General features: G+C 40.9%; 9 protein-coding genes and 3 long non-coding RNA genes across 43 annotated transcripts; 7 read left to right on the top strand and 5 right to left on the bottom strand.

The window, feature by feature from the left end:
- Nucleotides 1-1152: 1152 nt before the first annotated feature.
- LOC106098466 (uncharacterized) lies at nt 1153-37270 on the bottom strand. Of its 2 annotated transcripts, XM_025907238.1 has the most exons (11): nt 37148-37270; nt 32004-32177; nt 31806-31926; nt 31357-31600; nt 27893-27985; nt 27325-27490; nt 25636-25707; nt 11531-11632; nt 4933-5043; nt 4035-4133; nt 1186-1225 (listed from the first exon to the last, which is right to left on the bottom strand). In XM_025907238.1, exons 4-8 carry the CDS (start codon nt 31540-31542, stop codon nt 11568-11570), a joined length of 582 nt encoding a protein of 193 aa, XP_025763023.1. In that variant the 5' UTR covers nt 31543-31600; nt 31806-31926; nt 32004-32177; nt 37148-37270; the 3' UTR covers nt 1186-1225; nt 4035-4133; nt 4933-5043; nt 11531-11567. The 2 variants fall into 2 exon arrangements, with proteins under 2 accessions (XP_025763024.1, XP_025763023.1); XM_025907239.1 differs by having other exon boundaries at nt 1153-1201; nt 31357-31926.
- Nucleotides 37271-49836: 12566 nt separating this feature from the next.
- On the top strand, nt 49837-53114 carry LOC112846905 (uncharacterized). 3 transcript variants are annotated; one of them, XR_003220121.1, is made up of 4 exons: nt 49837-49883; nt 50742-51129; nt 51884-52041; nt 53087-53114. It is a non-coding gene; the product is annotated as an uncharacterized LOC112846905 (long non-coding RNA). The 3 variants fall into 3 exon arrangements; XR_003220119.1 differs by lacking the exon at nt 53087-53114 and having other exon boundaries at nt 51884-52490; XR_003220120.1 differs by lacking the exon at nt 53087-53114 and having other exon boundaries at nt 50742-51136; nt 51884-52490.
- Nucleotides 53115-55167: 2053 nt separating this feature from the next.
- Nucleotides 55168-60540, bottom strand: LOC109202151 (uncharacterized). Of its 5 annotated transcripts, none has more exons than XR_002062074.2 (7): nt 60477-60540; nt 58456-58635; nt 57474-57902; nt 57244-57356; nt 56593-56782; nt 56388-56488; nt 55168-56245 (listed from the first exon to the last, which is right to left on the bottom strand). It is a non-coding gene; the product is annotated as an uncharacterized LOC109202151 (long non-coding RNA). The 5 variants fall into 5 exon arrangements; XR_002062078.2 differs by having other exon boundaries at nt 55168-56231; XR_002062077.2 differs by having other exon boundaries at nt 55168-56228.
- Nucleotides 60541-62597: 2057 nt separating this feature from the next.
- On the top strand, nt 62598-70363 carry LOC100696629 (alpha-1,3-galactosyltransferase 2). Of its 4 annotated transcripts, XM_019359274.2 has the most exons (7): nt 62598-62801; nt 62945-63080; nt 65985-66033; nt 66166-66255; nt 66674-66769; nt 68371-68508; nt 68654-70363. In XM_019359274.2, the coding sequence occupies exons 3-7, from the start codon at nt 66029-66031 to the stop codon at nt 69336-69338; spliced, it is 1014 nt and encodes a 337-aa protein (XP_019214819.1). In that variant the 5' UTR covers nt 62598-62801; nt 62945-63080; nt 65985-66028; the 3' UTR covers nt 69339-70363. The 4 variants fall into 4 exon arrangements, with proteins under 4 accessions (XP_019214819.1, XP_005453510.2, XP_019214820.1 ...); XM_005453453.4 differs by having other exon boundaries at nt 62598-63080; XM_019359275.2 differs by lacking the exon at nt 65985-66033 and having other exon boundaries at nt 62599-63080.
- Nucleotides 70364-71139: 776 nt separating this feature from the next.
- Nucleotides 71140-116485, bottom strand: si:dkey-264d12.5 (golgin subfamily B member 1). Of its 5 annotated transcripts, none has more exons than XM_019359270.2 (18): nt 116316-116485; nt 109583-109756; nt 109385-109505; nt 108933-109144; nt 108746-108838; nt 108178-108343; nt 105584-105655; nt 104251-104366; nt 102579-102680; nt 92463-92573; nt 74489-74571; nt 74262-74382; nt 73899-74011; nt 73571-73712; nt 72801-72937; nt 72601-72718; nt 71562-71623; nt 71140-71470 (listed from the first exon to the last, which is right to left on the bottom strand). In XM_019359270.2, the coding sequence occupies exons 1-18, from the start codon at nt 116328-116330 to the stop codon at nt 71251-71253; spliced, it is 2178 nt and encodes a 725-aa protein (XP_019214815.1). In that variant the 5' UTR covers nt 116331-116485; the 3' UTR covers nt 71140-71250. The 5 variants fall into 5 exon arrangements, with proteins under 5 accessions (XP_019214815.1, XP_019214816.1, XP_019214813.2 ...); XM_019359271.2 differs by having other exon boundaries at nt 109583-109753; XM_019359268.2 differs by lacking the exon at nt 116316-116485 and adding an exon at nt 113206-113262 and having other exon boundaries at nt 109583-109753.
- emp3a (epithelial membrane protein 3a (MAM blood group)) lies at nt 93128-130273 on the top strand. Of its 4 annotated transcripts, XM_019359267.2 has the most exons (9): nt 121064-121662; nt 123145-123240; nt 124735-124843; nt 125502-125685; nt 126658-126764; nt 127882-128009; nt 128210-128312; nt 128414-128554; nt 129751-130273. In XM_019359267.2, exons 6-9 carry the CDS (start codon nt 127932-127934, stop codon nt 129924-129926), a joined length of 498 nt encoding a protein of 165 aa, XP_019214812.1. In that variant the 5' UTR covers nt 121064-121662; nt 123145-123240; nt 124735-124843; nt 125502-125685; nt 126658-126764; nt 127882-127931; the 3' UTR covers nt 129927-130273. The 4 variants fall into 4 exon arrangements, with proteins under 4 accessions (XP_025763025.1, XP_019214812.1, XP_005453513.1 ...); XM_005453456.3 differs by lacking the exons at nt 121064-121662; nt 123145-123240 and having other exon boundaries at nt 123862-124843; XM_025907240.1 differs by lacking the exons at nt 121064-121662; nt 123145-123240; nt 124735-124843; nt 125502-125685 and adding an exon at nt 93128-93352.
- LOC109202263 (piggyBac transposable element-derived protein 3-like) lies at nt 110876-113142 on the top strand. Its single transcript, XM_019359273.2, has 2 exons — nt 110876-112168; nt 112408-113142. The coding sequence occupies exons 1-2, from the start codon at nt 111483-111485 to the stop codon at nt 112688-112690; spliced, it is 969 nt and encodes a 322-aa protein (XP_019214818.1). The 5' UTR covers nt 110876-111482; the 3' UTR covers nt 112691-113142.
- Nucleotides 127930-130753, bottom strand: LOC112846906 (uncharacterized). Its single transcript, XR_003220122.1, has 3 exons — nt 130666-130753; nt 129450-129569; nt 127930-128000 (listed from the first exon to the last, which is right to left on the bottom strand). It is a non-coding gene; the product is annotated as an uncharacterized LOC112846906 (long non-coding RNA).
- fam83e (family with sequence similarity 83 member E) lies at nt 130690-139582 on the top strand. 11 transcript variants are annotated; one of them, XM_019359258.2, is made up of 20 exons: nt 130690-131040; nt 131216-131778; nt 132209-132355; nt 133252-133376; nt 133467-133889; nt 134304-134354; nt 134458-134511; nt 134607-134657; nt 134816-134866; nt 134972-135028; nt 135111-135161; nt 135254-135310; nt 135404-135454; nt 135560-135616; nt 135698-135748; nt 135853-135909; nt 135997-136047; nt 136501-136702; nt 136792-136998; nt 137829-139582. In XM_019359258.2, the coding sequence occupies exons 2-20, from the start codon at nt 131317-131319 to the stop codon at nt 137976-137978; spliced, it is 2355 nt and encodes a 784-aa protein (XP_019214803.1). In that variant the 5' UTR covers nt 130690-131040; nt 131216-131316; the 3' UTR covers nt 137979-139582. The 11 variants fall into 11 exon arrangements, with proteins under 11 accessions (XP_019214803.1, XP_019214805.1, XP_019214804.1 ...); XM_019359257.2 differs by having other exon boundaries at nt 130691-130953; nt 131108-131778; XM_019359260.2 differs by having other exon boundaries at nt 130690-131778; nt 135117-135161.
- A 7427-nt stretch (nt 139583-147009) lies between these two features.
- utp3 (UTP3 small subunit processome component) lies at nt 147010-154163 on the top strand. Its single transcript, XM_013273291.3, has 16 exons — nt 147010-147207; nt 147484-147571; nt 148032-148088; nt 148182-148238; nt 148329-148443; nt 148533-148601; nt 148693-148814; nt 148896-149048; nt 149149-149220; nt 150187-150227; nt 150307-150403; nt 151029-151166; nt 151350-151486; nt 152865-152928; nt 153651-153758; nt 153896-154163. Exons 1-16 carry the CDS (start codon nt 147191-147193, stop codon nt 153983-153985), a joined length of 1425 nt encoding a protein of 474 aa, XP_013128745.1. The 5' UTR covers nt 147010-147190; the 3' UTR covers nt 153986-154163.
- A 5-nt stretch (nt 154164-154168) lies between these two features.
- On the bottom strand, nt 154169-157957 carry ppcs (phosphopantothenoylcysteine synthetase). Of its 3 annotated transcripts, none has more exons than XM_005453458.4 (4): nt 157842-157957; nt 155858-156392; nt 155671-155774; nt 154169-154720 (listed from the first exon to the last, which is right to left on the bottom strand). In XM_005453458.4, exons 2-4 carry the CDS (start codon nt 156387-156389, stop codon nt 154394-154396), a joined length of 963 nt encoding a protein of 320 aa, XP_005453515.1. In that variant the 5' UTR covers nt 156390-156392; nt 157842-157957; the 3' UTR covers nt 154169-154393. The 3 variants fall into 3 exon arrangements, with proteins under 3 accessions (XP_005453515.1, XP_003448427.1, XP_005453516.1); XM_003448379.4 differs by having other exon boundaries at nt 157808-157945; XM_005453459.4 differs by having other exon boundaries at nt 157882-157935.
- Nucleotides 157958-161759: 3802 nt separating this feature from the next.
- On the top strand, nt 161760-248434 carry foxj3 (forkhead box J3). 3 transcript variants are annotated; one of them, XM_005453461.4, is made up of 12 exons: nt 161763-162120; nt 194434-194928; nt 224832-224906; nt 228190-228273; nt 229786-229887; nt 233652-233780; nt 235699-235873; nt 237715-238230; nt 239596-239697; nt 240251-240442; nt 242180-242281; nt 242425-248434. In XM_005453461.4, exons 2-12 carry the CDS (start codon nt 194608-194610, stop codon nt 242535-242537), a joined length of 1911 nt encoding a protein of 636 aa, XP_005453518.1. In that variant the 5' UTR covers nt 161763-162120; nt 194434-194607; the 3' UTR covers nt 242538-248434. The 3 variants fall into 3 exon arrangements, with proteins under 3 accessions (XP_019214800.1, XP_005453518.1, XP_005453519.1); XM_005453462.4 differs by having other exon boundaries at nt 161764-162120; nt 242183-242281; XM_019359255.2 differs by lacking the exon at nt 239596-239697 and having other exon boundaries at nt 161760-162120.
- Nucleotides 248435-249100: the final 666 nt, after the last annotated feature.

Here is a 249100-nt window from a genome sequence, read left to right as displayed (position 1 = left end):
GGCAACGAAATGCAGTTTGCATCCATCCAGAAGTGCTTTAGCCATGATATAGATATATTACAATATATATTAGCAATAATATAGATATGTAAGTATATTACAGAAATGGGTCTATTATGGTATGTTATAATGTACACGGTATGAAGTATGTTATGAATATTCTATAACTATAAGTATGTACAGGCTGTAGTGAGTACAAGCTATGTACAGGCTATGAACAGGATATAAATATGAAAAACTATACAGAATATGAAATAAAAAAACTATACAGAAATATGAGATATACAGTTATACAGAAATGTGAACTATGCAAGTTATGAACAGTTGTAGGATTAAAAATTATCGTATGTACAGAATGATTATTTACACAGAACTATACAGCAGTGCAGTTAAGATAAGTGAGATATGTGGATAATTTCTACAGAGGCTATATAAAGTGCTAGTGGTTGTGAGTGGTGGTTCAGTCCATGTTATTATTGTGTGTTTGAGGGTACAGTTGTCCATTGTGTGTGTAGGTGGTTGTGGGTGTGTGTATGTTCAGTCCATGAGTTTAATGTGGGTCAGATGTCAGGAGGCAGAGTTCAGGAGTCTAACAGCTGTGGGGAAGAAGCTGTTCCGGTACCTGGTGGTCTTAGTCCGGAGGCTCCTGTAGCGCCTCCCAGAGGGCAGGAGGGTGAAGAGTCCATGTGATGGGTGACTGGGGTCTCTGATGATTTTCCCAGCCCTTTTCAGACACCGCTTCCTGTAGATGTCCTTTATGGCAGGAAGTGGTGCTCCGGCGATGCGTTGGGCAGTTTTCACGACCCTCTGCAACGCCTTCCGGTCCGAGGCAGAGCAGTTCCCGTACCAGACTGTTATACAGTTGGTCAGGACGCTCTCGATGGTGCAGCGATAGAAGTTCACCAGGATGTCTGAGGACAGGTGGTTCTTCCTCAGAGTCCTCAAGAAGAAGAGGCGCTGGTGAGCCTTCTTGACCAGCTTGGAGCAGTTGGTCGTCCAGATGAGATCCTCGGAGATGTGGACTCCCAGGAACTTGAAGCTGCTCACACGCTCCACAGCCGTCCCCTTAATGTGGATGGGTGGATGTGGGTCAGCATTCCTCCTGTAGTCCACGATGAGCTCCTTAGTCTTCTCGGTGTTAAGCAGCAGGTTGTTTGTGTCGCACCACTCAGCCAGACGATCCACCTCCTCCACCTCCTCCCTGTAGGTGGCCGATATATAATAGCTGATATGCATAAAGTACCAAAAAATATGAAGGTTAAAAAAAAATCCCAAAGTAATGATTTGTAACAAAATCACAAATAGGATCTGGAGCAAAAGAAAATCCAACACTAGACGGCAAACTATCTTGAAACGTACTGTTAAAAGTACCATGAAGCAAGAGACTCAACTATATGAAAAGACATCAAACTCTCTGTTAGAATAATACAAAAGAATCGAATCAGGAATCTAAAACTCAAACTACCAAATACAAGAATAAAGAATTCCCTCATTAGATTAAAAAACCTGAAAAGAAACCCAAAATTGAAATACAGACCTAAAGCTCAAACACCACATAAACCCTAAACACCATGACAGATCTTACATAGGCTCTTCACCAGTGTTGGGCAAGTTACTTTGAAAAAGTAATTCAATTATAGTTACTAGTTACTTCTTCAAAAAAGTAACTGAGTTAGTAACTGAGTTACAATATTCTAAAAGTAATTAATTACTTGAAAAGTAACTATTGTGTTACTTTAAAAAAAACGTTTAACCCTCTGGCGTCCAGGGTATAATTGGCCATTTTTTACTACTTTTGATTTTCCCTCCACATTTCACCTTTAAAAACTATTTACTTTGCCTTGTTTGGTATCATCCTTTTCAGCACAACCTCACGTGTCTGAATTTACAGTTATGTTTTCATTTTGACATACTGTATTAACACAATTGATCTAAAATCAGACAAAAACCATAAAATCAGAGTAGAAAAAGTTACATTTTTTTTTACTGTAACAACCACAAACATGTTTAATGAATCATATTTCATAACTTTAAATGCAAATATAAATTGTCAATTTTAAAATCCTATGCACAAGTTTTGCAAACAACAAAGTTATTTGCAGCCATTTACCTTTTACCCTTTTTTAAAATAACCATTCAAACTATTTACAGAACAATCAGCTGTTCTGCATTCAATAAGATGCCACACAAATTAATTGTGCCACTCCAAAAAAATAATTTCTGTCCACTATAAAGGAGAACATCACAGCCTGATACCTGCAGGTCTGACAGCAGCAGGTGTATCACTCCTGTTTCTACCTGGAGACAGCAGTCGCCTCATTGTTCTGACACACAACACAAAACTATCCACAACACTACACACTAACTACACAAGACAACACATTAACTACACAAGACAACACATTAACTACACACCCCAAACACACTAAACGTCACAAATCTCTCACATCTCAAAACTCGCTCTCTCTCTTTTCCTGCTCTCTCCCTCTCTCTCTCTCGCCGTCAATCCTAAAACTTCCCCCCCCTTTTTTTTTGCTCATAAGCAGAGAGTGCTTGCTAGTGCTAACGTGACGAAACTATTGAGGAAAAAACGCCGCATATATATTGTTTATCACGACTCTGGTTTTACGTAGCCTATCAACACAGTTTATAAACTGGTATATATCACCTTGTTGCTTTGTCTTTAAGTGGTCATGTGATTGACTTACCACGACTACTTTATTCTGCCTCAGTCAAATAGCAGCACTCATGCGATTGTTTTGCCCCCTGAGCTCCAGGTGTTGTGCTATCGTGCGATCGTGATTACCGTCCGCGGGAGCGCGCAGCTGCTTAAAGCTGTAGCGTCCAGATTACTTACAGCTACTTCCGTGCAGCTGATATAAGATGCGGTAAGCTGAACACAGCTTCAACCGTCTGTTTGTTGAAAAATAGTAACGGACCGCGTTTTCTTGTTAGTAACTGTAACGGCGTTGTAACGACAGGAATAGTAATTAGTTAGATTACTCGTTACTGAAAAAAGTAACGCCGTTATTCCCATCACTGCTCCTCACATTATTCAACATTTCTCTGCCATATTGGACATGATGCAACCACCGGTTCCCCCAGTTAGTCAAGAACAGCTCCGAGAGGTTAAGGTAAAATCAGAATCAAAGAAAGTGTTTTTTCACAAATTCACTACAGCTTGGAGAGCAACTATTCAGTGTTTATAGACAGGTGTGTCACTTCCATGCGAATTACAGGCGACCGGAATAGGCCTAGAGAACACAGGAGTGACATAAAAGCCGCCCAGTTGGGAATACACATTTTTCCCAAGTACCACAGAGTAGCAGGTCATCTACTAATCGTTTGATTCCTGACTGTGTTGGAGATGTTTTTTATGACATATTTACTTGTATACACTACATACCTGTACTAGAGTGTTTATATACTGAAATTACAATGTTAAGCATTTGACCCATATACTCAAATTGTTTGTGACCCATATATTTAGGTCAATCATTATTTACATTTGTAAGAACACCTGTTGATGCACACAGGTTGTTTTGAGATTTAATAACTGGAAATAGTGCGTAACCTTGATGGGTTTGTGGCCTATTTTGAGAGCTTTGTGACATATGGTTGGTAGAAATAGGTCAATCTTTTTTTTTAGTGTAAGGCTGGCATGACAGTCATTATTTTTGACTTTATGAACTGACCTCAGCCAAAAGCCTGTGAAAATGAGCCCTAAAATGATTGATGATAAGGTCTGGGAAGAAAGCCCAGAAAGTTATACAAACAGGGTGTTGAATATCATAAGAAGCAAAGTTGTGTAAACTGATGCACTGATTAAAATTAGACACATTTATTAGGTAACTGTTGTAAGATAACGATTCAGAGACAATTGGGGGAATAGATAGAGTTTAAATACCAGGTTTTCTGTCTTTGCCTTTGTGTGTCTCTGTGTGCTATTTGTGCTTATGTGTTGTCTTCTGTTCATTGTGATGTTCTGTCTTGTTTGCATATGAAGGTTTTAACTTATTAATATATTTACTTACAGTTTCCTCTTTTTCCAAAAGGCTTCTCATCTCTGCAGTGAGCTTTTCTTGCAAACGTCTGCAGGTCTTATTGCTCTGTACCAGCTCTGCTGTTTGAGACTGAAAGACGTACAAAATCAAACTTTACATTTTCTTCAACTGAATCAATATGAAGAACGTAAATAATGAAATCTTTTAGCCAAGCTGTACTGACGGTTGTGATGATGGGCAGACATAATATTCAGGTATTTGTAAGTTTGTGTCACGGTCCTGTGTAGGTGACCCAGTATTTTGAGTTTTGTACTTTTATTTTTGATTTCATCATGGTTTATGACTGCTAGTGTTTTGGCTTCTGTTTTGTATGTCTAGCTCTCTAGTTGTTCTTTGTTCTGTGATTTCTAGTTCTTAGGTTTTGTTCCTGTGCCCCTCATGTGTAGTGTAGGTTTAGTTCTGTCTTCACATCTATTTTCTTGCTCAGTCGTGTCTCATGTCGCAGTTGTTGATCCTGTCCCTGTGCTCTGTGCTTTCTCTGCTCAGTATCAAGTCCATGCCTCTGTGCCTGCCGTGTGTTTCCTGTTTTTATTATGATAGTCCCTGCCCTGTGTTCTGGTTTTGCTTCCCCTTGTCTTGTTACCTCTGATTACTCCCAGCTGTGCTCTCCTTCTGTGCCTCATTCCCTGATTACTCCGGTGTGTATTAAGCCCTGTGTTTTCATTGCTCTGTGTTTCACTTGTGCTCCTGTTCAAATTCCAAGTTTGGTTTCTAGTTGAAGTTTCTTCTTTCCAGTTTAGTTTTGTAGTCAATGTTAGTTTTTTCAGCAATAAAGCTGCACTTTGAGTTTATTCCTCCGTCTCAGCGTCCTGCATTTGGGTCCTACATCCTGCCTGCTACAAAGCACTACTGTGACAGTTTGACTTACTTTGGCTAATTCATTGGCATGGTTGGCCTGAACTCGCACAGTGAGAAGTTGCTGCTGCTGCTCTTGTAGGGCTGACTCCAGTCGCTCTGCCTTCTTCTTTAGAGACACAACCTGAGAACAACGAATGTAACGTGTCATTAAAAGTGTAAGAAAAAACAAAAAACAGAAAGACAAACAGCATCCTTGTTTAAGATTTAAATAAATGATACTGTGAAATGCACACACCTTCCATTATTTTTAGGCACAACTGTTAACAGTTACTTGTTAATACAAATATCAAATCAACCAATGAAATTGCAATAACTCAGAAAATGGTCTGAAAGTTTCTCGTTAAAATCAGATCAGAGGAAAATCGCTAGACTGCTTCAAGCTGGAAGCAGCGTCTTTGAATCAAACCTCAAAGAATCTGGGTTACAGCCAGTGTTGGGACTAACGCGTTATTAAGTAACGCGTTACAGTAACTACGTTATTATTGTGGTAACGAGCACGGTAACTAGTTATTATGCCAAAACCAGGAACGCGTTACTCGTTACTGGGATTTAGATAGGCTCGTTACTCCGTGTGGTGGATATCGCGGAGCTTCCACAGATTCAATAACATTAGCAAGTGGTGGAGGCCAGCAGGTGGATGAAGGAAAAGGGAGGCAAGAAGGGAGACCCGAAGCGGCCGCCGGTCCGCGTGTCAGGTGAACTGAACTTCAGGTAAGAAGTTATGAGCTGCAGTCTATCTGGGTCAGATATAAACCAAGTTTAGGTGGAGTTTATTTTCGTTGTGCTGACTTTTTCGTACTGCGTGCTAGCTAGCATGACGGAGTTTCTATACAGCTGGGTGGGTGCTATGTTACTGATGTTTAACTTTATTTTGTTCATACGGTTAATTATTAGAGTTGCCAACCGTCCCGTAAAAAACAGAATCGTCTCGTATTCAGAGAAAATATTACGCGTTTTGTACTGAGGTGAAAAGGAACACAGTTTGTCCCGGACTTCAGCTACAATGAAAAAGACACAAAGCTGAAGCTGCACAGCTGCCTCTTCTTCTCTCATTCTCTCCCGTTTCTACTTCAATCACGAAACTGATCAATGATCAGCTGATCGGCTTTTCTCTCTTGTTTATTTATCGCCCACTTTGCGCCAGAAAGAGGAAACCAGCGGATGTCGCGTTAAACAACAGCAGCACGTTTAAGCTTGATCAGCTGTTGTTAGAATTTATTTAATATTAATTTCTAGTATCAGCTGATGTTTGCTGGAGCCACAGCTGTAAAGCTGCTGGTCATGATATCGGTTTGGTTATCTGGTGAGAGGGGAACATGCAGATGAAACCAGGAGATGTCCTTACTGAATCATCAGAGCTGAACAGGTGATGGAGAAACAGGTTTACCTTTTAGGTGACATGGATGAGTTGAAGGGAAGTTATGAACTGTTTCTGAGAGACAAATAACACCAGGATCCTTTTCTATGTAGCTGACAGCTGGTAACTGTGCAGGGGCGGGTCTAGCAAAGTGTTGCCAGGGGGCCAGGTAGGGCATTAACAGGGAAACGGGGGACAAGGAAATACTTTTCTTTATTATTCTCATTTAAAATGTCTCGCTTTAAAAAAAAATAATTATCTGAGTCTTACAACAAACAATTGATAGATTGATACATATATACCATCAGAACAGTGTACATCACTGTCACAACAGTGTTTGTTTTCATTCAAAGTCTTTATGATTTTTCCTATAATGGTGGGCCGGTCTCTAGTCAAAATGCCCGGGATGATTTTTTTGTCCCAGTCCAGCTCTGTATGCAGCTCATCTGCAGTCTGGTGTTACCTACACCTTCCTATTCAGAAGGCAGAATTTCCAAGTTCTGAGTACAATCAAAAGCACCACGACTGCAGTTTTTGTGTTGGATATAAAAAGCAGGCTAGAATCATGGCGGCGGTCAACGACGGTCCAGGCGTGGGATTTCTCTCGTGGAAATGTGCACATTATTTTTTCCTTTCTATTGGTAGGTGGCACAGTGCACTTGTGGCAAGTAAGCAAGCTAGAAGACTGGCAGTCTGGCTGGGTATCCAGTTACAGAAGCAACACATTAACAAGAGAATTCTGAGTAAAACCAAAGTTACTTTCCCTAGTAACTAGTTACTTTGAAAGTAACGAGTAACTTGAAGTAACTGAGTTACTTTTTTAGAGAAGTAACTAGTAATGTAACTAAGTTACTAATTTAAAGTAACTTACCCAACACTGGTTACAGCAGCAGAAGACCACACTGTGTGATTCTCCTATCAGCTAAGAACAGGAAACTGAGGATACAATTCACAAGGCTTCGTTTCCTGATCTAATGCGTCTCAATTTCTGTTGTGACATTTGGATGGTAGAATTATAATTTTGTGTAAAGAACATAAAAGCATAAATCCATTCTTCCTTTCATCAAAAGTTCAGGTTGCTGTAGAGCACCTTCGGAATTTGGTGGAACAGGAAATTTGCATCAAATGTGCAGTCGACAAACCTGCATGAACTGTGCGATGCCTTAATTAGGCAATTATAACCAATTATAACTATTTATAATTTTATTTTATAATTTAACACGTACTGAAATAGAATAACCCAAACAGTGTGCAGGATTTTAGCACATCCTCTCTTAGAGAGAAGGCAAAAGTGATATTAGTGAATTTTCAATAGCTGTTTTGGCTATTGAAGAAATGAGTTGACAGTTTTACAGCCATGTGTTTAAGTTCCTGCCTGTCTGTGTGATTCCTGTTGTGTCTCTTTTCTTATTTTCTGTGTCGGGCTCCAGTGTGATTATCCTAATTGTCTTCACCTGTATTGATTAATTTCAGCTGATATATGTTGCCCACCTGTCTCCTACTGACTGACCAGCCATCTGTGCAAAGCAGGGGCGATTTTAGCCCATTTTTGGGGGTGCTTCAGCTGAAGTATTTTGGGGGGTGCTTCAGCACCCCCAAAATAAATCAAAGCACCTCCAAAGATTTCTTACTTTTTTGACAATATTTGCTCTTTGTGTGACACACTACTAAAAATATAAAAAGCATACAGTACTTAATTGAGACGTAACATTTTAACAACAAAAGATACCCCCCCCCTCCCAAAATGATTTGTTCCAGCTCCCCTCTCCCCTGCTCTGGCTCTAGCGCCCTTTCTGCCAGAGCGATGGTGGCACAACGGAGCGGAGGTGTAAGTACCTGCCTTAAAACAGGAATATTAGCTGCATTTAACCTTTAGTTACTCTTTATATAGGAGGAGTCTGAGTAGGAGTCAGACCATGTTTCTTTTTAGCTGAAAAACATTACACCCAGGTAACCTGCAGTGTTGAAAATGTGTTTTCCGACTATGTTTGCTACCCTACAATCCGTCCTGCTCTGTAGTAAAATCAGCAACATTTCATTGTCCTCTTGCTGCCATTGAAATGTATATAGCCTATTTAAAATCTAAATTGTCCGTAGCCTGCTGTTGTTAACTATGGAACGCCAGGACTGCCATAATGAATTAATTAAATACACCATTAAATAATTAATTTAAATTGGAAATAATTAATTAAAATGTGAAATAAACAAATAATTAATTAAATGTGTCAAAAATATTTATTTAATTAATTATTTCCAATTTTAATGAATTATTGCGACATTTAATTAATCATTTCATGGTGTATTTAATTAATTCATTATGGCAGTCCTGACATTCCATAGTTACCACTGTCCTGTTTGAAATGAGAGAAGCTGCTTATTTTGTCATATGTACAAGTGCTGATATTAAACCCAGGAGCAACATTCAGGTAAAAGTGTAAGATCAAATGATCCGTCAATAAAGGATGATGTTGGATCAGTGTTTCAATATTTATATCTTTTATTAGATGTACATGTGGTTTGGTTATTTGCCTTTGGACTTTTTTTATTAGTGGATCTTAATAGTATTTTTTGTTCATATTAATGTAATTTTTTCATCTAATTGAATACAATCTATTTGTGTATGATTGTCAGTCCAAAGAGGGAAAGAGGAAAGAGGGGAACGTGAGGAGAAAGTACAAGTTTAGGAAGAACCAGGTAAGAAAACAGACAGGGAATACTGACAGGCAAAACAGAAACTGTTGAACTGCTTGAGAGAGCTGACCACCAAAAGTGATTTGCCAACCTCAAGGTGAGGCAACATAGGTTAAAATAAAAGAAAAACTCTGCACAGCCATAGTAGTACCTGCAGTAAAGATCTTTTCATACATTGTACCATAGGCAAAGTTGCCTCCATTATTTTTGTTAATATTTTGTACATTTGTACATTTCAACCACCCCCCGCCCTTAATCGATGTAATCAACTTTAATTTAATGCAAGTGTAAAACAAATGCAAGGAAATCAATTATTTTTCTACAATAATTAAATAGATTCAACATCTCTCTTCAACAGAATTGCAGACTGCACAGATGGTACCTTACCAAAGGAAAAACTTCTATAGCTTACTAGGGTGTATATTAGACTTATTAGTTACTATATACAATAATGGATTTCTATACATTTAATCAGATGACCACTTTTGTTGTAAGATTCGGATAATTATTTATTCAAAGTTTTTAAATGACATAACAAAGAAAAATATTTCTTTGTGCCCCCCTTTCCCTGTTAATGCCCAACCTGGCCCCCGACAAAACTTTGCTAGACCCGCCCCTGCACAGTTACCAGCTGTCAGCTATGTAGAAAAGGATCCTGGTGTTATTTGTCTCTCAGAAACAGTTCATAACTTCCCTTCAACTCATTCATGCCACCTTAAAGGTAAACCTGTTTCTCCATCACCTGCTCAGCTCTGATGATTTAGTAAGGACATCTCCTGGTTTCATCTTCATGTTTCCCTCTCACCACATATCCAAACGGATATCATGACCAGCAGCTTTACAGCCGTGGCTCCAGCAAACCTCAGCTGATACTAGAAAGTAATATTAAATACATTCTAACAACAGCTTATCACGCTTAAACGTGCTGCTGTTTTTTATCCGCTGGTCTCTTCTTTCTAGCGCAAAGTGGGCGATAAACAAACAAGAAAGACTTGCTGCAGAAAAGCCGATCAGCTGATCATTGATCAGTTTCATGTTTAAAGTAATAACAGAAGAGGAAGGGGGAGTGAATGAGAGAAGTAGATGCAACTGCGCAGCAAAGACAGAATAACTCCAGCTTTGTGTCTACTTTTTAATTCTAGCTTAAGTATGGGACAAATCGCTTCCTTTTCACCTCAATATGGAACTCCGATGGGCAGCCCAGCTGTGGCTCCATATATCAGTTGTTAAGCTTAACGTGGAAATACTATGAAAACATTCAGGGATGAACTTACACACTTGCTTTACTTCTCTCGGATAGTTTTCTCCGAGATGAAATGCCGCGGTTAGGAAGCATGTAGTGAGGCTCCAAATGCTCCAACAGACCGCCGACATGTCTCGCAGACAACAGCCGCTCTATCACGTGACACATACTGCTCCGATGCGCCGAGCTGGGTTACGCCAAGTAGCGCGTTTTGTGAGGTGATTTTGTGATACTTCGGATCGGATTACATTTTTTATTTCTCTCCGATATCCGATCCAGTAATTTAGGTCAGTATCGGACCGATACCAATGCGTAATATCGGATCGGTCCATCTCTAATACATACACATTAAAAGTGAATCTCTGTCCAAAAAATGCACTCAGTTTACTTCTTACTCACTATGAGCATCATTTTCCCCCAGTAATTTAGGTTAGGATATGTATTTTTCTTTATTCCAATCCATTCTTCGTTTGCAGCATTTAAATAACCTTTATCAGACTTGATGTTTTTGTTACAGACTTTAAAAAAAGTGTTTTGCTTTCCTTCCCAAATGTGGGGATTAAATTGTGTTAAAATGTACAAAACAGTGATGTCATGTTTTGTGACGAGGACCTGGGCAGAGAGACTTTATGAATTTAAGAATCTTATGATTTAATAAAGAAATTTGCAGACTTGCACAGAGATGGTAAAATTATGATGACTGATAACGGAGACGAAGACAACAGACGACGAGGACAAGGAGGAACAGGTTTAAATGCACCAAGGAGACAGTCAGAGGGAACTCGGGACAACTGGAGACATTTGGCAACTGGGACAACTGGGAAGAAGTCTCATCGTGACGAGTAAAGTTTATCTTGCCTGGCTGGGGAGCTCGCTGGGTGCTCAGCACCCCCAAAGCTCTGATCCTAGAATCGCCACTGGTGCAAAGATAGTTCTGTTTTCCTCTCTGTCAAGCTGTGTTATGTTTGCCCAACCGCTGCCTAACCTTCCTTTCACGAGCTCCTATTTGCCCTTGCTCCTTTTCCCTGTAGGCTTTTGTTCATTTTAGATTATTCAAACAGCAGTTAAAACTTTCCATGTCATACTCTCACTCCTGCATTGTGCATATGAATCTCCTGCCTATGTAAACCCCAAATTTGCTGTTGCATTCTTAGTTGTGCATTTATGTAAGAGCAGTACCAAAAATAGCGTAAGACCAGTTTAGCAGGTTTCAAAGCTAACTTCCTCCAAAATGCTCCTGTTACCAAAATATGTATATATAGCAACAAAAAAAAGAGCAAAACCTTGAGTGAATAAATCATGTTTAAACAGACTTACTTCAGTCATCTCTGTTACTTGTTTGGCTGGAGTCTGTTTAGTTAGGAGCTCCTCCTGTAAGGCTGCCTTCAGCTGCTCTGCTTCTTCTTGCAGCGACACGACCTAAGACAAACACACATACAGTACACAAGTTGTTATTTTCACTATTCATTCATGTTTGTGTTATTTGATGCTTAAATCATTAATTACCCCATCTACAAAATAAAAGAGCCACGCACACACACACACGCAAAGACACACACAAACAAACAAACCACTCCTCACAGGGGCCTTTATGCTACATATATTTGCATAATGTCTGTTCTGCACATGCAGTTAACATGTTGGTGCATGTACCTCTCATATACTTCAGATTCAGCCATGAATTAACAGCGAAATGCGAACTGAGAACTTTGCTATTTTGTTTTAATTTAACTAAATTATACTGTACAGAAAGTAACAGCAAATAAATCTAACACAGTTTCACAAAGATACAGTATTGCACAAAAGTCTTGCCCCAACCCTCATTTCTTTATATTTTGATTCAGAGGAGCGAGAGCTCCTTGTATTTATTAAAAAGTGGTCCTGAGCAATAGTTCTCCAGGTTTTCTGAAGGTCTTTTAAAGTTTTTCTTTGGACACTGGCTGCTTTTTCACTCATTTTCAGTCCAGTCCTTCAACCTGATCCTTTCTCAGAGGAATGTTTTTTGTTTAAGCTGCTTAACGCTGACCTATGAATAAGTCAAGCACAAAAATGCACTTAACTAACAGGATGAACCACTATTGTGCATACACATAACAGACAACTGTTGCTAGCTGCCTGCTGGAAAAACACATAATTTATTCCCATTTATTGCCATGTCTTTAGTTGGCGAAAGAAAACACAGTTTGAAGGCATAAAATAGTATTTTTGCATTAACAAGGTGATTGTTGGTCAAATTGTTGGTCAAATCTTGTATGGTATGTATGGAGAAGGTCAGGAGAGAGGTACAACAGTGAGTGTCTACAGCCATCTGTAAAACATGGTGGTGGTAAAAGACTGCTTCATATAAGGCCAAAGAGTGCTCATGTATACCATCCATCCATCCATCCATCCATCTGCTTATCCTTTTCAGGGTTGCGCGGGGCACCGGAGCCTATCCCAACTGTGTTAGTGCGAGAGTTATGGTACACCTTCGACAGGTCGCCAGTCTGTCGCAGGGCAAACACATTGACAGGAGACAACCAATCGCACTCGCATTCACACCTATGGGCAATTTAGTGTTTCCAATTAACCTGTCCCCACTAACTGCATGTCTTTGGACTGTGGGAGGAAGCCGGAGTACCCGGGGAGAACCCACGCAAACACGGGGAGAACATGCAAACTCCACACAGAAAGACCCTGGCCTGATGGCGGAATTGAACTCAGGACAGTAGGCAGCACGGTGGCACAGTGGTTAACACTGTTGCCTCACAGCAAGAAGGTCCTGCTCATGTATACTTTTCCTTTATATGTATGTATGTATGTGTGCTTCTGTGACATGCTGCTCCTGGACATTCATAGCTGCTCTGTGTAGTTTGATGCGAGTATATGCTTGTACATAGGGGTACAGTTGTAAAGAGGAAGTATAGGATGTATCACTGCTGATTAAATATAAATAAAAATTTTGTTAAAAAAAATGGTGGTGTTTGGTGGTTTAGAGCTGTATTAGAGCCAATAGTGTTGGAGATCTTATCAAATTTGATGGAATCATTAACGCAGAAAGCTAGGAGTCCAATTTTGATCCACCATATAGTCTCATCTGGAAAGGATCTGATTGGCAACACCTTCATTTCTCAGCCTGACAACAAACACATATCCAATGCAATAAATGCACACTAGGATAGAAAAACACACAATGAGGTATGGGGTCTTCACACACCCCCGTTCTCTACTAGCCATTGGGGCGGGGGGCTGGGAGGAGGTGTTGGCTGTCCGATTGGCCTCCCTTCTGCTGCGGAGCCTGGGGCGGTCTGCTTGCCTCCACCCCGGGGGAAAGGGTCACATCTCTTGGGTCTGGGTGCCGTTTCCCCCTCTGGGGGCGAGGGTACCTGGACCCGGGGTATAGAGTATGTTTGGGGAGTATGATTGTGTGTACATGTCTATGTATGTCTATCCCTACGTTGGGTGAGTGCTGAGTGTTTGTATATGTGTGCATGAGGGTGGGAAAGCATGTTTGTGTCTGTGTGTGCCTGTTTGTCTGTGTCTATATGTCAGGTCGGGTCTTAGACTCCACTTCCCTGGGAACTCCCAGGCCCTCCAAACTGTGGAGGCCTATCTCCCCTCACCACACTCCCTGCCGGTAACTGATGCCCTCAGGGGTTGGTGCATTGGTGGTTCTTGGTGTCCGGGGCTGGGCGCTGTTGGGATTTAGAGATTCTTTTATTGCTACCATATAATCTGTTTTATGATAAATGCATTAATAACATGTTCTACAGTATTATTTTATCAGTAATATTTCTTACAGGGTTCATTTTGCATTGAATATGTTTGTCATCACATTGACCTTTCTATTTACAGGTGTAGTTATGATCAGTTTATACACATTGCATATCTGTGCTTGTTTAGAGTTGATGTTCCGTCCAAAAGGGTTTTAAGCTTCACTGGTGAGAGTGTCCAGGTGATACATGTTGAGGGAAGATGAGAACATAGCAGGTTAATTGCATGCATGCTTACAATACACATAAATCTAGTAGCAGGCCTGAGCGAAGGCCCAAGTGTCTTCTGCTTCTTATTTGAGACCTGCGCCAATTCTGTCTACTTAGTGATTGGTGATGAGGGTCAATTATTAGCCCTTAGAGGCCCTGAAGCTTGAAGTTATTACCTTAAAAGGAAGGTGTTATCAAAAAGAGAAGTTATATGTCTGTTTATAGCTATTAGAGATGTACAAGATGTACCCTGGTCTGTAAACAATGACTGTACACAATGTATTTTTGACCTGTATTGACATGTATGTGGGGGTGTGATCCTCTATGCTATAAAACCAGAACCCAGTGTATTTTTGTCAGAGCAAATAAGCCTGTTAAGAGATTTTTACATTTACTTACTTTGATAACTTTTATTTTGCTTAAGTATAATTTCTTGTGAGAACATGATGTGCCTGCAACCTACAGATTAAGGAACAGAAGCATGCGTGAGGAAGTTACAAAGTAACACACTCTCAGGCAGAGACAGTTCCAACCTGAAGCTGATATGACAAAAGATACTAGTTCCTCTTGTCTTATGGATAACGGCCACTCATGCGATAACCATATCTAGAGATGTTTTTCTATTACGTATGCTCCACCTAGAGATGCTGTGTAATCTATTCTCTGCTATAAAATAAAGAACGGACCGAGGCTCTGCGCGACTTGCCTGTGTCTTGCCACGCAGTAAGCCTCGCCCATGTACATGCCATAAATTGAGTTTGTGTTTCTTGCTTCTCTAAGGTTTTTTCCTTTGACATATTTCTTGGTCCTCCGAGCCGGATGGGAAATAACAGCTGATTGGCTGTGACTCCTAACCAGAGACCCTCAGTGCATCCTGACGCCGTGAGAAGCCGACCCTGAAGTCTGTCGACAGCCCTCTCTAGGTAGAGGTGAAAGCCCTAGAACGTGAATTCGGGTCTAGGCCAGGGTGATTTAGAACGGTCCACGGCGCTGGGGTGCAGTGAGGAGATCTCCGTCCTAACTACAGATCCTTTAGAGAGGTGAGAAACAAACTCTTTGTTTTAAAAAAAAGCGCATAGGTCTTATCCGCCGCAAGGATTAATAGCGCATTAGGCTGACCCACTGCACGGGTGCACAAAAGAGAAGCGCATAGGTCTTATCCACCGCAAGGATTAATAGCGCGTTAGGCTGACCCACTGCACGGGTGCACAAAAGAGAAGCGCATAGGTGTTATCCGCCGCAAGGATTAATAGCGCATTAGGCTGACCCACTGCACGGGTGCACAAAGAGAGTAATCCGCTGTAAGGATTTAAGACGTCTAAAACTTAACTTGAAAAAGTTAAAACTGGCCTGGTCCGCCGCAAGGACCCGCGCGCGTAAAGAAACAAGAGTGAATATATGTGTTTTGTGTTTGTCATTTTTCTGTCTGTTGGAAGTAAACTAATTTTACAGCACAATACGCTGCTGAGTTGCTTCCAGTTGTTATTGTTATTTTATTTGCTGTAAGACGCTGAAGTACTGGTGACAAAGGAGAAGTAGGTTGGGCTCCGTCCCGTAAAACTGACACCGCTCCGCGAGTAGCTCGGAGTTGGAGGCCATGTCAGCAACCACTCCTGAGTCTCATACCAGAGAAAGCTCTGCAGTTGTGTTGTAACAATGGGTAATCAGCCCACCAAAACTCACTGCTGACGAGCAGTGGTTAGAAAAAAAATGTCCAGGCGCCGGACAAATTAGTGCTTGTAGATGGAGAAAGCCTAAGAAAACAAAACGTCCCACTATACATTCACCCATATCAGGAAGAACATAGTAATCCCTCATCAAGTAAAAGATTAGAGATCAAAGTTTAAAAAGGGCTGGATACAGACCCAACTTAATACACATAAATACAAGAGGAATGCATAGTGGAATAAACAAAGGGTTAAATTAAATTAGAGCTTATGTATTCAAACTAATAATAGGAAAGATAACAACCTGTAAATTGGTACTAACAAATGAAACAAAATTGGGAAGACAACCAAGCTGAACGAATAGAATAAATGAAAGCAGATAATTCACACAAAACATATTAAATAAAATAGAGAAATGCATAAGGTATATTAAGGCTGTGTCATTGTTCAGCCAGGGAAAGAGTGTGGAAAAGCAAATGTCTCCAGCTTGGGAAGGTGTGAAGCTGCAGATCACATCGGCCCCTGATGGATACATAATGAAATATAAAATAATAAACTATTGTATATTAGTAGTAAAGTAGTGTATTGTAATATACTATTGCTGTTATAAAAAAGGAAAAACAAAACAATAATAACATTAATAGTGACATAATATTAATAAGAAGAGGCACCTCAGTCAGTTATGATGTGAGGTGGATAATTGTTAAAAGTAGTCTGATTCAAGCTCAAGGTTTGCTCAAACTCAGTATAATAATATATGAGATGAAGAAAATAAGGAAAATACCTAAACTAATCAAGTGCATAGAGACACTTGACCTGGTTGTAAACCTGTCATCCTAGATGAGACTTTGTTGAGATGAAGAGCAAACCTATACTAACAACTAATAAGCCAAACCCTGTATACAACAGCTAAAGCTACAGGTTTGAGAAGCTGAATAAAATGAATTAAATATGTGGACACTACCAAGCTGATGAGCAAGTTACACATTTTTTATTTTTATTTGTTTTTTAGAGCAGAAGCTGCATATTAAAGGTCACACATGCAGCTGTTTGTGAGCTCAGTTTTTTTTCCTCACACTTCTGCTTTGTTTCTGGCAGCAGCTTTTTCTTTTTTTGTGTGTGTGTCCTGACTCATGTGTGTAAAGCCTTGATGCCATCAGCAATTTGTTTTTTGTTTTTGTTTGTTTATTTTGTTGGTTTGAAAAACAAATTTGTGATCATACTTGTGGATCACAGTGACACATAATGATTAGGCATATGATTTATTAATGCCTAGTTTTAGAGCTGTGAGCTATGAGCTGTAAGCAATGCAAAGTTTTTTCCTAACTTAAAAGTTTGAAATATGTAAGATGTGTGAGTTCTTTGAAAAAAGGAATTGCCTAAAATGCCCTAAGTCAAAATATAGTGTTGCATCTACAAAGAAGAAAGCAGAAGAAGCATTCAGTAACTTGAAACTGGCATTACAGACAAATACAGTTTTGGCTTTGCCTGATTATGATAAGCCTTTCTACTCGCATGTAGATGGAGGTGCAGGTTATATGAAGGCTGTTCTAACACAGGCCTTTGGGGAAAAACAACGCCCACTTGCATTTTATTCGTGTAAATTAGACTCCGTTGCATTGGGTCTGCCTACGTGCGTGCAGGCTTGTGCAGCCGCAGCAGAGGCAGTTAAAAAGTCCGCTGATATTGTTTTAGGACACACATTGATCATTAAAGTCCCACATGCTGTAACCTCCATCTTACTGCAAGCAAATCTATCATACCTCACACATGCACGACAACTTTCCTATGTAGACATTTTACTCTCACAGTCACACATCAGAATTCCGAAGTGTGGACAGCTAAACCCTAGCACACTTCTTCCCACTCTGGAAGATGGCGACGCACATTGTTGCATAAGAAAGCTAGATGAAGAAACCAAACCACGAGTTGACATTTACAGTACACCACTTTACAAAAATCTGGCAAAATAGAGGCATGGTTACCTCCACAGGACATCCAGTACAACACGGAAATCTTCTAAAAACACTTTTAGAAGTAATAACTCTGCCAAGACAGCTAGCAATATGTAAATGTGCAGCACACCAAAGAGACAACTCAAGCATAACAAAAAGCAATAACTTCGCAGATCAAGCTGCAAAATCAGCGGCACAACAAACTGTAGACACACTAATGTCAACATCACCCTCACAAATACCACTTGATGTTTTAAAGGATGAACAAAAAGCAGCTCCCACAGCTGAGCAAAGGAAATGGCTGAAATGCGGAGCGCAACTAAAAGATGACTTGATGGTTTGTGAAGGAAAACCAATACTTCCAAAATCTCTACACAAACAGCAGCCTTAGTGACACATGGAGTTACTCTCCATGTGTCAACAGGAGGGATAGTAGATATAATCTCCAAAACACTTTTACACTCTAAATTTCGAAACTTCAGCAAAAGAATTTGTCAGAACATGCATGATTTGCCAAAAAACACAATGCACAAGGGAATCTCGGACCAAAAAGAGGTCATTTTCCCACACCACCTCATCCTTTCCACACAATCCACATGGATTTTATTGAACTAAATGAATGCCAAGGCTCAAAATACGCTCTAGTGATCATAGACGTATTCTCAAAATGGCCAGAAATCTACCCAGTAAAGAAAGCAGATGCCATTTCAGTAGCAAAATGCTTATGTAACCATTTTATTCCAACATATGGCATCCCCACTCTGATAAGATCAGATAATGGGACACACTTTGTCAATGAGGTAATCAGCAAAGTCTCTGAAGCACTAGGATTCAGCATCAAAAATCACTGTGCTTATCACCCGCAAAGTGCAGGATTAGCAGAAAGAACTAACGGCACAATAAAACAGAGACTTAGAAAATGTATGGAAGAAACAGGGAGACCATGGCCTGAGTGTATAGGCCTAGTAAAAATGTGGATGAGACTAACACAGGGTTCTCAGAAACTCACACCTTTTGAAATCATTCATGGCAGACCATTTCCACTGCCAATCACAAGTGAACCTTTAGATAAATCAATCAGAGAGACCACACTAGCAGAATGGATGTCGAAGCTACTAGAAAACAAAGATATTGTTTTGAACAATAAACCGCCTTCTGAGTCTTCTCCAGTATCTTGCAGGTTGAAGCCTGGTGATTGGGTCCTGATTCGAGTTCTCCATAGAAAGAATTGGAGCTCGCCCCACTGGGAAGGTCCCTACCAAGTGCTCATCACCACACCAACCGCCTGTAAGATAGCAGAGAGACCATCTTGGATTCACCAAAGCCACTGCAAGAAAGTGAGTGACAGCCCAGACTCATAGACTCCAGCACCCCTACCTTCTGGTGATCTACCTGGTGAAGAGAGGGCTGATTGGGTATATCCCGCCCTCTACTTCTCGCCGGTAGTCTACTCACCCGAGGATCTAGGTGTGTTTGGCTGTCATGAAGACACTCGCCGTCCTAGCAGCTGTCCTCCTGCTCCTAGCAGGACTCCTCGCACTTTTCGAGGACAATAAAGAACAAAACACAAGCCAAACGTGCCGCCAGCTTTTCGGGCGTTGGCTATCAGCATAATAAAATCATCATCAATGAGACAAGCTCATCTACCATCTACTCGCTTAACTTCCTTAGTATCTTTCAGGGACCACCCCAACACGAGATAATCACCATTGAAGACGCTGGACTTGACAATGGAACGTGTGACCAACTTTTCTGGATCAACTTCAACGTGACAAACTGGAACACATCCATTCACTTCCCAGTGTTCTTGGACCAAACCCCAGGGAAGAACCACTCCATGTGCTACCAGCAAAACAACGGTAACAGACCGCTTGGAAACACCACTAACTGTAATCAGACCGCTGGAAGTGGAGAAGGTGCCCCTGTGAACATGACCGGCCCCTCAAATGGCACTTACTGGGTCCAAGGAATGGCCTGGCTATGTGGACAACGTGCTTATTTCATACTACCCCCAGGCTGGACCGGAGTTTGTGCCCCCATCTTCATATCAGACCACACCTTCAGGATGACCGCTGTAAACACCACCCCAACCACACGACGGAAAGGAAGATCAACATCTCCAGGTATCCAACCACACAACCCCGTGTACGGCAGTGATGTGCCCGAGGAATTCAAACTATGGACCACTGGACAGAAGTTCCTCCACTCACTGTTTCCGTGGGTTGGAACCGGAAAAAACATGTTAAGGATTGAAACATTGGATTATCGCTTTGGACTCTTTCTGAACACATCATGTAAAATCAACGACGAACAAAACCAAGAAATCGACGCTCTGCGCATTGCAGTAATGCAACACAGAGTAGCATTGGATATGATTCTCGCCGAGAAAGGAAGACTATGTGTCCTCTTCGACAACACCTGCTGTACCTACATCCCGGACAATGTGCATTCCTCAAACATGACTGATGCTCTGAATGCCTTGAGGCAACTGAAGGAAGCCCAAAGTCAGGACTATGTGAAAAACACCACTGATTGGTTCACCTGGCTTTTCAACGGCTCATGGCTACAAGTACTGAAGAGACTACTCATTGGAGTTGGAGTGTTTTTAATTTTGTTCTGCTTCTTTGCCACATGTGTTATCCCATGTCTAAAAGCCATAATCAAACGAATGATTAACACCTCACTTGCAGCATACGTCAGTATTCCACTTGATTTAGAACCTAATGATGAGAGTGAAGATGAAAATGATGAAAATGCCACTGTTTAAAATTATAATGTGAATATAACCATGTTTGATTAAAATCACATACACAATGACGAGCTACTTGAAAATGCAGACAGCAAGAAAGTAGACTTTGATGTTTTAAGCATGTTTTATGAAGAAATTAAATCAGCAAAAACAGGAGGGAATGTTAAGAGATTTTTACATTTACTTACTTTGATAACTTTTATTTTGCTTAAGTATAATTTCTTGTGAGAACATGATGTGCCTGCAACCTACAGATTAAGGAACAGAAGCATGCGTGAGGAAGTTACAAAGTAACACACTCTCAGGCAGAGACAGTTCCAACCTGAAGCTGATATGACAAAAGATACTAGTTCCTCTTGTCTTATGGATAACGGCCACTCATGCGATAACCATATCTAGAGATGTTTTTCTATTACGTATGCTCCACCTAGAGATGCTGTGTAATCTATTCTCTGCTATAAAATAAAGAACGGACCGAGGCTCTGCGCGACTTGCCTGTGTCTTGCCACGCAGTAAGCCTCGCCCATGTACATGCCATAAATTGAGTTTGTGTTTCTTGCTTCTCTAAGGTTTTTTCCTTTGACAAAGCCATATGCTGATGGTTGTTCTCCTGTGTTAATAAAACTCATTGTTTGATTGCACTTGTCTGGTGCCTCCGTCGTTTGTTGTCTGGTCTGCAGTTGATTGATCTCGCTTCAGCGCTCAGGTATGCACCAGCTCACTCCCGGTGGCTACTTGGCGGGGCCTGGTGCCTGTCGCTCGGTCAAGCCTCTTCCGGGGCAAAGGGGGCCCTCGGGCCTCCGGCCTCGGGGCCTGCAACTCGGTTCACTCTGGCACAGCTGGCTGCCGGCAGAGCCGGCGGGCACGCCGGTGCAGCCCCCTCTGGCTTCTGCTCCGTGGCTACTGGGTGACCCCTCGTCTGGGGATCTCCTCAGCCCTTCCCAGGAGGGTGGCACAGATGCCCCTCCGGTGGTACTCCTTGGGCTCTCGTACTCTGGGGCCTCTGGATGTCTGGAGCCTGGATCTCCTCCATGCCTGCTTCATGCCCTGGGGGACGGGGCTATGGCCCTCCACACCCTCTAGCAGACCGTTACATGGGGAAACCTTTTGTATACAAGCACGCTGATCCACACAGGTGTGCACATGGGTGTTCACTGTTCGTAGACATAAACTACACCTTTCTTAGCTGCTACCTCAAAGCACATTGTGCGCTGTCTGTCCTGCGTGCTGCACAACAATATTCAATATTTAGTATTTACTGCTGTTCACACTTAGCTAGATTAACGTGATGGTGTTGTGTTTAGTATGTTGCTTTGTTTTTTTGGTTTTTTTTGCTTGTTTTCTCTTCTTTTTCTCTCAACAGGTGATCCAGGAGATTTTTTTTTTCTCTTTGTCTTTGTAAGTGCCCTTTCTCACTGTCCCTTTTCCCTTCTGTTTTTCTTTTCCTTCCTCTCTTTCTTTCTCCCTTTCCTATCCCCCAGTCATGTCTGTCCGATCTGTAACAACTGAAAATAAAGTAAATAATAACAACAAAGTTTGATCAAATGGACCAATACGGCAATGCCATGATGATCCATTTGGCAAAATAAATCCATTTGGTATCCTTGTTGGTCTTCAGACAACAATTCTGACGGCTAAAGAACCAAATGGGACAGGCAAAAAAAAAAGAAAAAGAAAAAGAAAAACACACAATGAAAGACAGTCATCAGTCTTGGATTGACCTCCCCAGAGCCGAGACCTCAGCATTATTGAAGCAGTGTGGGATCATCTCAACATAAAACAGAACAAAAGGTAGCCGACATCCAAAGAAGAGCTTTAAATGTTCTTCAAGAAGCCTGGAAAACTATTCCTGAAGACGACTTAAAGAAATTATAAGACGCCTTGAAGAAGAGGGTTTAGGCTACGTTGAAGAATAAAGATGAATTTCACCTTGAATTTCAAGCTCGTTACAATTATTTTTGTCTTTTACACCATATATACATGTATGTTTACACATTTCAATAAATCACTGCACCTGTTTCCCATTTTCCTAACAAAATTAGAGATGGCACGATACCACTTTTTTATGTCCGATACCGATATCATAAATTTGGATATCTGCCGATACTGATATGAATCCGATATAGTGTATTTTTTTAATCAAAAAAACTGTTTTTTTAATATCTTGCTGCATTTTGTATAAGTTCATACTCAAGTTTTAAAAAAAACCCCACTAAAGCTATTTTATTATACCTGTATGCAAAAAATACACTGCACCCAAAATATTTCATAGTTCAGCAATACTGATCAATCTAATAAACTTAAACCTACTCCATCCTCCCTATTCTGGTATTTTAAAGAGTACTTAGCAGAAATATTAAACAACCTAACTAATAGGGTTGCAAACTCCCAGCAAAAAAAAATAGGGAACCACCCCCCACCCCCCACCCTCCGCCTCATGATACTTAATCGACATAATCAACTTTAATTTAATACACGTGTAAAAACAATGCACAGAAATAAATTATTTTTCAAGAATAATTAAACAGATTCAACGTTCAACTTTCTTCAACAGAATTGCAGACTGCACAGATGGTATCTTCCCAAAGGAAAAAGTAGTATAGCTTACTAGGGTATATTAGACTTAATAGTTACTATATACAGTAATGGACTTCTATACATTTTACATCAGATTAAAACTTTGGGTGTAAGTTTCAGATAATTATTTATTAAAAGCTAGACATTTTAAATGAGAATAAGAAAGAAAAGTATTTCTTTGTACCCCCCTTTTCCCTGTTCATGCCCTATCGGCCCCCCTGGCTAAACCTTGCTAGACAGCTTATCAAGCTTAAACGAGCTGCTGTTGTTTAGCCGCTGGTTTCCTCTTTCTGGTGCAAAGTGGGCCAAAAACAAACAAGAGAGACGGACTCGCGACAGAAAAGCCGATCAGCTGATCATTGATCAGTTTCATGATTGAAGTAGCAACAGGAGAGGGAGGGAGAGAGAAGAGGCATCCATTCGTCCATCCATTCGCTTCCACTTATCCTTTTCAGGGTCGCGGGGGACGCTGGAGCCTATCCCAGCTGTCATAGGGCGAGAGGCGGGGTACGCCCTGGACAGGTCGCCAGTCTGTCGCAGGGCTAACACACAGGGACAGATAACCATTCGCACTCACATTCACTCGCACATTTACACCTAGTGGCAATTTGGATTATCCAGTTAACCTATCCCCACAAGCTGCATGTCTTTGGATGGTGGGAGGAAGCCGGAGTACCCGGAGAGAACCCACGCAAACACGGGGAGAACATGCAAACTCCACACAGAAAGACCTCGGCCTGATGGTGGAATTGAACTCAGGACCTTCTTGCTGTGCGGCAACAGTGCTAACCACCGTGCTGCCCGTAGAGAGAAGAGGCAGTCGCTCCATATATCGGTTGTTATGCTTAACGTGGGAATGCTTTACAAACATTCAGAGATGAACTTACACACTTGCTTTACTTCTCTGTGGGATAACTTTCTCGGAGATGAAATGCCGGTTTGGTAGCGAGGCTCCAAATACTCAACCAGACAGCCGACAGGTCTCGCACGCCACAGCCGCTCTCTCACATGATGCATACTGCTCCGACGTGCTACGGTTATGAGCTGAGTTACGCCATGTCGCAAGTTTTGTGAGGTGCTTTCGTGATATTTAATGGATCAGATTACATTTTTTATTTCTCTCCGATATCCCATCCAGTAATTTAGGTCAGTATCGGACTGATACCGATACGTAATATCGGATCGGTCCATCTCTAAACAAAATATAAACAAATGATGGGTGAATTTTGCATAGTACTGTGTTATTTACCACAGCTTTTAATATATGTGATAACATGTAAATGAAATTAGTGTCAAATGAGAGAAAGAACATTCCACATAATTCCTAATGAACAAACCAAAGCAAAGAAACCAAGTACAGCAAGTTATGTGCTTGATTTGTGTTGAGTACTGTAAATGTAATCTAATGCTCTTCTATGAAAAGATCTTATCCTCAGCTTATGGACGATAAAAATTCTTCATTGTATGTTTTTGTAAATTACTTTATTCTAGCTGGTCTCTTACCGTCTGCTGCAAAGAGGTTTTCTCAGGAGCGAACCCTATTCCTCAAGGCTCTGATCTCGAGGTCTAGGCGATCATTTAGCTCTTTGGTCTTTTGCAATTCCACAATAAAGACTGTACTACCTGCTGTACTCCATATTTCTGAAGCTGAAATAATGCTCCAGCAGTCTAAATGGTAAATGGTAAATGGCCTGTATTTATATAGCGCTTTTCTAGTCCCTAAGGACCCCAAAGCGCTTTACGTATCCAGTCATTCACCCATTCACACACACATTCACACACTGGTGATGGCAAGCTATGTTGTAGCCACAGCCGCCCTGAGGCGCACTGACAGAGGCGAGTCTAAGTTTACTGGTCCAAGTCTATTATACAAAACACTGATGGCCACCAGCACTACCCCTCAGCATCCTAGTAGATGCATCTATGTTGTAAAATCCTAAGTCAATTCCTTCTCGAGTTATCGTGTTCACTAGAAAATCTGAACTTGAACTTATCTGAGATTTTTAGGAGATACACCCGAGGCATGAATCTGAATATCCTAGCTCGGGTTTCAATGCCACCTGCCCACCTGGCAGGATGACAACAATACCCCATCAGGCTTTTACAGGTGAGGGGTTAATAAAAGCTGTTTCCTTGCTGATCTGCGGTGGAGGGAAAACTACTTAAAGAAGGGTTTTTTTTTTCCAGTTCATGAATCTGAACTGTATGGGGCATGTAAACCTGCTTTTGTCTTCGTTTCACAATTAGTTCTTTGAAAACTGTTTTTTAGAATACAGTTTCTTGGTACTGGCGAGGTGTGTTGTTGGCTCAGCTGCAGGGGAGGTGCGGCGCAGTAGTTTCAGGGGAAATGTGTGGAGTAAGCTGGAGCACGGATGAATGCTGGATGACATTTCAGCAAAGAGTCGCTATAAAGCTATTATAACAACCAAAGTGAATCACAAACTGTGTCTGACTATCTGTTGGGAACTCGTAGTGGCAATTTTGTGCTGAAAACATGCAAAACAATTCTCACCATATTTCTTCAGCTTTTCTACCTCCTGCCGGAGCTGCTCCATCTCCTGCTGTGCTGATTGCAGCTCAGGCTCTGAAAAACAAAAGAAGCTAGAGTAAGCACACAGTTCTCTGAACGAAGTTGGTGGTTAAGTTTTTGTTACAGGGGTCAAAACTTCAGTTTTATTTTAAGAGTCTGCTTTTGTGTTATACAAACAAGGCTAAAAGTCAGTTCCAGATTCAACTAAAGGTATGTGGCATTGTCTTTTCAAGCAGTCATGGCTGATTATTACTTTTGAGCTTCTGAAAATCTTGTAAATAAATTATATCTGCATTTGGACATGGGTGATTTATTGATTGATGTATTTATTTCTTTTTTTTTTTTAAAGATGATGATGATGATGATGATGTGTGTTGAATGACCCTCTGCCTTGTATGTGTATATTTTCTCTTTTATCCCAGGAGAGGCTCTAATGAGAATGAAATAAAGAATTCTGATGTGTTACTCACAACAACCAGTGTATCACACAGTACTTGTTAATTTTTCTTCAAATAATGCTTTGCTTGTGTATTGTTAGTGCAATTATTCCCCAGAGAGAGTATTTTTTAATCATTTGTTACATTACTTTTACATGAGATGAGCTGTCATGCCCACTGTGAACGACCATCTTTGAACAGAGGCAGTGGCTTACGACACCAACTGTCTGCCATCTATAATCCAGTTTTGAGATCCCTTCCCAGACGCCTTAACACCCACTCACATCCTGGGACATTTGACCTCAGTAAATCACATGATCGGGTGGGGCTAGACTTCACAATAGGTTCACCCGAAACTTTGGCTGACTGGGACCCACACCCGTTTTCACACCTTGGCTCATGTGATTAGGTAGAGGATGAACCTCTTGGGGACACTCCCATAGGGTTTAAAATCTGGGACTGTCCACCATTTGCTGTTAGAACTGAAGAAGCTTCTCGGATGAGAGGTGAAACATCTTCAAGGAAACTTAAAAAAGTACGGACGCCTTCTTTACAAGTTCCTTAGACTTCACAAAGAAATGTTCAGCCCCAACTTTGTGGGTGGAAACGGAGGCTGCAATGCTGCAAGCCTGACTGCTCATCACACCTTTGTTACCTTGGTATTTTTCCTCTACCTTGCACACAAGCTGAAGCCAGTTAATTATAGTGTGCAAGTAAAGACATGGGTGGAGGTTTTTTTATTTCTAATCGCCCATCTTGCAGATAACTAAACCAAACACGGTGGTACTGCAAGGCCAACATAATCACCTCAGGATTAAGTCACAGTGAACATCTACTCCAAATTCGAAGAAATTCCCTCAGGGCATTCCTGCAATATTTCCATGAATGGGAGGGACAAAATGCCTCCAGGAAAAGCTGCATTTAGCAGATCCATATAAACACAGAGACAATTGTGATTGCAAGCCACCATGAGAAATCAGTTTAAGAATGACAGCCTCTTTATAAATTGCTGATTAATACAGTGGCTTGCAAAAGTATTCGGCAGTTATTTATTTGTAAAAAAATGTTTGGAATCATGTATGATTTTCGTTCCACTTCTCACGTGTACACCACTTTGTGTTGGTCTTTCACGTGGAATTCCAATAAAATTGATTCATGTTTGTGGCTGTAATGTGACAAAATGTGGAAAAGTTCAAGGGGGCCGAATACTTTTGCAAGCCACTGTATCTCTCACCATGTGCTCTCTGGGTCAAATGAGCAGACTCCAGCTCATCAGTCAAACGCCGGATCTCATTGTGCGCCATTGCCAGCCGACGGGAGCCCTCCTCCAGGTCCCGCTCCAGCCGGGAGCATTCTCTCCCCAAACTGCTTTCCTGGCCAGCCAAAAATCTGGCCTCAGCCTGCGAATACAACACGCATCAACTTACTGCATGTCCAATACAGCAATAACTGACAAGCTCTAAAAGGAAGTAAGCAGGAGCAGGAACATATAGAGTAAATGTTTAGAGGTCCATGCAAGAATTGGACACCTTGAGAAGTGCAGTGTGTCAAGATGCATCAGTCGGGTAGTATCTTGAAATTCTTCTGCCATGCAAATTCCCTAACCTGTGCTCAGAACAGAGCTAAATAACACTGGAACAGAAAATAAGAGTGTGTAGTTAATGTGGATGCTGGTGAATGGCTAACATGCAAGATCTTTATGTTTACACATTATACAAAAATAAAGTCAGCATCAGTTCCTGAGAGCAATCTTAGTGTTTGTTAGTATTTAAAGGAGATGAGCAAACTAACGACATACATACAGGAATAAAAGTATGTTTGTTCTGTGAAGACTTGAGTCCAAAGAGTTTTTTCCATGCGCTCTGCCCATGACGTGGTGCCCCCTTGTGGGCAGCCTGTAGAATAACATTTGAAGACAGCATCACAGACTAGGACAGGGGTCTGCAACCTTTAACACCCAAAGAGCCACTTGGACCCGGTTTCCACGGAAAAGAAAACACTGGGAGCCGCAAATACTTTTTGAAATCTAAAATGAAGATAACACTGTATATATTGTTTGTTTGTTTTTTTACCTTTATGCTTTGTGTGAACAACTAAAGTAAGTAAGTAAAGTTTATTTATTAAGCGCTTTTCACAGACAGGCAGTGACAAAGTGCTGTACACAAATATTAAAATAAACAATACAATCAATAGACATTATACACAATGTAAAAGATCAAATGTAAATAATGTAAAATACGTAGATCAACAAAAGGCTTGTTTGAACAGAAAAGTTTTTAACTGCTTTTTAAAAGAATCCACAGAGCAACTAAGGTGTGTTGCTTATAAAATCCATGAAGTGCTACAGAGAAAATTACATTTTATTTATGTAAATAACACATTTTGTACTCTTAAAGAAATATAACAAAAGGAAAGACACCCAGCTGAACTAAAATGATCCATGTAGCAAACAAAAACTGTTATGAGCCGCCACCCTTATATCGCCTTTGGGCTTTTGGAGCCTTGACCTGACTTTTAAAAAGTAATTGGAAAAAAGCACTATGCTGCTGAAAAATGAAAAATATATATTTGCAAAGTTCTGCCTAAATATGTATTTTACCTGGTTAATGTGTGTGGCAGGGCGTGGTCTGCAGTGCCGCTGCATGCGGCACTGCAGGACGCACCTGAGCAGCACCCACAATCATGCCTCGCCGCCTTAAAGTCTGTGCTCTCTCTGCTGTTGTGTTGTCGGGCTGTGAGCTGAGACGCTACAGCCGGCTGTATGCGTACAGCAACCGTGTGTGAAAAGTAGTCAATAAAGACATGCTGAAAAGCGTGTTCATGCAAACATCGTCGGGTCTTCCGTGATATGTTTACAATAAGATTTATGGTCCCGAACCTCGGCGCACAGCGTCTGCAAATCGGGGCTTTCATCTTTACGCAGGACTGTAAGCTGGCATCTGTGAGGCATGAGCGGTGTTTGTTTTTAACATAGTTCACGGTGGAGAACAGCTGCCGATATAATGTGGATCCGAAGATCCATAATTGGCCTACCTGGGGTCGAAAGTCTCGATAAATGCACGGCGTTTCGGCGGGTACACCGGCTTCAGCGAGTGTGACGCTTATTTTGAGCGATGAAAAAATAATAAGATATAATTAGGGCCCGAGCACTGAGAGTGCGAAGGCCCTATTGTATCTGCTCCGTTTCTTCTTCTTATTATTATTATTCAGGCAAAACAAGGGCCTTTTTGAGGGCCTAAACATGCTCAAAAACTCATGAAATTTTGTACACATGCCAGGTCTGGTGAAAAATTTTGTATTTTAATGGTTTTACATATGAGCACTGAGAAATGGCTCTAGAGCGCCACCTATGCCTTGTTAAATGCAGCCCTACGACCACATCGTTTGAGCTACATGTATGAAATCTGGCACACATGTGTATCATGCCAAGACGGACATAAAAGTCTGTGGACCCATTGACGCAAACCCAACAGGAAGTCCGCAATTTAGAAGTGAAGGTGTCATTTTTGCTCTAATTTTGCCATTTCCATGCCTCGAACTTTTGCGAACTCCTTGGGATTTGGTCGTATAAGCTTCATCTTTGGTCAGTGTCAACTACACACCTGGGCCGTGTTAAATTGCGGAGCTTTTGAGTTTTCGCGATACGGTGAGGCCGTGGCGCCACGCGAATTTCGATGACTTGCCATGAAAATCTTATTGCCTCTCGTTCTATCATACATTGTCCGATCTGGACTAAAGAGCACACATATGATAAGGCTCCACCCCTGAACATATTTTAACTGTCATATTTGACATCAGGGACAGCGCCACCTAGTGGGAACAGGAAATGTCATGTTTTACACTTTGGGGTACAGTAGTTTGATGGGAGACATCTGCAGCCTCAAATTTCTCCATGAAAGCCTTAAGGAGTTGGTCTTGAGTTACAGTGAAAACTGTGACTTTTCGCGAAAGGGTGTGACCCCAGCAGCATGGCGAATATTGATTTCTCGCCATGAAGAAACAAATTAGTATAACTCAATGAAATCCAGACTTTACAGGCATGACGTCAGACCACTGAACAGATTGATGTGCCCATTGTCAGGAATACGCAGAGCGCCACCTAGTGGCAACAGGAAATGTCATGGCTTTAATTTTGTTGTACTGATTTTCACAGGTTCATCGTGGCCACCTCAAAAGCGGTGAATATCACCATCAGTCCTTCATGATGCTTCAGTGCGAAAATTGTGACTTTAAACTGAATGGCGCACCCTGGTGGCAACGCGGTTCACCATGAACAATGAAGTGGCTTTTGAGGGACTTGGAAAGTTTAAAAAGTCTTGAAATTTGGCCCACACCTCCAATGTGATAAAGGCTATCTTGTTATGTGATCATTTTTCATTGAATAGCGCAAAATGGCTCCACAGCGCCCCCTCGAAAATTTCAAAACAACAGCCCCTGCTCTGTGTTTTATGTATGACTCTGAAACCTGGTGAGCTTATAGGAGATATCAAGATGTACAAAAAAAGACTCTTGGAGCAATATCCCAAATCCAACAGGAAGTCAGCCATTTTAAAATTAATGTGTAATTTTGGCGACATTTTCCCCTCTTTTCAGGCACCGTATTTTGACGAACTCCTCCAAGGGATTTCATCAGATTGACGCGATCTCCAGTGCGTGGAATCTAAAGACCTTTGTGATGTTAAATTGCGAAGCTTTTTACGTTCAGGGAAACGGGGTGGTCATGGCGGCACGTGGAGTTTCAATCACTCGCCAAAAAGTAGTAATCTGCTGTCACTCAAAAACGCAATGTCCAGTCTCTCCCAAAGGTCGCAGGTGTGATGAGACTCAAGCTCGGAAATGTTTGATATGCCATTTGTCAGTAATGATAAGAGCGCCACCTAGTGGGACGACTATAATCATGATTGAATGAAATGAAATGTTAGCTGGTGGTTAAATGCGGATGTGCTGGTTTTAGGTGCTGAGCGTGGCTCCATGCGCGGGGGGTGCGAGGGCCCTCATAACATTGCTTGCAGCTTTAATTTTATTTTTATATTTCAAAATCACAATAATCTTCCAATTTAGAACTACAAGTTAAAAAAGAACTAAACACAAATAAAATACACTTCAGCTAAATACTTCTAATTTATTTTCCCAACCCACCCGGAGCCGCAAAATAAAGACTAAAGAGCTGCATGTGGCTCCGGAGCCGCGGGTTGCCGACCCCTGGACTAGGAAAACAATATGCATGTTGGCCATATGACACTGAATGTGATGTTCTTCCTCTAACCTGGGATACGCCGGTGCTCTTCACTTGTGCTCCTGTCCCCATATGATTGGCTGTGTTTCCATCACCCGTCACCTTGTCTGTAAGCTCACTTGACTCAAGCAGGGAAGCCCTCTCCACCAGGAGGTATGCCACCTGCTCACTGGGGCTGCTGTAAATCAATTCTATGAGACCCTGTTGGTACAGCATTTTAGCCACCTCGATTATCTGGGCATCTGACAGAGGAATTCGGTGAGTTGATTACTCCCTAAATTTGTGAGCAATCAAGTAAATACAGCATGTTTAGGATGATAAAAGAATAAGAAAGCGGAGTCCTTTAGCGTATGAGACTAAAACATCTCTGTCTTTAGAAATTTATGGGTAAATACCATCCAATAATGAGGCAACACTACATTAATTCTGCTCTTGAGTTACTGTAATCTGTATATTGTGTAGGTAAGAATTTTTCACACCCTGAAGTGATATTAGGTGCCGCAGCTGCTCCTTAAGGTGATCATTCTCTTCTTGTATCTCCTGAGCCAAAACATTTTTGTGCTCCGTGAAGAATCTGATCTGCTCCAGCGACTTGCGTACCTTACGCACAGAAAGGACAGATAACAGACTTTCTCTCTTATTGTCACATTCTGATATCTTCAGAGGGGATACCTTACCTCCGCCATTTCTGCTAAGTGCTGAGAGCGGTGGGTTTCCAGGTCTCTGGTCACTTTGCTGAGGCGGCTCATCGTGTGCTGAAGGGCACGCCATAGCAAACACAGCTGAGCTTCCTTTGAGGAGTCAGGAGGAAGACCTTCCTCTTTACACCAAGCAGAGATCTCCTCCAGCTGCTTTTAGTGACAGTGAAGGCAACATGTGGCTGAAAACTCAAAACTCAGTAACACCACGTTCTGGGAGATTTTTACTGTTTCCTGCTTCTTGAATTACTGAAAGATAAATTATGTATATGATAAGGTATTGTCACGGGTTCAAAATATTGGGGATGGATACAGGAGGAAAACCAAAATAACAACACTGGTCCGGCCGGGTCAAGTCAAACGATGATTTTAATGAACACACGTGTGGGAGATGAACACTGCACGCAGACAGCATCGATCTCTCTCCGAAAACCACACAACAATAGTTTTTATGAAAATCAGGGTATTGGAACGCCCCTCATGCGTAAAGTAGGTACAATACAATCAATGTTGACAACTTTTAACACATTAAAAGAACATCTTCTTCTTCCCGAGGCCAGATCCTTCCCAGTAATCTTCTAACTCTGCTTATCCCCTGGAACAAACAGTCTCTCCTGCAAGCATAATCAAACAGCTACAAGGCTTTGCAGATTGTTATTTAAATATTTGAACTCTCCCCTACACATGAGTTTAACTACTGCTTGTGTGTGTGCGTGTGTGCCTCGACCTCAGCATTCACTCTGTCTATAAGGACAGAGGCCAACTCTTCATGTGTGCAATAACCTAACTGAAACCATACATGTAATATGTTGAATAAATATTCTAATCAAATGCCACTACTCAAAGCTTAATAAAAGAATATAAATGAATAAAGGATCATGATGAATAACATGGTATATGTGTTTTGTAAGCATGTGCGGCCTTCTACGCTCTACGTCACTTCACTCAATAGATCAGCCAGACATCCTGCTGACTGTAGCTTTTAACCCTTACTGACGTGAGCACAACTCCATAATAAGCATCAAGCGGCAATATGTATAAAGATGATCATGGTTACACCTGCAATGAAAGATTATATGATTATACCAACACCTGTAAATAGAAGATTAACATGAGGTTATAACAATCACTGTAATACAAACGTTAATGTAATGTCAATAGCTTCAATAAATGCTTTAATGCAATGCTTATTATATGATTCTGATGCAATGATAAAATAACAGTAAAATATCCCTTCTCAGTATTTTTTTTAAAAGTCATTTTTCAGCCTGAGGATTGATGCTACAAGCTGCAGAGCAAAAAAACTGCAATAAAAGAATGAAGTTTGGAAGCAGACAGTTTTGCTCCAACACAAGACCGACTTTATTGTGCATCACTAAGGCCTGATTTAGACTACTGCAAGGCTACAGCGTAACCTATGCAAGTGGTCAACTTCACTGCCTGCATTTATGCTTGTTATGGACACACTGTAGGTTATGACACAGATTTCCCACTCAAGCATAAATTGGGCATAAGGTAGTTCTAGGTAAGGGCACAGCTCAGCCCAAAAACGCAGAGTGTCTTGCCTTTTTCTTTTACTTTAATCTGTGAAAAAAAGCAGCACAGAAAACACAAGTCCTGTTTTTAAGGTAGGATTTGGAGGGCAGCCCACAGCACAAAGCCTCCAAAGCCTGTTAAATCTCCTGGAGATGTTCTTTTATTGGCTCCTTTCTGACTGGCTGCAGTGCACTCAGAGTTCTAATTTTTCAATAAGATCAGTTTTATGGTATTCAATTGTTTTTGTATTATTCTAGAAATGCACTCAAATGGAAAGTCTTTGATATTTCTTCTAAAGAGATGAAGCGATTACATTCACATGTGAACTAGAAGGTGAGGCACTTTGTGATGATGTGGCATTTTATTTGGGTAAAAGAGTCGTGTGAAAAAAGAAATCTTTCCAGGAATCTAAACTAAATAAAATCTAAATACACACCTCCATGGTTCAGTAGCTTGTGATCCACTAATCTCAACAACATTGCTTTAGTTCTGTGAGGTCTGCAGGCATTTGTTTATGCTTAAGTCCTACCACACACAGCATTTCAATCAGGCTGAGGTGCAGACCTGCTGCTGTGCTTGAGATCATTGTCCTGTTTCATGATCCAACTGAATTCAAACTTTAATGGACAGATGTCCTCTGTCAAGTCTCTGCTGTGTGGCAGGTAGGAACTGAACCAAAAGTGCATGTCTTATAAGATAAGGTGTAAAACTCAAAACAGCTTTATTTTCGACGCCTTGCAAAAATGACAAACTTAACAAATTCAGGAACTAATTATCAGACAAGCAGTAACTTACAGGGAAAGCACACAGTTAAGCGAACAGGCAACAGGTGGAAGGTCAGCTGACACTAATCACGGCTAAATGAGACAAGGGAAGCAAAACTGAACATAATGTGCACAGGGTACCAAAACAAAACAGGAAGTAACAGAACATGGGAACAAAAACAGGGGCTTGACTCTGAGACAGAAAGGTAAACGAATATAGAGACCCAGGCAAAGACATGAAAGACATGACAGGAACAGCAGATAAACATGGAGACATGACTGACACTGAGACCCCCACAAAGACACAACAGCTTGATGCAGAAAGAAGACAAAACACAGACAATATAGACGTCATGCAGAAGACGAAACATAGATGAGACTGGGACAGAGCGGACACAGGAGGGAGCTAACATTATAACGAGCAACCAGGACTAGAGGCACAGAAACTCAGAAAGACAAATAATTAAACTAAATACCATATAGACACTAGAAGATAAATAACATCACATGTCCAAAAGAATATGAAAATATTTACACAAAAAAAATCAGACACAGGGGCCGTGACAGCCTCACACTTGACTTTAGAATACACTGGTATACATGCTGGTCCTGTGGCTGCAAAACAAGCCAAACCATCAACCGTCCACCACAGTTTAACAGCTGGTATGAGGTATCTGTGCTGATATCCTGTGTTTGGTTTGTGCCATGTAGGTCATTTTTGTGGTTTGTTCAGATGGATGGATATCTTTCTTTTGGGGTCCGTAGTTATAACAGTGTTATAACAGTGTTTCTAAGTGTCAAGAACCAGAATGATAAGTAGCTCCAAGACACATTAAAGAACAAGGCTGGCAGAAGGAGAAAAAGAAAAATTTCAAAGACGCTGAAAACTAATGAGAGATGTTTCTACAGACCTCAGAATAACTGCCAAGACACTCATAAATGACTTAACCATGTCAGCAATTGCTGTTCAAAAGAAGACAATCAATATAACCCTGCACAGGAATAGTCCACCAGGTCACAGATTAAGAAAAACTCCACTTCTGCAGGAGAGACACCTTCAAATCAGACTGAAATAAGTAAGGACAACCTGGAGAAAGATTATGCAAGCATGTCCTTTGGGCAGATGGGACAAAGCTACAGCTCTCTGGGCAATGTGACACTGTTTATGTTTGGAGCAAGAAGGGAGTCAGAAGGAAGCAACATTGTCCTCACAGTGAAACATGGTGGTGGAACTATTATGCTGTGATGATGCTGAAATTGAGAATCTAGTCAAAGTGCAAGGAAGAATCATGAAGAAAAAAGGATATGTGAAGATTTGGGAAGAAAACTTTAAGCTGTCAGCATTAAAACTGGGTCTAAGTCATCACTTTGTCTTCCAACACGACAACAACCCAAAACATACACCAAAGTGAACCTTACTGCTTGGCCTGCACAAAACCCTGCCTTTCAATCCCATTAAAAATCTGTGGGGTAAACTGAAGACAAAGGTCCATGCCAGAAGACCATCAAATCTGAATGATCTTGAGAGATTAGTCAAAGAAGAATGAGCTGGGATTGTTCAGGAGACGTGTGTGAGACCTGTTTACAGCTATAGCAAATAACTGCAGGCTGTTATCCAGCAAAAAAGGATACACAACTGCCTAATAATTTGACTGTAGTAGTTTTTGTGAAGCAATTTTGTTTCTTTGGGCAAAGTAAAGTTTTGAAAAGCTGTGTTAAAAATTCCTTGCTCTGTTTAACACCACAGGGAAATAAAATTTTGATAAGAGGGCTAATAATTCTGTCCTGTGCAGATGAATTTTTGACAAAGTAACCTTTTTAACCCTGTCATGCATGAATTATTTTATTCATCTTTAGGCATGAAAAGATGAATAAAAATACTTAAGAAAAAATTCCTGATTGAGGTTGTTATAATCCATGCATGACAGGGTTAAATAACAATAATTACAGTGAAACACTACATACATCTATAGTAACATTAAACGACCAGTGGGTGGCGGGGTATGGAGTAACACATCAGTGTCCAATGTAGTGGTTTATGTGCAAATATACCATCAACACTGACACAAATACAAGAAAACAGCCTTGGTCCACTGTAGTGACCACTATCCGTGAAAGGGTTAAGTATCCATAATGTATCCATGTAAAGATTAACTTTGAGATTAAAAATCTCTTATCCAAGAGAGTTATAACATAAAAGTTCTATAACTATAAAAAAAAGTGCGATAATCTAATTGTAGAAAAAAACATACAACCAATTTGTGAAGCGTGTTGATGTCTATTTACCAAAATTAACAAAGATATTAGACCTAAATCAAAATTTTTTGCCCTTACCGTCATTCATACTTTCATTTAAAAAAACAAAACACTGATGACACAAACCGCTGAGCGGAAACACGCAAGCGTAAGAACAAAGTTTTGAAGCAATGAGATTTGTTTTTATCAGTAATCTTTTTACCTGCAAGCTGTCTGTGCTGTGGTTACAGCTGTTACACAGACCTGTGTTTCATCCTGTGCAGACAGCCGACATTAACCGGACTGTTTAGGCAGAACCGCATTTTCTTCCTCGCTGTTTCTGTTGTTCAAAAACCTGACATGACTTAACGACAACTTTGCATATTTGTGCGTTAGTAACTCAGTCTAAACCTCTTTCAGACACTCGTGTTGAATATTTTCTAAAAGGAAGCTGTTTTAAAAGATTGATAAAGTATGTACAACTTCTACATTTGGTGTCTGCAGTCATATGAAAACGTCATAATAAGTTGGTGATATTTTATTTTTTGTTGTAATGTAAAGTCGCACGCGAAGAAAAGTTAACGATACCTCTGCTTGATCCATTTGTCCGTGGGTGAAGAAAAACAATTATGAAAAAAATCCCAGTCTCACGTTTTAGCCCTCATTTCACCGCGGCCAAGCGAGCCGTCATTTGTGAGCCGCGGTCTAGCCAGCCGCCTCTTATCCGCCGCATAAATTTCGTGCGCTTCTACACTAAACTTTACGGCAGCGCCTGTTCTCCTTCATTCCTGGTCGCAAACACACATACACGCGCGCGCACACTGCATTGGGACAGCCTGGCTGCATCATATTCAAAAATTCATTACAAATCATCCTTGACAGCTGAAGTCAAACTTTCAACACAGTCCTCCTCTGGGCCACCGAGTCTATGTCTGGGCCAAGTTTCATCTCTATCAGTTATCCTCAAATTCAGTACAGTCAATGCAAAACAGTCACATCATATTCAAAATCATCCTTGATGGCTGATGTCAAACTTTCAATAAATTTCTCCTGTGAGCCACCTGCTGTACCTCTGGACCAAGTTTCATCTGAAAATGCTTTCATACTCCCAAGAAATTAAAGGACAAGTCTGGTCAAATTTAAAAACTTTAAAGAAATGTGATAACATAATGTAAAAATGTATTAAAAATCATCTGTGATAGTTGATTTCTCAACTATTGTGCTTTAGTTTGGCTTTTTGTATATTAGAATGATTGATACACACTAAAAAATGCTGGGTTATTTTCTTAACTTCTGGAACCGTAGGTTCGTAAGTTGGGTTAGTGTGACCAAATATTGGTTCAAAAGTCATGACTCAGGAGTTGGGTTGGTGATGTGCCGAGTTCTTCAATTCACTCCACAGCTTGACTCGGTTGGGTCACAGGTTTGGTAGCTTTGATCAAATACTGGGTCAAAATTTTACCCAATTGTTTGGGTTGAAGACAAGCCTCAGAAAAAGCCACATCAGTTTTCACAAACTGCGATTTTCAACTAGACTGTCACCTGATCAGATATCACTAGACTTCCCCACTACTATGAAATAAAACATGGTAAGTAAAAAGTGAACTCTAACAGTTTGAAAACCATAGGGTTAGTTTTGATAATTACAATTAACTGGTTTATTCTAGAACTTTACCTACTCGTTAAAGGCCTTTTAGCAGATAACACCAGCTAGCTTGTGATGAAGAAAGTAATTTTACTTAAAAATGCTTGATATCGTCTTTTAAAGTTAGTTTTGAAACGAGGCTGAGGTTGCTCTGTTTGACAAACCATTTAGAGATCACTGTATCTAGAACAAATAAAGTATGAGATTGGGTATTGGATTTGTGGGGAAAAGGTAAAAAACAAGAAAAAGCAAACGTCTATCTAACTATTTAGTTGGTCCAGTGTACACAAGCCGTGCAATTACATTTGCTTATTTATTTTTTTAAAATTTATATCTATGTACATTCACTTTAATGAAAATTAAAGAATGAAAATTAAAGTGAATGTGTGTCAGGGCATCCAGGATCTGACAAACTAAAAGATCAACCTCTGAGATGCGGAAGGTGACTTGGCGCTGGTGGAGGAGCTGAATATCTTCTTCGCCCTCTTTGAGGCCATGGTACCTGAGGTATTGGAGCCATAGCAGCAACACGTGGCCCACAGCAGCACCACCCTCACCCTGGAAGAACACGAGGTGAGGCGTACTCTGTGGGAGGTTAACCCGAGAAAGGCGGCTGGTCCTGATGGAGTGCCAGGTCGAATATTGAGGGATTGTGCAGAACAGCTGGCTGGGATCTTCATCAGGATCTTCAACAAATCCCCCACACAGGCGACTGTCCCACTCTGCCTCAAGTCCTCCACCATAGTCCCCTTGCCTAAAAAGCCCCACATCACCAGCCTGAATGACTACAGACCAGTGGCACTCACCCCAGTGGTAATGAAATGCTTTGAGAAGCTGGTCCGCAGACACATCACAGCAGCCCTGCTTCGCAGCCTGGATCCACACCAGTTTGCCTACAGAGCTAACCGATCCACGGAAGACTCCTTAGCCACAGTACTCCATGCTGCTGTAACACACCTGGAAGGGCATGGGAGCTATGTGCGGATGTTTTTCGTGGATTACTGCTCTGCTTTTAATACCATCTTTGCACACAAGCTGGTGGTCAAGCTACAGGACTTGGGGCTTCCATACAGCACCTGCTTGTGGATCAACAGCTTCCTCTTGGACCGTAGACAGAGAGTGAGAGTTGGCCATCGCACATCCTCAGCCCTGACCCTCAGCACTGGCTCACCCCAGGACTTTGTGCTCAGTCCACTGCTCTGCTGTCTCTACACACACGACTGTACTCCTGTCCACCAGAGCAACACCTTTGTGAAGTTTGCAGACGACACCACAGTGGTGGGGCTCATCTCCAGGGGTGACGAGTCTGCTTACAGAGACGAGGTGGAGCAGCTGTTGTCATGGTGTAAGGCCAATAACCTCCTCCTCAACACTTTAAAGACCAAAGAACTCATAATAGACTTCAGAAGGAAAAAGGCAGAGATCCCACCACTAATCATTTACGGGGACTGTGTGGAGAGGGTGGCAAACTTTCACTTCCTGGGAGTCAGCATAGAGGAGAACCTTTCCCGGAGCGTGAACACCTCCGAGCTGCTGAAAAAGGCCCAACAGAGACTGTACTTCCTGAGAATTCTCAGGAGGAATAATATTACACAGAGACTGCTGGTGTCCTTCTACAGAGCCACCATCGAGAGTGTACTAACCTATTGCATATGCATCTGGTACACTAGCTCCACAGTGGCTCAGAGGAAAGCACTCCAAGGGGTCATTAACACCGCACAAAGGATCACTGGCTGCCTACACAAGATCTACACAATACCCGCTTAAAAAAGCTCAGAACATTATAAAAGATACCTCACACCCTGGCCCCTCCCTGTTTGAAATGTTGCCCTCGGGAAGACAGTACAGAGCAATTAGTGTGAGGACAAATAGACTCAAACACAGCTTTTACCCAACTGCAATAACATGTCTGAATGCTGCTACTAAAAAAATGTCCATCACGCCACTCTTGAAATGATCTATGCACTGAGCAGTGAGGAACATGAGGCACAGGTTAAAGTTTATTTGACCCTAAAACAAACTTGGTTAAATTATACAGAAAATTCAAAATCTTAGGCCCATAAAAGAGGTCAAAGTAACAGAACTCTTCTCAAAAGCTGGCAACAAACAATACTACTAACTGGTAACTACAGTCATTGAACTGATCTACCTAAACGGGACAGAGAGGAATCTTAAATAGTGGCTGATCAGCCCACAAAAACACAGAAAGGTGAAGAACACACAAAACCCAACTAAAACTAACATAACAAATTCCATTTCCCCTCCATGATCCAGAATTGTGATATGACCCACTTTGCAGGTCTCCATATAGGCTTGCTCTGCCCCTTTCCCACCTCTTAGCTCATCAACCAAGGGACTGGGAGCAGCTGCCACTGAGGTAACTCAGAAAACAAAGAAAAATTAAGTCATACATACATAACAGTGTAAACGAAAATGTGCACACTTATTTTAGAATACAGTATTATGTGATTGTATAAATAAATTAATTCTAAACCAAAACCAATTCTTAATTACCCTGTAAATTCAATCCTATATTTAAAGAAAGAAAAATGTAAGTGTGCTGTTATTGTCAAGCCTCTATTGTAACACTAATGTTTGGTAGATATTACCACTGTGTGGCTGTAACTGCAGCCATCACAAGTATATTCAGTTATTCTAAAATTAACATTAAAAATGTATTAACTTTAATTATTTAACTTTAGAACATCCATGAGGTCCACCTGAGGGGGATCTTTAGTTGCCAGTCTTGAGGAACACCAGCATATCCATACATGAAAGATGCATGGTCTGGATACTTAGTTTACACTTAATGGAGCGCTATGGAGAAAAGTGAGTATTTCATGTGCATAAACTAAATCAGTTTCAAGGTTTTTTTGTTGTTGGTGGTGGTTTTTTGGGTGTGTGGGGGGCATTTTATTGTGACTACATTTGGGCTTCTTGGTCAGAACGTCAGGGACACTGCGCTGTGCTGGCCAAGGTAATGACTCCAGTGGCAGCTCCTAAAGTGTGTGTGCTGGGGTGATGAAAACATAGAGGATCAGTTAAAAATGATTTTTTTTAATGTTTTTTTCAAAGCTTCTGCTCTTTATATTTGTTTATTTTACAAGAAATCTACAGAAAAGTCAAGTTTTTGTTTATCCAATTTTATTAAATGCAACTGTTTTTGCTTGCAGCCCAACTTCAGGAATAAAGTATACCATCAGTATCATTTTGATTATAAAAATAAATATACAGTTCTTCAGTCATGTGCACATTATGGATGCATAAATAATGACATTTGTTGTAATTCTATTGAGAAGTTGGCAAAACGGTTTGTACAACCGTGTGACAGTATAAAGTATGTGAAACATGATACTTGATCTTGGCTCAACCAGCAACTGGAGCAGTGTCTATGCAATGTCAGGAAAAAGGCTTCGTTCTATCAGGAAGAAAAATTCAGCACCAAAAGAACCCCAAGAAAATGGTCATTTTTCCTGGTACTAGAAGATAGATTTGTTTCTGCTTTTTGCAGCAATCTAAGGTCTGTTGATGGCTGCTTCAAAGCATTTTTTTGTATTTGATGCAAGTTACCCAAAGTGATGTGCCCAGGTTTGGGAATTCCTTCGCACTGTCATCTATCCCAGGAATAGATGAACCCCAGGACATGAATCAAATATGATCAAATTAACGAGGGCTCATTTAGCTATGATGGAAGCATAAAACGTTGCTCATAAAAGTGCATGAAATGATCTGAAAGGGAAATTCCCTCTTGCCACCTTTCCAAAGTGTGGATGTATGTTAAGTACATGAAAAAAATCATCAGTTCATCAGTTTTTTAATGTTAAGAGTTTTTACATGTAATTGGTTCTAAAACAGAGCCAGCTTTACATAGCATGTCTTCATGTTTATTAACACGTACATGTGCATGTGCTGTAACCAAAGACTGATTTGAAATCATGGATATAATATAATGAATTATAGACTTTTTTACTTGCATTTTACTTTCATTTATATATATTGTACGAATTTTGCTGTCTATGTTCTATGTATCATATGGCAATAAAAATAGTTTTGAGAAAATCTGTTTTGAATCTAGTTTTTTTATGCTGAATTTTATAGTAAGTAGAAATCTTTACCCAAATGCTAATGGTAATATAACCCTTGTGATGGGTTCTGGGTTTCGACCCAATTTTTATTAACCTCAACTTTGAACATTGGTCAGTTTAACCTAATTTTTGGATAGTTATCCTAACCCAGTGTGCTGGGTCAAACCAATAACCCAACCTTGTTAAGTTGAAACAACTCAGGGTTGACCCAGCACTGGGTTACAAATTGGGTTATTTTTTAACCCAGCATTTTCTAGTGTGTAAAAAAGGTAACCGAGAGGAGTATTCAACTGACAATTTAACGTCAACAATCACAGATGATTTTTAGTTAATTTTTTAATGTGATGTTATAATTGATTGAGCATGTTGAATTTGTCCAGAAAATTCATTTAATTTCTGCAGAATTACACAGTGGATTGCGATGAAACTAGGCACACATATAAGGTGGGTGTCCGAGAAGAGGAATCCGTTGAGAAATTCGTGCCAGTTATCACAGATGATTTTGAATACATTTTTACATTACGTTATCGCATTCCTTTAAAGTTTTTACATTTGAGCAGACTTGTCCTTTTATTTCTTGGGAGTATAAAAGCAGTTTCAGATGAAACTTGGTCCAGAGATGCAATAGGTCGCCCAGAGGAGGAATGTGTTGAAACTTTGACGTCAATTATCAAGAATGATTTTTAATTAATTTTTGAATGTGATGTGATTGTTTTGCATTGACTGTATTGAACATGAGCATAACTGTTTTTTAATTTTTGTGGAATATTGCAATTGATAGAGATTAAACTTGGCCCAGAGGTACAGTAAGGGGAACCAGGCTATCCCAATGCAATATGTGTGCGCGTGTATGTGTGCGAATGAAGGAGAACAGGCGCTGCCGTAAAGGCAAGTGTAGAAGCGCAAGAAAATTTATGTGGCGGATCTCAGGCGGCTTGCTTGACCGCGGCTCACAAATGACGGCTCACTTAACTGCGGTCTAATACCAATCTCTCTTTCTTTCTTTCTTTGGCCGTAATTGTCTCAAACTGCCTCTGAAAATCCGCTCTCACCGGTACTGGTACCGAACACCGTGAGCACGCGTTGTTTTCCAACAGTTGTGCCCAAAAGTGATCGTCTGCCAGAAACTGATTGCCGTCCGCGGGAGCGCGCACAGCTGCTTAAAGCTGCAGCGCCCGGATTAAGTGCGTTGCCAGCTACTTCCGTGCAACTGACATAACGTGGGGGAAACAACCCAAAGACATTAATGCCTTTCTTATTAGGCAAAGGTCTGCATTTATGGAACTTTAACGTTTATATAACCGAATTATGACGTTTATCAGAAGGTTGTTTTCAGTGTGTAGCGCAGTCACGAATGACTACACGCATCACGATGGAATAATTAATGCCTACAGGTTCAGTATCTCTACTCTCGTTGTTCATATTTGATATAAGACTGTCGAATAGTAGTTAAAACAATAAAGACCTATTGTGCCAGTATCACCATGACTCTGTCTTGTTTGTTCAGAATAACGACTGAGAACATGGCATTTTAGCGCTACCGAAAAGTCATTGTGGCCTATAACTTGTCACTGAAACAATATTTCAGCTTCAAACTTGTTGGATATATTCCCGAATGGTTACACGTGATATATTATATCCCAAAAACTCTCCAAGAACTGCTGAATACCTTTTAAAAGAACATTAATACCAATAATATGTAATTTTCAACCTGCCAAAAAGTGATTGTGGCCTATAACTTGTCACTGAAACAATATTTCTGCTTCAAACCTGTTGGATATAATCCAAAAGGATCATATGTGACACATTATATCCCAGTCAGTCTCTAAGAAATGCAGAATAACTTTTAAAGGAACAATAATACTCATAATGTGCCATTTTCGACCTGCCAAAAAGTGATTGTGGACTATAACTTGTCACTGAAACAATATTTCTGCTTCAAACTAGACTGATATCATTCAGAAGGATCATATGTGACACATTATATCCCAATCAGTCTCTAAGAAATGCTGAATAACTGTTAAAGGACCATTACTACCCATAATATGCCATTTTCGACCTGCCAAAAAGTGATTGTGGACTATAACTTGTCACTGAAACAATATTTATGCTTCAAACTTGTTGGGTATCATCCAAAAGGATCATATGTGGCACATCATATCCCAAACAGTCTCTAGGAAATCCTGAATAACCTTTAAGGGAACAATAAAACTAATAATATGCAATTTTCAACCTGCCAAAAAGTGATTGTGGCCTATATCTTGTCACTGAAATAATATTTCTCCTTCAAACTTGTTTGATATCATCCAGAAGGGCTATATGTGACATATTACATCCCAAACAGTCCATTAGAACTGCTGAATAACTTTTAAAAGAACATCAATACCGATAATAGTCATGTTCAAGCTGCCAAAAAGTGATTGCCGCCTATATCTTGTCACTGAAACAATATTTCTGCTTCAAATTTTATGGACATCATTCCCAAAAGTTTTATGTGACACATTTTGCTGCAAATTTAAATCAAGCCTTTATTGGACAGTGCATAAAACGTCAAATTTCAAAAATGTTGTAATTCAAAAATAATACAAAACAAGGATAATGGCCAAATGGAAACAGGTGGGAGGAGATCTGCTTAAACACATTAGGAACACTAAGTCATAGGAAAGAGAAAACAAAAGGTAATAAAAATTCCATTCCATTACAGCACTTATTAATTGAAACGAAAACCAAAAACGAATAACAATTACATCCAATTAAAGAAGAAACCACCAGTTAAAATAAACTAACAAATAGACCAGAAACAGGGGGTACAGCGGAAGCTGAACACGAGTAAACCATGGAACAACATATATATTAATTCTTTGCCTACAGTAACTATAATGCTAACATGTTAGGAAACACAAAATAATTGAATAATCCTACAAACAAATTGCAATCACACCTGAACTCTAATGTATTGAACAATACAGAAACACACACAGTTTGTAGTTTACCATTTAATTTATATTTGTAATGATACCTATATTCTCAAGAAGACATATTGCAATCTGTTGTCTCAGACTTGCAATACTTGAAGCAGAGTCCTCAAACTCTATTGGAACATCTTTTAAGATGCACTCTGCAAACTGTGAATAAAATATATAACAATGCAGTCATTATTTGAAGTAACATTTGCTATTCAAAAAATTTGAATCATATTTATTTTTAGAAAAATCATAGTAATTGCTTGTGTTGAACAAGAACGAGGACACAAATGGAGACACTGGAGGAGACAGAGCAGAGACTAGAACCAAAAGCAAGTGATTTTATTAAGGCAGGTAAACATGAACAAAACGCCAGCAAAGATGGAACAGGAGTAACAACTAAAGTGGGAAAATAATTAGGAAAACTGTTATGAAACTATGATAAATATGAACCAATTTAGACAACTATCACAGCTCCTTCCTGAAACATCCTTGCTGCAGGAAAGAGTGCTTTCCCAGATCATTCATTCCAACAGCAGTTAGACTCTACAACTCCTCAATCACGATGTCATAATTCACTGGACTTTGTGGACATCCATGGTCACCATTCATGCACTATGCACCTTCTATGTTTATGGACGTGCAGGTATACAGTATATGTATGTATATGTATAAATATGTATATTTAGTGTGTACATATGTGTGTTCGTGTACATATCTATACGTATAGATATCTATTGCTTCATAGGAACAGTAGTGGTAGAATGGTTATGTTAAGATATGTTTTTGAAATGTTGTTTTGTATCGTTGTCTCCTATAATATTTATTGTTTGTGTATTTATTTATTAATTCATTCATTTATGTTCATGTTGCTGTGTGTGTTTCTGTATTGTTCAATACATTAGAGTTCAGGTGTGATTGCAATTTGTTTGTAGGATTATTCAATTATTTTGTGTTTCCTAACATGTTAGCATTATAGTTACTGTAGGCAAAGAATTAATATATATGTTGTTCCATGGTTTACTCGTGTTCAGCTTCCGCTGTACCCCCTGTTTCTGGTCTATTTGTTAGTTTATTTTAACTGGTGGTTTCTTCTTTAATTGGATGTAATTGTTATTCGTTTTTGGTTTTCATTTCAATTAATAAGTGCTGTAATGGAATGGAATTTTTATTACCTTTTGTTTTCTCTTTCCTATGACTTAGTGTTCCTAATGTGTTTAAGCAGATCTCCTCCCACCTGTTTCCATTTGGCCATTATCCTTGTTTTGTATTATTTTTGAATTACAACATTTTTGAAATTTGACGTTTTATGCACTGTCCAATAAAGGCTTGATTTAAATTTGCAGCAAAATGTGTCACATAAAACTTTTGGGAATGATGTCCATAAAATTTGAAGCAGAAATATTGTTTCAGTGACAAGATATAGGCGGCAATCACTTTTTGGCAGCTTGAACATGACTATTATCGGTATTGATGTTCTTTTAAAAGTTATTCAGCAGTTCTAATGGACTGTTTGGGATGTAATATGTCACATATAGCCCTTCTGGATGATATCAAACAAGTTTGAAGGAGAAATATTATTTCAGTGACAAGATATAGGCCACAATCACTTTTTGGCAGGTTGAAAATTGCATATTATTAGTTTTATTGTTCCCTTAAAGGTTATTCAGGATTTCCTAGAGACTGTTTGGGATATGATGTGCCACATATGATCCTTTTGGATGATACCCAACAAGTTTGAAGCATAAATATTGTTTCAGTGACAAGTTATAGTCCACAATCACTTTTTGGCAGGTCGAAAATGGCATATTATGGGTAGTAATGTTCCTTTAACAGTTATTCAGCATTTCTTAGAGACTGATTGGGATATAATGTGTCACATATGATCCTTCTGAATGATATCAGTCTAGTTTGAAGCAGAAATATTGTTTCAGTGACAAGATATAGTCCACAATCACTTTTTGGCAGGTCGAAAATGGCACATTATGAGTATTATTGTTCCTTTAAAAGTTATTCTGCATTTCTTAGAGACTGACTGGGATATAATGTGTCACATATGATCCTTTTGGATTATATCCAACAGGTTTGAAGCAGAAATATTGTTTCAATGACAACATATAGGCCACAATCACTTTTTGGCAGGTTGGAAATTGCATATTATCGGTATTAATGTTATTTTAAAAGTTATTGTGCATTTCTTAGAGACTGTGTGGGATATAATATGTCACATTTAACACTTCTGAATGAAATCCTGCAAGTTTGAAATAGATATATTGTTTCAGTGACAAGATATAGGCCACAATCACTTTTTGGCAAGTCAAAAATGGCATATTATCGGTATTATTGTTCCTTTAAAAGTTATTCTGCATTTCTTAGAGACTGTTTGGGATATGATGTGCCACATATGATCCTTTCGGATGATACCCAACAATTGTGAAGCAGAAATATTGTTTCAGTGACAAGTTATAGTCCACAATCACTTTTTGGCAGGTCGAAAATGGCACATTATGAGTATTATTGTTCCTTTAAAAGTTATTCTGCATTTCTTAGAGACTGATTGGGATATAATGTGTCACATATGATCCTTTTGGATTATATCCAACAGGTTTGAAGCAGAAATATTGTTTCAGTGACAAGTTATAGGCCACAATCACTTTTTGGCAGGTTGAAAATTACATATTATTGGTATTAATGTTCTTTTAAAAGGTATTCAGCAGTTCTTGGAGAGTTTTTGGGATATAATATATCACGTGTAACCATTCGGGAATATATCCAACAAGTTTGAAGCTGAAATATTGTTTCAGTGACAAGTTATAGGCCACAATGACTTTTCGGTAGCGCTAAAATGCCATGTTCTCAGTCGTTATTCTGAACAAACAAGACAGAGTCATGGTGATACTGGCACAATAGGTCTTTATTGTTTTAACTACTATTCGACAGTCTTATATCAAATATGAACAACGAGAGTAGAGATACTGAACCTGTAGGCATTAATTATTCCATCGTGATGCGTGTAGTCATTCGTGACTGCGCTACACACTGAAAACAACCTTCTGATAAACGTCATAATTCGGTTATATAAACGTTAAAGTTCCATAAATGCAGACCTTTGCCTAATAAGAAAGGCATTAATGTCTTTGGGTTGTTTCCCCCACGTTATGTCAGTTGCACGGAAGTAGCTGGCAACGCACTTAATCCGGGCGCTGCAGCTTTAAGCAGCTGTGCGCGCTCCCGCGGACGGCAATCAGTTTCTGGCAGACGATCACTTTTGGGCACAACACCGTCTTTGTAACGGTACAGTCCTGAGACAACGGAGGGAAGAACTCTGGGATTTAAAAAACACAGACGCTAAAAATTTTCATTGTCTTTTACACGGGTAAAACATAACGTGGGTGGATGCTGATGGGATACGCAGACCGATATCACCTTCTAAAGCAGGGGTGGGCAATTAATTTTTACAAGGGGCCACATGAGAAACCCGAGTTGTGTCAGAGGGCCACATCAACGACAACTTGAGCCCAAGTCTGCTTAACTTTCTTAAATTGTAAAATTCACTAAATTATATATTACGAATAGCTGGTACTGGTAATCAGAAGAATAAAACTAATATAAAATAATGTAAATATTTATATTGGGCTATGTGAAATTGTGGTGCATAAGCCAAATAAAACAAACACCGAATCAGTGTTATTTCATTTTAACATGTTTAACTCAACAAACAAGAAGTTGATAGAAATGCAACAATGACTTGTGTCATGTTTTCCTCCTTTTCAGTGAGAATAATCCAGCCTGTTCCTGTTTGAACAAGGGCATTGAAATCTGGCTGAATGTCGGAGGCGGCTATGCGAAGAACGGCTGAGAAGTGGTCATCAGTGACAGAGGACCTGTGTTTGGATTTGTTGAACTTCATCACCGAGAATGTCTGTTCACATACATAGGTAGATCCAAAGAGGACTAGAATCCTCTGAGCATGATTCCTCAGGTGTGGAAAGTTCTCTTCTTTGAGGGAGGAATCAAAGTCCAGCAGTGGGACTGACCCGAAGTGCTCTGCCAGAACAACACGTTCTCACTCCCAACTCGTCAAATGTGTGACGCATGGTCAGGCTCCCTCTGCTTCACTTATGGACGCGCAGGGTACCCCCCTCGCGTCGAGAATTGACGTGCAGGGTCCTCCTATTGAATACTATGCTGCTCCCTAATCGTTGTTTATCGACGAAAAGAGATTTCCGCGCAAGAGCCTGTTGTTCGTATATTTATATATTTCCGAAATCACATTGTAGTGACGTATACTGAACACAATATATTATATAATGTAAGCAACTACCTGAGAAACAGCAGATACAGCAGATAAATTAATTATAGGCTATTACTTTTGCATTTATGGAGGGAGAGGTGTATGCTGGGTAATGGCACAGCTAGCGACTGGGTGACTTTATTCACCCGCTTCGGCTGTTATCAGTCCATACAATGGGCGTTATTAGCACAAATCAGTCCCATAGATATGGGCCATCCACCTGCTAGATTGTTCAGAAGCTTGTTCTCATCCATCCAGATGGAGGATCAGTAACAGGAGCGTGGAAGACTCCAGAATCCACTCTGGCTGGAATCCGGTGGATACAGCAGTGTTACAGGTAAGACCATTTAAACGGACGGCATTTATAGAATGACTATTAAAATTCAGCGAGTGTCAATAATGTTAATGTGGTTATGTTAGTAATACAGCGAGTGCTAATATAACAGCTTTAAGATGCATTTGTAGATATTATTACGTGTTTTACCGTCTTTATGGTGCTAGCTTAAAGTTACGGTGTAAACGTTAGCTTATATTGTAGTAAAGCTGTTACTGTTTAAACGATGTTAGCACAGAAATATTAGCTTCTGTCATGACTGATAAAGTTACTAGTTAATAAAGTTTCCAGTAAAGTGATTAATTGCAGCCACAGATTAACAGTAAATATCCCGATTAGCTTCAATGCATCTGTTATAAATATGTGCAAGTTTCAGTGCTTCGTTTAAACTGTATGATACTTATACTGACCCAGGGTCAGTGTAAAATACAATCCTAGCTGTGTGAACAAAGCCTGGCTCCTTTAATCCTGCATGACAAACCTCAGGATGCAGGTTATTATTACTCTTTCCTGCTGGCACACCTGTCACACCTGAGAGTCAGCTAGAAACTTACAGTGACGTGGACATCATGCAAAGACTGCCAGACTAATACTGTAAATGATCAGTGACTCAGGTTAACACTAAACTTTAAACAGTCCCTCTGTGTCTCTGTGTGTGCTGAACATTTAGGATTGAGTCAGGCTGCATTGACTGTGGGACTTTAATGTGTTAAAAGCAGGTTGAAGACGGCTCAGAAACATTTGACGATTAAAATTTACATTTATTTATTAATTAATTAATTTATGGCTGCTGGTGATTTGTAAAGCCTCTACTCAGCTGTATTTTTGTAACTAATTTATGTTTGTTGTTGTTTAACAAAGATTTCAGAAGAGCAAAGATGAGGACTCCTACTTCATCCTTAATAGTTTAACTGGATTGGAAATCAAAAAAATCCGGATTCTTCTTCCACAGAAGTTTCATTTGTCAGTGTGGGACTGCTGAGTCACCTGAAGAACTCATTTCATTCTCCACGATGTTGATTTACAGAAATGTTTCACAGGAACTGATTCCTCCCAAAGGGTGAACTAGTGTGTTTCCATAGATTATCTCTGTATGAATGTACTTCTTAAATGAAGGCAAGTGTTTGTCCTTTTTTGTTCCTCAGGTACTGTACGTGATATTAAGGGCAGGCGGTCATCACTGGGGGAAGACAAGAAGCAGACGTACTTCCAAGAGGGAGCTGCAGTGAGGACACAGCCTGTCACTGAGGTCAGAGGTCAGAATCTGAAACAGCTCAGGTTTATATTCTAGGGGTTATAAAAAAATTCAAAAGTATTTATAGAGAAACCTTTAAATAATATTTCAAATAATAGTCATAATTATGATTATTATTAGAAATATCAAACATCTAAGTGGATTTTCTGTTACACGTATTGTCTTAGCCCTGCGATAACTAGCAGCCTGTCTTTGTCCTGTATCAGCTGGGATAGGCTTCATCCTCCCGCGACCTTGAATTGGATACATGAATTTTATTGAATTGTATCCCAATTATGTAATCTGATCTTTTACAAACTCAAGGTATCCAATCAAAATGTAAGCATTAATGGTAAAAATGGGAAAGCAGAAATAAGTGTGACATGAATGTAAATGTGTGAGCTGACATAGAGGACAGCTACATGTAGTCTGAAAAACCTTTGTTGTCAAGTTTGCAGGTCTATCACGAGACATTCTTACATAGAAGAGACTGTTAAAGTCTCTAACTCAGTGAAGCATTATTGGTCCAGTCTGTTTGGATAAATATAGTAAGCTGATGTTTGTCCATTTATTGACACACTTTCTTAAGTGCTTATCCAGTTCAGGATCACAGTGGAGCTGCAGCTGGATGTGTTCAGTAAAGAAACCTTACAAAAGTTAACATAAACCTGCATCTCTGTACGTTGTTGTCCACAGGATGAGAAAATCGAACTGGAAGACTGTGGAACATGTTAATAAATGTTTGTGTTTATGCCTGTGTCTTTCACAGGAGGCGCTGAAAGGTTTCCCTAATAGTTCCTGGTGAATCAAAGCAGGACCATAAAGGTTGCTGGACTGCATGATGGCCTTACCCCTGAGCAGTCATCCTGTTAAAGGACCAACCAGTTAGAAGCTGTTTTCAAAGTAGCTGAGCAGATTTCATCTCAAGTAAGCGATTAACTGTTTGTTCATTTGTTCTGCCACTTAAAGAGCATTTAAGGACGTCTTTTGAGTGTCCAGTTGAATTAATTCTACTGGCTCTCATGGTCATTTGTGATTATGGACATATTTTTCATGTTTTCAACCATTTAGTAAATTCTATCTTACAGTCTGAGAAATCACAGTGTTGATATTCAGCGCGAAGAGAAAAGCTCACTTGTTTGAATTTATTTACAATCATAGTTTTTATAAATTCTGACTGTAAACAGCTTTTACAGCTTTGATATTGTTTGACACTCGATATCAGGTGATGGTATCTAATTTAAAGGTTTCTGTGTCCCAATGAGCCATTTACACTGACCAGTTCAGTTTAACTGTAACACATTCATTATTTAGATCCAACGTTTCTAAGAGAAATAACTGAATGTAAAAAATGGCAGCCCTCAGGCCAGGTTTAATTGGTAGAGATATCTGCATGCATTATGAAATTTATGTATCACAGATCATTTTTATTCATCTAGTCCTGGCAGACCCACCCCTTCCTCCCAAGTTAACTGGAAACCCAAAAGAACTAGTGGGGCTATTTACACACTCACAACCAGTGTGGGGTAGAAAGAGCCACCAAAAACCTGTCAGCCTGCACAGCTACAGATGTGCTAAAAGCTATAAGACTTAGAAGCTCTGTTTATGGAGAAACCTTCTAAGTCTAACAGGGGACAGGTACTCCTGCCCAATTAACATGATATAACCCCACATACAGCCCAGCCATAAAGTGAACCAAGTCATTTGGTTAAAGACAGCATGGGACCAAATGCATGTAACCAGCCTGCACCAACCTGACATTTCTTCCTCCTGAATTAAATGAATGAATGCATGAAAGTTAAATGACTATCAACCTAAAGCCACTAGTTCCCACACTGGAGTTCCCTGTGTTAACTGTACTGAGCTTGTATCAACAGTTGTAACAGGCTAAGCTATGTGAGACACTGCATTGAACGATTGTTTCTATCTTAATGGTTTCAGCTCAGATGTTCTGCTTTTTTCCTTTCAGCAGATCAAAGCAGCTCGTGCTCTGTCTGCTTCCATTTTTGATGGCAAGAAGAAGAAGAATGCTTCAGCGAAGTGGCGTTCATGGTCTCAGTGGACAGTCATGGTCACACACTGCATGTGGTTTTAAAAGCAACATGTCTGTTCACCACAACAATGGAGATGTGTAATATTAGTGCAGCTACAGTTTGTTCTTGAACATCAGTTCTGTTTTCTACTTTGACCACTTAGACCAAAAAAAGTGTTGTTTTCAGATTCTTTCTTTTAAATCTGTAAAGCACCTGTTCATTTTTTATTACAATTAGTTTCACATAAATGTTAGTGTTTCCTTTATGGTCTTTTAATGCTTACACTAGACTGTACACGTCTACATTAGAGACATTTCTGTTACCTATTTATGAGAGTGGGCTGCTTTACTACAATTTGGAAATGGATGCAAAATCGTGCTATTGTTTGTTTTTTAATATGATTCAATTCAATTCACTAAAACTTTATTGATCCTGAAGGTTGACCCCGAGGGAAATTTGGGTTAAGGCCAACACAGGACGTGTCTGACTAAGCAAAGATTAATCTGATCCCATTTCTACCTGTCTCTACTGTTTCAACTGTAACTGTCAGGATATATATTTATTCCAGCTCACAGGACAAAGGAATGACTCAGACTTGTCAAATGTTCTTCGATTTGATACACAATTTGAAGTTCACAATTTTCTTACAAATAAAACTTTAATGACAAACATGAACAGCTGTGGTTATTTCTGAGACATGATTTTTTTTGAATGTGTTCACATTTAGACAGTGTACATTTGTATGCTGAAACTGTAATGGTGAACCTGAGGTGATGGTCAACAGAAGGCAAACATATATAAATAGAAAACAATATTGAAGTAATGTCTTTACCCTGTGCAGCGTGTGGACGCTGTGCACACAATCACCTTAATCACTGTAGTAAACATGCACCGCTAGCTCACGTGACTGACTGTCTCCATGGTTACATCGTATATTGTTAGCTATGTAAACAGCTTCCAAAGATACCGCCATAGCTCTGCAGCTGTAACACTTTCATGCTTTACAAATCATTTCACGTTTTTGATAGTTATGAAGACAGAATATGTTTTTAAAGTCATGCTAGGCGGTTGCTATGGTGGTTGCTGTGGACTAGGGTGGACCGCGCGTCCGATTCCTGTTGTTAGCTGTCCGCCGTAGGAAGGCTGCGTTCCGTTTAGAAGTAGCGACAGTCTGCCGTAACTCGAACTCAAACCCCGCTTTGTTCTTTAATTAAAGGGCTTTTATAGCCGTTCATGACACGCACGCACACACACATAAAACACTTTGCCTCACCATGACAATGCAACTTTACTAAAACCTTTAAAGTATCTGATATAGGATAGAAAAATGAAGCAACCAGAGATTTAATGATGAAGACTGGGTTCTGTAGTTCACGTTTTACAGTCCTGAATGACTCACTGCACATCCATATAATTTATTGAAGAGGAGTTTAAAATGCACTTTAAATTTACACTGTTGCTGTTTAATTTTTTACATTGTTACTGTGTTATGTCATGAATAAGGTTCACCTGCTGGGGGTTTGATGGATCAGCTGGACAATACAGTCAAAGACAGACTTCATTCATCATATGCAAGAATCCTAGTTGGATTTTTGTTTTCACTCATATTTTAGAACCAAATATTGAAAACAATTCTGACAGACTGGATACCTGGTCAGGGTGTACATTACCTTTCACTCAAGCATCCCAGGACAGAGCCCTGACCCACCATGAGCCTGGGTGGATACGTGGTTATAATATAAAATGACTGATACTGAATATGAATATTTCATGAAAATCAAATTATAATATGAATTCCTAGGTGTTTGTTATATCCAGCAAGAGATTACATATGTCTGAATTCCTAACCCTAACCCTAGCTCAACAGACCACAATGCCCTGGACTGTCAGTATTATTACATGCTGTGAACATAAGTAGCTTTGATCACAGTTTATGTTGTAAAAGAAGGAATATTGAAAAAAAGATCAACATTGTGATATTATTTCTTCCAAATTGACCAGAAACATGCTTATCAGACTCTCACAGCACAGGATCAGACTCACTGTGCATGACGGCTCAGGCCAATAATGTTTGTTAGATTGTCAGTTGTTTAGTGCTTCTGTACAGTTAGGGTCACCATCTCTATTTCAGTATAATTAATATGCAGAAAACACTAAAAGCTGATTGTCTTCCAATATTCTAGCATAATTAAAAAAAACTTTGACTTTGTAAGTACATATTGTTACAGTCCTAATGCCAGTATGATTCTTCATAACTCCTGCTTTGAAATACTGAACTTTAAAATTGACCTGATGAAAGATAATTTACAGTGGCAGTCTGTCAGGATAATTCTGACTGTAAGATCACTGTATTAATCTGAATCCTTCTGAAATGTGCTGTGAATGAATGCTGATGCAACTGACTGTGGGAAAGCTGTTAATAAAATGAATCTGTGACACATGCAACACATTCACAGAGGAAGAGGACACAAAGGGAGGACACGCAGAGGCTGTGTTAAAGTCAGAAATCCAAATCTTTAGTCAAAAACAGGCAGCGGTTACAAACAGGAAGACAAGCAGTCCATCAAACAGTCTACAGGGTCAAACATACAGAGAATTCAAACAACAGTAAAAAATAACTGCACACTGAAAAACTTAAAGCAATGTGTGACGCAATAAAAGGAAGCAGCGCAGTATATTCACTGAATTATCATCAATTACAAAAGAGAAAAACGATGATTTCTAAGGATTATTTTCTTAATTGCGGGTAGACTGTGGCTGGTAAAGATGGAAACATACAGAATGTAAACTGTGTGAGTTTGTTGAACTTTGTTAGTAACAAATGAGGTAAAAAAAAAAAACCCAACCCAAAACAGACAAAACACAGAAAGAGGCTCTCAGTATTCATGAATAATTAGAAAGCATCTAAACATTCTGATTTTTACAGTCTTAGTTCCGCTTGCTGTCATCATTAAAATCATCATGATCAATGGCGAGGTCCTGAGGTGGGCGGGGCCGTCTCTGGTGATGTCACCATGAAGGAACAGCATCTGGCACGTGTTGGTGAAACATCCCAGTATACTGGTGTAGTTTCCTCTCCAGCTGCTGGACATTTGACACTTCAACATTAAGGGGAAGAAGAAGAAACAGTGTTAGGTCAGGTGACCACATGGTTTCTAAAATAACTGACAGGAAGTAACCAGGCTGTTAGAAATGGATATAATGTGTTTATAGTTACTGTAGTTAGGCAACTCTACTTACCAAAAGCAGAGCTGCTGAATGTTGCAGGAACTGATCATGTGTGGTGATCATTCAGTGCTGCTCCTGCAGGTTAGACAGTCCAATAGTGATATCCTGCCCATCTGAGAGTTTGAAAACACACATGCAAAGATTTAATTGTATTACAGTCAAAGTTGGATGTTTGTTTTTGTCCTTTAAAAATGTTTGTGTATTTGAAAGCACTAACATTTAAGGATGACTCAGATCGTCTCTCTCTAAGAGTATCTCCTTTAAAGGGGAGACAAGTGTATCCACTGATCAACAAGTCAAGGTGGTGAGATGGACTCGTGCCCTTTGTGACTCTGCTAGTTCTTCAGAGGAAACACCACCGTCTCTCCACACCGTCACCATCTGTGAGCACAAACTGCTGCTCTGCTCTGTCAGCATGTAGGAAATCACATATCACACACACACAAGGGTGAAGAAACATTAGAGCTCAACTTTGGATACTTTAGATCAAAACTAGCTCTTAGTTTCAGCAATCAGACAAACAATGATACCAAACTGATTCTGTATGAATACAATATGGTATTTTCAATACAGGTGTCAAATTAATGTATTAAAACTAATACAGATATATGTATATATATTTTTGATAAATTAGTTTGCTAAATTAGAATATATTTTTATTTATTTTTGATTTAACAATTGCAACTGAAAGAAATTAAATATTGAACCAAAATATATTGTCACATTCTTCATTCTCAAATACAAATTTCACAAAGTAAATTTTTGATTAACAGAAAAAATATGAATTACAAGAAATAATTGTATATTATTAAAATATTATGCAACTGTGACCAAAGTCAGAATCATCATTACAGTATTGTGGACTTACTGCTTGATAAACTTCAGGGGAGATCATGATGACAGAAAACTGTAAACAACACTCTGAAGTCAAGCTTCTTTTCTTGTTTCTGTGACCTCAGCACGCTGACAGACCTGAAGTTGCTACAGATTTTAAAAAGTGATAATTACAGGGAAGAAACTTCTCTTTTTCATCCGTTTAATCAAACATTTGATGCCTCAGCTGTCTCAGTCCTAAAGCATTCTGCAAATACAACTAACCTGAGGAGGCTTGGATTTGGCTGCAGGTGCCCCTGTACATCCTTCTCAGCAGCACACATGTGGGTACCATTTAATCACACTTCTTCCTGAGCTTTGCTTCATCACAAGACTAAAGGTGGCATCCCGTGTCACAGTCTTATCATCATCCAATTGGAGAAGAAACATTTATGGTCATCCTGGTTTTGTTTTCTGATCCTGCAAAAAGACTGAGGACAACAAAGCCCAGAGAACACGAGATACACAACATCCAACATTCAGACTCAGATATGAGCATACTTCACATTACTGTGTATGAATAATAATCAAGAGACAAACTTTGAAGATGCACAGCATGATGTCCCATCATCAGACTGCAAACAAATATCCACCAGGCTTCTTTGTTGGCAGAGGTGATAATTCTCCAATCAGGGATCAGTAGCGTGTATTAACCTGTGGTATAAGCAGCAGTCACTGAAATATTACTGTTTCAGATATGAAATCTAGCACATAAAAGCCAGGGTGGGAGGGATCTCTACTAGGGCTGCCACGATTAGTCGACTAGTCACGATTACGTCGACTATTAAAATTGTCGACGACTAATTTAATAGTCGACGCGTCGTTTGAAGCTTTGTAAGATCCCAAAAGACGCAGGAATAAGTAGTAGTATTTAAGAGTGTAATAACGGACTGAAACAGAAGATGGCAGCACTGCATGTACAAGGATGCCAGCTGCCGTTAAACCCCGAAGAAGAAGAAACTGTGTTCCAGAATTCATAGCGCGGCCCAGCGCAGTTGTCAACAATGGCGGCAGCTAGTTAGTTTTAATATTACAATTATTATTCTTTCTGGGTCACAAAATAAACGTTTAACATATTTTCAGGTGTACATTTTACGTCCAATGGATGCATGATCTGATTAGTCGACTAATCGCAAAAATAATCGGTGACTAGTCGACTATCAAAATAATCGTTTGTGGCAGCCCTACTCTCTACAAACTGACTTACCTCTCTGTTCCTCCAGCTTCAACAAAAATCAGACTCTCCAGTCACAGACAAACAAACTCCAGCTGGGAGATAGAAAACGCTGCTTGGGTCTTGCTGGATGTTGCTGGTCAGAGTCCGCACATTAGCAGAGTGCTGCTTGGTCCCACTGACCCATGTGGACAGTGACTGTGGAGAACTGTTCTGGAAAACAGAAAAGTAAAATGACAAAAAGTCAAACAGGATTTCCACAAAGACTCTCTTAGAATCAGCAATCAGAAAATCATTGGTTCATATTATAATTAAATATGACCAGGCTCCTTAAATGTAAGCAGTTAAGATCTGATTTGATTTACATTCTTCACACAGCACATGTGTCCAGGCTGTCAGGTAAACATAGAATTAATCTCAGGTAACATGACTCAGAGTAGAGATTCAGTAAGAAAGATTGCCAGCTCTAATATTATTACCACACCAACAGCTCAGATTTCTAGAAGTATTTAAACAAATGTCAGTCTATCCATTCATTTTCTTCTGAATATTCAATTCAGGTTCAGAGTGGGAGGGTGGGGGGGCGTTGTGGAATTTTGTAAATAAAATCTGCTGTGATCAAGCTATTTATTACTGCGCGCAGGAGAGCCAACACACATCAAACATCTAAGTTCACAGTCATGTCAGCTCTGCCACAGAAGTGGTGCTCACACTCCTCTTTGCATTCCAAGAAAGAGGGAGGAAGTTACAAACTGATCGTACCACACTTCACGCGTCTCGCTATGAAACCTAACGGATCAATGGTTAAGCTGTTTTGTGCCCTTGGCCTTATCAGCACCTGTAAAGGGAGTTGTTTTCTCAAACTGCTGACGCTGAAGTAAGTTCATCTAGTTTTAGAAACTTTCACTGAACAGTCTATAACAGTGTCACAACTAAGCATATGCATAAGCACTTAAATACTTTAAATTAGAATAATAGAAAATTTCTATTACAAGAGCTAGAGCCTGTCCCAGTAGTCATAGGTAGAGCACACCTGGACAGGTACCAGTCTGTCAGAGGACTAACAGAGAGACAGACATCAGAGTAACAAGTCTATTTAAAATTCATGTAAGCTTGCTGCAGCTGTATGTATGAACATGTGTTTCTGTGCTCACAGTCCACCTCTCAGGAACCTGCAGTTCATTTTAAGTCTACTTTAAACAGACCTCACAAAAGGCTGATGTGGCTGGATCAGTAGTCTGATTTAAGTACGATGCCTTTGGCCAGGGATTAATCTGGTGCATCGCTTCACTGCAGTCTTACATATTATCCCCACACCTGAATAAAAAAAATATTGATATTTACAAATAACAGATTCAGCTGATGCAGCCTGACTCAATCTGATTCCAGATGTTCAGCACACACAGAGACACAGAGGTACTGTTTAAAGTTTAGTGTTAACCTGAGTCACTGATCATTTACAGTATTACAGTCTGGCAGTCTTTGCATGATGTCCACGTCACTGTAAGTTTCTAGCTGACTCTCAGGTGTGACAGGTGTGCCAGCAGGAAAGAGTAATAATAACCTGCATCCTGAGGTTTGTCATGCAGGATTAAAGGAGCCAGGCTTTGTTCACACAGCTAGGATTGTATTTTACACTGACCCTGGGTCAGTATAAGTATCATACAGTTTAAACGAAGCACTGAAACTTGCACATATTTATTACAGATGCATTGAAGCTAATCGAGATATTTACTGTCAATCTGTGGCTGCGATTAAACACTTTACTGGAAACTTTATTAACTAGTAACTTTATCAGTCATGACAGAAGCTAATATTTCTGTGCTAACATCGTTTAAACAGTAACAGCTTTACTACAATATAAGCTAACGTTTACACCGTAACTTTAAGCTAGCACCATAAAGACGGTAAAACACGTAATAATATCTACAAATGCATCTTAAAGCTGTTATATTAGCACTCGGTGTATTACTAACATAACCACATTAACATTATTGACACTCGCTGACTTTTAATAGTCATTCTATAAATGCTGTCCGTTTAAATGGTCTTACCTGTAACACTGCTGTATCCACCGGATTCCAGCCAGAGTGGATTCTGGAGTCTTCCACGCTCCTGTTACTGATCCTCCATCTGGATGGATGAGAACAAGCTTCTGAACAATCTAGCAGGTGGATGGCCCATATCTATGGGACTGATTTGTGCTAATAACGCCCATTGTATGGACTGATAACAGCCGAAGCGGGTGAATAAAGTCACCCAGTCGCTAGCTGTGCCATTACCCAGCATACACCTCTCCCTCCATAAATGCAAAAGTAATGGCCTATAATTAATTTATCTGCTGTATATGCTGTTTCTCAGGTAGTTGTTTACATTATATAATATATTGTGTTCAGTATACGTCACTACAATGTGATTTCGGAAATATATAAATATACGAACAACAGGCTCTTGCGCGGAAATCTTTTCGTCGATAAACAACGATTAGGGAGCAGCATAGTATTCAATAGGAGGACCCTGCACGTCAATTCTCGACGCGAGGGGGGTACCCTGCGCGTCGATAAGTGAAGCAGAGGGAGCCTGACCATGCGTCACACATTTGACGAGTTGGGAGTGAGAACGTGTTGGCCAGAAGTGTGTCAGACTGCAGGTCAGTGAGTTCCATCTGAACATCACTTGAAGCATTATCCACACTGCAGGTGAAGGGAGAAGAAACCATGTCCATTTCATTTTCAAGAGCTTTGAAATCTTGAAATCGCCTTGAAAACTCTGCATGCAGTACTTCTAACATGGCTAAGTACTTGTGGAGGTGATTGGCATTTGGAATAGCCTCCTTTAGTGTTGGCAAGTGGGTCAGAAGGTTTTCCTTCACTTGGCTTGAGATAAGCTGCAGTGTCCTCATGAAAGCCTTTACTGCACTGTACATCTCATGCACAAAAAGTCCCCTGCACTGCAATTTGACATTTAGTTGGTTCATTAGTGCAGTCACATCCACAGCAAACCCGAGGTCTGCCACCCAATCTTCATCAGAAAGCTCTGGGACGTCATGTCCTTTCTTCACACAGAAATCCTGAATCTGTTCTCTCAGATCCCAGACACTTTTCAGTACCTTGCTTAGGCTGAGCCACCTGACAGAGCAGTAGTAGCTGATGTCACCAAGTATCTGTGAAAAGCACAAATTTATGGGAAATGTGAATTATATTCATGCTGCTCATTTGAGGACATTGGGCCCCTTATGCCACCCTCATCAAGTCTGTTTCTGATTTTTTGGTCAGTGGCCTGCTGGAGGTCATTTTGCTGGGCAGTGCTCATCATGGTAAATGGTGAATGGACTGGTTCATATATAGTGCTTTTCTACTCTATTAGCACTTCTCTGCCTTGTTCTGTCATTTGTACAAACTTTTTTAGCAGGTCAGAATCAGCACAGCATTTTAAAGTATGTTTAGCAAGCAAAACAAAAATAAATAAATAAACAAACATACAAAATCACTGCTCAATAGAGGAAGGAAAGAAAAGAGGAGAAAGAGTATACACCAGGAATTTAGATTGGAGGATTCCTATCAATGACTGTACAGAGTGCAGGTCAGAAAGATTAAGTTTCCTTGGTGAAGTAGTTTCCTTTAGTTGTAAAGGACTAAAACATTGTTTCCACTTCTATGTTGAAAACATGCCCCCACACTGGAATATGTGTGTGGGGTTTATGGATTTATCTAGAAATTGGTCACTGGAAACTTATTAAATGAGAAATTCTGTAAATGAATGTGCTCGTTATTCTGTGAATTATACAGTAAGCATCCCTTGGACTTGTGGTCAAGTGGTCACCGTTGTCTTTATGCTACTTTAGCTAGACTATTGTAATGTAGAGTAGTGAGAGACGTGATGTGATGATCAGGGTTAAAAGTATGAATGTGACTCACTGTGGTTGATGTGCGTATTGAGTAAGACAGAGAAGGTGATATGCTGTGTTTGCTCTGTAGCATGAAAACATGTAGGTCCACCTGTCTGTCAAGCAGTTTTCTATCTATGGTAAAATAAATAAATAAATACATAAAATTTATAAGCAGAATGGTTCTCATTTAGCACTTTTCTGTTCTATCTCAGCACTCAAAGCCTTTGCACTCTGCTCATGATCATCCATTCACACCAGCACCACCCCTCTCCCCCTCTTTATAGCTAACATTCACACACACCAATGGATGCATCCAGGAGTAACTTGCCAAAGACAGGCATCTACTGGGACACTGACACTGGAATCAAACCACCGACCTTCTGAGTAGTAGCTAACTGGCTCTACCATCTGAACTACAGCCACCCCAACTACATATCTATCAGCCTGAAAGCAAGGAACATAGTTTACACAAGTGCACTTACTTGCCTCTGTGAGTAATCTACTGAAAATGTGTTTGTGATCAGTATGTGGACCATTGTTTTAAGTTTTAGTTTAAGCTTCATCTCCAGATCTTGGAGATAATACAAACACGATCGAAAACAACGCCTCATCATTGCGGTATTCTTAATTTAGGCTATCTTCTTCATGAACTACAGACACGGAAACACAAAGGCATTTTATGGCACTCCTGTCAAGTAGTTTTCCGCTATAGGTGCCTTAACCAGTCACTGAGACAGACTGCGATTTCCTGCCATCTCTAAAACTACAGGTAATCACTGTTCTTCACTCTTTATTTGAATAGTTGTTCATTTGTTTCAGAATTACAATATAATAGAATAAATCCCCCTGTTACTTTATTTGACCTGTCAGAGAGGCTGAGATCTGTGAGCTATACCCAACGCGCAAAGACAAGCAAGAAGATCGAAAATGTAATTTAATATCGTGAGAAAATTGTTTTTCACGCTAGGTTGCCCTCCGAATAACACCTTTTACATCTTTAATGTTGCTAATAGCGGTAAGATCGTGTTGTAGCCTACAGCACCTTCTGTTGAATTAAAGATAACAGGTAATGAGCCACACAGCAGTGCGTAATGGCTGCGCGCAGTGGCTCGTCTTTAGTTCCGTCGTTGTTCGCACTTCTATGATAAAAGAAAGGATTGAGTGTCGGAGGCGACACTGAGGAGGTATTTTTGCCCATAAGCAGGCAGAAGAAGAAAAATGTTATTACCTCCACTAACGAGCCACGTGGAGTCACAGCTGTGGATATTTGTAGAAGATGGAAGAAAATAAAACTGAGCTGACCAAGGAACCTCCGAGTACAGGGGTGCCAAAAGATTTATGATTCTGGAGAAACGAAATGTGTGAGCATTTCTCTCTTCGTGCATCTACAGGGAGGTTTAAAAGCATGGAAGTTTGTCTCCAACACTGAAGAAGTTGCCATCCTTAGTTCAAAATTTCGTTTTAGTTAAAACAAAGCAAGACCACTTTATTTATATAGCACTTTTCCCCCTGTGCAGATATCGTAAGATATCGACTTACTCAGACCTCTGCATAGCTGCAGTTTCAATAATTTCCGTATTTCCATAAATATGATTCTATATTTGTGCACTTTGCACCTGCCGAATTACAACTAATTTCCTATAGTTTATATTTTTAAATCTCGGGAGATTCGCAGCACACTTCACGGCTGTTTTAACGCTTAAGCTTTCTATTGGAGCGAGTAGTGTAAAGGAAAGATATATACGTTGCTTTTGCTTTAAACTGAGCCAATTTTACCTGTGAGCAGGGAGGGTTTTCAGTGAGCCACAACGCGACAACGAATCTTTCTCCTGAAGTGGTAGCCTGTTTTGTTTTTTATTTTATTTTATTTTATTTAGGGGGGTCGGCGACTCACAGGAAGGTCACGTTCAAACGAATCTTTAAAGAATGCGTAACATCTCACCGGCCACAGCACAGGAACTGAACAAACTACAAGAATCAACTCCACTGGACTGCTAAACCTACAGAGGGGCCACCTTTGCAGGCTGCACAAGAAATTTGGGATAAACAAGCTACTTTAAAGCACGATCATGAACCACTATGCACTACTACTAATTGCTACCCCAGTACACTCCTACAGAAATGTAGCCACGATTATAAAAGTACAAGCATGTCTGTCAAGCAGAAGAGATCTTTTTCTTCTTCTTCCCTTGGGTGCAGACATGGATCAAGGATTTCACTAGACACTAGGAAAGTTGACGCAGAGTGCAGATTATACACAACAAATGTACTTTTTATTTGCTTTTTTTAAAAATGTTTTTTGCAGGGTCATGCTTTTAAAACTACAGTTTATGAAATATCTCTTTTTAGGCGCGAGGGATACTTCCCCTGTGGTTGTTTACGCAACTTTTGTGCTCAGCAAGTCCAGTGTTCAGTCACCTTCTTTAAAAGTCTTTATGGGCACAGCATGCAATTAATCTTGAATTTAATATTTAACAACCACGTGTTTAAACACTTTGAGGGAAAATGTGTTTGACTACAGTTTGTTTTTCTTCTACGAGTAAAATATCTTCATCAGCTGACTTTTAGAACAATTTTGACCCAATTAAAAATCTTGTGCACTGGATTCTTGACTTCTTAACAAACACGACTCAAAGATAAAAGATAAATAAAATTCTGTACCATCAGGTTTTTAACCTGGGATGTTCTCACCCTTATTACTGATCCTGTATACAAGGATGTGTCAAAGCAGGCATAAAAACATTGTTAGTCTGTGCCGGGACAATGAGGGCAACCACAGTGTAGTCTTTGATGATTCTGCTAAATGGTCTGAGGAGTCCTAGCTTCAATAGTTTTTTCCTTAGTTTTGTTCCACTGGAAGGATGAAATGCCACTCCTTTGCATTTGGTGTTTTGATGATGGTGGAGAACAGGGTCTACCACGTTGGTCCAAAATTTACCAAAGATGTTGCAGCACAAAAACTCAAACTTTGATTCCATGCAGGTTGCCAGCATTACCTGTAGTTTTCATGCAAGGTCACAACTTGTTTGCAATAACTTGCAGGCGGCAAGTGAACCGGAAATGTGAAATGTCTCCCCAATGTGATGTTTGTGTAATGTTGGTCAGAAGGTTCCTTTGTAAGTGCGCATGCGCCATTAGCGTGCTGCCTGCTGTAACCCTAATTTCCCTCGGGATTAATAAAGTATATTGATTGATTGATTGATTGATTGAAAGTGCAGCACAGAAAAATAGGTGACAGACTGTAACATCTTACCGCAGCAACCAACACATTTTAGAAAGGGCCCCTTTCAGTTTTCATTATCATTCAGCAAGTAGCTGGTGAGCCTTACTTAGCAACAGAAGTTTCCAGGCGGTTGCCAATGGTCTGTAGGCCTGCGTGACTGAGGCGTGAGATAAACAAACAAAACCATGATGCATGTTCATATGAATGATTAATTGCATGGGTGCAAAGTCCTGCAGATTCCTAGGCAAAAGGATGCAGGACCCAGGTGTGGTGCTGGTATCTTTGATCTTAAACATTTAAGAGTTCCAAATATGCAAGATGTTTTTTAGAAAAAAGATTGGTTTCTCATGCTGATGCTGTTCTCCAGGTAATAGTTATAGCAAAGTTTAGGAATAATGTCAGAGTTGCAAGTTACGCCAAACCCACAGCCGCCTTTTTGTCTTTTCTCAGGTTATTTCTCAGTGTTGTCTGGTAAAGTTGAAGCACTGTCAACTATGAGGTATTAAAAAACACACTGTTTACTGTTTGTGTCATCTTTGCCAGTTCAGTAACACTTCTGCCCAGTTTTTAAACTTAAAATTGAAATTCAGTCTCAGTATTTATGGTTAAACTTTGAACCTTCCACCTGCAGATTCTTCCAGAACACAAAGTGCACGCTGAAATGTTTGCTTTGGGTTCCGGCTGCACTCTGTGCTCTCTACTTCACATGTTCATCCATGAAGTGAGTATCTTTAAAAAAAAAACACACACAAAAAAACCTCAGCTGCCAGTTTAATTCGATATTCCTGAAATGGCACTCCTGCAACACAACTACATGGATCCAACAGGCACGATCGTTTTGGAGATGTAGATTTCGTTGCTTTTGAAATATGTGGCTGACTTATCTTGTGTCCACTCTGTTTGAATCACTGTTGTAAGGTAAATGACAGAAATACCATTATACATATTACCTCTAAACATAATCCAAAATGTTCCTTTCAATAAAACAACCTTAATCCTGTTTCTTATTTCTAAATATAGACTAGATTACATTAATGAAACAAGGTGCTGACAGTAAATTACCCCTGAGTATTACATATTGTCATTGTTATGATGGCATTTAAAAAAACAAACAAACTATAAAATGCTTTTGATATCAGTATTTTCATAGGTTTCCAACCCATGGAAAAATGCACACTGGAACATGGAAAGCTGCCAACCCTGGACAACAGCGTTGATGTCAGCCTCGACTTTTGGTAAGACCATCAAGACATTTCATTTTGGCAACCAAGGTGCTACCGTTACTGTTTTACTTACGTCTCAGTGTTTCCGGCCTCAAACACCATAAACTTGTTCTCATATGTTGTAAAGCTACATGTTAAACCCAAAACACAGTAACAGACAAAACTCCTCCTTGGGTATTTACTTTGTTTTAACAGGTTAAACTTTAATCCCTTTAAGATGTGTGCTTACCTGTAACAACACCCCCACGGCAGCTCTCATGCAGACTAGGTTTACTGTTGGATTAGGCTGTTCTTATCATACAGGTCTCACCTTTTCCACAGACAGTAGTGCTAGTTCAGACTAAGTGTTAATATCATCCATATGAAATAGACACACTGAACTTTTTGTGCCTACACACACATTTTTTGTTTTGTTTTTAAATTAAACCTTTTGATAAACTATGGAGTGCAGCAGTGCCTTGGGGAATAAATTGCTCATCCAGTGGTCAGCATTTTGATTGACACACTTACAAGTGTGTAAGTGTCCGTGTGTGAGACCAAATTGCTACTGAAACATCCATCAGTGTATGAGGAAGATTCAAGGAATGGATGCAATGAAGGTAGATGATGAGGAGACGAGTGTCAGGGGTGATTTGTGACAGTTGGATAGAAGCAAAACTGAAAGGAAAGGTTGAAAGATAGAGTGAGACCTGCTGTGATAAGTGGTTCAGAGACAGTGGCAGTGGCAAAAGTGTGAGCTGAAGATGTTGTGATTTTCATTGGGAGTGAGCAGGAGAAGAATGGAAATACTACATCAGAGAGCCAGGTTGGGTTGAATGGTTTGGTGACAAAGTTAGAGACGAGATGTGAAAAGGAAAGATGGTGAAGAAGGTTTGTGACATCCATGACTGAACTGTCTGCATCATATTCAAAATAAAGGTTTAAGTGTGTGCCTGAATTCCACACACTTTCACAGGACACCTTTGTTCTGTCTTCCGTCCCTCATCCTTTAATTAAAACTGTAAAACAAGCAAAACTATTGTATGAATGGCCCCCTGTAAATGAGAGCAAAATTTATTTAACAGATAAATATTTGCATAACTTGATTGTAATCATAGTTTGTCTGTGCACTGAAAATACGTAAGCTGCTATGTCCTCCTCTGAGCTTATCAGGCTTCTCTTCTACCTCATCTCCTGCAAACAGTAAGTCTTATTTGTTACTTTGGTCAACTCTTGAAGAATCTTTCTGGGCTTTTGTATTGGTTATAATAAGGACCTAGTGTATCTGAGTTGTGGTTTACAGATGCTTTCAGAGATGAGTAACTCTCTCTGGTTTGTTTGCTGCTTTTCTTTTTTCAAAAACCTGGTTGCCTAGCTACTGTCTGATCTCACCAGATCCTCTCGAGACTTTTGTGGCCAGCACTGTTTGTTTACATGGTTCCTGTTTAAAAATTCTTTCAACTGAATTTGAATAGTTTGAAACTGTATTTATAAAGAAAGGAGAGGTGCAGTTCAGTGTACTTTTAATACTATATTATTGATTATATAAATAGAGTAAATATGACTTATAGCTCACCACCACAGGAAGTCCTAACTTAACTGTGACCGGTTTAACTGTTTTCATTCCACTTCAGGTCTCGAACTGACGTTCAAACATGCACAACTTGGAAAGCTCCTATTATCTGGGAGGGGATGTTTGACCCTAAAATTTACGACCAGAACCACAAGAAGGAAGGATCCTCTGTTGCTCTAACAGTGTTTGCTGTGGGAAGGTTTGTTTTCACATTAGTACGACTGTTTAAAATACATCCTGGTCTTCTAATTGCCATTTAGTCTGTATATTTGTGCTCTATTCGTCTAACTGTTTTAGACTGTGAAATAAAGCATGAACTCTCTTTGTCTCCACTATCACCAAAGGTACTTGGACGAATACCTCGAGACCTTTCTGAACTCCTCAGAACACCACTTTATGGTGGGTTTGCCTGTGTCCTACTACGTATTTACAGACATGCCAGAGAAGGTCCCGCACATCGATCTCGGTCCTCAGCGAACCTTGAAAGTGATCAAAGTGCAACGGCACTCAAGATGGCAGGACATTTCGATGATGCGAATGAAGGTGATATCAGATGTCATAGAGTCTGATATTCGCCACCACTCCACGCATGTCTTCTGCTTCGATGTAGATCAGGTGTTCACTGGGAGATTTGGCTCAGAGGCTCTGGGAGACTCTGTGGCTCTGCTCCATGCCTACTACTACCACCTTCCAAAGAGTTACTATACTTATGACCGAAACCCGAAATCCAAGGCTTACATGGAAACCGGGGATTTCTACTATCACGCTGCTGTCTTTGGAGGTTCATGGAAAAGCGTAAAATCTCTGGCTGAGGCCTGCTACCAAAACATCATGGAGGATAAACAAAATAACGTGGAGGCTTTGTGGCACGATGAAAGCCACCTAAACAAATACCTGTGGCTGCACAAACCCAGCAGGGTGCTTTCTCCAGAGTACTGCTGGGATACCCAAATCGGCTACAGGAGTGACATTCAAGTCACCCGACTGCTATGGGCACCAAAACAATATGATAAACTGCGCACACCTTAGTATTTCTTGGAATTACACACAAAACCATGCAAATTCAGCAACTCTAATAACATGAAAACTATATGAAAACACATTTTTCTACGTACTCCCAAATATGCAAAAGTCGACAACCATTTCAAGTAATGGTATGAAAACAATATGGTAAAGTAAAATTTTCCTAGTTACTCATGCTTCCTCTTTGAGTTCATTTACACTCAACTCCAAAATGCAGGATAAGTTTGCTTACAAGAACTCAGATAAACGTCTATGCAACATTGTCTTCATTTTCCAAAATTACATGCGCTGATGAAAGGTCAAACAAGCAAACCGAACTGCATATAATATACAATTTCAGCTCTTCTTTATCTCATTTCTTCAGCTTCACTTCTTGTTTTGTTTTGTGGTGTTTTTTTGTACTGATGTCCTGTTCACATTATGTGGTAAAATGCATTTCTGGTTTCCAAGTATTAAGCGCAGGTGGCTGATCTGTTCAAAATTTAACCCTGTATTTGAATTTCATATAAAGTTATTTTGCATTCCTGGAATTAAGATCAGCTGCAGCTCATTATTCTTGGGGATAAGCCTGTGATCTGAATATTAGAGTTATAATTTTTAAACATCATTTATAACACATGAACTTTGAACCAAAGGTTTAGTGTTCATTGTCAACTCGTGCTGTTTTTACAAGTGTGCTATTAATTGGTGTAATGTTGAAAAATGACTGAACTGTTTTGTATATTTATATTGTTGTGGTATAACGAATGTTGGTGAGTACAACTGCAAGTTATTTTGTACTGATATCAATAAAATGACATCTGGGGCATTACTGAATTCTATGATGGCAACCTTCGTAGTAGAAGTAAGGATGCCATATTTTAAAGAGCTGTTTTTGACAGTTTGAGACACGTCTGTGTGCGCATCAAGTGCCTTTCTGCAATAATAATGGCTGTGTTTGCTTTTCTTTCTTTTGATTAAAACATGTCATAATAAAATAAATGTTTGTAGGACTTTTTGGAGGAGAAATATATTATGTACAAAAACTGCAATGTTGGCTCTATGATGTTTTTCAAGTGAAGACGCATGTGAGGAAAAGGTTTTTGTTGAAAACAAGAAATACTTCCATTGAAAAGCCACATAATGCGATTCATGGGAATTTCTTTTACTTGGCTTCAGGTTAAACTGATATCCTCCGGTAATCTGACTTCAATCTGGCCGTTATTCTTGCTCAAAAAGTGGAACTGGTTTTGTGTAGCAAAGTGCTGATTTTCCAAAGTGCACTTAAGAAACTCCCATGGAAAAAAAAAACAGACATTTAGAGCATTTGGTATTCTCCTGTTTTGTCAGATGCTGTTTATCTGATCACAAGCCCCTAAAATCTTTAAAGTGTGCAGTAATTATGTTAGATACATTCATTTTAATTCTAGTGAACTGGAATTTTTTTTCCGTTTACTAGCAGGGACCCCATCCTCTTTAGGATTGACAGCACTTATAGGAGATAATGTCAGATGGCATGAGCATGAAATCAGACTGTGGTTTCGGGGGAGGGCCTCAGAAGGGACTGGTGGCGTCTCCTGGGTCAGGCAGATGCACTAATAAGAGATGAGGGAAGGTAGGTGGGGAACTAAAAGAAGAACAAACTGCTTGTAGCGCAGGGGGTCAAATATACACAAAGAATTGAAAAGGGAGTGTTATGAGATGTGGGCCTGCTCCTGAAATTCAGATAAATTATTTCCAATGTATAACTCTGAAGGTTAAGATAGAGAACAAATGCAAAAATTGTCAATTTTGATGCGAAAGTCCACAAAATTTAGAAACTGATACAAATTCAGGCTGGTTTAATTTGATTTAATGAAATTCAAACCCAGTTTGTATCTTATTTATTAATTTAACTTACAAATAAAATAGTTCATGATCACACTCAAAATAGAAAACTTCAGGAAGGCAGATTTTCAAGGCTGCTGACGGCAGCCAGGGGAGCTGAGCGGTCCAAGTGGTTTTTCTGCGTGGAGGTCAGGTTCAGGTAGCTCATATCTGCTGACTGACACAAAATCTCAGACGCATGACTGTAACAAGTCCCATCTGTCTGCTTGGAGTGACCTCTAAGTGTACCATCCAACAAGCCCTGAGCTTCAGACAGCTCGGGTGAAATCGCACTGTGGATGCAAAGTTCACAGACATTTAATGAGGTTTCATTGTTCCTAACAAATTAATTTGAGGCAAGTTCTGAATCACAGCCGGGCCTACCTTGAAGACTGCTGAGGAAGAGACTTGAAAACTTGCTGGTCATCTGGCATTTTCTTAAGTTTCTAATCAAACAAAACAAGCAGCAGATTAATATTAAATTCAAAAGATGGGCTTTATCTGTTAAGACCCAGGACACAGTCAGGCTGTAGCAGATTAGGTAATTCAGTGTCAAAGACTCAACAAATACTGAATTATGTTATGTTAGCATTTAACATGCTACAGACCTCAGTTAGCATGTTAAAGTTCATGACAGCACAATCAGAAAAAAGACTGAATAAATGTGGCTTGTTTGAAGAGGCTCCCAGGAGAAAGCCTCTTGAATCAGAGCAAACCACACAATGGAACAATGTCTGTTGGAAATACGAGACTAGAGTGGTGATTTTTGACGAGAATGCACAGTGCTGTTTGGCAAAAACCAAACACAGCTCATCAGCACAAACACTTCATACCAACTGCCAAGCACGGTAATGGAGGGGTGAGGATTTGGGCTTGTAGTCACTGAGTCAATCATCAGTGTTTTAGAGTAAAACGTGTGTGTCTGAAAGCTAAACCTTTGTTAAAACTGGCTCAAGCAACAAGAAAAAGATCCCAAAGAGCTGCAATGACGCTTTCAAAGTCCACAACCAAACCTGACTGAAATGCTGTGGCTGGACTCCACAATGAAGCGAGGGACCGATAAAGTCGCATAAAAAGCAGTTACTGCTAAAGGTGGCTCTACAAGTACTTAGCTTTTCAGACACTGCTTCTGCTTTTTGGTTGAGTTTTTGTTAAATGAATAATGCCATGGTCATGTGCTCTTGCTCATTAGAAGTTGTTTTCATCAAAATTTAAGGCAAAAGTTGGCAGAGAGTGAATTTTTCTTTTTTACCAAGGTGTATTTACGCAACACCTTTGAGGCAGAGCCTAATTATAGGCTTAGAAATTTCTATTTTACTAGAAAGGCTCATAGATCATTCTCATGGTAGCCAAATAAATGGAAAATATACAACAACATTGAGCATGTGTATAAAATAAAAGCAGAGTTAAGCATGAGTGGTACCTCAGCAAAGTGAAGCAGCTGTGTCTTCTGCAGGCTGAACTCCAGGACAGCGAGCTGGTTGGACATTTGTGATATTTGGTTTCCGAGTTTCTTGTTTTCCAGCTCTAAAAGTTCCACCCTTGGGATCAGAACGAACATACCGTAACATAAAGTGTGGATTGAATGACTTATCATTCAGTAAATTTCAGTAATTTCAGTACCTGCATTTGGATAAAGAAGCTTTTAGACAACTATCCTTCTTCTTGTGCTCCTCCTCGTTTAGCTGTTGCAGTAGCTTCCTCCTCTCAGAGAGTAGTTTCTCATTTTCCACAGTTATGCTTATGACAAGCTCCTTCTCCTGAGCATGAAAAGGAAAAGCAAAACATTTACCACCTTAAGTTTTATATCTGCTCCTACAGTCCCCCTTGATGAAGACTGACAGATTCGGCTTCATCACTGAAGCAATAAGACAACACGGGGCGACCGTGGTTCAGGGGGTTGGGAAGCTCATCTTGTAACCGGAAGGTTGCCGGTTCAATCCCCAGCACTGTCTGTCCTGGTCATTGTGTCCTTGGGCAAGACACTTCACCTACCGCTGTCTGACTCCAATAACTTTTTTTTTTTTTTTTTGCAGCTGGATAGTGTAGTGGTAAGACTGCACACCTTTGGAGTGGGAGTCACAAGTTCGATTCCCACCCGGTATCCAGTAAGGGTCCTGGCTAGACCCCCCATGCTAAAACCAAGCCCTGGAATGGCGCGGCTATGTCTGCAGCCTGTTCGCAGCTCGGACAGAAGAATTTCACTACATGTTGTACTCTGTATAATTGTGTATGTGACAAATAAAGGTTGTTTGTTTGTTTGTGCAGACAACAAACAGAAGGACACAAGTAGCAGTTTTCTGTGTTATTTAGGGGACATAAAATACAGACTAAGCAACTGTAAAAAGACTCAATGTTACTGCTCCACCTCAAACATCCAAGTGCAGACTCACCTTTGCTACTGAATGACAGCACAAGGACAATTCTCTCTCTAGACTTTTTATCTTCTCATCACGCCATGTGGTTTCATCTTCAAATTTCTGTTTGGCTCTGCAAAGTTTGGCCTTGTGTTTTTGCTTCGTCTGGTGGAATTTGCTGAAGGGACATGGACACAAAATCAAATGCAAAAAGCCAATTTCATCATGGCAAAAGATGCTTACGTTTTATACTGTGCACAGCCGTTTTATTTCATTTACTTATAGTTGTCTCCTGTATGGATAGATGGATAATAATTACACGTCAAACTCATTGTATTTGTCACACTGATGTAAGTTAGGTTACCTTCGCTCCTCATCAATGCATTTCAGGGTTTCGCAGATCTCCTTTTTAAGTGCCTCACACTCCTCTTGGGAGGACAGCAGAGTTTTCATTGCTTGTTGACAGTTAATACACTCCTACAGTCCAAAATGAAAACATCAGCACACACAGAATTTTTTTGGTGTTTACAGTTGGGGGTTTTTTTGTTTGTTTTTGTTTGCCCAGAGCATTAAGTATCACCTTCTGCACATGTGTATTATTTATTTACAGCTTTCTCTTGAACTGAAAACATGAGTTGTGCAACTGTTATTTTCCACTTTAGCACTAGTAATGACATGAAAGCAGGTTTAAATGTGTAAGCAGACCTGATGAAATATGGGAAATTACCTTTTGTGGTGCGTTTTCTTCGTACTTTGTCGTCTGTGGCTCTTCATCCGCTGTCATAAAGGAGTCATGCGACTGACTGTTTACAAAAAGATGGGGATCTGCCTTTTTTTGTTTCAGCAGCCTTCAAACACACACATGAACACACACACTGAATATAAACCTTCATTCATGGGACTGTTTTATGGAAAATCCTGAGAGCTAGAAGGCCCAGGGATTGAATATCGTACTTTTGATCCTGTGGGATGTCTTCACTGCTGTTGATATTTAGCACAAGGTTATCCACGCTGGTTTGGGCACAGTCAACCTGCTGCTGAAGAGAATGTATATAAACAGATGATAAAAAAGATTTGGTATAATTTAACAGAAAACAAAGGCTGTTTATTTTATTAAAAAATTATTGGGACTCCTCATCTGAAATCTCTTCATGTTCTTCTAATGTCTCAATTCGTCACCAAAAGCCATCTCGTGAGTACTGACGTTGTTTTGAAAAAATCGGCAGGTCTGATTGCTCTTAATCGACTTACTCACCCTGTACTGGACACAAAAAGATTCAAGCCCCCGAGAATAGTTGGCAACCACTGGTTATCAGGCAAGAAGAGAGTACTATCCGACCATGAACTGCTAAAGCCTCAGTTATGCACGCTTATGGTGCGTTCACACCGAACGCAATAGACGCGACCAGAGCTTCAGGGTTACATGTAAAGTCAATGGAGGAGTGCGATGAAGCGCGACTGGGGGTTGCGCGAAACTTCACAAGCAGATTTGCGATGCGAAAACGCTTTTTTGCCTGATTCGCGCAACCAAGTAGCGCGACTGACACGTTTGAAGCTTGAAGTAAAATACGCGCTGCAGTTTGTGTGGTGCATTTTGTGCATTCACGCTCATTGCGTCTACCGCTCAAGTTGGAAAAATCTGAACTCCAGCGTCAAGTCGGGCCACGACAACCAATCAGGAGCCTGGTGACATGATGCTCTGACCTAGTTCAAAGGGGCAGGTCCAGCCAAAGCCATTCATTCTAGCAATCAGTAGTTTTCTGATGAGGCAGCAGGCTCTCCAGGGCAGAAACAATGTTCTTATTTTTCTCCTTCTCCCTGAGGCTCTTCCACTTTAAGCTGGGTCCTTTTTATTCCTGTCTCTCTGTAAATAGTTATATTTTATATATTTATGTTTAATGTTTTTCTGTTTGAGCATCTTAATATTATTTCAAATAAATTTTTGTAATGACTAATGTGTAAAGCGTCCTTTATGCCTCTGCTCTGCTCTCCACAGTGAATAGAGAAGGGAGACTCTCTCTTCAAACGCTAGATCGACAGCTGCCATCTTGCAAACATACCGTCTGGCACTACTTCCTCCCACATTTCCGCTTCACGCGTGTGAAAATTGCATATTTTAAAGTCTGACCAGTTCGCTTTGGACGGGCTTCGAGGTGCGGATGTGCACGCGACCAGCTAGGGGCGTCTGGCGCTTTTTGGTCGCGTCTATCGCGTTTGGTGTGAACGCACCGTTAAAGACTGGTCAGCAACCGCTTGGTAAAAAACAGCTGCTAGTGAAAGATTCATCGTTGCTGATAAGTTGGTGAACACTTGCTGGAAGTTGGTTGCTGTTGCCAGCATGAAAATTGTTTGTGTTATATGGGTTACGGTGCTGCACTGAAAACGTCTTTGTAAATGCAGGTTGTCAGGGTCACCCGCAGTTTCTAAGACAGCCCATAACTACTCATGAAACAGCAGACAAACTTTTACGAGTGCAGCTCAAAACCTGTGATGGATACTGTTCAACTTTTTAAATGTGTTGCTTTGTAAAGCACAACATTTACTTTAAACATGATAGTTCCCCATTTCTGGTTTGTGTTGCAACCAAATTGGTGTTTTTCACAAAAAACACGGGTTACAGATAGAGCTGGGCGATAGAATGATAACGATATGTATTGCGAAATAACTTTTTCTTGATAGAAAAATTAAACTATTGCGATAGGCCTCATCTCTCTTGGGCTCTTAAAAAAAAAAAGAACAGCCAATCCAAATTAAGTAGCGCAGAGTCGAACCAATCACAGCCGCAGCGTCACGTCACGTGACTTGTCACGTACAGCACAAGTGCCAAGCCGCACGTGTGTATTTGTTTGGGAAGCAGCCAGCCGCCGTGGAGGAAATGAGTGTGCCGACTAGAGAAAAATCAACCGAGAGCGTGACCGAAGGTTATCGAAGAGAAAACAGATGATGGTTCCAATGCCGGAGAGCTTGTCGAACGGAAAGGCCATAGAAGTTCCGTAGTGTGAAGGTATTTCGCTATTTCAAGTCTGACAAAAAACAGAGTAGCGCGCACTGTAAATTGTGCCGAAAGCAAGTCTGGAAAGACAATAAAGCGGTGCATGCTCAATCTCTGACTGAAAGCGCTAATTCGTCATTCGGCTTTTGTCAGACTAAAGTAACTGTTAAAACTGTTTGAAAAGCTAAGCTATACAACAAGAGAGATTGAGAATTTCCTTTTAGTTCTCAGTTTATTTGATATTGACAAAAGTTAGTCAATTTTGTCTGTTCTTTTGTAAAACGAACTAAGATTTATTTTTAGAATTAATATTTTGTTTCTAAGTGGAATTGACAATTTAGTGGTCTGTTTTGTTTGTTCTATTTTGAAACATAAACACTTTAGCGGCTGCCCTTTGTGTAGTTTGCAATATTTGCCTTTATTTATCTGAAAAAGTCTCATGTTCCTTAAGTACATCTACCCTGTTGACCTTATTATGGGAAATAAATATTTAAATCAAAACAAGCTGCTGATTATTTCAAATATAGTTATTTGGCTTATATCGTGATATATATCGTTATCGCCTGAAATGAAAAAAACATATCGTGATATGAAAAAATCCCATATCGCCCAGCTCTAGTTACACACTGGTTGGGAAAAACCAGAGGCCTTAAGTAAGTCAGAGTCCTGTTAACAAGGGGTCAGAATTCAGGGTTGGGTGGGTGGGTCATGCAGCCTTCATATAGCCAACATATCTATATTTGTATATATATGTCAATAGAAAATTGTAGTCAGTATAATCTTTTAATAATATAAGTTTGCATATGATAGAATACTGCATGATGACCTCTTTATAACTAAGACTGTTTTTGTTTCACTGTGACCCGTTATCATGCAGGGAAGGAGCAGTACCTGCTAGATAAGAGCTTAATAAGCAGTTTCACTTTGTACCAGGTAGAGGAGCCTCTCCTGGCACACGCACACATGCGCACATACACACACACACACACACACACACACACATATCCGCACATGCTCACACATCAACATTCCACTGAACAAACGTATTCACTGTTGTATTACTCTTCTTGTGTATAAATAAAGACCAGGGCAGTGGCAGAGTGCGAGTTCCGGAGCCCTCACTCCAGGTGCAGGTGCTCTGTGGCTGCCCTTGCATGCAAGTAAAACTGCGTGTTTCTCCTCTCTGATTCTCAGCTGAAGAAGTGTCTCAGAGTACATCTCTTGACAATATCTCTCTCTCTCTCTCTCTCTCTCCCTATATATATATATATATATATATATATATATATATATATATAAATACATTCAGATCTAGATATTATTAGAATAGAGATAGGGTCATCTAACATAATGGTCATAGATCTGTACAGTGAGACTCACTCTAACTACTTTGCATGGTCAGCTTGAAGCTGCATACTCAGGGCTGACGGCAGCCGCTCCACCTCCTTCTGCAGAGACTCGATCTCAGACACAGTGCAGGACACTGTAGTCAACAAATGTCTGGCACATTGCCCAGAGCCACATAATGCATTTTAGAGCTCTGACGGGTAGTTTTTACATTCGTTTACAATACAGGCCTCCTGCAGTTGCTTAATCCACCTTGGCAGAGGTGTGTTTTCAGTCCCATCTGTTTAGCAGGATGACTCAGCAAGATTACTCAGCAAGGTTACTCAACAACTGTCAGACTGAGAGCAAAGGAAGAAACACATTCAATTTTAGATTTTAGATCTCTCTATTTAAAACTGTGATAAGCAGTTCGTGGATGCACTTTTCACATGTCGTTCAAATCATCCTTCTAATTGTAATTTAATATATATTAAACTTGACAGCGACGAAGGAATTCAGCATTTCTCTGCTGAAACTCTGTACTATAAACAGCAAAGGTTTGCCTGTCAAGGTGTGCTGTGTGGGTTGTAGTGCTTAGGTGTGTTGAGGTAACAAACTGTGGAGCGTAGGCAGTACAAATAGTGTAAACAAAAGGCGGCCTTTAATAGCTGATATGCATAAAGTGCCAAAAAATATGAAGGTTAAAAAAAAATCCCAAAGTAATGATTTGTAACAAAATCACAAATAGGATCTGGAGCAAAAGAAAATCCAACACTAGATGGCAAACTATCTTGAAACGTACTGTTAAAAGTACCATGAAGCAAGAGACTCAACTATATGAAAAGACATCAAACTCTCTGTTAGAATAATACAAAAGAATCGAATCAGGAATCTAAAACTCAAACTACCAAATACAAGAATAAAGAATTCCCTCATTAGATTAAAAAACCTGAAAAGAAACCCAAAATTGAAATACAGACCTAAAGCTCAAACACCACATAAACCCTAAACACCATGACAGATCTTACATAGGCTCCTCACATTATTCAACATTTCTCTGCCATACTGGACATGATGCAACCACCGGTTCCCCCAGTTAGTCAGCAACAGCTCCGAGAGGTTAAGGTGAAATCAGAATCAAAGAAAGTGTTTTTTCACAAATTCACTACAGCTTGGAGAGCAACTATTCAGTGTTTATAGACAGGTGTGTCACTTCCATGCAAATTACAGGCGACCGGAGCAATAGCTTAGAGAACAAAGGAGTGACAAGTTTGTGTCACGGTCCTGTGTAGGTGACCCAATATTTTGAGTTTTGTACTTTTATTTTTGATTTCATCATGGTTTATGACTGCTAGTGTTTTGGTGTCTGTTTTGTATGTCTAGCTCTCTAGTTGTTCTTTGTTCTGTGTGTTAGATTTGTATTGTTGATTGTCATTTATGCTTAGAAATATTTACTCATATATGCTTAGAAGTATATAATTGATTGTGTAGCGATAGGAGGTTTGATCCTTAATAGTCTGTAACAACTCTGTGTAGCATGAAGAGGGGAGTGCGTTCACTCCTCTTCAGAGTGTTCTGGCATAGATCACACACCTCCTAGGAGAGGTCGTATCTTCTCTTGCTGATATATGGTATAGCAAACACACGTATATCTGTTTGAGTCTAAGAGCCTTTTGTTTAGATGGACGGCTCTGGGGAGTCTTCCTGGGGTCACAGTTTGACCCCCACACACACACACACACGGTATTCTTTGTTCACATGTATACCTATGTCATATGTTAATGAACCTATGCATATTCATGTAACCACAATAAAAGAGCAGTGTTACGGGGGAACGGACGAGAGCAACTGGGGTCAAGCGAAGGAACGGCGCCTGTCCAGTTCTCTCCCGTGCACGTGAAACATAAAGAATGTTGCCTACTCGTGTCTTGCTTGCTGTGTAATCACATTGCCTTCAACGTTCCAGCGAATAGGTTCAAGCTACAAACCTATCATTAATTGGTCCTTCGACGCCGGATCCCTGGAGTCGGCATTCACCGAGGAGAGAACCCTGACGTCAGCGAGACGTGAGAATTTGTCATCGGGCCGGTGGATGAGCTGTCCGTTTTCTCTCCTCGACGAATGGCGATCGGCAGGATCTGAGGCTGATATTACACGCTAAGCAACACCGAGTAAGTTCAAAGAGCCCGACTCTATAACCGTGTGGTTGTGTTGTTCTCCGCCACTTTGTGAGGCGTTGAGAAGTTCGCTAGCGATAGGTACAGACCACTTTGTGAGGTACTGTAGTGAGTCCTCCGCCACTTTGTGAGGCGTTGAGTTCTCCGCCACTTTGTGAGGTGTTGAGAAGTTCCGCGGAGTCCAGACTGTGCTGGACAATAGGCCTATTTTGTGTTGTTGTTGTGTGAATGCTGCGGAGCAGGCATGGTCTGTGACACGGTTGTTGTTATCATGGGTTCCCGAGCAAGTGAGACTGCCTCACAGGGAGACAACACATTTTTGCAAGAATTTACTCCCAACAGTGCGAGGTCTTCAACGCACACCTCCGGCAGAGCTTCAACAACATTCCGAGGGAGACTGGGGACATTGAGTCCGAATGGACCATGTTCAGCGTCTCCATTGCCCAAGCTGCTGCATTGAGCTGCGGCCGCAAGGTGGTTGGTGCCTGCCGTGGTGGTAATCCCCAAACCAAATGGTGGACACCAGAGGTGAAGGGAGCCACCAGGCTGAAGAAGGAGTCCTATCGGGCTTGGTTAGCCTGTGGGACTCCAGAGGCAGCTGACAGGTATCGACAGGCCAAGCGGAATGCGGCTCGGGCAGTGGCTGAAGCAAAAACTCGGGTGTGGGAGGAGTTCGGAGAGGCCATGGAAAAAGACTTTCGGACCGCCTCGAAGAGATTCTGGCAAACCGTCAGGCGTCTCAGGAGGGGAAAGCGGTGCTCTACCTGCACTGTGTATAGTGCTGGCGGTGCGCTGCTGACGTCGACTGAGAAAATTGTCAGACGGTGGAAGGAATACTTCGAGGACCTCCTTAATCCCACTGACACGTCTTCCGAGGAGGAAGCAGAGTCTGGGGATGAGGGGAATGACCCGCCAATTTCTGGGGTCGAGGTCACTGAGGCAGTTAAACAACTCCTCGGTGGCAGAGCCCCTGGTGTTGATGAGGTCCGCCCCGAGTTCCTGAAGGCTCTGGACGTTGTAGGGCTGTCCTGGTTGACACGCCTCTACAATGTTGCGTGGAGATCAGGGGCAGTACCCCTGGACTGGCAGACCGGGGTGGTGGTCCCCATCTTTAAGAAGGGAGACCGGAGGGTGTGTTCCAACTACAGGGGGATCACACTCCTCAGCCTCCCTGGGAAAGTCTATGCCAGGGTGCTGGAAAGGAGAGTTCGTCCGTTAGTCGAACCTCGGATACAGGAGGAACAATGCGGTTTTCGTCCTGGTCGCGGAACACTGGACCAGCTCTTTATCCTCTCGAGGATACTTGAGGGTGCATGGGAGTTTGCCCAACCAGTCTACATGTGTTTTGTGGACTTGGAGAAGGCATTCGACCGTGTCCCTCGGGGTGTCCTGTGGGAGGTGTTGCGGGAGTATGGGGTGTCTGGCCCACTGCTACGGGCCATTCGATCCCTATACAACCGTTGTAAGAGTTTGGTTCGCATTGCCGGCAATAAGTCGGACTCGTTTCCGGTGGGTGATGGGCTCCGCCAGGGCTGCCCTTTATCACCGATTCTGTTCATAATTTTTATGGACAGGATTTCTAGGCGCAGCCAAGTGGCGGAGGGCTTTCACTTCGGTGGCCTCAGAATCTCATCTCTGCTTTTTGCGGATGATGTGGTTCTGATGGCTTCATCGGGTGGGGGCCTCCAGCTCGCACTGGAACGGTTCGCAGCCGAGTGTGAAGCAGCGGGAATGAGGATCAGCACCTCCAAATCTGAGGCCATGGTTCTCAGCCGGAAAAGGGTGGAGTGCCCACTCCGGGTCGGGGATGAGTTCCTGCCCCAAGTGGAGGAGTTTAAGTATCTCGGGGTCTTGTTCGCGAGTGATGGGAGAAGGGAGCCGGAGATCGACAGACGGATTGGTGCTGCGGCTGCAGTGATGCAGATGCTGCACCGGTCCGTCGTGGTGAAGAGGGAGCTGAGTGTAAAAGCGAAGCTCTCAATTTACCGGTCGATCTACGTCCCGACCCTCACCTATGGCCACGAGCTGTGGGTAGTGACCGAAAGAACGAGATCGCGGATACAAGCGGCAGAAATGAGCTTCCTCCGAAGGGTGGCTGGCCTCTCCCTTAGAGATAGGGTGAGAAGTTCGGCCATCCAGGAGGGGCTCAGAGTAGAGCCGCTGCTCCTCCACATCGAAAGCAGCCAGTTGAGGTGGTTCGGGCATCTGACAAGGATGCCCCCTGGGCGCCTCCTGGGTGAGGTGTTCCGGGCATGTCCCACCGGGAGGAGGCCCCGGGGCAGACCCAGGACGCGCTGGAGAGATTATATCTCTCGGCTGGCCTGGGAACGCCTTGGTGTTCCCCCGGATGAGCTGGAGGAGGTGGCTGGGGAGAGGGAGGTCTGGGCTTCTCTGCTTAGGCTGCTGCCCCCGCGACCCGACCTCGGATAAAGCGGATGAGGATGGATGGATGGATGGATGGACAGTGCGAGGTATTTGTATTCTCATAACTGTTATGAGCGTAAACTAGTCACAGGAGAATCTCAAATGTTAGAAGTTTTCAGGAAAACAGCAGCCTTGAAGAGCGTGTGAAGAAGGCCAGCCCACATCAGCAGCAGTTAAGATATGCTCTGGTGAATGGCTTTCCCCCACCCCATGCTGACACAAAATGTTTTAGATGATTCTTTAGATTGCCCTGATCAACAATGGCCTGTGCTCCAGACCATTAATTTAACCAGTTGTTAACAGTAATCTGCATTAAGCTTAAGGTTGCTCAAATTCAGTACAATGACATATGAGATGAAGTAAAATAGGCAAATATTTTACCTAATTACGTGCATAGAGGCACTTGACCTGTTTGAAAACTGTCATCCTAATATGAGCCATTGTTGAGATATAGAGCACACCTGTGAAAACAACTAATATGCTGAACCCTGTGTGAAGCAGCTGAAAATGTAAGTCTTTGCCACTGTGGGCAAAGCACGCAGCCACTGTGTGAGGTTGTGTTGCCGTCTCTTCTGAGCTGATGAGCAAGCTACACATTATCAGATCGGGAGCTGGCTGAGAACTCATCAAAGAAAGGGGAAGAGAACTATGATAACTCGAGTATGTAGCGTATCCGTGAGTTCAGCTTCTTCTTTCAGATGCGCAGCAGTTTTCCTGGATCTTGATTCATATGTGTAGAGTGTTCATAGCATCAGCATCATGTTTTTGTTTATTTGCTTTGTTGGGTTGAAAAATAATTAAATAAACTTGTGATCATACTTATGGATCACCATGGCACATATCATCAGCCATATGATTTATTTATGCAGATGAAAAAAGTGAGTGTGAATGTGCCTGACGTCGCAGTGTGTGTGTGCGCTGTGTAAATGTAATTGTCACAAATTGTGAGAGCGGTGATTCTGCAGGTCACCAGCTAGTGTAAAGAGAAAAAAGAGTAGAAAAGAGACAAAATCTACATTGTAGATGGAAAATAATAGGAAAAAGGTTTTGTGTTTATTAGCCAAGAACAACTACAATCTCATTTTCTGCTTTTAAGAAAGGAGAGTTCTGTGTGTTGGTCAAGCAGTGATAATAATAATGAAATGTCTTAGTTTTGTCACTTTCAGATGAAACGCAGACCTAGATCAATTTCCCATATGCAGCAGTCGGAAGAAAGTTATAGTTTAACACTATTGGAAATGTTCAGGCCAATTTTTGGCTAACTTATTTACAGCTCCATGTGTCCCTCATCCTCACAAGTGAGCTCTCACTCCTCCCTGAAGACAAGGAATGCAGCTCCAAAGAGCAATAACATGGCAGATAAAGAGACAGCAGCAAGTCCTGAGCAAAGAGTCCCAGCAAGCAGCAGCAGTGTGGACAAACAGCAGTGGAGAAGAAGAGCAAACCCATCATCCTGACTGATTGGATGAATGACACTGTGTTTCCAACAAGCTGCAAAGTTCACTGTGCATGTGAAAAGGACTTTTGAGGAGAACTGAGGAGACTGTTGGAGTTTGACTTGCCACCTTCGGAGTAAAATGGCAAGAAGAGACAGTGGAACACAGCACAAAGCTGAAGGAGAACTGCCGGCAATTGGACTGTTGAAGTGGGAGAGGACAACAGAGTGAGAGCAGTAAGTAAGGACACAGAGGAAAGCTGTTGTTTAATGTGGGAAATCAAAATTTGGGTTAGCAAACCCGGGGAAAAGAAAACTGACTGCTTAAGTGGAGAATTGTGAAGGAATCTGAAACACTGCAAAAAGAAACATATACAAAATCACACACACAAGCAGAACATGCATTAACCCCACTAACACAAACACAAGAGAGCTCATGAAGATTAGACAGCATCTTAAGCATGTGAGTCTGTTTATCATCTTGTCCAAGTCACCTCGTGTGATGCAAAGACCAGTGGACTCATAGCACATTAGTTAAAAAATGATCAATTAATAGCAGAGAAGTGTGTAGGAAAGGCAGCTTTAAGAACATGCCCTGCTGGAGATGCAGCTCCACAGACATCGATTAAACCTGCCTAATAACACAAACATACATGCAATGAAAATCAGCTTGTTATCTCTCATCAGTGTTAAAATAGTGTCAGTTTAACAGGCACTTGTTATCAAATGCTGAATTTATCCAATGCTGACAATTAACTAACTATGTTGCAGGACAACAGTTTAACTTTTGTGGGAAAAAAAAAAAAAAAAAAAGATTCTGGTTTGACCAACCAGTGATCAGACAATAAATTTAGTTGTTAATATAGTAAATTGGGAGATGCTTTCTGCCTGACTGATGCAGCACAAGTAATTTACTGTATGAGGGAAATTCTATTTTTGTGATAATATTTTGAACATGCATTTCTGTTGTCCTGTCATCTTAGTGGGTTAATAGCTGATATGCAAATTAGTTGATGGTTCTTAGATTAATGAAAGGTGATGGAATTCTAGCACAAGTGAATGGGATGTGTTAGAGTGGAGACTCTAAACACTGAGTTTCCTATTGTGATGTGCGAGTGAATCCTGCACCCAGATACACAACTCTGAATACATAACAACAAACTTCTTTTGTGGAATGTATGACAACATGTCACATGTTTTATGATGAAGGGGAAAAAGGAAAACTAAATAAAATTTGTGGCCTAAATGAGTGAAGAGCACAGACATAGGGATTAAAATTCATAGCTAATGAGACATGAGGCTTGTGTTGTGTGTTGTGCGGTTGATGGTTGGTTTTGAATTAATCTAGCTGATGATTTTTCTTTTGTTGTGAAGTTGAGCCTGCCAGTTAGTATGATGGTATGATAAACCATGCTAATGGTATGATTTACCCTCCTGAGATGAGGAGCATGTGTCATGACTGAACAAGGCCTTTTTATTTTGATACTTTCACAGTGCACTGAAAGTTTTGTTTGATGATCTCTGTTTGAGCAGATCTGCACGATTAGAACTGAAGCGCTATACGACACGTCGTCGAGAAAATTGTTGCAAGTGAGTTTCTCCAAAATTAAAATGGGCTCAGGAGAAAGCCACTTATTTGGGACAATTAGAAAATAGGTCCCTGCCAAAAAAAAGGATTCAGCGAGATAATCCGATCAAAAATTCTTCTTTTTCTTTTTGAAATGACGTCATTTTGCTGAGAAGTGGAAACGAAATCCGCTGACAGTTTCCACTATCAGCAAAGAACGAATGAATGAATGCATGAATGAATGAGTGAGAGAAAATAAAACTGACTGACTGACATCACTGTGCGAAGTTAACCCCCACCTGACAAAGGTGCAGATGAATCTATGTGTGTTTCTTTTTACAGGAGCAGAAAGATGACAACAACATCGAGGTTGCATGATGATTTAACCTTTTAAATGCCACTTTCTGTGTCTGTGCATCTACCAGGGGTGTTATTCACTACCTTGTGTTGCTCACAGAGGTGACTGTGAGAAAGTGTGTATACACCTGCGCAGCGCTAACTTTTCTACAGCATTACAGTTCTTCATGTGATTTATACCAGGATAGCTGGTTGATGTTTTCCTACTACAGGATTTCTGGGTTCATGTGTGAAGAAAACTGTGTTTACAGGTTATGAGTTGGTGATGCTGTTACACTGTGTTGTTGGGGAAATGTGAAGGTTACTTTGATGATATGAATAACATGTGAGACATTCCCTGTGTTGAAACTAGTGTCACTTCTTTCCACAGCTATGGATGGCTAACTTTATGGTCTGTCAACTTGTGCCTGACCTCCAGGATTGTCCATGTGTGTTGCTAATGTTTGTTTTTCTAAGAGTGCATGTAGAGGATTCAGCAGAGACGGACAAGTAACATGAGAAAGCAAATAAGAGATGCAGTGTTTGTAGAATAGTTTGATATGGGGCTCATTAGCTGGCCACTACTGAGCTCCTAGTGTTAAATACATGGAGTGACTTTGCTTAAGGGAAGTCACCGATTACATTAATGCTAACTGAGTACATGGGATGATCCATGTTTGGGGTGAATTATGGTAATAATTGTGGTTTACTGATTTGAGAAAACCTGAACATGATACTTGTCCTGCTGATGCTGAGTGCTTTATTGCTACTTATGATACAATTGTTTATAAGTGTGAAGTTTGATTTCACTTCCAGATCTCGTTTTCCAGGCCATGATGGTGTGTATGATGGCTCCAGGCAGAGCCAGATGTTGAGCAAACTTATTATGCAAAACACACTAACAGCTTTTATTGCAGGGTTATAGGTCCGGGGTGGTGCTGCTCCAGAGGGGGAGACGCCCTGATGTTGCCTGGGACATGATCTAGCTAACCTTTTTCTTTCAGACAGGAATCTAGGTTTGATGAGTTGACTCATGGGAGTGTCCATGCGTCAAGAGGAGGGGTCCAGAATTACATGAATTACATGAAACTATGTTTTCTATGTTTTCTAAACTATGTTTTTATGATTTTTGTGTGATTAACAGTTAGTCAACAGGCATTAAACCTATGCAAGTGGTGCATCTGTGTTCAGATGAGGCTTTGATGGTCCATAAATGAAGCTCACTGAACTAAAGAATGTGGTTTGATGATGCTTTACATGCTCTCCAAATAGAAGTTTTTCCTCCTAGCAAGGAAATACAGGTGCAGCAGTTAAAGTATTGCTGAAAGGAATCTCCTGAGAAATCTTCTGAGGCCCAGTGAGAAGCAACCCATTCCAGGCATAGCTGCCTCCAGGCAGGGGTTGAGGCCAAAGGTCGAGCTGTTTGGGGCCCATCATGAGATCAGATTTCGGAGCCACAGCAAGGACCACGAAGCTGCGTTGGAATGAGAGCTGTGCCAAGGGGGCTTTCCAGAGGCCAACAGAGGAGATTGTGGACAACAGACGGGCACCTGAAGGATGAGGGGAGCGTGCCAAGCTCCACCGACAGCGCAGGGGGAGTCCAAGGATGGCATCATGATCCTGTGAAAAGCACAGGAACCAGAAGCTATGGTGGTGATGACAGCAGTTTCCTATGAACATCACCTAATGCTGTGTCACTGTACTGTGCATACGATGACACTCTGAAGACTGCTGGGATCATAACAGCAGTAAGATAACTGGATCCAGCACCCTTTCCACAGAGGGGTTTTCCTGCAGAGGATGGATAATGGAGGAGGCATAAATATCCCCCACAGGACAGAGGCTTGAAGTGAGGTGATGGGGGTTGGCAGAGGCCATAAAACTAGAGTGCTGAAGACGTCTGCAGCTTTCAAGATAGCTGAGACCCATGTTGACAAACAACAAACTCAACTGGATGCAGTTTACCATTGGATGAGATCAATGAGAACTTGGATAACTTCTACTATATTTGTCAGACTGTGTACATTGACATATGCTGAGTATAAAAATGTTTGCATTGACACTGTCAGACATGAGGTGATCATAACTGGGTACTTTTCTAGCATAATTGTCAAAAGGGGGGAAATGTTAGATTTGTATTGTTGATTGTCATTTATGCTTAGAAATATTTACTCATATATGCTTAGAAGTATATAATTGATTGTGTAGCGATAGGAGGTTTGATCCTTAATAGTCTGTAACAACTCTGTGTAGCATGAAGAGGGGAGTGCGTTCACTCCTCTTCAGAGTGTTCTGGCATAGATCACACACCTCCTAGGAGAGGTCGTATCTTCTCTTGCTGATATATGGTATAGCAAACACACGTATATCTGTTTGAGTCTAAGAGCCTTTTGTTTAGATGGACGGCTCTGGGGAGTCTTCCTGGGGTCACAGTTTGACCCCCACACACAGATACACACATACACACATACACACACACACACACACACACACGGTATTCTTTGTTCACATGTATACCTATGTCATATGTTAATGAACCTATGCATATTCATGTAACCACAATAAAAGAGCAGTGTTACGGGGGAACGGACGAGAGCAACTGGGGTCAAGCGAAGGAACGGCGCCTGTCCAGTTCTCTCCCGTGCACGTGAAACATAAAGAATGTTGCCTACTCGTGTCTTGCTTGCTGTGTAATCACATTGCCTTCAACGTTCCAGCGAATAGGTTCAAGCTACAAACCTATCACTGTGATTTCTAGTTCTTAGGTTTTGTTCCTGTGCCCCTCATGTGTAGTGTAGGTTTAGTTCTGTCTTCACATCTACTTTCTTGTTCAGTCGAGTATCAAGTCCATGCCTCTGTGCCTGCTGTGTGTTTCCTGTTTTTATTCTGATAGTCCCTGTCCTGTGGGCAGTGTGTCTGGTTTTGCTTCCCCTTGGCTGTGTCCCAATTCAGGGTCTGCACGCTTGAAGTACGCATTTTAAGTGCGATTACGTCACCGCCACGCGACGACGGCTGTCCCAATTCGAAGTGTACTTCAAATGCATACTCCAAATGCGCCGTCGATTTCCCCAAATATCAAGCGTGGTCCGGTGCACGCTTCATGGTCCCATATATCCCACAATTCATAGCGCGGCGGTGGGTGTGGATAATTTTGCCACAAAATACAGCAGAAGGAAGCGGCCGAAGAGTGAACTGTCAAAAGTAGGGATGGGTATCGTTTAGGGTTTATCTGATACCGGTGCCAAACCGGTACTTTTGAAATGGTGCCGGTGCTTAAACAGTGCTCAAACCGGTGCTTAAAGAATGGAGAACACAAAATTGGTCCAAAAACCTCTCATGTTCAGCTGTTTTTATTGTAAAAAGATAACAATGTTAGCCTTTTCTGCAGCTATAGGGCATATATGGTCTCACTCTTGGCTGGAAGCAGTGCTTAAACAATGGAAAAAACACAAACTTTGTCCAAAAACCTCTCATGTTTAACTGTTTTCCACTTTTTCTTTGGTCATTTTAGCCTTTTTGGCCAGGGTGAAGGGAGTATCTGCCATCAAACAAGAAGACAGCCGCATGTAACTACGACGGTGTTTGCTAGTTCACCTTACATGCATTAATGTAATAACGTGGTTAGCCTACTCAACGTTAATTACACACGAACAACATGAAGCTACTCACGCAGAGGAGAACGGCTGCTGCTGCCATCATCATCCCTCATCATTTCTGCTACGCTGACAGGGCTAGGGGCCAGGACTCTCCTCTTCGGGTTCTTGGGGGATGTTGCTAACTCCAGGTCCGATAACAGGCACCACACCCGCAGTAGATGTGCACGGTGTGAGGTCTCGCAGCAAGCTATCAAACACGGCGCATTTCTCGGCTTTAAAAAAACGCTATGCGTCGCCAGGTGTTTCATCAGATTTGAGGTGTTACCTCCTTTGACAGTATCACAGTATCAGCTTAAAGCACTTGTTGCAGGCTGCTGAGTTTGCATCTTTTGCTGTGAAGTACAGCCAGACATTTGATCGCTTCGCCTTGGGCATTTTTAATCTGTAGCTCTGCTCTAAAAGAACGTACGTACCTGGACCCACCTACTATCCTCGGAAACGTAAAATGATTAGCTAGAATTGGCTCAGGAAAAAAAAAGCACCGAAATAAAGCACCGAAATGTGCGCTGCTTTTCGGTCTGGTTACTACCGTTTATGTCAGAACCGGTGCGACACCGGTACCCATCCCTAGTCAAAAGTAAGTACTGAGTATTATGTCACATATTTATGTGCGAATGTTTAATAATGAAGAACATTAAAACATTACTGTTGGCCACATGTCGGCAAAGTTATGTGACATTAGTGATGTTTGTACTAACTTGGTTTTAAAGCCTTTACTTTAAAATATACGCCGTTCAATAGTTGACCTTAATCTTACAGAGAATGTGATGATTTTATGGATAATTAAAGTCAGTCATATATCCACAAACGCAACAAGCTGAAAGTCAGTGATGCTGCTCGGTTTGCAGTCCTGAATATGACGGCACAAGCAGGATTCACTGCACTGTTAATGTTAGCTATGTTATATTGCCGCCTCTGTTCGGTGGTGTCGAGCCAAACGGACTTTAACGTGTGTTTGAACGAGCTGACGGTTCACTCGTTAAGCTGAAAGAAAGATGCTTTAATCACAGGAGTCACACATGTGTCCACTGTACCATCTGGGAACTCTTCTTGTTCAGCACTCGTAATAACACAAACACTAAATCCTCCTTCTCTTGTGCTGTTTTGTAGCAGTGTATACACCTGAGACTGTCACCTGTCTGTCTGTCCTGCACTCTCTCTCTGTTTCTTTCTCTCTGATTGTGTAATAAAAGTATGAACATGTATTTATAAGTTACACTTGTGTTTGAATCCTGCAGCTTATCACACATTTGATTTCCATGTGTGACAACTGCAAGTGTCCAGAGTGAGGACAGACTGAGGGACCCACTGCTGCACATCATCTGTGAGGCTTTGCACCCCTGATGATCCACCAGGACAAACTCAGCAGTGTGTGAGGAAGAGGAGGAGGAAGAGCCAGCAGCAGCTGACAGATGGAGAGAATAGACAGACTGTTCCCTGTTTGTGAAGGACTGCTAGGAAAGTTTAACATAACTAATTGTCTGTCCTGAATCAGTCTTATTAGGTAATGTTCAAATAATGTTATCATTCCAGTGTTTTCAGTGTGGGAGAAAGTACTCAGGGCCTTCAAGTTGCACACTATGAAAGGCAGCAACAAGTTTAATATTCAGAAACCTAAAGTATGTATCAGCAGCAGAATGGAGCTAAAAATAAATGTTTGTTTCAGTTCTATGAAGCTTTGAGTATTTTGGATTAGTAGCACTGCTGTGTTTGTTGCATCATATTGCTGTAATTGTTTATATGCTTTATATATTCTGAGGTAAGTTGATCTATAGTGTTACATCATATTCTATAAGGATGTTATGTGTTTGTATACTTTCTGCCCAGTTTGACCCATTTAGCAGAAGTCGGCCTGTTTAAGGCTCTGATATCTATTCTGTATGACTTAAAGCTGTTATGACATGGTCTGATTTTCTCACCCAGTAAAGGAATATTTAATATATCAGTCTGATCTTCATTCTATCAGAAACAGTTATCACAGCTCGTACATTTTCTTTTTACACATATATGTAAGCATTGAGCCAAATTTAGTAATGCCAACATATTGAAAGAACAATGTTTGTCTCTTATATATAATACATCTGTATATACACTGTCAGAGATACTTGTCTTTGAGTGAAGATTTAAGGTGATAGGAAATATAATTAACTGCTACTTGCATCTTTGACCCAGAGTTCAAACTCGTATATATATATATATATATATATATATAATCTGACAATACATATAATATTGTCCATATTATATTAACATTACCACAGTGAGATGATTTTAGTCTCATGAATAACATTAGCTAATTATTATTTACTAACTAATCTTGAAATGACTGTTCAGTACAGAAATGAAGCCCAACTATCATGTTTTACAGTCCTGTGGTCTCAACTAATCAAAGTGATGTCATGACAAAAATGAATGAACAACAAAACATTTTTTCTCCTTCATTTCTGTCAAACAAAGCTGTATGAAACATTTCTCGCGGTTAGTATCATGGTTCCTAGGCAACCTGAACAGCGCGACGAAGGCTAGACCGTCCCATTTCACAAGCCTCGCACTTCCGCACTTCCCGTACTTGTAGTACGCACCGTACGTAGTACGCGTAGTGTGTGTACTTCAAGCGTGCATACCCTGAATTGGGACACAGCCTTATAGTACGCACCGTACGTAGTACGCGTAGTGCGCGTACTTCAAGCGTGCAGACCCTGAATTGGGACACAGCCCTTGTCTTGTTACCTCTGATTACTCCCAGCTGTGCTCTCCTTCTGTGTCTCATTCCCTGATTACTCCGGTGTGTATTAAGCCCTGTGTTTTCCTTGCTCTGTGTTTCACTTGTGCTCCTGTTCAAATTCCAAGTTTGGTTTCCAGTTGAAGTTTCTTCTTTCCAGTTTAGTTTTGTAGTCAATGTTAGTTTTTTCAGCAATAAAGCAGCACTTTGAGTTTATTCCTCCGTCTCAGCGTCCTGCATTTGGGTCCTGCATCCTGCCTGCTACAAAGCACTACTGTGACAGTTTGACTTACTTTGGCTAATTCGTTGGCATGGTTGGCCTGAACTTGCACAGTGAGAAGTTGCTGCTGCTGCTCTTGTAGGGCTGACTCCAGTCGCTCTGCCTTCTTTTTTAGAGACACAACCTGAGAACAACGAATGTAACGTGTCATTAAAAGTGTAAAAAAAAACAAACAAACAGAAAGACAAACAGCATCCTTGATTAAGATTTAAATAAATGATACTGCGAAATGCACACACCTTCCATTATTTTTAGGCACAACTGTTAACAGTTACTTGTTAATACAAATATCAAATCAACCAATGACATGGCAATAACTCAGTGCATTTAGGCATGCAGACATGGTCTTGACAACCTGCTGAAGATCAATGTGAGCATCAGAATGAGGCAGAAAGGTGGGGTTATGATGTAGTTTGTTTGTGACAGGGTTTACAGAACATGGCGTAACCCAGTGTTAAAAATAGGATTGCATAAATATTAATACTCTTTTGATTAAAATACTAATTTCACAATGGGAATAAATATTGGGGGGGGGGGGGGAGCAATTAAATATAATAAATACTGATAAAAAGCATGTAAACATAAGTTTAATTAATATGTGGATAAATGGTGTGGAGGCAGGACCTAGTCCTTTAGAGTGTGTTTGTTAGATCCACTGAGCAACCAATCAGGCTGGTCTGACCCTTCCCCCAATCTGTGTGCGCTCCTCGGACACCTGTGTGTGCCTTCGTGTACCAGTCAGATACGCCAGAGACACAGACGGTGAAAGATCCGTTGCCCGTGCGGTGAAGAAGCTAACTGGATAGTAAAAGTCCTTTTCCGGTGAAAATAATAAGAGTGATAGTGTATTCCAGAGGCCATGAGCCAACGTGAAGCCCCGTGTAGCATTTGTTGCTTCACATGGTAAGTCCCAGTCTGTGCACGTGCGCTAGCATAGCATGTTACTTACCGCTAGCTCCGATGCTAATTTCCGCTAGCCATTTTGCAATGAAAGTGCCCTTTCCGAGGCTAAAGCAATTAGCACTGAGTCTCTTGCACTTTATACGAAATGTTCTTTAAAGGTTCATGTCATATTACTGTGGTATTGATGTATAATCTATGGTTTTGTGCAAAGTTGTTATGTTAGGATATGTTCACTTTTCTCATGGTGCTAATAGTTGGGTTGCGGTCACGTGGTTCTGATGACGTGCGGAGGCAGCGCGATTTTTGAGTGGAGGGCGGAAGTAAACATGGAGGACACTGTGGAGAGTCAGGAGAGCAGCTATTGTGCAACTTTAGACCCCGTTTCTCGGGAGAGATATAAACAGATAGTTAAAAAATATATCGGACGTGATCCGTATTCTTTGAAAATGTCCGAATACACCACAGAAGTAAAGGATTTGCCTACTATCGAGGCTGTGGATATCACCAACTACTTGGTCCTCCAGACTTCTTACTACACTAGGCAGCAAATGAAAGCTTTCAAGAGTCTGGAGGCGTACAATTTTTTTGTCAGCGGGTGGGTCCACAACCTTGGAACAAAACGTCTCCGTGATGGATACAGTTTGGTGTTTGCAAGGGTGAGTGTTTGTTCTTATATTGCTTTATCTTAAACACGCTAACAGTTAGCGGTAGCGGCTTTAACGTCAACAAACATGCCACATCCTTAGGACTTCGTTAGAGTGACAGTTGTTTGTTTCAAGGTAAACCATTCCCAGAGGTCTAACGAGACACCTCTGAAGACTTGGGTAATTGCAAAGGAGGATGGAGAAGTGATTGCAGCTCATTCACTCTTCGTCATCCAAAGCACTTGGGCAGCCTATAGTCCCAATCAAGTCAATATTAGACTACTAACTTAAAAGCACTAAGTAAACGAGAATTTAACGACAACCTAATGCTAATAAGTTCGTTTGCAAACATAACATTACCTCTGACGAAGTGGTCGCTGCAGACACGGGCATTGGCAGACTCTGCTCCTCCCGACTGTAAACGTAAATTTAAAATCCATTTTTTCCTACGTTTTTCGGTTAGAATTTTCCATTTTTCTCCTCTTCGTTGGGCTATTTTTGGTACCCTAAAATACCGTTTATCGGTTTCTCTGGTCGACCTACTGGAGCATCCGTAAACACAACAGGACATAGGCATTTTGCGTACTGTCTGTCTGTGATTTTGCGCTTATCTTTTTCACTTCCGACCGCCAGTCAAATTTCGCGCTTTACGTCGACGTCACGTCTACGTCAAATGAAACCTAGCTATAGAGATTGAAAATGTGACGTCATTCCGGGGTAAAACCGCAAAGGATTCTGGGAACGCGTGGCAAGCGGTACTGAAGTTAATAAACATCTTGTGAGTGTATGCACTCACACTTAGGACAATATAATAAAAAATATGTCAGTGATGAAAGTTGGGCAGCACGCTAACGTCCTTACTCCACTCTGTATGCTCGTATGGGTCTAACTTTTTCACTCCTTTGATTTTTTTCCTCCTTTTTTTTTTTTTACCTTTTCGTCAAGTCTGTCTTTGTACGGACCTGCCGAGTTCTCTGTCGTTTTGTACATAACTGTTTTTGGGGCAAATAAAATGCAAGTAGGGATTAAAACCGCAGAATTAATGATTACCAGTGCTGGAAATACTAGCGCTTGATGCAGTGTTTTGATTTTGTTGCCACGGGTACCCACAAAGCAATGCGCGAAAGTCACGTGGTCTAGGGCTGTTCGATATAACGATATATATCGGATGACGATAGAAAAACGTCTATCATTTCATTTTACGCTATCGTTTGTTTCGTGGTGTCGCAAAATAAACTGTTTACGGCAATATTTTTTCATTATTTTGATGATCACTGTAGTGGCTATATTAATTTCCTAAAGTTCTCTCTTTCTCTTATATTTAATATAACCACACTACAGACAGACAAGCGCTTGTTTTTATGCGTTGTCGTTAGCAACAACGACGGTAAAACCACCTCGTGTCCGCTTGTTTATTTTCCACATAAACCTTTCACAATAAAGCTCAAGATCCTGTTGAGACTTTTCAAAATAAACTGAATCACGTGAAAGATGCAGAGTATTTACGGATGAGAAGCAAAAAGGAGCCGTCAGGTGCTAAAAAATAAACCTTAGACTCAAACGTTAGAACAGCCTTTTCCCCGCAGCATGCTGTGTAATAAATACTCACAAAGAAAACGGCGGCCGTTACAACTTATGTCTAAAAATGTATCGTTTCATGTATCAGTTAAAACACTTGACTCCAGGTACGCGACGCCCAGCTGGAAACATTTCACGCAAGTCGAGCTGCCCGACATTCACAGAATTTACAGAAAATGTTACATTTTTGTGATTTATATCGTTATCGGACGATAGATGTCTTAATATCGGGATATGAGATTTTGGTCATATCGCACAGCCCTAACGTGGTCTGTCAATCTCTATTATAGTTCTGCACACTAAGTATTAGCAATGTGAAATTAAGTGCCTTCACCTGCACTTTATATAGCTGAAACTTGATAAGTCTTAAGCCAATGTGTAATTTTAATGCACTGATGAGCTATTTTGTATTATTTTAAATGTGTGTTTCCTATGCACTTTTCCCTTTGAAATTAGAATAAATTGTTGTACAACATAGAATATTTTGAAATAAATTTAGAAACACTACAAGCAATTAGTAGTAATAATAAGTTACAGACATCATAGCTTAAATGTTGAACTACTGTGTTCTGACCTGGTCCCCAGGTCAGGTTTTTTTCTTTGCTTACTTCGATTGGATTGGTTTTGAGGACCTGAGAAGAATCGAGGATCCCTTTTCCAGTACTGGATGGCGAGCCCCACCCCAAAGAGCCAGATGAACTGGTAGATGGTAACCCGACTGGTTACAAACACACCGAGTGACTATTGAACATTGACAGACTGCATTTGACTTTAAAAAAGGACACAAAAGACAACATATCCTTGGGTCGACTATTTGTGGGGTTTATTTTATTTTATTCTGTTTTCAAGAAGCACGCTCTACTTTTGTTAAATGTGCACAACCTGCTAAACTTTAATAATTGTCAATAAATGCAATTTTGTTTTCTACACCTACTGCGTACAAGTCCTCTGTTGTCATACACCGTTGGCTCCTACGAATCAAGAACCTGTCTGATCTGGCCCATATTTCCCTTCTGTCCTCGTACTGTGGTTAAAGGTAACTATACTGCCTGTACTACATGCAAAGAAGGCTAGAAGTAGCACTAACAGGTCTTACATACCCACTACTAGTATTGCACCGCCAGTGTTACAATGGTCTGAAAGTTTCTTGTTGATATCAGATCAGAGGAGAATCGCTAGACTACTTCAAGCTGGCAGCAGCGTCTTTGAATCTATAACAAATCAAACCTCAAAGAATATGGGTTACAGCAGCAGTGGTTCTCCTATCAGCTAAGAACAGGAAACTAAGGCTACAATTCACAAGGCTTCGTTTCCTGACCTAATACGTCTCAATTTCTGTTGTGACATTTGGATGGTAGAATTATAATTTTGTGTAAAGAACATAAAAGCATAAATCCATTTTTCCTTTCATCAAAAGTTCAGGTTGCTGTAGAGCACCTTCGGAATTTGGTGGAACAGGAAATTTGCATCAAATGTGCAGTCGACAAATCTGCATGAACTGTGCGATGCCTTAATTAGACAATTATAACCAATCCTAACTATTTATAATTATATTTTATAATTTAACACGTACTGAAATAGAATAACCCAAACAGTGTGCAGGATTTTAGCACATCCTCTCTTAGAGAGAAGGCAAAAGTGATATTAGTGAATTTTCAATAGCTGTTTTGGCTATTGAAGAAATTAGTTGACAGTTTTACAGCCCATGTGTTTAAGTTCATGGTCTGATTGTTGTTATTTCAGATCCCGAAGTGGTTCTCTATCTGTTCCTCCCCCTGCCTGTCTGTGTGATTCCTGTTGTGTCTCTTCTCTTATTTTCTGTGTCGGGCTCCAGTGTGATTATCCTAATTGTCTTCACCAAGTGGCGCTGTCACTTGGTGTTCGCTCGCTTTGTGGTAGAGTATCACTTCCTGTTCCTGCTCAAACACAGTGGTGTTTCTGAGTAGCTTTTCTGCTTAGCAATTTAATTTAAATCTTTTGATACATCCCTTTTTCATAGTATAATCTTAACGTGCTTCATCTGAATCACCCTTTCTGTGTACTCACTACCTAATTTATAGCCAAAGTATTCACTCACTGTCTCTTTACTGTTTCGCTAGCTTAGCTTAGCTCGTAGCCGACTCGTTAGCACCATGGCTACTTCACCTGTCCCTCCTGCACTTTCCTGCTCATTGTGTCAGATGTTTAGTTACTCCTCGGCCTCCTTTAGCAGTAATGATACCTGTAACAAATGTAGCATATTTGCAGCTCTGGAGGCCAGGATTACTGAATTGGAGACTCGGCTTCGCACCCTTCATTCACCCGTAGCTAGCCAGGCCCCTGTAGTTGGTGCAGCCGAAGATAGCGTAGGCCCCGCTAGCTGTTCCCCGGCAGACCCCAAGCAGCTGGGGAAAGAGGGCGGCTGGGTGACGGTGAGGAGGAAGCATAGTCTTAAACTGAAGCCCCAGGTACACCACCAACCTGTTCATGTGTCTAACCGTTTTTCCCCACTCGGCGACACACCCGCCGGGGGTCAAACTCTGGTAATTGGTGATTCTGTTCTCAGACATGTGAAGCTAGAGACACCGGCAACCATAGTCAATTGTCTTCCAGGGGCCAGAGCAGGCGACATTGAAGGAAATTTAAAACTGCTGGCTAAGGGTAAACGTAAATACAGTAAGATCATAATTCACGTCGGCAGTAATGACACCCGGTTACGCCAATCGGAGGTCACTAAAATCAATATTGAATCGGTGTGTAACTTTGCCAAAACAATGTCGGACTCTGTAGTTTTCTCTGGTCCCCTCCCCAATCAGACCAGGAGTGACATGTTTAGCCGCATGTTCTCCTTAAATTGCTGGCTGTCTGAGTGGTGTCCCAGAAACGATGTGGGCTTCATAGATAATTGGCAAACCTTCTGGAGGAAACCTGGTCTTGTTAGGAGAGACGGCATCCATCCCACTTTGGATGGAGCAGCTCTCATTTCTAGAAATATGGACAAATTTATTAAACCCCCCAAAATATGACTATCCAGAGTTGGGACCAGGAAGCAGAGTTGCAGTCTTACACGCCTCTCTGCAGCTTCTCTCCTCCTGCTACCCCCCCAAAAACCCATCTCCATTGAGACTGTGTCAGCTCCCAAAAAGACAAAAAACAAACCAAAAACCAGCAATAAACAACTTAAACATAAAAAATCACAAAGAAAGAACAATACAGTATCCACATCTGAACCAAAGAGTAAAACAGTGAAATGTGGATTATTAAATATTAGGTCTCTCTCCTCCAAGTCTCTGTTAGTACATGACTTAATAATTGATCAACAAATCGATTTACTCTGCCTTACAGAAACCTGGTTGCAGCAGGATGAGTATGTTAGTTTAAATGAATCAACACCCCCGAGTCATTCTAACTACCAGAAACCTCGAAGCACAGGCCGAGGGGGCGGTGTGGCAGCAATTTTTCACACCAGCCTATTAATTAACGAAAGACCAAGACAGACTTTTAATTCATTTGAAAGCCTGATGCTTAGCCTCGTCCACCCCAGCTGTAAAACTCAGAAACCAGTCTTACTTGTTATCATCTATCGTCCACCTGGGCCTTACACAGAGTTTCTCTCTGATTTCTCAGACTTTTTATCTGATTTAGTGCTCAGCTCAGATAAAATAATTATTGTGGGTGATTTTAACATCCATGTAGATGCTAAAAATGACAGCCTCAACATCGCATTTAATCTGTTATTAGACTCAATTGGCTTCTCTCAAAATGTAAAAGAACCCACCCACCACTTTAATCATACTCTAGATCTTGTTTTAACGTATGGCATAGAAACTGAACATTTAACAGTGTTTCCTGAAAACCCTCTGCTGTCTGATCATTTCCTGATAACATTTACATTTACAATAATTGATTACACAGCAGTGGAGAGTAGACTTTATCAAAGTAGATGTCTTTCTGAAAGTGCTGTAACTAAGTTTAAGAATATAATCCACCCACTGTTATCATCTTCAATGCCCTGTACCAACATAGAGCAGAGCAGCTATCTGAACGCTACTCCAACAGAGGTTGATTATCTTGTTAATAATTTTACCTCCTCACTACGTACGACTCTGGATACTGTAGCTCCTGTGAAAACTAAGGCCTCAAATCCAAAGTCCCTGACTCCGTGGTATAATTCTCAAACACGTAGCCTAAAGCAGATAACTCGTAAGCTGGAGAGGAAATGGCGTGTCACAAATTTAGAGGATCATCATTTAGCCTGGAGAAATAGTTTGTTGCTTTATAAGAAAGCCCTCCGCAAAGCCAGAACATCTTACTATTCGTCACTGATTGAAGAAAATAAGAACAACCCCAGGTTTCTCTTCAGCACTGTAGCCAGGCTGACAAAAAGTCAGAGCTCTACTGAGCCAACAATCCCTTTAACGTTAACTAGTAATGACTTCATGAACTTCTTCACAAATAAAATTTTTATCATTAGAGAAAAAATTACCAATAATCATCCCACAGATGTAACATTATCTACAGCTACTTTTAGTACCATCAATGTTAAGTTAGACTCTTTTTCTCCAATTGATCTTTCTGAGTTAACTTCAATAATTAATTCCTCCAAACCATCAACGTGTCTTTTAGACCCCATTCCTACAAAACTGCTCAAAGAAGTCCTGCCATTAATTAATGCTTCAATCTTAAATATGATCAACCTATCTCTAATAATCGGCTATGTACCACAGGCCTTCAAGGTGGCTGTAGTTAAACCTTTACTTAAAAAGCCATCTCTAGGCCCAGCTGTCTTAGCTAATTATAGGCCAATCTCCAACCTTCCTTTCATATCAAAAATCCTTGAAAGAGTAGTTGTCAAACAGCTAACTGATCATCTGCAGAGGAATGGCTTATTTGAAGAGTTTCAGTCAGGTTTCAGAGCTCAGCACAGCACAGAAACAGCTTTAGTGAAGGTTACAAATGATCTTCTTATGGCCTCTGACAGTGGACTCATCTCTGTGCTTGTCCTGCTAGACCTCAGTGCTGCATTCGATACTGTTGACCATAATATCCTATTAGAGCGATTAGAACATGCTGTAGGTATTACAGGTACTGCACTGCAGTGGTTTGTATCATATCTATCTAATAGACTCCAATTTGTACATGTAAATGGAGAGTCCTCTTCAGACACTAAGGTCAATTATGGTGTTCCACAGGGTTCAGTGCTAGGACCAATTCTATTTACATTATACATGCTTCCCTTAGGCAGCATCATTAGAAGACATAGCATAAATTTTCACTGCTATGCAGATGACACGCAGCTCTATCTATCCATGAAGCCAGGTATCACAGACCAATTAGTTAAACTGCAGGAATGTCTTAAAGACATAAAGACCTGGATGGCCGCTAACTTTCTGCTTCTTAATTCAGATAAAACTGAGGTTATTGTACTCGGCCCTGAAAATCTTAGAAATATGGTATCTAAGCAGATTCTTACTCTGGATGGCATTACCTTGGCCTCCAGTAACACTGTGAGAAACCTTGGAGTCATTTTTGACCAGGACATGTCCTTCAACGCACATATTAAACAAATATGTAAGACTGCTTTCTTCCATTTGCGCAACATCTCTAAAATTAGAAATATCCTGTCTCAGAGTGATGCTGAAAAACTAGTTCATGCATTTATTACTTCCAGGCTGGACTACTGTAATTCTTTATTATCAGGATGTCCTAAAAACTCGCTGAAAAGCCTTCAGCTAATCCAAAATGCTGCAGCAAGGGTACTGACAGGGACTAGAAAGAGAAAGCATATTTCTCCTGTATTGGCTTCCCTTCATTGGCTTCCTGTTAAATCCAGAATTGAATTCAAAATCCTGCTCCTCACATACAAGGTCTTAAATAATCAGGCCCCATCTTATCTTAATGACCTTGTAGTACCATATCACCCTATTAGAGCACTTCGCTCTTGCACTGCAGGCTTACTTGTTGTTCCTAGAGTATTTAAAAGTAGAATGGGAGGGAGAGCCTTCAGTTTTCAGGCCCCTCTTCTGTGGAACCAACTTCCAGTTTGGATTCGGGAGACAGACACTATCTCTACTTTCAAGATTAGGCTTAAAACTTTCCTTTTTGCTAAAGCATATAGTTAGGGCTGGACCAGGTGACCCTGAATCCTCCCTTAGTTATACTGCAATAGACGTAGGCTGCCGGGGATTCCCATGATGCATTGAGTTTTTCCTTTCCAGTCACCTTTCTCACTCACTATGTGTTAATAAACCTCTCTGCATCGAATCATATCTGTTATTAATCTCTGTCTCTCTTCCACAGCATGTCTTTCATCCTGTTTTCCTTCTTTCACCCCAACCGGTCGCAGCAGATGGCCCCGCCCCTCCCTGAGCCTGGTTCTGCCGGAGGTTTCTTCCTGTTAAAAGGGAGTTTTTCCTTCCCACTGTCGCCAAAGTGCTTGCTCATAGGGGGTCATATGATTGTTGGGTTTTTCTCTGTATTTATTATTGTGCTATCTACTGTACAATATAAAGCGCCTTGAGGCGACTTTTGTTGTGATTTGGCGCTATATAAATAAAATTGAATTGAATTGTATTAATTAATTTCAGCTGATATATGTTGCCCACCTGTCTCCTACTGACTGACCAGCCATCTGTGCAAAGATAGTTCTGTTTTCCTCTCTGTCAAGCTGTGTTATGTTTGCCCAAGCGCTGCCTAACCTTCCTTTCACGAGCTCCTGTTTGCCCTCGCTCCTTTTCCCTGTAGGCTTTTGTTCATTTTAGATTATTCAAACAGCAGTTAAAACTTTCCATGTCATACTCTCACTCCTGCATTGTGCATATGAGTCTCCTGCCTATGTAAACCCCAAATTTGCTGTTGCATTCTTAGTTGTGCATTTATGTAAGAGCAGTACCAAAAATAGCGTAAGACCAGTTTAGCAGGTTTCAAAGCTAACTTCCTCCAAAACGCTCCTGTTACCAAAATATGTATATATAGCATAAAAATGCAAAACTTTGAGTTAATACATCATGTTTAAACAGACTTACTTCAGTCATCTCTGTTACTTGTTTGGCTGGAGCCTGTTTAGTTAGGAGCTCCTCCTGTAAGGCTGCCTTCAGCTGCTCTGCTTCTTCTTGCAGCGACACGACCTAAGACAAACACACATACAGTACACAAAATAAAAGAGCAGCTCACAGGGGCCTTTATGCTACATACATTTGTGTAATGTCTGTTCTGCACATGCAGTTAACATGTAGGTGCATGTACCGCTCATATACTTCAGATTCAGCTGTGAATTAACAGCAAAGTCAAAATGAGAACTGAGAACTTTGCTATTTTAACTAAATTATACTGTACAGAAAATAACAGCAAATAAATCTAACAGTTTCACAAAGATACAGTATTGCACAAAAGTCTTGCCCCAACCCTCATTTCTTTATATTTTGATTCAGAGGAGCGAGAGCTCCTTGTATTTATTAAAAAGTGGTCCTGAGCAATAGTTCTCCAGGTTTTCTGAAGGTCTTTTAAAGTTTTTCTTTGGACACTGGCTGCTTTTTCACTCATTTTCAGTCCAGTCCTTCAACCTGATCCTTTCTCAGAGGAATGTTTTTCGTTTGTTTAGATGCTTAACGCTGACCTATGAATAAGTCGAGCACAAAAATGCACCTAACTAACAGGATGAACCACTATTGTGCACACACATAACGGACAACTGTTGCTAGCTGCCTGCTGGAAAAACACAATTTATTCCCATTTATTGCCATGTCTTTAGTTGGCGAAAGAAAACACAGTTTGAAGGCATAAAATAGTATTTTTGCATTAACAAGGTGATTTTTGTGTGTGTGTGTGTGTGTGTGTGTCTGAAGGGAACGTGCTTCAGACACACACGTGCTGCTGTTGTTCAGCCGCTGGTTTCCTCTTTCTGTTGCAAAGTGGGCCAAAAACAAAGAAGAGAGATGGGAGTCGCGACAGATAAGCTGATCAGCTGATCATTGATCAGTTTCATGATTGAAGTAGCAACAGGAGAGGGAGGGAGTCGCTTTATATATCGGTTGTTATGCTTAACGTGGGAATGCTTTACAAACATTCAGAGATGAACTTTACACACTTGCTTTACTTCTCTGTGGGATAACTTTCTCGGAGATGAAATGCTGGTTTGGTAGCGAGGCTCCAAATACTCAACCAGACAGCCGACAGGTCTCGCACGCCACAGCCGCTCTCTCACGTGATGCATACTGCTCCGACGTGCTAAGGTTATGAGCTGAGTTACGCCATGTCGCAAGTTTTGTGAGGTGCTTTCGTGATTTTTAATGGATCGGATTACATTTTTATTTCTCTCCGATATCCCATCCAGTAATTTACGTCAGTATCGGACCGATAACGATACATAATATCGGATCGGTCCATCTCTAAACAAAATATAAACAAATGATGGGTGAATTTTGCATAGTACTGTGTTATTTACCACAGCTTTTAATATATGTGATAACATGTAAATGAAATTAGTGTCAAATGAGAGAAAGAACATTCCACATAATTCCTAATGAACAAACCAAAGCAAAGAAACCAAGTACAGCAAGTTATGTGCTTGATTTGTGTTGAGTACTGTAAATGTAATCTAATGCTCTTCTATGAAAAGATCTTATCCTCAGCTTATGGACGATAAAAATTCTTCATTGTATGTTTTTGTAAATTACTTTATTCTAGCTGGTCTCTTACCGTCTGCTGCAAAGAGGTTTTCTCAGCATCCAAGGAGCGAACCCTATTCCTCAAGGCTCTGATCTCGAGGTCCAGGCGATCATTTAGCTCTTTGGTCTTTCGCAATTCCACAATTTCTTAAAAAAAAAAAAAAAGTACTCATTAGATCAGCGGTCCCAAACCTTTTTTGCGCCATGGACCGGTTTGTATCAGACAATATTTTCATGGACTGGCCTTTAAGGTGTCGCAAATAAATACAACTAAATAAAACTAGTACTGGTACCAAATAAAAAGAAGATTTATTCATAACACACGGGAAAAGACACAGGAAAACTGAGTTAACGATACAAACAATTTAAAAAAATAACGCTGAAAACGCTGAAAATCATGAATTTCACACCCGAGCCTCAACTCTCGCAGCCCAGTACCAAACGACTCGCAGACCTGTACCGGTCTGTAGCCCAGGGGTTGGGGACCGCTGCATTAGATGATGATAATGATGATAATAATAATAATAATACAACATGCTATCACTGTTATCATTTTTATTTTACTTTAAACACTTTGAAGCTCTACTTAATAAATGTGATTAATTTACATTTTTTAAACACTGTACTACCTGCTGTACTCCATATTTCTGAAGCTGAAATAATGCTCCAGCAGTCTCAGTTTATTGGTCCAAGTCTATTATACAAAACACTGATCGCCACCAGCGCTACCCCTCGGCATCCTAGTAGATGCATCTATGTTGTAAATGTAAAAATCCTAAGTCAATTCCTTCTCGAGTTATCGTGTTCACAAGATTTTCAGAATACTTAAAATCTCAACTTGAACTTATCTGAGATTTTTAGGAGATACACCCGAGGCATGAATCTGAATATCCTAGCTCGGGTTTCAATGCCACCTGCCCACCTGGCAGGATGACAACAATACCCCATCAGGCTTTTACAGGTGAGGGGTTAATAAAAGCTGTTTCCTTGCTGATCTGCGGTGGAGGGAAAACTACGTAAAGAAGGGTTTTTTTTCCAGTTCATGAATCTGAACTGTATGGGGCATGTAAACCTGCTTTTGTCTTCGTTTCACAATTAGCTCTTTGAAAACTGTTTTCTAGAATACAATTTTTTGGTAGTGGCGAGGTGTGTTGTTGGCTCAGCTGCAGGGGAGGTGCGGCGCAGTAGTTTCAGGGGAAATGTGTGGAGTAAGCTGGAGCACGGATGAATGCTGGATGACATTTCAGCAAAGAGTTGCTATAAAGCTATTCTAACAACCAAAGTGAATCACAAACTGTGTCTGACTATCTGTTGGGAACTCGTAGTGGCAATTTTGTGCCGAAAACATGCAAAACAATTCTCACCATATTTCTTCAGCTTTTCTACCTCCTGCCGGAGCTGCTCCACCTCCTGCTGTGCTGATTGCAGCTCAGGCTCTGAAAAACAAAAGAAGCTAGAGTAAGCACACAGTTCTCTGAATGAAGTTGGTGTTACAGGGGTCAAAACTTCAGTTTTATTTTAAGAGTCTGCTTTTGTGTTATACAAACAAGGCTAAAAGTCAGTTCCAGATTCAACTAAAGGTATGTGGCATTGTCTTTTCAAGCAGTCATGGCTGATTATTTTACGCTAAAAGAAAATAGGACTGAACTTTGAGGTTGCATGCTTTCGACTAGTTTCATTTGACATACATATGTATCCAGTGTCAAATAAAACACATCAATCTTGAACTGAACACTACAGAATAACTAGAGAACAGATCTCACCTGGCCATGAAAAAGCCTGTTAGCCAAATGTCTAGTTACTTTTGAGCTTCTGAAAATCTTGTAAATAAATTATATCTGCATTTGGACATGGGTGATTTATTGATTGATGTATGTATTTCTTTTCTTTTTTTTTAAAGATGATGATGATGATGATGATGATGTGTGTTGAATGACCCTCTGCCTTGTATGTGTATATTTTCTCTTTTATCCCAGGAGAGGCTCTAATGAGAATGAAATAAAGAATTCTGATGTGTTACTCACAACAACCAGTGTATCACACAGTACTTGTTAATTTTTCTTCAAATAATGCTTTGCTTGTGTATTGTTAGTGCAATTATTCCCCAGAGAGAGTATTTTTTAATCATTTGTTACATTACTTTTACATGAGATGAGCTGTCATGCCCACTGTGAACGACCATCTTTGAACAGAGGCGGTGGCTTACGACACCAACTGTCTGCCATCTATAATCCAGTTTTGAGATCCCTTCCCAGACACCTTAACACCCACTCACATCCTGGGACATTTGACCTCAGTAAATCACATGATCGGGTGGGGCTAGACTTCACAATAGGTTCACCCGAAACTTTGGCTGACTGGGACCCACACCCGTTTTCACACCTTGGCTCATGTGATTAGGTAGAGGATGAACCTCTTGGGGACACTCCCATAGGGTTTAAAATCTGGGACTGTCCACCATTTGCTGTTAGAACTGAAGAAGCTTCTCGGATGAGAGGTAAAACATCTTCAAGGAAACTTAAAAACGTACGGACGCCTTCTTTACAAGTTCCTTAGACTTCACAAAGAAATGTTCAGCCCCAACTTCTCCACTGTAGAAAGGGGTGTGGGTGGAAACAGGGCTGCAGTACTGCAAGCCTGACCGCTCATCACACCTTTGTTACCTTGGTATTTTTCCTCTACCTTGCACACAAGCTGAAGCCAGTTAATTATAGTGTGCAAGTAAAAACATGGGTGAAGGTTTTTTTTTATTTCTAATCGCCCATCTTGCAGATAACTAAAGATGGTATGTAACGCTACTAACAACATAGCTGCTTGATTTGTAATTTAGTACAATAATTCTGAAGATAACCTTTATTAGTCCCACACGTGGGAAATTTGTTTTGTCACAGCAGGAAGTGGACAGTGCAAAAGTTATGAAGCAAAAATTAGAATAAAATAAAATAAAAATAAATACAGTACACAACTGTACAGAATAAAATAAAATACTATATACAGTAGAATAAAATAGAATAAAATATACAATAAGAGAAAAATATAATACAAATGCTATATACAACTGAGTAAAAATACAACGATGCCAGAAAAGATTATTGCACTTTAGTCTTATTGCACATGTGTGGATGTGTGTGTGTGATCAGCTGCAAAAGTCTTTATTGTGGAGTCTGACAGCAGTGGGGAGGAAAGACCTGCGAAATCTCTCCGTCCCACACCGTGGGTGAGGCAGTCTCCCACTGAAGGAGCTGCTCAGTGCTGTCACAGTCTCATGCATGGGGTGGGAGATGTTGTCCAACAGGGATGACAGCTTAGCCACCATTCTCCTGTCACTCACCACCTCCACTGGGTCCAGAGGGCATCCTAGAACAGAGCTGGCCCTTCGGATCAGCCTGTTCAGTCTCTTCCTGTCCCCAGCAGAGATGCTGCCGCCCCAGCAGACCACACCATAGAAGATGGCTGAGGCCACCACAGAGTCATAGAAGGTCTTCAGGAGTGGGCCCTCCACTCCAAACGACCTGAGTCTCCGCAGCAGGTACAGCCTGCTCTGCCCTTTCCTGTAGAGGGCGTCTGAGTTATGAGTCCAGTCCAGTTTGTTGTTCAGATGAACACCAAGGTACCTGTAGCTGTCCACAGCCTCAATGTCCATACCTTGGATGTTCAGTGGTTACATGTGATTAAATTAACTATACTTAGGAGTGTGCTATACCAAACACGGTGGTACTGCAAGGCCAACATAATCACCTCAGGATTAAGTCACAGTGAACGTCTACTCCAAATTCGAAGAAATTCCCTCAGGGCATTCCTGCAATATTTCCATGAATGGGAGGGACAAAATGCCTCCAGGAAAAGCTGCATTTAGCAGATCCATATAAACACAGAGACAATTGTGATTGCAAGCCACCATGAGAAATCAGTTTAAGAATGACAGCCTCTTTATAAATTGCTGATTAATATCTCTCACCATACGCTCTCTGGGTCAAATGAGCAGACTCCAGCTCATCAGTCAAACGCCGGATCTCATTGTGCGCCATTGCCAGCCGACGGGAGCCCTCCTCCAGGTCCCGCTCCAGCCGGGAGCATTCTCTCCCCAAACTGCTTTCCTGGCCAGCCAAAAATCTGGCCTCAGCCTGCGAATACAACACGCATCAACTTACTGCATGTCCAATACAGCAATAACTGACAAGCTCTAAAAGGAAGTAAGCAGGAGCAGGAACATATAGAGTAAATGTTTAGAGGTCCATGCAAGAATTGGACACCTTGAGAAGTGCAGTGTGTCAAGATGCATCAGTCGGGTAGTATCTTGAAATTCTTCTGCCATGCAAATTCCCTAACCTGTGCTCAGAACAGAGCTAAATAACACTGGAACAGAAAATAAGAGTTTGTAGTTAATGTGGATGCTGGTGAATGGCTAACATGCAAGATCTTTATGTTTACACATTATACAAAAATAAAGTCAGCATCAGTTCCTGAGAGCAATCTTAGTGTTTGTTAGTATTTAAAGGAGATGAGCGAACTAACGACATACATACAGGAATAAAAGTATGTTTGTTCTGTGAAGACTTGAGTCCAAAGAGTTTTTTCCATGCGCTCTGCCCATGACGTGGTGCCCCCTTGTGGGCAGCCTGTAGAATAACATTTGAAGACAGCATCACAGACTAGGAAAACAATATGTATGTTGGCCTTATGAGACTGAATTTGTGATGTTCTTCCTCTAACCTGGGATACGCCGGTGCTCTTCACTTGTGCTCCTTTCCCCATATGATTGGCTGTGTTTCCATATCCCGTCACCTTGTCTGTAAGCTCACTTGTCTCAAGCAGGGAAGCCCTCTCCACCAGGAGGTATGCCACCTGCTCACTGGGGCTGCTGTGAATCAACTCTGTGAGACCCTGTTGGTACAGCATTTTAGCCACCTCGCTAATCTGGGCATCTGACAGAGGAAATCAGTGAGAGGGGTTGATTACTCCCTAAATTTGTGAGCAATCAAGTAAATACAGCATGTTTAGGATGATAAAAGAATAAGAAGGCGGAGTCCTTTAGAGTATGAGACTAAAACATCTGTCTTTAGAAATTTATGGGTAAATACCATCCAATAATGAGGCAACACTACATTAATTCTGCTCTTGAGTTACTGTAATCTGTATATTGTGTAGGTAAGAATTTTTCACACCTTGAAGTGATATTAGGTGCCGCAGCTGCTCCTTAAGGTGATCATTCTCTTCTTGTATCTCCTGAGCCAAAACATTTTTGTGCTCCGTGAAGAATCTGATCTGCTCCAGCGACTTGCGTACCTTACGCACAGAAAGGACAGATAACAGACTTTCTCTCTTATTGTCACATTCTGATATCTTCAGAGGGGATACCTTACCTCCGCCATTTCTGCTAAGTGCTGAGAGCGGTGGGTTTCCAGGTCTCTGGTCACTTTGCTGAGGCGGCTCATCGTGTGCTGAAGGGCACGCCATAGCAAACACAGCTGAGCTTCCTTTGAGGAGTCAGGAGGAAGACCTTCCTCTTTACACCAAGCAGAGATCTCCTCCAGCTGCTTTTAGTGACAGTGAAGGCAACATGTGGCTGAAAACTCAAAACTCAATAACACCACGTTCTGGGAGATTTTTACTGTTTCCTGCTTCTTGAATTACTGAAAGATAAATTATGTATATGATAAGTTATTTTTTTAAAAAGTCATTTTTCAGCCTGAGGATTGATGCTACAAGCTGCAGAGCAAAAACACTGCAACAAAAGAATGAAGTTTGGAAGCAGACAGTTATGCTCCAACACAAGACCGGCTTTATTGTGCATCACTAAGGCCTGATTTAGACTTCAACATAACATAACCTCTGCAAGTGTCCAAGCATTTATGCTTGTTATGGACACACTGTAGGTTATGACACGGATTTCCCACTCAAGCATAAATTGGTCATAAGGTAGTTCTAGGTAAGGGCACAGCTCAGCCCAAAAACGCAGAGTGTCTTGCCTAGGGATGGGTATCGTTTAGGTTTTATCCGATACCGGTGCCAAACCGGTACTTTTGAAACGGTGCCGGTGCTTAAACAGTGCTCAAACCGGTGCTTAAAGAATGGAGAAAACAAACTTTGTCCAAAAACCTCTCATGTTTAGCTGTTTTTTTGTAAAAAGATAACAATGTTAGCCTTTTCTGCAGCTATAGGGCATATATGGTATCACTCTTGACTGGAAGTAGTGCTTAAACAATGGAAAAAACACAAACTTCCCATATGGAAAAGAAATAGTAAAAACTTATACAAGACTTGCATAACATGTGGCCTACTTCATATAGTGAATCATTTAAGGCTTATATGATTCACTCATGAAAGTGGCCACTTTCTCATTACTTTCATATATTGTTTTAGTAAGTATCCAAAACATACAAGTTTCATTTATATAATTTTTCAAGGGATCTTATATCTGTTTTCACTCTTGTATGCTTTTCATACAAGTTTCACACAAGACAGATACAAACTTTATAAGATTTTTATATATCTTTTACATATGGGTTTGTCCAAAAATCTCTCATGTTTAGCTGTTTTCCACTCTTTCTTTGGTCATTTTAGCCTTTTTGGCCAGGGTGAAGGGAGTATCTGCCATCAAACAAGAAGACAGCCGCATGTAACTACGACGGTGTTTGCTAGTTCACCTTACATGCATTAACCCGTTTTGCCCCACTGGCAACAATTGTTGCCAAAGTTTATCACTGTCATTTTCGACTCACAATAAAAAATCTCAAAGGTACTAATGCAACTTTTTCCACTTATATGCTAGTAGACAACTTAGACAAAGGTTTTGATTTTTAAAAAATCGTTTCCAAGTGCTTCCTATCGCATGACATCATCTGCTTCCCGCTCTTTCTGGCTGAAGACATGGCGGATGCAAATCATCCTGGAAAGAGGTAATTTTCATAAATTTCTTATGACTTTCCCCCCAAACATATTTATAATTATTTAATCATTCAAGTCTCTAGAGTAACCCTCCCCAAAAAAATTGTACCTAGGATAAATATTTTTTTGTTCATGGGCTTATTTCTGTGAGTGGCAACAAAAGTTGCCAGTGGGCACATAGCATGTCGCTAACTAAAGGAAAACACTGTCTGCAGGATTGCTCCTAATTTACTTATTTTAAAATTGTAGAATGATGTACAATGGCTCATTTTAGTCCTTTTAGAATAATTCCTAGCTAAATAAATTCACATTTTTAAGCATCTAAATGACATCAACAACGCAATCCCGATAGCAGAACATGTGGCAGTAGATGAGATGATGATTGAGTATTTTGGAAGGCATGGGTGCAAACAGTTTATTAGAGGGAAGCCTATTCGTTTTGGGTATAAAATATGGAGCTTAGCATCCTCCTCCGGGTTTGTCCATCAGATGGAGCCATATGTAGGAAGCCACACACATCTGGTGGAAACTGGACTTGGTCAGGGTCCAAGTGTGGTTCTTGGCCTGGCAGAGAAAGCTGAAGTGCCACCTGGAGTCAAGTTTTACCACGACAACCTCTTCACAACCCTGTCCCTGGTGGATGAGATGACCCTGAGAGGCTATGGCAGCTGTGGCACGATGCGACAAACTCAGCTCCATAACGTTCCCTTCACAGCACCCCAGACCTTCAAGAAGACACCCAGAGGAGATGCTGAGTATCTGGTTGAGGCAGAGAAGCTGATTGTAAGGTGGAATGACAACAGCGTGGTCACCGTGGTGTCGAACATGGAGAGGGAGTTCACCGAAACTGAGGCGAAGAGATGGAATAAACAGAAGCGGACTATGGACAAGGTCAGACAGCCCAAGTGTATCCAGGACTACAACACACACATGGGAGGAGTGGACCTGCATGACCAGTTTGTCAGCCGCTACAGAGTCAACATCCGGTCCAAGAAGTGGTGGTGGCCATGCTTCAGCTGGGCCCTGAACAGTGCCATGGTGAACAGCTGGTGCTATTACAGGTACACAAGGCTGTATGTTATTTAGTGATATCACAATCGAGTTGGTGATGTTTGACTCGAGGTCATCGCTAGTGCTCTTCGGTCGACAAGAGCAACAGTGATGATATCCAGACCAACATCACAAACTCAAGTGTGATATTGCTTTTACAGAACATTCTACATATGGGGCATGACGTTGTAGAAAGGATGAAACGATGCACATTCATGCATCTATCATGCTTGTTTTGTCATTCATTTAGGTCCTGGAAAAGCGGGGAGAAGGATCTCCTCTCCTTCCAGAGGCTGGTAGCCCAGACCCTCCTCCTGCGCCATGGAACAAAGCCAAGTAGGCAGGGCAGAAGATCTTCAATGGCGGTGGCGATAACTGATGCCACCAGGTTTGATAATTTGAACCACTGGCCCTGCAACACTGGTAGCAGGTACAAGCGATGCAAGAACTGCGGCGGACGCACATCATTTGCGTGTGGAAAGTGTGATGTGCCACTACATGTGGAGTGCTTCAAGAAGTACCACACTGAGTAGAACATGCATGAAAGATGATGGAATGTATGGGAAGAAATATGTTATATATGTATATATGTTTTTAGAGGTTCTAAGAAAAAAATGTTTGTTGAGTTTTTGAGTATAAAAAAATTGAGAATAAAGAAATCAGTTCAAATTGTTTGATGTTTTGAATTTTATACAGGGGGAACCTGAGGCTCCACCTTTTTGTTATTATTTATTATGACTATATTATTATTTTGTTCTTATTATATTATTATTATTACTTCTCTATTATTATTATTAGGTGACATTTGACCTAGTGACAAGCTGTGTGACTACTGGCAACAATTGTTGCCAGTCATAAAAATGCTATTTTCTTCAAAAAAAAAGTACAAAATGGAAAAAATAAATACATAACATGATTCAGAGGGACTCAACTGATAAAATGATATGCCTTACAACTCTGAAAAAAATCTGGGCACAAACGGGTTAATGTGATAATGTGGTTAGCGTACTCAACGTTAATTACACACGAACAACATGAAGCTACTCACGCAGAGGAGAACGGATGCTGCTGACATCATCATCCGTCATCATTTCTGCTACGCTGACAGGGCTAGGGGCCTGGACTCTACTCTTTTGGGGGGATGTTGCTAACTCCAGGTCCGCTAACAGGCACCACACCCGCAGTAGATGTGCACGGTGTGAGGTCTCGCAGCAAGCTATCAAACACGGCAAATTTCTCGGCTTTAAAAAAAAAAACGCTATGCATCGCCAGGTGTTTCATCAGATTTGAGGTGTTACCTCCTTTGACAGTATCACAGTATCAGCTTAAAGCACTTGTTGCAGGCTGCTGAGTTTGCACCTTTTGCTGTGAAGTACAGCCAGACTTTTGACCGCTTCGCCTTGGGCATTTTTAATCTGTAGCTCTGCTCTGAAAGAACGTACGTACCTGGCCCCGCCTACTATCCTCGGAAACGTAAAATGATTGGCTAGAATTGGCTCAGGAAAAAAAAAAAGCACCGAAATAAAGCACCGAAATGTGCGCTGCTTTTCGGTCTGGTTACTACCGTTTATGTCAGAACCGGACACCGGTACCCATCCCTAGTCTTGCCTCTTTCTTTTAGTTTAATCGGTGAAAAAAAGCAGCGCAGAAAACACAAGTCCTGTTTTTAAGGTAGGATTTGGAGGGCAGCCCACAGCACAAAGCCTCCAAAGCCTGTTAAATCTCCTGGAGATGTTCTTTTATTGGCTCCTTTCTGACTGGCTGCAGTGCACTCAGAGTTCTAATTTTTCAATAAGATCAGTTTTATGGTATTCAATTGTTTTTGTATTATTCTAGAAATGCACTCAAATGGAAAGTCTTTGATATTTCTTCTAAAGAGATGAAGCGATTACATTCACATGTGAACTAGAAGGTGAGGCACTTTGTGATGATGTGGCATTTTATTTGGGTAAAAGAGTCGTTTGAAAAAAGAAATCTTTCCAGGAATCTAAACTAAATAAAATCTAAATACACACCTCCATGGTTCAGTAGCCTGTGATCCACTAATCTCAACAACACTGCTTTAGTTCTGTGAGGTCTGCAGGCATTTGTTTATGCTTAAGTCCTACCACACACAGCATTTCAATCAGGCTGAGGTGCAGACTTGCTGCTGTGCTTGAGATCATTGTCCTGTTTCATGATCCAACTGAATTCAAACTTTAATGGACAGATGTCCTCTGTCAAGTCTCTGCTGTGTGGCAGGTAGGAACTGAACCAAAAGTGCATGTCTTATAAGATAAGGTGCAAAACTCAAAACAGCTTTATTGTCGACGCCTTGCAAAAATGACCAACTTAACAAATTCAGGAGCTAATTATCAGACAAGCAGTAACTTACAGGGACAGCACACAGTTAAGCGAACAGGCAACAGGTGGAAGGTCAGCTGACACTAATCACAGCTAAATGAGACAAGGGAAGCAAAACTGAACATAATGTGCAGAGGGTACCAAAACAAAACAGGAAGTAACAGAACATGGGAACAAAAACAGGGGGTTGACTCTGAGACAGAAAGGTAAACGAATATAGAGACATATAAAGACATGACAGGAACAGCAGATAAACATGGAGACATGACTTACACTGAGACCCCCACAAAGACACAACAGCTTGATGCAGAAAGAAGACAAAACACAGACAATAGACGTCATGCAGAAGACGAAACATAGATGAGACTGGGACAGAGCGGACACAGAAGGGAGCTAACATTATAACGAGCAACCAGGACTAGAGGCACAGAAACTCAGAAAGACAAATAATTAAACTAAATACCATATAGACACTAGAAGATAAATAACATCATGATTAGGAAAAACTCCACTTCTGCAGGAGAGACACCTTCAAATAAGACTGAAATAAGTAAGGACAACCTGGAGAAAGATTATGCAAGCATGTCCTTTGGGCAGATGGGACAAAGCTACAGCTCTCTGGGCAATGTGACACTGTTTATGTTTAGAGAAAGAAGGGAGTCAGAAGGAAGCAACACCATCTTCATGGTGAAACATGGTAGTGGGACTATTATGCTGTGATGATGCTGGAATTTTTTTTTGTATTTTTTCTGTATTTTATTCATCTTTAGGCATGAAAAGATGAACACAAATACTTGAGAAAAAAATTCTGAATCCTGATTCTTTTTGCTTCATGATTTTTTTGTCATAATTTATGCATGACAGGGTTAAATAACAATAATTACAGTGAAACACTACATACATCTATAGTAACATTAAACGACCAGTGGGTGGCGGGGTATGGAGTGACACGTCAGTGTCCAATGTAGTGGTTTATGTGCAAGTATACCATCAAAATGATACAAATACAAGAAAACAGCCTTTGAACACTGGTCCACTGTAGTGACCACTATCCGTGAAAGGGTTAAGTATCCATAATGTATCCATGTAAAGATTAACTTTGAGATTAAAAAGCTCTTATTCAAGAGAGTTAGAACATAAAAGTTCTATAACTATAAAAAGTGCGATAATCTCTAATGTAGAAAAAACATACAACCAATTCGTAAAGCGCTTTGATGTCTATTTACCAACATTACCAAACGATATTAGACCTAAAAGAAAAAAATTAGCCCTTACTGTCATTCATGCTTTCATTTAAAAAAAAAACATTGATGACACAAACCGCTGAGCGGAAACACGCAAGCGTAAGAATAAAGTTTTGAAGCAATGAGACATGTTTTTATCAGTAATCTTTTTAGCTGCAAGCTCTCTGTGCTGTAGTTACAGCTGTTACACAGACATCTGTTTCATCCTGTGCAGACAGCCGACATTAACCGGAGTGTTTAGGCAGAACCGCATTTTCTTCCTCGCTGTTTCTGTTGTTCAAAAACCTGACATAACTTAACGACATTACCACAAAAAAATAACAAACTTAGCATATTTGTGCGTTAGTAACTCAGACTAAACCTCTTTCAGACACTCGTGTTGAATATTTTCTAAAAGGAAGATGTTTTAAAAGATTGATAAAGTATGTACAACTTCTACATTTGGTGTCTGCAGTCATATGAAAACGTCCTAACAAGTTGGTGATATTTTATTTTCTGTTGTAATGTAAAGTCGCAGGTTTTCGCTAGCTAGCCATGTAGTGTAGTCGCTGTGAAGAAAAGTTAACGATACCTCTGCTTGATCCATTTGTCCGTGCGTGAAGGAAAACAATTATGAAAAAAAATCCCAGTCTCACGTTTTAGCCCTCATTTCATCGCGGCCAAGTGAGCCGTCATTTGTGAGCCGCGGTCGAGCCAGCCGCCTCTAATCCGCCGCATAAATTTTGTGCGCTTCTACACTAAGTTTTACGGCAGCGCCTGTTCTCCCCCATTCGCGATCGCACACATAGAACCGCGCACACATACACGTGCGCGTGCGTTGACAAATACACGCACGCGCACACATTGCATCGGGACGGCCTGGTTGCATCATATTCAAAAATTCATTAAAAATCATCCGTGATAGTTGAAGTCAAACTTTCAACACAGTTCTCATCTGGGCTACCGAGTCGACGTCTGGGCCAAGTTTAATCTCTATCGGCTGCAATATTCCACAAAAATTAAAGGACAGTTATGCTCAAATTCAGTACAGTCAATCCAAAAACAGTCACATCATATTCAAAATCATCCCTGATGGCTGATGTCAAACTTTCAAAACATATTAATCCTGTGTACTGTACCTCTGGGCCAATTTCATCTGAAACCATTTTCCCAAGAAATTAAAGTACAAGTCTGCTCAAATTTAAAAACTCACACTAAAAAAAATGCAGGGTTATTTTCATAACTCAACTTCTGGGTAAAAGACGTTCGTAAGTTGGGTTAGTGTGACCAAATATTGGTTCAAAAGTCACGACTCAGGAGTTGGGTTGGTGATGTGCCGAGTTCTTCAATTCACTCCACAGCTTGACTCGGTTGGGTCACAGGTTTGGTAGCTTTGATCAAATACTGGGTCAAAATTTTACCCAATTGTTTGGGTTGAAGACAAGCCTCAGAAAAAGCCACATAAGTTTTCACAAACTGCGATTTTCAACTAGACTGTCACCTGATCACATATCACTGGACTTCTCCTCTACTATGAAATAAAACATGGTAAGTAAAAAGTGAATTCTAAGCAATTGAAAGTCATAGGGTCATTTTTAACATCACAATTAACTGGTTTATTCTAGAACTTTACCTACTCGTTAAAAGGCCTTTTAGCAGATAACACCAGCTAGCTTGTGATGAAGAAAGCAATTTTACTTAAAAATGCTTGATATCGTTTTCTAAAGTTAGTTTTGAAATGAGGCTGAGGTTGCTCTGTTTGACAAACCGTTTAGAGATCACTGTATCTAGGCAACAGCAACATATGTGAGTATTTATACTGCCACCACCAATATTTACGCAACCATCTTTGATCCTCACTCTGAGACCTCGGTAGTGTTAAGGTCCGCCACTCCGAAGTTTACGTTTAGTCAAAGTAAAATAAAAAAACACCAATTTACTGCCTTCTAAATATCATTTGTATTAAGCCTTTTGGTTCTTAGTCAACATACAAGGCTAAGTTGTTAAAGGGTTAACCTGGCGGGGCTGAGAATGTTGGCTGCATTCAGACCCTGCTCAATATACAGGTAATCTGCTCTCCACTTAGATGGAGGCAGTGCTGACTACTCTGTGACACTGGGTGATCAACCTCTGAGATACGGAAGGTGACCTGGCGCTGGCGGAGGAGCTGAATATCTTCTTCGCCCGCTTTGTGGCCATGGTACCGGAGGTATTGGAGCCACAGCAGCAACACGTGGCCTACAGCAGCACCACCCTCACCCTGGAATATTGAGGGATTGTGCAGAACAGCTGGCTGGGATCTTCACCAGGATCTTCAACAAATCCCTCTACCATAGTGCCATTGCCTAAAAAGCCCCACATCACCAGCCTGAATGACTACAGACCAATTCATCACCCCAGTGGTAATGAAATGCTTTGAGAAGCTCTACACAATACCCGCCATCGCACATCCTCAGCCCCGAGTCTCATGGCTCACCCCAGGGCTGTGTGCTCAGTCCACTGCTCTGCTCTCTCTACACACACAACTGTACTCCTGTCCACCAGAGCAACACCTTTGTGAAGTTTGCAGATGATACCACAGTGGAGGGGCTCATCTCCAGGGGTGACGAGTCTGCTTACAGAGACAAGGTGGAGCAGCTGTTGTCATCGTGTAAGGCCAATAACCTCCTCCTCAACACTTCAAAGACCAAAGAACTCATGATAGACTTCAGAAGGAAAACGGCAGAGATCCCACCACTAATCATTTACGGGGACCGTGTGGAGAGGGTGGCAAACTTTCGCTTCCTGGGAGTCAGCATAGAGGAGAACCTTTCCTGGACCATGAACACCAAACACAGCTGCTTAAAAAGGGCTGTATGTCCTGAGAATTCTCAGGAGGAATAATATTACACAGAGACTGCTGGCGTCTTTCTACAGAGCCACCATCGAGAGTGTACTAACCTATTGCATATGCATCTGGTACACTAGCTCCACAGTGGCTCAGAGGAAAGCACTCCAAGGGGTCATTAACATCGCACAAAGGATCACTGGCTGCCCTCTCCCCACGCTGGAAGATCTACACAATACCCGCTTAAAAAAGCTCAGAACATTATAAAAGATACTTCACACCCTGGCCCCTCCCTGTTTGAACTGCCTCAGGAAGATGGTATAGAGCAATTAGAGTGAGGACAAATAGACTCAAACAAAGCTTTTACCCAACCGCAATAATATGTCTAAATGCTGCTACTAAAAAAATGTCCATCACACCACTTGTTGTGGATAGGCATAGCTTTGGGTCATGTGCTGTTGGTAATAGTAATAGTGATTGCTATATCACCTGTTTGCGGCCCGGGGGAATTTTTCTGAATGAGTGGGTGATGGGGGAAGTTGACTTGCTGACCGCTCAAGCCTGGAATGTTTTGATTACTGTTTTTCGATGGATTTTAAGGATTTTGATAACAAATAAAGGAGTTTTTTAAATTGGAACTTTGACTTACGTTTTGAACAGCGGGCGCGTTAACATTATTCATCTATTCAGCTGCTCAGCGACTCAAAGCTTTGACAGTCGCCAATACTACTCTTGAAATGATCTATGCACTGACTGAAGCATGTGTGGGGGAATATATGTGAATGTTTGCTCATACTATTCTTATTAGCACTTGAAATTAAGTATTTCATTGATTGATTTTATTACCTTTTATTGTTTTTATTTATATTTTTATATTTCTATCGATGATTCAACTGATCGGAGACCACTTTTAATTTCGTTGTACCTGCGACAATGACAATAAAAACATTTTGATTCTGATTATTCTAAAAATAAGAAATGTTATCTTTGCTTTAACTTTTGAATATTGTGATGGACCGAGCAGTGAAGGAACGTCAGGCACAGGTTAAAGTGCAAAAAAAATTTTTTTTTAAATTTGACCCTAAAACAAACTTGGTTAAATTTTACAGAAAATTCAAAATCTTGGGCCCATAAAAGAGGTCAAAGTAACAGAACTCTTCTCAAAAGCTGGTAACAAACAATACTACTAACTCAAACAAAGTGACAAACCTAAACGAGACAAAGGGGAATCTTAAATAGTGGCTGATCAGCCCACAAAAACACAAAAAGGCGTAGAACACACACACATATGATCAAATTAATGAGGGCTCATTTAGCTATGATGGAAGCGCAAAATCTTTTTTGCGCTTTTTACATGTAATTTGTTCTAAAACAGAGCTGGCTTTACATAGCATGTCTTGATGTGTATTGACATGTACATGTGCTGTAACCAAAAACTGATTTGAGGTAATGGATACGATTTAATGAATTATATACTTTTATTTACTTGCATTTTACTTTCATTGATATATTTTGTACTAATTTTACTGTCTATGTTCTATGTATCATATGGCAATAAAAATAGTTTTGAGAAAATCTGTTTTGAATCAAGTTTTTATATTCAGAATTTAATAGTAAGTAGAACATTTAACCTAAATGCTAATGGTAATATAACACTTGTGATGGGTTCTGAGTTTCAACCCAATTTTTATTAACCGCAACTTTAAACATTGGTCAGTTTAACCTAATATTTGGATAGTTATCCTAACCCAGTGTGGTGGGTCAAAATAATAACCCAACCCTGTTAAGTTGAAACAACCCAGGGTTGCCTCGGTCCATATTTGACCCAGCACTGGGTTACAAATTGGGTTATTTTTAACCCAGCATTTTTTTGTGTGTAGAGAAGGTAACTGAGAGGGGTATTCACCTGACAATTTCATGTCAACAATCACAGATGATTTTTAACTATTTTTTTAATGTCATGTTATAATCGATTGAGCTTGTTGAATTTGTCCAGAAAACCCATTTAATTTCTGCAGAATTATGCAGTGGATTGAGACGAAACTAGGCACACATATAAGGTGGGTGTCCGAGAAGAGGAATCCATTGAGAAATTCGTGTCAATTATCACAGATGATTTTGAATACATTTTTACATTACGTTATCGCATTCCTTTAAAGTTTTTACATTTGAGCAGACTTGTCCTTTTACTTTTTGGGACTATAAAAGCAGTTTCAGATGAAACTTGGTCCAGAGATACAATAGGTCGCCCAGAGGAGGAATGTGTTGAAAGTTTGACATCAACTATCAAGAATGATTTTTAATGAATTTGTGAATGTGATGTGATTGTTTTGCATTGACTGTATTGAACATGAGCATAACTGCCCTTTAATTTTTGTGGAATATTGCAGTTGATAGAGATTAAACTTGGCCCAGAGGTACAGTAAGGGGAACCAGGCCATCCCAATGCAATATGTGTGCGAATGAAGGAGAACAGGCGCTGCCGTAAAGGCAAGTGTAGAAGCGCAAGAAAATTTATGTGGCGGATAAGAGGCGGATGGCTTGACCGCGGCTGACTTAACTGCGGTCTCATACCACTCGTTCTTTCTTTCTTTCTTTCTTTTTGGCCGCAATTGTCTCAAACTGCCTCTGAAAATCCGCTCTCAATGGTACTGGTACCGAACACCGTGAGCATGCGTTGTTTTCTTCCCGTCGTTGTAACGGTACAGTCCTGCGACGACGGAGGAGGGCCTCGGACAAACTCTGGGATTTAAAAAACAGACGCTAAAAATTTTCATTGTCTTTTACACGGGTAAAACATAACGTGGGTGGATGCTGATGGGATACGCAGACCGATATCACCTTCTCAACCTATCCTAAAGTAGTGGGTAATATTTTGTAGGAGATGTTTTCTTCATGCATGGTGTCTGTGAACGCAGCATAAACATTCACCCCTCCCTTAGCTCTTTAATCAGAGGCTGGTTATAAGGAGCAGCTGTGGCCTACTCCTGACTCCTGACATTTGGCACTCTTTCCTGTTGTAGGTGGCGACGATCACAAGTTGTCTTTAAGCATTGCAGCTCGGATTCATTTGCTCTGGCAGCTGTTTAAGCTGTGTAACTGTTAAAGGGTGGTGAGTAGGATCCTCGTAGGTTCTCTGCAATTTGGCTTATAATAGGGTGGACCCCGGCCAACTGTTTTTCTCTCTTGTCACAGGCCTACTCTCTGCTGCTGCCTTCTTGTTGTTGCTTCGTGTTGACTGGCATCGATTGGTTATTTGTGTTTTGTGGTGTATTAACGTTTTATTATGTTTTAAGCGTGCTGTGTGAGCCATTTGCGCACACCTCTGCTGCACTACTGCACTCCTCCCTGTAGGTTGCCTCCCCAATTAGCCTGTCTCCACCATATTTTATCAACTATTTTATTGAGCTGCTATTTTAACTAGGGGGACATAGTGGCAGCGAACCTTGTTGTTTTAAGTAATGTTTATTAATAAAGTGTGTTAAAGGTTTGGTATTGTACGTCATGCCTCTTAATTTGCGGTTTTCTTTTCTGCAGCTCTATATTTGCAGTTATTTTGTTTAATACATCTTGTTTTATGACATTGTTTACCACGCCTCTGCCTTGTTAATAAGGAGCCTGCGTGCCTTTTGTAGCAATTAAAACTTTTGGACCGGCTAATGGAATCTCTTCTGGGGTGTAACTCCCTCCCCAGGTGGTGTTGTCAGTACCATTTAGTTACCTTTACCGGATTTCCTCCTTCACGCCACCACTCTAAGAGGCTCTGGGTGGTAATTCATCCCTGTAACAACTGATTGTAATTTGTCCGCGTGACCCTGAGGGCATCAGGAGAGAACTTTACCAACATGAGTAGTTTATTGGAAAACACGGATAATTTTCATTATTTTCCTTTAGTATTTTGAAATTGTGAGATTAAACTAATTCAGTTTAATAAACTCGTTGTCAATTACAAGGATACGATTTTATGTTTTATTCTGCTCCGGTTTAGTGGTCATGAGCAATAGTTCATTTATGTTTTACTAAAGCGATTGCATATCCACATAATTATGCACTATTATATTGATAGTCAAAAACGCACTATTTTCAAGAATGCATTAAGAAACAGATTACATTAGTTTTATATTTCAAATATGACAGTGCTTTTTTTTTTTTTTTTTTTTTTTTCTGCAGCAAAATTGTATCTCTACGGATTAAACATTTAATAAGCTTTCAGCCTTGCACAGAGTGGATAGTCAAACAAATTGAATCATCATAAATAATTTTATATTTATAACTTTTTCTCAACTTTATTATTATAGCGCTAGGAATAAATAATAAGGGACGGATTCTGGATCAGCACCAGGATGCAAACTTGTGGTCATAGCATACAGTATTCTGGAGGAGGTATAAAATGTCAGTGTGTGTGTGTTTTGTATTTAGTTTTTGTGTGTGTGCGCCATTCATACCTTACCATGACTACACCTTTCTTTTGCCCTACTAATATTCCAGTTTCAGTTTATTCAGTTTATTTCCCAGTTTTTAAATCTGTCGCCCTATGGCTCCAAGAGCTGTGACCAATCTTTGTTTTATTATCTCATAACACTTCTTTAATCAGCTGGCATTTCTCCTCTGGACTTGATGTCTACAGTCTCAGATCAACACAGCCCTGCCCTCCAGCACTATCAGCAGCAGTAACATTGTACCCCATCAGGTAACATATAGGCTGTTTGCTTTGCATTGTCCCCACCTGATGAGTGATAGTATGATGCAATTCTATATTATTAGATTCTGGATGAATGTGGGTTGTTGTTATTCAGCCTGGTTCTATGCGCTCCTTTTTAATTTTGAGCACCTGCCCATAAAACATCTCTGCAAAGCCCTGGTTAAATGTTACAGCATTGGTCTTTGAAGATGTGGTCAAATACTAACAAAACACAAAACATTTATGAAAATAAATGTTTGCTTTTCTACTGCACTTGGGCATTCAAAGCACTTCATACTTTTTACTTTATCTCGTCCACCCTTTTGCACACTTTCATAAAGGCACTTTTTTTTTTTTTTCTATGTCCTTTGCATCTAACATTGGTTTCCTTGGAACTTTAAGTCTATCTTAAAGGGGAGAATAATTCTTATTTGGTGTGGTTGGTTTTTAAATATTGCTCTGAATCATTGTGTATTTTTCACATGTTTGTACAGAATATTGTATTTGTTTTGTAAGTAGTTATGTGGTACATGTGTTTAACTCTTGCTGCCATGATACCCTAATGTCTCTCTTGGAAATGAGATTAATCTCAATGAGTTTTTTTTTTTTTTTTTTTTTTTTTTTTTTTTTTTTTTTTTTTCCTGGATAAATAAAGAACTAATAACCCCCATGCCCTAGAAGACTTTCCCATTTTAAATTTTAGTGTTTTCTTTCTGAATAGTCTGACAAAGAAGTACAACATCAATTTCCCAGTAATCTCAGAATTGGGGAGGGAAGATTTCCAATACAACCAATAGAAATTGCACATTTTAATAAAAATTAAAATGTGCACTGCTGCATTAATGTACAGAGCTATAAGGTTACATGTAGCGTCTGCTTTTTCTTTTTTGTCTGAATAATCAGTTACTCATGTTTTCCTGCTGTATTAGTGAACTGAAACTGAAGAGTATTACTTTATGTCACTTCCCATTTGAGCTTCCTGGATGCTTCAGATTACAAAAAGATTGTTTATTTTCCTCATGTTACTGTAGTGACTGTTATTTGTTGTGGAAGAGATTTGTTTTGTTTGCAACAATAGTCATTCCCAAAGTGCTATTAGTCAAAAATGTGGAATATTTCAGCATGGTGTGCAGTCTGTCCTTTAAAAAAGCAACAACTTGAAACTTGATATATGGCCTTTTAGTTGATCTTCGCTAAACCTTCACCAGAAACAATCACAGTGAAGGTTGGCTGTCAAGAAGCCATTGTTATGGAAGGGAAATGGAGAAAATGATGAGGTACCATATTACACACAGCTGGACTGAAACGGTGGCGACAGGTCTCATGGAAGTTAATCTTTGGTTCCAATCATTGTAAGTATATACAGAGTTGAGAGAGGTGCAACAGTGAGTGTCAACAGCCGTCATGGTTTGGGTCTGTATTTCCACCAGTGGTGTTGGAGATCTTGATAAAAATGTTTGGTTTTTGAGCATGACAATGATCTCAAACAACCTGTCAATTCAGGAAAAGCATACCTGGATAGAGGGAAAAACCACAATCAAGGATTAACCTCCCCAGTGCCTGGACCTCAGCTCACTGAAGCAGTGCAGGATCATCTTGATATGGAAAAAAGGTAAATGTCCTTTAAAATGTCTGGAGAACTATTCCTGAAGATGACTTAAAACAAATAACAAGAAAAGTTGCCTCAGTGAGCTCAGTTCAGTGCAGGTTTAGTTAGGTAGTGCCAAATCACACCTAAAGTTGCTGGCAACAGTGGGAAGGGAAAAACCCCTTTAAATAGGAAGAAACCTCTGGCAGAACCAAGCTCAAGGAGGGGCAGCCATCTGCTGCAACCGATTGGGGGGTGAAGGGAAAAGAACACAAGGATTTAATGACATGCTGCAGTGAGATATAAACACCTGAGGAGTGAAAAGAGGTGAATGGACAAGAAGTGCTCAGTACCTTCCATGAAATCTGAGCCTATAGCACCATAACTAAGTCAGACTGCAACTGCACCTTATGTACATTCTGTAGTATTTATTCCACTTCATTTCTGTATTCTATGTATATAAGTTTAGATTGGTTATTTAGTTGGTTTACACAGCTTTGTGTATGTATGTGTAATGTATATATAGACACGTGTGTTTGTGTGCGTGTGATTTACATTGCTGTGCTTGAGAGCCTCCATCTACCGGAACCAAATTCCTTGTATGTGTCTGCACATATACTTGGCCAATAAACACGATTCTGATTCATCCATCCATCCATCCACTTCTCCTTTTCCTTTTCAGGGTCGCGGGGGGCACTGCAGCCTATCCCAGCTGTCTTAGGGCTTAGGCTAACCTTAAATTTAGTGAGGGTGTCTGTCTCCAGGATGCAAACTGGGATTTGGCTCCATAGTAGAGGGTCTGCCTCAAATTCTACTTCTAGAGGTCCTAGGAACCACAACCAAGCCTGCTGCGTGAGAGCATAAAGGTGGTCATAACAAACATTGTCTATGAAACTTGTTAGAATTGTATAAACTCTGTTTTTGTTTTATATGCTGTACTTCTATGTATGTGTGCACATATTCCAATAAATGCTGGCACCCATCTCCCATTTTCCTAGCAAAAAGCAAAGAAAAAAAGGGTGGCTCAAGCCCAGTACTGTACTTTTAAAACTACAATTTTACTTGCAGCACCTCGATGAACCAAAATGATTCCTAAACACGAATACAACAGTAAAAATAATCCAGCCACTTCCTATTTTCTGTATTTGATATTTTTTAATCTTGACACTACTTCAGGTACACAGAAGACAGTCTCTCATTAGTGAGACAAAGTCTACTACCTGGTAGGACAATTAAGTAAACCTTTACCGTGAATGACGTCACTTAATGAAGCTGAGTTTAAAGACAAATTATTGTCTCTGGGGATTTAATTTAGGATGAAACGGTGTGTGTTTTATTCTGGGTGGTCTGAGATTTCTTCTACATTTACAATGAAAAGTGGGCAGCAATCAGCCTTTATTTCCTGTCCTTCAGTCGCCTCATGTAGGCAGTGATGTAGTGGTGTTCATACCAAGCTGCAAGGCTCAATGAACAGCACGAGCAGGAAGGCAGCACTGGCACACAAATCTGTCTGTAGCAATTTAATCGTGTGCCGCCCACACATCTAGCAGTATCATGACAAATGCTGTGTGATCCTTTTCATTTTTCAACACACCCCCTAATGAGCACAGTGTTGTTGTTATTATGACCCATATTTTCGGTACAGATGGGATGTGTGCAGGAAACTGCAAAGAATATGTTCTGTGTTCACGCAGGTCCACAGGAATGTTATTTTTTGGTGTCGGGCTGGTCCCGACCACAGATTTGGGGGGAGGGCAGGGAAAGTTTGGAGGAAATGGCTGTAGAGAACTCCTCCTATGTCTAACTCTGCATTCCTCCTCTGTGCCCTTCTCACCAAGTTTTCAAGCGAAAACCTCTGCAAGGAACGAAAAAGCAGAGATAGTGGATAGGAGCCACTAGGGAAAAGTATCTGAGGATCTCTCTCGACTCCAACGCTTTGAAACGGGTAAGGAGTTTACTCACAGAAACACTTGTTAGGGAGGATTATAAAGAGACTAACAAAATACTTCTCTGAGCTTTTATGAAGTTACACTTTCTGTTTTAATCTTGAGATATGCTGGAGTTTTGTACAGAATACCTTAGCGCTGTCTTTCTGGATCATCTGAGATTTAAAAGCAACATTTCCCTGTAATGCCAGATCAATACAAACTCCTGGCAGGGTAACGACACAGTGAAGTGTGCCAATGTAAACAGATGTGCAATTTACAGACTCATAAGGTGACAAATCAAATTCAAAATTTAATTTTATCCATTTCTAATTTGAAAAAGTAGAAAAAAACATCACTTAAAAGGAGAATTTCTAATGTAGTGTGCAGGCTTTATAGAAAAAAAATCATTTAATAATTTTATCCAGATGTGTTAGTGAACTGAAACTGAAGAGTGTTACTTAACGATGTAATTTCCCCTTTGAGCTTCCCAAATATTCAGGAAAGTGTTTATTTTCCTCTCTTCTGTTACCGCAGTGACAGTTATTAGTCACACAGAGGAAAGACTTGATTTAAGTTTTAGTAAATTTGCTGACTTATCAAAAGATTTTAACTGTTTTACTTGTTTTGTGCTTTTATATTTTGACTTCGAGGTCTGTTTACAAAAAAAGGCTTCAGCATCATTGATCATTTGACAAAGTGTTAAAAACTTTATATACGTTAATATGATTTTCACACTTTGTGCATTTAAACGTTGGAGGTTTATATCCAGATTTTAAAAAGTAGAAGCCACAGTATTCGATCATGAGCATAAGAGTATCATACTACATGTTTGTTTACAGATGTTACAGGGTGCAGATGTTTTCATGTGCTCCTCAGAGACTGGATAGAGTCTAAAGAGATGGAGCAACTCCCCTGCATCCACTTCCTTCTGTGTGGCGTGCCTGTGCCTTGATAAATGAGCAGAGATTGTCAGTGAAAATGGCCAGAAGCAGACAAAGAGTCCAGTGTGTCAGGCCACGGAAATCTGCTGGCCACTTTAAATAGCATAAAAGAAGAAAGCAAAGAGGAGTTTTTACTGACTAATTATAAAATCTTTTAATAATTAATCATTTTACTTTCTCCCAAACTTCACAGGGTCAGTTGCACACCCGATTCTAGGCTCATCCTCAATTCTCAGAATAGCCATGGTCTTCCTGCTCATCTCCTTAGTCGTGCTGCATTTGCTCTCCTTGGCCATGCTTGTCATTGCCACCCTTGAGAAGGTGAGACGTGGAAAATGGTGTTAAATAATTTACCCTCTTCTATCAACAGATGTCACTGTTACTCTGTATGTCATACGAAGAGCGCTGAGCAAAAAAATGGTGCTTCTCAACATACCAGCTGTAGATTTGTGCCATGTGCCTTTCTGCATATTTGTCTTAATGTGTGACTGAGCATACTTTTAATTTCTTTCTTTCTTTAGACCTGGTGGGTTTGGACAGAATCAGAAGTCTCCAACCTCTGGCATTACTGCACGTATGACAATGCCACAGAAGCCTGGTTGTGTTCTGCTACCAATGAAAGTGGTAAGAAAGTATTTCTAACTTCATTTCTGCATCATTGGCTATTGCATAACAGTTCAAAGCTTCATAGTGAGCCATGCTCTTCCTTTAACCTGTTCTTCCAGACTGGCTGCAGTCTGTCCAGGCCCTCATGGTCCTCTCTGTGGTCTTCTCCTCAATCTCCTTCCTGCTTTTTCTGGGTCAGCTGTTCACCATGTCCAGAGGAAGGCTGTTCTACATCACAGGCTTCTGTCAGGCCTTTGCAGGTATTTAATGACTTCTTTTTTCTTTGCAAAGAGTAACCTGTGAGAATTTTACATTTTCACTCTCTTATGGCCTTAACAGCTTAGCTAAACCTGTGTTAATTGGACTGGACACTTGCATTACATTGATTTGATTATAAAAACAGTTGCTTTCATATTTTTCCAAACTTTTTGAATCATGCTTTTCTTCTATAAGGTAGAAATTTGACAAAGATGTTAGTTTTCTTGTCATCAAATAGTTTTCTTATCTCATCTGCAGTTCAAAACATCAATAAACTGGTCTGACAACAGTTTGTGTAGCCTGATGGTTGTGACTGTAATCAAAGCAACTGCACGATTCACACCTTTAAACTGTGGCTCACTAGAGCACCACTGTGTGTTAAACCACAGCTGTATCTTCAACAAATTCAGTATTAGCTCCTGTCTTATTACCACTTGCTTAAAACTAAAAAAAAAAGTGTTTTTAACCTTTAAAAGTCAGCTTATTGTGTTTTTCCTTATTTTTTTTGCTGATACAGCTGTGCATGCTCAAGACCCAAGTTTCAGATAATGAGGCAAAAGTATGTACAAGTAATTCCTTAAGCCTCGGTTAATAGATGTTCAGATAATCGCTCAGCGAGAGCATATATTCCAAAGACACAGAAGCCCCTCCCACCTGCAGTTAGAACTTTCAGTTTGGGACAGGCAGCCAATCAGAACAAACCAAACAAACCGACAATCTTTTTGTTTTTAGGGATATATATGCTTCATCTTTAGAAACCAGTGAGGTAGAGCATAACAGACAGCTCTTGGAGGTTGGAAAGCACTGATATGTCAAATGTCCTGACATGACTTGTCTTCTCTAAATAAAAGAGAAAACTAACCATGATATTTAAAACCTTAAAATGATTGTACTGACATTTTGGGAAGTCATGATAGATGTGCATTAAGGTGAAATGCTCCTCTTTCTTCTGAGTGCCTCATCCCCCCACCACCCTTGCTGGGCCTTTAGGACTCCTGAGGAATTCTGCTCACAGTACTGTAAATAAACGTAAAGAACAAAATGCATAAGTGTAACAATAACAGACAGGTGTTAGTGTGAACCAATGTATCTGGTTCATCATCTCACCTGAAGTCTGTAAAATTAGGCAATGTCACTCACTCTCTAATGTGGTTTTAAAATATGATTTTTTTGTTTATTTATTTTAAAACTTTTGCAGGTTTCACAGACTTTGCCGCTTGCCTCATCTCCACCTTCCACAGAAAGGAGATTTTTGATGACTCAAGAGTCTTGAACAAAGGACACTTTGGCTACTGTTTCATCCTGGCGTGGCTGTGCGTCCCCTTGCTTCTCCTGAGTGGAGTCCTGTACATCCACCTGCGCAAGAAGCAGTGAGCCAACAAGAAGCGGAAGCGAAGGCACCTTATTCAGAGCCCAATAACCTTATCTGTCTCTCTCTCTCTTTCTCTTTCTGTCCCTCTGCTCCCCAGTTAAGAGTAAGCACACATGATGAGGAAATAAGATGACTCAGAATGAAGTGCATCTTTAAATGCCACAGCTCAGTTTTCTTATTCCTGCTTCCAGGGAATTCAAAGTTACTACAGAATAATTGAGTGATCGTGTTAATATGGAAGTATTTTTTTTAACACGAGCAAATACATGTATAAATTGCTGTGTTTAATGTTTATATATATTTTTTATGCAATGAGAAAATGTACTCATTAAAAGGAAATGCACTCAGAGCTGGGCTGAAGAGCATTCCTGTGTTTTAAAGGGTTCAGTCTTTGTGGGCTTTCCTTTGTTTCTCAGTAAGTGCTTTGTGTGTAACACAGAGGAGGTTTAATCTAACGACATAACGCTGTGGCTGCAAAAATGTTGCTCCCGCTTTGTCATTTAATCGCTCACCAATTTGTGGCATTCGCTGTTTATCTTTTCAAAGCAACCTCAGGACATTTTCAACGGAACAGCAGAACTGTAGAGGAAAAACAAATCAGTGATAACTCTTTCCCGCGCTATCGTGCTTTAGAAACACAAACGGCTTCGTTAAAGCACTTCCAAAGAAATCAAAATGAAACAGTTTACAGATTACACCTATCACCGTTTGATGCAGAGCTAGATACAGTATTAAACTTACCAGTCAGGCTGGACCGGTCCCAAAAAAAAAAACACTGTGTGGCGCACGACAGCTTCTCAAATAAAGAATGCATGGCACTATAATCCACTACACGCCTCACACACAGGTATATGCATCTTCTTTACAATCGGAAACCGGCAAAATAAGCTGTGAAGACAGAGGGGATAAAGTAGAGTCATGCCAGGGCGTCTGTGATCTGAAGCGATCCGTCAGCTGCGCAGTATGTCTGGAATCTGGGAATGGTGTCAGCAACAAGGAGTGGAAGCGTTTAATGAAATTAGATAACAGGTAGGTGAGGTGACACACACAGAAGAATCACAGCTGCTCTCAGCTGAAGTATCACACTTGAGCCCAAGAGATCAAACTGCCCAGGAGGTGAGTTTCACAAAGTGCTGATTTATTCATCAAACATTTCAACCTATTTTATTTTTGGTTGTTTTAGGGGACAAAATCATAAAGTTTACTCGAGCTTTTTCTGCCTGCAAGCGAGGACAAGATATTTTTGAACTGCCATAAATGGAAATTGTGTGCCTTTTTTTCTTTTCTGGAGGAGTGAATGAAAATATCAGTTTTTCTTGATTGGAGAGCGACATGAGTTGAGTGTCATCACTTTAAAAAAGGAAACGCTTATTGCCGGGAAAGACTGCAGTCATGTCAAACAACGAGGAGAGTCTGGATGAGAATACAGTTTTCCTGCCGGTGGATGAGTCCTCCCCGGAGTTCATCTATAGTGAGAGGGAGAGAAAGGCAGTGGAGAAGCTACTGAGCGCTGGACCAGAGGCTTTCTACAGCTCAGTCGTCAAAGAGCTCCCCAACTGCTTCTTATCCTCTGAAGAGGTCAGCCAGTTGAAAAGCTGGGTTCAGAGCTACTCTTTCAACGAGCCGCGGCTACAACATGAGAATGGAGCAGAGAACATCGCGGAGATGGATGACTTCTGTTCCAGTTACTTTCCCTGCCACTCGGACGTGCCGGTCCCGGGCCTGGATTTGGGCTGGCCTGATAAAATCCCCTGGTCGGTAACGGCAAGTGTCACAGTCCACACCAGCCCTCCTGCAGAAGGGGGACCTTCAGTCAGAGAGGTGATCAGACGGCACTTACAAAGAGCCAGACAAGTACGCAAATTTCAACTGGATTCATTATTTTCACGGATAAATACAGCTTATGATTTCATATGAAGTACATAAACTCAGTATATCTAAAAGGAAGTTAGTTATATGCTTAGACCCTGATGAAGATGCTTTTATTTGTTTCGCTTGCTGAATTGCTTCTAGAGTTAAATATTTTTATGGGGTTTTTTGCCCTCCTGTAGACTTCCTGTAGAAAAAGGCTTAGAGGCAGCACTTCCTTTTAAAAAAATGTACTTTTATGGTTAGATATGTCTTTGATAATTAACCATCAATTTTTAGCCTTTAAGCCATTATGATGTCATTATTTCTTATTGTTATGATTATATTGTTATTACAGGCCTGAACACTGAAAGAAGTGGGCTTTAGTTTAAAATGTAGGCTAAATTATATACATGCATATTTTTGTGTGATTCAGGTAATCGCCATCGTGGTAGACAGACTGACAGATAGTGCAATAATTGGAGATTTACACAGGGCTGCCTCTCGGGGCGTCCCTGTCTACATCATCCTGAACCAAAGGTCCATTCAGGAGAAGTTCTCGTCCAACAGGCTCTGCCATCCAGTGAGTCAACACATACAAATCAGCACACACCTAGCAGCCATCCTTCACACATGGCAGTAAATAAAACAAAGATTTTAGTCGAACACAGCAACGCATTGTGGAATGGGATATTTTCATTTGCTATCCTGGTCTTAACATGTGCAACAAAGCCTCGTTGTGCTCAATGTGGTGGTAAATTTGTTTAAGCTGACAAAGAATGAAACTAAAAACACTTCCCATATGTCCCATGCTACTGTAGTGACATATATAAGCACATATTTGTTCCCAAAGTCTAATTTATGTATTTATTTTAGTTAAAAATGTTTTTCACATCTAGTTTTATTGTTTTAGTTCAGTTTGAGTCACTTGACTCTGTGCACACATGCTGGAACTCAAACTGCAGGTCTTGTCTTTGTGCTTTGACAAGCTGATGGTAGGAATGTAGCAGAGAATCAGCCACATAGCTAAACTGGTTGCACAGCATTCAGTGGAGTTAGTATTGCTTTCAAGCAAACACAGCGTTCTCATTAGAGCTGCCGATGAAATAGATGAACAGAAGGTAAAATTCAGGGCAGAATTCAGCCATACTTGGAAAAAATTCGGGATTAAAACCCTGTTTACACTTCTATCCAATCCTTTCCACAAAATCCATTTAAATCCAAGTGTAAACGCAGTCGTAGCTGTTCCTGTTGCGTGCCATTTTATACATTCATTCATGTGTCCTCAGGGAATCGAGCCTAAACTCCTTTGCATTGATTATATCACCTTGAAACCTAAAGCACCACTTAACCATATCAAGATCACGGTCTTGTTTGTACCCACAGTACTTACAGTATTACACATCAGTTCACACCAATGTGACGATTCAGCTTTTGGCTCTGTCACAGGTTTCAGTGTAATGCGATGTGTTTTGACAGAACATACGAGTCCGAGCTCTTGGTGGGAGAAGTTTTGGTTTGAGGGATGGAAGAAAGCTGGTTGGGGAAATGAACGAGAAATTCCTTCTGGTGGATTTAGACACAGTGATTCACGGCAGCTACAGGTAAACAGATTTGGCTTCCACCTGCTTTCCTTTACATGTAAGGCGTGCATGCTTGAAAGTGATTTAAAACATTGTTGCTGAATTCTGCAGCTTCACCTGGACGGATACCCACCTGCACCGGCAGCTGATCACCGTCCTGAGGGGACCGGCTGTTGACGCATTTGACCGGGAGTTCAGGATTTTGTATGCTAGTTCACTCCCAGTTCTTTCCACTGCAACCCATGTGAACCAAAACCATCAGCTTAAAGACATTTCAGATGTCAGACTCCTGAAAAGGATCTCTGTTGATCCCGATATCACCGACCCTCCGTCCCCACGTGCTGTTTCCCCTCTGGACTGGGATAAGATGGGAGTTTTTTCAGAAGAAAGCAGCTTGCCAACCAGTCCTCTGTATCTTCATGGAGAAGTGGTGAAGCTGGAGATGCCACTACAGAACAGCATGCAGTTAGATAAAAACACACCTTTAATGGATGGATTTACTAACAACCAAAACTATATTGTGGATAAAAGAAGGTAGTGTATCTGAATTAGTCTCCACACCATTACCGAATCTTTGAATAAATATGTCAGAGTACAGCAGGTATATTTAAAATTCTCATGGCCAATTTATTCTGTCCTTTAACCAAACCTGTAGCTCATCTTCTTGCTTTTTTTCTTTAACCTGTCCTCCCTTTTGTATCATTCTCTGAGTAGTTTCCAGAATAGAAAAATGGATATTTTCAATATTTTGTGCTCCAGGATGTTTTTTTCAGATTTTTGTATCTGACAGATTCAAAGAAAACTTCTCTCCAGTGGCAACTGAAGTTGTTAAAAACTCAACTTTCAAGTGAATCTTATTAAAAGCTATGTTATGATTCGAACTATTAGCTATGTTTTTTCCATGTCGATGATTTACACAAACATTAGGAATCTTGATTATGCTCATAGGAACAGAGAGCCTTTGACAGCAGAGCCAGCTACTTCAGAGAGAACGAAAAGGTAGAATCAATAAGACACCAGAAAAAAAGAATTCTTTTTAGACTGTCATTTTCAAATATATGTATATTTTCAGCATGTTATTAAAGATTTTTTAATTCGACAGGATCACAGACAGCCTTTCTCCAGTGGCAACTGACATGGAGAAATCCACTTTCAAGTGAGTCTTAGTAAACGCTTATGATTCAAACTATTAGATGTTTTTTCCATGTCGATGTTTTACACAAACATTTGGGATCTTGACTATTTTCATAGGAGCAGAGAGTCCTTATCAACCCAGCCGGATACTTCAGACAGAACAAAAAGGTAAGATCAACAACATACAAGTAATTTTTTTTTCTTTCTTTTTTTTTTTATTGTTCAAATGTATCATTTTATAAATATTTATATGTGGCATGACTGAGATTATTAGGGGTCTGTTTTTTCCAGGCTGATGATATTTGGGATCTTATTTGTTTTCACAGGAACAGAGAGCCTGTATCAACACAACCAGCTACTTCAGACAGAGTAAAAAAGTAAGATCAACATGATATAAGGAAAAATAATTATTCATTTTAAAATATGGCGCCCAAATATATCTATATTTTGAGGATGTTCTTACAGATTTATATATTTGACAGGTTATCTGGAAGCATGTCTCCTTTGGCAACTGACATAGAAAAATCAACAGTTTTCAAGTGAGTGTTATTATGAGCTATGCTATTATTAAGACTATTAGCTCTTTTGCACAAACATTTAAGGTCTTGACTATTTTCATAGGAGCAGAGAGTCCTTATCAACACAGCCGGATACTTCAGACAGAACGAAAAGGTAAGATCAACAAGATACAAGTTAGTTGTTTTTTTTAATGTATCTTTTTATAAATATTTTAGGATGTTTTTACAGAGTTTTGTCTTTGACAGGGCCAAAGACAAAATCTCTCCGGTGGCAACTGATGTAGTAGAAAAATCAACTTTCAAGTGAGTCTTATTATTAGCTGTGGCATGACTGAGATTATTAAGGGTCTGTTTTTTCCAGGCTGATGATATTTGGGATCTTATTTGTTTTCACAGGAACAGAGAGCCCGTATCAACTCAGCCAGCTACTTCAGACAGAATAAAAAAGTAAGATCAACATGATATAAGGAAAAATAATTATTCATTTTAAAATGTTGCGCCCAAATATATCTATATTTTGAGGATGTTCTTACAGATTTATATATTTGACAGGTTATCTGGAAGCATGTCTCCTGTGGCAACTGACATAGAAAAATCAACAGTTTTCAAGTGAGTGTTATTATGAGCTATGCTATTATTAAGACTATTAGCTCTTTTGCACAAACATTTAAGATCTTGATTATTTAATAGGAGCAGAGAGTCCTTATCAACACAGCCAGATACTTCAGACAGAACGAAAAGGTAAGATCAACAAGATACAAGTTTTTTCTTTGGCAATTTCTTGTCCAAATATATCTATTTGTATATGTTTGTAGGATGTTTTTACAGATATTTGTATTTGACAGGGTCAAAGACAATCTGCCTCCGGAGTCAACTAATGTCATAGAAAATTTACTTTTCAAGTGAGTCCTATTATTAGCTATGCTATGATTAAGACAATTAGCTGTCTCTGTTTTTTCCATGGGTTGTTGATCTTGGTCTTGATTTAGGAGCAGGGAGTCGTTATCAACGCAGCCAGCTCCTTTAGAAAGAACAAAAAGGTAAGTTGTCATGTCCAAATATCTGGCACCAAAATAAGTTATTGAAGTAATTGTATAAATAATAATTTAATGTCCAAATTGTGTATTTTGTAGATTATATTGTACTCTATTGTATCCAGCACATCTGTGGTTTATTGAGAAAAGCTGGTCATAAGCATTTTAACTGTACCTACTTTAAAATAATGCCAGATTTTTCTTCTGTGTGTGTGTATGTGTGTGTGTGTGTGTGTTGGTATGATTATTTTTTTTAAATTACTTTTCTATCCTTTTATATTCAAATGACATGTTCACACAAGGAAAACTTTTTTTAAAAAAGGATAAAGCCCGGCGGTTATAATTTAGCTTTCCTTAGCTTTCCTTTTGCGCATTTATTCAGAGTTGTTTGATTTTCAAATGGTCTAAAATGTCTAAAATAAAATTTGTCACTTTTTATTCCTACTGGATGGAGTGCAGCATGGAGAGAGACACTTCCAGGCACCACCCCACAGAGAGGAGCACGACTTTATATACCAGAAATACATCTAGATATGATGACAAAGCAAACGAGGCAACGCACAGGCGTTACTCTTTTCAGGCAAGGAGGTACTCTATTGCAGAAGAGGAGAGTAAAACAGATGATATTGCAACAAAAATGGTGAACAATCCATCTTCTAGAGTAAGTAACCTGCTTTTGCTTTCAAAACACTCAATCTCATCTTGATATGGAGCTCCTAGCAAAGCTAAGATGTATTTCTCTCCTGTCAGAAGCCGCTAATCTTGAGCGTGCACGGCAACGAGAACTTCAGCGCTCTGAGCGACATCATGAGGAAAATTCCACAGACCAGTTCAGGACTGCTTAAGAGAGAATCAAAGAGTATACATACCCAGTCCATGTGGGATCTGAGCAAGGAAGACGCAGCTACAAGTCATGAAAAGAAAGGAGTCTCAGTGCCGAGATATACCAGGCCCACTGTAAGTGTGCAGATTCAACTAACTAACTGAAGGACTTAGAGAGATATTCGTTGCAGCTCTCCCTTTGCTGTCTGTGCTCTCCTTTTTTCTTTCCCCTTAATCCCTGTGAGAGGTTATGTCACATGGCTGCCTCTCCCTGCTCCTGGATTGGCTGGGAGTTACTTCCTGTTAGAAGGAAGAATCCTCCTAGTGCTGCTCATCGGAGATAAATTGAAAGTTTGGGGTTTTACTTACACTGCAGTGCATTTACCTTAGAATATAAAGAACCTTGTTATTGTGATTTGGCACTATAGAAATAAACCTGAAATTAAGTCAATTGTCACTCCACAAAAACATAACAGTGGCCTTTTGCAAATATCTCTTCTCCTCAGTATTAAAAGTTATCATCTTAGAACTCTGAAGTAAGTAATAAGAAGCCAAAAGAAAGGAAAACAATTATTTTTAGTGAAATTTCCTTTTAGTAAAATCCATGTGTTTGAATCATTGCAAGTAAAAGATAAATATACATGTAGAAAGTACAAATTAGCAAAGGGTTTTCAGCCTTTTTGGCTGGTGACCCCTAAAAACTACAATCAAATTTTTAAAAAAGTTATCGTCTGTATGAGTGAGATCACATGTAATCTATTATCAAATATTTTAGAAGCGACAAGAATCATTTCTACTGTTTTACAGTGAAAAAAAGAAACTAAGTAGTCTGTTTTATCTCTGTAATTACCCTCAGGTTGAAAAACAAAGGTAGCATTAACTTTTAATTCACTGATCTGTGAGAAGTAGATAACTATAGTGCCGTAGTGCCAGTATCTGATACTCTTTTTCTGTTTCCCTGACAGTATGAGCCATCTTACATAACACCTGGCCTTGCCCTGATGGAAAAGAGGAACGACAAAGTGAGGTCCACATTAATGCCCACAGAGAGGCCTCGCAGTTACACTTTTCTCGGTGTGGACTCGGGAAGGAAGAAAGGAGAAAACCATGAGTGATATACTGTGAACACAAAGAAACCGGCTGGCAGTGGATATTTTACGACATCTGCAGTGTTAATTACTGAAAGTATAAGCCAAAGCAGGCAGAGACTGTAATGAAAAACATTAGTAACACGCACATGGATAACAGGCATTATGGACACGATGTTTTACATGTACGGTGACTTACATGTAAAATAGTCATATTGTTGCTGCTCACTAGGAAAAATATCAACTCTGTTATTTGTTAAACATCTTTTTTGATTAAAATGTTCATAGAAGTGACTTCACTGAGCCCCTTCAAGTGGGTTTAGATCTTTGATGATGAACTGATAATGACTTCATTAGTTACACTTTCAAGACACAGATTCAACAAGGTGCTGGAAACAATCCTCAGAGATTTTGGTCCATATTGACATGACATCATCACATGGCTGCTGATATTTGGTGACTGTGGAGGCTGTTTGAACACAGTGAACTCACTGTAATGCTCATGAAAGAAGTTTGAGAAACACAAGAAGTCTGAACGCCAAATGTTGCAGCAGAAATCAAGACTTATCAATTGTTCTTACCTGACAGGAGTGTCACCCTGTGTGGTCTTCTGCTGCTATAGCTCATGTTCAGAGTCACCTAAATCTCCTTTCTTCTCCATTTTGATCCTCAGTATGAACTTAAGCATGTCATTGTGACAACGTTTACATGCCTAAAGCAGGTGTAGCTAATGAAATGTGCAAATGAAAGTGGAAGTAAAGAAGGTTTGGTGGTAATTTAGACATACCAATTGATTGTTAAGTGACGAAATCACAAAGCCAGAAATATGGGGTAAGTTTTGGGGTAAGTTTTTTCAGTTCAGTGTAGAAAAACACAGAAGGATTTTTTATTTATTTTTATTTTATTTTTATTTATTTATTTTTTGGTTCTTTTTCTTTTTCATGGATCACAGTACTTGATCCAAAAATTAGGTTTTTTTTTTAAGTCAAACAACAAAATGTTTAAGAAGTACAGGCTTTAAGGGTAGCACCGAAAATGAAAATAAAATATCTGAAAATACACAAAATCAAAATTCTTGGAGACCAAAATACTTTGAAATATGTATAGCATAACACAGAAAACATTGTGTTTAAAGATGTAATAGATTACAGTTGTCCTGTTTTAACAAGAATACTTTCATCTCTGTTCATAATCTTGTTATTGTTTTGTTTTGTTTTTTTGTTTTTTTGTTTTTGTTGGGGGTTTTTTTGGGGGGGGGGTGCTTGCTCCCTGTAAATGTGTATTTTGCAATAGGTTTCCATAGACTTATATAAATTAGTTAACTTTACTTGAAAATTAAGAATGTATGTCTTTTACTATTAGAAGTTACTGTTAATTCTATGGTGGAAATCACAGTTAGAATGTGAAATTAAATTCTGTTTTATCACTTTTCATATTTTAACAATGCCAACTTGGCAGACTAAACATGTTTTGTGTAATCTGGGCCTCCTCATCTACAAATGATGTTACCAAAAAATATCCAGTTTAACCTTCATACTGCTTATACTGGCCTTCGACTTCTACCTCTACTGTAAAGTGCATTTTCAGATCTTTCAGTTATTCTAGCAAGGAGAGAAAATAAACATGCACATCCATCCATCCATTTTTTTTTGCTCTTATCCAATTTAGTGTCCCATGTAAGCTGGAGTGTATCTCAGTTCTGTTAGGTGAAGACTTATTTTGTGTGTGTGTGTGTGTGTGTGTGTGTGTATGTATCTATCTATCTATCTATCTATGTATATATATACAGTAGCAGTTTTTGATAGGGACTACATGGCCGGCATCGTGGGGTGGGGGGCATCACGGGATCTCCAAAAAAAAAGTTGCTCGTCCTCATGCTGCATTTTGGAGATGACATAGGCACCGATTGGTTTTCTATCACACATTTGCTGGGAGTAAGGGCGCCCTCCATTTGCGAGGTGCGCCTGCTGCTTGCGGCACAGGGAGGAGAGGGCGGGGCAGCGGGGGATTCTCTGGCTGGCTGGAGCAGCATCTAATAACCAACTAGCAAAATAAAACAAAATAAAAACAAACCAACAAACACGAAAACACCAGACATTATGATACATTATAATTTGCACCGATGTTTTTTCGAAATTCGAAATAAAGTGAGCGTGAGAGCCCTCAGTGCGCCTGCATGCTGCTGTGTTGAAGTCAAAGTAAACTTTATTGTCATCTCCAATACATACAGTACGACGAGGCTCCAGTTACAGCAGTCCAAGTAAACAAACAATAAATATAAGAAGAGTAAGAAAATAAATATACACTTTAGGACTAGGGGTAAAGGGATCAATAACAATTTAAAATTTATAATTTACAGTTTGATGATTTAAAGTCTCACACACAACCTGTCGACAGGGGAGGGGGACGGCTGCTTTCAAATAGAGCACATTTCATTCATAATGTTGTAAATCCTAGCCCATTATGTATTCATGATTTGAATCCTGGGTTGTGCGAAATCCTCTGTGAATCGCTACCTTATCGTGGTGGAGGGGTTTGTGTGTCCCAGGGATCCCAGGGGCTATGTTGTCTGGGGGCTTTTGCCCCCTGGTAGGGTCTCCCATGGCAAATTGGTCCTGGGTGAGGGACCAGACAAAGAGCGATTCAGAAGACCCTTATGAAGAGAACATCGAGGGAACAGTTTACCCTGACTGGGATAGGGTTACCGGGGCCCCGCCCTGGAGCCAGGCCCGGGGAGGGTGCCCGAGGGCGAGCGTCTGGTGGCCGGGCCTTAGTCCATGGGGCCCGGCCGGGCACAGCCCGAAGAGGAGACATGGGCCCATCCTCCTGCAGGCCCACCACCCACAGGAGGCGCTATAGGGGTCGGGTGCATTGTGTGCTGGGCGGTGGCCAGGAGCGGAGGCCCTGGCGGACTGATCCCCGGCTGCCAAGACTGGCAATAGGGACATGGAATGTCACCTCTCTGGTGGGGAAGGAGCCTGAGTTAGTGCGTGAGGTTGAGAGGTACCGGCTAGATATAGTCAGGCTCACCTCTACGCATGGCTTGGGCTCTGGAACCAGTCTCCTGGAGAGGGGTTGGACTCTGTCTCAGTCTGGAGTTGCCCCTGGTGAAAGGCGGCGGGCTGGGGTGGGTATTCTAATATCCCCTCGGCTTGCTCCCGGTACGTTGGGGTTTTTCCCGGTGGATGAGAGGGTTTGTTCCCTGCACCTCGGGGGGGGGGGTGCTGGAAGGTGCCCCACCTGGAGACTCTGTTGTCCTGCTGGGAGACTTCAATGCTCACGTGGGTAACGACAGCGAGACCTGGAGGGGCGTGATTGGGAGGAACGGCCTCCCTGATCTGAATCCGAGCGGTGTTTTGTTATTGGACTTCTGTGCAAATCACAGTTTGGCCATAACGAACACCTTGTTCGAACATAAGAGTGTCCATAAGTGCACGTGGCACCAGGACGCTCTAGGCCGCAGGTCGATGATCGATTTTGTAATCGTATCACCAGACCTGCGACCATATGTTCTGGACACTCGGGTAAAGAGAGGGGCTGAGCTGTCAACTGATCACCACCTGGTGGTGAGTTGGATCAGGTGGAGGGGGAGGACGCTGGACAGACCCGGTGCACCTAAACGCATAGTGAGGGTGTGCTGGGAACGTCTAGCAGAGGCCCCAGTCCGCGAGATCTTCAACGCACACCTCCGGCAGAGCTTCAACAGCATTCCGAGGGAGACTCGGGACATTGAGTCCGAATGGACCATGTTCAGCGTCTCCATCGCTGAAGCTGCTGCATTGAGCTGCGGCCACAAGGTGGTTGGTAATCTCCGAACCAAATAGTGGACACCAGAGGTGAAGGGAGCCACCAGGCTGAAGAAGGAGTCCTATCAGGCTTGGTTAGCCTGTGGGACTCCGGAGGCAGCTGACAGGTATCGACAGGCCAAGCGGAATGCGGCTCGGGCAGTGGCTGAAGCAAAAACTCGGGTGTGGGAGGAGTTCGGAGAGGCCATGGAAAAAGACTTTCGGACTGCCTCGAAGAGATTCTGGCAAACCGTCAGGCGTCTCAGGAGGGGAAAGCGGTGCTCTACCTGCACTGTGTATAGTGCTGGCGGAGCGCTGCTGACGTCGACTGAGAAAATTGTCAGGCGGTGGAAGGAATACTTCGAGGACCTCCTTAATCCCACTGACACGTCTTCCGAGGAGGAAGCAGAGTCTGGGGATGAGGGGAATGACCCGCCAATTTCCGGGGGCGAGGTCACTGAGGCAGTTAAACAACTCCTTGGTGGCAGAGCCCCTGGTGTTGATGAGGTCCGCCCCGAGGTCCTGAAGGCTCTGGACGTTGTAGGGCTGTCCTGGTTGACACGCCTCTACAATGTTGCGTGGAGATCAGGGGCAGTACCCCTGGACTGGCAGACCGGGGTGGTGGTCCCCATCTTTAAGAAGGGAGACCGGAGGCTGTGTTCCAACTACAGGGGGATCACACTCCTCAGCCTCCCTGGGAAAGCCTATGCCGGGGTGCTGGAAAGGAGAGTTCGTCCGCTAGTCAAACCTCGGATACAGGAGGAACAATGCGGTTTTCGTCCTGGTCGCGGAACACTGGACCAGCTCTTTATCCTCTCAAGGATACTTGAGGGTGCATGGGAGTTTGCCCAACCAGTCTACATGTGTTTTGTGGACTTGGAGAAGGCATTCGACCGTGTCCCTCGGGGTGTCCTGTGGGAGGTGTTGCGGGAGTATGGGGTGTCTGGCCCATTGCTACGGGCCATTCGATCCCTATACAACCGCTGCAAGAGTTTGGTTCTCATTGCCGGCAATAAGTCGGACTTGTTCCCAGTGGGTGATGGGCTCCGCCAGGCCTGCCCTTTGTCACCGGTTCTGTTCATAATTTTTATGGACAGGATTTCTAGGCGCAGCCAAGTGGCGGAGGGCTTTCACTTCGGTGGCCTCAGAATCTCATCTCTGCTTTTTGCGGATGATGTGGTTCTGTTGGCTTCATCGGGTGAAGGCCTCCAGCTCGCACTGGAATGGTTCGCAGCTGAGTGTGAAGCAGCAGGAATGAGGATCAGCACCTCCAAATCCGAGGCCATGGTTCTCAACCGGAAAAGGGTGGAGTGCCCACTCCGGGTCGGGGATGAGTTCCTGCCCCAAGTGGAGGAGTTCAAGTATCTCGGGGTCTTGTTCACGAGTGATGGGAGAAGGGAGCCGGAGATCGACAGACGGATTGGTGCTGCGGCTGCAGTGATGCGGACGCTGCACCGGTCGGTCGTGGTGAAGAGGGAGCTGAGTGTAAAAGCGAAGCTCTCAATTTACCGGTCGATCTACGTCCCTACCCTCACCTATGGCCACGAGCTGTGGGTAGTGACCGAAAGAACGAGATCGCGGATACAAGCAGCAGAAATGAGCTTCCTACGAAGGGTGGCTGGCCTCTCCCTTAGAGATAGGGTGAGAAGTTCGGCCATCCGGGAGGGGCTCAGAGTAGAGCCGCTGCCCCTCCACATCGAAAGGAGCCAGTTGAGGTGGTTCAGGCATCTGACAAGGATGCCTCCTGGGCGCCTCCTGGGTGAGGTGTTCCGGGCATGTCCCACCGGGAGGAGGCCCCGGGGCAGACCCAGGACACGCTGGAGAGATTATATCTCTCGGCTGGCCTGGGAACGCCTTGGTGTTCCCCCGGATAAGCTGGAGGAGGTGGCTGGGGAGAGGGAGGTCTGGGCTTCTCTGCTTAGGCTGCTGCCCCCGCGACCCAGCCTCGGACAAAGCAGATGAAGATGGATGGATGGATGGTTGTGCGAAATCCCAGAAATAAACCCTAGACAAAGCCAATCTATGAACTAAGGTGTAGGTCTATTAGGTTATGTTGTGGTGATCCTCGAGTTGGGGGATGGGTGTTCTGGAGTGCAAAATTAAAACCAATTAAAGATGGACAAGAAAAGTTCAAAGCCATCAGGTGCTCAGTTTAGAAAAAAGAGAAAAGAAGAGGAGGAGAAACGAGCAAAAGATACAGGTAAGCAGATGTGTCATTGGATAATGGCAGGTCATGTATCCTGAAACAATCAGAATCAGAATCAGAATACTTTATTAATCCCTAAAGTAATTATGTGGGTTACAGTTGGTCCAAGAAGAAATTATAAAAATAGTAACAGTAACAGACTAAACTCCAAACAATACATCATGTTACAGATTTTACACATTTAGGAACTAGCACTAATATATACAGATCACTAAGTTATAAATATCAAGAATTAACAGAGGTGATTATAAATAAATATCAAGAAAATTGGCAAGAATATTACAGAGTAGAAAAGAGCGTGTGTAAAAAGGGTGTAACTATTGCAGTTTACAGTGTATTAGATGGAGGAGTTGTACAGGGAGATGGCCACAGGCAGGAATGACTTCCTGTGTCGTTCCGTGCTGCTTTTTGGTAATCTCAGTCTCTCACTGAACGTGCTCCTGTGACTAGCCAGTACGTCATGGAGTGGGAGGGAGGTATTATCCATGATTGTCCTTATCTTGAACAACATCTGCCTCTCAGACACCACCCTAATGGAGTCCAGCTCCATCCCCACATTACTGGCCTGGTGGATCAGTTTATTTAGTCTGTTGGCGTCTGTGACCCCAGCAGGTGGAGGGTACCGGGGTGGGATGGGGGGGGGGGGGGGCGCCAGAGGGGGTGTTCGCCCAGGGCAGCAAACAGGCTAGGACCGCCACTGTCAATCAATCAAAGCTTTATTCGTCACATGCAGGTTGCCCTGCAGTGAAATGGGACCCCGCCCCCCGACCTTACACATACAACACAGACATTACATGGGGATACCGGTCGGAGATTGGTAGCATTAGAGAAAAACATTGAAATGTACATTACAATGGGAAAGTACAAGAGGAAAAAAAGAGACCCCTACTCATGCTGTGCTTCCATGGTAGGACAGCATGAGAACAGGAAACAAAAAAACTCCTCTGCACAAAAAAGCACATGAATGTCCACAGCACAACATTATGAAGGACATGACAAGCCACGGGGATGGGTGGGGGGTGAGGAGTTATCCGAAGCGAACACAGCAGCCGCCCTGCACAGCGCTATCATTCCAGCGCGGCACATAGACCCGCCGTGTTCCCCCGCAGGAAACAAGCATCGAAGGCGTTTGGAAAGGGAGGGGGATCAGTGTTTGCTTATCAGTGTAAGTGTGTGTGTATGCGTGTCCATAGTTCAGCGGAGACAGTGTCCTTCGCCCTGCCAGGCTAAGTAAACAGTCTACCAGCCAACCCAGGTGGCCTTGCATGGGATGGGAAGGAACAGTCTCAACATAGTTGTTATCAGGGATTGTTTAGATCGGCTCCAGCCTTGAGCCCGCAGCTGGCGCCGGAAGGGTAGTCATATTATGATTGCGATTGTCTTCCAACAACTCATGAGAATTTTGAGCTGTTTCTTTTAGCACTCCGACACTGGTCCCTCCATCACCCGTTGGATAGTTGCAAGTTTTTCCATGATGTTATTTACCTTCAATTCCGTGATCTTGTCATTCTTTTGCTCACAGATCAGATTCTGAGACCTCGCGACCGCAGCCAACTACACTGTATCTATATATATATATATATATATATATATATATGTAAAAACACCCATCTCGCCCCTGCGGGCGGTTTATCCTTCAAGCTCGGGTCCTCTACCAGAGGCCTGGGAGCTTGAGGGTCCTGCGCAGTATCTTAGCTGTTCCCAGGACTGCGCTCTTCTGGACAGAGATCTCCGATGTTGTTCCCGGGATCTGCTGGAGCCACTCGCCTAGCTTGGGAGTCACCGCACCTAGTGCTCCGATTACCACGGGGACCACCGTTACCTTCACCCTCCACATCCTCTCGAGCTCTTCTCTGAGCCCTTGGTATTTCTCTAGCTTCTCGTGTTCTTTCTTCCTGATATTGCTGTCATTCAGAACCGCTACATCGGTCACTACGGCTGTCTTCTCCTGTTTGTCTACCACCACTATGTCCGGTTGGTTAGCCACCACCATTTTGTCCGTCTGTATCTGGAAGTCCCACAGGATCTTAGCTCGGAATAGGATGAGGGACATATATATATATATCGCCACTGTATATATACCACACCTCTATGGATCTTGTGCTCACAGCTTGTTCCTGTGCTGCCATGATGAGTACCTCTGTGCTGTCTTTCAGTCCAGCTTTGTCCAGCCACTGGTAGGACTTTTCGATGTCAGCCACTTTCTCTTTCTCTCTCTCTCTCTCTCCCTATATATGAGAGCGAGAGAGAGAGAGGGAGAGAGAGAGAGAGAGAGAGAGAGATAGTAAATGAGTTTCCGGTAAATACAGCTGAGAAATCATATGTTGCAGGAACTTTCAGACTTACAAACTGAGCATAAGTAAAGTTCACAACAAAATTCTTTGTTAGTATAGCACACATTCCCATTTTATTTGTTTTTATAAGCAATTTATTTGTGTGTTTTTTCTTAGTAAGGTTAACTAATCACAGCTTACAATGTATAGAGATTTTTGTCATTTTCTGAAATTTTTTCTTAAACTTTTAATTTAATTAACTTTTTTCTTTTTCAAAATTATTTAGATGTCATCAGTATTCTCTTCCACTCATTGAGCTGTACTGTACTTAAAATATATGTAACTTTTGTACTTTCTATACTGAGTATTATGAATTTATGCAGGTATTTATGTGCATGAGAGACTACTGTACAATTCAAGAGTTCAGTGCATGGGCAAAAATTGAGAACAATCACAAGGAATAATATTGGAATGATGTTGTGTTCTTGAAAGTATATTTTAATTTTCAGAGAACAAATAAGCCGCATATAAATCATATCACTTCATTTTTCTTCACACACATTACTGTGTGGCTGTAAGTATAAAAATACATCAGTTACTTAATCTTAATTCATAAAGCTTGTAAAGTTAAAAAAAAACTTGTAAAATATAACAGCTAAAATTAATAGCTAAAATTATTTTATTATGCGATGTTGGGGGGCCAATTTTTCAAAGAATAAATACACACGTACAGATGAATGGTCAGATAACTCTCCGCACAGGTTGTAGAAATCCTCCAGGACAGCAGGGGGCGGTAAGTTTCCTCTCTGATTGCCGTTTGAGCTAAAGAGGAAAAGGACGTTTCTTGTGGCACATGGTATCCAGTGAGTAAAACAGATGTGTGCAGTTCACTGAAGTGGATATATTCAGTTTTAATCTGCAGTTATACGCACACAGACGTGGTTTATTGTCCGCTGTATGTGAAGCTGGTTCATCATGGTTCGAGCAAAACGGTAAGTTTGGCTAAGATGTATCTACGTGTTAGCTTGTCTTTATAGCGTCTCTGCTCTGTTTTTCTGGGTTTTCGTGTGGTCACAATCGGCGTGTAGTGGTGTAGAAACCCCGATAAGTTGTTAGTCTTAAATTATAAGCATACGGGTGCATGATTTATACTCCACTGATGTGATGGGAGCTGGCGCTAGTGAAGTTTGGAGTGATCCGGGAACAATAAATCTGGTATTTAGGCAGAAATTTGAGTTTTTATTTGTTATCTGTCTTTTGCTTTTCAGGGGAAAACACGCACAGAGACCAAATAAGGATAAGGTCTATGATGAAGACGACCCCGAAGCCTACAACGACATGCCTGTCCCTGATAAGGTAAGACACGCAGTGTTTTATACAGCTGTGGTCAGAAGTTTACATGCATCCTGGGCATGGATGTGGGGGTTTTAATGATTTCTTTGGAGTTTAACATGACTTCACATTATGTTGCAATTACTCAATGTGTGGCCCTTTGCTTACTTTACCCAAGTCGGTATTGTCCTCTGATTTCTAAACTAGAGGGTAGTTGGTGTGACTTCAAGGGGGATAAAGTATTATTTTGAAAAGAAGAGAGGTCAAATTATAGCTGTCAAATAATAATAACAAGATCTGAAATCTTGCCTGATTGTATGATTAAACTGTTGCTTTCTGTAACCAACAAAGCGGTAATATCTACGTTGAGCCAAACCCCTGTGACCTGTGAAGAATAAACTAAATAAAGACGAGCGTGATCTCATATGGTGACTTTGATACAACTGTTCTCATTCTCAATGGTGTTTTCTCTTTTCTCTTTCAGAAATCCTCAACATACACAAAAGACAAGATCGATGAGTTTCATGATGAGAAGATTGCAGTAAGTTCCCCTCTTTATTTGTTCTATGGTAGGTGTGCAGTGCAGCAGTTGTGTTCTGTAACCTTTCTTCGTGCTCCGGTGTCTTTGCCGCAGAAACTCCTCGCCCGAGGTGTTCAAATGGAGAGCGACCAGGAGGAAGTGGACGATGAGGTAATGTCGTACATGTTTGTTTAAAAGTAACTGCAGGTGAAAAATATAGAGGAACAGCCGAGAAGACCTGAGATTATTGGAATTTCACAGGAGGAGGTGATGCCCCTGGATCTTTCTGAGTCGGAAGATGATGAAGGGGAGGAAGAAGAAAATGAGGAAGAGGGGACAGATATGGAGAGTGATTTAGAAGGGAGAAATGAGGACGGTAAATTGACCTTCTTTTTTTTTTTCTTTTTTTTTTAATGCTTGTTTCATTTTGAGCCTGTCTCACTGTGTTTACATTGTCTGCTGCAGAGCTCCCTAATGAAATGGCCTGGGGCAGAAAGAAAAAACTGTTCTACGATTCAGATTATGTGACCTCAAGTAAGAACCTTTTATCTCAAGCTGTATTATTGCATTGTGTGATGATTGCATTATCTTTTATTATGCAACATTTCGATCACTGTTATTACAGAAGGGAAATCACAAGAAGAGTTGGAGGCTGAGGAACAAGAAGAAGAAGAAGAGGCTAAAAACATCCAAAAACGTTTAGCTGCAAATCTGAGCGAGGAGGATTATGATTTGAACTTTTTTCAGGTATTTAACACTCTCTCGTAGGCCTAATGACATGCCAACAGAAACTTCTAATTCTAATTGTATGTCTTTGCCTAAATGAAGGAATTTGCTGTGGAGAAGGATGAAAGCAAGCCTGTGGAAAAAGAGGAGAGGATTGTGAAAGACCTGAAGCAGATGTCTCAGAAGGAAAAAATGAAGCTTTTGAAGAAAGAGTCACCAGAGCTGCTTGAGCTAATTCAGGACTTCAAGGCAAAGGTAAGAGACAAATAGGAAGGACACAACTTCAAACTGAAAGAGCCTTTAAATTTTCAAGTGACGTGGAATTGATGTGACTTATTCCTGTTTCTTTGTACAGCTTAACGAGCTCAAGAATGAGCTTCAGCCTCTCATGCAAATGGTTAAGGAGGGAAAGATCCCTGCAGGAAAGGTGAGCACACTTGGCTACATTTCTCTCATAGTGTTGCTTTCAGCCACTACAGGTTTGCCGTTTCCTGTGATAAAACACACAAAAAAGCACACACACAAAAAGCTGCGTACATTACTCGCTCTGTTGCAAAAAGCAGACAAACTGTGAGAATGAAGCATGTAGTCGTTCAAGGGACCAGTAGAGATCAAAACTGAGCTTAATTATACCATTATTGGGCTTTCTTATTCAGGCCAGAATTGAATGAATAATGATGGACACAGGCATCAACACCATGACGCCTGTGTCTTTCTTGTATTTTGTGATAGTATTGTAAGTTCCTCTGTTTCCCACCTTTAATCATGAGTAAAGGAGAAGATACTCATACTTGTGGTGCACTGCTTACAGCCTTATTCGTAAGTAAGCTTCTTTCAGCTGCTCAGATTTTTACACCGGATACGCGTCCACATGCAAATCCACATCCAAAGATCTCTGGCTGGAATCAAACCACCAACTTTTTGCTTGTGAACCAAATGTGGTAACCATTACACCACTGGAGGCTTGTAGCCTTACCAAGCCAAGGTTCATAAATATGCAGAGTGTTTGAGATATTCCGATTATGTTTTCTGGTAGTTCAGAGATTTCCTTTGTTTATTATTTTTCAAAACACATAAGGACAGTTGGTGGTTTTATGGTTATACCATGTAACATATACTGTGGTATAACCTGTATATAGTCAGCTAGACTATGATCACGAAAACAGTCTTAATTCTAAAACCACTAAACTCCTTGTCATGAACCGACTTAAAGTTCAGACAACATTGGGAGACCTCACATTTATGTGTTTGTGTATATGCAAAACAGTTGGTGTAGACGTGTTTGAGTATACAGGAACATGTCATCAATATCATGAAAATCAACGATGTGAAACTGAACATCTTTCATCCTGTGCTTTTTTTCTTTGTTCGCTTTGTTTTTTTTTACCCAAAGGGCGCCGATTACCTGAAGACAAAGCAGCAACTTTATCTGAAGTGAGTTGTGATTGGATTGTAGAATCACATGACAAACTGTCATGCTCTGTCACTGAATGATGTTTCTCTCCTCCCACAGTTACTGCACAAACATCAGCTTCTACTTGGTGCTGAAAGCAAAGCGGATACCTGCTCACAACCACCCTGTGATTGAAAGACTGCTCACCTACAGAAATGTAAGTCCGCACACTGATGTTTAGACCATGCTCAAAAAAAGGTGAGCAGTTTCTCCTAGATTTGGTACTAAAAAAAAAAAAAAAAAAAAGCACACGAAAGCACAACTTTGAACATTTGTCCAAGAGGATTGTTGCAGGATTTGTGACGTGTGATTATGAGCCCTAGAGCTTAACCCAAAAGGCAGGTTTAGCAAACTGAGAACAAACCCTGAACTTTGAATTAATTAACTTTGAAATGCTAAATTCAGAGTTCAGTCAGTCTAAGTGTTGGAAATCATCAGTGGAGCTCCCTTCATGTAAATATGTGCAGGTAATCCACGCTTATATGATCTTTGACCTGAATTAAATAAATAGCATCAGAGAGATACTTCAGGTTCAGCAGGTCAGGTTCACAGGGGTTAAAATAGTTGCTGTTTGTTGCAACTAAAAACCAAAATCTTTTACTGTGTGTTTGTTACTTTGGTCAGCATCTTTTATTTGTGATATTTCACTGTATTAACACTCCAAACCAGCACCATGAGACACACGATTATGAAATATCTTCCGACACACATCCTACTAGGCTGATCACAAAAATCCACAAAATGCGAAATGTCTTACTGAGTCTCTTGATGCCTGCCTGCAGCTCATCAATGAACTAGGCACAGTAGATGCTCGGCTCGCTCCAGAGTTTCGCCAGCTACTAGCTGGTGGAGAGAAAAATAAGGCAGGAAGCAAGCAAGCAGAAGGCAAGAAGTCTAAAGTCTCAAACAGGAAGGGAAAGGTAAGAGAACAACATTAATATTCTACTATATTACGTCTGCAGCAGGGGTTATCTGAGGACACTCGTCAAAAACATTAATATACATGAAGAGCATCCTCAGATGACCCCTAGTGCTGCCGTTTAACTTTTATATTGATTGCTAATGTGTGTGTGTGTATGTGTGCATGCACCCACTGGATACAGGAGTCTGGAGAAGCTGTTCCTGAGGCTGAGGAGGAGTCAGACTCTGACCTGGATGAGGAAGAAGCTCTACGCTTCTACAAAGAGGCAGAGGAACGGTTAAAATTAAAGAGGAAGGGCAATAATCCAGAAGATGAAATGTAAGTATGCACTTTGACCTTACAGAAAAAGTACAGGAAGTGTACTCATGGGATGTGTCTTTGATATGCAGAGGATTTGGGGTCAGAATAACAGGAATCCGTGCTGACTTGCATGTTGCAATAGATGTCACGATGTAGCACATTTGATATACTATACTGTACTGTATTGGGAAATGCTGAGGGCCAGATGTACTAAGTGGGGCAATTGCAAAAATGTGACAAGTGGAATGGAAATTCACCAGGTGATCTAACAGCGAGAAAGTTGATAAACAAAGACACAACCAGTTTATTTTAATAATAACCAATATTAGAGGAGTAGAAGTGTAAAGGGTGTCTCTCTAAAGACAGTGTGGCAGTTAATTAATAAATGAGAGGCAGTTGAATCAATAAATAAAGGTGAGATCTTCTGTTCAAAGATGCTGGGGACTCTTTGTGGTCCAGAGGAGTGAGTTGCTGGCCATGCACCTCTCGAATTCTGTTACATTTTCCGTTTGCATTCTCACCTATTTTCAGAGTGAATGAGCTTGAGGCAAGTCTGCCTGTACAGGATTTTATATGACATATATATGCGAGGGAATGCCAGATGGTGCAAAACTCATGGAGGGAGATTTCTGCAATAGTTCTGGAGATAACTGCATAACTGGATGTGGATGTGAGATTCAGTCACCCTCGGTGCTCATAAATGGACCATGAGACTCGGGTGGTGCACAGAAGTAATCCAGAGGAGAGCTACATTATTACAAACCATACCAGGAATCTTTTTGTAACAGCTGGCCTGTACGACGTGTGGAAGAACATAAAACATTATTAACCATCAGCTCCCGAGACACCGGTGTAGAAATTAATATATTGTATTTTCCGCAGGCTGAGTGAAGCTGTAGATACTTGTTAAAGTCAGTACTACATTTTGTAGAAGTTGGATATTAATCGCTGCTTTTTGACAGGCATTTCAGTTTTTTATGCAATAGCTCCAGTAGAGGAAAGTAAAAAGAAAAAACTACATGAAAGGTGAGGCGAGGTGTCCGTGTGCGGACTGCTGAGAAAATACACTGAAATTTTTGTGTAGAAATGTGACCAGAAGCCGGAAACACTGCAAACTGCTCTGCTCGCTCTGTAAAGTCTTACATCTCTCTGAGTGGTTCGGTTCTATTTAAATACCAGTATTATTGGGGAGCTGAAATATGTGTGGCTTGGCTCTAAACATGTAGAGAGCAGTTACAGGACAGACTGGTGTTCAGTTGCCAAAATGACACTGTGCCTCTGGTAGAGTATTAACACTAAAAGAGCCATATTGGATGTTTTGGTAGTACTGAATCTAATTTATATAAGGTAAAATCAACCAGGAGAGTAAAACATTAAGAAAATCTTTGCGTTACAGGATGGAGGAGAATGAAGAAGAGGAAGAATTGGATCCAAATGCAAAGAGAGGAATCACTTACCAGGTACTGAGTGAGACACACATGTATTTGCATGAAACATAAGTACTTACAGCAGAAATTGCATGGATGGATCGCACTGATAACTGTAGCATATGCCACAGCTTGTTTAATAATTATTAAAGCATTACATTTTATAACCATGGATACATTTTGTTTTTAGTGTTACACAAGCATACCTCTTTGTATGCTGACTCATTTTGACCTTTTGGTATTAAAAAAAAAAAAAAAATCTTGTCTATATTGTATATGTAATTGATAAATATAGGGAATTGTAGTTGGATAACAGATTAATAATTTCGTCCCAATTAAATAAATGAAAATGATGAAAATGAACTACTTAACTTCTTGAAGCAGTCATTTATTTGCCATTGCCGTTGCTGGAGAATGGAGTCTAAACGACACTTTTGGAAGTTCTGGTGTTAATAAACGTGATTGAGGGCCATCTGCTGGGCACTCTCAGTAGTACACTAAAGATTTTATCCAGCTGTAGTTCAAGAAAATGGATTGCAGTGTGCATATCGAGTTGTTTTACTACAGCATCAGAGAGCGCGTTTGCAAAATTCTGCTTAATACTCCTTTAAACGTACGTAAGTGCAAGCTTTAAAGTGTTCTCCACAACATTGCTTGTTTACATCTCTGGATTCTCCTCCTTCAAGTTTTCTAGATCCAGTGTGTGACACTGATTTCTGAATTGTATTAATTATGTTTGTCTAACAATTCCACAGATGGCCAAGAACAAGGGGCTCACGCCGAAAAGGAAGAAAATTGACCGTAATCCCAGAGTCAAGCACAGAGAGAAGTTCAGACGGGCTAAAATCCGCAGAAAGGGACAGGTCTGTATTCAACATGTTTTATTACATCGTTGAGCAAGGAGTTCAGGGATTGTCTGAAGACTCTTAAAGAGGATGTGCTGGATTATGACACACATTTCTGCGATGCGTTTTAAAATTGCTGCTTATTGTTTTGCCAGGTCCGAGAAGTTCGTCACGAAGAGACGAGATACAGCGGAGAGCTGTCTGGTATTCGTGCTGGTGTCAAGAAGAGTGTCAAACTCAAGTAACCGAGTCCAGAATATGCTGCCAAGTGTGGCAGTGAGATTGAACCAGTACCAGTGGACTGTGATTTTAAATGTTTATTATTGGGGAACCTTGCAGGAAAGAAAATATTGTCATTGTTTTAAAACTTGAAACTACTTTTCTGATTACTAGAAAGTGTGAATAAACATTTTAAAACCTGGATATTGTCCCTTTACAGAGACTGTTTAATGCTTCAAGGTTCATTCTTAGAACACACACAACGAACAAGGAAGATGTGACTTACAGTCGTCGCTAAGGTTTTGCAACAGTAGAGCATACTGAATATACAGTAACTTGCCAGCAGAACAGGCAGGTATGAATTGCAGCCAAATGTGGATCGCGTAAGAATACAGACACAACTTAAAGCTGCTCAGACATGCAGATACGTTCTATCAAGCCACTTGTTGAGTTATGAAGTTGTCGTGCGCCGATGTCAAGTTGCTGACTATCCTCTCCTCTATCTCCACCTCATTCTTCACATCCTCCTCAGTGAGGATTAGCTCAGCCTGCGTCTCAGGGGTCACCACCACCACATAACCCCGCCTAGAGTCCAGTACGTTGGCCACCACTGCTTGGTGCCTGTAGGTATCCAGAGCTCGTCGAGCCTTGTCCAGCAGGATCGACGCGTCCGTCTCGAGTTTGAAGGATATGACAAATGCCTGAGGTGCCCAATCTTTCACCAGTGGGGACAATATCTTGGGGACCATTTTCATGCTCAGCTGAAGGGCAGAAGAAATATTGTCATTACTGGCAAGACTAAAGAGGCATACACACAGGAAGATGTAATTCAGCAACTGAGAGAAGCAACAATAACAACTGCTGAATTAAAAGTATGTGCAGCTGTTTAACGCAGCAGTTCCCAACCTTTTTTGCTCCACTAACCGGTTTAATGTCAGACCATGTTTTCACAGACAGGCCTTTAAGGTGTCGCCGATAAATACAACAAAATAAAATTATATGACCAAGACAAAAACTGTGGTATTTTCTAAATAATAAACGCAAATTAACTGTGTAATTGTGTAACTTTTTTAGCAGCGTCCTCCTGAAATGCTCCAACAACATTGAGAGTAACATCCTCCTCTCTGCCCTTTAATGCTCTCTGGTCGCTATGGTAACATGTAAATATTTCTTTCAAAATAAGACACACAACTACAACACGGGGAAAAATCCTGGGAAACAGAGTTAATGATCATTTCACACCCAAGCCTCAACTCTTGCGGCCCGGTACCAAACGACTCACGGACCGTGGCCTGGGGGTTGGGGACCGCTAGCTTAAGGGTTCACAGTTATACCTGGAGTTTATTCCCTAGCTTCAAGTACAAATTAGTGTTCTGTTTTAGGACCATATATTGATGCTTATATAACAATAAAAGTAAAATTATTTGCAAACAACAGGAAAAAAAAGCTTCATCCAAGAATCTGTATTTCTTACTGATGCTCATCAGACACAAAGACACTGTGGTATCTGTGCACAGAGGTCTGGGGATCTTCCAGGAACAGTGACTCTCTAATTATCATTAGGTTAGCAGCGTATGTTACCATGGCAATATTCCCCTGTAAGAAGTGAACCACCTTCGTACTCACATCTCATGCTTCCTTTTACAGACCTCCGAACTGAAGTGGTGAATAGAAGGCAGACCAATAACACCATTTCCCCCCCCACCCTCACCTGAAGAGGTCCGTTGGAAGACTGGATTTTGTGTTCAGGCATCTCAGATGCTGGGATGTAGAAATCAGACACTGCTGCAGCCAAGTAAAACATAGCCTTTGATCCTAAGAGCAGAACAAAAACTTGTGAAGATGTTTTGAATGTATGTTAGACAAAGCCACAGCTCAGGCCTGTAACCTGCTGTTACCTATTGTGCTGAGTGCCTGCGCTGCTGCTTTGAGTAGGTGCAGATACTCTGACAGAGTGTTGAACTCAATAGGCAGAAGAAGTCTGCTTTCTTTCACCTCCTCGTATCTCTTCAGCACTTTGGCAATGTTCGGTAGCACCTGCTGATTAACCACCACTTCACCAGTATTACCAGGCACTCCTCCAGCTTGAAACTCCAGAGCGTCGAGCATGTTGATGGTTAAAAACATCCGCGTGTAGGGGTAGAGCGAGCGATGCCTGTGTAGGAAAATGACTGCATAACCAGAGTCTATGAAATACTCTGCAGAGGAGGCTCCTCGCCTGCCACTGCTGAAGTTATCGAGGAAGCGAACAGTGCGGGACTCCAGGGGAACCTTGGTGCCTCCTGAAGTGATGAGAACCACCTTTCGGCCTGCTTCTGCATGAAAGCTGGCAAAAGCAGCCATCTTCTCTTTGACCTCCTCCACATGGGAGGGAACAGCAAATTCTTCTGCTAACTTCCCATCAATAGACGATATTCTGGGTTCAGCCATCACCTGACAAGAGAAAAGAAGGAGGCATCTTTAAGTGATGCCTAACGTGATTCAACAGTCTCCAGTGGCAGGTTTGTTTTCAAAGTGGGACATTTCAGTATCAGATTACCCCGCTGTTGGTTTCTGCAGGTCACAAATGTATGGATGTACAGTTATAAATCACACTTGGCCTACTTTAATAAAGCTGACTGGAACAATATTAACATAATGCTGATAATTTTACACCCAAAGCATGACATTTAACCACAAAAACTACATTTTTCTGTTCAGTATTTAGAAAATGACTGTTAATGAAGACTGTTAATTATGTGCTTCACTATTTTTTTCTCTTTTTTTTGTAAAACAGCGCATTTGAAAATTCATGGATAAATATAATAACTGTATTTTAGTATTATAAATATCATTTTGATTAAAGAGCTTGTGCATACTGGTGGGTTAATCATTACAGAAAGATAAAAAAAAAAATAATTTTGGTAATTCCCAACACTGTAAATTTAGGCCGAGTGTGGCATAAACATTACTCTGGGTGATGATCTGTTGAATTTGTTAAGCACTGTAAATGTACGTGCAGCCATGCTCCTGTATCGTCTACCTGACGGTAACAAGAATTAATGGTCTGCTGGATGGCTATGATCGTTGTACATTTACATAAAATTTAAGAAAAAAAACAAAACGTACAATACATAAGCATAAAGTAAACTGATTTCCCACTTTATTAGGTACAGTTTACTTGGACTAATCCAACAAATTCTGCAATTATGAGGATTTAAGTAGTCCTCCCCATGCATCCATCAACCCACTTCTGCTTATCAAATTCAAGGTCACCAGGGGGGCTAGATCTTAAAATGCTGTCGTCATTTAACATTTTTGAACACTAATCATCTCCTTCTCCTGACTGTGTAGACCTCTGTCCCTCAAAGAACTCTGCTTAGTTTCTCTAGCAAAGTGCCAAAAGTGTTTAAACATATCGGTGCAATAACTTAAACTGTCCACTTTTTACAGTCGGTTTTAAATTGTGGTATTTCTGATATTATGTCTTATCTATGTTTGTATCTATAGCTGTTTGTCCCATAGCCTGTGGTTTCCAAATGTCACAGCTGACTAAGGAGAAGAAGAATATGAAGAAAAAAACCCACACCTCCCTGAAACTCCTCGCTTTGTTCACTGACCCGTTTATAGGTCTAATAACAGGCTACGTTTACATTAATGCATATTCTCGCATCATTATTACGAATGGGTGAACTTCACACCGCTGACGTGATACACGCCTGTTTGCGGTTAAATGACAAGCGACAGTAAACACGCTGTCAAAGTGGAAGGTGGACACTTTCTTTGGCTACTCAATGTTCAGTAATAAGAAAGGCGGCACGACATAGCGCTACATGCTCTCTGTGGGTAACTTGCACCTGCGGTAATACCTTATATAAAACGTAAACGACGTCTCAAACTCACAGACAAAACTTCAAAACACCCCACTTTGGTAATCCGATACCTCCAAACAACTTGTGCACTTCCTGAAGGCCAACTCTTTGGTTTTTATAAATACAGCACAACGCCTCCAGCTCCCCTAGCGGCCGTTTGCGGTATTAAACAAAGAAATGGTACTCTGCTTTTGAGTCAGCAGTGCGTCAATTATTTTTCCCTCCTGCTTGAAGTGTCAAACTTTATGAAACCCGAACATCAACGGAGAGGACAAGGGGAATTTCTCTCAAAAAGGGGATCTTTTTGCATTGGACTGTCCCACTGAATCAGCAGATACAGTCGACGAGCAAAGACAAAATATTGAATTGAACTTTGTGTGTGACTAGTTTGACAAGGAACTGCATCATTGAAACCTCCTTTTCTTTGGATGTTGGTGCGCGTTTGTACATCTAATTTCTGGTAAGTTTTGAAAACGATTTAAATACAAGCTTTTCGGGGAGGAGAAAAATACGTTTATTTGGAATTCAATATAGAAAAAATGATATGTTTTATTTTGCTTATGTGTCCTACAAAGTTCTTCACATGTGTGTCTTGTACATGTCATTTGTGTTTAAATCTGAGATTAAGATGAATATTAATAATAATCCAAACCAAAAACAAGTGCATTAGAAACATGACAATCTGAACATTTTTATTGTTATTTTTAATTTTAGGCAAAAGTAATGTTTTTATAGTTTAAGGGAAAAGTCTGCTTTTGTGAATGCGTTTTTATTTTTAATTTCTTTTTCTTTCTTTCTTTCTTTCTTTCTTGCTGTTTTTTAAATAAATAAAGCACTTACTGAGCAGCTAGTAAGACTAGAACAAACCTATAGAAATGTAAGTGCATTACAATATGATCCTTCCAAGCCCTCTTTCAATCTGTTAGCTTCGAGCTAGTTTAATCTCATTTATCTCAGAATAAATGTGTTTTAATTTAGGTTTAGATTATTTCATTGCATTCCAGCTGAGTGTGCAGATCTCATGTCCTCTAAACTCTGCTCCTTAAGTGCGTCCTATTTCACTGTTTAAAAGACTCGACAGTCTGTCTCTGTGGGAATCTGGGAAAATGTGATGGGAGCCGATCTCTGAGCTCTGCCACCATTGTCCCATTAAAAAGTACACAGCAGACATGGCATGACAGGTTCACAGTCTTAGGATTCCCCTAAACCACAGCTGGTTAACCACTGGTTAAAACTTAATTTGTTTCACACTTGGTGTGTGTGTGTGTGTGTGTGTGTGTGTGTGTGTGTGTGTGTGTGTGTTTTTTGGGGGGGGGGGTGTCATGCATATGAATGGATACAGGTCAAATACGAAGCAAAGCAGCTTAACCGCACAACAGTATAAAGGTTTTTGGGGGTTTTTAAGTTTTCAATATTTTTGTGGTTTATTGTGTGTGTCACTTTCATTTCAAAGTTTTATTTTTACTGCTATCCAAATTTGACCTGAACACTATGTAAGGGTTAAAAGTGTATTGCACAGTTTTTATGTAATATTTTATGTAAACGTGACAGGAGAGTTTATTTCTAGAAATGAAGTATAAATTCTTATTTTTAATTAAGTGAACAATTTTGTTATTATTTGAACCCCTTCTTTGTTGTTGTTGTTGTCACTGTTATGACACCATCTCATAGTATAAGGCCCTTACCAGGCGCCTGTGGCACTTTTTTAAAACTGTGTTGTTTATTTGTTGTTTATTGTAGACTGTACTATTTTTTTTCTTCATCAAGCTGCTGTAACACAACAATTACCCTTGTAGTATCAATAAAGTATCTCTCTCTCTCTCTCCCTACAATAATATACAGTATATAATAAATATATACATATATACAAAAAGATGTAGCTAAGGATAGTCCATTTTCAGGATTTGTGATTTTCAAAAATTAAAGAAATCATCTGAGAAACTAACGAATGACAGATTCTTTAACAAAACAACTCACAAAAATCAGCTGCTTGGTCAGTGTGAAGACTATTTTTGGATATATAAGTTTTATTCACCATAAACTTTTTATTTCAGCCTAAAGTGGCACATCATAAGCTAGAGGAGGGCAGGCTGAGCCAGTATACCTACAAACCTTTTATTTTAAGACTTTAATCGTTTATCGATTGTTTTGTTCCATATTTTTAGGATTTATTAGCGGCAGTTCCGTAATCGACCGGCAGGTGGCGCTGCTGCACCGTTGGAAGGACAGTTACACCACTTCGGCTGCTACCTTCACGTGCGTATTTGATTGCATTGTTTTCCCTTCCAGTTTAAGCGCATGCGATGCACATTTGTAAAAGCTAAATAACTTTTTTACTAGATATCAGAACAATATGATATCTGTTTGCATAACTAATAAAATAACTATTAATTATAATAATGATAATAACTAATTAATAAAAAATATATGTGGATGGAAAATTCTAAATAAATTATTAATAATAAAAATAGCTGGAAAAAAAATTAATCGATGTAGTGATTGCTTGTATTTTTTCAGGATCACTGTTTTGCACTAAAGATGCCATGCTGATATTTCTCTTTTGATTGCCTCTGCAAGCCTCCACGTTGAAGGTCGAGCTTTATGAGTGGAGTTAAAGGACATCCAGATATTAGTGAGCATAAAACCTTCATACTAATTAAATTATTGCAACACTTTGGCAGAAGAACTGACAGAACAAGTCAAAAAGGCAACCAAATTCCTCACATACAACAACCACACCTTTCACACACACTTCCAGTTTCTTAAATTATCCCATATAAAAAGCCCAGAAGATGCATGAATGAAAATTAAGGCGATGCCACAGTAAACTTTTCCTTCCGTTGTTATAATACTGCTTACAATTGTTTTGAAGTGACTGAGGGCACTGAGGTCACTGAGCCCATTAGTGTCATGTTATTGCTGGCATTTTTTTTCTCTGTGAATTTATGGTGCAGTTTACATTGTGCAATGGACATTTTAAATAGTTTTTAAGCTCGCTATATTTACATTGGCTCGGACCACTTACATGTGTGCACATGCTCCTGCAGTAAAGGTTGATTCAGTACAGGGTTAAGATTAGAAACACCAGCCTGTTATTTTTAGGTCTTTTTCCCCCCAACTGTGGTCCTGAGCTAAAACTGTGCACCTTTGTATGGAGATGATCCTGTCTCGTGCTGATTCAGAACACTAATGCTTCTCTTTTATCACTGACTATTTCATTTCTCTGAAACACCTACTCCTGAAAGATGCACATTTTAATTAAACTCTTTCATCCGATCTTTGATCTACATTTCCTGTGGGTATCACTTCCTAAAAAGGCATGCTTCATACAAGTTTTTGCAAGTAGTAACTTATTGCAGTTTCAGCAGTTAATAATCAATAATCCGAGCAACTTAAAGAAAAAAATTGCTGCATGAGGTTTGATTTAGAGATACTATTTTTTTTTTTTTAAATTATCTTCGAGGGATTTGACCCTTTATTAACATTTTATTAACGTGTGAGCTATCGGCAGACTTGATGGCTGCCACAATTTATAACCCATTTATTACAATGAAAGCAGCATACACCCATTTAATAGACCTGGAAACCTGTTAGAGCTTGTAAGTAGGCTACAGTTTTACTAAATGATTTAACCTTTGAATAACTGTAAATAAAGCCACTGGTTAAAACTTACACACCTTTTATAAAAATAAAAAAAAGGTGACTTATCAGACCATGTGGACTGTATTCAACTAACCCCCCCCCCCCCGCCTCCTGCTTTTATTCTGTGATGTTGCCTCTATTTTTCTGCGCACTTTGAGCTACATTTATACCCAGTGCGCAATAAATAAAGCAGATATCACGGATCATTTTTATTGATTGAAGTGCTTTCGTGTGTGCGGGTGCTTTTTCCACTGCGGGCGTGTGCATTTAACCGCGCGCTAGTTTCTGTGGCGGCAGGGGTGGTGAAAGACAGAGAGAGAGAGAAAAAAAGAAACCTTCATGTGAGCTGTCTATGTGAAAGTAGTTCCGGGCACTTAACCCAAAGAGGGGAGAGTCCCGGATGTTGGCTCGGCCGCCGAAAGAAAGGCGAACGGGTGAAGGCGGAGAGAAGCTGAAGAGGGACGCCACGGCACCGCAGGCACACCGGCGAAGCCACGGTCACAGCGGCTCTTCGCACAGGACGATAGCGTCAGGAGCGCAGGACATCCCCGAGGGGGAGGGCAACCCGCTATCCGAAGAAGAGGAGGTGAAGGAAGGGGGGAGACAGTTACTCTGAAAACTACCGTGAGGATTACAGAGAGCCACCGTCACAGCAGCTTTCACCCTGAGTAAGTGAGCTACGCGGGCATGGAAGTTGAACTAAGGCCCACGAAATGGACGACTTTAACGGGGAAGTGAGCTGCACTGAAGTTGTGGGGATTGCGCCCAGTGAACAGGCCCTGACACACGGCTCTCCACTCGCTGTGTCGAGGCGTGAGGGGGGACTCCTGTTTTTTTTTCCCCTTCTTCTTCTTCTGCTCAGGAAGCCAGTCAGTGTTTCCCCCGTGGTCAGTGTCAGTACACCCCGGCCGTGCTGCTGCAACTCTCCAAGTTGACAGCTCTTGCGTTAGCCTGCTAACACCGCCGTGCAACCGGTGACAACTGACAGGGCAACTTTGACAGCTAGCTAGCCAGTTTTGGTAGCCAGCTAACTTTAGCAGAGTGTTGTGGGCGCTTTCTCAAGGGCCAGGGCTAGGTGTGTTTGTGTGTGTTTGTGTGTATGCTTGTGCTTTTCCTCGCTTTAGGTGGCTGTATAATGACCTACCCCAGCCCTCCACAGCTATCGTTAAGCTAGCTGTTTGGTATGTGAGACGATGTGTGTCCAGCATGGAGTGAGTGTGTGCGTGAGCCCAGTGTCATTTGGCTTTCCTGTGTGCTCTGACGCTATTTGACTCACAGCTGTTGCAATGTGTTTTCTCGTCTGTCAATCGTCTGCTTCTCGGGCGAGGTTATAAATTCCTGCAGGAAAAATAATGATCGTAGCATGAAAAAGATGGGGGGGGACCCCCTCAAAAAACTAGTCGACCTGTGCGAGAAGGGCGAAGGATTGTCATGAGGCTGGGCAATCAACAAGTGCAAAGCGTGTTTCAGGTGCATTTTACGCCGCTGATTTTGATCTTCAGTCTGCCTATGTGCCGCTGTGCATTGTCCTGAGATGGCACAGCCGGGTGTTGCTGTTAACTCTTTGGTCATTTGTGCAAGATTTCTCGGGGCATGCTTTTTCTTATCTCTTATGTTTTTTCCAGTAGTGAGTTTGTGATCGTTCAGAATAAGGCATACACACACTAAACAAAAAACCAAACCAAAACAGCTGTGACATTTGCTTGCAGTTGTGTACAAAAACGGCGCTCTTCCCTTTTTATCCCGACTACCTTTATTAAAAGATGGATGACTGAACTCTTAATTTGCCCTGCTGTCAACTCGTGCAGGCTTCATCAACGGATTCAGTGTGCTATTGCAGAGATGGGCTTGCAACGAGCTAATCATCATATACTCTCAATTAAATTTGCCATAAAGCCAGAAAAAAAGGTTAAATTTATGACTAAATCCAAGCATAATAAATCCCCCCCTAACATCCCAACCATGCCAGACCTTATGCTTCAACTAACAAAATGCCCAGAGCGTTAGTCAGCACCCACAATCAAAGGTCAGACCTGGTTTGCTTCTTAATCACCCATCCTTTAAATAGCAGGCCCACAGAGCTGTCTGGATCGAGGCTATCTGTGCGTGCAGCTGTAGAAGACACATGGTGTTTAAGTGTGCATGGTGTTTGAAGTTGTTCCATCCAGGTCACTAGAGCCACAGTGGTTCCATTAGGCGTATTGTGGGGAAATGAGCATGCATGTTTACCCCGTCATTTTTATCATTCGAGTTTCAAGAAATGACACCAAACAAGATGTGTGAAAAGTCTTAAGGTTGCTATGTTTGTTTGTTTTTTTTGGTGCTTGATGCAATTCATTAAAGTCGCCTTTTTATAAATGGTGCTGTTTTTATAAGCAAGATCTGTCACCGGGCTGTGTGACACTGGTAGTATTTGTAGTTTTTATCTGACTTGAAATACAGCTAATGCATGCTTTTTAAAGACTGCTGCAAAAGTATACATTACAACACACACACAGACACACACACCCATCTAAAAGTCTCTCCCTAAAGCACTGCTGTAACATCCATTTAATTCCTTTTAGTTTGTAAGCAATGCTGTTGTTCATTTCTGTTTAAAGCTAAAAATGCTGGGCAGGCTCAGACTTGGAGGTTCCTTCGTGTGTATTATGGCTTAGTGAGTGGACTCAGTTTACAATTTGATATCAAACGGAGCCTGGTTTGGGATTTTATTTATCATAGTAAGAAGAAAGAAAGCAGTTGTTCATCTTTGGTAATTGATTGACTATTTGAGAAGAAAGTGAAAAGCACATTACACACTGTAACCATTTTTAAATGTGCATGGGAGGATGAGATTCAGGTTCATCTGTAGTTTTGACCTACTGTGGTTTTTGAAGTGTCCTGACTAATGGTTTTAAAAAAAAAACACCTACCAAGGTCTTCTAATGTTCTCTGTGTGTGTGTGTGTGTGTGTGTGTGTGAGAGAGAGAGATGGCAATAACATTTATCTGCCATCTCTGAAGAAAAATTAATTTGTTGGCATGTGCAGAAGACAAGGAACATAAATGTAAAATATTGTATCACAGGTACTGTTGTGCTTGGAGGTCTATAATTTAATATACTAAATAGAATAATGACATGATATTGGGATAATTTTGATGTATGTCAGGGGTCAGAAAGCCAGTATTGTACTGTGAATTCAGAACAGCTTTTTACTTTTTTTGAATATGAGCTCATTTGGTATTCAGTATGTGGCCCCGTGCCTAGCCGGTCTCACTGAGAGGCTTTTTAATTTCTCCCCTTGTTGAAGTGATTATTCAAATGGCCATCCGTGAGGTGCAGTTATCAGACTCCTGGTGCTAGTTGAGCCTGTGGCAACATGAAGGCACATCACAACCCCCCCCACCGCCCTGTGTAGTTGGACAGCACCCAACAGGTACCCTCTGTTGCAACCCCTATTAGACGGTCACATCTTCCCCCTCAGGCTGAAAACCTTTTGTGTTATGCGATTGGCAGATGGCAATTTATTCATGAGGACTGCTGATGCTTTGGGTCAGAGGGCTCTGTTTAGTATTTTTTACAATGACTTAGTTTTGGTCTGAATCCAAAGTGGGCTTGTTTCAGTCTTTTTCTCTCTGCTCTGGAATGTGAAGTTATTTTAGGTCTTTTTTTTTTTCTTCCCTCCTCACTTCATCACCCATCATCTTGTCCTTCAGTGTGTTTTTCTCCTTGGATGAGCGAAAAAACAGGATCTTCCTTCTCGTTTCAACAGCTGTTTGCTCTGCATGGAGGCCAGGCTCAGGCGCACTGACTGGACAGTTTTTGGGGGGTTTTTTGTTGGAAAAATTCTCCCTGTACCCTTCTTATATCCCGCGTTGGAAGTTTCGCTCTCATAGAAGCCATGTTTGGTGAGAAGAGACTGGCTCAGTCTTCATTAGCAAAGCCGTGCATCACTAGAATGCAGATGAGCTATGAAGCCATTCATCTGCTGGAAATGCCTCCCTGATTCCAATTTGAATCTTGTTTGCAGTCACATTGTGTGAGCCCACTTCTCCATGTTAAAGAAGTCTCTTTATGTGAGAGATCAGAGGGGGATAATTGCACTTAAGTGAACCTCATTTAGTGCTGGCCAGAGCAATTACAGTAACTGCAGTTCTAGGCATTTTTGGGGCCTGGAGCAGCTGTCATTGAGTCTCTGTAGCTGAGATATCAAATGGTGAATAGAATGGCATTGCCATGGCATCATGGGAATGGCATATCCTTGGATGGATTTTAATTAGTTTTTGCAGGTTTTTGCTCAGCGCTTTTCTTTTTTTTTTCTCCATTTGAAGAAAAGCATAATTAAAAATGACAATTAGAAATGCATTATTTTAGTAATGATTGAAAATAAATTATTCTCAAGGTGCTGTAAGGTGAAAAAAGCCAGCAATGTTTCTTCAGGCAAAACCCCCTGGGCTTGAGGGAAATGTTTTATCATTAATGTTATTCAGGAGCCAAATTTTGGGTTTTGCTCAGCTGGGTGCTTTAATCTATTTTTGCTGTAAATTAATGAATTTTTAAAGAGCCCCTCGCTGGATACGGGTGGATGTGGGAATGCAGCGCTGGTTCGGTTTTCAAACGAGCCTCTCCTCCTCCTCCTCCTCCGTCACCCCCACCCTCCTCACGGGATGGAGAGAATGAATTTGCTGAAGCACTACACTTTTCATTTTTTATTCATCCAGCAATCCACTGTCTAGTTCTCCTCATCCTACCTCCTCCTCATCTATTGAGTTGAATTTGTCAGTGAGCTAGTCTTGTATGCGCCAATTCACGTCCTGGATTGGAGTTGGGCATAGATGTGAATCGGTGAGGGAGTCATGGGATATTTAATTCAACTGGCTCTTTGGCTCATGTTATCAGTACATTTGCTCAGATGCATGTTTTATCTAAAAGTGTTTATCGATTTATGTCTGTCTGACTAATCAGGGACGGTCTCTTTGCAAGGGGAACTACAGTAACTACCCACACTAGAGCTTGCCGGGTAAGTTTAGAAAGTGGAGAAGAAATGGGTGGGGTAGGGGCGGAGGGGAGAGGAGGGGTGTTTGGCGGCTCTTGTATTGCATGGCGGTTTCGGTGAGTCATTACAGCCTTGTGGTAGCAAGAGGGATATATATTTTTTTAAATTTTGTGGCAATTTTACTATAAATGTGTAGCTTGATCTTTTTTTTGCATTGGGTTTAAGCAGAGGTGCGTGACCAAAAGTGTTACGAAAATGATGGTTAGATGGTTTTACTGTAGTAGATGTGCAAAGGAAATCGGGTGCTGCAAGTCATAATGACGTGAAAACAAAAGTGTTTCTGAGTAAATGCACGTTATATGTGTGCTGTAGCTGTGTCGTGTGAGATTTTACTTACATGAGTGCTAATGAAGAGCCAAATCCTAAATGAATAAGATGGGCCTCAGTTTTCAGTTCCTTGACGGATTTAATAATTCATCATATTGTTTGCTTTGTCCTTGAGTTTTAATAGGCCCTCGGTATCAGTGTAGGCTTTTTTTTTTCCTTTTGGCTGGTTGCTTAGTAGAAGGAGTTGATATATGATTCACACTCTTAGGAGACCTTCGCGCTTTGTGCAGGAAGGAGAGCTCGCTAAGCCGACGCAGCTTAAGTAATAAGAGTGGAGCTTTCATCCTAGTATTTGGTATCTGTTTTAATCATTACTTTGGCTCGCGTGGCAGAAATAAAATCCAATTTTTAGGCAGCATTCCTAGAGAACAGGGAAATTTTAAAACTTAATACGGTAGCACTTACAGCTGACTAAACAATGCAGCTTTTCCTGCATACCAGTCGCCACAGAACTTTCATTTATGACATATCTTATGAATGGTGGCAATAACTGCTGCACTAAGGTCTCTTCATGAAATGACACTTTAATAACATGATATTCCCAGATGTTACCTCCAGCTCCCGCCTGTGGACTGCATGCATGACATGGCAATTTATAGGTGATAGCTTAGCAATAATACATAGGGAGCATAACGTAAACCAGACTTGATTGAATATGATAATCTCTGTGCTGTGAGATGCAGCAGCTGGTTCACAGGTACAAGCACACATAAACCACTTAAGATGTACAAATTTACAGCCAAGGTGAATTCACTTGCTAAAAAAAAAAGGTCAGCGGTGTGCGGTTGGATAATCTCTTGTGTGCACGCCACTTGCTTGTCTACTACAGCGGTATTAGTGTCTGAAAAGGAAGCATGCAATGCAAGTTGCAATTCTGTGTGCCCTCCTAGGTTTATTGCCTTTATAGCATGATTGTGTTAATGCTGTTGCAATGTAGTTATGGTAGGGGAAAAAAAGAATTGTCATTTGGTTGAACATCAGTCTACAGACTCCAAAAGGCAAAGTCAGAGAAGGTCAGTTTTAATTTGGTCCACAATCCTAAGGCAGATTGGTGAAGTTGAATGGTGAGGGCTTGCCACATCACTTAGGTTCATACTCTGCCAGCAGTAAGCTGGTGGCTGATGGATCATTCATCATGAAATCACAAGATAGAACCTGTTTGAGCATTTTTTTTTTAAATTTTTTTTTTTTTTATCACAACTGAAGGTTGTGTTAAGCTGCTTCATTTCTCTATGTTGTGATTTCTGACAATGTTAAAGTGAGCCTGTCCAGAAATAGCTTAATGCAGAAGTTAGAGTCTGTGTGTGATGTGGTGTGTGAGGCTCATGATCTGTAAGGACCAGTGCCAAGTTCTGCAGATGTGGTGTTAGTTGGGAAGGAACTGCGGTGGATCTCTTAGACTTGATGATTTAACACTTCTTCTTCATACCCCTTGCTTGTGCCTCATTATCATCTGTAGTGCTCAGAAGAAGCGCCCGTCAAAAACCTCTCTGCTATCGTCATTTGTTGCTCTTTTTTTTTTTTTTTCCTGTGTGAAACCTGATGGATTAGCCTTAGTACTTGGAGCCTCCATCTGTGATTCAGAAAACCCCTAACAGAAGCCAAGGATTCTCTCTGTGGAGTTGGAGGAAATGTTGATCTGTGTGTGGACCAGGAAACCCACACGTGGTGACTTGCTCTTGCCCCATCGTTCCCTCCTTCTTGCTCTCACACGTAGTCAGTGTCTTGATTATGGTTTCACATTGTCTCTTCCCTTCTTTTTCTCTCTCTGCGCCATACTCTCCTGTGCTCTTCACTTAGCAAACAACACGTCTGCAGAGAATTCAGAAGAATGCATCTTGTTACTAGATGAGTCATACTTCCTCTGGTCTGCATGCCTCTCCCTCAGGGTGGATGAATGAGAGGGCGGAGAGGTTAGCTGGAGGAGGGGCTCGGTGGCTGAAGCAACATGGTCTGTGCCAGTTGCCCAATGTAATTAAGAAGGTATCAATGCATTGGTCACAGGCCATGAGCTGCCTAGATCAGCGCTGCCTCACAGATGTGGTTGTCCCAAGGTGGCTACGTGACTGACAGCTTTGACCAGGGTGAGTCACTGCCTTCAAAAAGTAACTGTTTGGAAATCTCAGGCTCTGACCCCATAAGTCAGCCTCTCTGCCAAGGTGCTGTGGCCCTGGGAGAGGAGCCCAGAGCCTCAGCTCTAGGGAGAAACAAGACAGCACCTGCAATTTGAGAAATGTCTCTGGTCTACTGAAGGAAATTTATAAGGCAGAATGAGAAGACTGTAGATGAGTTTGTATGCAGTTACTATGCTTCAGTGTTTCTCAGGAGGCCTGACTCTGAGATAAATATTTTAAAAATAGATGAAATTTTTTTTATTTATTAATTTTTTTGGTGTGAATTTCACATGCAGTTAAGTGTCTAACACTGGTTTACTGGTTTTAATTTCCTAAACGTATGCTTTCAATTTGGCTTAATTTCACTTTGCGTCACAAAATGCACAGAACTGAAAACAATTTTGATTATCTGTATAAAGCTGATGAAACAGTATCAGGCCTCTCCTGGCTCTTGCTCTGCCTTTCCCCGTACCTGCTCTGCTTGGTCCCCTGCCAGAACCTATGACTCACAGGAGACTGAGTGACCTACTTTTTTTTTTTTAGTCTTCTAGGAGTGCCAGAAGATCTTTCTTATTTGCAAGACGATACACTGAGTAAATATAAGTCAATTAAAATGCACTTAATGCACCCATTTTTGGATTTAAGCACCTAAAGGCTGTGTCAGCATGGCAGCCACCTCGGAGAATTCCTTTCATTATTACAAGCAAAAAAGAAACGTAGTAAACAGGCGAGCTTTGATATCTCATTAGACGCAAACTGAGTTTAAGGCCACACTGGCTCTCATCAAGCAAATTTAAAAATATAACTCATTTAAGCGATCTCATAATCCTGCTATATCTCTGTACTTTTATATTGCTCATTCCCACTTTATCCAGGTTGTCAGAGATTATGGTTTCTACATGTAGACAAAGCATTTAAACAGAATCAGTGAAAGCTGCCTAGTCGGCTTTTGCTGATTCTCAAGGCCTAGTCGGCTTATTTTTCTCCAATGATGGAGTTCTGGCTGTACTGTTGAGGTGAAGTTTGAACAGTTGCTTTTATGTATGCCACTGATTAGGCAGGAGATAAAAAGTTTGGGTATACATGCAATCTTTCAAATGCCTGGTTTATAGTTTGCCCACCTCTAAAAAGAAAACAGGGATGGGATCAAAAGCCATAGGATCACTGAGATGGCTTGAGCTGGTTTTTGATTGGAAAAATATGCCGCTTTGCACCAGATGGAATTTCCACTTTAATCGCTAATTGCCGTTTTTTGGTCGTGTTGTCTCTCATTGATGCAGAAACAAGCTGTGCAGTTGAATGTGCTGTCTTGGCTGCTCTTTTTCCCTTCTACAAGGCTTGGCTTCTTTGATATGTCAGTTTTGTGTTAGTCTGCCGCCTTCGTCTTGACACGATTGGCCCCGCTTGCTCCGACCTCCTGGAAACCCCCCAGCATGCCCGCCCCAGGGTGTGTGTTCAGTCATTTATTCGGCTTCCTCTAAAAGACTGCCATGCCTTCACTTCCCTTCTAGTTTCCCTCCTCTTATTAAGATGCAGAAGGCAGAGCAGTGTTTGGTCTGAAAGGCTTAGTGCTGGGGAGTTACTGGTGTGTACAGTGGGGGGTCAGGGAGGGACTGTAGGCATGGGGACTTCAATGACTTAATGTGTGCTGTGTGGCCTCGGCCACACTTGTGCTAAGTTTTGCAGGCAGCTCACATTGCTCTGATTTATGCCTTTTTGTGCGAGTCCATTCACAGAAAGTCAAAATGATGCTCTGACAAAAGTGACTATAATTGGAGGGGAACAAATTATGAAGTCTTTGGTTAATGCAGATTGCTGCTTGAGTTTATGCCTGATAATCCCTATTTAGTCATCTGAAATGACTGCCTTTTTGAAACCTCTTTTATTTTTATCATTTCCTGTCTCCAATGAATTTTGTCACGTGTTTTCTTCTTTCTTTGAGGTCCCAGTGGTGAACCACTTTGACCATCAGTCGAGCATTTTGATTCTCTTCTTTGCTTTATCAAACATTTTGCTCTCAGTGAAATCCTCCAGGCGCCTTTATAAAGCTCAAGCCTAGAATTTCTCAGTCCAGTGGCACACCTACATTGTTACCCATTTACTTCAGTATATAATCAGCCTGCTATAAAAGCGTGACCTTGAATTTGCTGGTTGTGTGGTTCGCTAGAATATTGCTAACAAACCAATAAGCATGGCTTCGAATCTACACTAGTGGTACTGGTTAGGGGTGGGTGTAACCCACAATGTGAAAATATTACAATACATTGGCCTCTAACAATAGTATCATAACTCTTTGTGTAACTAAAGTACAAAATAAAAAACCCTAACAAAAAAAGCATAAAGCAGGTATTCATTTACTGGTATTTGTATATGCCCATGGCCACTTGCTTGTATTGGGTTGGACCCCCATTTGCCTTCTTCATGGCATAGATTCAACAAGGTGCTGGAAACATTCCTCAGTGATATGGTGATATGGTCCATATTGAAATGTGTGAATCTCCCTTTGCATAACATTCCAAAGGTGCAGAGGTCATTTGAGTAGAGTGAACTCGCTGTGGTGTTGGGGAGGGGGGAAAAACACTCTGAAATTATTTGAGCTTTGTAGAAGGTATACTGTGGTCATAAAGGGAGGGAGGTGATCAGCAAGGAAGGCTGTGGTGGTTAAACCATGCTCACATGGTATTAAGGGCCAAAAGTCTGAACCAGTAGCAACCTGAACTATTGTTACAAAGTGGGATGGACCCATGCTTTTATGTTTTTTACGCTAAATGCTGTCTTCCATTGTCAAATATTGGTGAGCATGTGCAAATTGTATGCTGGCTTTCCTGTTCTTAGCTAACAGAAGTGCGACCTGGTGTGGTCTGCTCCTGTAGCCCATCTGCTTCAAGTTTTGATGTGCTGTGCGTTCACAGATGCTCTTCTACAGACCTTCCTTGTAACAAGTGGTTATTTGAGCTACTATTGCCTTCCTATCAGTTTGAAGGAATCTGGCCATGCTCATCGGACGTCTGGCATCAAACAAGGCATTTTCACCCAGAGAACTGATGGTTGCTGGGTTTTGGGGTTTTTTTTGTTTTGTTTTGTTTTGTTTTTTTTCCCCTATAATCTCTACAAACCCTTAGAAATTGGTTTTGTGAGAAAATCCCATAGATCAGCAGTTTCTGGAATACTCAGAAGAGTCCATCTGGCACAACAACCACGCCCATGCTCAAATTCACTTCAATCACCCTTGTTCTCTCTTCTGATGTTTGGTGTGAACTTCAGCAGGTCATCATCATTATGTCTTCATGCCCAAATTCATTGAGTTGGTGCCATGTGATTGGCTGATTAGATGTTTTCACGAACACATGTTGAACACATGTACTTAACAAAGTGGCGTGGTGTGTGTGCGTGTGTGTTAATAAGTTATAATGGCAGAGTTTTAGCTCTGTAATTAGCTCACCTCTGTGTCTGCCATTTTCCCCCTGTTACTGTCTTTATCTTCCCTTAAAGATGGCTAAATAGTAACTCTGGTAAGTCAAATTAGTGGGAGAATCAGAGCGGCTGCATGTTTTGGGTCAATATTTGGCACCAGCCTGCCGATAATTGCATTGCAATATGAATATTTTGTATCACCCCTGGCACTGGTGCCACCTAGTTTTGTTTTTTCTTCTGTTACCATCCATCCATCCATCCATCCATCTTCATCCGCTTTATCCGAGACCGGGTCGCGGGGGCAGCAGCCTAAGCAGAGAAGCCCAGACCTCCCAGCCACCTCCTCCAGCTTATCCGGGGGAACACCAAGGCATTCCCAGGCCAGCCGAGAGATATAATCTCTCCAGCGTGTCCTGGGTCTGCCCCGGGGCCTCCTCCCGGTGGGACATGCCCGGAACACCTCACCCAGGAGGTGCCCAGGAGGCATCCTTGTCAGATGCCCGAACCACCTCAACTGGCTCCTTTCAATGTGGAGGAGCAGCGGCTCTACTCTGAGCCCCTCCTGGATGGCCGAACTTCTCACCCTATCTCTAAGGGAGAGGCCAGCCACCCTTCGGAGGAAGCTCATTTCTGCCGCTTGTATCCGCGATCTCGTTCTTTCGGTCACTACCCACAGCTCGTGGCCATAGGTGAGGGTAGGGACGTAGATCGACCGGTAAATTGAGAGCTTCGCTTTTACACTCAGCTCCCTCTTCACCACGACCGACCAGTGCAGCGTCAGCATCACTGCAGCCGCAGCACCAATCCGTCTGTCGATCTCCGGCTCCCTTCTCCCATCACTCGCGAACAAGACCCTGAGATACTTGAACTCCTCCACTTGGGGCAGGAACTCATCCCCAACCCGGAGTGGGCACTCCACCCTTTTCCGGCTGAGAACCATGGCCTCAGATTCGGAGGTGCTGATCTTCATTCCCGCTGCTTCACACTCGGCTGCGAACCGTTCCAGTGCGAGCTGGAGGCCTTCACCCGATGAAGCCAACAGAACCACATCATCCGCAAAAAGCAGAGATGAGATTCTGAGGCCACCGAAGTGAAAGCCCTCCGCCAGTTGGCTGCGCCTAGAAATCCTGCCCATAAAAATTATGAACAGAACCGGTGACAAAGGGCAGCCCTGGCGGAGCCCATCACCCACCGGGAAGAGTCCGACTTATTGCCTGCAATGCGAACCAAACTCTTGCAACGGTTGTATAGGGATCGAATGGCCCGTAGCAATGGGCCAGACACCCCATACTCCCGCAACACCTCCCACAGGACACCCCGAGGGACACGGTCGAATGCCTTCTCCAAGTCCACAAAACACATGTAGACTGGTTGGGCAAACTCCCATGCACCCTCAAGTATCCTTGAGAGGATAAAGAGCTGGTCCAGTGTTCCGCGATCAGGACGAAAACCGCATTGTTCCTCCTGTATCCGAGGTTCGACTAGCGGATACAGGAGGAACAATGCGGTTCTGTTACCATCTTCTACATAAAATCTCATCATGACCTACAAAATCTAGATGACACAATGCTGACCAATTAATCATATTTTTGGTGTCATAGCGATATGCACATTGAAGATAGAGGAAACGACTTTCTACAGACTAAGGAAGATTTACTTATCCATATTTTTGGGGGTTGATGTTCAGGGTTTTTCCTCCACACAAAAATTCCTCAAAGAGTATCAGAATAAGAAATATATTAATCTTAAAGTTTTCAAAATCAGGTGTCAAGCATAAAATACATTTTTATTTATCGACTGCCCAGAAATAACGCGAGAGACTTCTAAGTAATGCAGCCTCGTTGCCTTTAACTATATGTAGATCAATTGTGCTTATGTGCATTAAATGAATTGTCACCAGCCAGGTTGTCAGGTGACAGGATGAATTCATTAGTGTTTAGCAGGCTATCATTTCTGCAGAATGAAGGCCAATAGCAAACTTAGGTGACCAGTGTTTCCTCTCAAAGAAAAAATAAAATAAAATAAAATTACTATAACTTGAAATAACATATTTTTGGCTTTGGCTAATTTTATCACTTCTTCACTTTGGTCATTTAGTTTCTAAGTAAACAACAGGTTTATTTCAGACTTTAGAGACGTATTCAGAGAGGATGCTTTAGAACTTAAATATCAGTTAGTTTCTATTGTACACTTTATTTTTATCTATCTCTGACTACTGAGATAACATGATAGTGGTAAATGAGCAGCATAGCGGATGTGGTAATACAGAGTGTCACATGTGGCAGAGAAGTCATCAAATGTCATACTACAAGGGACCATTGAACATTTTTGGTGCAACTTCACCTGCTCAGTGTGCATGACAGCAGTTAACAGTTTGCCCTAATCCGTAACAAACAAACCCAGGTTTAATAATTTAGAGACTTGAAGGGACCTAACGTGCATTTTCTTATTTTGGTTCTGCCATGTTTTGGACAACTTTTTTCCCCTCGTCTCTTTTTTTTTTTTTTTTTTTTTTTTCTTTTCAAATCTCATGTATACAGTTCTTGTTTATTAAAAAGCCCAGTACAAGATAAATAAGGATTATTGTACTGTGAATCATACAGAACTAGTGTAGCATAGCCCAAAGATTGAAAATATGAAGTTGAATGTTAGCATGAAAGGTCTGCTTAACTATGTATATTATACTGATTATCTTGTTATAAAGGTTGATAAATATGTGTAACTAATAAGGATTTTTAACGTTCTTTTTTCCTTTTTTCTCTTTTTTTCTCTTTTTCAAATTTATTTATTTTTTAAATTCGATTTTAGGTTGTTGAGATATTTTGTTTATTTTTTGTTGTTGCCCTGGTTACATCTTGGTGCTTATGACGCCACCATTGTCGCCCCGGGACAGTACAAACATTGCAGTAAACGCTCTCAAAGTGAAACACTGATTTGTCTTGTCTGATCTGTCATTTATTTTCTGCTCGACAGATTGTGGTTACACAGTCAAATCACCCTGCTGTTAAAAAGCGTCACTGCTGTTAATTCATATATTAAATATTGTAATAAGTGCGCCCTTCTTTATTCTTTTGCACAACTGTGTGTTGTAGGATTTGGTTAAAACTAATAAAAATTAATTGAATATAGAGGGATTTGGTAATACTTTTTTATGTTAGGGCCGCCAATCAGTGCTTTTAATCCATATTTAGCGAACATTTCACACATTTAACTACTGGCAGTTTATATTGTTGTATTTTCAAAGGGCATCTATTTTCGCCCAAATAAGAAAATGGATATGAAAGTCTTGAAACACAAAATAATTTCCAAGTTCTCATTTTTAATTCTCCTTATTTTATTTATATGCTTAGTAAGCCATCATATACCTATGAGTCAGAGCAGACTGAGTTGGATTTTCCTTCACCCTGTCACTCGAAACTACAAAATTAGACTGTTTGTTAGCTTTAGTTAAATATGTTTCAAGTGAAACATGAAAATGAGCTTGACGACCCAAACCCATTTTTTAAAAATTTTTTTTTATTCATGGATTTTGCATTTCCACCAAGGCTAAGCATTTTTCTTTTTTCTTTTAGAACACTAACTTCTTGGGTTGGTGGGGAACTGTGCAGGTCAGATCTGGAGCTTGCATGGTATAGGACTGTCTGCCCTTCTTTCACACTGACTCATGTTGCATGGCACATGATTCACCACTTTCGCCAATGAGTCATCCTCAACAAAAGCGCAAAAAGGGGACCAGAAACAAAAGACGGACCTTTCTTTGCTACATACTTGGCTTTTCTTTTTTGTTTGTTTTAAAGCAAAGTATGTAACATTTGCTCACTTTGCATACTTTATGTGATATAGCATAATTTGCAGCAATAATCACTGTGCGGTAGTATCACAGTGTGTTTTCTGCCATTGCTCCAGTGATAGTTCCTTGCCAACATCAAAGAAGACAAATGACTAATCAGAAATGCTCCAGTTTTGCAGTTTTACAGTCTAAAACTAAGAAATTTAGTAGCAAGAAAAATTATATAGCCTTCTTAAGGCATAACAGTTCAAGGAGCACATGGACACAATCAGTATTCCAATAATTATTTTATTTTCCAGTAATCGGAAAAAATTCAAACTTGCACCAATTGCGGTATACGAAACAATATATATATATATATTTTTTTACTTATGATGATTAAAATCCATTTGTAAGGGTAATCTAATATTAGATTAGATTACATCATGCTCCTCTTCAGGTACTTTAACTACAAGTAACAGATTATTAGAAGTGGCTGTCTCTCCAGTGAGATTCTCATCCCATGGATGGACTTCATTTCCAGAGTGTTGGTTTGCTGCTGGCGATGTTGTGCTCTGCAGCCTCAGTGAGCACAACCATTTCTGCTTAGAGTGGCCCTCCAGCTTGGAGAGCAGAGCAGGACAAAGACTCCTGTCACCAGCTGCAGCCCAAAATGCTACAGGCCGTCCGACTGCGGGACGAGACGCTCACCGGAGAGGCAGTTATGTTATTCTAGCAGCCAAGATAGTGTGCCAAGCATGAGACTGGAAGGAGCAGGAATAGGTTTTTTTATTATGATTAATATTTTTAATTTTTATTTATTTATTTATTTTTTAAGCACAGAGGGTGTTGTCTTCTCTGAGGGGATTAAAATTAAAATACTAAAATGACTTGCCAGATGTATAGCACTTAATATACCTGGATGGCCCGCCCCAGTAAAGTCTGTGTGGGGAAACACTCCATCGTTCTTAGATGTGTGATCTCTCAGTGGGAATGGAGACTGGCTGCACAATAACACAACTCTTCCTTCCAAGTTTTAGCAGCCTTAAGGTAGATTTATTTAATTTTTTTCCAGTTCAACTCCTGCATGCAGATATATTTAAACTGAATACTGTGCAATGTAAATTCTTTCTGGGGGAGTATCTCTGAGTTTGTTTGCGTATATGCGTGCGTATGGCCCCTTTAAGAAGCCTGCATTTGTTTTCTGACTGTGTCTGGGGCCCAAACTGGAGCTCTTTCTGTCAGATGAGTGAAGCACTGCAGAGGCAGCCACTGGGAGTTCTGTTTCATCTCTTCTCATACTGCTCTGGAGCAGACATGCAAATCCGCTGTAATGAGCGCAGCCTGTGTGGTGGTGGTAGTAGTGGGGGGTGAGGAAAAGGGGGATGAACTCAGGAATTTAAGCTGGAGAAAGGGAAGGTGGAGGGAAAAAGGTGAACCGCAGACAGCTCTGCCAGCTAGGAGAACATGAGAATTTAGGGGGAGGGGGTGGGGTTTCGAACAGAGTAATGTCTGGAGCGTTGGAAGTGACAGAGAGTCTTCCCGCTCAAATCAAACATTCATTAGCCTGCTGTGGCTGCACTCTTCCCTTTGGTGTTGAAACACAGAGGTAAAGATGCAAATGGTGCCATGTTAATTAGCCTTATCTTTTACACCAGCAAGACATGGTGTGAAATAAAAAAAACAAAACCCTGCTTCATCATCACCACCATTAGCAAATGTAATGAGGCTTTTGTATAGACTCTGCTTAAAGTTTAGCATCCTACAGTGCTTGTTGTAGATGCGATCTTCTGGTTTCCACATTTCTGGGGATTTACAGTTTACTAAAAAAGAGAGAAACATTTAACAAAACACAACAACAGCCATTTCGATTGAGGAGTATCTTGTGATTAGAAGAATAGCTTCAAGATAAAATCAGATGATTGGACAAAGCACTTTACCCTCCCTAGATTCTTTAAGCATCCACAAACTGGATGCTTCATGTGATGATTTATGAAGTAAAATACAATGCTGTTGATTGATGTGCATTAGGAATATATCAGCTGACATCCTCACTGCAGTCTGTAAAGTGCATCATAAACCTCATTAGTCTGTCCAATAGCTCCTTGAATGTAATTTTATTCAATCATAAAGAAGTAAATCTCTGGTCAGTGTTGGGGTGCTTTGGCCTGTCTCCATCCAGTAATGTAAAGCACTCAAGACTTTTGATGAGCTCTGCAGATCAATCAGAGGTTAACAGGCACTTCACATAAGCTGAGGCCTACTGTATGCCATAGAGTCCTTAAATCTACACGACTCCTTCTGGCTTTTGGATCCAAATAGACCTAGGAAATATAAATTCCAGGATCTTAAAGTTAGAAACTAACCTAGGAAATAAGACTCCATGTTTGAAGAAACATGAAGATTAGGCAAATTAGACAGATAGTGGATTAAGGCTTTGTCTGAGACGACAGTGTGGCGGTGGTGTTCCTTGTAATGCATGACTGTACGACATGTTGGAAAGAGGATGTGCACACTCTGGAAGAGAGAGCCAAGAAAAACAAGGCATTTTTTCTTTTTTTTTTGGTTTGTTTGTTTGTTTGTTGTAGTTTTTTGGAAAGTAAAGTTTGATTATGATATTATGTTGAGACAAGTTGCCAGTATGCATCGTTTCCTACAGAACTGGATTATATTTGTGTCACACTCTTGCACAAATGCAGACTTGCTCTTTGTGACAGAAAACACAATAATCAGCTCCTCCTCCTGTCCGTGAACTCGAACTCCACTGTCTTGGACTGCAGCTCCTCCTCCTGCTCTGCAGTCGTCATGAGGTTAGAGTAGCTGAACCAGCTCTCCACCTGCTTCAAGTTAAGCTCAGAGCGGGTCGCAGGAGCAAAACAAGCACTGCTATCACAAGATGCAGTCCAAGATGGTAGAGTTTTGTGGGTTGCCAAAGCAGCAGCCTGCCTGTAGAGGAACAGTGGACCAGGAAAGATTGAAGTTAGCGGGTTAACAGCAAGTGGCCTTTCAAAACAAGAGCAAGGGAATTGATCACAATGCAGTCAGTATCTCTTGATGGCCCACCCAAGTATAGTCAGTGTGTGGAAACAATGAGTAAGTGTAAGTTTCAGTTGTATTTCTCTCACTTACTCTCTTTGGCTCATCTTTTTTAAAACTGTGGTCAAAAGTCAGTCCCATGCAAATAACTGTTGTTTAAAAATTACGAACACATTGACTATCTAGTAATTGTACAGATTCAGCCAGAGTATTCTGATTCTAGTCAGAATTACTATATTTTTTTGAGGCTTTTGTTTTACTACTACCAAGCATTTGCTGATCTGTCAGTGCTGCTTCTGAACTCCCAGGTGTTAAGTTGTTTGCCCGCTGGAAAGCAGTGCTTTGGGAAAACAGATTCTGTGGGAACATCACTGTTTACTGCAGTTAATTTGCACCTCGGTTCTTCAAGAAATGCTGCAGCTCGAAGGCCTTGCATCTGTGGGATTAAGTGTTTTTGTTATATGTGAAAAATGACACACAGAATCAATAGACAGACTGGGCAGTTCGCTGATCAGTAGTGCTGATAAACTCTTGTTTCTGAGGTATTTGATGTATTATATTGGTGTGGAAAGAAGTCCCACCTCACCACTACACCTTCCTCCTCTAAAATGAAGAGTTCCTCATTGGAAACACCACAGTCATTTCACAATAGTAGAAGAGCAACTCCTTCTGCTCGTGGCTCTCCTGTCTGACATCACTCTCAAATTGCCGTCTGACGGCTTCTTCACACTGGAGGGAGTTCCTGTGTTGCAGGGGGTTGGGCTGTCTGCGGGAGTGTTGGGTGGGGACACAATTGGAGTTCCTAAGGGTGTTTGAGGCCTGTGTTTGTATTGCTGGATGATTTACCAGGAGTACCGTTGCTGCTCCTGTAGTTTAACTGGTTAAGTGAAAAAAATTTAGCAACATGGGTATTTGGGCTCAGTCTGATGTGTGACGCAGAGTTGCAACTTGTGTAATGATATTCAGGGGCTTCAATAGTGTCTTGTATGTTGCAACCAGGCGCACTGGATCTCAAAAGTCTGATGATTATGGGGCATTCATCTGCCTGTGAGAAATGTCCTTGTGTTCATACTGCAGCGTTGAGTCAGCTGCTTAACAACATCCGGTCTGAGTAGTTACTTTATGATGGCTATGTTAATCAGTGGATGAATAGAACTATTTAAGTTTCGTGCCATCTTGTGGACTGTTACTCCGGGGATCATAACATACCTTTGCAGAGTAAATGTCAGTAGAGTTTACAGTGGACCACTTTCCTTCATGCAAACACAACTTCTACTCATACAACAGTCTAAGTGCTTATACAGCTTCCTGGCTGAATCCTGCAAGAGTGGGATAAGTGTTAAAATTTATCATTTAGATTTATCCTCTGTTAAACTGTTCAACTTGGTTATGTCGTGGCCTTATTTTTCCTTTTCCAGTTGCTCCTAGAGCAGTTTTCCCACAACCGCAATCTCTTAACTATATTCAATTATGGCGATTAGTTTTGATTGCCTTTCATCTATATATAGAAGAAATGTTTAAGTAAATTTAAACAAACCGCATAATAGAGGTCTATTTTAAGGCTATCAATTGTCATAATGTACACACGTCAACCTTAGATGAGTCACATCTTTATTTTGGTTTCTGTGTTGTATCAGACTGCCAAGATGTGCTGTTAGCTTAGTTGTGCCCAAACAATGCAAGTAGCAAATCCAGTATTTGCCTAAAAGCTTTTATTCAAAAGCACCAGAGGCTGAGTGCCAATATATCTGAGTTACCATCAAATCTCCTCTTGTAAGGTTAGAAGTGGAAGCCAAGAACTTTTGACTTTAGGCCTAACTCACGTGTCTGCTGTTTATTATGGTAAATCCACTCCTTTTGTGATGACCTATTGTGCCTCTTGTAAGGCAGTAACCTCACATCCATTTCTTTGCCAGTAGGTGTTTTGACTGCAGAGCTTAAACCAACAACGATTGCTGTTACCTTCCCCACGTTATCCACACCCAGATAAATAGCAACATTGTCTCCAGGAAACCAAATTAATTGAAATTATCTGGAACGTAGCAGCGTGAAGAGAACAGGTATAGACACCGACAGCTGTCTGTTCCACATGAAAACAAATTCCTGGTCCACTCATTCCTGGCCTGGCTGCAGACAGTCTCGGTTTCATGTTTTTACTCGACCGCTCTCTCCTTAATCAGCAGTAGAACTGAGCTGCGTCCAAATTATCATGGAAGTCATCTGGAGAATGCCCAAGGAATTTATTGGCTTGTATAAACACAGACAATTCCTGGTGACGCAAGACAGCGTTGTTTAATTCGACAGCTGATTACAGTGCTTTCATACTGTATTCTGCTACAGTGGCTAAATTGTTTCTCTTGTAGACATATATGATAATTATGATCATGGTTTAACTGGACTGCATGTGGTGGGTGTGCGTGCTAATGTGTGTCCGACCTGCATATTATGTATTTGACAGAGAGAGTCTGCAGAACAGAAACCTCCAGTATCTCGGTGGCTAAAATGCCTTGGTAATGCTGAAGAATGGAGAGTGAAGAAAATATGTAACTATTGACCCATGACTTCCCAGGCTGCTAATATGTTGTGTGCCCTGTTGTTGTGCAACTTCCAATGCAGTGTGCATTATCACTCAGGGGAAAGGGCACAGATTTATGGCAGGTGGCTGACTCTCAGCAATATGCCCTGCAAACCTTGATCGTAGTTTGCTTTCATTTCGCGTGAAGCTGCACTTGCGTAAGCCTTGTATTTGTAACACGCAAATTCACTCATGTAAGTGTTTACATGCTCAAAAGCCACGTCTCAGTGTGAGCGGGAGAGTATATATGCTATATGTCATCAGCGGACCGTATTATTATCTGCAGGTACAGTACGACTCCGGGAGCATTTTAAAGAGCCTGTACAGAGGCGCAGTAAACCACTGAAATGGGACATGAGGAGTCAAAGAGCAGCGCTTCAACAGCTTAATGATGTAGAGGCATCCAGCTCTGTCAGGCAGTAAACTCTTTAATATGCTGTTAATTATTTCTGAGAGATTGAATATTGATTAAAAAGCAAAATGGTTTTAATTATAACCCCAGTTCTAGTGCCATTATAAATGAAGACGATTTTTGGCTTTACGTGAGAGGAACATCTAACAGATCAACCAAAACCGCAAGCTATTTCAACTTTGATTTTGTTTTCTTTGTACTTGGAGTTTGAAAGAAAATTCTGTCTCAGTATAACTAATGTTACAGCTCCTTCAGTCTGCTCCCGCTTTAGAGCTGCCAATGCTCATCCACTCTGTTTTGAATTTGAAATTCATGACCCGATTGCTGCTCTTTGTTATGTACTCAGAACACGCATTGCCCACATAGGTAATTCCTTTAAATCATGCTTGGGTTATTCTGGCATCCTTTCTTTTTAACATTTCTTCATTGTTGTGTCTCTTCCACATTTTTCACATTTATCTATGATATATGTCCGAGCTGTCACTGTGTACTTGACAGACAACTGAATATGTGCTGGTCATTTAGACCTAATAATCTTTTGTAATTCTCATCATATTAGAATTACTTGACCATGCCTGTTGCTCAGTGTTAATTTCTATTATTGATTACTGTGGCAGTTTGTCATTTTAAATTAAACCAGCAGTTTTAGCCCAATTTAAGATAAACTAATAGACTGACTTGCAAAACTGTCTGTACAGTTCACTGTCATGTAAGGTAAAGAGAAGTGGCGTTTCCTCACCATTAAGAAGCTTGAATCAGTAATTTAAAAAAAAATTGCTAGCAAAGAAAATGATGACTTGATTATTAAATCGATACAAGTCATCAACCTATGTTTTTATACCCCACATAGGTCTACATTTCCACAGTTAGTCTTGTGTTCCGTCTCCCTCCTCCCACCACGAGCTAGTCATGGGAGATGGCTGGTGGGTACCTGTCCCACTGTCACAAAGTGCTTGCTCATAGGAAGTAGTCTGATTGCTGGGGTTTTCTCTGTATTTCTATAGGGTCTTACAGCATAAACCATCTTTAGGCAACTGTTGTTATCATTTGGGCAATATAAATAAAACTGAAGTGACTTGTCCTTGATATTACTGCATTTCTTTTACTATTTTTAAACTCCTAAAGAGAATAACTTTACTCAGGTGGTGTAGTTTTTTGTTTTTTGGGGTTTTTTTTTTTTTTTTTGGGTGGACAGCTTCTGATCCCATGCAGACAGAGCCCGCTGCTTGCCTCAGACACCGGTTCATCAACATAGAACTGGATGTAGCCAATACTAAGGAGGATAGGCCCTCAGGATTGCCACCAAACACTCGGGCTGCCAGCGCCTTAAGTGGTCTATTTGTGATTCAGCAGCAGAGTCTTGCTGGCTGCCAGGCTGGCATAGAGTCAACCTCCCGGGGGGCACTGTGTTAATGCGGGCCCCCAGGCCGTGGGACTCGGGTAATTGGGCCCGCATGGTCAGTGTCAAGGCACCCCTGCCACCTCCAAAACAAAGGCCACCTCCCAGGCAAGCTGTTAGGGACAGAGAGACAAACCCCTCCTGATCACTGCTCTGATTCACTGGATGGCCTTATTCAATTACTGGAACATTTTATGTTTTTTGTATTGACCTGCAGTTACAGAAATGAACTGGGAGCCTTGTGCTTGTGTGTCTTCCCTTTATCTGCCTATAGCTCTCCATCCTTTTATCTGTCTTTGTCTACATGTCTATCTGTGCATGACCACAACCATGTGTCAGCTATCTCATATCAGCTCTTAACTGATAAATTGGAATGGGTGCATATGTTGTCTGATATGACAATTTTTCCGGTCTCTCTCCCTTTCAACAGAACATATCGCATCACGCATACAAAAATAACCTTGGGGAAATTTGGAAATGGTGTCATTAAACAGTTTGTCCAGCAGAGCAGCTCCAACTCCAGTCTTCTGTGAAATGCATAGCTAATAAATGATGTTCCCTTCATTTTCCCTTCTGGATAACTCTTAATACATCGTAGATATATGTGCATTTAAACATATAAACAACCTTGGCCAATATTGGAATGTTTTAGCTCTGTAAATGGCAAATATATGTTGGGTTCTAATATAAATCAATCCAGTCCCCTAAACAAACATTAACATGGAACATGGTTGAATGCTGAGAAGCTGAGGACATGTCCCTAATCGCTAAAATCTTCCACTGGTGCATCCATTCACATTTTTCTCTTGCTTTGGCTGTGTCTTGATTCGGGGATTATGATCCCTGTTGCTTGCTTTGTGGCCTATCCAGACAGCCTGAAGCAGCTCTCTTGATCCCCCAGACAACTCCCAGATCTTTGACTACTGTGATCCTCTGTCCCTCTGCCCGACTTGCATGTCTTTCTTTCTGTCTATTTGCAGCAGCTTGGCGCCCTTTCTCTTTATCACATATTTAGAATTCCTCCCTTTATTTGGCACCAGCTAATAAGACAAAGGTATCTCTCTTGCCTTTTTAAGGTTTGGTGGGTTTAAAGGATCTTGAGGTTTAGCTTTGCTTTGTTGACAACTCTCTCTCCCTCTCTCCTCAGCGTTAAACTGCCCCACAGCCACAGTTGCGCTCCCCATTGATTGGCAGAATAATTATGGACTTGATTTGTTCAACCACAGGCGAAGTGGGATTGAGGGAGTAGGGGAGCTGAAAGAGCATGTATACCATTTTTCTTTTTTAAGAGCGCAGCAGAGAGGTCTGCTTGCCTGCATCTTAAAAACCAACTCGAACAAAATGTAACCTACTAATATAACTGACACGTAGATTACACTGTAAAACACGCACGCTTGTGCACAGCGTTCAGAGACCTCAGTTGGCGACTGGCTCTGCTGTAGGCTGCAATAAGCTGAACAATGTGCTCAGCCGTGTGAGCAGTGAAGCGATAATTGACACATCCTAAAAATGCAAGTAAGGACTGGGTTATTAATGCTTTCTTCCTGGGGGTGGTTTCAGCGGAACCATTAAGCCTTTAATTGAGAAGGAAGACTGACATTAAAAGCTGTTGCCTTGGCATTGCTGGTACCTACTTCTTTTGTTTTTTAATGAAGATGAGGCTTAGGGTGGTTCGCTGCATGATTAGAGCTCACGTGCAATCGCAATACTCAGACGCACTGCTATTTTAGTTTGAAAGATCCTTAAAATAACCCCATAAGTCCTTTAGACGCAGGGGTGGAAAAAGTGAGGAGTCTCTCCTTTGACTGAAGGGCAGGTGAGCAGAGTTCCCACCCCTCCCTGTTTACCCCCCCCCCCCCTGCAATCACTAGGAAAACACGAGCTTCTCCCACGCTGTATATAAAGCCGTTGATATGGAAGGTATGACCCGGGTTTCGGTCGAGAGTACACATGCCAAAGTCTTGTTACCAGGTTACATCACTGTTGTTGTTGTGAGTGCATGTGCCAAATCTTCAGGCATAACAGAGGGAGCACACTTAGCGATTCCCCTCCCTTTTGCCAAGTTACCATCACACTACGGGAAGATTCTTGTCATAATGAGCTCTCTCTCTCTCGCTCTTTCACTTTCCCTTGTTGTGTCTCTCTCCATCTCGTGCTCTCCTGTTTCTCTCTCTCCAAACATGCCAAAGTCAGGTCAGCATTTAACAATCATTGGTGTAAATATTTATTGTGGTTTGTTTGAATCCTAGTGACATTGTTTTTAATGCTGCATTCATCACCTCTGCAGTTCTAAGGTAGCACATGCAGCAGCACAGTCATCAAGGGCCTTAATGGTTGTGTCTGTAGCTGAGCAGACACATGCTGCTGGAGTGTTAGCCGTGACGGATGCATGACTGCAGTAAAAGGGGATTAATCGCGGAAATTGCAGATAAGTGCAGGAGAGCGCTGGTCTGGTGCCTATCAACAGTCTTCTGTCTGCAAGTGGGAGTCAGAATGTGAGCAGAATAGACTACTCTTTTCTCAGAGAGGAAATGATGACAGTAATGCGCAGGTATTTGAGGGGAAGTAGTTCTCGGTAGGCAACTCCGTGTTCTAGGTACGAAATAAAATGGGTTGACTGTGGTGTAGCCTTATTATACAATAAAAATAATTTTTTTCCTATTACAGCAAGCATTTGTCATTCTATAGAAACTTGAGAGGAAATGGCAAACTGAAAACTCATAATGGCAACGCACAAAGGAAGTTAAACATTTTAATGGTTTAATGCAGCTCTGATCGCCTATTGTGTATAACTAATGTATATATATTTACATATTTCTAATGCTCTCCAATGACTGAATAAATTGAGATTGGTTAAAAAAAAAAAAGTAATTGGTGAAAAAAAGTTTAGGTTGCAAAGTAAACCAGTCCTGCCTTGCTTTACAACTTAATCAAAGAGCCATAAAAAAAGAGATGTCTTCACATCAACTCTTGCTGGTAACTCACTTAGGAAGTGAGGTTAGCTATCAGTAATCTTTAAAAAACATACTGAAAGTAATTTAAGTCATTCTAACTTTTGTTGACTTGTGTTGAACAAAATTCTCAATTCTAAATGTTTAAAAAATGAACACATTTAAGATATTTCAGTAACCCTTGCTCAAACACGCTGCTGCACACAGTGTCCTGAAAATGCATAGACATCTATGTTATACTTTGGGTAGCATCTATTATGAGGTGATGCTGCGTTATCCTAAATCCGTTTATTCTTGCTATACAGTAGGGATAGCAATATTTGCAAATAACAATGTTAACAAACAGACTTTTTGTTGCACAGTGGACAGAGAGCAACACATTTCTACACTGATACATATGTGTGCAGGACGCTCCGTTTGCATGCCTTCAGTTATTGAAGGTGTATACAGAACTCTCCAGAAACACCAAACACCTTTCATGTATGTTGCATTTTGAGTTTTCCTTCACTTTGATCTACAATTTCACATCATTTATGGTTAAGTCTTAACCGCGTTAAGGAGCCAGGCTAATGAGATTCCCCGTAAATGACTGTAATCCGAGTTCTGACAAAATGCTAACGGAAGCTGAAGTTCGTCTGTTGCTTCCAGCTGTTTCTAGAAGCCTTTCTTCTGAGTTTATTACACACTCGCAGCACAAAACGGCATCACAAGCCATCCGTAAGCCTTTCCAAATCCAAAGAGTTCTGCCCATTTAGACGTGTGGCACAACAGCAGTAACCTCATTAATTATGTATGATAAATTATCCCTGACACAGAGATGGAATTGATCAGAATCTAACAGCAAATTACACTGTGATCCGCACTTCAGGCCAGTGAATTGTGGTTTGCAAGCTACGGTTTAACACTTGTCTCATCTGTTTACTGAAGTTTATTAAAGCGCTTATGAATGTGTTCCCATGGCTACTTGGATTACATGGCTTCAGTTATCAAAAATATAGCCACCAAGTTCAGAGAACTCTGACATAATGCATTATACATCTCTGATGTACTGTTAACACATAGGACATGATATAACACTAGTACTGTGGCTTCTTCTGTCAGAGTCATTGAAATGTTTGAATGAAACTGTGAGGAGCCTTTAGATAAAGGCAATGAGAGAGTTATGCATCTGAAAGGGGTTGTATTTTAGATGCACCTAAAGGGTCTGAAGGGAATTGGCTAAGGATTTTCAAATTTAACCCTCCAGTTCACCCCACACTCCAGTCAATATATTTATTAATGGGCTTTAGAGTGGTCACTATGCATCCCCCACTTCTGTGTGCTAAGCTAGGTTAATCGCTGATTGGTATAAACACCCATAAAAATTAGTCATATTGAGTAATTGTAAGCTTTAATTGTAGAGAATTTGTATACCGTGTTCACCTTGAAGAGATGTGTTATAGTATTGAGTCACGTATAAACATGTTTTTACTCATGCTGAGTTAAAATTACAGCTTTTGCATTGTCCTCAGTAGTTCCTGCAGTGAGCACAGACACAGTGACAGGTGCTGTTTTTTGATACACACATACTCGAGATGCAGGTTAACGCATATGCATTTCTTTAGACAAGCATGATAACAGTTTTATTTTTTTCTGATTCATTGGCCTTGCATTTAAATAAAGAGAAATGACGGATGGCAAACCTGCATGCTGTTTCAGTTAGAGTAGTTATTCTTGATTTGCATTGGCTATGGGCTGCATGTCAGTTCTTTAAGTGCTGGTTCCTACTGCAAATCCACACTAGCCTGTTGTGTGGTTTTTTTGCTTTTCTCTCTGGACAGGAAAAAAAATACCTGTAATTCAAATAGTAAAACCTATTTAATTCACGTTTTGTTCTGCCTACTTCCCTTTCGTGTGCAGCACTTCTGCTTCAGTTACTAGTTCCCTTTTTGGTGAATGTCCTGCCTGTTAGTTTCATTCATTGGCACTGAGGCAATGTGTGACAAGAGCAGAGTGACCTTATTATAGGATATTTTGTGGGTAGTTTTTCTCAAAACATTACTTCAGTTGTATTTATATAGTGCCAAATCACAACAGTGGTCAGCTGAAGAATTTATTTTATGAGGAAAAGACTTTACAATATATTGCAACAGTTTGAATTCCATGCTCGTCTTTCAGGAATCATTAGTATATGTTTGCCAGTTGTTTGAAACTGAGGCTGTAATTGCTATTAAAGCTGGATACTGGACACAGATTGAACTTTTTGTATTGTGCATGCAGTCCTAGGTTCAGAACTGTTAAACTACTAGAGTATAGGTCACAAATGTAAAGCAGAATTGTCGCATAGAGATGTTTGCTCAAGGTCCCCTCTTGTCTCATATGTATTGACTTATTATATGAATATAATTATTAGCTTTATGTAAGAAAGACTTTATTTAATAGGCTGGTTAAGAGTTGTTGGATGAAATTGGACAAGCCAAAGCTGCCATGCGGATTTCAACGGTCGATACCCCACAACCCAAGCCTGTTGCTACTGCTATGACCTCCCATTGCATTATTAATAAATAACATGCTAGAGACGAGGCATTGTGTAAAGCATAAATATAAATGCAATAAAATAACCAAGAGTTAGTTTTGTCGTGTCACTGAAGCTTACTGTGTAGTTAGCCAAGCTCTGAGCTGTAATGCACAATTAAGTTGTTGTTGTGTTTTTTTGTTTTGTTTTGTTTTTTTTAAAACAGAGCGCTCATTTTGTGGTGGTTGTAAATGCTTTTGTGTAAGTATAGGTTCAGGAACGGCTGTTTTGAAATGGCTCTTGTAATGTTTATATGTTATCTGATGCAAATTAGCCATGTGCTCATGTAGCTTATGCTAATTAGCCATAAGGAGCTATGGTGATTAATACCTAGTTAAAACAAGCAGCTGTGTAAGTGCTAAAGTAAAGAGTGAACTGGAAACACACCCAAACATTTGGAGGTTTTATTCTTCACGATCCAGTAATAATCTACGCCGATTGGTTCATACCACATCTTAAACACTGCTGTTTGGAGGTTTTTCCAGAAGGCTGCAGTGAGATGTGATTGTGGTTCAGAGAGTGCACAGTTTTTGAAACGAGTTCAAAGATTGCATATTTTCATACCCTCACATCCTCGCATCCGACCATTTGCTGCATAACGTGGTTAAGTATGAAATTGTCTATTTTGGAAAAATATAGTGTATCCCTACATCCGATGTCACAGAAGAAGGTTCCAGATATTGCTTAGCCGTCCCAGGAAACACTTTGTACGTACACGCCTGTAATGATGTTAGTATACTTTATGCAAACATGCACCCATTCATCAACCCTCCTCGCTTTCTAAATTGCGATTAAAGACGTGCTTACTGTCGCCGTAAAAAATGTTTGAAGTCATTTAAGTGTCATACACTGTAGTAATATCACAGCTGAAATATTAATTTCACTCTGGGCCATGCATTGTTGTGGGGGTACTAAAATTTTAAGAGCTTGCTAAGTGCAGGCATGAATTTTGCAATAGTGGTGACGGGAGTACAGCACTGATTTTATGACGCAGTTGCTGACTGGCGGCTTGGTACATGCTTGCCTAACACGAGCTGACGTAATCTGCTGTGTTACGTTGAGTAATCCCTGGTCGTTACTCTGCTTGTTGCCTCATTGGGGATTCTTGAATAAAAGAGATCTTGGCATATGTATAATAGCCATGCTGTCAGTTTGATTGAGCCACTTCAAACTTAGTAGCTGAGACACCAAACACAATCACTGATTTGCTGTCAGTGCTCTGCTGGCAGCAGGACTGTTGATAAGTCCTGTCAAGAAGTTGGTAAATTAAGATGTTTCAAATACGCCTTCAATTTTTCATTCAGAACTAAATCTGCCATTAATCCCTGGAGGATAAAGAAATGTTGAGTGTTGAATAGAGAATAGATTTGACTGTCCATTTCTCCCTCTCAGCACTCAAAAAATACTCTTGGCACTCCATTCTAAAAACAAATTAAAGTGGAGAGAGGGAGAAAGAAGTTTTTCTTTTTTTCTTTTTTTTGTTGGCGATGACAGTGATGGAACCTCATTTTCCTACAGCTAGATCAAAGTGTCTCCATGTGTGTGGCATTGCAGCCTTTTCCCTTGGCCTCCTAATGATACAGCCTGAACTCAAAGACCCCTTGGATGCAGACCATTGCCACTTTCCACTCTGTACCAGGCCTGATGCCATCTAGGTTGTGCCCTTCAAGCCCACCCCCACCGTTCCATGTCCTCTGGCTTTTCTCGTCTTCCCCGCCTCCTCTGCCCACCCCCAAATCTGTTGGTGTATGTAATCAGACAGCCCTCTGTGATGCAGCAGTGGGCTCGGGCAGATCCCTGCGTTGACTGTCCCACTGCTTGGATAATGAAGGCAGCTGGGAGGCCGTCTTACTGCCTCCTTGTGTTGCGCTTCATCATTCCTGCCACAGCACAAGGTTTTCTAATTAAGTCACCATCTTGGCCCTGCAGATTATGTAGCAGCTGGATCATTAGCGTGGAGGGTCAAATGGCATGTGTCTCCATGTATCGGGCGGAGCACTTTTCATCAACCCTTGTCTCAGTCACCTCACCTCTGCTGGCCAACAGAAGGCTCAGCCTGCTTCCTCCTTGCATGCGCCCTTTATGCTCAGTATTTTGTGAAAACATTTTCATTGCAATGATGCATCATGCTGCAAGTTTATCAGTTACACATAAGTCTCTCTCTTTTTTTTCTCTTTTCTTTTAACGCTCTTCTGCTTTTCTGATGGCAACATGCTGTATTTAATAATGCAGGAGGGGCAGACTTTTAGAAATACTTGTACAAAAACACTAATGTATAAGCAAGGCTTGTTGCCTGACATTTTGTCAACTTTTATTTTGTAGTTGACTTCAGTGTGTGTTTTACCCTATGTCTTGGCCCCCTGAAGGTTCTTATCTATATTGAATATTAAGACATGGTCATGTTGCCATGCAACTACTTAGAAATGGGCTAAAAGGACCTATTTCTAGCATTTATGTACCTACAGCACCATATGACAGCATTGTATCGTAATTTCACATCAGTAACAACAAGTTGAAACCAACAAAACTTTCAGTGACGTATTGTGACGTCAGCATGTTGCATAGCAACAGACTCAAATCAAAGGGCAAACAATACTGTAGCTTGGGCATGTTCTGGCAGTTTAAAATAAGTGACAGACTGTAACCCGGGGTTAGTTTCTTTTAATGTAGGCAAAGTATTTCATATTAAATGCTCTTGATTATTTGTGTTGAACCAGCTCTAAACAGTTAGTCAAATAGTCGATCAACAGTAAAACAGTGAGGAATTTTGACAATTAATTGCTTAAAAATTTTTTATAAGACAAATTGTGGGATATTATAGTTATACCTTGTCAAGCATGTGTGTTTTGTGCCTTTTTCAGAACATCTGTGATAGGACAAAAGCATGACACAAGATTAAAGCTAAGTGTGCTGGCCCAGCAGTTAATCAGTCGAGGAAATGCTCTGCAGATTGATTGATTAAAATAATAGTTGCAACCCTACTTAACAGTGTGAACATCAATTAAATGGGCTATTGACTGAACTGAGATCAGCTTAAGAGTACCACATAGTATCTCAAAATGGACTCTGTACTGGCTGCACTTTCAGAGACGCTACGACACTGATGTAAAATCTGTACCGGAGGCCCGTACGGTGTATAATGTGTAGATTAATTTTAAAATCTAATTAGTTTTGTATTTCAATGGGCTTCTACTCATAGAGGGAAAATTACTGTCAGCAGCCCTGTGAGTCACCTTCAGTTCAGTTACAGGGTGGAGATGCCTTGTATTTATTTGTATGATGAGGAAGAGTTATTCACCATTAGTCTGACTCACCTGTCAGTATAGTCAGTCAGCAAGCCTCCTCATTTATCAGTCTGCTCATGACTGCAGAGGATGGGGGAGAAGTTTCAGTTCTCCTGTGTTGTTTTTTTCCCCTCTAGTCTGTGAACAGCCATGATGTAAGTGCTAATGAAGAATAAAAACAACAGATTCAAAACATTAAAAATATGTTTGAGTTTCATAAGGCTTGTCTGAACAGCTTGATTTTGATCCATTACCACAGATTCTCAAGGTAACAATATCAAGGGGGGAATCGAGTATCAAAACATCTTTCTAAACTTGTCATTTTCCAGCAGAAAGTGTTTCTCTGTTTTCCTTCATGCTCTGTATGTTACAAACGCCCAGAGTTTGGGTACACGTACTGTATGACTTGACACCAAGAAGAAGGGGGGGGGCTCAATCATAAAAGTAGTTATGCTTTTGAAACATTCTGGCATAAATTCAAGGTAACCAAAGCTGCTTTTCTCTGTCAGATCCATCTTCCTTAGCCATGAAAATGGGAAGTTTTTGATACTCAGAGCATCCTTTATAGGAATTATATCAGTTTAATAGCAGGCAAGAAATGTAATGAATAAAAAAATTTAATGCATTTTGCTCAGAAAAACTTGGATTAGAAACTTAACAGTGGCTGATGAAACCTGACCCTGATTATACTAAGGGAAGATTTAAGACCAGTGCCCCAATCCATTAATGATCTCCCGCAGCCGGTTTTGGTTTTTCCTTTCTCCGAATTCTGTTTGGATGTGTGGAAATGCCTTCATCATCTGCTCTGCCTGTCTGCACTGATAGCAGATATTGAATTGGCTGCTGGGCACTAGCTAACCCCCACTGTGAGAGATCAATTGAAAGGGACAGCCATATACTGCTTCTCACAAACTGCCGGCCAATTTGGGAATTTCGTACTCTTCCTGATGCATTTCAGATGGTAAGCAGAGCAGCATATAAATTATGTTTTTTGTGTCTGTCTTGCCATGTTTTTTGACTTGCTCATTGAGTAAACGGATATAAAACAAATCTGAGATTTTAAAAGTTCGATGTCAGTAATAGAGTAGATATTTTTAATACTTGTAAAACTGCATTCAGACAAAGTGAGGTTCCTTTTTTTTGTAGCATGTTTTAATAAAAATAATTATTAGTATAACAAGTAAAATGTATTAGTTATATTTAGCAAAAATACTCATTATTCTCAAATGTGCTTAAAAAGTTTGAAAAATCTGCTTCAGTGGCATCACAAGGGTACACAAACACTATTTTTGAAAGATATTTGACCTGTTAAGTGTTGTCAAGACTGTGTTATTTCCAGCCTGACATGCACTCAAACTCTCACATGCTCTCTCACACTAACAAACACACTTGTGTGAGCGTGCTTAGTCAAGAGAAAAATCCCACAACTTGGTGAGTCCTCATTCTGCTTTTCCCCTCAGCCTGATTTCATTTTCATTGTCTCACACTCACACACACACACACACACACACACACACACACACACACACACACACACACACACACACACACGTACAGATACGTCCTTTCACCTATCTTGGTAACTTTAGGCTTTTCAACTCTGCCCCTCTATTTTAAGACGCAGAGGGCAGTGTGCCGAGAGGGACAGCGAGACAGGCTGTTACAGGCGGCGAAACGCGCGGTGCCGAGGACAGTTTGCAAGATGACACTAGCTGGCTTGTTTACAGCAGAGGCTCGATTTGGCGAGGAAGGGGTGGTGGGGAAGGAGGCAGGCAGGGAAGAACAGAGAGGGGGTTTACTACCCTCAAGAGAGTCGGAATTCCTCCTGAGCCGTTCCCCCATTTGGCTGGCAGTTGTGAAAACAATTGCCTGGCATTTACTCTCTCTGTGCAGATGGAGTCCCAGCTATGAGTCAGCTTTCAGAGCAGCAAGTGGTGGAGAAAGTGGTTGGCTTGTGATCTACTGCACAGCGAATATAAGCATGCTTTACAAACACGCCTGGTTTTTGATATTGGAGCTGTTTCCTTCTCTACATTCCCAACGTTTAATTTCTCCTTATCACACAGGCTGGTTGACTTATTTAAGCATGTCTCTTTGCTGTTTCTCTACAGCTGATCTCCAGAAGATGGTATGCTGATGTCCTGAGCTGAGGGAGCCTTAACTTCATTCCCCACTCGCCTTTGTTATTCCACACCTGGTCTGCTCTCCATCAGTCACCAACACCAACAGCTACCACCAACACCTTCACATTTTCCCCACCCCCTTTTGTCCAGCCGGTCGTCACCATGACGTCGGAGCTGGAAAGCAGCCTGACCTCCATGGATTGGCTCCCTCAGCTGACCATGCAGGCGGCCATTCGCAAGGCTGATGCCCAGAATGCCCACGGGCCCGGCATGGGAAAGAAGAGCGCCCTGCTCGATCCCAACACCACGCTGGACCAGGAGGAGGTGCAGCAGCACAAGGACGGCAAGCCGCCCTACAGCTACGCCAGCCTTATCACGTTTGCTATCAACAGCTCGCCAAAGAAGAAGATGACACTGAGCGAGATCTACCAGTGGATCTGTGATAACTTTCCCTACTACAGGGAGGCGGGCAGTGGCTGGAAGGTGAGGAAAAAGAAATCTTGACTATTCATTTTATGGAGATGAGAAAATGCCATAATAATTCTGCCTTTAGTTGGGCTTTTAATGCTTTGACTGCCATGTTTTATTTGTTTTCTATTTTTTTTGAAAAGCAAATGCTAAGGCAAAACGAGTTGCTCAGACCTGTACATTATTACATTTAGAAAAACCACCTCCGGTACCAGGGTATCCTTTAACAGACATCTGATATCCAGAATATTGAATATTATCGTTGTTGCTCTTTTAAAATTCATTTGGCTGTGCGTTTGATTAGATTCTCCTTTGACCTTACGTTTTTGAGACGAGCTGCTGACAACATTCATCGAAGAAATTCTTTGACTTAAATTGTTGTTTGGTGGGATCTGGATGTCTTAAACAAAGTGAGATTCCGTTGGTAATCACCATTGTCACTTCTGAGAAAGCTTGGAGAGAAACTATGAGTGTGCCAAATCACACTAAGTGCCTCAGTCCTCCGAATGAAAAATGGTGCAGCCCTGAGAGAACCATATGAAGTGTAAAACCCTGGATTAATATTCAGGGAAGTGGCCCCTATCTGTGCGAACACAGACTAAATAGCCCATTCATGGGTGGTATTATTCATTGCAGATGCCTTGATAGGAGAAGGCCATTATGCAGAAGGAGAGAGCCAGTGCTGTGTCATCATCTCAAGGAGCCCATGATATACCGAGATGAAGCTATGCTGATTGCCTTTTAAAGGGCCCAGATGGAAATTGATATTAGAATGAGTTTTCCAATCAGTCGACGTTTATTGGAAATAGAATCTTAGGCACTGCTTTATTGCAGTCAGACAAGATGTATGAAGCCCATTTCCTGGGGCGACAAGATCTGGCATGTGTACAGGCTGCACTGAGGTGTGTGTGTGTGAGGGGGAGATGAGAAAGCATGTGTTATTATAAATGGATTGATTTTAGCTTTTGTGGCAAGGCCCCTTTTGTAAGGAAATGAATTGTTTTATTTTGCAGCCTTTGTTTCCTCTTTTACCTTCATCATCCCTTATTTAGTTGTCAGTAACACAGCAGCATATGTGCCGTCGACTGCATGTGTTCCTGCATTGAGTTACAGGCATTTCCAGCTCTGCGTTTTGTATACCACCTACCTCCGTGTGCAATGAAATGTTAAATTCATTGCCAAATGATTTTTCGCCAGATGCTGATATAAGGTTAGAGGAGCATTTTTCACCGCCTCTGTTTTTGGATTGTGAGGAAATCCAGTTGCAGAACATGTTGCAATCATTGGTTAGACTGTACCTACTGAGATACTTTAAATGCTGCTTTCTTATTCAGAGCAGCAATGAGTAGATGATCATTTAGGTGGGTTGTAGTGGACTTGTTGAACTCCTACATATCCACAGACTTTACTGCTCAGAAATGTGAGGGTGTGACAGACTAGCCCAACTAAAATAACTGTAGATAAGACATAGCATGTAGTTGACACTTATCCCAAGCACTGTGAATGCACACACTTTTTATACATTTTAGAGTGGGTGGCCTCAGTGGGAATCAAACTGATGCTGCTGGCAGGGTTGACGCTTTGGTCTTCCCACTGAGTTACAGTTCCACTGTAGTTACAGCAGAAAAGAAGAAATTATGTTAAATTACCCAAGTGTTTTGCTGCTAATGTGTCTTTTGGTTCTTCTGTTGTGAAGCGTTGCTTTTTCCAACAGTCAGTAAGAACAGGACGTTATGTAAACTTGTTGCAAAAAGCCTACACTCTAAATAAGTAGAAGTAGCATTAAGGATGTGTACATGGCTTCATTTGTAGCTGATATCAATGTTTAATTTATTTCAAAACTTCAAACTGTGTATCAGATTAATGGTTTCGATGAGGGGTGTAGTGGAAACTTGTAATGATGCTGTCATGATATGCTGTCTGCTATGATGATGCTTATCATGATGCAGACACTCTGCAGTACAGTACAAGGCAAGCACCCACCATTGCTTTAATTTTCAAAGAAAAAATATCCCTAAATGTGGTCTTTTGGTGTTTATTTGTTGCAGCCTGGTGTCAGCATGTGTATTGTTATTATCTAATCACACTAATCTGGCAACAAATATGATTAACTGTGATTTGGTTTCACCAGTGGTCAAAAATTACACCCCTCTGATTTTCATCTTCTTCTCTTCAAGTTGGGTATCTTGCCTTCACTTTACTCTCATTCATTTGATAACCGCTGCCATAAACAGTCATGGAGTAGTGACCCTGCTTAAATAATTTGAGGATCTGTTTAATGCGTTTGCATGTGCTATTAAAAATGTAATGAATTGGCATCAGTGTATTGATAACCATTTTTCACACGACTTGCATAAAAAAATAAATTATATATTATATATAATATATATATAAATATATAATAAATTAGAAAAAGGTACAATTTCAACATGCCAAACAGAAGATTTATTCTTCTGTGTTAAATCTACATCTTGGGTATATCTTAACCTCAAATCCCTCTGAAACCGTACGATCTAAACCAACTAGCACCTCCTCGTAAAAGGAAACACAATTCACTATTCAGATTGGCCTTTTCAAGACTGTTGATGCCTCCTGTGCATTTCTGGCTACTTTTTTGTTGCAGAATTTGAATTTGTCAGTGAGAGAATAACCATCATCACCTCAGTATAAGAAATAATAATCATAGCCTCAATATAAGGACTCATAGATGTCAGCAAATTCCTGGAGGGAGATTGACAACACTATCAGAATGGATGTGAGAGAATGTTCAAAGAAGTGGACAATTATGCTTACCTCCAAGGAGGGAAAAATAGACCACAACAAAGAGTAGGGACCCAGGAGGGGAAAAAAGCCCCAGCATTTAGTTTCTATCGTGGCTAGCTCTGTATATAAAGCACCAGGAGACAACCACAAGTCAATTAAAATATAAAACACTGTGCAAAAGTATGAATGCTGGTAACAGTGCCGGATGCTTAAGTGGGTTACGTTGTAAGCTCTACAAAGATTCACCACAGAAATCTAAATCGTAACGCTACAGTCACACTAGGGCAAACGGTGGTTGGAGACTGCAGCAAACCTAAAAATATTGCAACCGTGTGCAATGCGATCTCATTCCCTTTGAAATGGTTCCTTTCAAGATGGGGACTTGGTCGCACTTGCTGTCAGTTGCAGTCTTTAAAACGACTTAAGTGCCTCAAGACGCAAAGAAATGGTAATAAGACCGAGTCATCTGTAATCGGTCTATTGCCAGTTTTCGATTGAATGTAGTAAAGTTGGCAATCATATGCAGTTTATCCGTCTTGCAAGTCTGTTGTCTACACACAGTCTGTTGCTTGCATTCAGAGTCGAGCCAGTACCTCGTAGAGAAATTTAGAAACAGTAATTGCAGTCGATATGAGTAAGACCACAGTTGTTTGGAGACCGGTTGCCAGGCAGCAGGCAACCAGTGCAATCACTTTGTGATCCAAAGTGGTTGCCTAGATGATGAGTGTGTTGCTCAGTGTAAGGACAGCTAGTCGGTTGTTACAACCATTGCAGTTAGTCGCATAATGTGAAAACGCTTCAAACCCTGTACGCTAAGGTTAGCATCTTATTTTTACTCCAATGTGACTGAGCGATAACACGCAGCTGATCTGATACAACAGTGTTTGTGGACTTTTGGTTTTTCTTGTTGCAAGTGCCGGTTTATCACCAATTTGGGAGTGAATTTATTCAGTTCTCCATGAGATGAGCTGACCAAATCCAATTTCGATAATGGGAAGCAAACATGCAACTTCAAGCAGTCGACCTTAAATTCAAAATTGTCCTTTGTGGGAGTGATTTTGGTGCACAAAAAAAGTAGAATTTGTAAATGTTCATATGCTACATGAGTATTATGTAATTTAAAAAGTGAATTTTGAATTTGAAACAAAAGGGTATAAATCATAAATTTCAGAAGCCTCTTCACTTTTGACTAGTATTTCGCATTTTTGTCTCAGTTACTACATTTAGATTTTCGAAAATACGAGGGCACTTGTTAGATTTTAGCTTCTTTTTTTAATATACTCAAAACCACAATGTGCTATCTTGAAGTTGTTGGAATGAAAAGTGCTTCTTTCAGAGTCGGGTTTAAAATAGATTTGACGTAACTGGAATGATGTCTTCGATATGAGAGCAAGTTACTGAATTAGTCAGCGCTGGTGACGATTGACGCTCTTCAGGCGCTTTCTAGTTTAGTAAAGGCTTGCATAGATCGACAGATTCTGGCCTAAATGTGGGCTGCAACTGTAGAAATACCCCTCACATTTAAAAGTGTGAAAAACCACATCACTCTAACCAGGATGCTGTACAGCGCAGGAAACACTGAAAAAGCGGTTTTAAGATGTGCTCATAGGCTGGAGCCTGCGTCACAATTTTTTTTTTCCTCAGTTCTTGTTAATAAGGTGTTTTCCCTGTCATAGATTTTCTGAGAATCTAAACAACAAGAATAATGCACATGGAATCTGTATAAATCTCTCATTGCATAAGACATTTGAATGAAATCCAATATAACTGTTTCCGTGCCCGGGGCATTTGAACAAGCTCCAGTAGCCTTAGGTTTGTTTCTAATGTTTTTGTGCTTGGAGAATTTTCACATCCCATCACACAAATGATATTTTCATCCAAGCCTGTGCAAAAGCCTTGGGAAAGGTTCTTCTCCCAATCACCAGGAGGTCACTTGCAGCTTTTACGCTTGTAAAGGTTTTTTTTTTTTTTTTTTTTTTTTTTTTTTCTCTTTTCCCCTTTAAAATCCAAGCAGATACTTAAAAGATTTGGAAGAAACAAAACGGCTAATTGAAATTGTATAATTCTGTAATATGCTTGCAATTCTCCCTGCACTGTGACTGTTATGATATGAATCCACCTATAGTGTGACTGAGTATGTTTGTGTGTGTAATTAGTTGGAAGCAAGCATGCCGGGGTGGGGTGAATGTAGGTCGGATGTAGTCATCGCTCCTCTGTTCCCCTGGAGATGTCAGTCGCAGGAATTTGGGACTCAACGCACGCATGAGTCTGTTCTGTATGATAATGCAAGCTGTGTCTGAGAGATGAGACCTGGCTAATCTGGGCACCAGCAGCTCATTTAATCATCTCAATAAAACTCCATTAGCCTGCGCTTTTAAGAAATATCAATAAGTGCTGTCAATAAAAACAGATAATTCATCAAGGTCAATAAAAAAAAATAAAATAAATAAATACATAAAAACTAAAATAAAAAAAGGAAAAAAGTAAGCGCTGCCTTGAGAGTGCCGAATATGTGCTCGGCATCTATGAGCAAGCAATTAGTTGGTGATTTTCTTAACACCCTCTCTGGCTCTCTGAGGCATTTTTGATTCATGTTTTGCAGGTTTATCTAAGCAGTCGTGTGCATGATTCAGCTCATATACTGTAGCTTCTGCAGCCTTCTGTTCCATGCATGCAAAGAAGATCCATTATATTGCTTGAAGACACTTAATTTTACCGAAAGCTATATTTAAAAGATGTATCTAAAAAGTTATTTTCTCTTATGTTATGTCTTCTTTGTCATGACAAATATGTGTTGCTTAATCTCTGTGACGTCAGCTGGTCCGATAACTCCTGAGATTAAAACATAAATGGGAATAGTCCTCAGCCACAAGGTCAGAAGATCATGCTCGTCTCTCAGTCAGTGCTGCTTAGTGAAGATGAGACTTGGGATTTAACTTGTGGTCTTATTCAGTGTTTTAGAACATACACTACCAAGTCATAAGTCATTATTTTTTTCAAAGGTTGAGGTTAGCATTTGAATGAAATTAACAAGTGGGTCACAAGTGCCCGAATCAGCCCTTTCTCTGCACAGATGCTCTCTTGCGTGTCACGAAAGGCAAATCATGGTTCTCTCACTTTCACTACGACTGTTTGTGGGGCACATGTTGCATAAATGATTTGCAGACGTGTGGCTTCAAGACACCTGAAGGAGACGGCTGCGTGACAGAGGAGGGTATTCCCCTAATCAACTTTGTAGATGGACAGTAGCTTAGAAGACTGCTAGAGTAGTTTGTCTTTACAGTCATTTCTGAGTTTGATTTAAATTAGTTTGCTTTGTCATATTGTTTCATAAAAAAGCAGTTTGAAAAGTTATACTCTTTATCTAGTTGACAATAAAAAATGACTAGATTTAATCGTAGGGTCAAGTATAGAAATTTCTTTTGTTTTTATACAAAAATTGTTTAAAAAGAAATTACTCATGATAAAGCATTGTTGTAACTGTATTACTGTATATGAATTAAACTCAGAGGATTTTAAAAGCCCCTAATAGTACAAAATTAGAATTGCATATGTATTTGAAAATATGGTTGGAGTCTTTATTTTAGAAATTGGGGATTATTTCATTATATTTTGTAACAACAGTCGATCTGGTTGGCTAATCTGACTCTTACTTTAATGTCCACTTTGATTGTCTGAAAATATCTCAGCTCAGCTCAGCCATAGACAGAGTGACAGTATGTTTGATTTCTTTTTGGGTCTATTTTCTCTTTTAACAAAAAAAAAAAAAGCTGAAATGTTGACCTCCACGTTCATCTCAAACCTTCTCCCGGCTCGTTGTAGGCTCACTTCAGGCAAAGTGTGTAAATTCCCCTCTGCATTTCTTCCAGGTGAAAAATGCCAGAGAAATTCGGGAGCAATTCTCAACCAGTTTTAAAAATGCTTGAAATGTTTGCTCTTGAACTTTAACTGAAGTGAAGATTGTTGCTACTGGCATGATTTTTATTTTATTTTTCTCTTCTACACCTGTGTACAGGAAAAGAAAATTAGTTGGAAGAGAACGGAAGCTGCTTTGATTGCCTAACAAACATTGAATCTCCCACTGCATTTTCACTGAGGTCCATAGCTCTTACATGATCTTGTTAACAGGGAAATATAGCTTTGGTCTGTAAATCGTTGAGTGTGCAGAGATGGGGCATGGAACTGCCTTCTGCAGGGGCCCTGGACCTTGCTTTGATCTCATTATAAAATGCAAATACACAGTACCCTAAACAGATCAAAGGTTCAACTTCCCATTGGATCTGAGGCTTAATAATAGCAGCCTGGAGCAGTTTACTATTTTTTAAAGAAGCGATTTGGGTAGCCACTGGTCCTCCAGGACATTATTTACTCTGGAGATAATATTCCTGCTTCTGACTAGTGACTAGCCACAGCTCAGAAAATCCTTGCTCCTGTTGCTTATTTAAATAAGATCGGTCAGGTATGAGCATTCGTGCCTCCTGCCCGTATCTCTCACCTCAAGCTTAGGTTTACAGGGCCTGAAATCTGAAAGTGGAAAATTGCTTCGGTGCTAGAGTCTCTGATACCTTCGTCTACTTTCATCATTACAGTGTAAAGCAAGCATTTACATTTTAAGGACTTTGCTCTTTACTAAATTTTCAGCAGTATGAATACATATTTAAAGTGATACTGTTTCTTTTGTAACATGCACGCTCTCAATTCCAAAGTTACTTTTTCTTTCTACAGAAATGTATCTTTTCTACTGCGGTCTCATGTTCACCTTGGCTTCCATGCAGTGTGATACATGATGAGTTTGTGCAGCAGTATTTTTAGCGCTTTTGCCTTATACTGGATTTCTTGTTAATTGTAGAGACAGGAAAAGTGGCTGCATGCTGGCCCGGCGCTGACTTTTTCAGGCTGTGGGAGGGGTAGTGATTCACTCGGCAGCCAGTTTGATCCTGCTGTGAGGCGGGTTCCCGTGTCAGGAAGCTCCAGCCTGGCCACCCGCCCACCAGCCTCACCTTGCACCCGCCTACCGGCGCCCCACCGCTCACGCTCTGGCCCTTAGAGTGGGCGGGGAGAGCAAGCTGGCAGGCCTTGGCATGGATACATTTTGGCAGGAGCTGCTGTCCCCACACTCCACTGAGTGAAGTGCTGACTGCAGTGCAGAACATAAAAGGCCCGAGGCTTCTATCTCTTCCTCTTGTGGCCTGCAGGCCTGTGTACCGCTATGTTGGCTTCAATATTTTTTTTTTTTTTGGAAACTATTGCTGTCTTTTTGACAGTCTCTGCCATGGTCTCACAGTTCATACATGATATACATGACTTCTGTTATCATTTTACACAGTCATTAACCCTTAGTAGCTCCCTCCCATCTGCTTTTTCTGCTCAAGATGTGATACAACAGCTAGTTGCAAAAGCTGTTGACCATGGTCATCAATTGATTCAGTGAACTTCCTCCTTTGTGATAATGAAGTCGATATCTGACGCACAGACGAGGACAAACCATTTGTTTTGCAGCTTATTCCCCCTTCCAAGACTGATTTATGATGCAGAAAAGAAGAACACTGAGTACTGAGGGCTGTTGATTCAGACAAGAATTGTTCACAACTTTGCCCTTTGAATATAATAAAATAATAATACAAATAATATTAAGTATGTGTTATTAATATTATATATTAATATTATTTACTATTAATTTACTGTTATTTACTGTTAAGTAAAAGCAAAGAAATGATTTGATTAACATTATTGCATAAACTATAATGAACAATTTACACATTGCATTTTTGCCCCCATTTTCCTTTTATTTTTTGCAGACTAGAATGTTATTGGACAGATTGCAGTTTCATGTTGCCTGTTTCCTCAGTAGTGCTTTACAAACTAAGGCAATACAATTTCTTGAGTTGTTTTAAAGTGTTGATGAAACAACCGGTTTGTACAAATCAGCAACCTGTGATGAAATAGTCCAATAAGATTGCAACCCTGGGAACGTTTTTGGTGTCCAGACCAAGAAAGTAAAAATAATCTCCAATTGCTCCATAAGTAGCAGAGCTGACTGCCTTCTAGCTTCAGAGCTCCTCAGACTCTGACTTGTTCTGTCTTCTTTGGCACTCTTTGCTTCCTGCAAACCAACTGACGTGTCGGGTTAGTGGTTTCTCGGTATGTGGTCACAGATGCGTCTATGCAAATGAAGCAGGCCATTCGTATGTTTAAAAAAACAAACAAAAAAACAGATCTGTCATGTAGAGATAATAGAAACTTTAGGCAAAGCCAAACAGTAGTGTAGTGCATTGTTGAGGATTGCATTGGCGAGCTCCCTGAAGGGGATCCAAGAACATTCTTTTCTTGGTGAAGAAAACCCTTTCACAACATTTAGCTAAAAATCATCGGATTTATAAGTCTACAAATAAGGAGACATCTTAAGGTACGATCTACAAGCAAAAACAAAAATTAATTTTAAATTTGGCCACTATCCCATTGAATAAGATTTGCCTCAATTTAAAAATGTTGCAGCACTTTTAGCACTTGAACCACTTTTGCTTGCTTGCTGGAAATCCCCTGCTGACCATTTGCAATTTCACCAAGATTGTGCCAGATCAACCAAGCTGAATTTCATGATAGTTACCGGTTAAAACATGCAAAATAACCTGTTGAAGTGCCTACCTAGTTGATGATCAAAGTTGCAGAGTGAAATCTGAAATATTTAGAGCTGCACTTTAAGCTCAGATTCACTCTTAATGCTGCTGGACTGGTAGAACGGCATTTCAATCTACTTTTGTTATAATATGATACAAAAGAAAAGATTTTTATCATCCCTGTGGCAGAATTTATTTTGGTCTCAAATACTGCACACTTACCACCTCCATAGTATTAGGAGGGAAAAAAACAGAAACGGGCAACACATTTTGTGGCAAATCACAACCACAAATGAAACACACTGCACATATTACACAACCAGCAATAGTATATGAAAATGTCATGTAGCCATGTCTGCATGGTTCTTTTTCATTTGAGGTAGGCTCATTGATGTGCTTTGTCTTCTACCATAGCTGGAGACTATGGGATGGTTCATACAAGATCTTTTTTTTTTTCTTTCTTTTTTTTTTTTGTGCATGTCTGCAAACTCTGTTCACATATTTGGAAGGACTGGTGTTCATTCTTCCAAATAACCCCCATGACTATCTGTACCAGACAAACAAGTTTAGATTTTAACTGTACGTTAAGGGTGCATACCACACTGAACTCCTACACTTGCGTACACTATGTAGTAAAAAAAAAAAAAAAAAAAAGGTGGTGGTGGGGGGGGTCCTCTGGTCCACTCTTTGCACCCTGTGTCTAGATAACAAATCTAATCTCTGCTGTGAACGAGAACACAAACCTTCCACGTGGGCCTTTCAGCTAAAGGTGTTGTCCAAATGAGTGTCAGTTTACCTGTAACTGCAGACATGGTTGATTGGTTCATTGTGTATAACCACTGGACTATGAATCCCCACTGACCTCAAATCTGGAGCAACTTCCTTATTTTTTCTTACATTTAAAAGGAGCCTGTTGGCATCACACCACAGATCAGAACTTTCCATTTCAGTCAAAAACTGAGCAGGATGGCACCAGACTCACGTAAGGATTTAAAAATGTAAGAATACTGAATATAAGCTTAAGGGATGGAGAGCTGACACAAACCTCAGGCGGTAGGATGCTGATTGATCTTGATTCTGAAAGGGGTACTGATCACCCTGACATACTAGACTCAGTAGGTCAAAACGGGAACATGCCACTTTATAACATAAAATGATATTTATCTGTTTCAGTTTTGAAATAAGCAAATGTGAGAGCTGCAGTCAATGAAAAGGAGACGTGCAAAAAGTCTTGGGTTCTTCCAGGTGCCTAATAGTCAAACAGATAGCACTGTTGGCAGCATTATGTGCCCCACCCTTCCTTGTAGGCAAATTGGAATAGGGCCAGTGCAGAATTGACCTCTGCCTTGAGTACAGGCACTGTTTTTTTTAAATATTTCATCACAATGCAAGTCAGAGCCACATGTCTATAATCATTCAGCTGGACAAGGTTTCTTTGGAACTGGAATAATGACAATTTGTGTTCCCAGAGTGTGAGTCCACAGTACTGGAAAATGGGGCACTATAATGGGGTGAGCACTGCTGCACAGAACTTTAAGAGAGGACCAGGGGTGCCATCTGAGCTGGAATATTCCTTATACATGTCTAAAATGTACAGATCTGGGTTTGAAATGGTCTCCAGTTTGGTTGGACCCTTGTGTGGAGGTTATTCCGTTTATTGGCTTTTTGCAAATCATTCTTAGTGACATGGTGCTTTGTGTTTATTTTCATATTGGTCGGTGCTTATTGTGTAAGTCTCGAAGTGTTTAAAAGTCCACTGAAATAAAATAAGTCAGCTCTGTAAACTCACTTTTTTTTTTTTTTGTGTTGTTTTTTGTTTTTCTTTTTTCTTTTTAGCAGTGAACCATCTTATTCATAAAAGGCCTACTGTTGCCTGACATGTATGGTGATGTGTGTTTTGGTAACTCCACTAAAGTTGCGTATAGTCTGTTATTGTGAAAGCAACATCATCAGTTCCCAAAGTATGCTGAAGTGTCTATATGTTATTTCTCAACCATACAGTCACTGTGTTTTCGTCTGTGGATTACTTCTGTTAAAAAAAACATATTGAAAAGTGGAATTAAGTGGCCTATAGTACAATTGTAATTTGACAGGGGAGCTTTGGTTTATCAGATTTCTTTTTTTGTGTGTATTTTCCAAACATTTAACTAAAACGTTCTCATATGTAACACATAACATTTATTTGTAAGTATGCCTTCTGTCCACTGCAGTTGTTGAACATTCTGCTGTTTGATCAGCAGCTCTTACTGCATTACTACTAAGAGGAAAAAACACCACATACAGATTATATTGTTCCCAAACTTGGCAGATAAGAACGTCCCAGGGACCGGAGCAGCAGTTCAACTTCAGTGCTGCATACAGCCTCTCTCACGGTGTACTGTCTGGACCAGCTGTCACTGACGAACAAAATGCTGCCCCCTCGATTTTGCCCTGTTGAATGAGTAAGAAATCCTCCAACTCCTATGAAGCAAAGTCGCTGTAAACGCCTCCATTTTGCTTCTCAGTGACAGTGTTGCATGGTATTATACTCAACAGCAGTGGTCCATGGTCTCTTTGCAGTCTCTCCTCCATTGCAGTCTGTCATAGAATAGCTGGGCTTGGGTCGATCCTCCTGTAGAGCAGAGGAACAGCAGTGCATCTCTGGCACTGTAGAGTAGCAACTCACCTTCTTCACATAAAATTTTTATTGGCATGTTGTGGCCAATTTCCAAACAATCATGGCCATTTATAATCCTCCTTCAACCTGATTTGCACTGACGGAGCCATATCACACAACCATGAAATATAGTCTATATCCGCCAAATTACACAATAATAAAAAAAAATAAAAAATATGAGTCTGGGTCACAGGAAGTGAACATGATTTAACACCTACTACAAAAGCTGCCCAAGAGCTTGTTAAGACTAAAATAAGTGTCCTTAAAGTGACCGAGTCATCAACCTAAACCTTGACCCTTCTGTGCTTGCTTTTACTTAGTAAGAAGAAAACTGAGGACAGGAAGGCCAACAACCACCACCTGATGAATTAAAATTAATCTTTATAATTATGTTAGTTAGTCCCATAAAGTTGATTCTGTTTATCCGGATGTAGCGTTTTCAGTGGGGAAAAAACATTTCATCTCTCATTCAAATGACTTCTCGTCTCTGAACAAAATAAACTTTTTGGGATTTGGTTACCTGGATGATTGAGCATGCATCAAGATATGTTAGTTTGTCCGCTTCCTCTTGGGCTCATGAAAATAAGGGCACTTTGTAATACATGGCTATAACTGGTTTCCACTAAATTTTTGTTTATCCTTAATACGCTGAAAGTATGCACTTCAATCATGTCTTGATTGCTTCATTTCAGATCTATTGTGGTAGTGTATGGAGGCAAAATTAGGAGAATTGTATGACCATCAAAATATATATGAACCTATGTGAAAGGCCAAAACCTGAAGAATCTGAAGCAATATAACAATGTACAAAAACGATGTGCTGTACTTTTTAACTATGCAGATATGTTTAAGTAGAAGCATAAACGATGCAAAACAAGTCTACAGTACTGGCTGCAATCTCTTCTTATTTTCTTAATAATCTTCAAGTACAAGGTAGAGAGTTATCTAATCAAACAAATTTTCCAAACAGTTGCACCCAGGTAAAAAAAAAAAAGCAAGCTATGTCTGCATTACTAGCTGCAGTAATGATCTACCTACTCATTTTTTTGTACCTCTTGTGAACTGACTTTCTTTGATTGGTCTGAATGAAGAAATCCAAACCAATTCCACAATTTTACTGATCTGTGACCTTTCTTTGGTACTGTCGCTTCCTGAGCGATGGTTTATAGTTGTATGTGATATGAGATATGCCGATATGAGAAATCAAGTGTAGCATTAGTTCAAGCAGGCCCCAAAGTCCAGATCAGCGGCGGTTTCTGTAGATCTTAATGGCTGATGGCTTTTGTGTCATTGCTGTTTGTGGTAGCTGTGGCTCAGGAGGTAGAACAGGTCATCTACTAATCAGAAGGTTGGTCGTTCAATCCCTGCTATGCCACAGTATCCATGGCCATGATACTGTCAATTGGAGTAAGAGTGTGTTTTTCAATGTTAGCTCTAGAAAAAAGTGTTTGTGTGAATTACAAAACATGCAGAGCAGAAAAGATCTATATGAGAGCCAGTTCCTTTACCATTACCACAGCCATTTAGTAAATCTCAAAGGGTGCGGTGTTTAGCAACCTTAATCAGCCTACAGTTTCACACTACTTGCAGCTTACCTCCATCCCAGCTCCACCTTTCAATGCTGTCTCTCCTGTCTGTTGTTATTGATGTCTGTTCTGTTTTTATTGGGTGTTTTGCTTTTGTTCTACATGCATGCGCATAGAAAGACTGTGAGGTCCAAGTACAGAGCCACACACCCAATTATAAATTACTGCAGGTGGAGATAACAGTCGTCTTTTGATTATAATGCTCCTGAACTGTGGTTTTTATTATAAATTCAGCTGGCTGGCGTTAATGAGACTTGACTTTTTAATAACTGTGGAAAGGGTTAGGATTGGTATTTCTGTGTCTTTTTCACATATGTCTATTTATGTTGTGATTGAGAACAGGATCTCAAGCAGGTCGACTAGAAAATCACCCTCAGTTATGAATTGCGAGAAATTTGAAGCACGTTTCACAACGACTCATAACTGGAAAAAAATCAGCAGTTCTTAGAGATTTCAGAGGAGGAGATAAAAGGGAGTTGCCAGTGCTTGGAGGATCTTTTGCCACCCTTGTATGGCTACAAAGATTTGAACAATAATGGCACTAATGTTTTCTTAGGTATTTTGACTTCAGTTTACCGCTATCATTTTTTGACTCGGCTGGCTGTAGCGTTTGTGTGATGCAGAGTATGCACAATAAAAGCATGATATTGGTGAAAATGCCAGTTATTATTTCCAGTGGCTTCGTGTATTTTTCAGAAGATGAGTCAGGGTAATCACTTTTTTTTTATCCACTTTTTCCTTTCTTTTATTTATTTATTTTTTGCTGTTGATTTTTATTTATATATTCAACTTGGGGTGGAGCTCAAAATCTCAGTATTTTTGAACAAACTAAGTTTAAAAATTGTTTTGAATTTAACGTCTTCATCTGATTATGATGGAAAGGTGAAAAAGTCTTCTTTTTTTTTCTTTTTTCTCTTACAACTGTGAAACAAAGTCACTAATACAACTTATGAGTGGGTCTAGTGGTGTTGTCATTACCAAGCTGTTCCAAAGACAAACTAACTGGAATAATTTGAAAATATTTCAGCTTAACAGTTCAATCACTGCTACTCCTCAGGTTGCTAAAAGGTGCAAGCCTTTGATAAATTTCGTCAGTGTCTTAAGATATTAAAAGCTTTCTTTCTGTCATAATTGTCCATATTATAGCAGCAAGAGTACCTCTCTGCTCTGTTCTATTATTTGCAATAATTTAGTTAATAGTCTTTTTTGTCTCTGCTCAATTAGTATTCTCAGTATCCAGTGCCCACCCTTTATAGTTTACTAACTGTATGTATTAGCTGGAATGATTAGTATAGTGATTGATTAGGGTGAAATCAAATCCTCCCCTCCAGAAAACGGCTAATTGACATTCACTAAATAATGACATCGTAGCATAGGGGCTACTCACAGAATATCGGACTACCTTTTGTTTACATTTGGATTGCAGATGGTGGCTTTTAACACAGTCTCATGTACGCACACTGTTTTTTGGTGTTGTTTTTTGTTTTGTTTTGGGGGTTTTTTCCCCCCTGATATCGAGAAGCAGAAAGGAGAGCGGTAAGCTGACGACTTTTGCATGCTATAAATAGAAAGCGGCCCATGGAATCTGCCTTTAACGCTGAATATGCCCTGTTAAATTAATCGAAGCTGGGTTAGAGCGGCCACTGCTTTCACTGGCTCCATCTGGATACAGGATATATTATATAATCCAGTTTTCTGTGGCTGTAGTCTCCAGCTCGACTGGTCGATTGGTTGGCTCAGATTGTCTAATCCAACCAAATTCTCATTGGTCAGACAGTCGCAATACATCAGTAGACTTTCAGGATTAATCCATTATTCTTGGCAGCGGGAGCAGCAGACGGCCTATGAAAACACCCCATTTTTCACAACTTTGAGCTCTTCCTGCATAACGGAAACTGCGATTTATTAAAAGTTTATTTTGGTTGAGTATTTACTCTGAAAAAGTGTTCAGTGTAAACTTTGCAAACATCATCTAAAGACTGTAGGCTGACTAGTCTGTTTTAGGATAATGTCTGTCATGTGAAAATGTGCACTTGCACGCTGGTTGGCTTGGAGGCTTTTTTTTAATCATTTCATCATAAATAAATAGCATAAAGTAACTAGGTGAAAATAGTTTTAGTCCCACAATTTTCACAATTCTTACAAGCAAACAATATTTTACCAATTATGTGTGTGAGGGTGATTGAGGGTTTTTTTTAAGGTTTTTTTTTTTTTTTTTTTTACTTGCCTTTTAAAAATGTAATTAATTCATAATTAAGGTAGCCTGCTCTCCCTAAAGAATGGTTTCCTCCTGTTAAGCTCGCAGCTAATTTGTCTGCCTGCACTGTACAGTAGCCTCCACACCACATTTCCTTTTTGGAAATGAAAGGGAAGGAGGCTGCAGGACTAATTAGCAGAGGCTGGAGAAGGAACCTTTTAAAAAGTCTAAAGCAACCTGAGACTGCTGATATGGTCAAAGGTCTGTAGCCTGACTGAGGTAAGCCCTCCACTGAACATCCATTTAGAGCTACTGGGAGCTCAGCTGCACTGTCTTACACCCAGACTGTAGGTCATTCACATCTGATAGGAATTTTAAAAGAGTAGACCGGCCCAGATGATTGGCATGTTGATAAAATCGCCATGGCAAGCAATTATCATGGGAATACGTCTGGCCAGTGTTGCTCCGTTTCATATTTGTTTTCATCCACCCTCTGTCTTCTTTGGCAATTATTTAACCCTTGTCACCTTCTGTGCCAGTCTCCTGCAGCTAATGGCTTCACTCTGCTCTTCACAGTTCCTGCTTTTGTAGAATGAAAGAGAAGCGGCCACGTGTCTTTACGTGTCTCTGCTGTCTGGTATTAACAGCTGTTTATTGATAAAGATGTCGCTGTGGCACATAGAATGTATAGAAAAGGTGGAGTTTTTTGTCCTCTGCCTTGTCAGTGAAGCTGGATGGCTGTCTCTTATCCCGCAGCGATATTTGATCATCCTGCTGGTGCGTCCTCAGTCGGGTCAGCGGTCTGCGAGAGGGGGACAGTGACACAGCTGTGGCAGCCGAGTGGAACCGGTGATGGATGACATGCCAGAATGAGCCGTGCCGCCTTCACAGGCGCCTGTATTGACAGGCACAGCTCTTGCATCTACCATTCAGTATCAGCAAGGCTAATCGCGGGTCATGCCGGCCACAAATGGGACACGTGAATATCGCTCCTGTAATTGCTCATTTGTCAACGTCACATCTGAAAGAGCAAGTTTCCGCAGCCGCGTTATTGAATGAAACTTGCTGTAATGGGCAAACATACAAAGGAAAGCAGTGAAACGAAGTCACAACACAGGGCGGCGTAAGCAATTCACGCTTTGTCGTCTCATGCAGATTTGCTATAGGGAAGGACCTCGCAGAATATAAGCCCTGCTGGTGTGGCCAAAATATTTCTGTATTACGATTGGATCGTCCTATATAAAAGGGGTGGCTTCACTTTGGATATTCAACTGGAAAAGCTACACTCTTTTTTTTTTTTTTTTTTTTTTTTTTTTTTTTTACTGCTAATTGTGTTGGCTCCTTTCAACATTGTTTTGTAAATGTGTGTGTTCATGTGTGTGCTCACAGTGATTATAATCCAAGCCCTGGCTCTAAGCCCTTCAGCTTGTGCTCCACCAGCCGCAAGGCCACAGCCTCTCCCCACCAGTTAATTGCATCTGAATTAGTCCATTAATGTGGCCGTGTAGAGGGATGAAGGGGTGCACGGAGGTGTCTGGCCTCTTTTGACCACTGCAATGTATTATTAATGGGTCAGCAAGTCTGGCAGCTCTGCATTAACTTGGCTAATGGACTGTAGGGTGGGTCTGTGATTCCCTTTCAGAAGGAAATCAAATCTGATACATATTGCAGAGAAAAGGCTTTTCTTAGGCCTTTTTTCTTCTTCCCCCCCTCCTAGAGTTTGTTAGCGAGAATGGCCATTTAAAATGAGGCTTGCTTTTTGCCATTCCTTTGCGGATTTCATCCATGCTAATAGGTTACTATGGTGAGAGTCCAAGGTTACACAGAGTCGTCACCCTGTGTCTGTTATGAACGTGTACTGCAATGTAGTCTCCTAATAAAACCGCCCCCCAAAAAACAACCTAAGAATCACATCACATGGATGACAGTGAATGGTACTTGGCCTGAGGGCTGCTGCACAACAGTACAAGTGTAGTCAAATACTTGAGGACAATTTAAGCAAAAGTAAGATTAAGTTGCGTGACATACCGTAAAAGAAAATGAAGCAGTGGAGGATGAAATAAACGGCCTAGCCACTTGGCATGTAAACACTACAATACCAAACTAATGGAGTCATCAAACATGCTCACGTTGAATAAGTTCTTAAGCAGTTTCCTTACTGCTTATCCAACTTGAGATCAGAGCTGTCATAGGATGAGGTGCAGGGGACACCCTGAGCAGGTCACAAGTCTGTCACAGGGCCAACAAAAGCAGACAGACAATCACACACTTCAGTATCAGTGTGTAATAAAGGCCCAGGGAGAACATGCACACTCCACACCAGGAACCTTCTGGTTGTGAGGCAATGGCGTTAACCACTGCACCACCCATTTTCTTCATTGCATGCTTTTTTAACTGTACCATAAGTCACTGGATGGCTGCATTTGAATTAGCAGTGCTTCAAGTCCCTTTTTTGTTGGCAAGTCAAAGAATATGACTACAGTTAAGAGACTTTATTTTGTAGTCTGATGGAAACTTGCATATTGAGCAGCTGCATAAGCTGTATAATGTTTGTGTAGACATGCAGGAACAATAAAAGGTCAAAATGTCTTGTTTTTTTTCCCTCAGCATGATATGATGTGTTTTTAAGTAGGACTTCTGTTTTGCATTTTATCTTCCAAGCATTGCATTTTGCAGCCTATATTTGCAGATGGGAAAAATCTGCTGCTTTCTACATCGGCCTGTGAAGAAAATAATATGCACTGAAGTAACGGCGCAGAAAAGGCTTTCTGTGCTGTTACTTAATTTGTCTAACTCTTAAGAGGACAGTTGGCACTACCCCGTCACCATTAGTAGCTGCAGTCAGTTCTTCATTGTTAGTGGGCACTGTAGTCAGCAGGCTGCTGTGAGCCATTGTCAGAGGATAGCATCAGAGGCTCCTCTTCTGGCTGATAATTAAGTGGCGTACTGACAAACGGCTTTCATCAGATCCCTCATGTGGAACTGAGAGCATGCGAAGGCTTTCAGGGAGGATAAACCGGAGGACGTCACTTTGCCTCCAATCTTTCATGGCCTTGTGCTGCCTCTGCAGTGGAGGAGGAAGAGAGTGGGGGGGGAGCGCCCTGTGTAGCACAGGAGAAAACCGCGAGCCATTGTCGCTCAGAAAACTACACTCAATTTACAGCAGCGAGCAAGGCGGCTGTCTTTGTTGATACTGTCAGGCTGTACTGTACCAGTTTCCCATTTTTTGTCTCGAGTGACCACGCTTACAGTTATGCGTTACATCTTTTTCTTTATTTGGGAATCTGTCAATTATTTTTGTTTCCTTAAGGCTAGGCATAATTTGTGATGACTTCAGACATAAAGTGTGTGAGAGTCAGTAGACAGACGAGGTTTGAGCCAGATGGTAACAGTGATTTTTAAAATGACCCTTCACTAAAACTTCCCGACGTCTTCTCGCTCTTATTTTAATTTTTTATAATTTAAATTCACGAAATTGCCTTGGTAAGAAAATCAAACTGTCATCTGTTACCTGCTAGAGCAGAGACTGGGATTAGATTTATCTAATATCTTTATCTTTAATTATCAGTTGTAACCTTTAAGCAGTAAGCATACTTGGACAGCTGTAAAGGAAATACTATTAAATATAATTTCACATTTGAATGGGTCGTTGTAAGAATTAAAGTAAAATACCTATAATACTCAAATATAAGCTGCATTTAATTGGTCTGATTTTTTTTTTTCAGATGTGCATTACTTATTTAAAATTAAAAGATTAGAATATTTATCAGATTTAAGCCTCGGTTAACCAGAGTGGTCATCGTTTTTATTCGATTTCTCATTGATCACTGTAATAAAATACAAAAGAAGTACACCATGTTAGAGCATGTCTAATACCATTCTTTTATTAAATTTTTTTTATCACTTTAATAATATTTTTATCCAAGGTACAGTGACAGTGCCATAAAACTAATGAACCCATTTGATTGCCTCTTAGACAGTCCAGGCTCCTGATTCCTTTCTGTAGATATTTTTGCATAACCTTTATTTTCTTGGCACGCTTTTACTCTTGTCATGTCTCAAACTTTCTTTTTCGAGCCTCTGTGTTGTGTCGACTGGTTTGCTGCTGAACTCTGTTTACTATCACTCAGTCCTGCCAATTTCCAAAGAGGTCAGACCATCATCATTTTTTCATAATTCTTCCTGGTTCATTGCCAATGACAACCCTGTCGAAGGTCAGAGATGTTCTCAAATAATCCACTTAATGGAATCATGCTACATTTCTGCACCCTGCAGTAGTGTGGCAAGTGCAGCAACACTAGAGGTTGTGCAAAGCGTTTTGATAGTGTGCGGTTTGGTTTTGAGCATGCTAGAGAGAGAGACGGAAAGAGAAAGAGGTGAGAGAGAGAGACAGAGCAGGAGAGGCACAAATATCGGCAGGAAAAAAGAAAGTGAGACAAAGACAGATAGCTCTCTGAGGGACTGTGATCAAATAGGCCTCATATGAGTGGCTCAGGGCTTTTGTTGTAGTGTGACCTGCCATTCAGTGTTGCATTAAGTGAAAATTTCCCCCACAGCTTTTCAAATCTGCAGTGACCGCCTCCCAATTTATAAGGGGAATGCTCGAATTTCAAACGCAGCATTCAAGCCAGGCCTGTAACCTCGAGTGCACCTAGAAAATAATGCAGAAGTTTTTTTTTTTCCCTTTAATTTCTGTAGGTCCATTCCAAGGTTAGCCTTAAAGGGAACAAACACACACACATACAGAGTCAGAAAAGGGAATGTGGGTGCAAGTGCCTGAGTGAGATTGAGTTCAGAACATTTATATTGGAGCTTTTGGTCTCTAACCCCTCTGCGTCTGTTGAAAAGGGAACATCCTTGGTGCAGCATTCATAAACTTCTTATATGCCACTGGAGAACTATGGGGGTTTTGTGTTGGCTCAGCCTATTGTCTGAGCTCTATAGGATGCAGTATCCTTGGATTACCCTCAGCAAAATTACTTGGCAGATAAAGTTGGATTGCTTTTGCTTCCTTGGTGTTGTAGATGAAGCCAAGCTATCAGAATAAGCAGGTAGGCTAAAGCTCTGCTTCTTCTGTGTGCTCATTTCTTTGGTTAATGTGTGGTTAATATGCAGACAGCTGGGTCCAGTGTGGCCTGGCACAGGCTAATGTTGTTGTAGATAGGCGTGCTCGCTCGCTCATCTCTCTGATGATGAAGAACGCAGCACCCGTAGCCTCTTCTGTCTATGCTGTTTAACCTGCCTGCAGGTTGAATGTATGGAGCTAGCCACTGGAAACTATACCTGTGGAGGCTGATGCAGACCAGTGACCTGTGCTGTCATCTCTGTTGACTCCCTGTCATTGTAGCTGGACTTTGACAGCCTTCACTTTTTTTTCTACCCCTCTTCCTTTGTTTTTATTGTTAGATTCATTAATTGTGTTTCAAATCCAACTAAAGTCCAAGCATCTCTTTGTAACAAAATCTTGTGAAGGACTTTTTGTTTTTTACTCTCTCTCCCCTTGGCTGTCATTGTTCTCACCACTCGCGATAGCATGTCCTTTTTGAGTCCACACGTGTAATTGCTTATCAAGCTAATTTCTTTCTTGCATGTATTGCCCTCATTATATGAGTCTGCCAATGAAAAATGAGTTTAATTTAGCCAAATGCTCACTGTTATGGAGGGGAGGGAGAAAAATACAATTTCCCCCATAGTGTCATCTCATTTTGCAGAAGTGGCTGTTGAGTTTTAATTACTATAATACCTCAGTGTGCCACACTAGATGACCTGAGTATAGATAGCAAAAGTTAGTCATCATTTAGATTGTTCTTGTGTGCCTTTTTCTTTTGTTTTTTTTTTTTCCCTTTCCTCTGCGTTATGGACATAGACGTAACAACGATCTCCTACCACTATATAACAGGTTATTATATTTATGACAGATTTCACCTTGGCATGTATTTTTTCTGTGGCAAGCAAGCACACTCTTCATGTTTTATTAAAAGTACATACAAGTGAGTAAAGATCAGAGACTAAGGGATTTAAAGCCCAGCATGCCAACACATTACTACTAGATGCCAAGGGAGGCAGATCAAATGCCTTTGAAGATGGTTTTTAAAAAAATGAGTTGAAAATCGTTATAGTTGACTTCATTGGTATTTGAGTGTGGGCTTTAGGTCTCTCGGTAGCTGTGGTAGATGTAAGAGAGCTTCGCAGTGTGTTGGGCGGCTTGTGTTGGCAGTTTTCTTGAGTCTGACAGTATAGTGTCAGCGAGGGAGGGGTCACTGTACTCAGCAAGGCTTTAGGTAGAGCGAAATAGAATTAGATGTGTCTGTAATAGGTGCTTAATGAAAATACTTGTGTCACTGAAGCCAAAGACTCAACTTCACAGCCGCTAGCAAAGCAAATGTTTGTCTCACTTCTTTGAGGGTCTGGGGTAAAACAGGAGGGGGAGGGGGGTGGTGGTTTTAATGTTCAGAACGCTGAAAGTGAAGAGTACAGCATCCTCCTTTGTCATCACATAGCAGATTTTCATCAAATCAATCACAAGAACCTTGTTTCAACATCCTCAAGGCTACAGCTCTCCTACTGGAGCTAGCTGATTCATCTGGTGCACCTGGACGAACCTACCTTCTTCTACCTGTGTGTCCGAGGATGTTTTTTTTTAAGCATTTTTTTAGCAGTGCCTAGCTGAGCAAATGCTGTGGCATCCCACATGCCTTCCCACACCCACTACAAATAGACAGCGAAGGTGCTACATTCGTGGCCTCCGTGCAGATCCCTGAGGCTGAGGAGTATGTTCTGTGTTGGTGGGCATGTCACAGGGTCCATATGAAATAACAAAGGCCTAAAAATACAGTAATCTACCTGTGTGCGTACATGATGGTGTGTGTGTGTGTGTGTTACTGTTTCTGTACAGATTCACTTCCCATTTCGTTCTTTTTGAGCTGTGCTATCACTTCTTATTGCTCCTTATTGTCACCCATTTTCTTTCTTTTTTCCTTCCTTCCCATTCACAGTCCTCATGTTGTAGTAGTACTAGTAAAAAAATCTGCCACAGCATATCTTAAATGCATGCATATTGTATTTTTGAAAAATACTATGCATATTAGGTTATTTGACTCAAATAGAATTCAAAGTTTATATAATAAAAGCTACTTTTGGGCCTTACCTTGTCACAAGGGGCATCGCAGCAGGTAGCTCTGCGTAGTTGATTTGGTAGATTTTTACGTGTGGATGCGCTTCCTGTTGTGACCGCAAATGGTTTTGTTTCCTCCTGGGATCGAACGGGGATCTTCTGCTTGGAAATTGCTACAACACTAGTAGTACTACAATGTGAAATGTTATTGTGTTCTGATATTTGTTTTATATAGGGTGTAAGCAACATCAGTAGAGCCAGTTTTGAGCAATTTTTGACCAGGAAAAAAAATTATTTCACATTTCAGCCTTAGGATGGAGGTGACACGGTCTGTTTAACCACAGCTAGTTTATAATGTTCTGTTTTTTCATTTAGAATATTGTAAAACAATGAAAATAGTTTGCCTTTTTATGTTATGTTTACTACAAAAAAGAACAACTGTGAAGTGGAGGAAGAAAATCAATAGGGTCACTAAAATTGGCATGTACAGGCCTACTTTGAAACCGATATAAAGCTATGCAGGTCACTATCAGTCTTGCCTGCGTTTGTGAAAATGAATCAAATTAAAAGTAGCCCAGCAAGTGCAATCTGTACTTGATAATAAATGAAACAGATATTAACCTTAATAGGTTTAAAGTAGTAAAAGTGTGGGATGGACAGTATTAATTTAATTTTTGCAAAAGTCTGATTACACATCGAGAATACCAGGAAGCATTGGCAGTGAATGCACTGTTCTTTATTTCTCTGTTTTACTCCATATTTTTTCTTTTTTTGAACATGAACTCCATACTTAAGGCAAGTTGCAGCATTTCTATGCATGCATTCTTGCTAAACACTGACACTGAGGTTCAGAAAAGTGGACGAAACATTACAAAAAAAAGTCAGTCTATAGGCTACATATTTTTACAGCTGGAGAATGTAAATAATTACTTGAAGTAATGATAATAAAAAAAAATGGAGGGTGCTAAAAAAAGTACACCATTGTTCATTGACATATTCACTATTTATTTTTTTAAATGGATGTCACAGGGAGCCGGTGGAGGTGGGGGAGAAAAAACCACATGTGGCTCCAGAGCAGCAGGTTACACACCCTTTATGTAACACAATGGTATTTATTGCAGCGATAAACTGGGTTTAGGTTAATTATCAATAAACATGCTGATTATTTGGTTTGTTTTCTTTCACTACGTGTTTGCAAATGATGAGAATGCTCATTACATTATGTTACATTATATTATATTATATTATATTATATTATATTAAATTACAATATATTTCTAACTTCTTATATTGCTTTATTTAACTAAAAATAAAAAGAGTCAGGTTACCATATATTTTGCAATGCTAGCAACCGATTTGAGAAATCTTCCTTTTTATCATTAAAAACAATATTTTTTTTTTTTCAGTATGTTTTTTTATTGGTTGGCAAATAATTTCAGTACTCATTTTGTTCTCTTTGTTGGAAACTCGGGTTCTAATATGTTTTGCAATTGTTGATGAATTTTCTATTATTTCATTATTATTTTTTTTAAATATCATGTATTTTTAATTCCTTTTCATTTTCAGCTGAATTTGAGTTTTTTATTTTGTCAGTCGTTTTACTGACCGTGGTATTGAGTGCAGACATCAGGATTTTGGTCATGTAGCAAATGCTTGAAGAAAGAAGAAATAAATGCTTTATTGTTCAGATGGACATCCACATTGAATATTACATACACAGTTATTGAATTGTGCCGTTTTGTTGCTGTCTAGTATGACATCAGCCCCTCTTTTCAGCAAAAGCTCTGGTTCATTCAGCTGTACATCAACATGTGCTCAGCTATATGGTCTATCTTTAAGTCTCTTCTTTCCATTTGTTTTACTCACTCATCCACTCAATGACCAGTTATTTCCCTCCCTCTTACAATTCATTCACCCAAGAGGTCTTATTTCTCTATTTCTGAACAGATCTGAAGCATCTATCTCAGCAATAGCTCAAGTCTTTTGTATTGGTTCGTCATTCAGACTTGGCAACAGGTCAGTCAGAGGTTGAGGTCCCATCTTTCTAGCGATAGTACTTGCAAGGGTGTTTGCTTTAGTTTGTCTGATTTGTCGTTCTCCTCTCCCTCTTCTGTACAGATGCTTCATACAAGATATTAAATGTGGCAACAGGCCTGAATAGTATTTTTACATGGCTGGTTTTTTCCTACTCTAAAAGCCCTGTGGTACATTCTGTCTTCTTTTTCATTGTTAATGTGAAAAGACATGTTGATTTCATACAAAATGGGATAAACTTAAAACTGGAAGGATGCTGGGAATGCGTAGGCAGTGTCACCTGAACTAACCTCTCCTTACATTCAGCTTGAAACTGCATGCTTTTACTTTTTCTCTGAAGACCTCCTCTTTTGTAAAAATGTAAATTGAACTCTGGAATTATTTTTTATTTTTTATTGGGAATGTTTGCCTTTATGAGCAGCCACTGTGATGAAGGTCACTGTAATGTTTAACTACTGGCTCCTGACAACGTTTACCCCCGCTTATTTTCCCACAAACTGCAATGCTACGGAGAACACTTTGATCACAAAGGCAGCAAATCCAGCAGCATTTAAGTTTCTCTCCGATGGAGTTTAATCGAAACACTTTAAGAGCACCTCCAGGTCATCTCAGCTCTCACTTGGTCTCCGGAATGCTTCGGATAAACTTAGAAATGGGCTAATATGTCTTTGTTGTTAGTTGTGGGAAACAGAAGAATGGGCGGAGTGTTGGTTGGTTAGAGCCCACATACAATTCATTTTTCCCTTTTTCCCTCCCCCTCCACTTTTGTTTTTTTGTCTAAAAGCTTAAAGTTATAGAAAGATGGTTTGAAACTAGTAAGGCCCATACAGTGGCATCGATTTATTGATGCTGGAGCACAGTGTGACTCTTCCTCTCCCTCTGTGTTCGTCCCTGTGTCATAACTGGTATGTGTGCATACGCATGTCTGTCCCAGCATGCCGAGTCCGCTCCCTTGGGTCCCTGACCATGTGCGCGGGGTGGCTCCTCCTCCCCAGCTGTGAGGAGCAGGACTCTGACATGGCCTGTCCCTTTAGCTCACTTTGAACGTTTGACACGCCGAGCGCAGAGGTCAGCCTGACCTACTTTCCCCTGGCGGTCCTTTCTGCTGAGCTGCAGCGCTCCTCAGCAGGGGGGACAGCGAGGGCGGAGCTGCTTACGCCTCCACTGCTGTCCTGGTGTGTTAAATCACCGCCATTTGTTAGGAGACACGTTCCTCTGTGTGTGTGTGTGTGTGTGTGTGTGTGTGTGTGTGTGTGTGTGTGTGTGTGTGTGTGTGTGTGTGTGTGTGTGTGTTGGTTTTCTTTTTTTCTTTCTCTCTTTCTTTCTTTCTTAGGTGTGTAGGAGGCATCCCACATGCATGGACACACACACACACACACACACACACACACACACACACACACACACACACACACACACACACACAGGTTTGTACTGAGGTTGGATATGAAGTGCTCTGTGGGGGCTGCAGGTAGATGCTGGGCAGCACTTGGGCAGGACCCCTGCAGTGAGCTCTGTCTGACTCACTTTGTGTACAACTGTTAACACCCTCTGACCTCTTCCACCTACTTTATTTCCCTCTGCTGTTGAGCCACTTATGTCTTTATACCAACTTGTAGCCCACTGTCTAAAAGTAAAGACCTGAATGGTAGATCTCGGTATCCGCAGCTCAAACAGTGACATACTGTTTATATAGTTAGTGGTAATTGGCAGTAATTTTTCATCAGCCTGTTGTTGTCTTCCTCCCCACTCTCTCTTCCCCTTAGCAAAGAAGCTATGATCTATCAAATACAGTGACTGTTGCCTTTTCTGTGTTTTTTTGTTTAGCTTTTTTTCTTGTGCTGTTGTAATATTATAACATCCCCCCTTTTGTTCCGATACCCCTCACCTGCGTATGACCTGCAGCCTGGTGGTTTCTGCTTTAGACAAATGTGTCTAAAGCAGTTCATTAAAAAGTAAACTTCTGATGTAACAGCAGGCTTTGAACGCTTGACTGTATCAATGATTTAGGCCCAGTAGAAGGTCCTTAATGGATAGAGCCAGCTTTCTGTGCAAGTTAGACTGCTTCTGGCTCCTTGGCATCAAGTGACACACGCAAACACAGAAGCTGTGAAGGAAAAATGGTTTTAGGTACTTAAGGGTGTATGGCATTGTAGAGCTTGCATCACACACGTCCCGGCTCACACTCTCCCCTGTTGGACATGTCTCAGGGTTTTAAAGTGGCATGGGCTGGCTAAGTGGGGAACCTCTTATGTGTTTGTCACCATCCACTATGCATGCGCATTGTTTTATTCATCCTGACCAAAGTCGAAAAAATGAAAAGGCAAGCGACAAATTGCAACCAAAAGGGCAAGGCCTTTATAACGGTGCTGTCGCTTAGAGGCTGAGCAGACAAGCTGGGCTGCGATGAGCACCTGAGAGTAAAACAGTCATTCAGTAAAACCTCTGCTGGCCATCAGGCCGCTCTCAGTGCTGCTCAGCATACGTGGCAAGTTGGTCAAGTCTATGTGACTTTTTAGATCTGATTCTTAAGATTAGTTTTTCCGGCATCGTATCAGTGCACATTTGTGTAGCATGCAACTGGATTTCACTCAGACCACATAATGGGTCTGATCACAGTGAAACCCTGAATGCTTCTGCATGTAGTTTTGAAGACCTGATAATGGCGTGACCACAAGATGCTGCGGTTTGAGAGGTTTTCATTAATTTATTCTGGTGTGTGAGAGCAACAGAATGATTTTCTTTTATTTCCTGTAGTAAAAATGTTGGGCAGTGAATTGGTAAATTTAAGATTTTGGCATGGAGTGATTTTAATAAACCATAAATTTGTCAAATATTCTGATTCCATTGTATACAGTTCATGATTTCTCTGTTTTATATATTTTTGCAGTGAGTGTTTTTGGGTTCTGAGGTTCATGATTTAGATGGTTATTTTTCGTGTGCCTGTTTTGGGAGGGAGAACAGTTTTTACACTTGATAGTCTCTTGTTTTGAATTTTTCGGTCAACAGTGTTGCGTGCAAGTGTGGGACAGCCTGCCTGTGAATGATGTGTGTCTCTTATTACCATTGTGTTCTGTACTGTTGCTTTTTGTCTCGAGAGTTTCAGTTTTCCTTCAGGTATTTGGGTGATACTCCACCCTCACTCATATTTCACACACTGTCCTATAGGATTGCTCTTCTCTTCACAGAGATGAACACCATCTTGAATTTGTCTCAGCTGTATTGAACCGAAAGACAATATGTGTCAGAATAGCTTCAGTGCAATCTTATTTTCTCCTGACCATCCTCATGCTCCGTTTGTTACAGTCAAATACTGTCAGTGAGACTTTTTCTTCCTCGTTTTTAGAAAAAGCAGTATGGGTACACAGAAGAAGCCTTTTGGGCATATTTTAGTAAAACCAGGACTGCTTGGAATACGCTGTATGACCAGAGGTGGAGCAGAGAAGAGGATCATAATACTGTTGTGTTAAGAGAGTACCCTGCACATTTGTCCAATGAGGTTTATTGTAAATACAGAAGATTGGTATGTCCTCATAAATTTGAAGTGCAGTGTGTAGTGCTACAGCACAAGCACTTAAAGTTATGACTTATTTCTTGTTTTTTTTTTTAAGTGTCAAGATGTAATCTGGAAAGTTCTCCTTTAGCCTGTGGCACAGTAAGGGCTTTGACTCTGCTGTCCTAACTTAAGTGGGAAATTTATTCCTCCAGTGTAGGGTCAGAAAAGTGTTGAGCCTTGACTATGGCTTGGGGATGTTTAACCACAGGGTCCTTGGCATATTTGGACCAGCCGGTGGTGCAAAGGGAGGAGAGCTCAGCTCAGAGTTTAGAGTTTGACCATGGCTCAGAGTCGTAAAGGAGCTTTTCTTGGCCTAAGGGCTAGGTCCGGACATCGCCTGTGGATGACACAAGGGCAGAATTATTTTCACTCCACTGACAGTTTCCCTATGTATATTTTATTTTGGAGGAAACAAAAAAAAAAAGCATTAATCTTCTCCTGGATTGTACGGGCATTTCAGGATTATTTAATGCGCGAGATTGGCAGCATTACGACCAGCCTGCCATTATCATCCCTCCTGTGGTATAATTGCCTTTGGTGTTGAACAAGCAGCTCCTATCTTTTGCATTTAGGGGTCTTTCACTCTCTCTCTGCCTGTGCCCCTCTCTCAGCTTATCTCCTGCATCCACTAAACTCATCAGAGAATCCTACAGCTTTTTAGTGTGACCATCTGTCAATACCACTCCATAAAGTGGAGTGGAGAAACGTGTGCATCCATTGGCTCTTATAAGCCCTCAGCTGGTTTGGCTCCAGCTGGATGTGAGGGCCTTACTGCTGGTGGTTAACCCAGGCCTGGAGCATCGCTCTCTAGCCCTTGTGGCTACTTCAGCCCACCTCGCCTCCCCTATCAGGCAGCTGGATGAACCTCCCTCTTCACCACTGTGGAGTAGCTTGTAACACTGTAATGAGTTAACTTTCAGAATGATCTACATAATTTATTTCCTGCCCCCACAGGAGCCCGCTGAAGCATTAATTAATATCAGGCACCGCTATCAGCAACCATCCCAGTGTGGGATTCCTTCTGGCTCCTATTTTTGGCGCCGGTGGAATTTGATATGTTGTGCAACCATAATGCAGTTTGTTGGACAGTGATGAAAGATAGGATGTCCTGGTGGCTTTGTACATAAATTTGATCTCCTGCACATGAATCCAGACATGGTTGTGAGCCAGATCTGATGGCTTTGAAACAGCAGCAGGAGCGGTGACTAAACCTAAATGGTTCATAACAACAAGTTGCTTTTTGCCGCTACAAGTGATATTCCTCACATTTAGATACTTCTTAATGTGATCTGATTTCTATTTGAATTTTTTATTTCTTTATTTTTGATATGTTAACTCACCTCACCTCACCTTTTTTCTCTCTCCCTCTCTCTCTCTCTCTGCTTCCCCCCACAGAACTCAATACGGCACAATCTGTCATTGAACAAGTGTTTTCTCAAAGTGCCTCGCTCCAAAGATGACCCAGGAAAGGTGAGACTTAAAAACATCAACTGGTAATTGCAGACACCTATGGTTGCATGTAATTGCAAGTCAAATAAATGCAATATTTTAAATTTTAAGCAAGTACCCTAAGTTTGCAGATTACACTACGCTATTACAGCATTTTTCTGGTGTGTATCGTGCTATCTCTGGCAGAAAAATATTACCTTTGAATTCCTGCCAGGACTCTTGACAGTCTGGAAATGCATGGAATGCTCGTAATCTATTATGAACCTCCCACCCCCACAGAACTGCATTTCAAATATAAGGGGAGGCTAGTTTTTTCTTTTCTTTTTTTCCTCCTCCTTCCTTTTTTTGGACTGGCACAGACAACAGATGTGGGTGAGGAGAAGATGCCAGACTGGTAGAGATGGGGCCATAACAGGGTACAAGTTAGGTCATTCCCAGAATCTGCCATCCATCAAGTATTTACTCCAAGTGAAGCTGAACCTACTGAGAGAAAAAACAAGAACAAAATCAGGCCTCTGTCTTTCACTTTTGTTTTCTGCAAGATTTATTCCAGGGTAATCTTGACATTTTATTCATAAAAGGACCACCCGCACTTTCAACTTACTTCTCTTCACAATCTATCTCTCGCAACATCAACCTGATATGAAGCAATTGCTGATAAACTTTGTTGTTCACGAAGAGCGAGCTTTTAGGCCAAAATGTACTGTGATGGTGTGCATAGGTGTAGCCATATGTGGTATAACCTAGATCATCCTGGAAATGTCAGAGCGTGCGGTACCTATGCTTAAAGAACCACGCAAATAATTATACACATAAACGCACACACACACACACACGCGCGCATGAAGAGCTACGCCTAGCTGTGTAGAGGATGGGGACTGAATGCTAATTTCATGTTTTGCTGTAATCCTCTGATATTGACACTCCTGGGAGCTGCTCCACTAAATACAAAATAATCTATTGCTGTATGGATCCCATTCCAAATGCATGGCCAACATGCTCGCATCCTTAATGTTTAATTTGGAATTTTCCTCACTCCCTTCCCCCCCGAAGACAACTTCAAAGGGGCGCTAGCCGCTCTTGATATGTTGCATCAATATTGTAATGTGGCAGGAATATGAGAACTGCTGGTTGGATGAGATAGGAGAGTCATGTCGCTCTCTGTCTGTCTCTGAGATGGTGTAAGAGATGACAGTTGTTGTTGTTGTACGTGTGTGTGTGTGTGTGTGTGTGTGTGTGTGTGTGTGTGTGTGTGTGTGTGTGTGCGCACACACACACACACACACACACACACACACACACACACACACACACACACACACACACACACACCATGTCTACCTCTGAGGTAGAAATGTAGCCCGTGAAGGCTGCTGTTAGTAGTCTTCCTTTTAATTGGTCTTATGTCTCGGCCTGGAGTTGCAAGGATCGCCGCTGTACTTTCTTTGTTTGTCTTTCCTGTATTTACATATGAAAGGGGAAGCAGGTGACATAATTTATGGTGATGTATGAAAATAAGCTGCGTCATTGAGGGGAAGAGAACAGGTAGTGTACCTGTGTTATCAGGATCTTGAAAAAAATCTTTACAGCTGCCTTTGTTTTATGGCTGCAGAAGTAGTGTGGCTTTCCTCTGTTGTTGCCCCAGACTCCAAGGATACACTTCACTTGGCATTGCTACATTTTTTTCTTTTTTTTTTTCTTTCTTTCTTTCTTTTTTTTTCTTTTTTTTTTTGCTGTATATTTGTGAATAATTTAATGACTCTTTATATTCTTTTTCCTTTTTTGCTACCAAGTCTCTGGGGGTGGGTGTTGGGAAATGCAAAAACTCCCCTCCCATGAGGGTTAACTTAAAGTGTTGTTCCCCCCCTAATTAAGAGAAACACCACAGAGCTTGGCTTTCTTTGTGTGACACTTAATTTTGAAACATCTGTACCTGTCCATTTAAAGGGAGCAGTTACGTTTAGAGACTCTCATCTTTGCATACAACAAGGGTTTTGCTGTTTTGTTTTGCTTTTTTGTTTTTTTTTAAAGCAGCCTCTATCTTATGCTGATTGTGCTGTGAATCCCCCCCCCCCCGAAAAGGAAAATACTAATTGACCCCAAAGCCTCACACTCATATGAAGAGTTATAATTTTAACCCCTGATGAATATAGACCAAGCCTGGATTTTTATTTTAACAATCGCAGCAGCGATTTATGCAAAAATGGCAGATTTGCTAAATTTAACAAGAGCAGGCTATTGTGTATGCTGCATTATTGTATAGATACTTGCAATACAGCTTGTTCCGTGGCCTCTCCTGTTGTTTAGAGAATTTCTTATAGAAATATCAATTATTCTCTCTGCTAAGGAAGTAATTTTAAAGGTCCTGATCTCACTTTCTCTTGACAATTGAGATTTTATCGGGGGTCATATGAAATATTAAAAACAAATTCAGAACTCGCGGGGCCTTAGGGTAAAAATCTCATTTTTAACAACTGCAAGCAGCGTTGCTGTTGGCTTCGAGGAGGAACACCATTGAAAAATAAATTAAATGGGGCGAATGCAAAGATAAATAATGCAGCCTGGTTGTGGAATTACGAGCTGCAGCCCCAGAGCCAGCCCCAACTGTTCTCTCCTCGATTAGCCTTTTGTAGACCTTAGAAGAAAGCAACACGGCAGGGCTAGCGCTGCCTCCATTCCCGGGCTGAGACGGGATCCTTCATCCTTGGCAGCAGTGCTCTGACTTCAGTACCTGAGGCTGAGGAAGTAGAGCTTCAGGAAAGGCTTAGCATTTCACCACCACCAGCTGCCCTCACCAGCCTCTCATTGAGGAGCAGCCTCAGAGGAGGAAAAGCCAAGGCTTTCTTGCTAACAAAGCCCACCCACACACCACTCAAACTCTTAACACATAGCTATCAACTCAAATAAAGGCTCGGGCTGATAGGACAGATTTTAACAGAGCGTATGAGGCCCAAGAGTTCTGAATATGCAGGTATATTTCAGTGCCAAAAAATGTTTGTGATATCAGAGTGGAAATGTCTTAATCCTGATTTATTTTTTTCTTTCGTTTGTTTTCCTTTTTTCCCATTTTTAATCTGACTTTTTTCCTGACTTTAATGGATATTTGACATTTTAGAGGTGGGGTGTAAAGAAGGGAATGACATGAAATTCTGGGGTGATGTGTGACAAGAGTCCCATGCCAGACTTAAGCCATCAAAGTTGCATGCTCTGTAACCATTCAGCAATGAATGCAGGGGAATTTCTGGGCTATCATGTGAGAAAGCAGTTTGTTTTATCAGCTCACGGGCTTTTCTTCTGTCTGTAGGGCTCTTACTGGGCCATCGATACCAACCCAAAGGAGGATGCTTTGCCTACACGGCCAAAGAAGAGGCCGCGGTCTGGAGAGCGGGTGAGTCTGATAGGAGAAACTTAACATTCTCTGCAAGAATATGCATTTTTATGCGCATATATATATATATGTATGTACACTCTTCTCCTGCTTCCTTCTTGTTAAAGCTTTAATATCTGTGTGGTTCAGTATATTATTTTTGTGTCTTTACCTTGCATCTGCCTCAGTGTTGTTTTCCTTTTGCCCTTCTTTCTCTCCCACTTTCCCTTGACTCTTTCTCTACCACTTGCAGACGTACACACACACACACACACACACACACACACACACACACACACACACACACACACACACACACACACACACACACACAGACAGACTCAGTAGGAGTTCATATCCAGACTTTATGTAACTACCTCTTCATGCTGCTTCGCTAGCCTGTCATGAAGTGGGCTCCTTATTAATAAACTATGCCTCAGGCAACCATTACATACATTACATTTTGCACTCACTTTTTTTAACAAACATCAATTAATGCAGAACTGTGCGCAGCGGCTATTCTGAGCGGGAGCTTTTGTCTTTAATTATGCATGAGCTTCATCCGCCCGTTAACGTACGGCTGTACAGGTTTTTACTGAGCTGCTCAGATTGACCTGGCCCTTGGGCATCCCAACACAGGGGGCTCTTGTCTCTTCCTTCCCCACAATGTGGCTGACCAGAGGCTACGATGAAGAGAAATTCCCCAAGCTGGCGAGAGAGACTCATATGCACACGCCACACACACACAGTTGTCTCTACCAGACACATACACAAGCACATAGACTCCATTAAGCTTAAAATGCTGTTTATGTAGTTGCCTCACGGCATCCAAATACTATCAGATTCATTCAGCAAACTGCGGTATTGCAGGTGTGTGATCTTAGATACAGCAAATACACAAAGCGTACCTTGTTTTTAGTGTTTTTAGTACCTTTGTTTTTTGAGTGTGACACAAAAGAACGCACAAAGCGAAGAGGACTCTTTTCTGTAGGACACGTAAACTGCCCCCCCCAGTTAGGGGGCAGTTTACGTGCCCCCCTAACTGGGCCTGCCTGTCTACAAAGGTTTCCTTTAAGGGTCTTGAGAGTTTGTGAAATCTCATTTATGTTTAGCATGAATTGGCAGCCATTCCTCTTACAGTAACAGCAGCCACAGCAGAGTTATCTCTCACAACAGTGTACCTATACTGCAAGACAAGGGGTTGCACGTGTGCATCAATATGGTATGTGTGTTTGGGCGGGAGGTGACAGCGGGGTTTGGGGTTTCAGACCTATTTTCTTTTTAGTTTTGTGTTTGTTTGTTTAAGTCTTAAATCAAGTTGTTTCTCTGATGTATCATAGAAGCGGCTCTGTTTGTTTTTTGTTTTTTGTTTTCAGATCTTGCAGATGGATATGAATGTGATAGCAACATGAAATGTGTTACCAGCTTTAATACAGGTTGCTCCTGCAGTAGTGGGATCTCGTGTGTTTAATAATTGGATTACGTTGACTTCTTTTTTGTTCTGCCTCCACTCCCTGCCCCCAACCCCCACAGGCTTCCACGCCGTACAGCCTAGAGTCAGAGTCTTTGGGGATGGAGTGTATGATCTCTGGAAGTGCCTCTCCAACGCTGGCAATCAACACTGTGACTAACAAGGTACTACAGCCAGCAATCCAGCCTCCAGCTCCAACACACACCTGGCTACACGGCTGCACCCTGACCCCACCCACTTCTCCAACCACCTACAGCACCATTCCCCACAGAGACAGGAGCACTTTTGTGAAGGGGAGATGCAGGCGCGCACACACACACTTTCACACGAGCATATGCTCATGTGCCTAAAGCTTCTCTTCATCACAACCCACACCAAAATACACAACTATGTGCCCTGCTGTACCTTTTTCCTCTACAACAACAGGCAGCAGGCTCTTGTTATCTTTAGTGCGGAAATATGATGCTCACACTGGTGCTTGCCTTTGCAACCTGATAGACTGCATGCAGTCTTGTGCACATTTGGAAACAGAATACTCCACATGCTGCATGGGGTTTCTGTATTCACACCTGTAGTGCAGGTTGATGCCCAAAAAGTTGTTTTCTCACCGAGTGACCACTCTACAGGTGACATCCCCGGCTGCTGGCTCCGTCTGCTCTCCGTGGCTTTTCTTTTCTTCTTCTTTCTTTTTTTTAGTATCCGTGAAAACATAGAAACACTTGTACATCACAGAGCAAAGCTACAGGGACTGCTAGCTGTTAGCTCTGAGTGTGCTGCTCACTCTGAAATTTAAATAGGCTTTTTAACCTTAAGCTCTCATCCTCTGAGCCCAGTGGGGGCAGCTCTCAGGAGTACTTTTAAAAAGCCTACAAGAGTCGCTTATTCAGTTATTGCAAGCATTACAAAAAAATGTGGTTTAACATGAACAGGGGTGTTCACAGAAAAGATGAGTTAGTGCTTGTATGACAGAGGCTCTTACGTTTCAAGTTAAAGGCAAAAGTCTGAGCATATTTCTGCATGTGCTGTAATTTTTATGCCTGCACATTTATGTTACAAAGCGTTTCTGCTTGTTTTGAGGAGCGTGTCGGTGACAACCACCTAGGGGCTCTTTCTGTAGCAGACAGATTCATTGGCCAAAGTGTGGAGACAGATGACCCTTTTCCTGTTTGATTACTACAGACAAGCACTTTCCACCGATCTCCACCACCAGCCGCTGGATAATAAGGCCCTAATGTTAAGAGCTGACGGTTAAGTCTGGATCCCTGCCATCGAATACCTCCAGCGAAATAACTTACACGAGTAATAACCGACATGCATAAAAATGACACCCAAAAAAACCACCAGCTGAGCGATTTCAAGGCAGTTTTGTCTTCTTTTGTTCATTTGATTGTGACAAAAAGTGTTATGGCGGTAAAGCGAGCAGAAGACAAAGTGGAATAGCAACAGATCTGAGGTCTGAAGTCCTCAGAGAGAGCTTGTTTCTCACCGTCTTACACTGTAAACACACAACAGGCCACGCCTCTTTCGGTGCAGCATGCCAAGCCACAGGAATTCCCTCTCTGGTTTTTTTTTCTCCTCTCTCTCGCTTTCTATTCTAGTCTCTCTCCCTCATATTCCCGCCTTCTCACATAGACCAATGGGAGACGCTGGCAGGACGACTACTGAACCAGCAAGAATCTTCTGTCTAGCATTCCTCACACGATTGTACTCCCTCTCCCTCTCTCTTTGGTGTCTTTCTCACACAGACTCAGACTTTTCTTTGCCCCCCACCAAAGATTGTGTTCTGAGATTATCCTAAACACTGGTCACTTAAAGTGACAAAACTTTGGCACTAATGTGTGGATGATCGAGAGGGGACAGGGACAGATTGTTGGAAATATGCTTGCTAATGAATAGTTCTTCTTCTCCTCTCATCTCCTTCATGCATCTCATACCCTTTTTGTGTCTCTTCCTCTGTCACCTTGTGTCTGTGCGATCCTGCATGCAGGAATTGTGCCGAACATTGGCTGGCATTGTCGGAGACACCTGGGCTTTGATTTCATAATCCATGTCTCATGCACCAGATTAGGCCCCCATGTAAAAGACACCTCTGGCTTTTTACTTAATTCACTGCTAAGAATAGAACTCTGACTCGCTTGCCTGCTAGCCGTACACAGTTTTTACTGTGGAGCTGCTCCTGCCTGTATGAACACGCTTGCCTCGGCCTCTGTGTGTTTGTGTGTGTTGTTCTACCTTTGTGCACGTCCGTTGCTGTAGCAATGTATGTCTATTATATGTTACATGCTTCTGTGTATGTGGGTGAGACACGACTGGGTGTTAGCCTGCGACGGTGCGTGTTTGAGTAGGCATCTTCACTCAGAGGACTTGGTGTTGGGTGGGGGTGAGGGTGGGGGGGTCTGGGTAAACCACAGAGCAGTGAGGTTTTTGAAATCATCACACTTTATGGTTGAATGGTGTAAAAATAGATTGTGGTGAGAGACTTAAGGCTAAAAGCTTGTTTTATGACTTCATTACACATAACATTTATATATCTGTGGCACGCTGTTTTTGATTAGCATTGTAGGGTTGATTTTGTAGACGTGCTTAAGCCTTCAGTCTTAGCTGCTCATTGAGTTCCCTTTTGCGCTAATGAACGCTGGAGCCAGGCCCACACTGAGTGGAAGAAGGCTAGAGTTGCCTAATGAGCTTCTCTTACCACCCCCCCTGTTGTCCTCTCCCTCTGCCTCACCCCTCTTCCTCAAACAGTGTTCTCTGGATTCAGCATTTGCGCTGTTCAGTTGTGTTGTTTTTTTTTTTAAATTGCGCTATTTCTATCTCATTCTATCAGTGCAGAAGCCAAGCTCCATATTAAAGGCTTAATATGATCTGAAGCTCTTGCTCTGTGCTCTGGATTCGCACCAACATATTAGTCAGCCGGCCAATCAGTCAGAGAAGAGAAGACTGGTCAGGGCTGCCTGAATTTCCTCACCTCCTTGGGGCCGCTGTGGTGCCACGCTGTGGCTCAACAGAAAGACAAGAGGCTTCAGTCCATTGCTGCTGCTACTGAGAGGCAGGGTGCTGGACAAGCCGGGCCAATCTGCCCGCCTGAAGGCTACTACAACTGCTGTTTCATTGTGCTCAGCACAGAGCCCACTCTGTTGAGCAGCAGTGATGAGCAGAAGCCACCATGCTGCACTCACACATGGACAGGCACACACAAATCTGAGAATGCCATGCCTTCTTCCACTGCAACACCACCAGCGCATTACTGCCATTCCTTTCTCACCAAACAAAACTCAGCACATGGGATGGTCTCTGTGGGTGTCATTATATTCATTATCTGGATTATTCTTCTTACTACTGTCTTAATTGTCTGACGGCACACTTTATTTGGGGAATGGCGGGAGGACTAAACCTTGTTAGACGATAATTAAGATTGTCGTCCTGAAGTGCCTCGGCTAGTTTCGCTCCTACATTGAAAGGTCAGTGTCTCGGCTGCACTGAAATCCTTTGTTAGCTGTCCCAAACGGATTTGCGCTTGGTGAGCAGATGTGGCTGACATCGCCAGTAGCATGACCTTTAGTGATGGGAATGTCTCAGCTGTCTCCAGACCCCTTAACACATTCAGATGGAACCCCTTAGTGACTGCGGAGGGTGTTGAGCAGCACCCTGTGTCTGTCTCTCTCTCACTCTCACACACACACACACACACATGCACGCAATAAAACGAAAAACTATTCTGCAATTATGACATGCTGTTGCATGCAGCACACACACATCTCCTGGCTTCACATTCCCACTTCTAATATCATTAAACTGCACACCAACATTACCTTTCACACCAATTTTCTTCAAGGAATGCTGACAGTAAGAGTGCATTTATTTGTGTGGTTGGGTTTTTTCTTTTTTTTAAGACATGAAGGCTGATGCACATGTGTATGCATTTCAGGTGGCGTTGTACAACACAGACCAGGAAGGGAGTGATAGTCCAAGAAGCAGCCTTAACAACAGCCTGTCTGATCAGAGTCTGGCCTCCGTCAATCTCAACAGCGTGGGCAGTGTGCACAGCTATACACCGGTAAGAACAAGGATGAATGTTGTTGAGAGAATTGTAGTCATTTTTATGGATTCAGCACTCTGAACATAATCTTAAATGTTCTCTTGATTGCAAAGTTTAACTTTCACAATGACTAATTTAGAAGGGCACTAAAGATAGACAAGCTCTACCTCCCCTCCTAAAAAAAACAACAAAAAACATAAAACATCAAAAGTTAATGAGAGCTGGGTTGGTTGATTCAAACAGCCATAAAACAAGAGGAAACACCCTCACCTGCAGCAGTGTATTTAAAAAAAAAAAAAAAAAAGAGCTTTGGAAAAATACAGCAGCAGTTTTATTCCCTGCACTGTACAGTCTCAGGAAATGCATTTTTCTTCTGTGGTGTTCATGCAGCACCACGTGGTCACCAAACACCTGCAACAGAAGAATCGGTTGCTACCTGAGCCAGTCAGGCTTGATACAGATTTGACGTGGGCTGCGTCTTATTGAGGTTGACCTAAACGGAGCCATAAAGACCTCGGGTTTATTTGCAGCAATTAATCTGCATCGTTCATGGGAACAAAGAAAAAACAATAAAGGTGCCAGGGCAGGTTGTCCCTGCTGTTCTGCACAGAGTCAATAGTGTAGAACAGTGGGATTTTTTTTTTTGTTGTTTGTTTCTGGCTCTTACTGAATATTTGTAACAGGATATTTATATAAATTTGGTGTAATTGTTGTTTTTTGAGCACTGAGCACTTACAGCCAAATGATAAATTGTCATTGTGTTCATATTTTTCCAAGCCGTAGGAGAGCCACAGTCGCTAAATGAATGAAAATGAAACACTGCCAGGCTTAGAAAGTGTACTGTATCCCATATTTTATCTGCTCAGAAAGTCCCAGGAGGCTTTCTTCAGAGGAGCCAGCCGTAGACGGTAATAGACCGAGGTTCACGGTGGACATGAGCTGGAGTACAACATCAGGAAGGGGGTTAAGGGAAACAGAGAAAAATGTGCACGCTCCTGGAACCCAGACAAAGAGAAGTGCTTCCTCTGATGTCCTCCCACCAGAGATGCCCCCTCTTTGGTGTGGTCCTCCTGCATCCTAGAGCGCTCCGTGCTCCAGGCGCTGGGCATCGATCGGCTCAGCCTGATGGATGTGCTCGCTCTCTCTTCTCTGTCTCTCTCTCACTCTCACACACAGCCAAAGCAGCAGCTCGCAGTAAACACTCCGGCTTTATTATCACCTCTTCACTCTTAGCCTTGCCAGTCTGTGAGCCATGCGCTTCAGCAGCGTGCCCACATATTGGAAGAGGAAGATGTTATGATCAAAAATTGGACGTGAACTCTCTTGTAGTGCTAGCCCACAGTGGTAACAGGTCAGGTCCTACTTTGTGAAATAACCATGGTTTTGTATTGCTGCGCCTGCTGTGGTGAATCTCATAGATAAATTCTCAGCTGGAGGGGACGCTGCTTGCCGTCTCACACCCAGGGGCAGTGCATAACATTGACTGCCCACACAAATACATGGATAAAATGGCTGCTTATTTGTACAAGGTATTGCTATTGATTTTGTTTTAAATACATTTTGCTTAGCCACCTGAGTATTGGCTTTGTGTCCATTCGAGTTGCTCTCTTAATGTTGTGTGAGCCAAGGCGGTAAGCACTGACCTAGATTGTTGTGCTTCGCGTAATTGTTCTTTATATGTAACATGACTGACACCCTTTCAGGCGGAAACAGACATTGTAGCCGTCACTCCTCAGAACAATTAAACCATCCATGTGTTTGAGAACTGCTTTATATTTGATGTGGTTCCTTGATAAGGTGAGCATGGTGTGGGTATCTTTGAAAAGTACAGGTGCTCCTCTACAGTAATCCCTGTAGCTTATACCTTAACCAGTGAAACATCAAAGTGTTGGTCACTTTTGTAACTCTTTGCTGTCTTTTCTCTTCATTTGTCCAGGTGACCAGTCACCTAGAGCCTGTGTCCCAGTCTATGAGCCTCCAGCAGCCCCCCCAGTCCCAGTATAACATGCCAGACAGGGACAAGCAGCTCTTGTTCTCAGAATTTGAAGATCTCAGTGCCTCCTTCCGCAGCCTTTACAAGTCTGTTTTTGAGCAGTCCTTCAGCCAACAAGGTAAGTGGGCTCACGGGAGCATCAAGTGGAAACCTAATAGAGGGCCTAAGCTTCAATCATCAAGGAACAGGATGATTCTCAGAACGATTTTCCTAATGCGGGTTTGTTCTTAACAGCTGGGGCTATAGAGAGTCTTTAGGCACTAATGAGGTTTACAAAGAATTGAGCAGGTTTTCAAACAGGCTGACGAGCCTATAGTGGAAATCTATACTGAGTATTTTCACGATCTTCTGCCAGAGAAAATGTAAAAACCACCTCATTTAATATACAAAAGCAGAGTCTGAGAGTCTGTGTATTTCATTAACCAACGCAGGCTTAATTCTCCACATTATGTTTCTTCACGTTAGATAAATGCTGTCTGCATCTTGTCACGTGTCGAGTTTTTCACGTAGGGTATGTTTCATCAGATGAGTGGAAGAGGTTGCAGGCAGCTTAAGGCCTCAGTAAATCTGTTGGATTTGAGGTTCATTTGTCATAATGATGGGGAATTTGTATCATATAATACACGGTGTTGGATAGAGCACAGCTTTACCAAACGGCTGTGAGTCCCTGCAGAACAAAAAGCAGTTTTGCTTGTAATCTGATTGACTGATAAACATGGAGCACTTGACAAGCGAGTTATGAGCAAAGTCGACTGAGCTTTCTGTGTATAACCTACTTTCACAAATCAAATGCATTTCATGCTAATGTTTTCAAAGAGTTCCTCTCCTTTAATCTATCATCTATGTTTCATTAGTTGAAAGTTGTAACCTTTTTTTATGCGCATAAAAGTGAAATCTCTTAGTCAGACAAGCTCTAGCAATTAAAAAGCGTAAATAATCGAGCTAGAGGATTTCACACTCTGCCGCTGTAGACAGTGAGCTAATTCACTGGCTTTGATAATAGGTAATGAGCTCGCATTATTATTCTGGTGCCGCGTTAATTGCTTTCTGTATTTCCCTCGTTGGACAATGGGCTTTCTGTGCCGATAAGAGATGCACCTTTGTCACCCCTGCAGTGAGTGTTACGTGCCGATTGTGGAGGTGCAGGGCTGGAGTCAGCTCTAAAAGCACTCCAGTGAAATAGGTTTACTGTGCCAAAGCTGTGAAGGACAGTGCCTCTTACGACCACTCCCCAGCACTCAGATGATTGCAGTTGGGTGTGCAGATGTTCATGCTCCAGTCATGTCTGCGCAGCGGCACAATGAATCTGTCAAAGACGGCGTAGCTGGAGAAGAGTGTCGACGGCAACTCGAGACAGCAAACCTTAGAATCAAAACTGGTGCTGAGTCATTCCCTGACACAATAAAATGGCAGCTGGCCTGTCTCAAGTGTAGAACTACTTAAGTACAGGAGGCCCCTGTCCCATTACTGTCAGATGCTAAGACTGATGACCTGAAGTAGCTGTTTAAACATGTGATGGCTCCCGACTCTTATTTGTATTTGTGCTGAAGTGCCTTAAATGCATTCGATCCTGAAACCATGCGAGTGCATTTGTTTGGAAAATTAGCAGCAGCTGGAGCTACGGCTAAATATAGTTTCATTATAAATTAATTTTCCATTATTTTTAGATTTAGTGATTCCCAGGGGCCAGGGTAATGTCTACAAATTGCTTTTTGCTGTAATAGAAAATGGTCCAAAATCTAAACGTGGTGATGAGAAACGTATAAAAGCAACACATCCTCAAAAGTGAGAAGCCGAAACAAGTACCTAAGTAAAAAGTCAAATTATACTGAGTTAATTGTTGAATAATTTTTCATAATTTTCCTTGTTCCTGCACTGATTGTCTGTTTTATTGTAAATACAATTAAAAATTAATTGTGTTAATAATTCTTTACTTTATTGATGTGTTTTATTTTTCAGGTCCGACGATGGGCATACCGGCAGATTCCTCCCAGCAGACCCACACCTCCTGCTCCTATCAGCACTCCCCCAGTGGCACCATTAGCTCTCAGAACAGCCTCTCAAACAACCAGTCTAACAACCACCCTAACAGCCACTCCACCAACAGTGGTCAGGTTCCCCTGTCCCATCCTGCCCAAGCCCACCCTGGCCACGGCTCGCCCCATGCGCAGCACCTCTCGCAGCACGGGGGCCCTCACAACCAACACAACCAACACAGCCAACACGCCCAGCACAGCCAACACAGTCAGCACCCACAGCACCAACAGCACTCCCAGCATCCTCAGCATGCTGCGCACTCCCAGCACGGGCAGCATCCATCGCAGCACCAGTCCCACAGCCAGCACCCGCAGCAACACACGCCACACCCCTCTCAACACACACAGCACAGCCAGCACCCACAGCAACATGGACAGCAGCACCAGAGCCTCTCCCACCAGCCCCATCCTACCCAGCAACAAATGGCCTGCAACACAGGTAAGGCCCTCTGTCTGTCACTTGTCTGTGGACCCAGCGTCGCCTCGTGTTGTTCACTCTTCATCCTGTCCATCATGCAAACCACATGTAAAGCAAAGACGGCGTGCTTACAGCTGAATTGGATTTCTTATCGGTTCTCTCTTTTCTTTTCTATTTTTTTTGTAATAAAGCACTGAGAAATTGTTTTAGATGCTGAAGACTAAATCATCTCCTGATTTATTATCTGTGCTGTTGAGAACAAAGCAGTGCTGAAGCCGCTGATTTCTGCAGCCTGTACAGTCACCTGGCACCTCCTAGTGGCCACACCACAGCACTGAACTGTTTAACAGCCCCCCCAAAAAAGGGGTTTTATATTTGGCATTGACTTCTTATTCATTTGGTGGAAAAAGACTGCCAGTAAAACCGAAAATGTGACTAAAATGACCTGACCTTTATGTGCAGGCATTATTGTTGTTGTCAGGAAATAATGGCTTGCCATCGTCAGACAAAAGCTGTTTTCACACAATGCACCCTTGAACTTTTTTTCGACATTACCCAACAGAGCTCCTTTTAAGACTGCAAATGTCCAATGCAGTCTGATCAGACATTAAATGATCTTTTTTGTATGTATTTTTGGAGCGTAGTGGAGAGAAAACGGGAAAGCTGGGAGAAAGGCAATAAATGGCTTCGGGGCAGATTCAAACCTGGGCTTCTGCATTAACCTTTTAGCAAACGGGTCACATGCTCAGCCCTGTGAGCTTAACCTACACCCCAGACATTAAATAGTCTTTAACCTGCTATCTCTCTATTACAATATCTCTGTGAGCCTGGAGCAAGTAGTTATCCTGAAAATCCTGAGCAAGTGGGTCATCATGTGTGCTCCCTCACTGTAGCCTTTACCCAGGCCACACCCTGTCCTAAACCAAACAATGAGACTCTCCTTATGTGTACTCAGACAGCTGCTCAAATCTCGTTCTTCCGATACTGTCCAGAGTTCATGTGTGAAAACGGCTCAGTCCCCAAAATGTACAATTGTAACTGTTACCTCACATTTGAGGTTTAAATTCCTCTTAACTGGATAAAACTACAGCAGATTAACACTAAAATGTGTCATGTAGTCATGTACCAGACTTCAGTGTGCAGAGATTTCAGTCCTCATACCACATTGGCCCATATTAAATGGGTTGCAACTGGCCCTGCTCGGTGAGGGGGAAACTCCATTTGAACCAGAAGGGGAGGCAGACACGTTCTGCCAGAGCAAGTGCTTCTACAATTATGACTGAAACTGTATTTGTCCCTGGCGTGAACTTGGCATTGGAACCAAAATCACCTGACTTTGATCTCTTACCTTGTAATGTTACACATAGTATGCTGTGTGTGTTGCAGGTTTACTGTCTGACTGGTACCCAAATCTGGATGCACTGAAAGAAAGCTGTCGTATTGCTAGCAGCTATAACTGGGCTGATGTCGACCTTTCACCTTTCCAAGGTGCGGTTTGGTCACTACAAGTAGATCTCAATCCATTTGCAGTTATTAAATTTGATAAGTGAAGAATTTATAAAAACCTTTTGCTGTCAGATTTACCTCCTGTCTAACATGTATGCAGTCAGAAGATTTAAAGCTAGAAGCTGACAGTACAGGAATGCCCCAGCTTTTGATTGAGTGCTCAAATGTTGACTCTGTGGAGTTGATTACCAGTTTAATTAAACTGAGCTCTTCAATTAAATAACACTGCCTTCAAGTTTAATTACCAAAACACCAAGCTCAGCAGGTCAGTTTATCCAATTAGAGTCTAGGATTGCAAGGTAGGATGTTTTTAAATATCACCCACTGAAGGTTACTGACATAATGAATATATATTGCAGCAAAGTTTTTGCTACTTGTTTGTAAATTAGTTTGTCATTTACTAAAATTTATATTCTGTGGAAAGTCAACTGGAGCGGTTTCACACATTTCATTGTCACAAAATTTTATTTTAAATCAGTTAAGTCCAGCACCACCTGCTTCTCGTGTGCTAAAATGTATGTTTTATCTTCCCAAGGACTGAGAGAGAGCATGAGACAAGCAGAGTTGAACAACTGGTCTCTGGAACCCACCCAAATCGCAGACCTCTGCTCATCCATCAACCAGTTTTTTGCTCGCACTGGCGTGATCCAGCCACAGGGGGCAGTGCAGCCTCCCGTTTGCCATGGCTCCATGCACACCAACAAACCCAGCCAGCACCTCAACGCAGGTTAAACAGCTGATTCTTAACCTTTCAGCCCTAATCAGCGATCATTGTTCATCGTGTAAATGTGCATGTTTGTGGGTCTGAAATGACTATCGACTCAAAAAGAGTAATCTGTATGTTTCCTTTGTTTGGAAATCGAGTAATCTGTGTAATGAAAGATTCATCCAATTATATTTTGACCCTTTTCCTTGATTAGTTTAGTTTGTATTTCATTATACAGTATATGAATGCTTAATTGCTTAAACATCAGCTTTCATGAGGAGGTCTTTTTGCCGTTACACATTAACACATGTTACACAGTAACATGTGTTTATCTGGAAGATTTTTCCTCCTTCCAAGTCAATCTCACAAACAGTTTGCCTGTCTTTAAGGACAAATATAGATTTGTTAGCTATGAACCACTGGTTTCTACACCAATAATAAATATAACGTGACCTTAGAGAGGAAATAATTCACAAACGGATAAAAGTACCAACACTGGCACTAAACTAGGAGAGCGCGAACACTACCCAACCTTATGAACTTTATAGTGTAGTTACATTTAGTTGCATGAGTTATAATAATAATGATGATAATAATAGCAATAATAATAATAATAATAATGATAGCAAGCAGCTTGGCAGCACAGTGGTGCATCAGTCGTCTCACAGTAAGAAGGTTCTGTGTTTGAACCTGTCAGAGGACACGCTTGTCAGTTTAATTGGTGATTTTAAAGTGGCTGCTGATCTGATGATAAATGGTTATGTTTCCCTGTGTTAGCCTGTTAAAACAAATACATCTTTTTTAAAACGACACTGTGCCAGGATGAGAGAGCTTAGCCAGGGGTGAAGAAGTCTTCATGCATGGATCAATCCTAAATGTCTGGACCTAGTTCAATAAGGAGAGATTGTCTGGAAGAATTGAAGATGATTTACTGAGATATATACATTTTGATTAATAAGCTATTTGGCAATTAGACGCCGATGAGCGATAGATACTGGGATAGGAGGCTTGGATGGGGCTTTGAATGACCAGGCTGAGGCGGGTATCATGAAAGAGCGTCTGAAAGGAAGAATGACAGATGAACACTGATTGGCAGCAGATGGCTGTCTCTCCCTGTTTCTTCCTGTTAAATGGGAGTTCTTCCTTCCCACTGTCGTCAAGTGCTTGCTCAAAGGGGGTCATTCAATTGTTTGGGCTTTTGGTCTTTTATTGTACGGACTTTACCTTACAATATAAAGTGCATTTAGGTACTCTTTAAAAAACACTGAATGAATTTTTAACCAACTGATTGGTTCACAGAGCGCAGAAAAGAAAATGATTGGACTGTTAGGAAGGAGGAAGTGACCTAAAGAGTAGAGTAGGAAACACTCAGGAAAATCAGGCAGATGAGTGAATACAGATCTTCCTTATTGAACTTGTGTGTAAGCTTGATTTGTGTTCCTCATTTTAATTACTTATTGTCAAAGTTCCTGACAATGTTTGTTGTTTGGTAAAACAACCGTTTCCTAAAATGGAAATGGTGGCCAAACTGGAACATTTTGAAAGGGGCTACTGAGGATTTTCAAAATAATAGGTCCAGAGTGGCAAACATGCACATTTTGGTGCCCGTGTCCACTCAGTGTTCATTCTCTCCTTATTTTATATGACTAATTTTAGTGGCCTGAACAGATAAGAAGATAAAACAAAGGTTATTTGTCAGCAAAGGTGTTTTCCATCTGGTTTAAAAGATCTTTTAAATAAAGTTTTCATTTTTCTCAGCAGGAAATCTGTACATGGACTCCAGACAAAGTATGTCCATGATGGTTCCTCCAGCATATCCCCACATGCCCCCCATGAGCAGTGCAGGACCCACTATGACAGGTGACATATAGCCACAGCAGAAACATGGATGAAATTATTCTTCATAACAGTTTTGTTACCTCAGTTTGAATGTTTGGGGTTTTGTTTGTTTCTTTTTTGTTTTTTAAGCACCAACGAACTCTTCCTCTGATCTTTCTCTCCAGGACACCATGCACAGATGAACCAGCAGCACATGATACCTGCCAGAAACTTCCAGATGCATCGCATGCAAGCTGACGATATCCAGGATGATTTTGATTGGGACTCCATTGTCTAGCTGCTAAAACTGCTTCTCGCAAATACACAGGAGCGAAGGGAGGAGATGGAAGCCAGGCTGAGCTGAAAAGGCCGCAGGTGGAGGAGGCCAATGTGGGTGGACTGCAGAAGAACATTTGAGAAGCTTTGGTGGAGAGACGCAGAATTCAGACTTCAGAGTCCTGACAGTTTAAAACAAAAACAAAACAAAACAAAAAAATAAAAGCAAAACATAACTAGAAAATGTTACTTTGAAGACAATCATATTTAGTCGGACATTTTAAAGTGATTGCTTACAAACTTGTGTAGAAGCAAGTTGAACACATTCACGTCTGAACCACGTGCTCCTCAGCCAGCCCTCTCCCCGTCCCTAGCGAGCGGCCTTCCAAAGTCCGAGCCCCCTCCCCCCTCCCTCCTCCCCTCCTCCAGCCTCCTGCTCCGTAACCGTTATGTGATTTGAGCGGCGTGTTCAGCTTGTAATTCTTCTCGTGTTGACCTTGGCCTCAGCTGCCTCTTGGATGAGTTTCTCTCTTTATTTTTTCTTTTTAAATTGTTATTTTCTTCTTCTTCTTTTCTTTTCTTTTTTTTTTTTTTTTTTAAATGAAACACAAGCCGTCGCTGTGAGTGATGTCATGGTGTTTGTTGGTCACTTTTCGGAGAAAGTTGTCCCGCTGTGGCTGAATCGGTGGTTAAAGATAGGTTTACAAAAAACAAACAAACACAGGGTTTAAAATGTGTAACCAGGCTTGATGTTAAACAAACCAGAGTAGAAAACAAGAGGGAGATCATGGAAAGTGTCGTGATTTATTTTCTTTTTTTAATGTTTTTGTTTGTTTGTTTGTTTGTTGTTGTTTTTTTAAAGCCAGCCAATGTGATCAGTCTCACTGCATTAGACGAGTTATGGGAGTACAGCAACTGTCTTTCTTTATTTTTCTGTCCCAAGCACTTCAAGATGAATGAATGAGTGGAAGATGATAGCAGAGAGAAGTCAGATATTAGTCATTTTAAAATTCATTCAGCCCAGAGTTGATTTAAGCTCTCCGTTTGCATCGTGTTTGTTCATATTTGGCACTTCCATTCTCATTAAACAAGTTTTAGGCTTAAAGTTTGAACAGCAGCTTTCAGGCCAACTTATTACTGAACATTAACGGTAACAATATTTGCATGTTGGTCAGATAACAAGGAGCTGCATACAGTAATGTTTAAGACGTGTGAACTCTAAAGTGTCCTGTTCAGTAAAAAACAAAAAAAAAACATAGAGGGGGGTGGGGGCGACTGAAATGTCCATTAGTTATATTTTGTAAACAAGACATACGCTGAAGTCTTTAAACGAAACACTTCTACTGTGGAGGATTTAATTGTTAATTTTCTTCCTGAGAGTTAATTGAGTGCATTGTTACCTTAATGTAAGGGAATACAAGGAAAATATTAGTCCAGTTTCAAAGGTACTAAGTCTGTCGCTGATTAACGCGCTATCATCATCACTTTATTACCTTGAAATTTTTGCTATTTGCTCAGATTGACTGAGAGTTTTTTCTCTCTTAGCAGGTTGTGATCGAGGGTTATGACCTGATAATGAGCAACTGGCACATCAGTTTTTTTCTTTTGGAGAGAGCTGGGCTAAGCAGCAGTCGCACAGGCCTCAGGACCGGTCAGAGACTCCCTGGTAACCACCAGTCACTAAGGAAAAATACATTTTTGCTAGGTGAAGTGAGCCACAAATATGAATGCTGTGCTGTGCAGAAAACCTGCTTGTGATTGCTTTTATCACCAGCCGTGATTGCCTGCTGTTTGCACGGAAGACGCTAAGTGTGCGATGGAAACCAGAAATGGAGACTACTTGCTTTCATAGTAAAAGTCTTTTGAAATATGTTTGTTGGGCCTGTAAGGCACAATTTTTGAGTGTTCACAGATACCGCAAAGACTCGCAACTTGTTTGTTGGCGTCTTCCATGCAAACTACGGGCGACCACAGCAATCTGATAACAACCACAGCAATGCTTTTTGGTGGTTTTTGGCGGAGCACCCTCTTTGCAACTGGTTTCACCAGGCGACAGCCAACAACCTCGAGAAATTACTCACCAACTGGTTGTGGAATGCACATTTTTCCGTAGTGACCAGTGGTTGCTATGGGGTTGTTAACTGGTCTGTAAGCTTGTGTAACTGACACCTTAATCTTAAGCTGCTGGAAGTGGGCTCATATTTACTGCACACACATAAGAGTCTAATTCTGGCAATAAGCATATTTCCTAAATTAAAGAATTTGTCCAAACCATAGATGAAATGTTTTGCAGTAGTAACAATTAAACTGTAAAGAATCCAAATGCAATTTGGATAGTAACGGTTTCAATTCTTGCTGACTTGAAACAAGGTTAGTAAAGTAAATTGTATTTTGAAAAACAAACAATAGAAACGTAACACTGCCTTCTCAAAGAGAAACAAATCTGATCAGCAGAGCAGACATGACATTTTCTTTTTCTTTTTTTTTCCTTCTTCATTGTCACTTCTGATGTTTAAATTTTTTGGGAGGATATTCATTTTTTTCTTTAAACTGCCCACAGGTTTTTTTTTTTTAATAGAGAGATTTTGCTACTATACAATCATAACTGAATGAGAAATGTGACTCATACAGGACGTACAGTATATATGTGTGCTGGTTATAGAGTGTGTGTGTGTGTATGTGTGTTTGGTTTTATTGTAATTTTAGGGCTATGATTGATTACTGCAATCATCTCTATGCTATCTATGAGCACAAAGCAGATGCACACAGTGCTTAAAGACTAGATTTGACTTAGACTTTTTCTTGGAAAAGGGTTTCTGAAGCACAGAACAGGGAAATCAGTGGTTCTGGAAACCTGTCCACTGTGTCCTGTAACAAGTGGCTCCTTAATCAGACAGGCGCTGAACTTTAGAGACACTATGTTTTTTTGTTTGTTTTTGTTTTTGTTTTTTTCAAGTCCTTTGCACACTTTTTGTTTACTCATCTGATTGAAGCTGCAAAGAACCGTGTGGATCGAGTAATCATTCTTATTAGTTCAGTCATTCATTCACCTATCCATCATTTCACTTTTAGTCTTCCTGACATCTAGGAACAATGAACAGGATTATTTTTCTCCTCTCTACATCTATGACACTATATTTTGGGAAGTTGAAATTGATACCAATCTTAATTAAATATGGTAAATATGAAGCTACAGCGACAGAGAAATGCTGGTAGTTAACACAATATTTTTGCATTTTTGTACATTTTCCCAGTTTGTGGAGTTCAGATAATTATTACAGTTGTTTTGCACCAAAAGAAATTTTGTTACTTCTTGTCCAACACCTTTTTTAGAAACGTTTCACAACTTTCTGTCTCCTTCTGGGTTTTGCGACATCATTCATTGCTAATGAAAGATTTGTTGCACTACTTTTTTTTTTCCTTTCCATAGTTTGCTGTGGTCAAAGGCACTGCAATTTTAGAAATGCCAGCAAATAGAAAAACGCTGCTAAAGCACACAAAACACAACTACAATAGAAAAATGCCGCAAAAGATTTTTTTTAAAAAACCTCACGAAACGCAGTGGAAGTGTTTTTGGGACATAGTAATGTGACGGAACAGCTGCAGCAGTGACAATCTGACAGTAGACGGCTAAGACTAAACGTGTATCTACAATATTAATTGAATTCACATCAGTTTTATATATATTGCGCCACACAACAACAGTCGCCTTAAGGTGCTTTTTATTGTAAGGTAAAGACCCTAAAATAATATAGATTAAGACCCCCAACAATCATACAACCCCCTCTATGTGCAATGACTTGTGAACATTGGGAAGGCAAAACTCCCTTTTTAACAGGAAGTAACCTCCAGCTGAACCGGGCTGAAGGAGGAAGGCCTTGTGACAAAAGGCCTGTGGAAGAGAATCATATTATGAGTCATGTGACACATTAGCTGCATCCCTTTCTCCCTCACAACACTGATGAATCCTCTGCTTTTAAACACATGTCGGTGCATGCCTGTTTTGGTTTCTGGTACTTCTGCAGCTGATCCTTCACATTATTTTCTCCCAAGCGTTTGCGCTGTGTTTTGAGATTTCAAGATTTCTTAAGTTGCAGTGTGTTTGACCTCTCAGGGCCACCGTATAAATCCTCCACTCTGGCATCATATTTACCATATGGACGCGTAATATTCTCATCAAACCCGGCTAGAAAGTGGAAGAGATGTCAAACTATCCCAGAATTTCAAACGATTTCTTCAAGACAGTTTAGCAAGAAAGACTGCAGTAGTAGGCATAGTTTTGATTTTATACTTGGAAGACAATCATGGATTCTTTTTTATGATTTTATGATATTGCGAAATGTTTTTTCTTATTTTGTAAAAAGGCACTTTCAAGTCTCTCTTTATTTTTTTTTATTTTTTTTGCCCCAAATTGGATGATGGAAAACCATGCTTCTGAATACGTAGGTGTGTTTTTCTTTTGTTTTTCGGATCTATTACCAGCCTGGTTTTATACTGTAGACCTTCTGTTGAACTGACCAGAGCTGCACTGTGCAGAAGAACTTGAGTTCTTTTCTTTGAACTAATGATACTGCCATTAATTTTTTTTTTTTTTTAATTGTTGTTGTTTTTTAAATTTTCAGCTATTATTTTGTTTTTTGTTTTTTTCCCTGCCAGTCACACACCTGTATACTTTTGCATCATTCTTGCCATGTTCCTTTTCTCCCTTTGTTTATCAAATGTCTCCTGATTGTGGAGGATCACTTTATTCAACTGCCGGGAATTTTTGAAAATTAGGACTCAGACAGGACGCTTAAGCCACCTGAGTTAACCAGTTCATGACTCTTGGGTGAGTGTGGGCCAAAGGACTGCAACCGAAGACAGCAGCAACAAAATAAAAACAAAAAAGGAGAATCGGGTTTGTTCTTTGATGGTCTTAAGGACCCGAAATGAAGAACATCCAGCGAGCAGTTGGTTGGAGTGAAAATGAAGTGTTTCGCTTCTTCCAGGCGAAGACGGTGAACACGTATAGTACTATAAAAGCACATCATCCAACAGGAAAAGCAGAAGATTTGATCGAGCGGATGAAAGGGAAAAGAAAACGGTGATGACAATGACTGGATCACAATCAGTTTTACATTATGTCTGAGTGAGTGCGTTCGCTTGTGGGAGTTTAAGTTCTATTTTTTTTTTTTTTTTTTTTCCCCAAGATGATGATTTAAGTTTTTAAATACCGCTGGACATGTACCTGCCAGAGAGATTATTATTATTATTATTATTATTGGGGGGGGGGAGATAATGGGAAAAAAAAGTCTTGTTACAAAATGGGAGAGAACTGCCAACATCTACTGCTGATTGGGGCCTGTTTTATTCAGTGCTGGTGTTGTTGTGCTTGTACATATATGTCTTCAATCATCCCCCCCTTCCCTTTTTTGTTTTTTTTCCCCCCTCTTGGGGGTGGGGTATCAAGGCAGAGGGTGGGTCTTATCCATGAATGAGGACGGGAGAAGAATAGAGTATTTTGTTATTGTCCAATCAGAGGGTGACAGTATGTATATATCTATATTGTATATATGTGATAAAAAAAAAAATGCGTTGGCTTTTTGTGTGACACTACCTTTTACTTGTACTATGGTTCTACATTCAGTGTTTCAGTGTTGATAATATATATTTGGTTTGTGTTTTTATTTTTCCGTTTTTTTTGATTTTGTCTCTGTCATTTCTTGTAATTTTTTTCCCTCCTATATTTGTCTTCGTTTTTGTTTATTGCACGGTTTATTACTTTTGTTGTCCGATGAGGTGACACAGCTACTCTTTGTATTCGTTTAGTGCTGTAAAATAACTCAAGTGTTATTAGAATTGTCGATACCACCGCCCACCCCCACCCCCTTCCCCAATATGCATGAATGGCACTTAAAGAAATAAAATATGGTAACTTCACTGTGGAATAATGTGCTGTTTGAGCTTTTTCTGAAATCTTAAAGCCCATAGGAGATGAGTTCTTTTTATTTACAATAAATAATCGGAAGACATTTGTTTTACTTGCCACATAATTTGAGCAACTCGTATCACTTGTGTCCCAAGGGATACAAGTTCAAGTCAGTTTCAATTATATAGCGCCAAATGACAACATCAGTAAGCCCATTTGACCAAATGGTGACAGTGGGAAGAAAAAAACTCCCCTTTAGCAGGAAGAAACACTCAGTGCATCATGAGAAGCCCCTAGCAACCCAGGCCTATTTCAGCGTAACTAGGGGACGATTCAGGGTCACCTGATCCAGCCCTAATGATAAGCGATAAGCTTCTAAACTGGGAGCTGGTTCCACATAAAAGGGTCCTGAAAGCTGAACACTCTGCCTCCCATTTTACTTTTAAATATTAGTGTAGTGGGAAATTCTATAGCTGTGACAGTCTGCACTATAAGCATGACGTGGACATCGGTAAACAACAAAAGAAATTAAGAGAGCACTTGATGGTCTCAGTGTAACACAAATTCTGGTGAACTTCAGGGATCAGTCTGCCCAGTTAGAAAACAGAAACCATTGTTAAAACACTTTATGTACTTTGGTGCAAATTACAGTGATAGTGGGCTATCTATCCCTTCTG

Source organism: Oreochromis niloticus, linkage group LG5 (genome assembly GCF_001858045.2).
Source record: "Oreochromis niloticus isolate F11D_XX linkage group LG5, O_niloticus_UMD_NMBU, whole genome shotgun sequence".
In the NCBI taxonomy this organism is placed as follows: domain Eukaryota; kingdom Metazoa; phylum Chordata; class Actinopteri; order Cichliformes; family Cichlidae; genus Oreochromis; species Oreochromis niloticus.
This window is presented reverse-complemented; position numbering and strand designations above follow the sequence as displayed.

What these genes read in the sequence shown, in the direction of transcription:
- LOC106098466 (XM_025907239.1), bottom strand. Translation starts at nt 31,542, where the DNA reads ATGCTGTACCAACAGGGTCTCATAGAATTGATTTACAGCAGCCCCAGT. An exon ending in AGAGCACCGGCGTATCCCAG is followed by an intron (nt 27,986 to 31,356) that starts GTTAGAGGAAGA and finishes GTTATTCTACAG; the next exon opens with GCTGCCCACAAGGGGGCACC. An exon ending in AGAAAAGCTGAAGAAATATG is followed by an intron (nt 11,633 to 25,635) that starts GTGAGAATTGTT and finishes TGTTTGTCTTAG; the next exon opens with GTCGTGTCGCTGCAAGAAGA.
- LOC100696629 (XM_019359274.2), top strand. An exon ending in GATGTCAGCCTCGACTTTTG is followed by an intron (nt 66,770 to 68,370) that starts GTAAGACCATCA and finishes ATTCCACTTCAG; the next exon opens with GTCTCGAACTGACGTTCAAA. An exon ending in ACAGTGTTTGCTGTGGGAAG is followed by an intron (nt 68,509 to 68,653) that starts GTTTGTTTTCAC and finishes CTATCACCAAAG; the next exon opens with GTACTTGGACGAATACCTCG.
- LOC109202263 (XM_019359273.2), top strand. Translation starts at nt 111,483, where the DNA reads ATGATGATTGAGTATTTTGGAAGGCATGGGTGCAAACAGTTTATTAGA. An exon ending in AACAGCTGGTGCTATTACAG is followed by an intron (nt 112,169 to 112,407) that starts GTACACAAGGCT and finishes TCATTCATTTAG; the next exon opens with GTCCTGGAAAAGCGGGGAGA.
- si:dkey-264d12.5 (XM_019359268.2), bottom strand. Translation starts at nt 113,238, where the DNA reads ATGATGATGTCAGCAGCATCCGTTCTCCTCTGC. An exon ending in ACAAACATACTTTTATTCCT is followed by an intron (nt 108,344 to 108,745) that starts GTATGTATGTCG and finishes TTGTATTCGCAG; the next exon opens with GCTGAGGCCAGATTTTTGGC. An exon ending in TTTGACCCAGAGAGCGTATG is followed by an intron (nt 105,656 to 108,177) that starts GTGAGAGATATT and finishes TTTGTTTTTCAG; the next exon opens with AGCCTGAGCTGCAATCAGCA.
- emp3a (XM_025907240.1), top strand. Translation starts at nt 127,932, where the DNA reads ATGGTCTTCCTGCTCATCTCCTTAGTCGTGCTGCATTTGCTCTCCTTG. An exon ending in TTCTGCTACCAATGAAAGTG is followed by an intron (nt 128,313 to 128,413) that starts GTAAGAAAGTAT and finishes CTGTTCTTCCAG; the next exon opens with ACTGGCTGCAGTCTGTCCAG. An exon ending in CTTCTGTCAGGCCTTTGCAG is followed by an intron (nt 128,555 to 129,750) that starts GTATTTAATGAC and finishes AAACTTTTGCAG; the next exon opens with GTTTCACAGACTTTGCCGCT.
- fam83e (XM_019359258.2), top strand. Translation starts at nt 131,317, where the DNA reads ATGTCAAACAACGAGGAGAGTCTGGATGAGAATACAGTTTTCCTGCCG. An exon ending in ATGGAGAAATCCACTTTCAA is followed by an intron (nt 134,512 to 134,606) that starts GTGAGTCTTAGT and finishes CTATTTTCATAG; the next exon opens with GAGCAGAGAGTCCTTATCAA. An exon ending in ATAGAAAATTTACTTTTCAA is followed by an intron (nt 135,910 to 135,996) that starts GTGAGTCCTATT and finishes GTCTTGATTTAG; the next exon opens with GAGCAGGGAGTCGTTATCAA.
- utp3 (XM_013273291.3), top strand. An exon ending in AGGAGGAAGTGGACGATGAG is followed by an intron (nt 148,239 to 148,328) that starts GTAATGTCGTAC and finishes GGAATTTCACAG; the next exon opens with GAGGAGGTGATGCCCCTGGA. An exon ending in AGAAGGGAGAAATGAGGACG is followed by an intron (nt 148,444 to 148,532) that starts GTAAATTGACCT and finishes TGTCTGCTGCAG; the next exon opens with AGCTCCCTAATGAAATGGCC.
- ppcs (XM_005453458.4), bottom strand. Translation starts at nt 156,389, where the DNA reads ATGGCTGAACCCAGAATATCGTCTATTGATGGGAAGTTAGCAGAAGAA. An exon ending in GCAGGCACTCAGCACAATAG is followed by an intron (nt 155,775 to 155,857) that starts GTAACAGCAGGT and finishes TTCTGCTCTTAG; the next exon opens with GATCAAAGGCTATGTTTTAC. An exon ending in CTTCCAACGGACCTCTTCAG is followed by an intron (nt 154,721 to 155,670) that starts GTGAGGGTGGGG and finishes TCTGCCCTTCAG; the next exon opens with CTGAGCATGAAAATGGTCCC.
- foxj3 (XM_005453461.4), top strand. Translation starts at nt 194,608, where the DNA reads ATGACGTCGGAGCTGGAAAGCAGCCTGACCTCCATGGATTGGCTCCCT. An exon ending in TCAACACTGTGACTAACAAG is followed by an intron (nt 229,888 to 233,651) that starts GTACTACAGCCA and finishes TATGCATTTCAG; the next exon opens with GTGGCGTTGTACAACACAGA. An exon ending in CAGCCAGCACCTCAACGCAG is followed by an intron (nt 240,443 to 242,179) that starts GTTAAACAGCTG and finishes CATTTTTCTCAG; the next exon opens with CAGGAAATCTGTACATGGAC.